The 237,037-nt window shown below is 35.5% G+C and overlaps 10 protein-coding genes and 1 long non-coding RNA gene across 15 annotated transcripts; 4 read left to right on the top strand and 7 right to left on the bottom strand.

The window, feature by feature from the left end:
* The first annotated feature begins 3,954 nt into the window (after nucleotides 1–3,954).
* Nucleotides 3,955–5,735, top strand: LOC128198970 (uncharacterized). The gene is made up of 2 exons (XR_008251670.1): nucleotides 3,955–4,525; nucleotides 5,317–5,735. It is a non-coding gene; the product is annotated as an uncharacterized LOC128198970 (long non-coding RNA).
* A 9,303-nt stretch (nucleotides 5,736–15,038) lies between these two features.
* Nucleotides 15,039–23,948, top strand: LOC112054083 (protein elav-like). Its single transcript, XM_052887024.1, has one exon. It carries the CDS (start codon nucleotides 15,206–15,208, stop codon nucleotides 16,265–16,267), a length of 1,062 nt encoding a protein of 353 aa, XP_052742984.1. The 5' UTR covers nucleotides 15,039–15,205; the 3' UTR covers nucleotides 16,268–23,948.
* A 9,240-nt stretch (nucleotides 23,949–33,188) lies between these two features.
* On the bottom strand, nucleotides 33,189–41,077 carry LOC112054080 (RE1-silencing transcription factor A). The gene is made up of 7 exons (XM_024093737.2): nucleotides 40,391–41,077; nucleotides 39,790–39,910; nucleotides 38,994–39,140; nucleotides 38,014–38,138; nucleotides 36,149–36,276; nucleotides 34,058–34,145; nucleotides 33,189–33,333 (listed from the first exon to the last, which is right to left on the bottom strand). Exons 1-7 carry the CDS (start codon nucleotides 40,986–40,988, stop codon nucleotides 33,281–33,283), a joined length of 1,260 nt encoding a protein of 419 aa, XP_023949505.2. The 5' UTR covers nucleotides 40,989–41,077; the 3' UTR covers nucleotides 33,189–33,280.
* A 1,779-nt stretch (nucleotides 41,078–42,856) lies between these two features.
* LOC112054078 (endoplasmic reticulum metallopeptidase 1) lies at nucleotides 42,857–67,331 on the top strand. Of its 2 annotated transcripts, none has more exons than XM_052889499.1 (19): nucleotides 42,857–43,078; nucleotides 44,004–44,075; nucleotides 44,913–45,029; nucleotides 46,027–46,207; nucleotides 46,782–46,943; nucleotides 48,969–49,096; nucleotides 49,889–49,987; nucleotides 51,029–51,173; nucleotides 52,201–52,352; nucleotides 53,412–53,556; nucleotides 55,254–55,374; nucleotides 56,528–56,630; nucleotides 58,024–58,216; nucleotides 59,197–59,378; nucleotides 59,925–60,062; nucleotides 61,058–61,326; nucleotides 63,596–63,708; nucleotides 64,861–65,042; nucleotides 65,652–67,331. In XM_052889499.1, the coding sequence occupies exons 1-19, from the start codon at nucleotides 43,070–43,072 to the stop codon at nucleotides 65,817–65,819; spliced, it is 2,679 nt and encodes an 892-aa protein (XP_052745459.1). In that variant the 5' UTR covers nucleotides 42,857–43,069; the 3' UTR covers nucleotides 65,820–67,331. The 2 variants fall into 2 exon arrangements, with proteins under 2 accessions (XP_052745459.1, XP_052745452.1); XM_052889492.1 differs by having other exon boundaries at nucleotides 42,858–43,078; nucleotides 61,058–61,341.
* A 253-nt stretch (nucleotides 67,332–67,584) lies between these two features.
* On the bottom strand, nucleotides 67,585–94,115 carry LOC112054077 (RNA-binding protein 33). Of its 4 annotated transcripts, XM_024093732.2 has the most exons (19): nucleotides 93,979–94,115; nucleotides 93,568–93,778; nucleotides 91,489–91,641; nucleotides 90,695–90,752; nucleotides 90,271–90,354; nucleotides 89,483–89,592; nucleotides 88,213–89,236; nucleotides 87,574–87,645; nucleotides 85,234–85,339; nucleotides 84,340–84,480; nucleotides 83,496–83,562; nucleotides 82,805–82,923; nucleotides 82,229–82,434; nucleotides 81,544–81,730; nucleotides 80,562–80,686; nucleotides 79,441–79,523; nucleotides 77,580–77,657; nucleotides 76,116–76,454; nucleotides 67,585–71,180 (listed from the first exon to the last, which is right to left on the bottom strand). In XM_024093732.2, exons 1-19 carry the CDS (start codon nucleotides 93,987–93,989, stop codon nucleotides 71,049–71,051), a joined length of 3,306 nt encoding a protein of 1,101 aa, XP_023949500.2. In that variant the 5' UTR covers nucleotides 93,990–94,115; the 3' UTR covers nucleotides 67,585–71,048. The 4 variants fall into 4 exon arrangements, with proteins under 4 accessions (XP_023949500.2, XP_023949502.2, XP_023949501.2 ...); XM_024093734.2 differs by lacking the exon at nucleotides 77,580–77,657; XM_024093733.2 differs by lacking the exon at nucleotides 87,574–87,645.
* Nucleotides 94,116–96,774: 2,659 nt separating this feature from the next.
* On the top strand, nucleotides 96,775–109,062 carry LOC112054087 (endoplasmic reticulum metallopeptidase 1). The gene is made up of 18 exons (XM_052885246.1): nucleotides 96,775–96,819; nucleotides 97,780–97,896; nucleotides 98,373–98,553; nucleotides 98,645–98,806; nucleotides 98,885–99,012; nucleotides 99,236–99,334; nucleotides 99,580–99,724; nucleotides 100,069–100,220; nucleotides 100,554–100,698; nucleotides 101,353–101,470; nucleotides 102,045–102,147; nucleotides 102,619–102,811; nucleotides 103,562–103,743; nucleotides 104,835–104,972; nucleotides 105,083–105,414; nucleotides 106,031–106,143; nucleotides 106,839–107,020; nucleotides 108,327–109,062. The coding sequence occupies exons 1-18, from the start codon at nucleotides 96,775–96,777 to the stop codon at nucleotides 108,492–108,494; spliced, it is 2,703 nt and encodes a 900-aa protein (XP_052741206.1). The 3' UTR covers nucleotides 108,495–109,062.
* Nucleotides 109,063–110,808: 1,746 nt separating this feature from the next.
* LOC112054082 (endoplasmic reticulum metallopeptidase 1-like) lies at nucleotides 110,809–121,820 on the bottom strand. Its single transcript, XM_052885240.1, has 16 exons — nucleotides 121,743–121,820; nucleotides 121,126–121,306; nucleotides 120,614–120,763; nucleotides 120,310–120,437; nucleotides 119,585–119,729; nucleotides 118,732–118,883; nucleotides 117,989–118,145; nucleotides 117,238–117,358; nucleotides 116,349–116,451; nucleotides 115,727–115,919; nucleotides 114,981–115,162; nucleotides 114,461–114,598; nucleotides 113,554–113,810; nucleotides 112,722–112,834; nucleotides 111,992–112,173; nucleotides 110,809–110,976 (listed from the first exon to the last, which is right to left on the bottom strand). The coding sequence occupies exons 1-16, from the start codon at nucleotides 121,818–121,820 to the stop codon at nucleotides 110,809–110,811; spliced, it is 2,448 nt and encodes an 815-aa protein (XP_052741200.1).
* Nucleotides 121,821–125,364: 3,544 nt separating this feature from the next.
* Nucleotides 125,365–134,874, bottom strand: LOC112057202 (uncharacterized). The gene is made up of 6 exons (XM_052887085.1): nucleotides 134,699–134,874; nucleotides 133,456–133,593; nucleotides 132,018–132,274; nucleotides 131,244–131,356; nucleotides 130,145–130,326; nucleotides 125,365–127,557 (listed from the first exon to the last, which is right to left on the bottom strand). The coding sequence occupies exons 1-6, from the start codon at nucleotides 134,843–134,845 to the stop codon at nucleotides 127,390–127,392; spliced, it is 1,005 nt and encodes a 334-aa protein (XP_052743045.1). The 5' UTR covers nucleotides 134,846–134,874; the 3' UTR covers nucleotides 125,365–127,389.
* A 1,445-nt stretch (nucleotides 134,875–136,319) lies between these two features.
* On the bottom strand, nucleotides 136,320–145,736 carry LOC112054081 (endoplasmic reticulum metallopeptidase 1-like). Its single transcript, XM_052885235.1, has 10 exons — nucleotides 145,695–145,736; nucleotides 143,807–143,923; nucleotides 143,477–143,657; nucleotides 142,663–142,818; nucleotides 142,370–142,497; nucleotides 140,843–140,987; nucleotides 139,830–139,981; nucleotides 138,456–138,612; nucleotides 137,529–137,649; nucleotides 136,320–136,536 (listed from the first exon to the last, which is right to left on the bottom strand). Exons 1-10 carry the CDS (start codon nucleotides 145,734–145,736, stop codon nucleotides 136,320–136,322), a joined length of 1,416 nt encoding a protein of 471 aa, XP_052741195.1.
* A 6,014-nt stretch (nucleotides 145,737–151,750) lies between these two features.
* On the bottom strand, nucleotides 151,751–162,733 carry LOC112054085 (endoplasmic reticulum metallopeptidase 1-like). Its single transcript, XM_024093742.2, has 18 exons — nucleotides 162,603–162,733; nucleotides 161,792–161,908; nucleotides 161,532–161,712; nucleotides 161,116–161,277; nucleotides 160,723–160,850; nucleotides 160,157–160,255; nucleotides 159,840–159,984; nucleotides 159,273–159,424; nucleotides 158,338–158,482; nucleotides 157,657–157,777; nucleotides 156,857–156,959; nucleotides 155,996–156,188; nucleotides 155,197–155,378; nucleotides 154,745–154,879; nucleotides 153,723–154,009; nucleotides 153,332–153,444; nucleotides 152,760–152,941; nucleotides 151,751–152,353 (listed from the first exon to the last, which is right to left on the bottom strand). Exons 1-18 carry the CDS (start codon nucleotides 162,681–162,683, stop codon nucleotides 152,186–152,188), a joined length of 2,694 nt encoding a protein of 897 aa, XP_023949510.2. The 5' UTR covers nucleotides 162,684–162,733; the 3' UTR covers nucleotides 151,751–152,185.
* Nucleotides 162,734–169,879: 7,146 nt separating this feature from the next.
* LOC112048867 (insulin gene enhancer protein ISL-1) lies at nucleotides 169,880–234,669 on the bottom strand. The gene is made up of 9 exons (XM_052887705.1): nucleotides 234,196–234,669; nucleotides 193,570–193,759; nucleotides 185,634–185,764; nucleotides 185,418–185,485; nucleotides 184,970–185,075; nucleotides 177,808–177,925; nucleotides 176,567–176,729; nucleotides 174,796–174,996; nucleotides 169,880–173,656 (listed from the first exon to the last, which is right to left on the bottom strand). The coding sequence occupies exons 1-9, from the start codon at nucleotides 234,296–234,298 to the stop codon at nucleotides 173,546–173,548; spliced, it is 1,191 nt and encodes a 396-aa protein (XP_052743665.1). The 5' UTR covers nucleotides 234,299–234,669; the 3' UTR covers nucleotides 169,880–173,545.
* Nucleotides 234,670–237,037: the final 2,368 nt, after the last annotated feature.

Raw genomic sequence — 237,037 nt, 5'->3', positions numbered from 1 at the left:
CATCAATGGTTCAAAGTCAAAAGTCAAAATCAAAATTAATTTTTATTCATCAATTATGCTTAGTGTACAAGCAATTTCAAAACGTCCCATTTTATTTTTATCTTTCCTAACAAAAAAAGAATTTTCAAAATTGGTTAATAAATGACGAAGTTATGAGGTAACAACCATTAAAAAAAACATACGCGTCGAATTGAAAACCTTTTTTTTGAAGTCGGTTAAAAATGATAAATCCCTTAACTAATATAGGTTCGAGATGAGTCGTCAATGCATATACGCGCCTATGATGTGCACACACTGCATGCCACTCACCCGTAATAGGACTGTATTTAGAACAAGTCCTACAATGTGTTGCCCAGCATCCTGACTCACAACAGGGTGCTCGGGAGTATTTCCCACAACTCTAGGGTTATGTTAATTAATTATTTTATTATATTATTTATTACCAAATTAATTAAAAATGTCTAAGGAACACACGTTCTAAATCAGAGTTTCTCATACTTTCGGCTCCACGAACCCCTGTTAAAATTTCCAAGTGACAGAGTACCCCTTACTAACTAATGACCCCCCCCCCACAAGAAAATAAAATTTGACTGTTGAAAAAACAAGGTTTTTATTTGAATAAAATGTAACACATAAAGTACTTACCAAAAAGAAATGTCTTTGTAATATTAATGTGATGGGTTGTGCTTGTTTCTTGTCGCAAATGGATTCAATGTTAGGGGTAATTTTGGACAATTTTAACCTTAATTCTGACTCGGTATCAGTTATCAGGTCACCATTACGTAAATCTTGTCGCGAACCCCCTGCCGTCTAATGGCGAACTCTGTTCCCTGTTCTAAATGAATATTTTCGGATTAAAAAATATTTCTTTTGTAAACAGATCTGAATTAGAATTGTGTGTCCCTTATATCGCATCCTTATATTATGACCTAGCCAAACTTATACATTGATAAATATCATGAAGTAGCTTACTAGTGAAGCGCGGAGTACCAGTTGCAATATCTCGTCATTATCAACAGTCTTACTTACCACTACAATTACGTATTTTAAAATGCAAAGATAGATTAAGGCGTGTGTTACTCGGAATTATTCGAATTACTTTGTATGAAACCATAAAAAGTTTTTTTTTTAGTTATGCAGTTCAGCTCATAGAAGTGGACTTGTCAACCTTGAAGTTATGGGAAATACTCCCGAGCACTCTGTATAGTTTAAACCTCAACTGCCTGTAATTTCATAGTACTTCTAATTGTAAGAACGAACTGCTTATAGAAGTATGTACTTAATACTACTAAATCCCATTTCCGTTAAAATATGAAGAATTTTGTAAAAGAATTTTCAAAATCGGTTTAGTAGATCCAGAGATTTCTCCCTAAAATACAACAAACTTTACCTCTTTTAAATATAAATATAGATTTTACCGTGAAATAAAAGATTTTTATATCTTTTATTTCACGGTAAAATAATATTATTTTATCAAAGTTTTATGTTCCACCTGTTTGTACAATTGCTAAAATAATCGCAATCCACAAATCCTAGAGCACTTACATTCGGCCTACAAACTGCGAGCGCCCCGGTCGTTGACCTCGGCGAGGGGGTGGGAAACACCCTGATTGTGTTTGTGTATGTTTCCATATTCACATAACGATATCCTGTTCTATAGCTTCCGCATATTACTTAATAATAATTATAATCTATACTAATATTATAAAGCTGAAGAGTTTGTTTGTTTGGTTGAACGTGCTAATCTCAGGAACTACTGATATGTTTAGAAAAATTCTTTCATTATTAGATTGCCCTTTTATCGAGGAAGGATATAGGCTATATTTTATCTCCGTTTTCCTACGGGAACGGGAACCACGCGAGTGAAACCGCGCGGCGTTTACTAGTGTACTAATAAAATTAATTCCCGCTCTTTCTTTGCAAGTCCTCTCGTCAGGGTTTCCCTGGTAGAGATTGCTTATATTAATAAGGCCGCCTTAACATGGTAAGTTTAAATTATTAATTTTTAATGTTTTTATTTATTATGGATTTTTTGTAAGCAATAAGGTATTACTTCTTCTTCTTAAATAAATATAATTAACCTTCCGAAGTAAACTAAGCATGATTTAAATAAAATACTTCACTTTTTTTAGTTAAGGGATATAAATAACGTGGTTGACGTATTGGATATTTTTTTATTCAATGACAATATATTTTTTACTGCGATCTTAATTATTTTACTCTAAGTGAATAGTCACTTGGATCATGGATTTTTCCGGGATAAAAAGTAACCTATGTTCTGCTTGAAGGTCCTATTTATCTTCATACCAAATTTCATCGAAATCGGTTTAGTAGTCAGCCGAGAAAAGTTAACAGACAGACAGATTTAGATACTTTAGTCTAAGATGGGACACGCTTGCTTAGAAGGTGCCTATTCACTCTTGTTTTGAAGATTTTTAGTCTAGGATGGTAGCAGATTAGATTTGTACATAAATAGGTAAATGTTTACTCTACGTACCCCTAGAAGTTTCTACGCATCATCAGTCTAGAATTATGAATTGCTTGGCAATTCGACATTTCACAAACTTTATTAGCCGATAGACATCCACTGCTGGACATAGGCCTCTTGCATGGACCTCCAAGCACAACGATCTCGAACCGCCAGCATCCAGCGGCTCCCAGCAATCCGCTTGATATCCTCAGTTCACTTAGTGGGGGGTCGGCCAACACTGCGCTTTCCGTTACAGGGTCGCCATTCCAGCACCTTAGGACCCCAACGTCCGTCAGCGCTTCGAACTATGTGGCCTGTCCATTGCCACTTCAGCTTCGCGACTCGCTGAGCTTTGTCAGTGACTTTGATTCATCTGCGGATCTCCTCATTCCTAATTCGATCACGCAGAGAAACTCCAAGCATAGCTCGCTCCATCGTCCGCTGAGTGACTATGATTTTGAACCTTCTAATAAAGCCCATAGTCAGCGACCAAGTCGTAAATAGTCAGACTTGGTCGCAGACTATTTTACAAAGTATAAAATAAAATATTCTGAAGTGTGTAAATTCTATAGATACCTATATGGTTTATTAATCAATGGAAACGTGCTTACGCCGGTGGCTGAAAAAGCCACTGGCTACCCTAATAAACACATTTACAACCGAAATTGAACCTTGTTATCGTGTAACAAAATCCCATTTCAGCTCACTATAAAGAAAAGCTGCCATTAAATAAAATATTCACTAGTGACTATCGAAATTCAACATTACTGTTTAAACATAAGGTTTATTTTAGATTGCATTCAATCTTTTACACTTCAGTTTTGGAAATATAAGCCAAAAGTGATTTGAAATAAGAGTTAAATTTGTTTAGTCAACAACTTTACTAACAAAGTTGTAATAGATAGGGACCCCGGTACCAAATGGAAAGAAAATGTTACAATTCATTCTACTACCACGTTTATAGTAAAAAGACTTATAAAAGATTAATTTTAGATTTAATTTGTTTTTGATCGTATCATGTAACGATCATGATGAATCATCAGATCCTGATCTGATGACCATAGCACTACCTAGATGTAGGTACCTACACAAGTACTTAATTAACGCATATATACTCTTAATTATAAAAAAAATGTTTTTTTTAATCGGTCAATGAGTACTTCCTTTTTGAAGTCGCATAATAAAAGCACTTAATTTACACTATGAAAAGTCTTTGAAATCTTTATGGTCTAAGATCGGGCCTGTATACAGTTTTCTGTATTCTAAGGATCCGGCATTAGAAATAATATCCATTTTATACTATGAACTTTATGAAATGCAACTTAGTACAGTTAAATTAAGCATAAAATTAGCTTTCATTTGACATATTCGTCGACTAAATAACAGATAACATTATTTAACTGTTTATATCTGGCAACCCCACAGTTGCAGTGTGAAAGCAGGCAACCCTTATTTTTTCAATTCTTTGGGTATATATTCTATTATCTAGTGTATGGCTTTTTTTAATAAACCTGTGAAAGAAGGAGATCAAATAAATTAAAATACAGTAGAACCCGTTTAATACGATTTCGTAGGGACCGAACTAAAAACACGTCTTACGGTGGAATTCATAGTCGTAGTAGGGGGCCCCTAAGGGGATTATTCAGCCGCTATGTGTCGAATTCAACCCCTACGCGTTTCATAGACAAAAGAAACCCCTCATTTGACAGGAGCTGGCGGCTGACTGCTGAATTACCGATATTTGTCAGCCAAACCATCCCCTGGCATTTTTTTTTGTTGTTATTCGTGATTTATTTATTAGAAAGTGGACGTTCGGATCGTTATAAGTGAAGTTATAAACAGCGAGTTTTATCAGTGCCCAAGATATATATTCGCAATTGCGTAAACCCAGTATAATACTATGGCGATATGGAATGTACGAAAGATTCTCATATTAGGCATAATATGCCTCTGTTTGATGAAGAATGAACACAGAAGACCAAGAGAAGAATACCAATACCGCTAGTATTATACATTCTAGCAGCACTTCGATTCTATGAAACGGGATGTTATCAGGTACGTACCTTTGTTCATTATCAATAATTTTTTGTTCATGAAGACGCCGCGCGGTTTCACCCTGTGTGGTTCCCATTTCCGTAAGAATATGGGGATAAAATATAGCCTATAGAGCTCGGGAATAGTGTAGCTTCCCAACAGTAAAAGAATTTATTAAATTGGTTCAGTAGTTCCATAGCCTATTCAAAACATACAAACAAACAAACAAACAAATTTTGTTTCTATTATTAGTAAAGATAAATTAGGAGTAGATATAAAACCAATTAGCCCAGTGGGTATGACCCCTGCCTTTGATTATGATGGTGTAGGTTCCCAACAGTGATAGAATCTTTCAAATCAGTTCAGTAGTTACAGATCCTATTCAAAACAAACAAACAAATTTTTCCTGTTTATAATATTAGTAGGAGTAGGTCAAAATCCATATAGCCCAGTAGATATGACCTCTGCTTTCTATTCGGAGGGTGTAGGTTCAAATGCTGTCTGAAACATGCACCTCCAAATCATTTCAGTTATGTGCATTTTATGAATTTAAATGTATATTACATGTCTCATACGGTGAAGGAAAAACATTGTCTCTACATGTGTGAAGTCTGCCAATTCACATTGGGCCAGCGTGGTGGACCTTATCCCTCTCATTCTGAGAGGAGACTCATAACATACTAATGATGAAGAATTTAATTAGTTTGTTTGTTTGTAATCTAACCTATATAAATGTTAGGTATACCTATCTAGTTTTGATTTAGGAAATATATAACCTACATAAATGTAACTAACATAATGTTTATTTTCAGACTGTATGTGCAGTCCATCAAGCATTCTATGAAATAACAGAAATGCCAAAAGTCAAGCTGTATTGATGTCACGCATAGGTATACATATAAACAACCCCGGAGGACCCTATACACAGATTTAAAGAAACCGGCTATCATGGCAGGGAATAGCAGTGATGAGCTCTGAGAATACTGTTTTACCAAGAATACTGAGAATACTTTGGTCCTTGAAAATCTGAGTTTTCAGATCACAGTAATTGGAAGACCCTCATACCTTGAAAAGTCAGCAGCATTTAATATCGAAGTAGTAGGAGTGAGTGCAGTGTATTGTAAGGTGGTCACTCACTCTGAAGTCCATAACAATAGAAAATATATACAAATCTTAATTGAATGAAATTTATTGATTCACATCTTTAATAAAGATAATTATTAAATGTTTACTTCTGCATTTTTCATTTAAGTCTGGCCCTATAAAAATATACAATAATAACTATAAGTTATATGTAAATTATGTATTTATTGTTTTTATTAATTAAACTTTGTATCAAAAGGATATAGGTTTGATTTTAGAATTGCAATAAGTACTGTGTGGTTCATTATTATCAGCCCATTACCGGGCCAAGCCTACCTCCTAAATATATAATATTATGTGATCTAAAGCTTTGTGAAATGCAATTTTACCACTATTCCTAAGGATAAGTTACACTTATATTTATTTACTGCACTTACTATAAATTGTAAGAAAATACAGCATAATAGTACCTACTTGTAATTATTTCAGGTAATTATAGGTGGTTTTGAGTAAAATAAACAAATTTCCTCTTACAATAATTTTTTTATTTCAAGTAGGATTCCACATTACAAAAGTATGAAATATCAAACTACTTATACAGTAAATAGTATGCTTGGGATTTCTCTGCGTGATCGTATCACAAATGAGGAGATCCGCAGACAAACCAAAGTCACTGACATAGGTAGCACAGCGAGGCAGGCCACATAGTTCGAAGAGACGATGAAATCGCAGTTTGGTCGAACCCCCACTAGGTGGACCGAGGGCATCAAGCGGGATGCAGGGAGCCGCTGGACGCAGGCGGCTCGAGACCGTTGTGTTGGAAAGTCCATGCAAGACGGCTATGTCCAGCAGTGGACGTCCATCGGCTGATAATTTTGTATATGATCATGTTCGTCCACATAACTTCAATATTTTTCTAACAACTCCTTCTTGTGAGAAAGAAACTTTTTGATAAAATTGATCTATTGTACACTTGAACGAATTAAATTTTACTACGATAAATAAAAACAAAAAGTAAATGAAAATATTAGAAACTCAATTATTTTGTAAAATGTCAAAGAATTAACAAAATACGTCTCTCTGTGGTTGTGTCACAGAATTTTCAAAGATCTAATGTAAAATCATAGACAACATTTGCTTGAAACTCCAGTCACCTAGGGGCTCTCCAGTACTTTGTTTATGAAATGCAATGAAGGATGATTCAATAGTCAGCCCCTGGGTGAATACTGAATATTGGTTTGTGGGGGATTGTTCACTTCACGACTATGAATTCCAGGGTTAGACGCAAAAGCGTATTATACGTTGCCTGATGACAGAAGGGCTGGCTCATTTTTTGCGCAAAGGATAAGCCTGGCTGTCCAGCGTGGAAATGCAGCCAGTATTCTTGCCACCATTCCTCGTGGGCATGATTTGTATAGTTATTAGGATAAGTTAGCTTAAGTTCCTTATTGTATTCTTTCTCAATAAAAAAGAAATAATAAATAAATAACAGATGAGGGTATATATTTCTTATGCCAGATCTCGTACTAATCATCATCATCATTATCAGCCGATGGACGTCCACTGTTTGACATAGCCCTCTTGCATGGAGCGTGTTAATTAATACTCATACTCAACTCGTATTAATAGGTTCACTCAAGTAGGTTGTAATTACATTTATCACTACTACTCCACTATTGATTGATCATAAAGATTTATGTAATAACAATTTGTTTATAAGTATAAAAATAATTTAACCAACAAAACGTATCACGCACCGAACCAAAATTCGATAACTCTTGAACAATTGCCAACTGGAAGCATAAAGTGTAACTAGGATGCCAAAGTTATTGTCGTTTGAAAAAATATACTTTTTAAAATTAAATTTCTATTTTTCGTGTATTGTGTAGTAAAATAACGAATGTAAAATAATCATAAATACTTCAGGAATCGAAGTTATTGTTAATAAGTTGCGCAGTTATTGCTTAACTTTTCCCGAAATTCAGTATCAGTTTCAAACACTTACCCCTTTTTTCAAGATTTAATTATAAATATATATATAGTTTCAGATTTTTTCATTTACGTGTGGTTGATTTGTGGTATACATATAATGAAGAATGATATAAATTGTCAAATTTCATCATTCTGGGTTAACGGAAAGCTCTATGAGTTTTGCTTAGATTAATAGTTTTGATTCCCTTAAGAGTGTCGAAAGATGCATTTTTTGCTGAATAAATTCTTTTTTTACTTAAACTTAGAAGTTTTTTTTTTGTGAACTTCATGGTAGGTACTGTAGACCTGAGTATACGGTTTCAATTTTAACTTGATATGATACCTCCACTCATTCTCAAAATAGAGGGTCTTGGCAGACAGGCAGACAACAAAGTGATCTTACAAGGGTTCCGTTATTTCCTTTTGTGGTATACAGAACCCTAAAAAGCATGTGCTTGACTACAATCATACATGAAAGCAATGTTGAATACGTTGAGTCTTTAGGCCGTATTTACCAAAAAAAAATTGCCATTGCCATTCAATGAAAAAAGTTTATCAGAGCTTAAAATAATTAGAAATCATAATATCCTGAATTGACCAGAGCTGGGAATCGAACTCACGTCACTACCAATTGCGCCAGAGAGGTCTTCAAATGTCTATTTGTGCCCTAAAAGTGTTCAAATTATAGGTGGCAGGAAACACAAACGTCGAAAGGGTGCTTCACACCTTCACACCTTAGCTTTTCTAATTAAAAACGTTGACGCGGAACGTTTCGGTGCAATCCCCTGAATGTCAACCACATAGGATGTGAAAGCCACCCTTCATAGTGTCTTGCTGTTCTATCGTAAAAAAATGAATGAGGTGATTTTAATGGGGTCTCCACTGTTGAGTAGCTTGGAGTCTAAAGTAAACTTAAAACGGTGATATTAATAAGGCACTCACGCCACATCAGCTGGCAATTGTAAGCTACAATTTTATCATAGTACTAGTCTGCGCCCCGCGGTTTTACCCGCGTATTTCCTGTTACTGTAAGAATACGGGGATAAAATATAGCTTAAGACACTCACAAATAACGTGGCATTCTAGTGGTAAAAGAATTTTCAAAATCGGTTCAGTAGATCCAGAGATTATCCCTACAATATCACTTTACATCTTCATAATCAATGATAATTTTATACTATAGATCGGTTACGTCCCTACAAAATCATCGCAAAAAGTGAACCGAATATTAGACAACAATACTGAGCACATATGTACAATTTTTGTCTTTAATTCCATTATATATTTATGTATCTTTTTAACGCCTCAATTTTTATGCGCTAGTAACACATCTAACAGTATTTAATATCATAGTTCATAATATTAATTATAGATGACTAACTAAGTAGGTTATACACCTATATTAGAACAAACTAAAAGTACAATTCACCGTGTCGAGCGTAGCTCGTTTTGTGCGCGTTTATTTTTGAAAATGGCTCGCCTTTGTGGAGCAACGCGAGCGTGCAGTTGTGGCAGAGAGGTGAATTACCATTTAAATTGTTTCAGACTACAGAACAGGGCTGCCTACATGGAAAACTGAGGGAAAGCGAATAACATTTTTCTATACAGAAAATCATCATCATCAGCAGCCGATGGACATAGGCCTCTTGCATAGACTTCCAAAACGGTCTCGAGCCGCGAGCATCCAACTGCTCCCTGCAATCCGCTTAATGTCCTCGGTCCACCTAGTGGGGGTTGACCAACACTGCACTTTTCCGTGCGGGGTCGGCATTCCAGCACCTTGGGACCCCAACGTCCATCGGCTTTTCGAACTATGTGTCCTGCCCATTGCCACTGCAGTTTATCTTTAGTTTTAGTGGTATATATATACCCCTATATCAGTGACTTTTGTTCTTCTGCGGATCTCCTCACTTCTGATTCTATCACGCAGAGAAACCCCAGCTGTTTTTTTTTCAAGATTGAGATGAACATACCATTCTTTTTTTTATTATTTACAAGTTAGCCCCTGACTACAATCTCACCAGTGATGATGCAATCTAAGATGGAAGCGGGCTAACTTGTTAGGAGGAGGATGAAAATCCACACTCCTTTCGGCTACGCGGCATCGGACGCTAAATCGCTTGGCGGTACGTCTTTGCCGGTAGGGTAGTAACTAGCACAGCCGAAGCTGTGACCAGCCAAATTCCACCATGGATTCTCAATGAAGTAGGGATAAAAACTCCGACCAATATTGAAGAGAGCTTTCTAATACTATTCGATTAGTATTACCCCCTACAACACCACAAACTGTACCTCTTTAATAGTATTGGTATAGATACACTTACCATCTGCTTATCAGTAATAATTATTTCTGGAAAAAAAATTATCTTAAGCAGCAACCCTACAAAGAGGCAGGTAAATCCCACCAAGCAATCTAACTTGCAAAACGGTTCCAACACATGTACTATAGCGGTGTTAGATACATTATACCTTTCGGTACGAGTAGGTATGTGGATAGGTTTGTTGTGGACGGAGGCGTCGACAAATCTGGAAGTAGAGTACAAAATTCTTTACAGAAAAAAATTGTAGACTAGCGGACGCCCGCGACTTCGTCCATGTGAAACTCGATGTAAACTTTCAACTGCCCCTACCCTGCCCCTACCCTACCCTACCCCTACTCTACACCTACCCTATCCCCACCCGATATTATTCATAAAAAGTTGAGAACTTTTCTGACATAAAAACTTTTTGGTAAGATACAAAAAAGGACCGTTCGTTTTTAGACGAATGATACCTAAATGTTTTATATTACATTACGGCATATGTGCATTATACATTACAATACAGCGCATGTGCGTAATGCGATACATTACGATACATAAATTGGTGAAATAAGAGATACTTTACGAGCAAATGTGTTATAATGATATTTGTAATTGTGTTTCGCCCATAAATCTTACGATCTTACAAATCGATATTTTGACTGCCGCTTTAGTCCTTGAAATCGCTATAGCTCCGAAAGTAATAATCACAGATACCCTGTTACTTCTACAAAATTGCTCTAAACTCTTAATTTATATGCGGTCTACAATTTAAAAAACTGTCATCATCCATATTGTTGCAAGGAATTGTCCTGATGAACTTTGTATCTACCACCTGAAATTGCTGTAGGAAAATTCGAAAGCCAGTATACCGAAGTTAACTGTTAATGCAACAAAAAAATACACAACAGCTGAAGCAGTGTATTTTTTTATTGGATTAACAGTTAACTATTGATGTTGATATTGATGCATTGGTCCAATTTTGAAGAATGTGCGTAGGATGTGTTTTTGATTATGAAAATACTAGCTGACGCCGCGTGGTTCCCGTTCCCGTAAGAAATACGGGGTTAAAATATAGCCTTCCTCTATGAATGGGCTATCTAACACTGAAAGAATTTTTCAAATTAGACCAGTAGTTCCTGAGATTAGCGCGTTCAATCAAACTAACAAACAAACAAATTCTTCAGCTTTATAATATTAGTATAGAAGTATAGATATGTAGCTATGTACTAATACGTGCCAAGCTGAAAATCTTCTTCATTCCTTCATTTGAAAATCGGCTGAATATACTGCCCTAGACAACAAACGCGCCACTAGCCCGTCCGTTCACCGTTTAAAGGCTTTATGCATAATATTTTTGGCAGCTAGCTATCATGGTTGTAGATAATACTAAGTTAGCCTTCTTGGCGGGCTGCCAAGTTTTAAATTTAAGCTGTGATCTCACTTTAAATTTCAACAAAATATCGCTTCAATTCTGAAATTAACACACAAAAAATGTGATTTTATTGTGGCGGTATTGGAGATAGTTTTACGTGTATTAAGATTGATCCACCCTACCGACAAAGACGTACTGCCAAGCGATTTAGCGTTCCGGTACGACTTCGTGTAGAAACCGAAAGGGGTGTGGATTTTCATCCTCCTCCTAACAAGTTAGGCCGCTATCATCTTAGATTGCATCATCACTTACCATCAGGTCTGGCTGGTGGGAGGCTTTCGGCCGTGGCTAGTTAACACCCTACCGACAAAGACGTACGTATCAATGACGTGCCACGGTTTAATAATCCAGCTGGCCTATTCACTATTTTGGTCTTTATGATATGTTGATACATATTAAAATAAACATCAAATCAATTGACATGACACGTACCTGCTGTGTAATATCCAGCAAAAAGCACCGGATGACATGTTTACATAGAATCTCAATTTCGTATATGTCAATTATCATTGACGGCCTCCGCGGCGCAGTGGTATGCGCGGTGAATTTACAAGACGGAGGTCCTGGGTTCGATCCCCGGCTGGGCAGATTGAGATTTTCTTAATTTGTCCAGGTCTGGCTGGTGGGAGGCTTCGGCCGTGGCTAGTTACCACCCTACCGGCAAAGACGTACCGCCAAGCGATTTAGCGTTCCGGTACGATGCCGTGTAGAAACCGAAAGGGGTGTGGATTTTCATCCTCCTCCTAACAAGTTAGTCCGCTTCCACCTTAGACTGCATCATCACTTACCATCAGGTGAGATTGTAGTCAAGGGCTAACTTGTAAGTAATGAAAAAAAAAATGAAATTATCATAGTCAAAGATCTTCAAAATAAGCCTGTTGGTACAATTATTATGATTAATTGTACAAAGGCACCATTAAAACGAATTTTTTTTAATTTATTTTTTTGCTTAATATTCATTTTGTAATTTAAGATTTATTGTAGTAATTATTATTCCTGATTGCTCGAGAAACGAATTGGGAAACTGTAATGTTTCTCTGGGCACTTGTCATGTATATAAATAAATAATAAATAAATAAATAAATCAATGATGTGGCACGGATTAATAATCCAGCTGCTGGCCTATTCACTATTTTGGTCTTTATTATCAACATATTAAAATAAACATCGGATCAATTGACGAAAAATCCTACCTACTGTGTAATTAATATCCAGCAGTAAGTAGACATTTTTACATAGAATCTCAATTTCGTATTACGGTATTACGACAATATTGTAGTATATATAATAGTGAATTAGCCTGCAGGTGTAATAATATTATGATTAATTGTACAAAGGAACCATAAAAACTGTTTCCACCAAGAAGAGAATCTACAGCGGCGCAAAAGCTGTGGGGCGCACGATACTCATTGATCGATACGATTGGCACAGCGTAGGCGGAGTGTCTTGCGAGATAAAAAGGATGACAGAATGAATTCAGTACAGTGGCGTTCACAAGGTTCTTAACTAGGATAGAACACTTTTTGAACAAAATGGAAAGCCGGAGGCTTCGGCCGTGGCTAGTTATAAGCCTACCGGCTAAGACGTACCGCCAAGCGAATTAGCTTTCCGGTACGATGCCGTGTAGAAACCGAAAGGGGTGTGGATTTTCATCCTGCGCCTAACAAGTTAGCCCGCTCCCATCACTTACCATCAGGTGATTGTTTAATCAATTCAATATTGTACAATATTGTTTGTTTGTTTGTTTGTTTGTTTGTTTGTTTGTTTGTTTGTTTGTTTGTTTGTTTGTTTGTTTGTTTGTTTGTTTGTTTGTTTGTTTGTTTGTTTGAACGTGCTAATCTCAGGAACTACTGGTCCGATTTGAAAAATTCTTTTAGTGTTAGATAGCCCATTTATCGAGGAAGGCTATAGGCTATATATTACCCCCGTATTCTTACGGGAACGGGAACCACGCGAGTGAAACCGCGCGGCGTCAGCTAGTTTAATAATATTATGACTCTTAGCTGTACACGGAAGACTATTTATTCGTACTGTGTTAGACTTTCTACTGCCAAGTATCCAATCTCTTTGTTTCCGTTTGAAAGAATCACAAACAGTCTCAGATCTAATGTTTTAGACCCGGGACATCAAAAATTCATAACACAGCTTATTAATTTGAAAAAAAAAACACTACACCGTTTTTTTTTTCGAACATTATCATGTACTTACCTTATAAACATTAACCTCCTGCCTACCAGAGATATGTTTTGTCTATTATGTTCTTTTGTTATTACGTACTATGATTTGTACAGATGTAGGTAGGAGGAGAGATTTACTTCGTCTGATTCGTTGCAGAATTACACAGTTTGTTACTCTTTCCCGACGTGACTACAGAACCGAATTAGCTGAATTTTTAAATTGAGATAGATTATAGTCTGGATTAACACAGGCTTTTTACCCCGGAAAAATACACAAATTAAAAAACATTTCATAGTTTTATTTTAACGGCCGGATTGTCAAAACACATGTTTTTGTGGCAAATTAAACAGTTTATCTTTTTTTACGTTAACTGGAAGATTAACTTTTTCAGAACTTCAACGGACTGTAGACTTGATACCGTTTTAATATCAACACGATACATACACGCGTTCCTGAAATAAAGGCAGACAGACAGGCGACAAAGTGATCTTATAACACTTTTAGGATTCCGTGCCTCAATGAGAAAGTACGGATCCCTAAAAATATCGCGAAGCTCTTCTTATGCTTTGGCGTACGATTAAATAGCCTGCTATTCATACAGTCCTAGTAGTTGTATACTATTAGTATCATCTGCTCATAGTTCTATAAAAAATATGTAGAAAAATAAATAAATTATCTTTGCAATTATCATTTAAAACACTGCATGAAACAAACAACAAATAAGATTTGGGTAAATTGGAACTTTTACGTTTTAAATTGTAATTCAAATCTTTTAAGCGCGTTTGCATTCAGCCTTTTGACCTTTTGCTAAAAGCGGTCCAATTTTACTTTTTAAGTACTACTTACTTACCTACTAACCTTTAAAGCGTTTATTTTAACAGTAAGGTAAAGTACGAACACAAACACTAGTACGTTTAGTGAGAAAGCCTTTTTCAGTTTACAGAAAAAAACATTAACTACGTCTTTATTTTGAATTTTTGTTTTTTTAAGAACTACTCGTACCTATCTATTGTTTAAGATTTGCCTTATCTTACACCAAGAAAAGAATTTTCGCCAATTTTAGTATAGGTAAGAGTAGGTAATAGGTATCTATTGTATTTAGGATGGTCGACGGACAAAGAGATTCGTAGGGCGTGACTGATAAGCGTGATTGATTACCAACCTCTATAGATACATAGATACAATAACGTCAAATAACAGCTAATAATGTTTAAGAATTTATAGTTTTTATACTTAAGTAAATATTAACTAGTATTAATTTAAATACTGATAATATTTGCTACATAGTCGTAGCCACCTTCGTGATACGTATATACTACAGTCCCTACACTCCAAGTCGCTCCAGAAATCTTTGGGGTCACATTTTATTACTGAAATATCAAGGAGCGAGCTTTTTAGGTCGCTCTAGGGACGTGTTAAGGCGGTTAATTCCTTTGCGCTACCTACATTTAAGGTCCAATTTTGCGTGAGGACGCCGAGAGGTACCCAGTTTCGAGCTCGTTCCCGGGACAGGGATCGATGCCTTGTATCTGGTTTTTTCGGACACTATACCAACCGGGAGGGGTGAACGAACGGGGTTATGTAAGGAAGGATCGATACAGCGGAACATGCGCGCACCCTCCGAGCAACCCTCGCATAATCGCTCGCGCGGGCCGCCGTTACGGACGTGCCGTGTTTTATTTTTACCGCGTTTTGTTTCCCTTTCGTTCGTTTCCGTTTATGATTTAAGCCACCATGTCGAAGGGCGACGGTGAACAACAGAACGGCTCCGGCGAGGAGTCCAAGACCAACCTCATCATCAACTATCTGCCGCAGAGCATGACCCAGGAGGAGATCCGGAGCCTCTTCTCGAGCATCGGCGAAGTGGAGTCCTGCAAGTTGATACGGAACAAAGGAGCGGCCTTCCCGGACGCGCTCAACCATGCGCTGCACGGCGGCGGCCAGAGCCTGGGCTACGCCTTCGTCAACTACCACCGCGCCGAGGACGCGGAGAAGGCCATCTCCACGCTCAACGGGTTGCGGCTGCAGAACAAGACGATCAAGGTATCCTTCGCCCGCCCCAGCAGCGAGGCCATCAAAGGCGCCAACCTGTACGTGTCCGGCCTGCCCAAGACGATGACTCAGACTGAACTAGAGAGATTGTTCAGTCCCTACGGCCGCATCATCACTTCGCGCATTCTCTGCGAAAATTCTGGCGGACGACCGTTCACCGGCGGAGAACAAGGCCTGTCTAAGGGGGTCGGTTTCATCCGCTTCGACCAACGAGTGGAGGCGGAGCGCGCCATACAAGAGTTGAACGGGACAGTGCCAAAGGGAGCGACGGAGCCCATCACAGTGAAATTCGCCAACAACCCGAGCAACAATGGAAAGGCGTTGGCCCCGCTCGCAGCTTATCTGCCGGCCGCCCTGCGCTTTCCGGCGCCTTTGGGAAGATTCAGTTCAGGCAAGTCCCTCCTAGCTATAAACAAAGGCCTCCAGCGCTACAGCCCGCTGGCCGGCGAGCTGCTGGGCGGCGTGCTGCCCGGCGCCGTGGGCTCGGAGTGGTGCATCTTCGTGTACAACCTGGCGCCGGAGACGGAGGAGAACGTGCTGTGGCAGCTGTTCGGCCCGTTCGGCGCCGTGCAGAGCGTGAAGGTGATCCGCGACCTGCAGACCAACAAGTGCAAAGGCTACGGGTTCATCACCATGACCAACTACGACGAGGCGGTGGTCGCCATCCAGTCCCTCAACGGCTACACGCTCGGGAACAGAGTGCTGCAGGTCAGTTTCAAGACAAACAAGATCAAGACGATCTAAATCGTCCCGGACTCGGCCTAGCTGGACGCTAGGACGGCACAGCAGGCACGCACCCATACATACACGTTAATACGGCGGAGGACACCACCGGCCCGCCCCCATGGATCCGACCGGACTGCGTCTTCCCGACACGTCTTTGTACATTCATTGTATATTTAATCGATTTGCTCTTTGTACCTCTTTGTTCGGCGCTCGCCATTTTCTCGCAATTGGGTTAAGTGTTACGGAAATCAAAATGGCGGCCCGTTCCGCGCGCATGTCCGGGTGAAATGGCGACCGCCGACCGGGAGACCGAGCGCGCAATAATATTTTAAGACGAAGAAGCATCTAATGCTGTAATCGATGACAACCATACATATTAAATAGTCAATAACATTGTGACGATCGACTTCGCTTATGAAAGGTTGTGGTTATCGAGAAATAGTTTTCGATTATTAATAAAATAATTAGCAATAATAGCCTAATGCTATTGTCTCATAGGCAATCATATCTTAATGAAGGCCGGCGCGGCTCAAGTCGATAACGTTTGCCAAATAGTATATATGTCGCGGTCTCAGTCGCTCACAGTATGATACCTAGATAATAGAAGACCGGCCAAAGCCTCCGCCGCGAGGCTCGATCCATCTAAAATAGAGTTATTGTTAAAGATTGGAAAATATATATTATCTATACTCATATTTTAATCATATATTAATCTAATTAAGAATGAAAACTAATCAAAAACTGTGATAGGTTTTGATAAAATTTTAAAAAATAAATCTTGAAAAATCTCGGGATGCGAACTGATTCGGCGTAGAGGGTGGCGTACGATGAGCCGTTGTTTGAATATTACTAATACTATCTCTGGAAAGAAAATGTTCATATTACGGACTTTTATTAAAAGGCGTAATACGTCGTAATGGAATTGCGAGGCCGCGTACGCCACCGAGGGCGTAGGTAGGTTAGTTTTTGAGAAACATTTTGAGGTGACTAGAAATCAGATTACGCTTAGGGCGGAGTCGCGAGGCACGCGCAATCAAAGGAAGATGGGAAAATCGATTCAGCTGTGCTGGGTCGAGGATGGGGGGGGGGGCGCCCGCGCGCGCCGCCCGCGCCAGAGCGAGACGGAAGACGGCTCGAGCCACACGGGTGAAAAGGATGGTCCGTTCGCGGAACAATGGTGCATACTAGTCTAACGATATCGTTTCGTAAATAAATCGATGTCTAAACATATTATGATCGGTACCTGCTATATTAATAATGTATGGATGCGACCCTGCGTCTATTCGAAGTAGGCTTTAATTGTCTTAGTTTAAATGAAAATTTGTAAATAGAAAAAAAAAGTTGTTTAAAAATATATAACATAGAGCTCTCGCGTCAGATACGCCACCAAACAGTAATAACTTCAACCCGAAAAAACATCGAACTTGAATAGATATATTATCGTGCCGTCCTAACGACCCTACGATTTTTGTAAAAAAATATATACTTAATAATATATGTAAAAACAGTTTTGTAACATTTCAGATATTAATAAATAGGTACGCATTACTTACCAAAGATGGAGATTTAAATTTACAAGTATTTATATATTTATTATAAATGTAAAACGTGCAATAACTGATAGCCAGTAATTTAATAAAAATATATTAAACAAATGACTCGAAGAGGCGTTGGTAGACATAATGTCACGTGGGTTACTACGTGGCAGCCGTTTGTTTACTATTTATTGTAAACTTCGTTTAACCGAGCAAGCCACGATTTCGATTACTTTACCTAATTACCAAAAAATATTTTTAAAAAATCGCTTTATTTGATACAGCTTCAGGTATGCTTAACATTCCATTTTAGTCATAATATGTTTTATTAATTATATTATTAGGTGTACTGTATTAATTTAGATAAATTGTGAGTTACCTTCTCGAAACCGTACGTCATTCGGTCTTTAAAAATGCAACTATTGAATTGTCATTTAAAAGGCGTTTTAAAACAGAATGACGTGTGGGATCACTAAGTAAATGTTTGATTTATTTATTATTATGATATGGTACGTACTCGTATGTATGTACGTACGAACGGTTGAAAAACTGTATGAGTGGTCGGAGTGTGATGCACAAGTTTTGCAAACTAATTTATAATATTCTATTGTAGTCGTCTCTTAGGTTTAAAATATAGTTGTTGTGTTTTGTGTTGTTTCGACTCAGCGTCTATACTAGTCATATGTTCCGTATAAACGGAAATTAATTGATATTTAAAAACTGAGTCGAATTAATGTTGAAGAATAATAAAATATAATGATAATTTTCGACAATCTTTGTTCTTAGATTTACTCATTCATTTAGTGTATGTGCAATTAATTGTATTTTATGTCTATATTTATAGTAGGTGTGCATTTAACTTATTTAATATAATTTATATTATTAAAATTCTTGAGATAAAGGAAGGTGACCCAAATTGATTTATTTATTAGGGAAAATATATCGGGCGATTAATCGACGTTAAAAACTTAAGTATATAAAAGTAAATTAATTTCAAAAACTATTCGTGGGTACGTTTCTTTATAAAAGATTTTAAGTTACATTTCATTTCGATTTCTTTAGTGTTATTTTCGCATTTTTGTGCAAAAAGTGTACATTTGAATCGAAACAATAACACCAAAGTATTGTAATGAACTCAACGACTTGTTAGATAATAAATAATGTAAATGTGAAAACGCAAGATATTTTGGAGTGAAATGTATGGATTTTGGTAGATGATGAAATAGTCACTTAGTGCTAATATTAGTAGAATGTCTTGTGTTGCCCTCTTTTTCGGACATAATTATTAAAATATATTAATGATAAATTAATAATAGTGCTCAATAGCGTAGAGGGCGTGAGCCTGTTTCTAGATTAAAGAAAAAAAAACTGGAAAAGCAATAATAAAATAATTGTGAATTTTAAACCATCGTGGACAGGTAGGTATGCTACAATATAATTAACTTAATATTTTTATATGTACTTTAAATATACTGTAATTCATATCTTCATAGATGTAATCGGGCGACTACAAAACGTTCTACTAATAGTTGTGATTGCGGCGTTCATGACTATCGACTACTTATATCGAAATATTGACGTAATTTTAGAAAAAATAAAAAGGCTGTTCAAAAGCAATAAAAACACTTTTTGGAACTTTAAAAGGTTCTATAATTTTTTCAGAAAAGTACGTTCTGAAATCGGTAGTCATTAATGCTTATGAATCGCAGCGTACTTGTCTACAAAACTATTCGCATAGTATTGTAGATATCGAAATAAGTAAGAACCCCGACAAGTGACAAGGGATAAGCAGACCTATTATCAATAGCATAAATGCTACTTTTTGAATGGTGTTTTGATGCATTTTTTAAGAAATGAAAAAAAAAAATAATATTAAAATAAACGTAATTATTGGCAATTCAGAAACAATACTCTAATACGCATAGGCTAATTGACATTGAGGCTGTGAAATTAGCAAAATAAAAATAAAATACACGTGACGAATGATCTTAATTAATAAAGTATGGTAATAAGTGGAATCACAGAATGGCGGAGTATTTTTGTAATATCCAGTAGAAATGCAATGTGAGAGTTTGGCTTGTACTACGCCTTTCATTGACTTCGATAGATCTCGCCTGTCAAGACACAGGGCCCGCTCCAGGAGCGTGCACCTTTGACATTGGTTTACACTCAGATGACATTTCTACTTTCGTTCTGTGGGAGGAATCATGCAATCACGCGTACAAACACAAGGTTAATGGCCCATATTTAATAAGTAAATCAATTGACTAATCCGATGATATTGCGTGAACCGTTGACTGTCCAAATAAAATAGTAATGGGAAAAAATAGCATTTTCTATGCAGTAAGCTTAATCATGGTGTATAGGTGATAAGGAATGGCTTTAGTCTCGGGCATAGGCACAAAATACTAAAAACAATGGCCGAGTCCTACGCTATTCCAATAGTTAAGACACAAATTGAAGAAATGAAATCTTCCATAGGAAATAATACGTAAGTTAAATGTCCGCGGTTGAAAATATTTCAGTTGTCAGTTGTGTATCGATACTTAATGCGCCAACTCTAGTCAAATGCTCAATATTTAAAAATGCATTTAGTGTTGCGACGCAACTGCGCGGTCGATAGGTTGAAATATTTTACGTCGCGCACAATTCGAGACATCGACTAAATGTGTTACTATTACTTCATAAATCAAAATGCTAGTCAAATTATTGCATTGCACAACACCTACTCTTTTACGTTGGGATGGCTATATTATTGTAAAACTATTAAAACTATTTAATATGTTTGCTCATCAGGTACTTCCTCGTCTTTTGGATCTGTTTCTCTAGTAGTTAGCTTAGCGTACGCCTCTTGATAGTTTTATATAGTATAGCCGATTCCACGTCAGTTTTACCTCCCTATCTCATATTCATTACCATTGTGAGAGCATACGACAGTGTTACAAAACCGAGCCAATTGCTATCACTAAAAATATAAATAGATTCTATAAAACAGTTCTATATACTATAAGATTTTCACCCTCTATTCAAATTACATAGTATTTTTTAAAATTCTAATCAAGTTGTCGTTGCCGTATGTAATCGCGCAATCATTATAGACAGTGAAAAGAAAAAAACCAGAGCGGAAAGGATTAAAATTGTACTGTTGGTGAATAAATTATATTGGACGTAATTTTCAATTTTAGCTTTCGGCTGAACAATATATTGCAATAAATATGTAAATAAACAGGCAACGGAGCAGCTTCGGGTAAATTACCGAATAGTTTCGAATTTAAAAGAATATTAATAAAAAGTAATATCATGTAATATCAATTTCACTGTCTATTTATTAGGTTATTTTCGGTGTTGATTCCTCTTTACTGCATAACGGTTCGTTCCCATTACGTAAGTTCATAACTATTGAACAACGAAACTACCGCACCCTAAATAGCCGCATGAATTATAACGTTATTGCCATCTACGTAAACATAATACTAAATCTATTTTCGTAATATTATTTAGGCCTAAATAATTATAGGCTTGAACCACAAAACAATCACCATTTGTCCTGCGTGTGTGACATTAAGGCTAAGGTTACATCTGGACAAAAAATCGCGGCGTAAAACCGCTACATTGAAATCTTAATAAATTAGGTAATTACTTGACTACCCAGATTTCTCCTTAGTCTAAGCATGCAACACTGATGCGTTTGCCATTTGTACAACTGAAACGGCAAAAACCTAAGTGTCTGTTACCGGCGACCCAATTTTACAGAGATTTTATTGTCAGTTGGGTTTCTGGTGACACGAATGTAATCATTCAGGTACAGGTGCGACGATTTATGAGCGCTTGTTATAGGAGTTAGACGGGATATGCGCGAAAGTAAGTTTGTATACAAAATTACTTACTGCGTATATTCTTCCTTTTGCGAGAGCTTATAAGCTGTCGCGCTACATGTAGGTACCTTACTCGACATAGAACGTTGCGTTTCTCCGCCAATGTCACAACTAAGGACAATCATACGTTATATTACTTGTATGAGATAATACGGGGTGGGAACAAACTTGTAGTGTAATGCAGAGTAGCATGTGATACCTTACATTATTGTAGTTCATTCATACTCCCATAAATGGCCAGAAGGTTACAAAATGGTGTTGAAAACCCCAACTTCCAATTTGTATAAGGCTAGCGAGTAATTAGACAAATGCAAAGTAAGATAAAATTAAGAATCTCAAAGTATTGTGTAAGTATTTTACCAAACTTCAAAATAAGTACTAAAAGCAATCATATTTATAAAAGGGAAAGAAATATCTGTCAGCTGATTTCCTGTTACCGCTGACTACACTTTGATACAAAGACGTATTTTATAAAACGTGCGTAAATTATTAAAAAAATAAAATAAAGATCTTCCGGTATATAAAATCGACGACGTTTAATTTCGTCTATGGTTAATTAAATATTAAGATGTAGGTGTCTGTGTTGAACGTACTAACAGATTTAGTTGATATTGTACGCAAGAGTGATCCGTACCGGCAATTCTAGTTCATAAAATAAATGCAATTGTATCCGTAATTGTTCGTGCGGATTAGTCTTGCGCTTTATACCTAAGAGTTAGGTATTTCTATATTCTTATTGTGTCTGTTTAAACGATTACCTCTACTTGATTATAGCTTTTGTGAAGACGTTTGATTTGCACAAGATACCGTAGTGAGAATAAGATCGAGGCTAAACCTGACTTTCGTAGCGGCTTGTAGAGCTCGTGTATCCTACGCCTAAGGTCTGATCGTACACTTACGTACATCTATCACCACAATTAGATAACCCGATTTATAATAAATATTTATGATAAACAGAGTAAAACGCTGCATAAAGATTTGTAATTTTTATTGCCGACTTGAAATAGTATTGGAAAAGCCTGTCAAGTTTCATGGGTTCTGCTTCTAATAGTAACGTGACAGTATCTACTGTACATAAATACTTCAGAACATAACTAAAAATTAAATTAAATAAAATAACATTCCAACCAGGGGTTAAGGTGACTGTTCTATGACGTCGGTAATAAAAACGCTATGCTTTCGCAACGTATATAAAATATAAATTATGGAGGTGTATTAGTAGATCAATTATGATATCCTAAAACAAAAAATACTCCTAATGCAAAGCTTTAAACAACATTGTTACCATGATACGCTACTATGCTCGTCCGTCTAACAAATTGTTATAGTAATTTGTGTAGTAGCGTAGACTTTGTGATAGTTTATTAGATCACTGTTAGTCAAGGCAAAGGGTACACGGTTGAGAAAAAGCCGCTATTACTACAGAAAGTTCTGATGCTATGCGATAAGCAAAGCAATTTAAGTATCTTAACGAGTTGTCACTTTACACAATAAAAAATATTAATTCTTTTCCTACAATCGAGTTATAACTCTATGTTCGTAATTACAACGTATTATAAATTAGGAACGTATTTTTGGCTAGATATGCGGGTAGTGCGGCACCAGAGTACAAAACTGTAATTTTGTGCGTGTATAAAATATATTTTTTAAGTTTATAGTAAATATGATAATTATTGTGATCAACTCGTTATGAAACTTGGATTTTCCAAAGTAACTCAGTTTTAGTGTCGTCTTACAGACTTTATATATGACCTTATTATGTTTCCTAAAATAGAGTGCGCTATACCAAATGAATGTGGTAGAAGATTATAATTATATAGCGCTATTTTATTTTTGTGAGACCCACTAAGTAAATATATAAGGTCCATTAGACTAAATGTTGTTCCCTATATTTTTAAGCCTGTGGTTTTCCAAATTCGCACTTGGCCCTACCGGCTGATAATTAAATTGAAAATGCGTTTTGGAAAATCGCAACACACCGTTCTTTCTTTAAAGTTCGGTATAGACATTTTTGAAAATACTCATTCCTAAAAATAAGGCATTATTAACCAAATATTTACATCTGTAGTGGTTACTTGGCTGTTTTAAGTAATTTATTCATTAATTAATATTTTCACGTAATTTATGTGTCTATAATTATTAATTTATTGGAATTAATTATAATTGAATAAAAAAAATAATGAAAAAATTGTCACATTCTCTTCACTTTATACAATAGTTTTTACAATATGATATTTAATATCCTCAATGGTTGTAACTATACATTTCTTGTTCTAAATATATAAAAAACCCGAGTTGCATTCATTTTATTTTATGCCTTTTCTGCAACTTTATTTTTTTAACTCAGGAATTAATGTTCTAAATAATTGGAACAGGTTGGATCAAAACCAAAATACCTACATATACCTATTTAAATGCTTCGTTGCATTGCGAAAGTTAATACGAATATAAATTACTGTCACATACGCCAATCAACATTGATTGATTGCCAAAAATCGTAGATACTTACGTACCTACTAGCAGCGAAGATTCTGTACATACCCAATTCCTAGTGGCTTACCGTGTGCTGCTGTGATTTTGGATAATTCAAGAAGATCTATTAAGGTAAAGTTTAATTCGTACGTGAGTTAAAATATCAAATACACGATTTCTATATTTGTTATTCTGTCTCTAAATTTACGGAACTAAATAATAATTAAACTTATCTTAAAACACGTTCAAACTAAAAACAACACGATCGGGATATCTATTACAAAATCTCAGACTTCGCTACTGGTACCTACTACCCACTACAAGAACAGACAACACTAAAAGTTAACGCTTTACCTTCCTAAATCTGTGATCCACTATAATATACTACCTAATTTATTAATTTTATTAGAACTAACTGACTATGCCTGCGATTTTTTCCGAGTAAGTATGTAAAATTAATATTAATTAATATTTAATACCAATATTATCATGATGGGGGGAGGCACATACCCTGCACTAGTAAGCGCAGTGTTGGTCGACCCCCCACCAGGTGGACTGACGACATCAAGCGAGTCGCAGGGATTCGCTGGGTGGCATTCTCAGTATCGTGATGTTTGGGAGTCCCTACAAAAAGGCATATGTCCTGCAGTGGACGTCCATCGGCTGGCATGATGATTATGATGACCAATATTATCAGTCATATGAATTATCAGGCTAATTAAAACGGCCTACGACAGGGCGCAGTGCAGACCTCATCCCTTATGAGAGAATGTTACTACAAAGCTGGTCGCCAGCCGAGGGTATCGCTTCAGATGTAATTGATGAATAGGATCTACGGCCTCATTTCATTCAAAGAAGTCACCGAACAATTTTATATTTCCGTTCGTTTCGTTCCGGTACGATGTCGTGCAGAAACCGAAAGAGGTGTGGATTTCCATCCTACTCAGCAACAAGTTAGCACGCTTCCATCTTAGATTGCATCACCACTTACCATCATGTGAGAGTCAAGGGATATCTTGTAAAGAAAAAACTACCTATTCCTAGATTCTTAATGAATATACTTTTTGGCAACAGAAAATTCAAAAAATATTTTAAGTCGGGATTAGTTGACAATCACTATTCAAACATCATATTTGTCTGTTTCTAGTGACTAATGACTCAGCCTCTGATTTCTGTAAAGTTACATCGCTATTAGTAACATTTTAATTTTGGCATCCTATACACATAAGAGCAAATTCTAATGAGACTTGGTATTTTCGAAAAGTTCGTCGACGTGTGTCGTTATAGTGGAATCGCACCCCAGGTTTTTCAAATACGTCGCAAATAATTGGAAACAACAATTGAAATAATTAAAAAAGTAAAGTAGGTACATATTCAATTAAGTATGTTACAAATAAAATAATAATTTATTACCACAAATTGAAAATCATTATACCTATAGTAGGTAGATACAATAGATTTAATTAGTAAGTACATCACGAAACAAAAATATACAATGCAATTTCCTAATTTGCTACTAACTAGGTAACAATAGCTATTGAAAGATCTCCTCTGCGGCGTAGATCTTTTACGAAATATCACCAACAGACGTTCACAGCTTGCTGATTTCAAAATTGGACATACGGAAATCTAATAAAAGTGAGCTTTCGCTTCGGATATGTACAAAGTCAAAACATCCCTATGGACTAATAAAAAATATATGAAAATCACCCCAAATAAGACACCCTCGGCAAGTGACGAGACAAAATACGACCCTTTCCACCCCTCACTCATCCGTTATTGACGTATTTATGCGTATCGCAAAAATATAATAATACTGAGCTTAGGGTTGCCACCGTCTCTATTTTCCTTTGTATTTAAAATATAGTTTGACTTTTTTGTGCACTGCATAATATTTTGACAAAGATTTTAAGTTTGGCTATAGTAAGTACAAATAAGTCTACATTCATTATAAGCTTATTGATTACTGAGATTTGATCCGTGTAAATAACGCATTTTAATTTTTTACTTGTGCTTTATTATCTTTCTAATACCTACTATTTCTTAAGTAGGTATAACCAAAACGATAAAAATAACAGTGACACTGAAAGTTAAAGTTTTAGCATGCGTCACCACCAGTGAAAAACAAACAGTCTCATTTCATAACAGTGGTTTTTTTGTTAAATGAGATCTAATCTAATGGCAAGAATAACTAATGAACTGAGAACGGTCAAAGATGAACGCGTTTGCTTAAAAAAATGCCTCTGCGTTTGTAGATATCCAAGTTGTACCTACTCGTATGAGTCAGGAGAAATTAGACCTCAAAAGTACGTTTTCTGGCTCGAATTTTATGAAAAAAGATGTCGACGAGTCTTGAGGACATACAAGGTAACAAGAGTAAACACGAGATGCAATACTGGTTATTAAAATTCCCCAAAGGCAGTGTTTTATTATGTGCTAGCAGACTCTCCGCGGTTTCTCCCGCGTAGTTCCCGTTACTGTGGGAATAACGGGATGTACTCTAGCCTATTACACTGACAAATAACGTGGCCTTCTATTGATAAAAGAATTTTGAAAATCGGTTCAATAGTTACATATATCACAATACTACATTACAACAAACTCTACCCCTTTAGTATATTAGTAAAAGACATGGGGCCCAAATTCGTTTATTTCATGTAGGCTTAGTTTAAAAGAACTTTTGAAAAGTCAAATTTGACTCTATACCACTGGATCAAAAGCCAGGTTCGTGATTTGATACAATACTCGTATGTACAAAGCGGAACCAAAACGTACATTAGCAAACCATAGTAGTGTTATTATTATACCTACTTACATACAAACTGAAGGGATAATACTTTTGCGTTGATAAGATATTGATGTACCGTACCCTGCATAAAGTATTATTAAACCAATATGTATCAAGCAGTTTTATCATTACTTTAGGAGAGACAACCCTAACATCGCAGCACAAATGTATGAGGTCTTTGTTGGGGACCTATTGTTATGGATCGACTTTGGTTTTGATGTCTAGTAGGTGTTAAATCTGTTAATATACCTACTATTCAGTGTACTTTTGTACACACAACTAAATCTCACATCACTAATATTATAAATGTGATTGATTTTATGTGTGTATGCTTGTTACATTGATAATTTAGTGATAGATGTACCTATGTACCCTATTATTAAGCCGTTTTGACATTGTTTTAGGAGAGACAACCCTAACATAGCAGCACAAATGTATTAGGTCTTTGTTGGGGACCTATTGTTATGGATTGACTTTGGTTTGTGATGTCTAGTCGGTGTTAAATCTGTTAGTATACCTACTATTCAGTGTACTTTTGTACACACAACTAAATCTCATCACTAATGTTATAATTGGGATCGATTTTATGTGTGTATGCTTGTTACTCTTTCATTCCGGAAGTACTGAACCGATTTGGCTCTAATTTGGAGAGATGAAAGAATATGATTTTTAACTCTAAAAAATCAAAAATTTATTTCACGCAAACAGAGACGCGGGCTTCTACTAGTTTTCAATATCTGAGCTAGACGATAATACGAGGGTAAGTTATCGCTATTAATAATTTGTGAATAGGTAACAGCATCTTTACAAGAATATTCCCCTTTTTTATGGTAAATAGGCTTGGGCTTCTCTACAGTCATGTCTAATGTAAAGACACGTTATGGTCTGAGTTGGGGATCGCTTATTTATATTACCTACTATACTAGAGGACGCCCGCGACTTCATCCGCGTAAAACCTTGCATAAGAACTAGCATCGCACCCAAATTCGAAAAAAACGAACTTAAATTAGGTATACTAAACTAGAAGTGATAGACCAGTGAATATGTCCTCTGTCTCCGATTCCGGAGGGTGTGGGTTCAAATCCAGTCCGGGGCATGCACCTCCAACTTTTCAGTTGTGTGCATTTTAAGAAATTAAATATCACGTGTCTCAAACGGTGAAGGAAAACATCGTGAAGAAAGACCTGCATACGAGAGAATTATCTTAATTCTCTGCGTGTGTGAAGTCTGCCAATCGGCATTGGGCCAGCGTGGTGGACTATTGTCCTAACCCCTCTCATTCTGATAGGAGACTCGAGCTCAGCAGTTAGAATCGAATATGGGTTGATAATGATGAACCTAGAAGTTGTTAAATGTTTGTTTTACAAAATTCATCTACACAAAAAAAGTATTTTTACGGAGCTACTTAACCAACGAACAAGATTACGACTACGACGGCGTTAACCATTGTTAAACCGGTTATTAAACCAGAACACCATAACTTTCAGATCAAAGCTATTAAGGTAGGCTAGGGTAGGGTAGGCTACTTCTGAATATAGGCTTCCTGTCTCGAGCAGCTCGCATCCAGCGGCTCCCTGCAACTACTTTGTCGGCCCACCTAGTGAAAAATCTACGAACATTGCTGTCTAGTGCAAGGTAAGCCATTCTAGAACCTTTCGCCATAGTAAGATAATGATAAAGCTATTTTTATGGGTTTCCCATAAACATTCATTCTGTAGCGTAATATAATTTGACTTTATCTAAAGTTAGGTCAACACTGACCTTTTTCTAGGTAAACGTAAGATATACTTACGACTAGTTATAGTCAAGTACCTAGTTACTTTATTTTAGTAAGTAGGTAGGTATTTAGGGCAACTAAAATTAAGTACCTAGAGTATTAGTGCCTACTTACTTAGTTTCTGTATGTGTATAGTAGGTATAATAATCCGTATGTATAGAACACTTTTATATTGTTCCATTATAACTGTCTCCCGCCAACATACGTTTATTATTAGCTTCTAATATTACACTCGCGCACCCCAAGATTTCACCCCAAAAAAAGATATTAATCGAAAATCTCCCTCGTCAGGTCAATGACCTTGGAGGCAATGACCTCCAGTAATAAGATATAGAAATAAAAGCTGAATATTTTCTGTTTTGTCTATTGTCAACCTTATCTATATATTTAATTAGGTAAATACCTACTTCGGTATTTGCCTACAGGTATAGGTAAGTGCCTACTTAAGTAAGTACCTACTTAGGTAAATATCTACTTAGATAATTGCCTAATTAGGTAAGTACCTACTTAGGTAAGTGCCTACCTAAGTGCCTACTTAGGTAAGTGCCTACGTAGGTAAGTACCTACTTAGGTAAGCGCCTACGTAGGTGAGTGCCTACTGAAATGAGTGTTTAATTAGGTGAGTACGTACTTAGGTAAATGCCTACATAGGTGAGTAGCTACTTAGGTAAGTTCCTACTTAGGCAAGTACCTACTTAAGCGAGTGTCTAATTAAGTGAGAGCCTACTTAGATGAGTGTCTAATTATGCGAGTGCCTACGGAAATTAGTGCTTAATTAGGTGAGTACGTACTTAGGCAGGTGCCTACTTAGGTAAATGCCTACATAGGTGAGTAGCTACTTAGGTAAGTTCCTACTTAGGCAAGTACCTACTTATGCGAGTGTCTAATTAAGTGAGTGCCTACTTAGATGAGTGTCTGATTAGGCGAGTGACTACTTAGGCGAGTACCTACTTAGGCGAGTGCGTACTTAGGCGAGTGCGTACTTAGGCGGGTGCCTACTTAGGTAAATGCCTACATAGGTGAGTAGCTACTTAGGTAAGTTCCTACTTAGGCAAGTACCTACTTATGCGAGTGTCTAATTAAGTGAGTGCCTACTTAGATGAGTGTCTGATTAGGCGAGTGACTACTTAGGCGAGTACCTACTTAGGCGAGTGCGTACTTAGGCGAGTGCGTACTTAGGCGGGTGCCTACTTAGGTGAGCACCTACTTGGACAAGTACCTGCTTAGGTATGTACCTACTTGTTAAGGTGTCCACTGAGGTTAAAAGAGGGCAAAAATTGCTGTTTTAGGGTTACTGTAAAGAAATGCAGGTTTAGAGCAGTGTTCTAAACTTATTTGTAGCATAAACCACAGGGTGTTAATTTGGAACTTAGACACGCCACACAGTTACGACGAAGGCTGGCGTGCCTAGGTGATAGTGCTCGACTCTATCACAATCAGCTTGTAAGAACCCTGGACCCCATGATCAATCACTGATTAATAGTCTATAGTTTGGCAAATTTGTTCATGACACTCCAATGGTATGCGGGCGACGGGGGAAAAGACTGCGTGTGAGGTGCATCAGTCGTGGGTTATTCATTCATCGCTACACGCCCCCTGACCCGCGCAGACCATCGGGAGTGTTACGAACGAAATTGCCAAGCTAAACTTATCCAATGATAACTATATTAATCATAATTAGAATCATTATTTAGTTTAGGGAACCTATATAACCCTCCCGACTAAACACAACATTATAGGTATGCAACTGACATGTCCCTACTTTGACCATAGCTAGGTACATACTCACATGTTTTGCATACATGCGATATCATAATGAAGTTGCAACCCCATGTAATTTCCGTAATTAAACGCTACCCCTATTTGCGATTGTTAATTGAATACGTTACTATAGCAACCCTTGGTTAGGGTCAGTATCTATGTAGGCAGCTTTCGTTTTCGAAATCTAAACTAATAATATAAAGAGGTAAGATTTGATTTTGTGTTTGTTTATTACGAATAAGCTCCGAAACTACTGGACCGATGTTAATAATTCTTTCACCAATGGAAAACAACATTGGAATTTGAACGCTACATTATATGTGAGTAACATGAGCTATACAGGGTGCTATTTCTCATAACTTCAAGGTGTTGACGAGTCCACTTATAAGAGCCGAACTGCATTACTACCTAATATTTTTTTACTAAAAAATACAAACTTTCATGTTTTCAAATAAAGTAATTCAAGTAATTCAAATTTCCTTGCATTTAAAAACTTTTAAATCATAATTATAAGGATGCGTATAAGGGACACATTTTAAGATCTATTTACAAAAGAAATATTATTTACTCCGAAAATATTAATTTCAGAACACCTGTTTTTTGAACATTTTTAACTAATTTTCGGTAAAGAATATAACCCCAGAGTTTTGGAAAATACTCCCTAGCACCCTGTATATTGTTCCCTAATTCCACGGGAATGGGAACTACGCTACGCGGTTGAAACAGTGGGGTGTCTTCTCCTACCTAATATTATTTATAGTTCTACTTTCGGAAGATAGTTCGGCTTATGAAATGGAAGTAAAATTATACATACAAATCTTGGTATATAAAGACCGAAGCATCAGCGATAAGAAAACATTTATTAAGTTACTAGCGGACGCCCGCGACTTCGTCCACGTGAAACCCTACTTTTACCCCTACCTCTACCCTGAACCCCTACCCCTACTCTACACCTACTCTTTCCTATTATAAGCTTAAAAAATTGAGCTTATTGAAATTGATTGAATACTATAACCTGCCCAGGAGTATGAAGAATAATTGTAAGAACTTTCGTTAAAATCCGTCGAGTAGGTTTTGTTTCTATAACGAACATACCACGCGGCGAAAGCTTAAAAAATTAACATCTCCCGTTCTCCCAACATTTCCCTTCACTGCTCTGCTCCTATTGATCGTAGCGTTATGAAAAGTATACTATAACCTGCCCAGGAGTATGAAGAATAATTGTACCAAGTTTCGTTAAAATCCGTCGAGTAGCTTTTGTTTCCATAAAGAACATACAGACAGACAGACAAAAATTTTACTGATTGCATTTATGGCATCAGTATCGACCACTAATCACCCCCTGATAGTTATTTTGGAAATATATTTCATGTACAGAATTGAACTCTCTACAGATTTATTATAAGTATAGATTATTATCCTCCTGTGAGTAGTTGTTAAACAACGGTTTTTAGGGTTCCGAAGGAAGTACAAAATACTGAACCCTTATAGTAAACCTGTGTAAATATTTTTTTCTAACTCTCCGGAATAGAACATTTTTCCTATGACACAGGTAAGTATCCCAACTGTGCTTTGTGTGTGTAAATTATGGAAATCTACACAATGAGATCCTGACTACAGGATCTCTTTTAATATTTGCAGGATCACAAAAGGTGAGAAGAAAAACGACTATTTTGAATTTTTGCAGCGGAGTGTCCGTTATAATTTAATTCTTTTCTTTTTAAATACAAAATTGTCATAGACAAGGTAGATAAAATGACGTTATATAATAATAATACAGATGACATATCTGTTATAAGTTAAAGTCCACGGTAGCAGAGGGTAGGGTTCGACCGCACTATCAACAATGCCATTCTTTGGCGTTAACATAATTCCCCCCTCTGAAACGCAAAGCGTTTAAGACACTGAAGGGAACAAGGGGCAAATGCGGGTTAGAGCTCGTCGTACTACTCCACGGGCGGTGCGGATGTCTGCAACACGAGTGATCCCGTCTGGCCCCGGGTGCAGGGCGGTGACTCGGCCTAGACGCCAGTTTAGGGGCGCGACGTTGTCTTCTTGAAGCAAGACGAGATCACCTTCACTTAGCTTATCGTGGCTAGTACGCCACTTCGTGCGTTGTTGCAGCTCGCTTATATACTCCTTCTGCCAGCGACTCCAAAATTGCTGTCGCACCTTCTCCAGCCTCTTGTAACGATCGAGACTGCTGGAGCTCAGGTCTGCGATGGGCGGTGACGGAAGCGCAGTCAGAGGCCGACCGATTAGAAAGTGCCCTGGAGAAAGAGGGAGAAAGTCGTTAGGAGAGGAAGACAAGGGATACAGGGGGCGACTATTCAGTATAGCCTCAAAAAAGCCAAAAGCTTCAGTACAGCCAAAAAAAAATATTTGCTCTTACATTCGATTCGGAGAGCGTAGGTTCGGATACGGTCCGGGGCATGCACTTCCAACTTTTCAGTTATGTGCATTTTAAGAAACTAAATATCACGTGTTTCAAACCGAGAAAGAAAAACATCGTGAGGAAACCTGCATACCTGAGAATTTCCTAATTCTCTACGTGTGTGAAGTCTGCCAATCCGCATTGGGCCAGCGCGGTGGTCTGTTAGTTTAAACCCTCTCATACTGAGAGGAGACTCGTCCTCAACAGTGAGCCGAATATGGGTTGTCAAATGGGATCAGTTATTATTGTCAATAATAATTTTATTTGATTTTTCATGAGGCAGACAAATTAAATAAATTTAATTTTATAAATCTTTATTCTGTATTATTCGTAATTACGAACAAGTATCTATAAATCTATAATAATGTGTATTGGCTTACGATTACGAATTAAGATGGCGTGACAGTTTGATTGCACACTTCACATTTAAATGTTTCTTTACCTGGAAATAATATAAAACATTTATTTTTAATTAAATTAATAAAGAAGCTCACACACAGTCAATACTATTGACAATATATAGCTGAAGGTTGCTCATAAAGAAATATTGTCAGCCCAACATATTGTCAATAATATTGACGTTATTATTGACTTCAGCTGGCCTTTTGACTATTTTGGTCTTTTAACAACCTATTGAAGTGGACAACAAAGTGTCTAAATCTACATACTATATGATATCCACCGTAAGCACGGGATGACATTTGTAATTTTCATCATAATATGTGGATGCCACTTTGTCAATTGATTTGTTTTTATTTTGATGGGTTGATAATAATAATGACCAAAATAGGAAATAAGTCAGCTGTATGGTCAATCAATATGAATATTGAGCAATTATATTGTACGGTGTACAGGATGCCTTAGATTGGGAATCTATATATATAAAACTCAAAGGCGACTGACTGACATAGTGATCTATCTACATTCTACGCGCAGCCCAAACCACTGGACGATCGGGCTGAAATTTGGCATGCAGGTAGATGTTATGACGTAGGCATCCGGGAAGAAAGGATTTTGATCAATTCCTCCCCCAAGGGAATAAAATAGGGGATGAAAGTTTGTAAGAAATTTTGTCAGTTTTCAGCTGAAATTTGGAACGAAGTCGTGGGCGTCTGCTAGTAAAATATAAGAACAAAAAGGTTAAGGTCTTAGTTAAAATATCTTACCTTTATGATTTTTAACATGCAATCGCAATGCCTTAATGCTGTGAAACTTTTCGTGGCAAATCCTGCATCTGTAATGATACTCAACCACCTAAAAAGAATAGAAACTTTCATTGATTCATTCATTTACTTTTTTTAGAAGAGACGAATATCTTAGCACTCCATGGATTCACCGTGGGGCTCCATAGTGGGGCCTATGGCGACTATAGCTTGGCAACTTCGTTCGTAACACTCCTAATGTTGCGGCGTGTAGCGATGAATGAAAAACCCACGCTTACCCCGCACGCACGATTTCACACCCGCGCAGTCTTTCCACCAGTCGCCCGCATATCATGGAAGTGTTATCAACGAAGTAAGACCATATAGTATGCGACCAAAGACGTATCACGTGATGAGAAATAGACAAAATATTGACCAAGAAACGTGATAGCCCAGTGGATATCACCTCTGCCATCAATTCGGAGGGCGTAGGTTCAAATCCGGTCAGGAGCTTGCACCTCCAACTTTTCAGTGATATCCATTTTAAAATCACAAATAATCCGTTCCTCAAACGTTGAAGGAAAAACATTGTGATATTTAATTTCTGAATTTGCAAATGGAGTTGTATGGTGGGTATAAACTCCAAATCCTCTCTCTTATGGAAGAAAGTGTAGCCCTGTAGTGAAATAGGCCTAGAGAGATAGTTTAGGCCTCCCATCTGTACTAATATTATAAAGTTGAAGAGAAGAAGAAGAAGAAGAAGAAAAATACTTTATTGTACATTAAAAACAAAAATAAACAATAACTTATAATAACACTTAGAAACTAATGTACAAATGGCGGTCTTATCGCTAAAGAGCGATCTCTTCCAGACAACCACTGTGGAAGAGAAAAAAAAAACGTAAGCACCGATTCGGGTATACGCACACAAAAATAAGAAAAGTTAAGTAATTTAAATACATAAATATTAAGCAATAATACATAATAATAATACATAGACTATACTTAACTACATCATACATATATACAAAGAAATACATATATACATACATACATACATACATACACACATACATACATACATGAAAACCTGCAAAACATAAAAACAAGACGGCATCTAAGGGAAGACAAAAGAAAAATAATTAAACAAAATAATTCAAAAATAATAATAAATAAAAAATAAAACATACACATACAAGCGTAATTTGGATTAATGAGTTAAATTAAAAGATCAGGGAGGAAAAAAGTGCATGTTTACCAGCCGTTTGAAAGAGGTTAGAGATTGGGCACGCCGAGTGTCTAAGGGCAATGAATTCCAGAGCCGAGCAGCTTTAACAGAAAAAGATTTAGAATAGAAGGAAGTATTATGGGAAGGAATTTTTAAGATTAGGTTGTCTTCGGAGCGAAGGGAGCGACAGTGAGTATCACTTAGAAAGCTAAAACGCTCTTTTAAATAAATCGGAGTCGTAGGATTAAACAGGACATTATACAAAAAAGACAGAATGTGAGTATTCCTGCGAAGGCGGATCGAGGGCCACTTGAGTTTTTCGCGAAATTCGGAAACATGGTCATATTTGCGAAGTCCAAATATGAATCTTATACTAACATTCTGAATGCGCTCAAGTTTATCCAGTAATTCTTCACTCAAATTTAGATAACAAGTGTCCGCGTAATCGAGAATTGGTAACAGGAGAGATTGTGCAAGCGCAATTTTAGTAGATAAAGGAAGGAAGTTTCGTAACCTACGAAGTGACCCCACGGACGCAAACACCTTCCCACTTACTCTGCTTACCTGAGGGGCCCAAGTGAAATACTTGTCAAAAGTAACTCCAAGATTTTTAACCGTGTCACTAAATGGCACACGCGTTCCATCAAAGATTACATAAGGAATATTATCCCAGTCAATACGTGCAACCAAACTGTGACTGCCTATAATAATAACTTGGGTTATTATTATAGGAGCTAATCTCAGGAACTACTGGTCCGATTTGAAAAATTCTTTCAGTGTAGAGATAGCCCATTTATCGAGGAAGGCTATAGGCTATATAATATCCCCGTATTCCTACGGGAACCGCGCGGCGTCAGCTAGTATGATATAAAACAGGTGATACTTACAGAGGCCAAACACATCGCTATTTCCTTCTTGTAAGCTCGAACGACAGACGGTGGATGACTCTTTACATGGGCCAGCATATTGTACATAGAGATGCAGGGACGATTGCAGATCACGCACAGGACCTTTTCTATACCACAGAGAAAATTATACAACAAGAAAAAAAAAAGTAAATTATGAGATTTTTTTTGAATTGAGAAAGAATACATTAAGGAACTTAAGCTAACTTATCTACAAATCATGCCCACGTGGAATGGTGGCAAGAATACTGGCTGCAATTTGGCAAAAAAAAAAAATATGAATTAACGTTTGTGTAAACAATTGGTTTAATGGTTTTTAAAACTCGAATGCATTCTATAAAATGAGGTTAATTATCAAAGTGTCTACCTCTACTACTATCTATTCTCCTGAAAATAGGTCCCAATAAAACTTCAATAAAAACATCAGTAAATCAATGTCAGTAATACAGACTTTCTTGATGAGTACTGTTTACCAACAAACAAATTAGAAATGAAGGTAGAAAACCCATGTCATTACATAACTTATTTACTTTAAATCATGTATGGTTTGTTTATAAAATGTTATATAAAATATATTAACCATAGGTTTTAAGCTTATTAATCTTTATTTTCATTAATGTATAGAAACGTTAATTATAATTATTATTAGGTGTGATTGGACTAGTGATTTATACCCTCATTTTAAATTTGTTTGTTGGTAAACAGTACTCATCAAGAAAGGCTGTAGTATAGTTCCGTAAATAACGCGACGTCGTGTGAAGCGGTCATTTACGCTGTGACGGTAACGCGACATCGCGTGGTAGTGTTGTCCGAGATATAGAGCATCGTCCATTTACGTAATCCCAAGATTTTGGCTTGGCAATGAACGTGTTTAACAAAATTCTAGTGTGTATATGTGTGTGAATTTGAAGTTTGACAATAACACTACAACAGTAAAAACAGATATTTTATAGAGCTTGAAATGGAAAATATTTTTATTTTTGTTCAGTTACATCCATCAGTGATCAGTTGCTGGACTATAAACTGATCTTTTGATAAAAGAGGATGTTTTTAAGTTGAAGGTCTTTTCGTTTTATGGTCTTACATTGGTTATTACTATCCACTACACTTTCACTTTTATTGCTATAGGATGAATATAGAGTGGTATTAGCGATTACATCTATCAACAACAATAACAACAACAACAATCACAACAACCACAACAACAACAACACCAACTGATAATGACTATAGATAGTTGTTAATATTCTTCTTGTGTCTCCAAGATATGTTACTGACGCATCCTAGAGGCTTAAGTAGTTGTTTTTGGTTCATGGTAAAGGTAGCATTCCGATCTCGGCGACCGCGACCGGGTCGCACGACCCACTGCTTAGTATGAATTTATATGGAGCACAAAACAAAAGTTGTCGCGCGACGCGGTTCGGGCTTTATTTAGTGCTCCGTATAAATTTAAACTAAGAAGTGGGTTGCGCGGTCGCAGGTCGCGGTCGCCAAGGAGTTTTTTTTTTTTTATATTCTTTACAAGGTAGCCCTTGACTACAATCACACCTGATGGTAAGTAATGATGCAGTCTAAGATGGAAGCGGGATAACTTGTTAGGAGGAGCAAGAAAATCCTTTCGGTTTCTACACGACATCGTACCGGTACGCTAAATTGCTTGGCGGTACGTCTTTGTCGGTAGGGTGGTAACTAGCCAAGGCCGAAGCCTCCCACCAGCCAGTCCTGGACCAATTAAGAAAACCTCAATCGGCCCAGCCGGGGATCGAACCCAGGACGTCCGGGCCGTCAAAAGGAGTCTACCTTTAAAAGTGAGATTTTGAGAAGTGAAGCAAAAATGTTAGGCTTACTATTGTTTGTGATTTTGTGTGCCCTCCACGATGTCTGAAAGCACGGTGCGCAAAGCTTACAGCTTGCTACTTCTTTTAGATGCTTCCTGCCTGGATCATCTTCAGGATCCACCTGCCCCTCATCACTGAAACATTTATTGTGAATTGGATCATCATTATCAGCATTAATTGTCTAGTTGACACTTTTTTTAAAATGGTCTCAAATTGTTCATTATCTCTCTATCTGTACTAGATTGAAAAAAATTATCACATTTTTTTAGTGTATATATAAAAAATTTCAATTTTAATTTTTTAATATTTTTTTGACAATACAAGTTGATATGCTGTCGGCCATGATGGTCTATATTTTATTGTTTCGAGACAACACTTAAACCTTAACCAAAGGGTTTAGTGTAGTGTCCTTGGTTAATTAAAATGGAATCCTAGCCCTTAAACTAGGTAAGCCTGTATCTTAAGACCCAGTGACTTCCCTTAAGTACATGTTCTTTATAAACAACTAACGGACCCGGTCAAGCTCCGCTTTGACTCATTCCTATCTTATTCTACTCCCGATTTACACCTACCCGATGGCCGAGAGTGAACCTTGAGTGGAGTCACGCACTTGTGAACGATGTGTGTAGGAGTAAGGGCGCCGTTGACAGATATCTAATACTCCCCTTTTCCAATCAAGTCACTCCCCGCCTACCCCAAGTAACCCATAAAGAACTACACAACAAGAAATATGGATAGCTCGAACGCCACGAGCATACTGAAGCAGACCAGAAGACGAGCCTTATATCGCTAGTCGTTCCCGCCAACTGATCGCTACCCCTCTCTAAATCCCTACTCTTTACGAAATAAGTCGCGCCCAATAGCGTCGGCACGAGCCAATACCAGATCGTGCGACGTCATATCCATCCCAGACTACTATTTCCAACATTATAGTAATAGCTAATTAGTTATAGTAGTAAGTACAAGAAAAATAATCAAAAAGCACTTACTCTTTGTTTTCAAACATTTTATAGACCAATGACAAGGATTCTTTAGGTTTGTAAACAACAAGTGACTCCTCATCCTTGTGTATCTCTTTCGATATGATCACCTCTTCTTTTGTATAGATCGCTTTTTGCTTCCTTAGCCCGGTTGACCTGTAATTTAATATTCACTATTATAATGAATAACATTATCACTCTACTTGCATGGCTCATTATAGGGCCAGGCCTCTCTCCTTACAAGAAAGAGAATATGGAGCTAAAACTCATCATGCTGCTTTAATGAGGGTTGGCGTAAGATGATAATGGCTCTATAAATATATCACTGTACCGGTAACAGGAACCACGCGGGTGAAACTGTCTCTATATAATCAATGTTTCATAGTTGTAACCATATTTGGGGGTTAAAAAACTCAGTAAAAATACCTTTTTGTGTAGTTGAATGGTGTAAAAAACAACTTCTTGTTTAGCATAAGATATATACCTAATCTAAGCTTGTTTTCCTTGAAAAATTACAGAAAATTATGTTTCTGAATTTCAGTATGATAATGTCCTTATGTAATTAATCTGAGATCATACATAGTGCTACTCTTTTGACTGACTCCTTAAGGGAATACTTAATTACTGGGAGAGCAAAATATTTGGCTACAGTTTGTTTCATGTAGGATGGTGAGGGTGATAGTTTGTTTTAATCTTGAAAGTTTGCCACCATTCACGATAATAGTATGGTTGATATACAGGCAACTGTCACCGTACCCATGCTATCTGAAAAACACTTTAAAGAATAATTTGTTCTGGAACATACTTGACATTGAGTAGCTTTTTCTCTCTATATTTAGGGAGGACAGATTGTATATCTGCTGTCCTTTTTTCACCATCTTTATTTTCAACTAGTAGTTTGTAGGATATTGTTGTTTCAACTTTGCCTGAAATAAAAATAATCAAAATAATAAGAATATTCAAATGAAATACAAAAATTAACAATTAAAATAAATGAGCATGGCCTTCAATGGAAGGTCAGCTACACATGCCATGAAGTACCCACAAGCAATTTGCTTAAAGCAGCAGCTGATTGCACAATAGTAATGAATTTAAAAAAAAAAAAACTGCCTGAAAAACATTGAGTAAAACAAATAGACATAATTAAATGAACTGAATACCACGAGGACGAAGTCGTGGGCGTCCGCTAGTATAATTATATAGCCTCAATTGCTGAACGGTAAGAACAGTCGGACTCATCACTGAGGGGTGGTGGTTCGATCCCCACCCTGTTGCTCAATTGTCGTACCCACTCCTAATACAGTCTTTCCCAACTAGTTGGAGGGGAATGGGAATATTGGTCATATTTCAAAGATAAGACAAATATTCTTTTATAAAAAAAAAAGATATATGGAAAATTTACCCACCAGAGATCCTGTTATGTATGTTTTTAAGCACAGTAATCCTTTTTGAAGCAACCGTCGGTTTTTTATTTACCCTTAAGAGTGTGTCATGATTTTTAAAATGATCCAAACACAAATTATTCCAATTTTTAAGTTTTTTTTGTTCAGAGTAATCTTTATTTACTGACCGAACTGGCAAACATAAGGGATCATTGTAATCTGGTACTCTCAATTGGAGCTTCCTGCGTACTTCTAAATCCATTTTGTGGCAGAAGCGATCCTTCTTAATTTCAGATTTGGGAATGAATTCTGTCACTTTCAAACGCAGTTCATTCTGAGGCACGAAAGATCTACGTTTTCGGGACTTTAGTGTGATTTCTTCGGTCGGGTCGTAATCGGGATCGTCGTCCTTTGCTGTCGGTTGTTTTCTTTTCCTCCTTAGCCTCTCCTGTGTCTCGTCAACGCTCTCAACCAGAAGGTTATTTTCCACCTGTATACCGGCGACTGGCTCAGTTACCCATAACTGGGCTTTCTTGTCAACATTTAGCACGCACTGTTGTACAATATCTGCATCTTCGTCCAAGAACTCGATATCACCTTCAAACTCTTCTGGATTAGACATAGTTTTGATTAAAACCTTTTGTTGATATCCCGATCGCTGTTGATAAATCAAAAATGATAAAAAGGAAAACGAGAAACGTATAATAATTTTAGTCTGTGACAAGTGACATCCACAAACGTCAAACCAAACCACAGTAGCTCAATTGCGAAATTGCCGATTTCAATTCGATATTTTTAACCGACTTCCAAAAAAGGAGGAGGTTCTACGTTCGGCTGTATGTATGTTTTTTTTTATGTATGTCCAGCGATAATTCCGTCATTTATGGACCGATTTTGAAAATTCTTTTTTCGTGTTGTAGGGTTTGATTCCAGGGTGGTCCCATTTTTTTCATGTCAGGATCTGATGATGGCATCCTGGAGAAATCGAGGGAAACTTTCAAAGATCGTAGAGATAAATAGTGCGTTTGTTAGTGTTTCCATAAGGTATTGTAAACCACTACAATTTTATGAAGGTCTGGAGTTGGTCTGATGATGGAGCCGAAACACAGACGATGGAACTCGTTAACAATTTACAGCAGTTACCTTTTATTTTATTTTTTTAAAAAAAGAATATTTGCCATATATTTTTTTTATATGACCAATATTCCCTCCAACTAGTCACGAAAGACTGTATTAGAATTGGGTACGACAATAGTTCAACGGGGCGGGGATCGAACCACCAACCCTCGGTGATGAGTCCGACCGCTCTTACCGTTGAGCTATTGAGGCTTTGTTGGGCGTTGTTTGGGCTTGATTAATTTGTATTGATGAGAACTTTCCACCTAGACGGGTTGTGAGTGTATTAAGGGTCTGATGATGGACACGAACGACAGTTAAGGGAACTCCTGGACGGTTCACAGTAGCTGCCTTGTGTTTGGACTTTATTAATTTTATATTGGTGACTTGGTGAGAACTTTCCATTCATAAGGATTGTGACTACATAGGAGGTCTCATTATGAAGACGGAGGACAGAGACGACTTCTCATTAGTTATGATACCTTTCACGTTTTTCTGGATATTCATATTACGTGTGGATAAAGGGGGAGTGAAATTTTGTGTATGAGTTATGGTAGTATTTTAAAATTGACTTAGGTACTTATCATAAGAAAATAACGTGTTAGCTAATTAATTTTTGTTCACACTCAATAGGTATGTTAACACTAAAAATGAAAAAATAAAAATTTGAATAAAAATAATTCAACCGACTTCTAATTCAAAAATTAACACAAACTAAAAAGCAAGAAATAACTTCTTACCTATGTCCTAACTTCTGATCACTTTGAAGGCGGTGCCAAGCCAGTGATGTTTTAATTCAAGACGTTTAAATTACAAAATTTCTGTGGCTCTTTCAGAAACGTCTTTAATTAAAACATGACCCTGGATTGGCACCGCCTACAAACTGATCATTTGCTCGCCCGTTATAGGCAATTTTGTACTTCTGCCTTACCTACTGACGAACTAATGGTTAGAATTGACAAATTCTTTTTGTGTTGAAAAGCCCGTCTAACGAGGAAGGTTATAAGCTACATAACATCACGCTACGACCAATAGGAGCTAAGCACCGATGAAAAATGTGGCCAAAACGGGGAAAATAATGTTCAGTCGTCGGCTAGTCTTCCTAATAAACAAATGCGAAAGGTCATTCTCACGAAATCTCGAAATCCGCTTGACGTACAAGGATGAAATTCGGCAGGGAGGTAGTCTATAGTTAGTAGGTATCTGCTAATAATGGACTTTCGATAGGGCCGGATTAAAGAGGTCTAGAGGCTCTCACAGTACCTACTCTATGCCGCAGACCATAATGATTATTCATTTGACGTTTGACGTTTGCGGTGATTATCCTTCCCGCAAACGGTTGACACCTCCTGAGTAAATATGTTCCTTGGTTGACACTGACAGGACAAGTCACATTTTCCATTTTCATCAATCATCATATCATTCGCGATTTCGCGTAAATCAAGTAAATAGAGTTTTTATTTTTAATTTATTCAAACAAATATACTTGTTATGTATGCGTTGAAACTTTAAAATTAAATTGATGGTTGATAGTTCATTCTTATGTGACTTTTTAAATTTTAAAACGCTTATTCTTCGGTTTGAAGAATGTCAACAGTAAGTTATTTACATAAATAAATAAGTATCATCGATATTAAATAACTAAGTTCTTGTTGATATGAAGCTAAATTAATTGCTTTATTTGACCACCTAACACTAAATATTAACTTAAATGAAATTCTTTACAAACGATTAAGTTAAGACTATTTTCCACAGAAGAAATAATATTAATAGTCACTCAACAATTAAATAAGGGTGATTATGTACAGTTGAATCTCGTTAATTTAATTTGAACATCTCTATAATTTAAAGTTAATACAAATTTCTTAGAACATTTCTGTATAATTCAAACTGAACCAATACATTTTTAATTTCTATGCACTTGGTTATTTGAATGAAATAATCGCAATATTATAAAACAATATTTCAATTTTTCAATATTATTTAATAAAAACAATATTTCAATATTATTTAATATTTAATTCGAATTCATCGGCAAACACTGCAATTCAGAGAGAAAGATTGAGAACTTGCAGAGACATGTACCTAGGTCCATTTTGAGCTAAGTTTAAACTTGTATTGACTTACACGAGCCTTTGTTTTTGTAATATTTGACACACACTGCCCCACAAATTGGTTTAACTGCAGAATATTTTAAGAGCCTTGAATTTAGAATTGACGAGAGTCAACTGTACGTAGTATATGAAAAGGGGTTCTAAAATTTTTGTGATTTTTTTTTCTTTTCTTGATATGTGCGATCAGTCGTTAGACTATAAGCAAGTGAGTTCTGTGACTTAAGGACCGTTTCTGACAGGAGAGCCAGAGCTCTGCCATCAACTACAAAATTTTTGTGATAAAGGACAATTTTGATACAGACAAACATGCATGCCCTACAAATGTTTTTGAAACCCTTTATTTCGTAATTGGTTTCTTGGTAGTTTGTATTAAGTGTGCTCTTAATTTGTCTTATTAACAATTACAGAGTAACAAACAAGCACTTGGAGGGCTTCCATTATTTGGGATTAACGACCATGAAGAAAAAACATCACATTGGGTTATATTTTTATAATAATATTTTCTTTATGTAGATATGTTACAGCTATCTGGTTGAATTTGCCAGCTTGTAGAATGCCTAGTCTGTACATTAAATGCCAGCATTCAATTAAACTGCTAAAATAAAACAAGCCTAAATACTCATAGCAATGTTTAACCAGATAGCTGGATGACACTAGTCATTTAGTTTTTTTTTAGTTGAATTAATACATTTTTGATGTTATCATGAGTCTCATGATAATTATTAAAATGCTTTTTGCACACATATAATAATTATATGTGTACACACAGATTAAATAATTAAAAAACAAACACATTCTCAGTACAACACGAAGCTTCACATTAGTAATTTTCAATATCTGCTTGTAAAGGCTCATTCTGGAGCATTATTTATTCTGTGTGTGTACATAAGTCAAACTTATGAATGAGATTTAATCTCATTCATAAATTTTACTTCTCTCATCAATTCCTTCATCTCTCGTCTCGTCGCATCAATTGTTTTTCATTTAACAGTAGTTTAATAGCCTCAACAGCTCAGTGGTAAAGGGGCCCGACTCATCACCAAGAGGTGGTGGTTCACTGCTTGCCCGCTGGACTATTGTCATATATATGCACTACTAACAAAATGTTTTCTGACTAATTGGAAGGGAACTGGTATATTGGTCATATTAAAAAAAAATTAGTATTATATTTTTTATAGTAACTAAAAACTGCTTTTATTTAAAGTCATTTGTTACATTAACAATCCTATAATTTTAAAAAAAATAATATAAATGGCAAATGAAACTTTGAAGTGCGCTGAAATTATTTATAATTTAACTTTGAAATTGATTTTCAGATATCCAGTAAATATTTAGTGATTCTGTTCAGCTTTTTCCTTCTACTGGCATTTATAACTACAGTTATTGAAAATGATTTGCCTAGCCCTATTAAAGAGCGACATATTTCCAGAAGTGTAAGTATTATTAATTATTTATTTGGTAAACATCTTCTACATAATATTTATGTAAAAGCATAAGGTCACTCATCACAAAATCTGCCCCTTGACATGGAAAATTAAAAAAAAATAGTTTCGAAATCAATGTAGGTAAATATAGATTATCCAAGCGCACAGCAGTGCACAAGCCAAGATCCAGCAACAGGCCTGCATGTACTACTTACGCGTGGTGACTGGTGATGAAGTTAGTTGATTTATAAGTTTACATTTAGATTTAGTAGCAAAAAAATGGCGGTTAAGCACGGCTTGTAACTAAATATAAGTCTTTAAAAACGTTAGAGGATGGCGGTTCTGAAGCTTAATATGGCGTAGACAGAGTACTTATGGGCGGACCCATCAATAAGTCGATCGGCGAGGAAAGAATCCTTTAGATATCTGTGATCGTGCACAAAATCTCGTTGGCCAGGGCCTCAGAACCTTAGTCGTTAATTGAGAGTTCAGAAGTAAATATGGAGTGTAGACCTGCAATTCTGCTTCCAAAATGAGTTAGTAATAGGTACTATACAGATTTTTTTTTTAAAATTAGAAAATAAAATTATTAACCAAAGTTCTCCGCTGCGTCTCTTTTATATATCTTATTTATAAAGCATAGCATACTATACTGAGCCGTGATAGCCCAGTGAATATAACCTCTGCCTCCGATTACGGAGGATTACGGTCCGGCACATGCACCTCCAACTATTCAGTTGTGTGCATTTTAAGAAATTAAATATCACGTGTCTCAATCGGTGAAGGAAAACATTGTGAGGAAACCTGCACACCAGAGAATTATAAAGGATGGGTATGAAGTCGCGCGCGCGATGCCTCGCGCGGATACATCCTGGCCCGCGCGGACCATCGGAAGTGTTACGAACGAATTTGAAAAGCTAATAGTTATACTCATTCTGTCTTCGCCGATTACCGATACCGATTTTTTCGCGAATTTATTATCTTTTTAACTCTTTTTTTTTTTTAGGATGCAAACACCTTCAGCGAGGAGTCCGCAAAAAAATATTTGGATAAAATACTTGGAGACCAACCAAGAGTATCTGGCACTAAGTATCACTTTATTAAGACTCGTGATCTCAAAGAGTTATTAGACAATATAGCCAGGTTTTCGAATTTGCCTGTCCATACAGATTGGCAGTATGTTGATGGTGAGTTATATTTAAAAACAAATCCCTGCACAATATGTTCGGGGAAGTTTTATTTGACTTATTACGTAAGATAACATACAATAAAAGTGTGCGAATAAAAGGGCCGGGGGCGTGTAGCGATGAATGAAAAATCTTCACTTCCCCGCACGCACGATTTCACACCCGCGCAGTCTTTCCCCTCGTCGCCCGCATATCATGGGAGTATCATCAGCGAACTTGCCAGACTAATTTCGGAGATAGAGGGACATATTTGCGCCGTTGTCGTGGCTCGCTCAAAAACGCACCATACTAAGTACTGCTTTGGTGTGATGTCACGCCTACGAAAAATCGTTAACTTGTATGGGGTTATGTTTATACTTCACATAATGAAAAATGTCACATCGAATGTAAGGAAGGAAGGAATGCATGGTGCTGGTGACAGTTGCCTTATGACGTTCATAATACGAACTATTATCGTGAATCGCGGCAAATTTTCAAGAATGAAACGAACTGTCACCCGCACCATGATACAGCACACGAACTGTAAAGCTATAAGATTTTTTATTTCATACGATTTGTAACTTTTACTTTCCAGGAAGCTATTGGTTGGCCTTCAATCCAGCCTACGTCAACATATACCAAAATCTATCAAACATAGTTGCGGTGTTGGAAGGAGACAGTGGATTCAATCCCGACGGCACTACTGGGACGTCTATACTTGTCAATTGTCATTATGACTCTGTTCCTTTTGCTATAGGTAAGACTTCCCAATAGCTTATAATGCCACAAACTTTTCTGACCCGGTGGCCAAAACTGGAACTAACCTCGCAGTTTAAGATTTCCCAATTGTTTCTAGTGACACAAACTTTTCTGACCCGGTGGCCAAAAGTGGAACTAACGTCGTAGTTTAAGATTTTCCAATTGCTTACAGTGCCACAAACTTTTCTGAGCCGGTGGCCAAAACTGGAACTAACGTCGCAGTTAAGATTTCCCAATTGCTTAAAATTCCACAAACTTTTCTGACCCGGTGGCCAAAACTGGAACTAACGCCGTGGGTTAAGACTTCCCAATCGCTTATAGTGTCACAAACTTCTGACCCGGTGGCCAAAAGTGGAACTAACGTCGTAGTTTAATATTTCCTAATTGCTTTTAGTGCCGCAAATTTTTCTGACCCGGTGGCCAAAACTGGAACTAGCGTCGCGGTTTAAGACTCCCCAATTGGCAATTGCTTATCTATACTTATAATAAATCTGTAGAGAGGTCAATTCTGTACATGAAATATATTTCCAAAATAACTATCAGGGGGTGATTAGTGATCGATACTGATGCCAAAAATGCAATCAGTAAAATTTTTGTCTGTCTGTCTGTCTGTCTGTCTGTCTGTCTGTCTGTCTGTCTGTCTGTCTGTCTGTCTGTCTGTCTGTCTGTCTGTCTGTCTGTCTGTCTGTCTGTCTGTCTGTCTGTCTGTCTGTCTGTCTGTCTGTCTGTCTGTCTGTCTGTCTGTCTGTCTGTCTGTCTGTCTGTATGTTCTTTATAGAAACAAAAACTACTGGACGGATTTAAACGAAACTTGGTACAATTATTCAACATACTCCTGGGCAGGTTATAGTATACTTTTCATTACGCTACGATCAATAGGAGCAGAGCAGTGAAGAGAAATGTTGAGAAAACGGGAGAAGTTACTCAATTTTTTAAGCTTTCGTCGCGTGTACAGCCTTAATGGTTAAAGCTACATAGAAATCATGTATGACGGAAATATTCTCCTTAAAACTATCTATAAAAACACAACAGCATATATATGTCTATCTTTTATGGTTGACTCACAATAACACGTGTAACTCCCGATAGCTTAGCAGTTCGGAGCTTTCTAATTATATTTGTCTACTCTTATGTTTATAACACTCATCATACTAATTCATGCTTTAAGGATTATTTTTGTGTAACGGTTGCCGCGCTCAACGCGACTCGCGGTGGGAGGAATAAATAAAGAAGTGCAGCCTTAATGAGTAGGGTAGGGGTATGGTAGGGTAGGGGTAGGGTAGTGGTAGGGTAGTGGTAGGGTAGTGGTAGGGTAGAGGTAGGTTAGGATAGGGTAGGATAGGGGTTCCTAGGGGGGGGGGATAGGTAGTTGAAAGTCTACAACGACTTTCACGCGGACGAAGTCGCGGGCGTCCGCTAGTAATAAATAATCGCCTATATGTTGCTATATAACCTATCTACCAGTGAAAGTTCCATTTAAATCAGCCGTTTCAGAGATTAGCCCTAACAAACAGACAGAATAATTATATAACATTATAAATACTATAAAACATTATAAACGCCAAAGTTTGTATGGATGTTTGGATGTATGTTTGGATGTTTGTTACTCTATAACTCCGCTACTATTGAAGCGATTTGGCTGAAATTTGGAATGGAAATAGATTTTACTCTGGATTTACACTTTTTATCCCGAAAACCCCATGGTTTCCCGAGATTTGCGAAAACTGATGATTTTGATGATATGAATGTTTGTTACTATTTCACGCCTCAACTACTGAACCGAATTAGCTGAAATTTGGTATTAAGATATATTATAGCCTGGATTAACACATAGACTACTTTTTATCCCGGAAAATCAATGGTTCCCGAGGGATTTGTGAAAAACTAAATTCCACTCGGACGAAGTCCGCTAGTCTGTGAATAACTATAGGCACTTGAGAAAACAGTTATTTTAAAATTACAGACAGACACTTGATTTTATTTATTTTAAAAAAGTTATTAAAAGAAATTCCTGTTTTTGTAGGCGCTTCAGACAATGGCGTGTTTTGTGCTGTAATGGCGGAGACACTGTCCAAGTTGTCTCGGAGAAAGACAAAGTTGAAACACAACATTATATTCCTCTTTAATGGTGCAGAAGAAAACGCTTTGATGGTAAGACAATATTTTAAAGTCTTACATATCGGTTTCCTAGATATTAAAACTCGAGGGTTTTTTTTTGTTTTGTATAAGCAAGCGCTTAGCTGCAATCACACCTGATGATAAGCGATGATGCAGCCTATGGTGGAACGCGCTTGCCTAGAAGATGCCTATTCACTCTTGACTTGAAGATACCCATATTGTAGGTGGTGGGGAAAACTGTAGCTGGGGGTGTAGTTTATAACCAGAGTGCCCAGTGGGTGTTTTCATACTGTGAAGGTTAAGGATTTCTTATAAAACTTTATTTAAAAATCGTGTATTTTTTTAGTTGGTTCTACTGTTCTGACTGCCTCTTAGTGGAAGTTTTCAATGTTCCCATATTGTAGCTATCGCATAACCGTAAACGCGTTTACGGTCAATATAATCTTTAAGAAATTAAGACATTTTTAGCATTGTGTTTCGTTGTTAGCAACCATAGCCATGTTCGGCTCACTGCTGAACTCGAGTCTCCTCTCAAAACGAAAGTGGTTAGGCCAATAGTTCACCACGCTGGTCCAATTGGCAGACTTCACACACGCAGAGAATTAAGAAAATTCTCTGGTATGCAGGTTTCCTCACGATGTTTTCCTTCACCGTTTGAGACACGTGATATTTGATTTCTTAAAATGCACACAACTGAAAAGTTGGAGGCATATGCCTTGGGCCGGATTCGATCCCACACCCTCCGGAATCGGAGGGAGAGGTCATATCTACTGGTCTATCACGGCATTGTATTTATCTGCACTCAAAATGATTTTTTTTTCTCAGGCAAGTCATGGATTCCTCAGTCATCCGTGGTCTAAAAATATCATTAGTGTTGTAAATCTCGATGCTGCTGGGATGAACTGGAAGCCGAATGTCTTTCAGGTAAACTTCAACTTCTATGAAGTCCTAGACTGCCTGCGGTTATATCCCTTTAATTTCCGTTCACGTAGGAATGCGAGAATAACCCTTTTTTTAACCCTTGACGCAAAAAGAAGTATGTTGTAAGTTTGAAGTATCTGGCTGTCTGTCAGTAGCGCCATAGCGCCCGAACGATGAAGCGATTTCAATTTAGTTTTTTTTTTGTAATAAAGGTGACTTATACGAGAGTGTTTTAAGATATGTTTGATGAAAATCGGTTGAGCAGTTTAAAAGTTGTGGGGGGTGAAAGTGGGGAACAATAACTGAATGTCTGCAAATATATTGATTGATGACTTGATTGTAAAAGAGTGTAATTATTTTTTATTTATTTCATGACCTTCGGGGTTTTTTTCAAAATTCTAGGTTTCCATTGATGATAGAATTTTTTTTCGGGTCAGTAGTTTGTTAGTGTAGATTAAACGAACTATTCATATAACTTTATATACTTTCAAACATTACTTAAATTTTTTGTACCTTTAAAACCTATGTATGCCTCAGCTTTGTCGACATAGAACATACGCAGGTATTTTAGGGTGTGTTCCTTACATACCCTGCATATAAGGGTGTATGTAGTTAGTTGTAGGTACCTCTTTCAAAATAAAGAAAGCTCAATGTTTTTTTATAGTCCGACTCAGGTCTCGAACCCACTTCGGAGGCTTCGGCCGTGGCTAGTTACTACCCTACCGGCAAAGACGTACCGCCAAGCAATTTAGCGTTCCGGTACCATGTCGTGTAGATACCGAAAGAGCCGTATTTTTTACAAGTTAGTCCGCTTCCATCTTAGATTGCATCATCACTTATCATCAGGTGAGATTGTAGTCAAGGACTAACTTGTATAGAATAAAAAAAATCCTCATATTCGAAATGAAAGTAGAGTGTTTAATACGGGTAAAAGAATCAATTCCTACGCAGACTGTAGTCGTCCTCGCTACGCTCGGGCGTCAAAATACCTCGGGAATTGATTCTTTCCACCCTCGGTTAACAATCTACTATTCCTTCCTGCAGGTAACAGATCCGCGCTTACTACATATATACAAAAAGACTAGTTCGCGTCCGACGGCGCAAGGTGTGGGCGAGGTGCTCTTCAATACGGGGATCATACCGTCCGATACTGACTTCCGGATATGGAGGGACTTTGGGAATATCACAGGTCATTATCATACCGAGATTTATCTATATTATATTACTAGCTGAAGTGGCAATGGACAGGCAGTTCGAAGAGCCGATAGGCGTTCGAGTCCCAAGGTGCTGGAATGGCGACCCCGCACCGGAAAGCGCAGTGTTGGTCGACCCCCCACTAGGTGGAACGAAGACATAAAGCAGGTTGCAGGGAGCCGCTGGATGCTGGCGGCTCGAGATTGTTTTGTTTGGAAGTCTATGCAAGAGGTCTAGGTCATCAGTGGACGTCTATCGGCTGATAATTATGATGATGATGATTACTAGCGGACGCCCGCGTCTTCGTTCGCCCTTATAGGTACCCCTTTAATCCAGCTCTTACTATCACTGTAAAAATGGAGTAACTTCTCCCGTTTTCCCAACATTTCCCTTCACTGCTCTGCTTCTATTGATCGTAGCGTAATGAAAAGTATACTATACCCTGCCTAGGAGTATAAAGAATAATTGTACTAAGTTTCGTTAAAATCCGTCGAGTAGTTTTTGTTTCTATAACGAACATACATACAGACAGACAGACAGACAAAAATTTTACTAATTGCATTTTTTGCATCAGTATCGATCACTAATCACCTCCTGATAGTTATTTTGGAAATATATTTCATGTGCAGAATCGACCTTTTTACAGATTTATAAGTATGTATAGATAAAAGACTCGCCAATACACGTTGGAATAACGCAGTAGGTCTAAACCCTACTCTAAACCCTGTCATATATGTAGGGAGGATTTTCATGCGGTTTTCACCAATTAAAATGATTTATGAGTTAGGTTTTTGTATTTAATTTGTCAAGATTTTAAGTAATCAAACAATTGAAATTCGATGATTATTGTTGGAAACGTCCGAAAAAGTCAAGCCAACTAACCTAGGTATTAGGCCAGGATAAGAAATACAACAAAAACATGCAATCCTATTATAAAAAGTTCCTCATAGCATCTATCCATCAATACTTGAATATCATTCAGTCCATAGAAGATGGTATAAAGTGCTTAAAATTGTTTCTAGGTATTGACATAGCGTTCGTGAAATGGGGCTGTGTGTACCACACACGGAATGACAGGCCAGAGCTCATACATGACGGGGTCATACAGAACGCTGGAGATATGCTCCTCAACCTCGTCAGGGAAGCAGCTGATAGCAGCGATTTGACTCTCAAGGTAACTACAGATAACCCGTTTAATACGATTTCGCAGGGACCGAACTAAAAACGCGTCTTAGACGGGAAAAAGTATTATACGGGATATTATAAAAGCTAGTGTATTTAGTGTTAAGACTACCTAATTACTTAAAGTAATCACTTATTCTGGGATTTTGATGCATTAGCAATAACGAAATTTTCAATTGATTTTTACTTTTGCAGTGCGTCTTTAAAATGTTCAGTTTAGAATCGCATTATGTCAAGGGTCGTTTGTTATCAGGGTCTTTCAGTTCTTTAAGATACCATGTATTAGTCTTGTCCTGCAACCTTGTTTAAGGACCTTTATGATGTCCTGATCTATCTGCTGTAATTTATTTGTCGCATTTGGAATTAGACGCGTGTGATATGTTAGCGTATTAAACGGGACGACGAATCGTATTAAGCGTTAGGAAATGTATGAAAACATGTCTCAAGTTGTAGGGACTGGCGTAAAATGACGTATTATGCGAGAAATCATTTTAAGCGTGATCGTCTTAAGCAGGTTCTACTGTATATAGATGGATGTATGTTACTCTTTCGCGCAAAATCTACCGAATGGATTTAGCTTTTTAGAATGGAGAAAGGTTATTATATCCTAGACATGGGCTACTTTTTATCCTGGAGTCATTTAGAAGGAGAGACCACTGTAGATTGTTTTAAATATATAAATTATTTTTCTAAAAGCCTTCGGTTATGCGCCTTACCTCTTTATTTCTACGTTAGTAGTACTCTGAAAGAGCACTGTTTTTTTATTATTGTGTGGGCTCCTTATCGGGAGCCCAGCGGTTCTCACCATTCTTCTATGTTTGCGTACACACTTGTGCATTAAGCAGGATATCTCCTGCGTAGATATCTTAAGATGAAATTAGGTGCCGTAGCCAAAATTCGGTCGAAAAGACATTATAGTTACTATTACTTGGCTTTTCTCAAACTAGGGGCGTTTAGAACCCTTCGTAGCTTAAATTTTTAATTTGCGACTTTGATAAATATGATATGTTTGAAATCTTTTAACTTTTTGACAGAGAATTTTTTGTTTCAGGAGCCACATTCGACAGCAGTGTATTTCGACTATTTGGGGCTATTCCTACTGACGTATACGAAGAGTGTTGCTTTGCAGGTGGATGTGATAGTTGGCTTACTGGGTTTAATGAGTGTGGGCTATTACTTGTGGCTTTTTGGATTTAGTGAGTTGATACTTTATGTGTAGAATAGTTATAGTAAAAGTTTTGGTGCGATTGTTTATAAAGTAAGGTTTTGTTTTGAATTGCATTATTTAAAATTTCGCATTTTTGGCTTGCAAACTTGGGTTAGTTATAGATGATTGTGTTGATTATAGATATATAGATAATTTAAGATTTGTTTATGTTGGCTACTCAAAGTATTCATGACATGGCTAAAGGCAATTTACGGTGGTTGCAAAATTGCTGGGGTTGCGAGGGTCATTGTCGTCGATTAAAATTTTTCATCGTTTTGTGACTGTCGTGTTCACCATTCACATTGGCCTGGCAATCTGTTATCATAGCAAGAAAATCGTGAAAATATTGTACCTATATCCTTATTTTTGGGGCTTGTATATTAGAACTATTATCGTACCCACTCCTAACATAGCCTAACCTAATTGGAGGGGAACGAGATTATTGGTCGTATTTAATTTAAATTTAATAAAAATATTAAAAACATACCTTAAAAGATATAGGACGGTGCGACTAACTGTCGTCCATGCCTTATTTTTTACTGTAACGATAGATTGTCGTGACAATGAGAACAGCTAGCACGACAGTCACTATAAAAAAATATCACGATCGAGATAGCAAATCGTCAATCGCTATTGCAACTATCTCATGATAACGATAATAATATTCTCTCATTATGGTGGGAACAACTACGACAATCATCCAGCGATAAATTAATCATCAGGACATCCTGGAAACGTGACCTTAGTGGCGCCGCATACGGGCTTAGAATATGTGTGGGTCGTCTCCTCTCGTTATCGGGTGGGCTTGTCCGGCCACGTCGCAGGGGAAAGGAGAATGCCCATCTCCGGCTCAGGCTTTCCACCCAGCAGTTTACTTATATCCAAAAAAATCTTGATAATTTTACTTTATTATTGAAATCATTACTTTATCAAAAAAAGTTTGCGACATTTTCAATTCATCTTTAATTTGTCCACAACGGGGAAAAGCCAAGATCGTTGGCCATGCAGCCTGAGTTTTACGATATTTTTTGAAGATTTATTGAAGATTGCTTTATTTGGTTTGTTTCCGTGTTTGTAATGCTTATTGGAAAAAGAAATGTTACTTCGATGCTTTGGTACATCGGCGAACATTTTGCCCTAGAAGAGTGATAAAAAATGTAGGTATTTTTTATTCAAGAAACATAGATTTATTAAGCGAATTAATTATCCAGATCCTTATTTATACGGCACATTATCATCTCCATATACTTTTATACGAGAGTATACCTGGGTTCCGTGGGCTGACGTTGTATGGGCCGGTGGACATTCCCCTTTCTCCCCCGGTCTTGTTCTACCAGCCCCTTTGGGGTTATTGCCTTGCGGCCTATGGGTTGTCTGGGATTTGTTAATCCAGACACCCCACGTGGATTATGATTATCGGGGCGGTATCGGTTTCGGTGAGAAGTCTAAATCGGTAGTGTGCCCCGCGCGGACTGTGATATCGTTGACGTGAGCCACATCGCAACCACAAACACCGCCACCTGAAGCTACAAGCGGCGTTTTGTGGCGTGTGGCGGCCCCCGTCTATGGCGAGTCCGTATAAAGTTTATAAAAACTACAGCAAAGAAGTCGGTGGCGGCGTTTTGTGACTATAGCGTGGTTTCTGTGAGCGGGGAAACTTAGGGGAATCTATAAAAATGCTTGCAGGGCGCTCGTCGTGTCATGAGTTATTGTGGGCAGCTGCAGGTCGCGTGTTGTGCGCGGTGGCCGGTCTATTGTCTGTGGCGGCTTTCACTCTCTTTATGATTGTCGCTACCACGCAATTGAGGTTAGTCTTCATCTTCATCACAGCCCTCAGACCAATTATTGTATAGAACCTGCCTCGCTAGACGTTACTTTTCTGTCAAAGTATATGATCAACGATCTAATGCGATTATAAAGATTGTCTCTATAGTATCGATCTTAAATAGTTGTAATCGTGTTTGTCGGTTAAAGAGCTCCGTAATTTTTTTTTTTGTGTAATTGAATTGTGTTAAAAACGGTCAAAAACTTCTATTTTAGTAGAAGATATATACCAAATCTAAGCTCGTTTTCTTCAGAAAATGACAGACAATTTTGTTCGTGACTATGAGTACGATACAGGTCCTTCTATAATTGGTCTGAGTCACAGCCTCAATAGCTCAACGGTAAGAGCGGTCGGACTCATCACCGCGGGGTGGTGGTTCGATCCCCGCCCCGTTGGTCTATTGTTGTACACACTCATAACACAGTCTTCCCCGACTAATTGGAGGGGAATGGGAATATTGGTCATATTAGAAAAAAAGATATGGCAAATATTCTTTTTTTTTTTTAAAAAAATAGGCTTAGTTCATCATCATCATCAACTATTTAAAACATTTTCAATGTCCCATCATCATCATTATAACAGCCGATGGACGTCCACTGCTGGACATATGCTTCATGCATGGACTTCCAAACAAAACTGTATCAAACTGCCAGCATATAGCGGCTCCCAGCAACTTGCTTGATTCAGGGGTCATCATTCCAACACCTTCGGACCCCAATCAATGGCCCACAGCATGAAAATGGCCCAGGTTAAATGGTTATTAAGCAAATGTGGGTAGTCTTTCATCACCATAATAATCAACATTAACTTTTTTTAAACATCCCACAGCAGGGCAAAAGGCCTGTTAGAAGACAGAGATTTCGAACTTAGACCCCAATACCACATAAAAGTGTGATATCATCTGACTTGAGCTGTAAATCACCCCCCTCCCCCAATACGTATAAAAATAAAAAAAAAACTTATAAAAATAAACTAAATAATAAAAAAAAACAATCATAAATACTGATACTCGTATACATACTATTGTGAAGTTTTCGTTGGTTGGCATTATCGCTTGTATTCGTCTGCAATTATAGCATTATTAAATTTTCACAACTTTCGCAAAGTAACGCCTGCTTGTATTCAATAATTACAGATACTTATCGGTAGAATGGATTGTGGTGCCTTTTTATTGGGTGCCATATTTGATCGCGTCACTGGCTACATCACACGCATTCGACGTTTGGAGGAGTAAAAAGGTATTTTTTTTAAATAACTTACAATTATTTTTTAAAATAAAATCGTTTATGTTGTATTTTAAGTATTGTGATGATCCTATCCTACTAATATTATAAACGCGAAAGTTTGTATGGATGTTTGTTACTCTTTAACGCCGCAACTACTAAACCGATTTTGCTGAAATTTGAAATGGAAATAGATTTTACTCTGGATAAACACATAGGCTACTTTTCATCCCGGAAAAAACAAAGGTTCCCAAGGGATTCGTGAAAAACTCCACTAGTAAATAAATAAATTAGCGAAGTCAAGACTGCCGCGGTAAAGCTATTGCATAACATTTTTTATCTACATGAGCATTTATAGTTATTTATTTATTTATTTCGTTATCAACCCATATTCGGCTCACTGCTGAGCTCGAGTCTCCTCTGAGAGGGGTTAGACCAATAGTCCACCACGCTGGCCCAATATTGGCAGACTTCACACACGCAGAGAATTAAGAAAACTCTCTGGTATGCAGGTTTCCTCACGATGTTTTCCTTCACCATTTGAGACACGAGATATCTAATTTCTCATTTTATTTATGCAGTATTTTTTTATTCTTCAGAAAAAAATAAAAGTATAAAATAAATAAAAAATGTCTTTACGTTGAGCTGGAATCGAACTCTGGTTTAATAAGTTTTGTCCCTTAGTTTCACCACTTGTCCAGTTGAGTCGATATGATAACGTCGAAATGTGTTAACTTGATGTACGGCATGGGTGTTAGGTTTATTTTCGTTACGGAATTTCTTGATTCGGTCGGCTTTGAGCCCGCGATAAAAGTTACACAATAACTTAAAAACAATCTCGGATTGAATGATGGTGATGAATTTAGTCTAAAGTGAATGACCTTAAAGGAATAAATAGGTGTTTGAAAATACAAGATATTTTAAAATAATCGATTTTAGAATGTTTGTTATAATCGTAACTCCTTTAATTGTACTTTTTTTATAATAACACTAATAGATAATATACATTATTTTTGGCTGGTGGGAAGCTTCGGCCATGGCTAGTTACCAAAGATGTGCCTAGCGATTTAGTGTTCCGGTACGATGTGTAGAAACCAAAAGGAGTGTGGATTTCATCGTACTCCTAACAAGTTAGCCCGCTTTCGTCTTAGATTGCATCATTATTTACCATCAGGTGAGAATGTAGTCAAAGACTAACTTGTAAAGAATAAAAAAAAGGTAGGCGTTTGAAAATACAGGATGTCTTAAAATAACCGATTTTTGAAAGTAAGTTACAATCGTAACTCTTTGAATTGTACTTTGTATTTTTTTATAATAACACTAATAGATAATATACATTGGATACATTATGTGGGATTTAGGTTGAAGACGAAGGAAACTTCACGGTGTTTAAAAAACCCTTTTTCAGACAACCATCAGTCGGTCTATTCGCGCAGTGCAAGCTATGTCCGCCACTCGACTGCTGATGTCGTCAGCGCTGCTAATTCTCTGCTGTGTGCCGAGTTTGACCAACGTGCGGTACATAGTGGCGGCGCCTCTGCTAGTGATGTCTGCCGCTAGTGTTGTCACCATGAGTGCTGTGCGTTATGGAAGGTTGAAAGGTTAGTTCCAATATGGCAGCGCGAATAACAGTTAAGATTAAAAAAAAAATTGCGCTTGGAGGCCAATGGATCAGCTTCCACTTTCACACAAAAAGTAAAACTATAAGAAATTGTAATGTTATCATCAATTGTAAATTATAATACTGTATGATTTTTTAAAAAGAACAACTGTTGAGTTTCTTGCCGGTTTCTTCTCGGCAGAACCTGCCTTCCGAACCGAAATTTACAAATAGTCAACTGACGTGTCAAAAGTGCTTGTAAACTGAGCCTACTTGAAATAAATGATTTTTTATTTTTAGCACGTAAATAAAATCTACAAAATCACCAATTTTCAAAACTCACAGGATACTTTATAGGTAAAATTACCAAATGGCTAGACTACGTGTATATTATTATTAGTGTGAAAGTAGTCTTAAAGGGAGTTTGAAAAAAGGTGTTTGTTCTTAAAGTTCCCGAGGGAGGAAGCAAATGAAACACACGTCAACCTAGAACTCATCATTGCTTTCCATTAGACATTGTCTACAAGATTTCATCCTCATCATCATTAACAACCGGCTCACTGTTAAGCTCGAGTCTCCTCTCAGAATGACAGGGGTTAGGTCTTAGTCCACCACGCTGGCCCAATGCGGATTGGCAGACTTCACACACGCAGAGAATTAAGTAAATTCTCAGATGTTTCTAATCTATACTAATATTATAAAGTTGAAATATTTGTTTGGCGTACCAGTATAAAAAAAATGTTTAAAGACAAATACGCTAAATATAATAAAATTAAGTTTTACTATCAACTTACAACATTATATTATAATTTATATGATATGTCGGAGAAGCAGGTTGACACCAGAAGCGAAGTGAAAGACACGATTGTTAAACCACAACGCGTTATGAGCTATTTTTCCGCTCACTGAGCGTTTTCGATCTTTGCGCGTAACATAATAAACAATGCAAGTTAAATAAAAACAACTGTAAATTCATTTCAGCGTTGCAACACCTCATACTTGAGGTTCTGTTGAACGCCCCGGCCACAATGTTCGCGTTTTCGCTGGCCTCGCGGTTCGACTCGCTGCTCATACCGATCATGGGTCGCTCTGCCGCCAACTACCCGGATGCGATCATCGCAGGCATCAATGCACTCCTCGCTGTCCATGCTGCCTGTTCTGTGGTGAGTTCTCTTCTATTTACTTACTTCTTTTGGTCTAAAATTCGGCAATATAGCTTGGCAAAATCATTCGTAAGACTTCCGATGGTCCGCAGGGCCGGGAGGGGAGTAGTGATGCCCGCACTTTATACCCGCGCAGTCCTTCCCTCTGCCCCGAGCGCACGACTTCATACCCGTGCAGACCTTCCCCTCCCGTTGTCCCCATATCATAGGAGTGTCATCAACAAACTTGCCAATGATAGAAATATATACCCATATATTGTTTTTTTTTTGTTATGGTTACAATTTTAATTTAGACTTTTTTTATATATTAACTTATAATTCGTTGTTTCAAAGTTTACACAGATCTTGTTTATACTAATATTATAAAGAGGTAAAGTTTGTAAGTTTATAACATTATTTAAATGGGGTACTCTTCGGAACTACTAATCCGATTTCAAAGTGAAAAGTTGGAGATGCCCCTGATCGGATTCAAAGACAGGGGTCATATTCATTGGGCTATCTCATCTCTTATTAATATTAATACATTTATGTTTTTGTATTTTCCAGTCAGGTATCGATCTTCTGTTCTCTCGCAGGCGACTGTGGACTGTATTGGGTGGATTTGCAGTATTGTCTTTCGTTATAATGCTCATACCAATTAGTCCATACCGCGACGAAAGTACTACTCAGAGGCATTACTGGTTTGTAAGTATCCTAGATAATAGTGACTTTTTATCGAATATTTTTTGGAACGCCATCTATTAGATATTTGAAGTACTACTGAACTCGAGTCTCCTCTCAGAATGAGAGGGATTAGGCTAATAGTCCACCACGCTGGCCCAATGCGGATTGGCAGACTTCACACACGCAGAGAATTAAGAAAATTCTCTGTTATGCAGGTTTCCTCACGATGTTTTCCTTCACCGATAGAGACACGTGATATTTAATTTCTTAAAATGCACACAACTGAAACGTTGGAGGTGCATGCCCCGGACCGGATTCGAACCCACAGCATCCGGAACCGGAGGCAGAGGTCATATCCACTGGGTTATCACGGCTCTCGAAGTACTTGTACTACTTGTTTTTGTTATGTTGACACGCTATAGATGACGTTAGTCTTCTATACTAATATTTTATAGAAGGAAAGTTTGTGGTATTGTAGGGATATCTCTGGATTTACTGAACCGATTTTGAAAATTCTTTTAACTAGACTAGAAGGCTACGTTATTTGTGAGTATCATAGACTATTTTTACCCGTAGTAGGTATCACGCAGGCTAGTCTTTAATAGTTCAATGAATCTTTCTTTACCCTCTATGATGCATAGTGCATTAGCTGTGAGCCGTGTATTCATAAAAAATTCGAGCCGATACAAAAATACTGCCTAACCAAAAAATAAAGCTTGTTACCAAAATTACTTTTAATTTTATCAGATAAAAGAAATAGCTTTTTATATCGATTCAAAATCTACTGGATAAACACGATGAGCGAATTTTCAAGACATTCAGATAAATATAAATCCGTGGCTCTCTACAACTGGCGTGTTTTTAAAAAATATAATCTAATACACTTTTAACCAATGGTTATAGACGGAAATTGCTAAAAGCAATATTCTAACCTTTGCACGTTCATGTTTTATATTACTTCTTTTTTGTTATTTTTTTTATAATAAATTAAACTAAATAAGAAATCATACTTTCAGCACACACAAATAACGTCGTACGACAGGAATTTCAAACCACTAGACACCGTTTCTGGTGTTATGATAACAAAACTCGACGTTTACAACGTGCAAGCGGCTTTAGCAGCTATCCGAGACAGTGATCTTTACGTCAAAGACAATGAGGCAAACAAAGACAATGAGGGGAGCATAGACAATACAAAGTTACGCATCAAAGAGAGTGACTTGAGTATAATAAATAAACAGTGTGACAAAGAACTCTACTGCGATATGCCGATGTTCAGACCGCGGTTCGAGAAAAATATGTAAATATTAACTAACATACTAATAAATTCGTTACGCTCAAAGATCGAAAACGCTCAGTGAGCGGATAACTCACAACGCGTGTGTCACAGTAAAACATCCACATGGTGAATTTAATTGCCACAACGCGTATTGCGCGTTTTCATTAGAGCCATAACACGAATTTCGGCAATGGGAAGTTTTTCTGTGACCACAACGCGTTGTGAACCATTTTCCACTCACTGAGCGTTTTCGATCTTTGAGCGTAACATATATACTAATATTATAAAGATGTTTAAGAGGTTGTAAGTAATATCACCAGTGGATATGACCTCTGCCTCCGATTCCGGAGGGTGTGGGTTCGAATCCGGCCCGGGACATGCACCTCCAACTTTTCAGTTGTGTGCATTTTAAGAAATTAAATATCACGTGTCTTAATCGGTGAAGGAAAACATCGTGAGGAAACCTGCATACCAGAGAATTATCTTAATTCACTGCGTGTGTGAAGTCTGCCAATCCGCATTGGGCCAGCGTGGTGGACTATTGGCCTAACCCCTCTCATTCTGAGAGGAGACTCGAGCTCAGCAGTGAGCCGAATATGGGTTGATGACGAAGTAATATCTGGATCTACAGAACCGATTTTGAAAATTATTTTATCGATAGAGAGCCACATTATTTGTGAGTCTCACAGGCTATCTATCCCCGTATTCCCACAGTAACCGGAATTATGCAGGTAAAACTGCGGGGCGTCTGCTAGTGAAAAAACAAATCATTCTATCTACTCAATCATAAATTCAATAATTAATTGAAAAAAATATAACGTACCTACTCTAATGTACTGACAAAAGTAAAGGTGATAATATATATAACAGGGATGGCCAACAGGTCGATCGCGATCGACCGGTCGATCGCGACTGTTAGTCCAGTAGATCGTTGCAAGGCAAAAAATATAAATACGTAGACCAGACTGCACAACGTAATCACCAACTCCTTCACGCATTATCTCGTACATTTTTTATAAAAATTATAATATATGATAGTTGACATAGAGAAAAAAAAATTTCAACAATTTGTAAATATCAAGGTTCATTTATGAAAAAACGTCTACCTACCTACAACTTCATTTTTGAGAAGTAAACGACAGAAATTAGGGCAGTGGTAGCAGTCTTCAAAATTCGCTTTAGCGATTTGAGAAGTTGGTTCAATTCATCGGTTTAATGATTCCATTGATCAAAGTTATATCTATGAATTGGCTACAAAAGACGCAATAAGTACTCACATTATGTAATTGGTAGATCGTACAGGGTTTCAATAGTAAACAGGAGATCTTGGGTCTAATCAAGTTGGCCACCCCTGATATATAATATCTACTCAATATATATAAAACTTCAATAATAAAAATTATAACATGATATTGATTCACGGTCATATTGTAATTCAATTGCTTTTCAATTAAAACAAATAAATTATAGTACAGCTTGCCTAATAACAAGAACTGATTTATTTAATAACATTATTTACTTATTTTTGGTTTATACTTTGACTTAACGATTTATAAGAACTTACGGTGATAAAAAAGCTCATCAATCCACATTGGAGCAGCTTTGTGGGCCTAAACTCCATATCCCATTTTCTAAGCAGGCGCTAAATAATCTACTATACGGATTTTCATAGGATTTCAAGAATAGATAAAGTGATTCATTTGGACGATTTAGGGAGAGACAAATATTATGATAATATTATTAGTATTATGTTTTGTTTAAATTGGTTGAAACATATAACGATAATTGTTGGAAGTGTCGAAAAAAATCAAACCGCCTGGGAGCTTTCATCGAAAACCTAATCTGCAAAATTTCTTCGAGATATATTAAAAGCATGCATAGGGTTTTTTCTCTTTTATATATCTTGAAAAAATCCGCGACGATATTAGAATATATCTATCTATATTTTATATATATAAATTAACTTTTACGAACGAAGTGGTTACGAACAATGAAAATTTACATCGATTTTCTCGTAGACGAAGTCGCAGGCGTCCGCTAGTATATTATAATAAGATTGTATTTTTCTAAACTGATATTATAAAGAGGAAATATTTGATTGTTTGCATTAAAAAGGCTCTGAAAATACTGAAGGAATTTGAAAAATTCTTTCACTGTTGGGAAGTTACACTATCCACGAGTTTCAGGCTATATTTTATCCCCGTATTCATACGGGAACAGGAACCACGCGGGTGATACCGCACGACGTCTACTATATTTGGATTGTATTTTTTAGGAATAACAGCCTTTTTGTAAAGATGTCACCGCCGGCGCCGTTCAAACATTCGCTGCAGGTAGTCAACCGCTCGTGTGTCGAGAATATCTGCTCTCTTAACTTCGTTATGCATGGTGAGGATTTTGGCTTAAAGATTTTCTATTTAAGGAAGACGGTCTGGCTTTGAATGTAGTAGTAAGGACTAAAGTTCGGCCGCTCGGAGATTGCGTTTCTGACACCTGTCAATGTCAATGTAAATGAGAGAGATAATGGCGTAATCAATGTGATATTTTACACGGCCTCCGTGGCGCAGTGGTATGCGCGGTGGATTTACACAACGGAGGTCCTGGGTTCGATCCCCGGCTGGGCAGATTGAGATTTTCTTAATTTGTCTAGGTCTGGCTGGTGGGAGGCTTCGGCCGTGGCTAGTTACAACTTTACCGACAAAGACGTACCGCCAAGCGGTAGAAACCGAAAGGAGTGTGGATTTTCATCCTCCTCCTAACAAGTTAGCCCGCTTCCATCTTAGACTGCATCATCACTTACCATCAGGTGATATTGTTAGTCAAGGGCTAACTTGTAAAGAATATAATGAAAAAAAAAATTATTAACCTTAATAATGACATTAAAAATTGAATAAGTATGCCTACTTACAATAAACGTACTAATTTTGGGCTAAAATTATTAACAAATTAAATAATAATAATTGGTAGCTCTATAAACACTAAATGTGGTGTTGCTGGCGAGTTCATAAGTTATTTTTTTATTAATTTCTACCTACTCTTTTATGTCGCACTACCTATAACAGAGGATGTGCGCATATTTAAACGCATGCAATTGTTTAAGAGTGTGTAATATGTAACTTGGTGGTTACAAATGGTTGGGTCTCAGATTCTGGAAAAGTTAGGAGCCTGATATTTGGGTAAATGATATTTCAAAGTGTTAGCTTCGTTATGACTATACAAGACACACGATTTGTAAAACTTTTCTCGATAGTTTATTTTTTTGAAAAATACATATTTTGCTCACATTTTGCTTTCAATCTCAGGAAAAGCAAACTTATTTTCTTAAATTTTTGTTTTGTATAAAAAATTAGGTATATATCTTGAACATGGCCATTTTGTTTTTCGTTATGTTGTTTAATTTACTTATTTAGGTAGGTTTAGAATTAGGTAAAAATGGTTTTGGCGCTCACGTCATAAAATTTGCGTCGCGCGTCAATCGCTCCGTGCTCTTCACTCACGTGAAAGTCATAATTCGGCGTCTCGTTTGCGCCTTTTTTTCAGGCCCCGCCCACAATTCCATAACAATATGGCCGCGAGAGGACGTCAATCTCATGAACTGGTCGTTTGATTCCCCTGTAAAAGAAACCATGACGATGCAAGATCGACCCGTGTACACTTTGATACACTCCACTGCGACCTACACAGAGTTCTTCGAGCCTTTGGAGTTCACTTTGAATTTAACCGTAAGTTAATCGTAGATACAATTTAAAAATTGTCATCATCCCTATTAGGTATGATAGTTTATAAATATAGTCTATAATAAATTAAGAGTCTATATTAAGATATCTGCGATCATTACTTTTGGAGCTATGGGGATTTAAAGGGTCAGATTTGCGGCGCTGCAACGGATCCCTGAAAAACGCCTCACAAAAGGGTACGAATTAATGACGTCGTAGATACATAATGATAGATTTGTATGGGCGTTCAAACAAAATTATTAATATCTTTGTTATTTGTGCGTTTATGTTTATAGTTCATTTAATAAAAAATGTCACATTTAATGTAAGGAAGCTAAAACTGTATGAATTTTTATCTAATTACGATAAAAGATTTTTAATAATTTTTTAAATTTTATAATCTTATTTATTTTGCAAATATCTAGACAATCTTTGCTTTTTATGTATAAATATTTAACAGTGCCAAGAAGTTGTGATTGGCACTCATTGAGTGGGGACGGTTTTTTGTTCGCTGATTGTGCACTTTTTAATAGGAATATCAATGACCGTAAAATTAAAAAACCGTTTATACCACCGATATGTGGACGCTTACCATAAAAGCATGTTTGGTTTCAGGTGCCAACACAACTGCAGTCCACTGTACTTCTAGACGTTTCCCATCACGCACACAAAATCTACAATCCGGACGACTTCACGGACGAGTACAGACAGCTATTGGACGTAATGCCGGAATATTTCAATATCGCCACTTTCTTAACTTTCAGAAGCAATTACCTATTTTAGTATTTTTAAAGATGGTTCATTTCAGAGCACTTGACCTAACATGCATCTCGTGAAGAGAAATAGACAAATGTCAACCAATAGCCGCGCAACCGGAAATTTTGCTATCCAGTGATATTAAATACTGTTAGATGTGTTACTAGCGCATGAAAAATGAGGCGCTTAAGGAGGAGGAGGAAAATTTATACACAACTCGATGTTAGTTGTGGTCAACAACAAACGTTATTTAAACAAATAATACCTAAATCGTCTATAATGAAGAGTTGTGTGTTCAGGAAGCGTAAAAACTATATATACATAAATATATAATGAAATTAAAGACAAAATTGTACAGTTTTGTATTATATTCGGATCACTTTTTGGGGTGATTTTGTAGGGACGTGACCGATCTATAATATAAAATTATCATATTTTAATTATCATTATTGTTGCTATCTCTTTCGTCCCCACTTATTAAGTTGGGACAAAAGACATGTGACTGAGACTACTCCGCCCCCATTGGTTGACATTTTGCCTATTTCTCGAAATCGTAGATTCTATTGATCAAGAATAGTTTAATATACTGTGTTATCTTGTTTAAGTTACAATTTTTCGACAATATTTTTGATAGTTTTTTTTCTTTTTAATTATTTGGGTTCTTTTTAATTATAGCTTGCTTTTTGAATATCACTCATATTGATTTATATTTAAGTATGTGAAATTATATAATTATTTATTGAAATTATTACTCTCGTTTCTACTATAAAGGCTGTGAGTATAGGGTAACGGACAATAGGTCCTTTGTGGTTTTAGTCTGATAAAAAGTTATTTGAACAAAAAATATGTGGGAAAATTATAGAACTTCGAATTAGAGTGAATTTAGTCTTAGGTATTTATTACCGAATTTTAATATAATGATCCTCATAAAAAGTCCAAGTTTATATGGATGGTTATTTTTACACGCTTTATATTAACTTGTAACTATGTAGGAAAGACAATTCTTGGAATCTTAATTTGACCTACATCCCGGTCTTCGTGTAGGATGAAATTTTGCACACGCTCTGAGTTCTGATGATACATGACTAGCTGAGAAACGTCATTACATATCTAATATGGCGGCCTCCCCAAGATGGCCGACTGGCTGTTTGAAATCCATCCCCATGGTATAGATTTCAAATGAAAGGGTTTGATGTCAGGAATACGATACAAATAGTCATGTGATTTAAATCCAATATTTGTCGTTTTTATTGCGTGCTAACAGCGTGTTTTTTAGTTTTTTAAACTATTTAAAATTTCTGTATGTAACTTATTATCTGTAACCTTTTTTGCAAAATTAAAAAAATCATGTATTCAATAATTTAATATCCATATTTTACATTGATAGGTATTGCTTCTGACAAAAGAACTTGAGGGTTATATTTTAATTTAAAATATTTCGAATATTTTTGTAGTTTATAGTTTCCTAGTTGGCATTTCAGTGGTTAGGTTTAAGGAAAAATGGAAAGGATATTTGTGAAATAAAACTATTAAATTGTTTTTGATGTTTTATTTAATAAATAAAAATCAGTCTTTAAACGTTTTGTGTTTAGAATATCATATTGCATATAATATTATAAACATAGATTTTGATAAACCTCTCACATAATCCTATGATCTATGTGTACACATTTAACAGTATTAAAAAAATGATTGCGACTCGATAAATTTCATTTAACATACTCAATGAAATTTATCGATTACAATCGAGAATATTCGATGAAAAAGTCTTAGATATAAAATAAAAGACACATTTGTAATTTTCACATATCACTATTTTATTTGACATCAAACATCCTAAGGGGTCACGGTTCAAAAATAAGCGGATAAAACTTGCGTTACCTGCTACATTTTTTAATAGTAAGGGTTCATTTACGCGAGCGGCAACTCTACCGACGACCGCAGTCGGCGAAGTCTCGGCGGCAGCTAACGACAGTCGAAAGCGGTCGCCGACTGCAGTTGACTGTCGTTGGCTGCCGCCGAGAGTCGCTGACTGCAGTCATCGGTAGCAGCTGCCACTCGTGTAAATGAACACCAAACGGTAAATGCTTAATTATTAACTATACAATACTAAAGCCGGGATTTTTATTAGGTACAGTAAATTGCCGTTATGTGGGTGGACTTTTGAGCATCTAGTCTTTAATTTAATGCATGTTGTTTTGATCAACAGCTACATATACAGCTAGTATTTTACTCAAGTCTTTATTGTAATACCTAATTAGATTTAATAGAATAGAAAAGTTGAAGCAGGTATATGTTAGCTATAACGTACGTATTTTACACCGTATTACCGAAATGCTTGTTTTTAGTTTCGACGAAAACAGTCTGTTCAAATCTCTATAATTATATATCTATATTTAAGGCTGTAACTTTGAAAGGGACTTCTGTGAAATTTATCTCTATTGAAATACGATTTCGAGTTTTTTACTTAGATTTCTTATTAAGATTAAGAGACATTTTTACGAAATGTCTGTCAAATGTCAATTCACTGCATCTAATAAATAAGCTCTACTGTAAAATATCAAGATTATATGAGGGACGCTCTAATTAATAAAACGACCCCATAATCTTCAAAAGGACTTCTTATTTGGAAAAATATTTTTTTTTAGTTATTGCGATTTATTGCCATTAAGTCAAGTCTAAGCTAACAGCTAAAGATTATACAAGATATTAGTATGGACTTCAGACGGGAATAACAGTAATGAACAAACAAAATAGGAAACATATTCAACACGCCACGCGATGGCAAGTGACATACCTACTCACTAAAAACGCGACACGACAGCGTGTTTGTGTTTTTAAATTTAATAGTAAAACTTCTTTACGTACATTTAACTTGGGGAATAAGCTGGTTAATGCGTTACGAAAAGTGTAATCGAAATGATATCGTTGAGTTTTAAAAGCGCCATCTATAGTAACACTGCTAAAATACGACAACACAACGCCGAATACGTTCATTTTTGTAACGGCATAATTGTGAACTAACAAATAGGAGCTTGTGAAGTTAAGTCCGACAAGAGATGGCGCTGCTAATCGCTACTAGTATTAAGTTTCTCTTTCATGTATTGTTTTATTCTTGAATTCTTGAAAGAAGTTTTACTTCAGACGTTTTGTCTAAAACACACTCACTTTTTAAATCAATATCCGTAAGTCTGATGCAAACAAATGTGAATAATAAACAACAATAAAATCATTCTAATTCTAAACGAACATTTTTATAGTACAGGAGTGGCTACATTTTTTTGTGCCATATTTAATCTTGACATTGTAAAAAACATCTTAATATAGATTTTAGGTACAATGGCTATTTAAAAAAGATACGTTCATTTTAGTTTGAACAATGACCGTTAGTATTGAATCTTATACGCCTCTAAGATATTGTTTATAGTATAGAAGTAAAACACAATTATTTATAGGATAACACAAACTTTCTATCAATAAACCTTTAAACATAAACAAGCATACTTGACTTACATTTTAGTTAATGAAAAATCATATCAGAGCACAAAAATATAAACTTATTTTAGTAGTAGCAAACCGACGCTATTTAATCTATTGACAAATTCGACAGCAGTTTATTTACTCAAAACATCTTCACGCCTAGTTTTGTTACATAATTGATATGTGACCAGGAATTAAATTGTGGAACTGATTCAGATATAATAAAGTAAATTAAAAAAAAAATCTGGAATTTGTTTTTTGTTGAAAATTCTACATATATTGTAGTAATTTTAACTACTTATACTGCAATAACTTGTAATCTTTGAAAAGGCATTGTTTACAATTATGATACAAAACAGTGAACTCTGTAAACACATAATCAAGGTAATTTATACATATGTGGTGTTTTTTTTTAATATTAGCGTACATTACCCAAATATTTATATAATTTATGTAAACACGTAAAATAATTAGCTTTATGCTAAATGAATTTTCAGTAAATACCACACTATAAAATGTAAATACAGCGCAGATTAATAAGCAATGCTTTTATCGAACAAAATAAATCTTGTAATTCATTATCAAGTCTACAACAAATTCTATATATATTAGTATATTACATGTAATCAAATCCAATTTTGATTATTAAAGTACAGTGTAAACTCCATGTTATGTCGTTCGATTAAACGAAAAACTCGCTAAAGTGTCGACATCCCATGGCTTTGATTGGTATAGCTTGCTTTTCATACAATGATACAATATATATAACGTTACACCCACTCTCTATAACGACAATGAAGTAATAAAAAGTACCTTTAAAATTGCCAAAATAAGTGGAAACGGCGCAGCTGTCTATGTTCTTTTATCGCTCTTTTATCCTAATAAACTCTACTGTTGGCATCGTGCAAAAAACTTTTCAAAGAAATTCGTTCTTTTGTTTACAAATTGAGATTGCAAGTGTACACTGTTGTTGACCTTGACTAATACGTGGAAGTCATGGTCTTAATACGTTGTTATATTCTTAGTTGTTTACAAACTTTCAATAAACATGGCTATTAAAAGAAAATCACCGTGTATTCACGAAAAAGTTTTAATCATATATTTTTCTTCTTTCCATAAGACGACAACTCTCTATAACGCCAAAAATTTACAGTCTCTTTAGTGTCGTTATATAGAGTTTACACTGTATATCTCAATAAGTCCTACCTGTAATGTGTAAATTACGGAGAAGAATTTTTATCAGACATAATGAAACACATCAATGTACATAAAAAACTGATTTCCCTCAGTGCTCGACATGTTATAAACAATTTTTCATACAGATACTGTACTGCAACTTCAAAAACAAGTAGTGTTTTGACAATTATAGACAATGTAAAAAATAACTTACTTGCTTAGACAAAGCAAATAAAATAACACACTTTAATTATGTGACATAAAAATAATATTAATTTTCCATTTCCATAAAGAAACACATAGTCAAAGTTTCATAATTTCATAGCTAGTAATGGTAAATTTGCTTGCAAACGACATTCAAATAGATTGCTGAAAGCATTTTTAACGGTTAACTAGTAATCTAAATACTTAACTTACTACAAAACTATCATTTGCATTGGCTGAGAGACAAAGTAAAGGATAAAAAAAAGATTTTAACATTGCTCGCAGATCGAAGAAAGTATTATTAATACAAATGCTATAACTTTGAGTGCATTACAGTAATAACTAATATCTAAAACATTTTTACTATTATATAAGTAATATTTTAAAAGTATTGTCTTATTTTAAGGTAACAGTGAGACGACTGGCGGCAACCATCTTGTTGTTGAATTTCTTCTTGAAATTCTCCGCCGCTATCGTAGTCTTGAACGTTATTTTAGCGCTGCGTTCCTCCTTATCCAAACTTAAATTCTGGAACATCAATCCCTTGTTTTCATGTGACTAGCTCTTACACTATATTCGATATAATGCTTATGATAAAATGATACTACGCACATGTAGATAACAAAATACACAAAAAAATAACGTGTAATATTCATCTTATAAATAAAAAAATACTTCTAAACTATAGCTTGGCAAATGCATTCGTAACACTCCAGATGGTCCGCGGGGGCCGGGTTGCGGGTAGCGATGACAGATAAAAGTCGATCGCTACACATAACTTTTTACGTTACGAATAAGTCTTCAGATATATCTGAACATCGTATATAACATCTCATATTCTCGTATAGTAAATATCATATGATTTAAAAAATTGGCAGAATAAATAGTCAACAAATGACTATTTATTCTGCCAATTTTTTAGAAGTTGTAGTTGTAGAAAAGGACACAAATAAACAAAAATAATAAAACAATCCTATTAAATATTAAATAAAAAATCAGTTTTTATTAAAAATTTTTGTACCTAAGTTATTTGGTTGTATTGACAACATAGCCGGTCGTCGGACTCATTTTCAAATATGAATATCATGTGTGTTTATTCTGACCGCCGCAGGTCATTAAATATGTGTAGTCGTCGACAGTGACTGCCCACGACTGATGCACCTGACTTATGGCCCCCGCGATTTCACACCCGCGCAATCATACGTCCCCCCGTTGCCCGCATACCATGGGACTGTCACCAACGAATTTGCCAAGCTATAGTAAATTGTTCCAGTACAAAACTTGTAGTTACATATAAATATAGTAGATGGAATCTAGTATATTAAATTATACACATACAGTTGAAAGCAGATTTTTTCTGCAGCCTATTAAAAATCATCATAATTTCTTATATTATTTACAAATTTCTTCTAAAAAATATAATTTAAAACGACGAATTTTAAGCGACATTTCGAGATTTCAATTTAATTTTTGAAACAGAATAAACATGAATATTCAAAAAATATGGTATTTGCGATATCTGACGACTAAAGATAGGCGTCCACATATTCACATCGGTAGTATCGGGCGCATGCGATGCGTCCGACACTTACGAAGCGGATATGTGGACGCCTACCATAATAGCGCATATAGTATTATATCCTAGCTAAGTGTACAAAGCATATATTGTTAGAACATGGATATTAAGTTTTGTAAAGTATTTTTGAAAGACCGCAAGTAAATAATGAAAAACATAACTAAAATGGTAAGTATCATAAATCAAGATAAATACTTATTTCAAATAATTAGGGTTCTATTGAACATTTCCCCTTCCTAATATTTCAATAATTATTTACAAGGTTAAATCCTATATTTTAATTATAAAGAATCTATTATTTTTTTAAAGAATCTCCTTAAAGATTGTTTAAATTTTATACCACCTGACATGATATCTATTTAAGCTTCCACGTATTTGTCATTTATGGCTAATTTTACAGTAGTATTTACCCACCATTTTAGTTAAATTATTTCGTATGTATAGTAGCAGATCAGAATCATTTTATGCTGCTTTCATTACTATTTATTCAGCTGTTCATTACTATTTTATCATGATCATTTTACACTAAGGTAAGATTATATAAAATTAGATCGTTGTCGGAGTGTAAATGGATATTGACCTGTACTATATGCATAATTAATAACTTAATAGCAATCAACTAAGTTCTTGCCATATGAGGTTGAGTAGGGTATAATATTTGTATTTAACATTATTTTTAACTTTAAATGGAAACTCAATATACAGGGTGCTCGGGAGTATTTCCCAAGGTTATATTCTTTGAGGAAAAAATATTAACAATATCAAGGAACGTGTGTTCTAAAATGAATATTTTCGGAGTAAAAAATATTTATTTTGTAAATAGATATTAAATTGTGATCTTATATTATGACCCAGCCAAACTTATTCATTGATAAATATCATGAAGTAGCTTTCTAGTGAAGTGCGGACTGTCAGTTGCAATATCTCGTTGACATCAACAGTCCTATCACTTCGATTACGTATTTTAAAATGCAAGGATATTTATAAGCGTGTGTTACATGGATAGTCGGAATTATTTGAATTACTCTGCATGAAAACATAAAAAGTTTTTTTCTAGTTTAAAAAATAATTATACAGTTCGGCTCCTGTAAGTGGACACCTTGAAGTTATGGGAAATACTCCACAACATCCTGTATATATTGGAAAAAAATCCTACTGATGTAGAAGGGATATTAAACTTTTTGTAATCTAAAACTATATTTAACTTTTATTTAATGTGAGAATATGATTACGATTTACTACAACCAATCATCATGAAATTTTGCATTAACACATTTCATAAAAAAAAAAATATATTCTTTAATTATAAAATAATAATTGTCTGTCTTGTCTTATAATGATTTTTGTAGGTATATATTTTTAAAACAAATGTTATATATACCCACTTCAACAATCGTTCACTACGCTTTGCCTACAGGGAACGCTATAAATCTCCATGTTCTGAATAATTTCAAAACAATATTTTCAAAACTACTCCTTCAGCAAGTTTACATAATATATTTGATGCGCTATGCACACATAGGGTGGGTTCCTTTGTCATGTAGATTAAAACAACTCATCAATGCAACCATAACGATAATATTATATAAGAAATTAACTTGTATTTAGTGGTTCAATTGGTATTTTATAACACATTTCCTCGTAAAGTATCGTTTATTTCACCAATTTCAATATCGTAATGTATCTAATTACGCACATGTGCCGTAATGTATCATCCGTCTAAAAACAAACGGTACTTTTTTTATCTTGGCAAAGAGTTTTTATGCCAGAAAAGTCCTCAACATTTTATGAATAAAATTAACTTAGTGAGTTAGATAATAAAAAAACATTTAGTTTTAATAATTCTAACAATAAATGTCAACCATTTATCTGTATCAGAAACACAAAAATATTAATTTACTATAGTAGTAAGACATAAATCTGTCATCAAGGCTATGGTTGTATGACTCCGGAACCCATAATGCAAGTATATACTATCGGACATAGTTCTTACGTCTAGTACTTACTCTAATAGTGTACAATATAATAAATATAATGCATAATATATATCACAGTTTATATCACAAGATAAATATATCACAGACTAATAGAATGAGATGCTTCAAATGTTCTGTATATAATTATTACTTTGATTGTAATTATAATCATTTAAATTATTTTTGTTTTCAACATTTATGACATGAAAATTAAACACAAAAATCTCTTTTAAATACTCGTATGTAAGATTATTCAAGTGTTTATATTGACAAAGTCAAAATTCATTTATTTAAATTAGGCTTAGTTTACAAGCACTTAATAATGGTAATAGTTAAAGTCAAAATCAGAAGTCAATAAAATATATACATTACACAATACATGCATTTTCTTATATTGTATCCATTTTTAATTAATAATAAAATATTGAAAATTAAATATAGGTATCACCTATTAGTAGGCACTCTTTTATTTGGTGTTGTTAAAACTAAAGAACCTCCATTAATAATGAATACACACACATTAATAATGAGCACAGGTCTGAAACATTTCGTGGCAGTTTTAAATATCTTGCCATGAAATGTTAGAACAACATTCGCCAAAAATATATATCGATTGTATGTGTTAGATTTCAAAAAACAGTGTGGCAATACCATAATTAATTAATAAAGAATAATTTTCTGACTATCTTTCTTATTCAACTTGCTTTTTCTTTCTTCAAGATTACACTTCTTAACTATTTTATTAGTGATATAATGATTACTGTCCTTCACTCTTAAGGGTCTGACAGAATATCAGCGTTGTGGGTACTGATGTACTCACAATAATATAGGCTGGGTCCATTTTATTGGCACAACACATTTACTAGTATTGTCAATAATTACTTTTAAGATTTAAATGTTGACAAATAAATTATTTCTATCTATCTTATAAATTTCTAAGTATTTCTGAGTGCAATTGTTGAATATACTCCTGTATACTCAAACACTTCGTGTATATATAAAAAATCAATGCCATTTTTCGTTGTAATTTTATAACTCAAGAACGGGCTCACCTATCCAAACCAAATGTTTAGGCTTTGTTCGGACTATTTAGTAGATGGTTTATGTGAAGTTTGCACAAAATAAGTTGAGCGGTTTTTCATTTATGACATTTTTTGTAACAAATGAACTCAGGGGTAGGGTAGGTAAAGGGTGGGGGTAGTGTAGGGTAGGGATAGGGAAAAAGTGGACATAAGTCTAAGCGAAGATTGATCGGGTATATCGAAAACGGGACAGACGATTTAGATACTAAACGAGTTGGTCCGAAATTGTATGGAGCCCAGGATCAGTCATTGTACCCTGGCAGAAATAAGCGAAAATATTTTTTTTAACTATTTTTGATTATACAAATCTACGAATTTACTTTAATTCTTTCGAAATATATTTATATTTATATTTTATTCATTCTCACCCAAGAAATGCAACACTAATATGGGTAATAATGGCGGATTGATGACGTTTTCAATGGAGTAGTCGACTTGACGTTTGCTGTCAATTGTTATGTCATAGTTGCTCTAAGGGCGCCATCTTGATATATCTCAAAACTTGGGTTTTAATTTTATTTATTTCTTTTTATTTAGTTGAATTTATTCACTTATTTAGATCTTAATAAAATCCTTGTATTTTTTAAATTTTAATGATACGGGGTACAAGAGTGGACTTGAAATGGACTATCTCCTTTGTAATAGTATTTTGTTTTTAAAGTTTAAGTATTGTATATGGGTGTAATTTCATACAAAAAAAGTTACACACGTAAAAAATTACCTTTTTTTAAATGTATCTTTGAGGGACTGGATCGCCGATATATTTGTAAAAAAAAACACAAAACATTTAAAGCATCTCCAAAATAACTTAAATCTAATATACAGTTACCTGGACATCGTTTCCCGCCAACGTGTTTAATCTGGTGTCTGTCATTCCATGGGGCAAGTTTGTAACTATGGCCATATTTCCATAGTCCTCCAGTAATTTGTCCTCATCTATATCCGACCCGCTCTCGTACTCTATGCTCGGTTCGTTTTTCACGACAATCCGGGTCTTATCGGACCCGATGGCGGTGCGAACCGCGCGGCTGAATATACCCGGATGGGGTTGTGTTGGGTCATTTTTGTCTATGCGCGAGAACACTGACTTCTCCTTTGTTTGTATTTTCCGTTGCAGTATAACGCGACGGTTCGGGAATTTAGGTACGTCGTCATCTTTTTCCGGCTTCTGGAGAATAAGGAAGAAAATAATATGTTATTTTTTTTCATTTCATACTATAGAAAATAGTAGTCTGAGACGGATATGACGTCGTTCGATTGTTTCCGTAAAGAGTGGGGAGTTAGAGAGGGGTAGCGATCGGTTGGCGGGAACGACTTGCGATATAACGCGCTCGTTGTACGGTCGGCTTCAGTATGTAATTATTTATGTGTTACTTCGGATAGGCAGGGAGAGTGACTTGAGTAGTACAATAGTCGCATCTCTCCCACTGTGTAGTCATACACCGTACCTATCCACTCTATCGTCATACCCCGCATCTCTCTTCCCTGTGTCGTCCATTCATCATTCCATTGTTATCATACCTGGCACCTGCTCTTGGTCATCAAACCCCGCAGGGGAGAGATCCCCTGTGTAGTCATACCTGCATCTCACTACTCTTTATATTCATACCCCCCAACTATCTCCCCCTAGTCGCCCTACCCTGCACGCCTGCACCGTTAGGCAGTCTGTTATGCGGTTAGCCTATAGTATGGATTGTTAGTAAGCACATTATACTTATACAAATGAAAAAATACATGCAATACATCTACAACATAAAAATTAATCGCTAAATGTGTCGCAAAGCACAAATCTCGAAAATGGCTGAACCGAATTCGCTAATGCGTTTTTTAGAATACTGCTTGAATTACGAGGATGGTTCTTACGGAGTTTTTGTTTTTTTAATGTAGGGTTCGGGTAGTGTAGGGTAGGGGTAGGGTAGGAATAAGGTATGGTAGGGATAGGGATAGTGAAGAAGTGAATATAAGTCAAAGCGAAGCTTGACCGGGTCCGCTAGTCATGTAATTAATTTATGTTTTAATAAATAATTAAATAAGTAAATCACAGCCTATCGTCGTCATCAACCCATATTCGGCTCACTGCTGAGCTCGAGTCTCCTCTCAGAATGAGAGGGGTTAGGCCAATAGTCCACCACGCTGGCCCAATCCCAGCCTATATACAGACCAAAAGGCAAATCTTTGAACATAATATAATTTATATATCAGCAAATAAATTACAACAATTATTCACATATATTAATTATACAATAGATTATTTTTTTAAACTTGTGGCAAATGAAAAAGCTTACTAGCTTACCTCTTTGTTATCGAATATAATTTGTTGTCGCGATTTGACTGTATTAATTGTTTTTGTGACTTCGACTTTTGGTTTCACCTAAAAATGATGATAATAATGTTAATAAGCATTTAGCTTTTAACTCATAAGTTTAGAATGAACTTTAAGGGCCGGCTCACATCTGGCTAGACGCAGGACTTTTTGTTTAATCTGTCCACTTTGATTTTTATTTTTAAAAGAAGAGTAATTATTATTATTGCACTGAAAGCTTTTAAAAATGAAAAAAAAAATATTATAATACTTTAGTGATTTAGTTAATATCTAATGAAAATCATATCTTAAATTCTCATTTACAGCAGCATTATAAGGCTGATTAAAATAAAAAATTTGAAAATAGGTGATGTATCTTTCACTAGCGGTTGAGAAATTAATTATGGGACATCCTGTATAATACGCGAGTGCAACTGAGGGAATTGTTATGAGCGACGGTCTTTTCTTGACGGCCTGTGTGGCGCAGTGGTATGCGCGGTGGATTTACATGACGGCTGGGTTCGATCTCCGGCTTGTCCGATTGAGGTTTTCTTAATTTGTCCCGATCTGGCTGGTGGGAGGCTTTGGCCGTGGCTAGTTACCACCCAACCGACACAGACGTATCGCCAAGCGTTCCGGTACGATGTCGTGTAGAAACCGAAAGGGGTGTGCATTTTCATCCTCCTCCTAAGAATTTAGCCCGATTTCATCTTAGATTGCATCACCACTTACCACCAGGTGAGACTGTAGTCAAGGGCTAACTTGTAAACAATAAAAAAGAAAGCCAGATATGAACCGGCCTAAAGACCTATTGGACAATAGTGCTAATAGTGAGGCAAAATTTGATCAATAAGATTTAGTAATCATGTATAATTTGGGCTTATGTTTTTTTTTTATAAATGAAAATAGTTAATTAGGCCATTGGTTTAAAGCAAAATCTAATATAAATAAATTAAATTTTACTATAATCGGGATATTCTTTACTAATTTCAAACTCAAGAAATCCCTGTTTCTATTCATAACCATGCAAAGCAGAGTCCACAAAATTAATGATTTATTTTAATGACCGTTCAGGCTAATTTGAATTAGTTGTTACATTAAAGTGAACAAAAGTGCTATTATAGCTTGGCAAAGTCGTTCGTAACACTCCGCTCCGCACTCCGGATGTTCCGCGCGGGCCGGGAGGGGGTTAATATGTCCCGCACGCACGACTTCATACCCGCGCAGTCCTTTCCCCCCGTCGCCCGCATATCATAGGAGTGTCATCAACGAACTTGCCAAGCTATAAGTACGAGATCCGGCATAAGAAATATATACCCTCATCTGTTATTTCATTAGGATAAGAAATAAATGATAGAAAATATTCATATTGACACATTGCACATAGGTTGCCTAGTTAAATTACGGCCAAACAGTAATAAATGATTTTTTTTATTTAATCTCCTTCCCTCATTTATTAATTTAAAAAAAACTTACACTAGTTAACAGAATATACCCAAAACAATGGAAAAAGAAAGTTGCCTGCTTTCAAACTGCAACTGTGGGGTTGCCAGATAAAAACAGTTAAGTAATGTTATTTACATACCCTCACAACTTATTTAGTCGTTTAATATGTCGACTGAAAGCTTATTTTATGCTTAATTTAACTGTATTAGGTTGCTTTTGATCTAGTTCATGGTTTCGTAGATTTTGTATGAAAAATGTGTTTGGCCGCAATTTAACTAGGCAACCTATTTGCAATGTGTCGCAGTGAACATTATCTATCATTTATTTTATATCACTTATATAGATAACAGATGAGAATATATATTTCTAATGCCGGATCTTAGACTAATGAATAATTGACACTTGCCCTCTCTAACTTTGGCTCGACTTTTGGAGTGTTCATACTTTTATTAGGTAAGCTCGGTGCAGTGCGGCTCACTGGAGATTTTTCTATAAACAAATATAATCGAGTTTTATTAAAAATATAGCTTATTTTTAAGTAACCAAGGAAACCTGTGCTTTTTTCTGTTATCAAGCGTCATTCCTGTATTTCAGCATGAAGAAGATACTCGTAAGAAAGGAGTTTTTGTTGAAGGAGAAAGCAAAATAATGTTCATTATTATTTACTTTAAGCGTAAGTAAGGTTGGCAAGTTGACCAAAAAAATTATTCTATTCTAAGTTGAACGTCATATTGTTTTTATATATTTATCTTTTGTTTGTTAAGAATAGCCTCCGAAACTACTAAACAGATTAAAACTCTTTAACATTAAATTTTATTTTATTTTAACTAATAATTATCACCATTATCTTATTATGACGTTTCAAAAGTGCTTGTAAACTAAGCCTAATTGAAATTAATGAACATTGACTATATTAGCGTTTTTTAATTAAAAATACATGGTTTACAAGAAAAGGTAAATTACACAGACAACCACAAAAATCGAACGAAGATTTGACATTGGTGTCCATCTGCAACTAAACCTACTAATATTATAAACGCGAAAGTTTGGATGTATGTTTGGATGTTTGGATGTATGTTACTCTATAACGCCGCTATTACTGAAGCGATTTAACTGAAATTTGGAATGGAAATAGATTTTACTCTGTATTAACACTTAGGCTACTTTTTATCCCGAAAAAAACTATGGTTTCCCGAGATTTGCGTAAACTGAACTGTTTGTTACTCTTTCACGGCTCAACTACTGAACCGAATTAGCTGAAATTTGGTATTATGATATATTATAGCCTGGATTAACACATAGCCTAAAGCGGAAAAAACCATGGTTCCCGAGGAATTTGTGAAAAACTAAATTCCACGCGAGCGTCCGCTAGTCTAGGTATGATACTTACATACAAGACCATTAATTCCCAAATTCCTAAAAAAGATTAATATAGGCTATATTTTATCACCTTGGGTTTTCACAAGAAAATTCATACTCAAAATCAACACTCACTTCACTCATCCACAATTAAAAAAAAAATATTACCTTTCTTTTTCTTTTCCTCTATAGTTTCATTGAAGACAATCTTCTGTCTCGGCCTCTTAGTTTCAGCGTGTTTTGGCGGTAGTTTTGAACGCAAGTCCACTTGGACTTTGGGAGCAGGTTCTACCCTGATAACAATAAATAATCTGGTGAGTAAATATGTGAACACAAAGCAATAGAAAACATTTAAATTAGCCTTAATGTCTGTTCTTAATAATACTGTTCTTCTATGAGACTACCCAAGTGACTAATTATAAGTATTTAATACACGATAGCGCTAATGATGTTAACCTTTTTTTAATAAAAAAAATTGTAGGGCATATTCTTTTAAATTTTTTGACTATTATTTTTTTATAACTTATATTATATTCTTTTATATAAAAAAGACTTTAAAGGTTATAATAATTCCTATAGAGCTAAAAATTGGTATGAATGTTCAGAATACTATTATAAGTGAATTGTGAAAAGTCCCTATCAGTCCCCCTTGCGCAAAAAATTTCATTGATGGTGAAAGTTTGCAAAAATAGGTTTTCGCGTTTTTTCAGCAAAACGGTGAGTTTTACAGCAAAAATAATTCAGACAAGAATAGTATAAAATAAATTAAAATTTAATATACTGTGTAATTCTTAGTTTAAATTTATATATTGTATTCGTCATTCTATTGTATTGAGTGTTAATGTATATAAAATAATGCTGTATATATAAAATATCTCCACACTTTTTTTATTAGTATTGATAGTGATTGAAAGAATTAAAAAGATTTTTTTTTTAAATTTTAAGGATTCATTTGACTCGACTAATTCTCAACACGACATTTTATGCGATTTCAGAAAACTTTTAGAAAACTAAAATCAAGTTATTACCTCTGATTCTGAGGTTGAGGTATTTTACTTATTTTGTCGAAATATATTGGGTGTGTGTGTGTGGTTAAGGTCTTTGTTGCCTACTGCTTACCTAACTCGCAAATGCAATCTAATTCACTTACTTTTTAGGTTTTTCCTTGAACCTCCCACTGTCATCCTCATCAGACAGTATATCATCGATGTCGTCCAGTATCAGATCCAGTTCATCATCACTGATAGTGTTCTTGGTTTCTCGTTTGGGTAATGGTGGTGTGAGGGCCCGCTCTGGTGACTTTTGAGGGACACTTTCATGTGGTGGGGTTAGATTTTCTGAAATTATATATTTCAACACTTTTTTTTATTCTTTTACAAGTTAGCCCTTGACCACAATCTCGACTGATGGTAAGTGATGATGCAATCTAAGATGGAAGCGGGCTAACTTGTTAGGAGTAGGATGAAAATCCACACCCCTTTCGCCCCCTTTCTACACGCCATCGTGCCAGAACGCTAAATCGCTTGGCGGCACGACTTAAAATTTGATAAGTAAGATTAAAACAATAAGATAAAAAATAAATAAATTAGGTACCATATACATATTTAATGCGTTTTCTACTTTCAATTTTAATTTGGTTGTTCATAAACATTTCACATGGAGTTTGGCTTTAGTATAGGCAGATACTACAGAGAAGATCTAGCAAGAGTTTCAGCAGTGGCTATTTTCAAATAAAAAATACTCAACAGCTGATAACGATAATTTCTAAATCATCACAAGGTCTTCAAAAAATATACTTTCTTGATGAAAAAAATAGTACAGAAGGTAAATCTTACCACCACAAGTAGAATTAGCTTCAGCACTCTCAACCTTGATTGGTGAACGATCTCTTTTTGGCTCTAATTTCTCTCTCTCTGGCGTTTTTCTAGTTGTGTCTGGTTTCTCTTGCTGCATCTCATTTGTTACTGTGACTGTAGGTCTATTTTCTTTAACTATCGGTTGGAACTCCTCTGGTTTAGGTAGGCCTTCCTTGTCCTTTTCTCTGTAAACCGAAAAAAGTTATTTAAAGCTTTTGGCTAGATAATAGCAAATTTTCAGTTTAACGCCTTGCGAAACTCCTCTTTTATTAAACTTGAATAGGAGTTTTATTAGATTTATTCCAGAGCATATCTTTCTCATTACGATCCTGTTTCGTCAATCAACTAAATTTTTTCCTAAAATACAAGTATGACAATGTATAGTGAACCTCATCGAATGCTTTGGTTAAAGTTACAACTCTAATTAATCTAGGCCATAACATTTTATTTACCTAGATTATTATTAGCAAACCACTTCGCCCGATAGATACTATCCCTAGGTTGTTAAAATATTTATTTAACTATTCATCATAGTAAAAATAATTGCTAAATTACCTCTCTTGCAAGTGTTTCTGAAGAGCGACTGCGTTCTTTCTTCTGCGCACTTCTTTAGCGCGTAACACGTGTTCGCGTAGAGCCTCTTGTTCACGCAGTTTGCGTCTGTATTCACTGTCCTATAACAATAGACAATCATGAAACTATTGAGTAATTGGAGACAAGGTAGTCTCCTAAACCTAAACTATATCATCGCACAAATTTCGTAAAAATGTACGAGTGTGTTTTAGACCACATTTGCAATTTTTTTTCTAGTCAATATTGTTTTAAAACACCATATGTTAAATATCGTAAGTATAGTTTACTCATATCAAATTTAATTTTAACAATATTAATTTCGTATAGTACATGGATTAAAGTTTTTTCAGATAGCATGGGTACGGTGACAGTTGCCTGTATGACGTTTATAATATGTCCTATTAACATGAATTGGCGCAAACTTTCAAGAGTTTATCGAATTGTTACCGTACCCATGCTATCTGAAAAACACTTTAAGGGTCCGCAATATATCAATATCAATTGATATAAATTGAGGATTTGTTATAAAACTTAATTTAAAAATTGTGTTTTTAAATTTTTCCAAACGTCAAAAACGACAATTTAGTAATTATAAAAATATTTAAAAATTAAAATCTCAAAAATATATATTTTTTTCAATCAAAAAATGACAACTAGCCTATTATAATCTTACCTCGTCACTGGGAGGGCGTGGGCGTCGTTCAGGGCTGCGACGCGGTGGTGGTGAAGGAGATCGCATCCTGCAATATTATTACATTATATTTATGAACTCATTATATTATTTTTTTATCTAATGGGATTACTCCAATCTACTGTTTTTAAAACAGTAGAGGTTTTCAATTGTACTCTTTTAACTTGGATCTAGTATTTTAGTAGAAAGTTTTTTTTCTTTACAAGTTAGCCCTTTACTACGATCTCACCTGATGATAATAATGTTGCAATCTAAGATAGAAGCGGGGTAACTTGTTAGGAGGATGTGTCTAACTTTTAGGTTAGTCTATTTGGCTTTGAATCATGAGATCATAATTTCGAATCAGGGTTGAGCTATGAAGTGACCGATAACTTCATACTGGTTGCAGAGAACCTGGATGTTGATGGCCTAGGACTTTAGTATTTAAAAGTTATAGGTGGTATTAACAATCATTATTTACATTATGATGTAGGGGAGGTATTTGTACGAAGTTGTGGCAACAGTGATGGTATAAATAAGAGTTGTTTGTTAGGCAGCGTGAACACCGTCACGCTGCCTATCGCGTCAGTGATTTTGTGCTAAAGTGTTTTGTGTTGTAATTATTTATAATGTTTTCTGTTATAACTATTGGTCATGAATTGTTTAGTGTGGGCATGGAAACCATGTCGGGCAGAGAAGGTGAGTATTTATGCATTCTAAAGGGATCCCTCAATCCTACACCCAAGATCACAAGTCCTGGGACCTGCTCAAGGTGTTTCCTCTGCCACAAAATAATGTTACAATCACTGTCGCTGCTACCCGTCACGCCATAGATGGTAAAACATACCGTCTCCTCAGACCAGCTCTATTGGCGCTGATGAACTCCTCCTGTCTTCGGAGCAAGTCTTCGTCTTCACTGCGACGGCGGGGCGGCGGGGGGCCGCGTGCGAGATCGTTTTCAATTTCAATTGTTGTGTTTTCTATGTACCTGAAGAATATTATAACTATTAATATTTACTGATCATTTAACATCTAATGCCACGTTGGTTCAGTAGAAATAGAAGCACGAGTGGATAAGCGAATATGAATGTATTATAAGGATATATATTATGGCCGACGATATATCGTAACGTCTTTTGCTAACGCATACTGGCATGCAAATAAAGTGTTTTAAAGATTTTATATTCTTGTTTTTAGTGTGTCCTAGCACAGTGACCGTAAACGCCGCAGTATGGGAAATCTCGTTAAAAAAAAGATATACGCGTCGAATTGAGCGTCAATAGCTCAACGGTTCGATTCCCGCCCGTTGGTCTATTGTCGTACCCACTCCTAATACAGTCTTTCCCGACTAGTTGGAGGGGAATGGGACTATTGGCCATATTGAAAAGATATGGCAATGATTCTTTAAAAAAAAAAAAATTGATAACCTCCTCCTTTTTATTGAAGTCGGTTAACAATATGAACTAAGAGTTGGGAACTTGGTGGGGTAACACACCACGACTAGAAGAGAGTTAAAAACATTATGATGATGAAGTCAAGCATTGCAAGGCCAGGTTTCCCTAGAAGAGATACTGACCTATAAGAGGTGGGATATGGAGCTTAACCCACCATGCCACTCCAATGCAGGTTTAGTTTTAAGGTGATAATGTCTGACTGTCACTGAATATCTATAATTCTATATTAATGATAATGACAATGATATTATAAAAGTAATTTCATAGTAATAAATAAATCTAGATACCTCTGTGGTGATCGCCTCGCAAATTTCCTTACTGCAGCTCTAGCTAAGGCGTTTCTTTGCTCTGCTATAAATCTCTCGGCGGCGTCATCTATGTCTTTTATAGGACCTGTTACAATACAGTTACATGGTCATTTGTGGCCAATAATCCATAAACAAATAGTAGTAAACAAGTAGTTGGTTAGTAGTAGTAGTTCCTCTACAACAACTAAAAATGTATATAGACGACACAAAAGAGTAGAAAATAAATTGTCGTTCATATAACCCTGTGTTCTGTCACTTGGGACTGCAACTAACTTGATACTTGATAATATTTACTCCTTTAGCTAGGTAATATTATGTTCTTATTTTAATTTTGATGGTCTGATGAAAATAGTATTACTATTTAATATAAATAAATTAATAAAATATATTTGGAAAATACTTAAATCATTATATAGCCCCGAAGTAACTTACTAAGGGTACTGAGATAGCTGCTTTCATGATAAACATTTAGTAAATTAAAAACAAAGAGTAAATCTAAATATATGATATTTATTGTAATTTGTCTGGTAACTCCAGCTCTATAATGACAGTCAATGTGGTGTTGCCACTCAGCAAGTTTATTAGATCAATTTTTTTTTAACTTCTACTCTTTTATGTCACATTCACTCATAATGAGATATTTTAAACAAATTGTATAAACACACACTAAAGCTAGCACAAAATTAAAAAAAATGCCTTTATAAAAGATGCTAAGTGCAAATCACACTCGAAACTAATGAAGTTTTTGTATATTGTGTGAAGTGTATTTCATCATATTTCGAGATTTTTAATTTTTATTAACCAATGTGAACCAAAACAAAAATCATATGAAGAAACATTGCTGTTATAATAAATCAAAGAAAATCATACAACTCGTGATCTTGTGATCAAAAAAACGCATTGCAGAAAATAATCACAAAGCTACTATGTACATAAAAGATAAAGAATTGCTGCTAAACGCCTAGATTTAGGGAAAAGCGTGCATAAATATTTAATGTTCTTATGTCACCAACAATGTGTATAAATTATAAATTTTATGGACAATGTAGTTGTCGAATGAATTTTTAAACAATCTGGTTTTGAGCATACTTATTAATGGCATATTATGTATAGTACTAATTACATAAAGACTGTCATAAGGAGGTCGCCAAAATCACAAAAAAAAAAATTATGAAGGAAAACAATAGGGATGATGACAGTTTTTTAAATTGTATATAAATTAAAAGTATGCTAAGAGTAAAGCAATTTTGTCAAAGTAACAGGGTATCTGCGATCATTACTTTCGGAGCTACAGGGAGTTAAAGGGTCAGATTTGCGGCGCTGCCGCGGATCCCTGAAAAACGCTCCATACAAAATGGCACGAGTTAGTGACGTCGTTGACTCGCTGATCGTAAGATTTGTATGGGCGTTCAAACAAAATTACTAATATCTTTGTTATTTGTGCGTTTATGTTAATAGTTCATTTATTGAAAAATGTCACATTTAATGTAAGGAAGCTAAAACTGTATGAATTTTTATCTAATTACGATAAAAGATTTTTATTAGATTTTGAAATTTTATAATCTTATTTATTTTGCAAATATCCAGTCAATCTTTGATTTTTATGTATAAATTAGTTAACATTGACCTTATTTATCCGAATTTATTATAAAAATCAATATATTCCAACCTAGTCATCATCCCCATTGTACAAGTTTAGGTGTATATTATATACTAAATTAGAAGTTGTTGACAGATTTTGCACCATTCAACTACACAAAAAGGTATTTTTACAGAGCTCTTTAACCAATGAACACAATTACGACTATGAAACATCGGTTCTATAGAGACAGTTTTTATAATTGCATTAGATCGTTGATCATATACTTTGACAGAAAAGTAATGTCTAGGTCCTTATGTATTATTAGTCTAAGTATAGTATATACAATATACTCGTACATGAAAGATTGACTAAAATAATAATAGGTAATCACTGTTGTTATTATGATGTTAAGTATGGGCGTAGTGATATTTCCATTTTTATTTTTTTTATCTCCTTTAATCAATTCAAAATTAAACAATAATTAGATTAGTAATCATGCTCTACAGTACTGCATATCTTACAGCCAGTTTCTTCATGAAAAGCTAAAGTAACAGTAAAAGTAGTAAGTAGTAAAGAAGACTTTATTTTTCCGTGATTAAGACCGTCATTTTTGCTTTATGACGTTACTTTGACTGTTACTTACGATGAAGAAACTGGCCGTTACAGAACATTTTGTAAACATAAAATGTAAATTTTTACACATTGGCGGAAACATAATAATCTATAACTTAAATTACCGAATTTGCTCTCCAGCGTAGGACTGAGAGGCGGAGACTTTTGTATTCTTGTCGGAATGTACGCAGGAAGTCCTACAACGTTAAACAACTATGTAGGTATCTCGTTGGTTACAACTTTTTTTTATTCTCTACAAGTTAGCCCTTCACTATAATCTCACCTGATGGTAAGTGATGATGATTTAAGATGGAAACGGGCTAATTTGTTAGGAGAAGGATACAAATCCATTACGCTAAATCGCTTGGCGGTAGAACTTTTGCCGGTAGGGTGGTAACTAGCCACAGCCGAAGCCTCCCACGAGCCAGACCTGAACCAATTAAGAATACCTCAATCGACCCAGCCGGGGATCATATCGAGGACCTCCATCTTGTAAATCCACCACTGCGCCACAAAGGCCGTCAAAAACACTTCAACTTGTTTAACACAAAGTTAATTCGCTTTATAAGAAAAACTATAAATTTTCTAAAAACTTCATCAAGATATAATATGCTTTCAGAATAAGTTTCACTATTTGATTTAGTTTGAAAAAGTACAATCAAATAATTTAACTGGATAATCTAGTTAATATCTGTTGCCAAAATTAAAATTGCATAAATAACAATAAAAATTAATTAATCTGTGATTTGTATCATAACACTTACCATCAACAGGAGGTTGAAAGTTCCCTTTGAAATGTGGATTGATCAAAACCTTTTTCCCGGCAAGTCCACCAGGTGGGAGATTTGGTAGATTTGGAGGCATCACTGGCAACATTCGCACTTCTGGTTCCCTTTCCCTACCCTTCATTGGGGGTAACATCGGCAATGGCTGTCGGATCGTCACTTGGGGAATGTTATTATTAGGATTTATCTCTCTGATTGGAGGTCCAAATGGTCTCGGATTATATGGACGATAGTACATAGGCCTTTCGAAATGTGGACGAACATTTTGACCAAAGTTAGGGCGAACATTAGGCCCAAATCTCTCTTCATTCCGGAATGGGAATCTTGGAAAATTTTGATTCTCCATTGGCATTTCATGTTGTAACATTGGCCTATCTGGATGTAAAACTGGTCTATCTGGGTGTGAAATCGGCCTATCTGGATGTACAATAGGTCTGTCCAAATGTATGTCAGGTCTATCTGGATGTAAAACAGGTCTCTCCAGATTTAAATCAGGCCTATCTGGATGTCTTTCTGGATGCATATTTGGTCTTTCTGAGTGTGAAACTGGTTGATCCATGTAAAAAGGTAGTCTCTCTGGATTTAAAACTGGTCTCTCAGGAGAAATACCAGGAATACCAGGTCTGTCAGGTGACATCATTCTTCTATCAGGAGATCGATTTGGAGGTAAAATTTGCCTTTCCGGTGGCATCATATGCCTTTCTGGTGGCATAATTTGCCTGTCTGGTGGCATCATTTGCCTTTCAGATGGCATCATTTGCCTTTCCGGCGGTATCATTTGCCGGTCAGGCTGTAACATTCGCTCTGGTTGTAAGGGTTGCTCAATGTGTATTACTGGACGTTCTGGGGGTAAAATTGGAGGTCTTTCAGGGGATAATTCTCGGGGGATTTGTGGGGTTATTTCAGGTCGGATTTCTGGGGGTGCCTCTAGTATTTGTGGTGGATTTGGGATTTGTGGTCGTATTTGCGGCGGCGGAAACGACGGGCGTTGAGTAAAGTTTGCCTGAAATATTAATTTTATTTTAAAACAATATTAACCACTGATTATTGTTACTTTATTATCAATGACGATTTTTTTTTATTGGAGTTTAAAACTGGTGCTGAGTTTTGAGCTTTTAGGCTCTTTACAGTAGAATCTGCATTCTAAACAGGTATAGTTACAAGAAACGTACATATTTGATTTATATGACATACTTACTTAAATGAATTTGAATATTGTACAAAAAAGAATGAGTGCTAAAAAACTCACCCTAAAAACATTGTTCCGTCGATAGGGATGGTTCTGTCTATATTGTGGGTTCCTCCACGAGTTGCGTCCTCGACCGCCGCCATAAGCGTTCCGTGGAACAAACACTTTATCTGCGAATACAATATTTACTTTGTGTATAAAATAATGATTTTTAATTAAAAACTAAAAGACGAAAACTGGTAAACAAAACTTGCTTTACGTAATGGCACGTATAACCTATACATCATCATGGCGGTCAGCGTTTTCGCCTGATCAAAAACATTATTTTAAATTATTAGGTTTCAAGTCATAAATAATACAATGTAATAGAACGTTAGTGAACAATTTATAAGATCTTTATAAACAAAAGTGTCAAGTAGCCTATTACAAAGTTATTAAGACAATATATTATGACTTTTTTGTACTATTTTATAAGTTTAAAATAGCTCCATATAAACTTCAACTGTGCTAAACTTCATACTCCTTTATGTTAACAAGTAAAATGGAGTGCAAAGTTTTTGCTTTACTTTTATTTTTACCTGAGGGATAAACTAGATGAAGGAAAACCTTTTTCTTATATTATGCACTAGCCGACAGCCCGCGGTTTCACCCGCGTAGTTCGTGTTCTCGTGAGAATACGAGGATTAAATGAATATAGCCTATGGCCTCTCTCTCAAACTCTCACAAATGTGGCTAAAATTTAGTATCTAGTCAAAATCGGTTTAGTACCTCAAACTTGACCTCTTTATAATAAGTATACATTTCCCAATTTTATTTTTTTACGAACTTAAATAAAAAAATTGCGTTACCTAGTGAGTCGGGTATGTTGCGTGGTAACGGTGCGCGGTGCGTGTAGACGCGTTGTGGTAACCTCTCACGCATTAGCTTCGGATCTATAATCATACAACAAATATAGGTTACGTCCAACAAGGTTACAAGTCACAACAACAAATCGGTTACAAGTCCAACACCATAAGCAGAGAGATATCTTAGACTTAATTTGCTTGTTGCTAAACAGTGCACATTGAGTATGACTTATGCATAGTTTTTTTTATTGTATTAGTAATAGTTTTTAGGATTTTTTTCTATAGAGTAGAAAAAGGGTTCTATTTAGGACTCTTTTACTGTTATTTTATCACTTCTCTTATTTTAGGTAAATATTCTACAATTAACTAAATTAGATGAATACAAAATTTTAGGTAAAATACTATTTAATCTAGACACATTACTTACTGCCTCCAACAGAAAGCTCCGATGGTACAATTTGTGGTGACTCCACTGGAGCTGCTGGCTGCAACAATTATTTACAATTAAAATATTATAAAGAGCTTTAAAGATTCTTGTACTACTGGTCTTTACTATATATTACCCCCATTTCCGTAGGAATACGGGGATAATATATAGCCTATAGCCTTCCTCAATAAATGGGCTATCTAACACTGAAAGAATTTTTCAAACTGGACCTGGACTGTTCCTGACATTAGTGCATACAACCAAACAAACTCTACAGCTTTATATACAAGTAGGTATAGATATTCAATCATTCAACAGTATTTAAATTGTTATCAGAAATATCTTTGTTATCCAGGTATCACTTACAAAATATACCTACATCTTTGTCCCTAGGACTTATAATATGACAAATAGAAATCCCACTAAAAACATTTTCATGTAAAGTAAAGCCACTGTGAATGCATGAACTGTACAAACATCTGAAGAAAAGTAAATTTTTTACACTATCTCTAACTTCATATACAAATCCTACATTTCTCCCCCAATGTGTGGCTAAAATGCCCCCACATACATTCTAGATTTTTTTTTAATTTTTTACAGGTTAGCCCACGACTACAACCTGATAGTCACCTGATAGTAAGTGATGATGCAATCATAGATGGAAGGGGGCTAACTTGCTAGGACGAGGATGAAAATCCACTGTGCCATGGAGGTTGTCAAATGTTTATAATTTATAATTTTTGATCATCAAAAAAATACAAGCATATTTGCTGTTATTAATTTCTTAAACTTACTATAGGTGGTGGTACGACGGCATGATCTTGTTCATATACATGCTCATTGTATGGTGCATACGTAGATCGCTCTGGATGTTGTGGTATGATGGGAACTTCCACTGTGATGTTCGGAACCACACATTCTGCTTCTGGCGGCATGTAATTCACTGGCTGTAACACCAATAGCAGTTAAAGCAAAGCATTCAATTCATACAAACAAATATACTTTCATCCCTAGATTTAGTTTTATATTCTTTTTTTTAGTCTTTCCAAGTTAGTCCTTGACTACAATCTCAACTGCAGGCTAGAGGTTTATATCTACAGACATTTAGCATGTCAGACACGTGCCGTGGCAGACACAATAATATTCTTCTATACAGAGTTTATTTACAATTTATATCTATTGTAACGCGGCCACACAGAGGTTGACAGAGACGTTCCACGCCCAGCCAGTATTCACAGAAAGAATATTTTGTCTGTGCGGTTCATGTCTATAGAGTCCTTTTCATGAAACCTGAACTAAAATTGACAGCGCCTGCCATAAGACTGCCATTACCAAATGACAATGAGCGCCATTAAGACATTAATGCTGCATCTGGGGGGCTCATTCATGAAAAGAACTTTAAGTGTCTGTCTGTAGCTACCTGCTGGGCAGTGTGAATAGTTGGTGTCTGTGGGTGTCTGCCACCCTACTTGTCTGTGACACACTGTGTCTGTAGATATAAACAGACCTTAATTCACTATCTTTGACATTTGCTAGTTGACATAATTATACAAATTTGAGTAACAAATGTCATCCGGTGCCTGCTGGTAGATATCTTATAGTAGGTAAATCACATTTTGTAAATTAATTTGATGTTTATTTTAAGAGATTCATACTAAAGACCAAAATAGTAAACAACCCAGCTGATGGTATAGGATGATGCAATCTAAAATGCATCTTTTTTTCTACTTTAATAAAAATAATATACAAATACAGTATTGTGGCTGTCTGTACTAATATACTTTTTTATACATAGTAACAGTTGACGGAGCAACGAGCATCTTTATAACTAGCTGACACCACACAGTTTCATTCTCATAGTTCCCGTTTGCAAAGGTATATGAGGATAAAATATAGCCCATAGCATGCGGTGATATTGTATCTTCCCAACAGTGAAAGAATTTTTCAAATCGGCCCAGAAGTTTCAGGGCCTATTCATTGCAAACAAACAATCAAATCTTTATAACATTAGTAAAGCTGAGCAAATGTTAAGTGGAAACCCTTCCTCTGTAATGCCATACACACACGTTTAGACATACATAATCAAGCACATACATAATCAAGTTTATTGCCCAATTAGCACTATACACATATATATAGATTATAGGAGTTTTGAGATATGGTTATGGTTTGGATATATTTTCCACTCTCCAAACCCATAAACACGCTATAAACTAGATAATTAACTTGATTGTGTGTGGCTGGTGTTAAGGAGCATACATTGTACTATGTGATGCTTTGTCTTTCTTAAGGCAAAGGCATTCCATTCTATCTTAGCAATAATGATGTTGTTAGAGAGTGTTTCACTAAACCGTACTACTACTGAGCTATAGCATGGTGCATGGGACAGTTCATTTCACTCTTGAAAGTTGCAGTGATTTGCGATAATAGTATGTATAATGTCATACATACTGTCACCCACACTATGCTACAGCTCTCGAACAGAAAATCAGTTCAGTTCAGTAAATCAATGACCATATAAATAAAACACATTCACAGGATCCTATCACATATAAAAAAGTCAATAAATATTCAATATAGTCATAAATATAATGTAGAATAATGAGACTTGACCTGACATATTCCCACTTCTTTAAGTAAAGGCCTAGCCCTGTGTGAGCAGTTAAACAATAGTTAAGTAGATTCCTCATATATCTATCTATAAAACTAATGAATGATGAAAATCACTAATTAGTTGTGCAGATTAGCATAAACACAAATATTTTAAAATGACTTTTTTCCTGTGTCTTATCTCTCTCTGTTTTTGTTTTTATTCTTTCAATGTATACTCAGCTTGTACTCTTTGTTTTGTTACTATTAAAAATATACAGTACCTGTCCGTAATCCAAGTTCTGTCGACCGTATTCATTAGGGACAATGTCCCCTGGTTCACTGTACCCCCCGGGACCGCGTCCAAGTGAGGACGGCACATTGTGAGATGGGCCGCAATCGTAGTCATCAGCCAACAGCTGATCCTCTTCCTCATTACCAAGATTGTAGTCCGCTAGACTGTGATCACCTAAATCTTCGCCGAGTAAATCCTCGCTACGAAATAAAACACACATTTTAACTTCTGTCATGCGTACACTTTCTCGATGATGCAAAATTGTGGTATTTAACTTATGAAGCCAATGAAAAATGTATTTTAACTATTACTTTTCATACAATATTTATATTTATAACATTTTTAACGATAAATTAATTGAGATTAAGCAATATTATGAAAATAATACATTAACACTAACTTGTCCGACATGTTGACATTAAAATTATTAAATGTGAATAGTGATGTGCAAAGATCAAAGAATATACTCCAAGTGATGTTCTGCTCGCTTTACATGGTGTAGTAAAAATCGTAAAAATCGATTATACGGTTAACAAGAAATATTTCGTCTGAGGTATGAATAGCAAGAGTATATTTAAGTAAAACTTGTTCTTATAATATACTCGTGTCGATATATGTTATAAAATTATTGTTTTGTATTTGTAATTTGTAATGTTTATAGTAATGTTCAAAGAATATATTACTCCTAGTGATGTTCAATACCCGCTAGTTGCGTGCGTTGCCTACGCTGAAAAAATCGTAATAATCAATTATACGGTTATTATGAAATATTTCGTCTGAGGTATAACCCGCGGCACGTAACTTTAGCGCTGAGCGAAACACGGTGGGGATAGCTGCGCATCGGTACTGTCGCGCACACAATACAATTATTACGTTTATTAATTAATAAGTAAATAATTTTAATGACATTATTTTAATGTTTATGTTAAATAGTAAGTCTAGCTATAAATGAAATGTGGGGTATAGCTGTGCATAGGTACTGTCACGCACGCATAATTATATTATACTTATTAAATAAAATATTGTGGTTATTACTTCTATATTACAAAGTTCACAGTGTAGGTGTTATACGAGTAGTTTATAGTTCAAATTTCCAAATATTTTCAAAGACATCGTTTTTTTAACAAGTATATAGAATGTAAAAAATAAAAACATTATTGCAATTATAATTTTTTAATTCAGATAAATGTAAGTCTAGATATGTAAGTTCTAAATACTCGTAGCTTCGCCAATCTCACTTTTGAGCTGTTTTAAAAAATATATTAATTCAGAAGATTCTCTTTTTAAAAAACAATGCACGTCATGCACCATTTTCCGTGCCTGTCTTCTCAAAACAGTATTTATTCTAGACATATTCACTGTAAAGTCTCAAACAAACTAAAATATATATATTTAACAAATAAACTTAACGAAAACCAACAATAAAAATTAATAGCAATAACAAAACAATTCAGAACGCGACTGTACACTGGGAGTTCGCGGAGCGTCGTATCAGTGCCGGGGACCGAATACGACTAGAGAGCCAATCACCGCTACGGACGCTACGCACGCCCGCCCTTCATACCTGCAGCCCCCCTCCGATACCGTATTTTAGACTTCTGCGCATAAACGGTCAGCGCTAAAGTTACGTGCCGCGGGTTGTATGAATAGCAAGAATTTAATTAAGTTATTTTATTAAATTTGTGACGATAGATGTTGTAAAATTCTTTTGTATTTGTAATTTGTGTTTTTTGAAAATACATTTAAAAATTGCAATTCGGACCAAAATTATAACGTTCGCTACTTAATGTCTCTGGTGCATTTAAAATTAAAACTTTTAATGATACCAAAACCAGCCTTGTATTAAACATTCTATAGAACAACAATGAATCTTTAATATTACTTAACTAACTATGCCTTTTTTTGGGAGGCCCCGTATCATTAAAATGGCTGATACGGCGGTAGCTACGCCCCTGTTCCTTCTCTTTTGTCCCAGCCCAACGCAATGAAAGAGATAGCGGTATTTCCGGTATAATATGAAAACTCTCGAAAACTTATTTTCAGGGCGCCGCCACCCACCCCAACCAACTAGTGGTTGAAGCTTGCAACTATACCCCTGATTGCAATGCCGATTGTATATGTAGACGCTCCAAAACGCCTGGTCCCCGGCGAAGACCAGGTCCCCGATATCTAACGTCACCCGGTTCCCGGACGTGGGTTTTATAGTCCACGATCTTGGGGGGGCGCCCGGACTGATACACTCAGACCAAAACACCCTTCCATCTGAGTCTCAGAGGAGACGCCCTTAGAGAGTCGTTCCGCCCACATCTTCTGCTTCTGTCGTCAGGCCCCATCAGGCGATACTTCTGCATTCGCCCAAATTCTCCATGATGCCGCTGAGGCCGCATTGAGGAGCTTACGGCACCTACACAATCAGAAATAAAGAAAAAAAAAATGGCTTGGCTGTAGCTGTATCGATAATGTAAAAAAAACATAATACGATGTACGATGCTACGATGAAAGCGAATCTCAAACTCAATTAGAATTTAGGTCAACCCAACCATTACCTATGGTTATTTTTATTCTTTATCACACAACGTTATCAACTGTGAACCAAAATTTTTCGATAACGAAAATATTTAAGTGAGAATGAACGGCGAACTATAACAGAGTTCCGTAATATTAACAAGTGTTAAGGATTAAAAAAATCATGTATTTAGGAATTTTGTACATTATATTTATACCTTGTCATACTTTGCGGGTTTTGCTTGCCAAGCCGCATTTGAGCAGCATGGTTATAAGGGAAGCCATGGCTAAGTCGTCAACCCTACAAACAGTCTAATAATTATGATTTCGCGACATGATGTTTGCCTAATAAGAAACTCTTGCTTCCATTTAACAAATTATTCTTTTATTTTTCAATTTATTTAGATAGATTCAAAACAAATGAACTGATAAAAAATCCAAATATACCTAGTAGACTTAAATTTCCATTTTATCCTTACTGAAGGAACTAAGTTTTCAAAAATCATTAATCCTGGTTCAACAGAAAGAAAAAAATATTACGGAACCTTAAAAAAGGGCGTAACACTAGCGATCGATATTGATAATATTTTATATAACTTGTAATAGAATCACAGCAGAACATGAATCAGATTTTATCATTTCATAAATCACAAGACTTAAGAGTGTAGCCCGCGATCTTTTTCTGCAGATAATGCATTTAGTAAATACTGAAGATGCCCCATTTAAGGATCGGAAAGTGCGTAAATATAACATTATAGTGATTGTATTAATGTTTTTAGTGTTAGTGGTGTAACGAGAAAGAAATAAAGAAAGACAGAAAAATGCATTTATTTCAAAATTATGCTACATATCACAATATCTCCAGTACATCAGGTCATGAATACCATGCAATGTGTTGCATAAACCCAGAAAACAGAAAATATTTGTTAAATATAAATAACTACTTACTTGCTAGCTATATACTTTTAACATCCGATTCGAAAATAGAGATGATAAATGAAAACCACTTTATATGTCTGTGAATGTGTGTCTGCTTGTGGAATCGTAGCTCATAAACAGATGAAGCGATTGTGATTTTTTTTTATTTTTAAGGTGTTATTAGTTGTTATTTAAAAATATCTAGTTTATGCTGGTGACCACCCAAATCGGTTCTATTTGTGTATCCTGTTATTTCCGTGCCACAAATATGGCACATTTTATTTGATGGTGCAAAATAATATGGAATCAGCAGAAGTCCTGACTCCACACCAACTTACACATACACATTGGCATGGTTAAAATTAGATGTTTTTGTAGGGATTTTCAAATTTGAGATCTTTGATAATTGTGTTAACGCTTTGTGCTGAATTACTGTTAACTTTGCTCCACCACGCTGCTCCAATGCGGATTGGAACGTTACTACATGAAATATATAAATTGGGTCCCATTTGACAACCTTGGTGAAGTCCTTAGTGTTATAATTTAAACTTCAACCCCCATATTTATAAACATGGACAAGGATTTAAAACCCAATTTTCTTAAAAATAAAGTGTAATCACTACTGTTTAAAGTTCACCTTATATTGAAGAAAGAGGTTTAATCCATGTTTATAAATAAGGCCGCAACAGTATCCTAAGTATTTAATTATGAACAGGTCTTAAATTAATTATTTTATTTCCTTTAAGTCTAGTAATGACCTTCTGCTCTAAATTTTCAGGTGCCGAGTCCATTCTTACTAATACTCTTAGGATTCTTTATGCTTATTGCCTTTTTCACTACACTTATTGAACATGAACTACCTTGGGCTATTGGAGACCAGGACATATCAACAAATGTAAGTGTTTTAAGTAAAGTAGGTAATCAATCTACTTTCACATTAAACACAATCGATTCCCGCTGTCTTCTAAAACTTTAAGATGCTATCTCGTAAAAGTAAGATAAGGTAAGTAAATGAATGTTAGTGATACCTCAACTACCCTGGGATGGAGTTACAATTATTTTTTATGAAATATATATGACTTCGTCCGCGTGAAACTTAGATCGGAAACCATGAATTTTTCCGGGATGAAACGAAAAGATGAGTAAAATCTATATTCATTCCAAATTTCAGCCAAATCGTTTGAGTAGTTGTGGCGTTAAAGAGTAACAAACATCCAAAAAAATATCCATACAAACATCCATAGAAACTTTCGCGTTTATAATATTTGTAGGATTTTACGAAACACTAATAAAGCTCAAACGCCTATACTAAAGCCAAACTCGATGTGGAATGTATAGATTTGTATCTTAGAGACATGACGTTTATTACAGGACTCTACCTCATTTAGTGAGGAATCTGCGAGAAGATACTTAACGGAAATACTTGGAGATCAGCCAAGGGTAGCCGGCACGGAATACCACCTCAACAAGACATTAGATCTGAAAGAGATATTCGATGGTATTGCAAGAAATGCAACCTTACCTGTACACACAGATTTGCAACTAGTTAATGGTAAGACAATCTTAGAGTAAGATTGATATAATCTTACAGAACAGGGTCCTAAATATTTTTTCAATTAAATTCCAGTTGATATTCTTTTTAGGTGCGTTTTGGATTGAATTTGGCTCACCCATGGTGAATGTTTATCATAATTTATCTAATGTTATCGCATTATTGGAAGGAGAGAGCGGTTTCAACAACGATGGGACAACTGGTTCTTCAATACTAGTCAATTGTCATCACGATTCTGTGCCTTTTTCTATAGGTAAGAATGTTTGTTTTTGATTGTTATAAAATATTTAAGTAATAATGTATTATGTACCATATTCCTTTTTCTTTTCAGGAGCATCAGATGACGGTCTGTTTTGTGCAGTGATGGCTGAAACTTTGGCAAAATTGTCACGTAGAAGTACTAAATTGAAGCACAATGTTATATTCCTTTCAAATGGCGCGGAAGAAAACGCTTTACAGGTGATTATTATTTTATAAATATCTTCTATAGGTATTTACTGTTTACTGACCACTTGAAGAAGAAGTAGAAATATAACTGATTATAATTATATCAGTTAAACTTCTTCTTCTTCAATTAATTCGATATTTTTACAATTTTTCTTCAATATATATTTTCGGATTTTGTGAAACTGAAGTTTTCCTGGTTATGTTAATAATATTATAAAATATTGTAATTTTTCAGGGTAGCCATGGTTTTCTCAAACATCCATGGGCAAAAGGAGTAGTTGCTGTTGTAAACTTAGAAGCGGCTGGGATGAATGGAAGGCCTAGCGTTTTTCAGGTAGGATTGGTGAATACTACCAGCACCTAACCTTGTTGTACTAACAATATCGTCACACTATAGTTTGCTAGTTTATACATATATTTCAGCCATAACTAAATAGATAGCTTGCCAGTTGCCAGCTTTAGAATATTGATTTCTTTTTTATAAAATAAGGGTAGTAAAAGACTTTTCTATAATTTTAGAGTACTTATAAGTAAAAAAAGTATGTATTCATTAAATAAAACTCATCTCCTCCTTCCTAGGTAACAAATACAAGAGTGTTAGAAGGATATAGAAGAACGCATACACGACCTATTGGACAAGGACTAGGGGAGTTCTTATTCTCTAGCGGCATTATACCTTCTGATACAGATTTTCGAATATGGAGAGATTTTGGTCACATTTATGGTATGTTCGGTTTAATATTTCATTTGTTTTAATTCTTGTGATCCTACTATAATATTATATTCTAGAAAATTTTGTGGTTTTCAAAAGTGATTCTTACGAATTTTGTACCTACTATTATAGAGGTAAAGTGTGGGGGAATCTCTGGATCTACCAAACCCCAATTTTCAAAAAAATAAATTTTTTTACCAATAGCAAGCCAACGTTTTTTGCGAGTGTCATAGGCTATTTTATCCCCTTAGGCTTTAGGCTTATATTCTCACGGGAACAAAAGGAAGCCTCGGCTAGTATAATATTTGTTATATTTTAGACTAAGAGAGCTGTTCTAATATTCTATATTATTTTAGGAATCGATATAGCGTTTATAAAGCAGGGCAACGTGTACCATACGAGGAACGACAGACCGGAACTAATACAATACGGAGTCATACAAAACGCTGGGAATATGCTGCTTAACTTTGTCAGATATATTGCTGACGACAGAAGGTTGGATAAACCAGTACGTTTTTAAAATAATAGTTTGGTTTTAACAATAAAATTATAGCTGTAGGAATTTAATAATATACGAGTAAATCTATACTAATATTAAAGCTGAAGAGTTTGTTTGTTTGATTGATTGAACGCGCTAATCTCAGGAATTATTGGTCCGATTTGAAAAATTCTTTCAGTGTTAGATAGCCCATTTATCGAGGAAGGCTATAAGATATATATTATCCCCGTTTTTTAACGCTAGGTGATAATGTAATATATTTCGCATTCATTTTAAATTATAAAGTTTTCTTTTTTGTTGAGATGAAAATATAAAATTCATATATTTTTGTTTTGTTTTTAGCAACCGGAGTCATCAGCCGTTTACTTCGATTACCTTGGGCTTTTTCTGGTGACATACGACAATGTTGCAGCCCTGTTAGTCGATATAATAGTGAGCTTACTGGGCTTCGCGACCGTTGTATACTTTATGTGGCTCATTGGCTTCAGTGAGTAGAAATGCAACTTATTATTCTTTTATTTCTTAGTTTTCCATATCAAATTTGAGGAATTTTATTTAAATAGAAATTCTATGCAAATCAAGGTACTGGCGACCCCGTACCTACTACAAAACGCAGTGTTGGTCGACCCCCTATCAGGTGGACTGATCGTGATGTTCAGAAATTCCTACAAAAGGTCAATATCATGCAGTGGACGTCGTGATATGATGATGATGATGTAAAATAAAATTCAGAAATCAAATCATGCGCGTTAATGTAGTTTTTTTATAATTATTTATTTTTCTCTTAAAGTACAACTAAAACAACGAACAGTACAGTACCTATAATAAAATATAAAGGCAACCTTATGCAAGATAATTTTAGTTACCTACCTAAATAGCAGATGCCGGTAACTTCAGTTTTCCGCAGAACCGTTGATGTTTCCGATATAAAAAGGATCTTGCTCAAGAACCTCCTCTAGTGAATGTCCCAAAATCGACCCAGCCGTTCCGGATATAAACTCGGACAAACAGACAGACAGACAACAGAAAGATTTGTTTGTGTTTTAGTATCGTGTAAATAAACTTTAGAAAACTAGTTATCTTGCAATCACAGGCAGACACTTCAATTATTTTTAATATTTATTGATAATTATTTTTACAGGGTGGGCAACTGTTTTTGAGTTACTATGGTCAGTGCTGGGTCGTCTAGCGAGTATGGCTGGTGGGGTGGCCGTTGCCGCCATGTTCATGGGTCTTATGCTGCTTTTCCGACAAATGAGGTTAGTTTTTGTTATTTTTCATAGAATATAACATAAAATTCTTCATAGAGATTTGATGTCACAAAGTTAGCTAGTTTGTATATTCATCATCAGTATATAAGGCCAACCAAATACCTACAGGGCCTTTCTTCCTCTTAAAAGAGGGAATTTGGATGGCCTAACCACGCTACCCCAGTGCGGGTATATACCTACATGTTAATAATGTTAGAATCTGTAACAAACACTATCAGAGGTTAATCATAATATATGGGACCGATCGATTGACGCCTTTACCTACTAAAAATTTAGTATAATTCGACCAAATTTCCAACTCCAGGCTGAGAGTTCACTAAGAATTTCTTGGACGAAAGAAAAGCACAATATTACATAGCCTGATTCAGGACAGCCAGAATCTCTAGATCCGAAGACTTGTTAAACACTGGACCAACGAAGCCAACTCCAGTCAAAACAAATTCACCTAAGTTCCCAAAAAGCTAAAATTATTAGGGATACTGAAAGTCCCCATGGAAAAACTACATAAATATTGGTAGGTAGTATTAGATTTTTTTTACATTTCCTTTGTTTACCATTTCAGATATTTATCATTACATTGGCTCGTAGTACCATTTTATTGGATCCCATATCTGGTGGTTTCGGTGGCGATATCACATTATTTTGATTTCTGGCGAAGTAAGACGGTAAGTCCGTAAAATTAGCGGTATGGATTCATGCAGTGCCTGATACCTCTACATATGGTAAATCATGTCTACAATTTGAGAGAGAGTAAAGAGCGAGACTCATCACGAATCCTCTCGCTCTTAGGTGTGATGACTTTCAGCATGCCGAACAAGGTGGTTTCGAAAAGGCACGCAGCGGCATATTATCCAGAAGACCGTAGAGTATATCAGCGACTTTGCTTAGCGTTTGTGGACTATGGGAAAACCTTCGATTCGATGGGAATCTGGGCTGTAGTTCTTGGTCCTTGCGGATATGCTGAATCGACCACAAGTATATCCTATATATATATATATATATATATATATATATATATATATATAGTATAGTATATCAAGCGTTAAATTGTCAGTTGGTATACAGGAACAGACTACGTCAAAAAAGTCCGATATCTAAGGTTTTGGAAATATATATAAATTAAAATTTGCTTTCAGCAAGGCCTAAACTCCTCAATCCGCACATCACAAGCTATGACCGCGACCCGACTGCTCATGTCGCTAACGTTGCTAATATTATGTTGTATCCCGTCTATGTGCAACGTGCGGTACATACTTAGTACGCCTCTTCTCTGGATGTCTGCAGCGAGTGTGGTAACCATGTCTATTATACGGCAGTGGGGCTTAAAAGGTTAGTCTAAATTAAAACTGAGAGCCTTCGATAGTAGTTTCTTATTGCCATGAAGCTAAGTGACTGGAAGGATACCTCATGATATCCTGGTGAAAATATAAAAAAATACGTTTCATACTTGGAAATTGAGGATCCTTTAAACCTACCTTCAAAAGCTATTGGTTGGGTTACCAATTAACCTAAACAATAGGATTGGACCGTAATGTCCATTATTGCCTATCGTTCTTACTTATGGTAGGAACATAGGCTAACAAACTTTCAGCCTTCCTAAAATGATATCTGCTCCTGTAGTCGAAAACTAGAAAAATGTATGGAAATGACAGATGTTGATCATATGACCTGTCGATAGCAAATGTCATTCCCATGCATTTTTCTAGTTTTTGAAACGTTTGCGATCGTAGAAACAGAATCGACGTGCCACTTGGCTACAGGTGCTGGTCAACGCAGGGCGAAATATTATTTTCACTTAAGTTAGATTTGATTTTTTGTTTGCTTGTTACGAGTCAAAACTACTCGACCGATTTTATAAATTTTTTTTTTCACCTTTCACCACTATAAAGCTACTGCTGTACCGAGTACCACAGGCTTTAATTTATTCCCATAATTCTTTATGTATATGATACTGTTAAATTAAAAAAAAAATGTTGTAAAAATGTACCTATTAGGAAACATAGTCGTTTCAAGGAACCGTCTAATTATTTTCATTATCTTTATTACTGCGTGTCATTGATAAAATGTTTCGGCTTTCAGCATGGGAACATCTACTTATAGAGAGTTTTATAAACTTACCTTCAGTGATGTTCGCCTTCTCCATAGCAGTGAGGCTGAACTGTTTCCTCATCCCCATAACAGGGCGGTCGGGCCTCGACTACCCGGACCTACCCGTCGCAGGAATTAATATCGCACTTGCAGTTTACTTCGCTTCTACAGTTGTGAGTAATAAAAAGTATGCATTATACCTGTTGGTAATGGCACACCGTTATGCCAGTCACACACGGTCAAGTTTACCGTCAAATCTGCAACGTGCTTAGACATGTTGCATGACATTGTCCTGCAAGTTTTCTTACAATATGTACTTCTTCTTCTGTTAGTGCCATCTTCTGTTGGAGGTTAGCAATCATTAAGGCAAATTTTACTTTATTCAATGCTACCAGGAACAGTGATCTAGTACTCATATTGAACCATCGGTGTAAATTCTTGAACCAAGATACATCTTGGTTATTAGTATATAAGGTGTTGGTACTTTTTTTCCCTTAAACGTCGTTTGGACAGCCTTATGGACTACGTTTATGCTAATATTCATTCGTTAAGGTGTATACCTAGTATATCGTGTAAGACAATGCCGTAGTAATCTAACCTAACAATATTTCGATATATTTTTCACTACCCACATCGCTAAGCGCGCTGCAGACTTGACGGTTGACCTACTTTATAATGTGTCGCTGTCGTTACAACAATTCCTTGAAGGTAAGTGTTTACTACACGTAGTGAGCATTTTGTGACGTCATTCTAGCAGAACTCTGCAAATATCACGTGTCAGCCACTGACGATCAAGTAATCTCACATGCCTGCAGCGCTAACGGTTTCACAGCCGATAATACTGAACAGGACATGCGAATTCAACTTTTCAGTTGTGTGCATTTAAGAAATTAAATATCACGTGTCTCAAACAATAAAGGAAAACATTGTGAGGAAACCTGCATACCAGAGAATTTTCTTAATTCTCTGCATGTGTGTGGTCTGCCAATCCGCATTGGGGCAGCGTGGTGGACTATTGGCCTAACCTCTCTCATTCCCAGAGGAGACTTGAGCTCAGTAGTGAGCCGAATATGGGTTGATAACGAACGAACGAACGAAGACTGATCGTGTGATGGTCGAGATGTGCATGACACCATGCTTATTACGACCAACACACGATCAGTTTTATCGGATGTCAATATGTTGGCGCTGCAGGCATTTGACATTACTTGATCGTCAGTGGCTGGCATTGATGAACTTTGTAACAATTCAAAATATTTTTCAGTCCGGCATCGAACTTCTGTTTTCACGCAAATGGCTGTGGATAGTTTTGAGTGGAGTGATGGTGGTTTGCGTTATTCTAATGTTCATTCCCTTCAGTCCGTACAGCGATGAGAATGTTACTCAGAGACATTACTGGTTTGTGAGTATAACTTGATATACATATTAATAATGATATATAAAACATGGCTAAAATTCAGGTTATTGTCGGAGTAAACCGAATAGTTTCAAATCCATTTATATTAATTTCAGCACACACAAATAACATCGTACAATTCAAACGGTGCGCCAACGGAATTCAGATCAGGAGTACAAATAGTTAAAGTGGATGCTAACAACGTACAGACAGCTTTGTCAGCGATCAGAAATAGTCCGCTATATTTACAGGACAACCAACTTAACGAAACAGCCCGCCAACTTAGCGAAACTGACAGCCAACTTAGCGAAACAGTTGAACTTAGCGAAACAGCGAACCAACCCAACTTAACGTTAAAAGAGAGCGACTTATTTATTATAAACGATGACTGTGAAAACTTGCTCCATTGCAACATGCCGTCGTATAGACCGGGATTTGATAGATTTATGTAAGTATATAAATTGAAAGAGTTGAAAAAATTTACGGACTACTTACAACCGTTTTCAATAACCTATCTTTTCAATAAGAAAATCTATCTTTCTGTTCTTAACTGCTGTCAATAACCTACTGACAGATTGTTTAACTATGTAAAGATAGTTTGATCGTTACTGATAATCTATCCGTAATCTTGGGTAGGTTATAGAAAACGGCCGTTAGTTACCTACTTACGGTAGTTTATGGATACGTAAAAAAATTCACGAGAGTAGGATATATATAATGAAATTACAAGGAAAACTATAACTGCTGAGTAGCAGTTGCTATCTAAAGAATAATAGTCGACCAAATTAAAAATCGAAAAATTAACTAATTCCGTTGTTACTTAAAAAGATAAAGTTGTCAGTAAGATAACTCAGAGTCTGTTAAATCTAGAAAGCTGAAATTTGGTGAAAATAAAGTGGTAAACAGAAAATTTGAAAAAAAAAGTTGGGTTTCTTTTCGACAATCCTACGGTGTAAGATATCGTTATTGGTATTTTTGTGTATTTAATCTACGGAACCCTACACTGCGCGTGGCCCGACACGCACTTGGGCGGGTTCTTTTAGATTTTTGTTCATAATTTTCAGAAGGGGTAGTCTGTTCGTACAGATGTCACCACCAACACAATTCAATCACTCACTGGAGCTAACTAATCGCGTCTGTGCTTTTGACTCGTGCACTCTCAGTTTTGAAATGAATGGTAAGACATTGGACTTTTATTATGTCAATGCATATAATTAAATTGAATTTGAGTGCCTGTCTGATGTGATCCAAAAACTGCGTTTTCCTAAATGAATAAAGTTTTTTACTCGATACTTAAAACAAACTTTTTTTTTAGTTTATATCTGGCCGTTTTTCCGGGCTAATCTCTGTAACCGCTGGTATAACTTTCATTGAAAGACAGAGGAGGATATTGGGCAATAAATAGGATATTAATTGATTATGAAACACGGCTAAAACTGATGAAAACTGTCATGAGCTGGTTCTTGCAATGCGGCATGATCCAAACTGCGAAGCGAAGCGAAGAAGATGAGCCTAATGAAGATGACATTAATGAACCGTCGGAGAGTGTAACGAAACCTTCTCTCCCTACCACTCAGCCCCTCTCCCAGCGCGCGATGCGAGCAGCTGCGCATCGCGCAGCCGCTTCGCAGTTTGAATCGTGCCGCGTTGCAAGAACCAGCTCATGACTAAGGGCCCCGTATGGGTTCGAAACTAGTCAGGCATACTAAGACCTAGTATCACGTGAGTTTTAGCCGTGTTTTATAATCAATTAATATGAATAACACTCACGATGGTTTAAATTCTAAAATATAAAGGATACTTTATAATAAAATAGAAATCTTCTTTTTCAATATTTATGGTAAACTTTTAAAAGAAAATGTCAACTTCCAGGCCCCGCGCACAACACTATAACGATTTGGCTACGCCCGAACATCACTCTCATGAGCTGGTCAGTTCGCGCTGCCATCAGGCAACCCTCAATAGTCCAAGAGAGACAACTCTTCACTATCATTCAGTCTACAGCTACGTACAGCGAGACTTTCCAACCAATGGTGTTCAGCATAAGCCTGAATGTGAGTATAAATTTGTGTGTCGTACATATCTGGGAGCACGGCAGTGCAAGTCGAGCAAAAAAAAAAAAGGGGCACAGCCGTACTATTTCTCTCAAGCAAGCGCTCTAAGCAATGTTATTAAATATAATATGTATTAATTGTAACATACGAGTATATGCGATGGTCAAGTCAATCTATTTATTTAAAATTTAAAAGATTTTTAAAATTGATATGGTTACTTTAAGATGTTGTTGGGTTAGCTAATTATGATAATAGCTGGAAAGATCCCTTAATTACGGACAGAATAAAGTAATCGACTTGGTATTACATGGATCTCACAACTTTTTGCGGTAAAATAACTGATTGCGAGAATTGCTGCTACATTTTAGAAGTGTTTTTTATGGCATATTAAGGTTTCACCGCACGGATAGACGTGTCGCTTGCATCTGTGACATTGTGGCATTACCAAAGTAGCATTGTATATCTAGGCAAATTCGTTGGTAACACTCTCAATTAGTCCGCGGGGTCGGGAGTCTCTGTCCCGCGCGCAGTCTTTCCCCTCCCGTCGTCCGCATATCATTTGGGGTTAAAATAAACATAATTATAATCATCACAATAAATCGTCATTTACGGCTTTAAGCCAGGCGAAAGTTATTTTCATCACCATCAATATAATTTATTAGCCAATTATCTGTAAAAATAAAACCTGGTATTCCCATTCCCCTCCAACTGGTTGTAAAGACAGTTGTAGGCCTACTTTAACAATAATCCAACTGGAGGAAATCGCATCACATTACCGGTTTTGAGTCCAGACCATTAACTGTTGAGCTATTAGCTCTTTTATTATATATTAAAGTGTGTATCTGTGGCAGATTTTAAACAGATAACTGCTATGTTTTATCTAAATCTGTTCTGTGTATGATCTACCTTCTTTATTCTAGTTGTAGAAGTATTTGGAACCTCGAACTCTACTAAAATTTTAATCTCCTCGAGTCTCCTCTCAGAATGAGAGGGGTTAGGCCAATAGTCTACCACGCTGGCCCAATGCGGATTAGCAGACTTCACACACGCAGAGAATTAAGAAAATTCTCAGATATGCAGGATGTTTCCTCACGATGTTTTCCTTCACCGTTTAAGACACGTGATTTAAAATTTCTTTAAATGCACAGAACTGAAAAGTTGATGGTGCATACCCTGGACCGAATTCAAACCTTCGCTCTCCGAATCGAACGCAGAGGTCATATCCATCACGGTTTACAGCATTTTAATTAAAGGTACTTACTACTTGCCTAATAGGTACATATTGAAAAAATTTATTTCTCCTCAGGTACCGGAATCACTGCAGTCAGGCGACCTGGTAGACATTTCCCACCATGCTCACAAAATACACCACCCTGAGGAGTTCACTGACCAATACAGACAGCTGCTGCAGGTTATGCCGGAGTACGCAAACATTGCAACATTCTTAACATACAGAAGCAATTATATATTCTAAGGAAAAACCTTAAATGGCTCAATGTTAACGAACCCTGCCCCTGTAGCCAAGTGGTATGTCGATTCTCATTCTACGATCGCAAACGCTTCGAAAACTAGAAAAATGTATGGGAATGACATTTGCTATCGACAGGACACCAGGCCTAGTGGCAGTTTGATACTGTTACTATCGCGTTAACGTAAACGCGAATTTCTAAGGAATTGAAACAGCGCCATCTAGTGGCACTACTGCACAGCTATTTCAATTCCATATAAATTCGCGTTTACGTTAACGCGATAGTAACAGTATGAAAATATTAAAAGCTCCCACTAGGCACACTGATCAAGATCTGTCATTCTAGTTTACATTTTTCTAGTTTTCGAAGCGTTTGTGATCGTAGAAAATGAATCGACGTGCCACTTGGCTATAGGGGCTGACTCGTGCCGAGAGGTCATGGGTTCGAACCCCGCGTCACCTGAACTATTGTCGTACCCACTCTTATCACATTTTGATGGGACGGCGATATTAGTAATATTGAAAATTCATGGCAAGTATTTTTATAAAATAAAAATAAATAGTTTTTCACATTTATACTGTTTTACTTTTCCAATTTTACCAGTATATTTTAGAATAGTCGACACCTGCGACTTCGTTCACGTAAATTGTGTTTTTAATTCTTTACAAATCTCACGGGAACCGTGGTCTTTGCCGGGATAAAAAGTTGTTCTGCTCCAAGGTCCAATTTGTTTCTATATTATGTTGGCTGGTCTATGTTTTGGTAAAAGACATATATTTATTATAGTTTGCATTAAAATGTTACGAAACCATTTAATTAAATACAAGAAAAATCATATTATTATTCATAAAACATTTATTATTTAATAACGTAGGTACACAATAGCTTATAAATAGTAATTTACACAATAGCTTAGTAATAACAATAATTTTCCTATTTACTACTATAATCTGAGTTATACCTATCAATAATATTGTAAATCTATACTTATAATAAATCTGTTGAGAGGTCAATTCTGTACATGAAATATATTTCCAAAATAACTATCAGGGGGTGATTAGTGATCGATACTGATGCCAAAAATGCAATCAATAAAATTTTTGTCTGTCTGTCTGTCTGTCTGTCTGTCTGTCTGTCTGTCTGTCTGTCTGTATGTTCTTTATAGAAACAAAAACTACTCGACGGATTTTAACGAAACTTGGTACAATTATTCTACATACTCCTGGGCAGGTTATAGTATACTTTTCATCACGCTACAATCAATAGAAGCAGAGCAGTGAAGAGAAATGTTGATAAAACGGGAGAAATTACTCCATTTTTTAAGCTTCCGTCGCGTGTACATCCTTAATGGTTAAAGCTACATAGAAATCATGTATGACGGAAATGTTCTCCTTAAAATTATATAAAAAAACACAACAGCATATATATGTCTATCTTTTATGGTTGACTCACAATAACACGTGTAACTCCCGATAGCTTAGCAGTTCGAAGCTTTTTAATTATATTTGTCTACTCTTATATTTATAGGGGGTTTCTAGGGTAGGGGTAGGGTAGCGGTAGGGTAGGGATAGGGTAGGGTAGGGGTAGGGTAGAGGTAGGATAGAGGTAGTTGAAAGTTTACATCGACTTTCACGCGGACGAAGTCGCGGGCGTCCGCTAGTCTAAAAATATTATTGATAGGTAGGTACATAATATCATTATCGATTCTACAACAGGTTTTTAGATTACTTTTATTGACTGAGTGATTGTTAAAATTATATTATTTAACTTCCGAGAATCCATACAGACACCTGACTGCTATTTTAATAACAAATCTCAAAATTTTCAGTTTCTCATTTGTTTTTTGCTACTTAATTGCACTAACATTGCTAATACAACCAGTAGATTAACCCACATATTACTGAACCGAGTCGACACTCAATATAAAAATTTCCTTAACAATATTCGTGGACGCAGAACTCTGATATGACTCGACTTATTTTATTATTTTTTTTTTGTATCTTTGTATCTATCCGAAAATGTCTTCATATATTTTTCAAAATCTTTATTATAGGGTTTTCTTTATTATAAGTTGTAATGGTTATTAGGAACTTTTATTATCACTATTATCTAACAACATTACCTGACGTTTTGAAAGTGCTTGTAAACTAAGCCTAATCGAAATAAATTAATTTTGACTTTGACTTTAATGAAATCTAGCGGGTTGCGGAGAGCTGCTGGATACTGGCGTACCGTAATTTTTGAAAGTCCTTACAGGCGGTCTATGTCTTGCAGTGGACGTCCATAGATTCTGATAATGATGATGATGATGAAACTCTTTTAGAACACATAATTACTCCGGATACTCAAGAAAGTGGCTACGTTCATGTATTCAGGCATGACTTCGAGCAATTGCTTGTAATGGTCCGTGAAATCTTCCGGATGGTTGATTTTGTGAGAGTTGAGAATTATATCCAAAATAATATCAGATTGTAAGGACTCAGGTACCTGCAAAGAGAAAACTAAGTTATTCATAATGCTTCTAAGGATTTAATGAAATTTAAACGCGTTGCATTCTTTAATTTTCATAGTATAGTCTCCATCGTACCATCTGATTTATCATTTTGCGGGCTATATTTTAAAATACAGATATAAATAATATCATGTCTGTCTGTATAAATAACTGTGTTTTTGCAAATACTTATTTGCACGATACTGAAACATAACCATACAACTTTAAAAGTTGCTTCTGTCTGTCTTTCTGTTTGTCCGGTCTAATCTTTAGGACGGCTAAACGAATTTGAATGGAAATTCACTGGAAAATAGAGAAGGTTATGGAGCAACATATATGCTACTTTTTATCGTTGACTAAAACAAAAAACCTATAACAATACGTACAATGTTACGTTTCTCTGTAATAAGTAGAAAATATTATTAATAAGCATAAGTTCATTTTGAATAGTAAATAAATTATTTTTACACTATTTTAAAGTAATGGTGTTAAGAAATGTCGTAAAATCGTTATGAGGTTTAACACTAAGCATGCGTCTGTTCTAAAAAAAGCTCACAAAAGACAGAAGGTCAGAGGAGATGCCCTTAGAGAGTTGTTCCGCCCATCTACTCTGCTTCTGCCTTAGGTCCCAGGCGATGCTTCTGCGCTCGCCCAAACCCCCCCGGTGACGCCGCTGAGGTCCCATTAAGGAGCCTACGGCACTTACACAATCAGAAAAAAATCAGTTGTCTGTAAAGTCGGTTTACTGACGACAGATGACGGTGACAACGTCATAAGAACATACTGATGAAATGGTTGCATTTTTCAAAAGAAAATGTTCGTTTTTTAAAATACTGTTTAATAATCTTCATAGACCAGAATATACTTTATTTCTTGTAAAAAAAGTTGGCAACCCTAGAGCGAGGGAACGACGCATGACGCCATCTTTTTTCGAGCGTGCAGCCGGCTCCATCAACCGGCTACAAGACGTTGCCACGTCAAAAATCACATAATTCCAACCAATATACTCACCCTGAAGTCTAAAGTCAGCAGGTACGGAGCCAGGACTTCACTGTAAGTGTTTGTATTTTGTCTTATATTGAACACAGGTCTCCCCTGCACTCTGAGTGTGGAGAACATCGGGGCTCTGAAGGGCCAGGCGATTAGAGTAACGTTTTCTCGCGGCCAAATCGTTATCATGTTGTGTGCGGTACCTGATAATAATTTTTTTTTAAATAAAAAAAATAAATTATTAATTAAACTGCCTCGTTGGTCCAGTGGTATGCGGTACGAGTTCAGTACGGTTCGAGTCCTGGGTCGGGCTATGTAACAAAGAGCTTTTCTTTTATCTATACTAATATTAGTTTGTAGTATAATCTCTGATGAATCTACTGAACCGATTTTGAGAACTCTTTTACCATTCGAAAGCCACATTATTTGTGAGAGTGTAAAACACCTATTTCTGGTAACAAATATAAATTTTGACAACAGTTTACTAACGTAAACTTACTGGCAGTGAGTGCACAAAGGTCTAGTTGATGGTTTTTAACTTAAGGGATGTACATCACAAGGTGCAACCTCCTTGTTGGTAGTTTTACAACTCTCAATCGCAGGGAGTGGGCAGAATTATGGTAAAACTAAGAAAACGGAAACATTGAGTACCTGTCACGTCCATACTTGAAGGTTAAGAATAGCATGAATATTTAATGATGAACCATACAGGTTAAATATAAAAATAATATGTACTACGTTTATAACTTACCAGATATTTCAAAAGTAAGTTTGCAAATATTTCCAGTGCAGTTACGATCCAGTAATGATAATTTGGGTTCGAAATCATCCGGCGGAGTCATGGACACGAATAGATTGTTTGTGCTGAAAAATATTAGACATTAAAGCTAAGACGCAGTAGCAATAAAGTATAAAAGTACGCGTGAAATACAGATTCCGAGTATCAGGATATATCAGTAGAATATTACTGAAAATTTGAAAAAATACTCCATCCCCCACCAACGAAATTGCAGCGGACCATTTTTAGACTGTATTAAAAAGCGGACTTTACAAGTCTTGGGGCTGAAATGGAATGACTGACGAATTTTATCCTGTATCGGAGACCTAGATTTATAATCGAACATCATCATATCAGCCAATGGATGCCCACTGCAGCACATGGGCCTTTTGTAGGCTTTAAACACCACAATCCTGAGCTGCTTGCTGCTGTGCCTTCCAAACACTACATTTCTGAACTGGCTTCATCTAACTGCTCCCTGCGACTCGCTTGATGTCGTCAACGCCAACGCTGATTGTATTAGATCTAGACGCCCAAAAAATAATCTAATGAACGACATCGCTTCCCAGGCAACAAAAACACAAGCTACACAGCGTATTTGCGAAGATGTGGTCGCGATGTCTGACGTCAGCCGGACGTGGATTTTTTATTCACGATCTCGGGGGCGCCCGGACTGATGGCTAAAACACCCTTCTAGAACTGCCCGAGGTCTGAATCTCAGACGAGACTCCAACTCCTAGATTTATGTTAACGGTAAAGGCAAATGGTATAAATAGTCGTAATTATAGATAAATTATATATTTACTATGATCGCGGTGAAAATACGGGCAAGTCGCAGTAAAGCGTGCCTTGACACTCCTCCCTCAGTATCCGTAAGTCACTTTCTCTGATTTGTAATCTCGGGTTGGTTTCGCTAGTTGGACCATCTCCTACATACAGCTCGCTGTTGCGGATCGCTGACAACGCGTCTTGTATATTGTTGGCGTCTGTCTTAGCTATTATGAGGCCTGAGGTGCTGCTGATTTCATTGAAATTCGCATCGTAGGTTACCACTCGAGAGTGCTGTAACAAAGAAATCAATACACATACACAAAAATTGCTGTGATAGCCCAGTGGATATGACCTCTGCCTCCGATTCCAGAGGGTGTGGGTTCGAATCCGGCCCGGGGCATGCACCTCCAACTTTTCAGTTGTGTGCATTTTAAGAAATTAAATATCACGTGTCTCAAACGGTGAAGGAAAACGTGAGGTAACCTGCATACCAGAGAATTTTTCTTAAGTATCTGTGTGTGAAGTCCACCAATCCGCATTGGGCCAGCGTGGTGGACTAAGGCCTAACCCCTCTTATTCTGAGAGGAGACTCGAGCTCAGCAGTGAGCCGAATATGGGTTGATAATGAAACAAAAATAAAGTGTCTATCTGTGATTATAAAATAACTGTGATTTTTCTAGTGCTTATAGTTACTTACACAATACCAAAAACAAACAAACTTTTTAAAATTCTGTCTTTTTGTACGGTCAAATTTTTGGATTCATCTCATTGGAAGATACAGGAGGTTATAGAGCAATATTGAGGGGTATTTTGTATCTCAACAAAAATTCATAGTCCCCGTGGGATTAAAAAAAATCACGTGTACGAAGTAGCGTCCGCTAGTAATATAAATAAAATAGATAAAATTCAAGGTGCATATTTGGGTAGACGCAGATACTTACGAACCAACTGTGCCTCTGAGTGGTGTTCTCGTCTCGGTACGGGTTCATGGGGATGAACATCACTATGATGCACACTGCACCTATGCCGCACAACACTATCCACAGCCATTTGCGGGAGAACAGCAATTCAATTCCTGACTGAAAACAGTGAAACGCTTGAACTTAGGTACCTTACTGTTACCTACTTACCATCATCATCAACATATCAGCCGATGGACGTCCATTGAAGGACATAGGCTTTTTGTAGAGACTTCCAAACATCACAAGCCTGAGCCGCCTGCATCCAGCGAATCCCTGCGACTCACTTGATGTCGTCAGTCCACTTGGTGAGAGATCGACCAACACTGCGCTATCTAGTGTGGAGCCGCCATTCCATCACTTTGGGGCCTTATCGGCTCTTAGAACTATGTGTCCCGCTCTGTTGCAACTTCAGTTTCGCGATTCGTTGAGCTCAGTCGATGACTAGTTGACTACCTTATATGTATGTTGAAGTCTTTTGTTGGTGAATAGTTCAACCTACCACAGTAAAAACAGCGTAAACCGTGACAGCAGCCGCCGCAATAGTGACAAGAACATCCGGGGAGTCGGAGGCGGAGCGACCAGTTATTGGTATCATCAGCGCCAGGAGCCGTGTCCCGAGCGACAACGTGAACAGAGTCGCGGGCATGTGCACTATCACTTCCAATACAAGGTGTTGCCATGCTGAAAAATTATATTTAAATAATGAGATATTTTTTTTAATACAGACGTGATAGCCCAGTGGATATGACTTCAGTCTTCGATTGGGAAGCACCTCTAACTTTTCAGTTATGTGCCTTTTAAATAATTAAATATCACGTGTCTCAAACGGCGAAGGAAAAACATTGTGAGAAAACCTGGCTATCTGAGAATTTTCTTAATTCTCTACGTGGGTGAAGTCTGCCAATTTTCATTTGACCAATGACCTTCAAGTACCTTTATCATAACTCATAAATTGTGTAGTAACCTCAACTAAGTAAATGTTTTTATTACATTGCATAAACTTGTACATTGGTAGGTCAATAATTGTCTTAGGGATCTCGTTATTGAAGAGTACACCCAACCCTACAAAAGAATATTTTACTCTTCGGAGACGAAGAGTACAAAAATCTATCAGAAATTTAAAAAATAATATGTAGTATCATGCTTAATTTCGGTGTACCTATGGATGATCTGGCTGCGATAACCAAATAAATTTCAAAAATTAATTAGGATTCACTGTCTATTAATCCTCATTTTATAACTCACCACTAACTTTAGAGTATCGAACCACCGTCATAGAGATCATACTGCCGACACACATCAAGAACAGAGGAGTTCCTATCAGATATCTGACGTTGAAGAACATTGGTAAGCAACATAGAGCCAGCAAAAGCACGGTTATTATGAAACGCGTGGCGGTCATCGCTTGAATAGTCCGTATTGAAGAGTCAAGTTTTGTCTAAAAATAAGAAATTAGTTTTAATAGGACACCTAGAAAAAGGGTACCTATCCTACTAATATTATAAACGCAAAAGTTTGTACAATTTGTCTGAAATTTGCAATGGAAATAGATTTTACTCTGTATTAAAACATAGATTACTTTTAATGCTACCCGGAAAAATCCATGGTGCCCGGGGATTTGTGAAAAACAAATTTTACGCAGACGAAGTCGCGGGCGTCCTCTAGTGCAACTATGAATGTCAAAATTTTAATTACGTTTTACCGCACTAACCGCTGAAAAAATTTTGGTGAATTAAGCCATAGAGATAGATCGAGATAAACTTAATATAGCAACGGACATACTATGTGCATATAAGGCAATATGCCTTAAATAAATTTCATGGCAATTCTTTGAAAAAATCAAAAAGTATACACTGGAATTTGCTACCTTTTTGCTTCGCCAGAAGTCAAATATATGAGCGGCTGCAACGGAAGCAACCACGTAAGGCAACCAATACAACGGTGCTATAAGCCAATATCCCGACAAATATCTAAAAATAAAAAAAAATAATAAATCATCATGTGAAAAATAGAATAACAAAAGAGCAAAGAAGATGATAATATTAAAATTTAAAAATAAGATATTCCTAAATTGTAGGAGTAGAAGTGCTTCTAATTCTCACTTGCTTGGAATTGTTACTTTTGCTCGGCCATATAGGCTTTAGAGTCTGGCTAATGAAAGTAGAGACTAAAAAAATTGGAGTAAATTCCGAAAATTATAGTGCAAATATTGGAATAACTGAGTTTAATACTTATTTATAGGTAGTAATGTACCTATTCACAAACAAAAAATAATTTAATCACTTAAACAAAATAGAGAAACGTATGTTTTTTTTTAATTTGGCGGGTGATTTCAGTGTCTGTTTTCATAATTCTAAAGCCGTTTTCAACGCTAAGGCGTTAAATGTAACCATTTATATTTGCAATATGGAAGTTTAGAAAGGAGAGTGGTCCCTAATGTAGGTATTTATTTATTTTTTCACCAAATCGTGTCTTTGAAGATTTTTCTATTGACCCCTTTTTGTTCAATCTTAGTTCAATCTTTTGTTCATTCAACACTCGCCTTAAAAATTATTTTTGCTATGCCTAGCATAACAAATACTTAGATCTAGTCGCTTCAGTATCATAACTTGATGATTAAAATTTTTTAAGCAAATCTTTTTCTATCGGCTCGATTTTTGTGAGCCTCAAGCTCGGCATAGCACACAAGGCTAGTAGTCCATAGTTTCACTTGCATCGTGGTTTTATAAAACAGTATTTTTGTTACTGTAACTTACCTCATTTGTACAGTCGTAGCGATCATAATGAAAGCAAATACAGCTATAACGGCTGCTCCACTCGCTATGCTTAGTAAACGACCCACCAGAGACCATAACAACTCACGAATGAACGACAAAGCTGGAAAAAAGAAAATCTTTTAACTAATACAATTATTTTACAACATCAATTTAATAATACATACACACAAAAACAATCGATACATTACATTTTAATTTAATAACGATAATATGCTTTTTCTTCTGATTCTGCGTTGAGCTAAGAGTTTTCAGTAAAAAATCTTAGTCCGAAGTGGGGACAAATATTATTACTCTTATAACCATTGGAGCAGCATGGTGGGTCTAAGCTATAAATCTCCTCTCCTGTATGGTAGGAAAGCCGTGATAGCCCAATGGATATGACCTCTGCCTCCGATTCCGGAGGGTGTAAGTTCGAAACCGGTCCAGGTCATGCACCTCCAACTTTTCAGTTGTGTGGATTTAAAAAATAAAATTAAATATCACGTGTCACAAACGGTGAAGGAAAAACATCGTGAGGAAACCTGCATGCCAGAGAATTTTCTTAATTCTCTGCGTATGTGAAGTCTGCCAATCCGCATTGGGCCAGCGTGGTGGATTATTGGCCTAACCCCTCATTCTCAGAGGAGACTCGAGCTCAGCAGCCGAATGTGGGTTGATAGTGATGATAAGGTAGGGAGGTCAGGTTCTGTAGAGGAACGATAAATTAGGCCAATAATGATGAATGTCTTACTTGTCCGTGTACTAATTCCGAATATGAATATTGGATAGGCGACACTCGTAAATCCCAACAGCACAACGAGTATGTCAACCGCCAGGGCCGCAGATCGTGTAAATGTTATGAGAAACCAGCCCATGTAGTCAAAATATACGGCTGTTGAACGTGGAACCTAAAATAAAGAATTCAAGTGATAGTCATAGCATAAATAATAACAATTTATACCCATCGTAAAATATCTGGATTGACCTTCTTCTTCTTGAAATGACCTTCACCCATCTGTATTGTATGGTATGATGAAAAGTGTTTTATATCAAGGAAGATCGACCATATTTGGTCCAGCACGTTACAGACAAAAATTTAATGACGTAAAATCCTTTACTTGAAAAAATCAAAATCATTCATCATATTTGGGGCCCAAAAATGTATGAAACATGATTGGTCTTCAATTCCAACATATTAAATATTTTAAAAAATATGTTACGTGTAAGTTGCTTTTACAACAGCTCATCTCCAAACCATTAATAAGAAAATAGTTAATAATGTTTAATCATAGATTAGTTACGAATTTTTAGGCAACCTACTAATACTCGTGATATATTTTTATACGTATATGTCCATAGAACACATGGGTGAAGGTTGTTTCTAATTCGGATCTTAGATACACATCAATAAAGAACATATGGGTGAAAGTTGTTTTTAATTCGGATCTTAGATACACATCAATAAACTGTCAGTTTCATCCTAAACTTACGTACCCTGTTTACTAAGCCTTCGTAGTCTGCTAAGGTCCTCACTAGTGGCAGAAGCATGTTTCCAGCATTTTGTATGACACCGTCTCTAATTAATTCAATCCTGTCGTTTCGTGTATGATATATGTGACCCCATTGAACGAACGCAATATCTACACCTACGAGTACAAATCATTACAGTAAAAATCATTGATAATACAAAAACTTGGAAAGTATGTCTAAATCATTGAGTTACTACGTACTAGAGATGCTGTTCGAAACGAAAATAACGTTTCAATATAAAAACAGGACTGGCTGATTGTAGTACTTTCTGCAGCACTAGACACTAGTTAAGTCTATCCAATAATTAAAATATTTCAAGCAGCGCCTAATACTTATGTAAAAGCCAAATTCGATGTGGAATGTTTATCAACAAACAAATTAGAAATTAGAGGAGGGAATTTTGCACCTAATAATAATTTTAACTAACTTTTTACCTAATATTTGAATGACAATAAATTTGATAAATTAGCTTAGAATAATTAACATATTTTGAATATCATTTTAAAATAAAGAAATGAATAAAATCCCGTTATAAAGTTTATTTTGTTGATAAACATTCCTTAACGAATTTGTCTTCTATGTATAGAATATTGTTTTCTTGCTACCAAAACATCGTAAGCGTCATGAATACTTGTGATGTGGTGATTATGCGTTTTTCTCAACATGCTAGCAAGAAAGTATAAAATACAGCGATATGGCAGCAGTTGAATGCAACGCAGAAATGATAAGTAGTGTCTTCTCTAGTACGTTGTACACAGTAACTCTAAGACCAAAACAATCATAGTACAAAGATTTTTTTTAATAATAGTAATCTTACCCATGATATCACCGAATTCTCTCCAAATTAGAAAGTCGGTGCCGGATGGTATAATTCCGTTAGAAAACAAAAATTCTCCTAAGCTTTGAGCCATGGGCCTTGAGGTTGATCTTCTAAATGCTTCTAGAACTCTGGGATCTGTTACCTATGATATTAAGATGTTTATGTAAGCAGTAAATGAAAATTCATGATACCTACTGCCTTAGCAAACAGTTAAATTGTCATATTGTTTCATCTTACTTGCTCGTAAAAGTTTATTTTGCTAAGACAAATCAAAAAGCAAAAGTCGAATTTGCTACCTAGGCAGTAACATGCATTCAGATTTAGATGATAGTAATAAATATAAGAAAGTCCCATTTTAGTAGACATAAAAAAAATTTGAAATGCGATTGGTCTTTAAAATTGATATTTTTACCGCTGACTTAGATTATCTATTGTTATTTATAATTTCATTTATGTCCATTTTATAAATTTTATTCCTTTAAACACTATACAAGAACTATTATCTTACATCGAACTAGCTTTAACAGCAAACAAAATATTCAGCATATACCTGAAATAAATTGGGCCGCCCATTCATTCCAGCTGCATCCAAGTTTACAACAGAAATACAGTTTTTTGACCAAGGATGGCTTAAAAATCCATGGCTTCCCTTTAAAAAAGAAATATATTACTATAATGTAGATTGAGATAGATTTCAGACTTTCTTTTATCTGCCTTCATACCTGTAACCCCATTTCCTCAGCTCCATTACTGAGAAAAATTACATTGTGCTTCAGTTTAGTTGTCCGTCGTGATAACTTTTCTAATGTTTCGACCATGGCAGCACAAAATAGCCCATCGTCTGAAGCACCTGATTTATAAAAAGTTAAAATAAAGTAATTTTTTAATACAAATGCTCCTTAAATATACAACGAAATATTAAATTGACCTTTTGATAAGGATTGTTTTTTACGATAACTTCACCCATATCATCCTAACTATTAACTCTATAAATAAATTGTATAATACATAGAAACAAGAACTTACCAATTGCAAATGGAACAGAGTCATGGTGACAGTTAACAAGAATCGACGTTCCAATGGTGCCATTGGGGTAAAACCCACTTTCGCCTTCCAAGACTGCTACTACATTTGACAGGTTTCTGTAAACACTGGGTGAGCCTAACCAAAAATAACCTGGAATAGACACAAATATTTCTATTAATGGGTATATTACTAGATACATTTCATTCAACTGGCCAAAGAAACAAAGGTCAGGGGCGCCCGAACTGATACAATGAGGCCAAAACATCCACCCGAACGGCCCTCTAAGCCGAGGTCCGAGACGTCAGAGGAGACGCCCTTAGAGAGTCGTTCCGCCCATCTACTCTTCTTCTGCCTTCGGGCCCTGTCAGGCGATGCTTCTGCGCTCGTCAAAACCCCCTGGTGACACCTTTGAGGTACCTAAGGAGCCTACGGTACTTACACAATCAGAAAAAAAGGAACAAAGGAAGGAAGGAAGGAAAGGATATTATACCTATCTTCGTTTCTCAACGTACCATCTACAAGTTGCCAATCTGTGTGAATCGGTATGTTTGATTTCGCAGCAATACTGTCAACGAGGTTCTTTAAGTCCCTCGTTTTGATATAGTGGTATTCCAGACCGAATACTCTTGGCTTGTCTCCAAGTATTATCTGCAGATATTTTTTTGCAGACTCCTCGCTGAACGTGTTTGAATCCTAAAATAATACAAAGGACTTTAATCTACTTCTTGAATGAATCTTTACTAATATTATAAAGAGGAACGATTTGTACTTTTGTATGTAACGACTAAACTATACCGATATATACTTTCATTAATAGAAAGCTAAATTATCAGAGTCATATAGGCTATGAAATATGAAGCCACAATAAAAACATCAAAAATAAAATAGAGTGAAACATCAATGAAAAGTGTAACTAAATAATCAGTTACTTTAGAGTTACGGAAAAAAACATTAATAAAGGACGGAAGTGTTAATCTACAAAGTTCCAGCTGTAGGAATTGACCCCACGGCCTTGATGCTTAATGCAGAAGGCAAAGTCGGCCGCCAAATTAATCTAATTTATATTTTTGTTATTGCTAAACCATGCATATTTTAATTTATTTGAAAGTGACAAAATGAAGAAACTTACGCTGACTCCAATTTCCTCCTCTTTAATAGGCCTCGGCAGCTCATCTTCAATAGCTGTCGTAACAAACGCTACTACCATGAAAAATCCCAGCAACAACACAAAGAATGGACTTGGTATCTAAAAAATTATTAGTAATATATATATTATTTTTGTGTGAAAACGAAAATAACGATATTGTCCGCACTGTGGCGTTTTCGTTCACTATGCTAGAACACACTAAAAACAGAAAAATAAAATATTTTAAACAAAAAAAGTCACAAAGTAAACTAAAAAGCGAAAAATAACATCGTATGTTCTGATCACTTTGAAGGCGGCACCAACACAGTGACGCATTAAGTCAAGCCGTTACAATCATAAATTTTTAGGATTTTCAGACGGTTCATCCCCATGGTTCTTTCAGAAACGGCTTTGATAATTACGCCACTGGTTTGGCTTACAAAGTGATCAGAAGGTAGCACATACGATGTTATTTTTCGCTTTTTAGTTTATTTCAGTAATTTTGAAGTCGGTTGAATTTTTTTGTTTAAAATATTTTTTGCTGATATATTTATTATTATATTACTATTAGTTACACTTAAACAGATAAGCTTCAATCTATTCAAAGCCGGTAGGTTTATAATCTGCTATATTTATGAATATTATCTATAGATGATAGTCATCGATCGCCAAATAAATGATTCTTCATTTACTAATCCCACGCTCGAAGATAATGTTATTTTTTTATGAATTTTTTATTATACCTGTGTAAGATACACTTATCTGAAAATGTTTAACTAGATCAACACCCTCATAAAAATAAATAAGTGGTCGTGTATTAAAATTAATAAAGTTATTTTCCATCAAAAAATTATATTGTTTCAAATTAAAAATTTAAGTATACATAGTACAAAAAACGAATTGATAGGTTTATTTTAGAACTCAAACTGAAAAAATATAAAATGTCTTTACCAAAAATCAATTACAAACTTGTAACAGTGTAACTATAGCAGGGGTGGCCAACTTAATTAGACCCAAGATCTCCTTTTTACTATTGAAACCCTGTACGATCTACCAATTACATACTTATTGAAATCTTAAATGAAACAGGATAGCTCAGTACACAATCAAGTAGTATTTTTTTATTTTATTAAAAGTGAAAACATAAATGTCAGAGTTATTCACTAGGTATGTACTTATTTACCTACTCGTATATAATAATGTTGAACATTGGGTCTTTTGTAGCCAATTCATAGATATCACTATGAATTGGCAAATGGAATCATTAGACCAATGAATTAAACCAACTTCTCAAATTTCTGAAATCGCTAAAGCTAATTTCGAAGTCTGCTACTACTGCCGTAATTTCTGTCGTTTACTTCTCAGAAATTAAGTTGTAAGTGATAAATATGATCTTTGATATTTGCAAATTGTTCAAATTTTTTCTTCTCTATGTCAACTATCATATATTATAATTTTTATAAAAATTATACAAGATGATGCGTGAAGGAGTTGGTGATTACGTTGTGCAGTCTGGTATTTATATTTTTGCCTTGCCACGATCTACTTGACTAATAGTCAAGTAGATCGACCTGTTGGACATTCTTGAACTATAGTATGTAATGCATTATTTTTGTTCTGCATTATTTTTACAAAAATTATAACAAGTAAATTATGTTTTAACTTTCTCATAGGTTCTTTCTTGTTAGGCGCACGCATTCAGATGTGACATGACGCTTACGACTGTAAGTACTGTATCAGCGTTAATTGTAAAATTGTAAAATATTAATTATTTAGTAAAATTGGGCAAGATATTATAAATTTACGCAAATTTTTAAAGTGCGTCGTTGTTGATTTTCACATAAAGTTGTGTGTTAGATGGATAGTCAAAATAGTTTAAGTTATTTTGTATGAAAACACGGTTTTTTTTAGTTAACACAAGGTTATAAAGGTAATATATGCGATAATTTTACGTGAGTGGAACCACGACAGACAGCTAGTAAAGTAATTAAACATAAAAATGGAACCGACTTCAAAGACGTATTTTAGTTCTTTTGATTTTAACACTAAATTACTAAACCAATTTTCATGAAAATGAAATGGAACTAATCTGGAAATATTTTCTTTCAAATATATAAATTGGTCAATTAATGACGAAGTTATAAGGTAGCAAACATTTAAAAAGATGAAAATACATACGCGTCGACGTTAGAACCTTCTCCTTTTTTGAAGTCGGTTAAAAATGTTATTTAATTATGCACCTTTAAGTTGTAGGATAGGAAATGTCAGAAACACCCTGTATATAGATACAACACATAACTATTATAATCTATATTTAAACACAAATAATGAACGTACGTTTCGTCTTGGTGCCAGATCATCTTCAGTTTTGTGTTTCATCACAAATGTAAGGATGTGTGCTTTCTGAGGACTGTATGATGTAGAGTGATAACAACTGTCATATATTTTATATTTATGTTAATATCTATCGTATATTTCTTATCGCTTGTTTATCACAATCTTACGCTCACTATTAGATTTCCGCCATTGTGTCAATGTGAAAGCATGCTCAATAGAAGAGCTCTGAGGGCCTAGTGGTAGTTTGATACTGTGACGATCACGTTGACGTAAACGCGAATTTCTAAGGAATTGAAACAGCGCCATCTAGTGGCACTACTGCACAACTGTTTCAATTCCATATAAATTCTCGTTTACGTTAACGCGATAGTAACAGTATAAAAACATTGAAAACTCCCACTAAGCACACTGAATGGAACTCTTCTAAAATAAACACGCGCGGACGGGCATCACAAGTGAAATAACAAAGAACGAGTAACAACACAGCGACAAAGTCATATATCTAAGAACATAGCGACACGAACCATTTAGTATACTTAATAACTTTTGTATACTTAATAACTCAAAAATTTCTTTTATTATAACATATATATAGTAGACGCCGCGCGTTTTCACCAGCGTGGTTCTCGTTCCCGTAGGAATAAAGGGATAAAATATAGCCTTCCTCGATAAATGGGCTATAACTCTGAAAGAATTTTTCGAATCAGACTAGTAGTTCCTGAGATTAGCCCGTTCAAACAAACAAACTATTCAGCTTTATATATTAGTATAGATAAACGTATGAACTCTGGTTGATATATTAAATCCCGTTTGCTTCACTAGAATTCCAAATTTCAGAACTATCGTACAAATATAGAAATTATACAAATATATTATTAACATCTAAAAATCATGTACAGGATGCTCGGGAGAATTTCCCTTAACTACAAGGTTTTAGTCAATCAATCTCTTCGTCTGCGGCGCTTTTTTTGAAGCATTTGTGAATCATAAAGTTGCTTAAAAAGTAAAGTTTGACAAGAAAATTTTTCTATCTTGTACCTATAGCGCTGGCGCTCGCCCAGTGATGGGCTGTGGGTATCGTGGGTTGACGAACACATGTTTATTATATGTTTGCATTAAATTGTGTCCAAGGAATAAAAATGATACGACAAAACATATTATAATATTTTATAAAATATTTAATTTACAGTATTTATGTACAGCTTAAAAATAATTTTCTGATTTACACGTAAATAATTATTCATAGGATTGTCATGAATATCATAATAGCAAATATTATAACTACGCATACATACCATTATTTAATAGTACCTACTTTCAACATCAGGTTCCATAGAATATTTTTATTGAATGATTGATTGTTACTTTTTGCAAGAAAATTGTTTAAATAAATTAACTTAAATTGCAACTATGAGGGAACTAATGTTAAAATTATATCATTGAACTTCAGAGAAACATACGTGTACATAGATTTACAACCTTTTCATTGATTTCGCTACATAATTGCACTAACATAATAATAGCTAATACAACCAGCTGGTACCTACTACAAACGTTTTTCTTAAACAATTTTTATAAAAAATAATTGATGTTGCTCAAACATTTTGTAATATATAGCTGTTACATTTTTATGTGGAATCGTCCATGTGGAATGTTGAGTCAATTATTGTTCCGATGGTTGTTTCAGTCAATGGTCTTATGGCGAAAAGCTTCGACCAACATCTTAAGAAGCTTTCACTTAACTGTTGGATCAACAGTTAATTTTTAGTTCAGTTAAGTTGGGAGGGTTAATTTTTTTTTATAAATTTTTAATAGTGTTTTGTTTATTTTATGTAAAACATTGTTAAAAATTAAAAAAAGGAGAAATAAATAAATGAGTGTCAAAATATGCTATAATATAACAATGACAGAGATGGCAAGAGACCGTTAAAAAACTGCGAACTTGAATTTATCTATGCTATCAAAATTTTTTTGAGCTTCAATCTATAAATATGACTGCTAAGTAGGACAGTACCAACAACTATAATAATTAATATCTTAATACTAAATACTACTCATAGAAGACACCATTTCCAAAATCAATTCACTAACTACTACTAACTAGGAAATTCTGTAAATAAATAAATAAACTACTTTAGTATTTTTTTATAGAATATCGAAATGTAAACAGAAACATTATATTTAGTGACTTGTACTATTTTCAGCTAAATTCGTCTATCTAGCTGCTAATCATGGCTATTTTCATAAAACGCTTTAAATGATTCTCGACTCCTTGACTGCGGACTAGATAACTTAGAGGTATTAATTATTAGAACTTTATTAGAGTAGAAGAATATTTTGTTAAGACTATATCTACTTGTTATAAGTATATGATAACTATTATAATATAGCAGAATATTCTTCTAATCACTTCCTATTATGTTAGTAAATATATTTCCCTATAACATTTCCCAGTAGCGGAACTCTAAATTACCGGGAGAGGTCACCATTGTGAAAAAATAACACGGAAAAATTTTGCTATGACTCTTAGCCATTCACACGAGTTTTTTTAAAGGACGTTAAAAAAGCGTTCAAATACAACAGATGCAACGATCTCGTGTAGAAACCGAAAGGAGTGTGGATTTCATCCTACTCTTAACAAGTTAGCCCGCTTCTATCTTAGATTGCATCATCACTTACCATCAGGTGGGATTGTAGTCAATTGTAGAGAATAAAAAAAAAGAAAATGCATTCCCAAGTATATGTTCACACAACAACATAAACGTTTTTAAAACACAACCCTTTTACGAGCAGTGTTGCAGTTTCAATTTTGGGTGTTGGAAATAGATTTTCATTTAACTTCATACTATATTTGAATGCTTTTTTAACGTCCGTTAAAAAAACTCTTGTGCGAACGAGGGCTTGCTTACTTACTTAAAAATAAATCTTCATTTACGAAACTTAAGTAACCTATATAAATCAGTTGCATTTAGTCACTATGAAACTCCTTTCATAGTTCGAAGAGCCGATGGAATGGCGACCGCGCATTGGAAAACGCAGTTTTGGTCGGCACCCCACTACAGTCCGTTTCATATAGGATGGTGCGGGTGACAGTTCGTTTCCCTCTTGAAAGTTTGTTGGGATTCACTTATTAGTAACGTCATACAGGCGAATGTCACCGTACCCATGCTATCTGAAAAACACTTTAGGTTGACTGCCGCTGGATCCAGTATCCAACGGCTTGAGACCGTGGTGTTTTGAAGTCTTTACAGGGAGGCCTATGTCCAGCAGTGGACGTCCACCGTCTGGTAATGATGATGATAATGATGGTTCCTTAAAATACATAATTACTCCGGATACTCAAGAAAGTGGCTACATTCATGTATTCAGGCATGACTTCAAGCAATTGCTTGTAATGATCCGTGAAGTCTTCCGGATGGTTAATTTTGTGCGAGTTGAGAACGAAATCCAAAATAATATCCGATTGTGAAGACTCTGGTACCTGCAAAAAAGAAAACTAAGTTATATATCTATATCTTATCTTTTGACGGCCTCCGTGGCGCAGTGGTATGCGCGGTGGATTTACAAAACGGAGGTCCTGGGTTCGATTTACAGCTGGGCAGATTAAGATTTTCTTAATTGGTCCAGGTCTGGCTGGTGGGAGGCTTCGGCCGTGGCTAGTTATAACCCTATCGGCAAAGATGTACCGCCAAGCGATTTAGCGTTCCGATACGGTACGGTCTTGTAGAATCCGAAAGGAGTGTGGATTTTCATCCTCCTCCTAACAAGTTAGCCCGCTTCTATCATAGGCTGCATCATCACTTACCATCAGGTGAGATTGTAGTCAAGGGCTAACTTGTCAAGATTTAAAAAAAAAAATCTTCATACTATTAAAATGCTTTCAAGTTAATAATGCAGTCACACGTTGCATTTTACTTTCATGTTGTATTATAGGACTCAAAGTGACTACAAATATAAGGAAACTAATATCGGACATAGGTTATGATTCACAACACTTGTCAGGACAACTTAATTAACAAATCAAACTGTAACCAAAATAAGACCCTAGAATGGCAGAGAAAGACCTTGAGTGGAGTCACGTACTTGTGAACGATGTGTGTAGGGTTAAAGGATCCTTTGACAGTCGACTAACACTCCCCTTTTCCACTCAAGTCACTCTCTCCGCCTATCCTAAGTAACCCATAAAGAATTACACAACAAGAGATGTGGACGGCTCGAACGCCACGAGCACACTGAAGCCAACACGAGATCGAGCGACGTCATATCCGTCACAAACTACTATTTCCAACACTAAACGGCGATAACATTCGGCCATCCTGGTGGCGCATCCGTCCCTGGATCGCGTCCGTGTCTGGTGCAGTTGCGTTTACACTGACAACTTGAGCGCGTACAAACCACTATTGAAGGTCGTGTATGACTCATTTTTAATCGAATGAGTGTGTATGGGCCTTGTGTATCTAGGGTTATATATAGTTCAAGTCACCATTGTATGTAAGGTCGTGTATGACTCATTTTTATCGAAAAATTACAGTAGGGTTACTTAATCCGGTAACCAAAATTCACAAATTTCAAACAGTTATAAGTTGCAATTATTAATACAAAATCTATACGGCATAATTTCACGTCTTGTCATAATATTAAAACGCAAAATTTCATCCAGAACACCGTGAAACACAATTTCTAAACAATTTCTGTCTATACCGTCAATACTTAATTTATACCGTCAATACATAAAACTTGAAATCACGATTAACACACTATTTACATTTGAATTTAACAATACCGTAATGTAAAACTCATCGATGATACACTCAATTAATTTGTTACCCTCTTTTATGAAAAATGTTCTCTCATACTAGATTTAACAAAGAAATGAAAAACGATTGGCCTGATTTAGGGTAGTTTTAAATTACGTCGTTTTGTTTATTATGTGGGCACAAGTTCTTTATCCCACTTCTGATATTATAGGACTCAAAGTGACTACAAATATAAGGAAACTAATATCGGACATAGGTTATGATTCACAACACTTGTCAGGACAACTTAATTAACAAATCAAACTGTAACCAAAATAAGACCCTAGAATGGCAGAGAAAGACCTTGAGTGGAGTCACGTACTTGTGAACGATGTGTGTAGGGTTAAAGGATCCTTTGACAGTCGACTAACACTCCCCTTTTCCACTCAAGTCACTCTCTCCGCCTATCCTAAGTAACCCATAAAGAATTACACAACAAGAGATGTGGACGGCTCGAACGCCACGAGCACACTGAAGCCAACACGAGATCGAGCGACGTCATATCCGTCACAAACTACTATTTCCAACACTAAACGGCGATAACATTTGTGTGATTTCAATCTGATTTGTTTTTATAGGGTCATGAAAAATATTTTCAGAGAATCTCTTCAAAGATTTTTCAAAAAATATATCGTTGAATATAATAGGAAACCTCTAATTTAATTAAATTAGTTGGAACTTGATACTCGTATTTTAATAAAATGTTATTTTTCTGTGTAAAATCATTTAAAACACATTTGTTTATAAAGTATCTCTTATTTCACCAATTTCAATATCGTAATGTAATATAAATCCTTTATCATCCGTCTAAAAACGAACGGTACTTTTTTAAAACTTAGCAAAGAGTTTTTATATCAGAAAAGTGCTTAACATGTTATGAATAACATTAACTTTGTGTGATAAAATATAATAAATAAATATTTAATTTCTTCATTTTAATATTTTAACAATTAATGACAACCATTTATAATTAACAGAAACACAAAAATATTAGTTTATTTTATAAGTAATACTGGCTGTTTTTGGTGCATTTGCCTAAAAAAAGCTGGTGTGCGCACTTCGCTATCTGTGCAAAAATGATGATGATGAATGAAAGATGCAAATTCATTTTCAGAAAGTGTGTTTCCTCGCAAATGTGTTATAAAACGTTGTATGACATACGTGCACTTTGATAATTACAGCCTCTGCTTCCTTACTTACTTGCATTCATTTCATTCAATCAAAAAGGCTAATCTGGAAAAAGCCCATAACAAATTTAACCCATATACTCACCCTAAAGTCCAAGGTCAGCAGGTACGGGGCCAGGACTTCACTGTAAGTGTTTGTATTCTGTCTAATATTGTACACAGGTCTCCCCTGCACCGTGAGTGTGGAAACCATCGGCGTCTCGTAGGGCCACGCAACTAGAGAGACGTTTGGTCGCGGCCAAATCGTTATCATGTTATGTGCGGTACCTGATAATAATTCAAATAAATCAATCAATGAAAACGTCTATTTGTCTAGTGGCTAGCCTAAGCAGCTTCAGATCACAAGGTTCGAGTCCTGGGTCGGGCTATGCTACATTGAGTTTTTCTTTTATCTAAGAAAATTTTAATAAAATTCTCAGCGTACCCCCGTGCTTCGGCGAGCACGTTCATCTGTCGGTCCAGGTCATTAACATTAACATCTTATAGAGGTTCTGCACCCTGCATTTGAGCAGCTTTTTCTCTGATTGCCGTGCCGTAGGCTTCTTAATAGGACGGCGTCACATAGGGGCTTGGGCAACGCAGAAGCATCGCCTGATGGGGTTCGAAGGCAGAAGCATGATAAATGAGCGGAACGACTCTCTAAAGCCTCAATAGCTCAACAGTAAGAGCGGTTGGACTCATCACCGAGGGGTGGTGATTCAATCCTCACCCCGTTGGTCTATTGTCGTACCCACTCCTAGCACAGTCTTTCCCGACCAGTTGGAGGGGAAAGGGAATATTGGTCATAATAAAAAAATATGGCAAATATTCTTATTAAAAAAAAAGAGCGTCTCTTCTGAGACTCGTGGTAAGCCTCAGCTCCACATAACCTCCATAAAATAATTTGTTGAGTTAATGGGTCACACAATGATTTTCTCGTAAAAATAGCATAAACATTTGAAGTTAAACTATACAGCCCCTGTAGCCAAGTGGCTAGTCGATTCTCTTTCTACGATCGCAAACGCTTCGAAAACTAGAAAAATTCATGGGAATGACAGATATTGATCACGTGATAGCAAATGTTATTCCTATACTATTTTTCTAGTTTTCGAAGCGTTTGCGATCGTAGAAAGTGAATCGACCTGTCACTTGGCTGCAGTGGCAGATACTTTATAGAAGTAATATCTACTACATTTATAACTTACCAGATACTTCAAAAGTAAGCTTGCAAATATCTCCAGCGCAGTTACGATCCAGTAATGATAATTTGGGTTCGAAATCATCCGGCGGAGTCATGGACACGAACAGACTGTTCGTGCTGAAAAAAACAATATATTATTGTATGATATTTTTGTTCGTAATTTTATTTTCACCGACAAACAACAACAACGCCCGCGTAAAATACAGATTTTTGTAAATCCTAAAATTATATTATATTATATAAATTTTCCTGGATAAAAAGTAGCCTATAATATATTGCTTAGTAACCTCTTAAACTGATTGACGAGAAGAAAACACTGAAAGCTTTTTACATCTTTATGACTGACATTCCATCGCTCTACCAATAGTAAGGGTTCCGTAGAACAAGTTTTACAACTGATTACTATCAACTTTATTTTTCGTGAGTAGCTTCATCTCGATGAGACGATCAACTTTTTTTATTTACGAAAATTCAGAGTTACCAGGAAATAAAAATTTCTGAGCGTCGGAACGAGTTAATGTACCACGCAACTTGTAGCACACATTATGGCTGTTAATTAAATATTGTATACGTATAACTATTAATGCTGCTTAATTAATTTATTTTAATTTTACAACTTAACAGCCACAATGTCGGACAGAGATTTTCACATAACACCGGATTACATCGGCATTATGTGAAAATCTATGTCCGGTGTCCGGTTTCAGGCAAATTTGCCGGTAGGGCGTAATGGAAACCCGGCCTAAAGTTAATAAATATAGATAAATTTTATATTTACTATGATCGCGGTGAAAATATGGGCAAGTCGCAGTACAGCGTGCCTTGACACTCCTCCTGAATTATTCGCAAATCGGATTCCCTGATTTGTAATTTGGGATTGGTGTCGTTAGTTGCATCATCTCCTACATACAGCTCGCTGTTGCGGATCGCTGACAGTGCATCGCGTATGTTGTTAGCGTCTGTCTTAGCTATTATGAGGCCTGAGGTGCTGCTGACTACAGCGAAATTCGCATCGTAGCTTATCACCCGAGAGTGCTGTAACAAAGAAATGTTTAAATAGTATGCATCGATCGTAGATCGTATCGGGCTTCAAAGCGTCGCGGAATAGGGATGATGACAGTTTTTTAAATTGTATATAAATTAAGAGTATACTAGCAAAGCAATTTTGTAAAAGTAACGGGGTATCTGCGATCATCACTTTCGGAGCTACAGGGATTTATCCGCCGCGGATCCCTGAAAAACGCTCCATACAAAATGGCACGATTTAGTGACGTCGTTGGCTCGCTGATCGTTAGGTTTGCATGGGCGTTAAAACAAAATTACTAATATCTTTGTTATTTGTGCGTTTATGTTTATAGTTCATTAATTGAAAAAAGTCACGTTTAATGTAAGGAAGCTAAAACTGTATGAATTTTCATCTAATTACGAAAAAAAAATTCAATAGATTTTGAAATTTTATAATCTTATTTATTTTGCAAATATCAAGACAATCTTTGCTTTTTATGTATAAATTAGTTACCATTGACTTTATTTACCCGAATGTATCATAAAAATCAATATATTCAAACCTAGTCATCATCCCCATTGTCATTGGTTTCGCACATTGAGTACGTCATCACTCGTAACACGTTTCTCTTTATTCATGTTGTGGCTTGTGTTTTTACACTTTCAAAATAAACACGAAGGCATAATTAAGGGATTAAAATAAAAAAAATAGTATTTTTTTAAGTCCACTTCCACTCACAGCATGCGCTTGTTACGTATAAGATGTGCGTGCACGTCTTTGGGTAATGACATAAAGTTGTGCGTTCTTTAGTATGGAGGGGCCCATCTAACGATTTATAACGATGATAGTATGCTTATAATGAGCTAATATACTTTCTAACTAATTTGTTATGACAATTGTCCACCTTATCCATGCCATCGCGGATTTGTTGTCAAGATCAAAGATTTCTTTTCTGACTTCTTTTTACACTTCCAATAATTAACGATTACGATTTAAACCTAAAACCTTGACAAATTATGTAAGTACTTCTATCAAAATTTTTCTTACTAATAACTGTAGGTATTAAAAACGTTTACCAATCCGTTCAGGGTTTTATTAATATAATGAGAATAAACAGACAGATCGACAGGCAGATGCAGTGATAGACTTTGTTTTGTAAAATGAATAGATAAGATTCAAGGTACATATTTGAGTAGATGGAGATACTTACGAACCAACTGTGCCTCTGAGTGATGTTCTCGTCTCGGTACGGGTTCATGGGGATGAACATCACTATGATGCACACTGCACCTATGCCGCACAACACTATCCACAGCCATTTGCGCGAGAACAGCAATTCAATTCCTGACTGAAAACAGTGAAAGGTTTATGCAATGTAGTAACTGTCTATCATGTCAGACGCGGATTGCGAAGTGTGGAAATCTATATTACGATATCACCAGTGAATGTCTGGTAGACGTTACCGTATGGGTAGTGACCACTGCTGCAAGTTCAATAATTAGTGGACGTTCATCGGCTGATGATGATGGTGATGGACATAGTGGTGGTGGTGATGGTGGTGGTGGTGGTGGTGGTGGTAGTGGCGGTGATGGTGATGGTGACGGTGATGGAGATGGTGGTAGTGGTGGTGGTGGTGGTGGTGGTGTTGGTGGTGGTGATGGTGATGGTGATAGTAATGGTAATAATGGTGACTACAATTATAAATTTAAGGTTAATTAAGATGGATGGAGACTAACATGAGCAGAGAAAGTGAGTGTATTGTCCTACAGATGCTCCTTAAACCTACACGCGGGACATAAGTGCCAGGATCTGATCTAAGTTTTTGAGTTTCTGACACCATCACACTAATATTATAAAGGCGAAAATTTGTGTTTAAGTGTGTAAGTGTGAAAGTGCGTAAGTATGTAAGTATGTTTGTTCCTCTTTTACGCTGCGGCTACTGAAATTTAAAATGGAAATAGATTTTACTCTGGATTAACCCGTAGGCTACTTTTTATCCCGGAAAATCCATGGTTCCTGCGGGATTTGTGAAAAACTGAATTTCACGCGGACGAAGTCGCGGGCGTCCGCTAGTATTAGATATTTTTGTTAATATTTTTTTTTAATTTAAATCTTTATTTTTCCAAGAAAATAACATGTTATATTATACAACATATTTTTTCTTAATATCTTCATTATCGTCCCATTTTACCACCAGGACTCTTCTTCTTCTTGTAGCAGGGATATACACCTTAAACCCACCACACTGCTTCAATGCGCGTTGGATGGATGGAATGCTATGAATATATTCAAAATTAAGGATAATTTTTAGTAGGGTCAGTTAGTGATCGTTAAAAACATAACTTGTATCTAAGTGTGAAACAATGTAGAGTTCATAGATAATTTAGAAAGATAGAGATTGTCAATTTTGTAAACTAAAGGGAAACCTTTAGTTGGTGAATAGTTAAACCTACCACAGTAAAAACAGCGTAAACCGTGACAGCAGCCGCCGCAATAGTGACAAGAACATCCGGGGAGTCGGAGGCGGAGCGACCAGTTATTGGTATCATCAGCGCCAGGAGCCGTGTCCCGAGCGACAACGTGAACAGAGTCGCGGGCATGTGCACTAGCACTTCCAAAACAAGGTGTTGCCATGCTGAAAATAAATAAAATTAAACTTATAAAAAACAAATTTATTAATCCTCTAGAAGCAGCATAAGACATTTTTTCGAATCCTTGTATTTTTTTAAATTTCAATGATACGGGGTACAAGAGTGGACTTGAAATGGATCATCTCCTTTAACTTGATTATTTTATCGCGCCTAGTTGCCTCGACTCGTTAGAAAAGGGCTGGCTCATTTTTTGCACATAGGATCAACCTGGCTTGACAACGCGGAAATGTAGCCAATATCCTAGCCACCATTTCACGTGAGCATGATTTCTATAGTTCTTAGGATAAGATAGTAAAAGCATAAGTTCCCTATTGTATTCTCTCACAATAAAAATAACCTAATTTATACAACATTGAAGATGAACAACATACTCGGAAGCAGATATAGGAAATAAATCTACCATTGGAAACAAATCTATCCATGATAGTGAAATAAACTGATATGCAAAATCTCGTTATCAGTTACGCAAACATTATCATGACATCAAGAGAACACCTACTTCAACTATTATCCAGTAGCCAAAAAAACATGACGTTTTTCATGTTTTATCTGTTATCATTTTGTACTTGTAGCTTTTTGATCAATCTTTGATGAATTGATTGATTGATGTACAAAAATTACATAATGTGTCTAAAATTGCAGAAATGGCGGGAATTGAACCCGAATGTCACATTGCAATATCAATCATTATTTTGATACCCCTCAGTCAGAAATAAGGAGATCCGCAGAAGAACCAAAGTCACTGACATAGCTCAGCGAGTCGCGAAGCTGCAGTGGCAATAGGCAGGCCACATAATTCGAAGAGCCGATGGACGTTGAGGTCCCAAGGTGCTGGAATGGCGACCCCGCACCGGAAAGCGCAGTGTTGGTCGACCCCCTCACTAGGTGGACCGAGGACAGGGAACTGCTGTATGCTGGCGGCTCCAGACCGTTGTGTCTAAAAGTCCATGCCAGAGGTCTATGTTTGTGCGGTGATGATGATAATGATGATGATGATGATGAAGATGACGATGAAGATGATGATGATGATGATGATGATGATGATGATGATCATCATGATGATGATGTGGATGAAGATGAAGATGATGATGATGATGATGATGATGATGATGATGATGATGATGATGATGATGATGATGATGATGATGATGATGATGATGATGATGATGAAAGTCAGTGGAACAAGGTTGGCAGAGTCTGCTATTAGCCGCGAGATTACAGCTCAAACAGCAACTCAGTTTTCTGAGCCATTATTATTAAAAAAAATACAAAAATATTTATCACTAGAAAGCCACGTTATTTATGATATTAATATGTATATTTTATCTCCGTATTCTCATGGGAACGAGAACTACGCAGGTGTAATCGGGGGGCGTCAGCTAGTATTGTAATAAATATTAGTTTCCTTAACTTACCATTAACTTTAGAGTATCGAACCACCGTCATAGAGATCATACTGCCGACACACATCAAGAACAGAGGAGTTCCTATCAGATATCTGACGTTGAAGAACATTGGTATGCAGCATAGAGCCAGCATAAACACCGTTATGATGAAACGTGTGGCCGCCATTGCTTGAATAGTCCGCATTGATGAGTCCAGTTTTGTCTATAAATAAGAAATTACTTATAGTAGGATATCTAAAAATGTTCAAGTACATACGTACACTCGTAATACTGAGACTATAAATGTCAAACTTAGTGAAAATACAGAATTATATTAAATGCAGTTTCTTTGATGTGTTACTCATTACACCCATCAATGTTCAGCCTACGTGGACCTATATTCTAATTCAATAAAAAAACAGTCATACTACAAACCATATGACTAAAATGTTGCAGAAAACTCAAGACTTCAAGAAGAACACTATACGCTATGATAGAGTTAGAGAGTATTGTTTATGGGCTGGCTTTTCATGAATTTGATAACTTTTTATATTATTAGGTAGTGCAAGCAATAAACATTTGCTTTGCTTAACATATAAATATAAACTGACAATTATCACAATTTCTCTACCTTTTTGCTTCGCCAGAAGTCAAACACATGAGCACCAGCCACTGATGCAAGCACATATGGCAACCAATACAACGGGGCTATAAGCCAATAGGCTGATAAATATCTAAAAAAATATATTAATCATTAAAATTTCACCTAAATAATAAAAGGAGCAAAGAAAACGATATTAATATTTAATAATAGATTATTCATTTAAATGGTTTTTTTCAGCCATCATCAAAATCGGTTTGTAGCATCCTAATGCCCATGGTCATTTTCCAAGATCGTAAACGCTATCGAAAACTAAGAAATGTATGGGACTATAGTTCGAAACCGATATGTTGTCATCAAACGAATAGATATGTCGTACCCACCATATGTATTCGTTCAACAAAATTCCTAGAAGAAAATATAGCGTTTCTAAATAAAGATCGCCTTTATAAATAATAATGATTCTAATTATAGAAGGGATAGCTAAATTACAATTTTGATAAGTGATTACGATTCGAAGTCGAAGTATTTGAACGATTTATATCGTTTATTTATAGCGATTACTAAAACTCAGATGTTTCTAAATGAAATCACCTACCAAATTATTTAGTCACGTTAGTATACATAGTATTTTATTGTAACTCACCTCATTTGTATGGTCGTAGCGATCATAATAGAAGCAAACACGGTGATAACGACTGCTCCACTCACTATGCTTAGAAAACGACCCACGAGAGACCATAACAACTCACGAATGAACGACAAAGCTGAAAAAAAAAGAAAAACGATCATAGAAAAACATTCATTTTACAAACTCCTCTCAAACCTCACTTCCCTAAAATGGGGGGTGGAATTTTCTATGGAGCAATTGCAGGTAGGAGATGAGGCGCACATAAGTCAAAGCGAAGCTTAACCGGGTCCGCTAGTAATTTATTATACTGCGTTTCATAAATTCTCAAATTGTATGAGTAATCATAAATGCAAATATTTTTGCCGACGATAAAAACAGTATTTTCCGTTATCTTCATATTCAAATTCACGTTTACATAATATTAACTAAGTATTAACGATACTTATAATATTATGAAATTCTAATTAGACGTATGATTTTTATCATTTTAGGTATTTCTATTTATCACTCGCCTAATACTTTAATGGATAATTAAGTATATGTCTAAAAAAAAGCTATCCATCATCTGAACGTTGTAAATCAATTAATATTAAATATTTAATAATGTCTTACTAAACTGGCTTGTTGATCTAGTGGTTGGAATATTTGGCTTCAGATTGAGGTCCTGGGTTCGAATCTGGGGTCATAAAATACCTAATGAGCTTTTTTTATTGTAAGATATTTTCAGTCCAGAGTTGGGAAATTGGTGGTGTACAATACCGTTGGTCCTGGACACTATCATTAACATCTGATAGTGGCCGTTAATGTACCATTATCACCCTAAGCCCACCAACCCACATTGAAGCAGCGTGGTGGGTCTAAGCTGCATGTCCCCTTGTGGGAAGGTGCCTTGGTCCATCGTACTGGGTCATCAAAATAGGTTGTTAATGATAAATATCTTACTTGTCTGTGTACTAATTCCAAATATGAATATTGGATAGGCGACACTCGTAAATCCCAACAGCACAACGAGTATGTCAACCGCCAGGGCCGCAGATCGTGTAAATGTTATGAGAAACCAGCCCATGTAGTCAAAATATACGGCTGTTGAACGTGGAACCTAAAACAAAGTATACAAGCTACAATAAAGTAAATATATGACCTCAGTCTCCGATTCCGGAGGGTGTGGGTTCGAATCCGGTCCGGGCATGCACCTCCAACTTTTCAGTTGTGTGCATTTTAAGAAATTGAATATGAAGGAAAACATCGTGAGGAAACCTGCATACCAAATAATTTTCTTAATTCTCTGCGTGTGTGAAGTCTGCCAATCCACATTGGGCCAGCGTGGTTGACTAAGCCTAACCCATCTTATTCTGAGAGGAGGCTCAAGCTCAGCCGTGAGCCGAATATGGGTTGATAACGACGAAACCGAGATCGTGTGATGACCAGACATACCCACCTCATTTTATTAATTCTGAAAGGTTGACAACTCAGGCTTGTACGAGAAAGTATGGAGTTTGGATCGTGATAGCTTTGGAAGTAAGCGTTCAATTTGACGGCCTCCGTGGCGCAGTGGTATGCGCGGTAGATTTACAAGATGGAGGTTCTGGGTTCGATCCCCGGCTGGGCCGATTGAGATTTTCTTAATTGGTCCAGGTCTGGCTGGTGGGAGGCTTCAGCCGTGGCTAGTTACCACCCTACCGGCAAAGACGAACCGCCAAACGATTTAGCGTTCCGGTACGATATCGTGTAGTGACCAAAAAGGACCAAAAAGGGTGTGGATTTTCATCCTACTCCTTACAAGTTAGCCCGATTCCATCTTGCATCATCACTTACCATCAAGTGAAATTGTAGTTGGCTTACTTGTACAGAATAAAAAAAAAGTTATGCCAATATAAACAGCAATTGTTTGATATTTTGTATGGGATATCAAGTCTTCACTTCACAGACCCTTAGCTTCATGGCAACCATTCGCTAGAGACCCTTTAAAGATCTTTAACGGTGTTTTCAAACTGTTTTCGCAAAGTAATTGTTGATTAGGGACATGATTTCTCATATTATGTTGATAATAGGCTATTTGACAAATGGTCTTCTTCATTATCGTTCTACTAGATTAAAAAAATTATCATATTTTTAATGTGGATTTTCATCCAACTCCTAACAAGTTAGCCCGCATCATCACTTACTGTTGGTAAGTGATGGTGGGATTGTAATTAAGGTGTAAGTAACTTGTAAACAATAAAAAAAGCTTCCTAAAATGAGGTAAGTCTGGCTTCCGCAGAAGTCCAATATCATTACTTAAATAAATAAATTGAAAGTTTCATCAAACTTACGTACTCTGTTAACTAAGCCTTCGTAGTCTGCCAAGGTCTGTACGAGGGGAAGAAGCATGTTTCCAGCATTTTGCATGACGCCGTCTCTAATTAACTCAATCCTGTCGTTTCGTGTGTGGTATATGTGACCCCATTGAACGAACGCTAAATCGATACCTACGAGTACAAACAGAAATAAATATATTTGGACAAAACACACATGGCGGCTATCTAGCTTTAAAGTAAACACAGTCTGTATTATGGGGATTAACATAGCTGATTTAATCATATACATTTATATACTAGGTATACGTAAATTGCTTAGGTGTTATCAACAACATCATCATCATATCAATCGATGGAAGTCCACTGCAGGACAGGGACTTCCATCTTTTTTTTGTAGGGACTTCCAAATCACTATCTTGAGCAGCCAAATCCAAATCCAGCGAATCCCAGCGAATCGCTTGGTGTCGTCAGTGTCTTTTCTAACTTTGTTATGGACCGTACAAACTTAGGTATATAATGTAGGTACAAACACACATACACTGTGTTACTTAATTAGTTTTACTTAATCGATGGGGGGCTTTTAATTGTTTATTATTAATCCCTCCCCAACACACTGGAAAAAACAAAATAACAAATATTTTCCAGTAATAGCAATCAAATCTACTGGATGCTTTCTGCATCAAGGTCACTACCAATACAAACTGCGCCACGTAGCCGTCGAATAATAATCCTGTAGCCTTGTACTATTATGTGTTAAGTGGTTACAGTCAAAAAACGATTAATATAGTTAAAATAAAAATTTAATCATAATCTATACTAATATTATAAAGCTGAAGAGTTTGTTTGTTTGCTTGAACGCGCTAATCTCAGGAGCTACTGGTCCGATTTGAAAAATTCTTTCAATGTTAGATAGCCAATTTATCGAGGAAGCTTAAACGTTATATATTATCCACGTATTCCTACGTGAACGAGAACCACGCGGGTGAAACCGCGCGGCGTCAGCTAGTTATGAATATTTTTAGCGAATCTTACCCATGATATCACCGAAGTCTCTCCATATCCGGAAGTCGGTATCAGATGGTATAATTCTGTTAGTAAAGAGGAATTCTCCTAAACTTTGAGCCATCGGTCTTGAGGTTGATCTTCTAAATGCTTCTAGTACTCTAGCGTCTGTTACCTACGACAAGTTAAATGTTTCGTACATGTTTATGTAAGTACAGTAAGCAAAATGTAAAATTATTTATTGTTTACATCTCAATTGCTCGGAAAATTTTCTTTTGGCTCGATTTTGCTGCCTAGGCAAAAAAATAAATTCAAATTTAGAACATAATTTTTTTTTTATAAAAAAAAATAAAAAGAAATGCGGAGTTAGTTAACCGCTAATTTAGTTTACCTGTTGATAATTTCATTTATTTCCATTTAGGTAACTAATTAAACATTAATTGAGTAGTAATATTTTTACGTTAAATTGTAAAACCAAACAAGAATAAATTTTGAGTTGGCAAGAAAATATTTTCTAATTTAAAATCTTTCACTTGCTCAATATTAAACACTGGTCACACATTGCACTTGCGGCAGACGAAATTTTCGCTACGTTTCATAACAAATACTTGCAATTTAGTAGGAGTATTTACCTGAAATAGATTGGGCCGCCCATTCATTCCAGCTGCGTCCAAGTTTACAACAGCAATACAGTTTTTTGACCAGGGATGACTTAAAAATCCATGGCTTCCCTTTAAAAATGTAATTTTATTATTTGTAATTTAAATAGAGATAGTAGTCTATCTCTATCTAAATTACAAAGCCCTCTTTCACACGAGAGTAAGAAGTGATGCGTTAAAATCCAGCGTTGGTGGATCTAGCGTACTTATGTTATGAAGTTGAATGAAGGTCTATTTCCAACGCCCAAAATTGAAAATTCATTTATTTCAAGTAGGCTCAGTTTACAAGCACTTTTGATACGTCAGTTGACTAGTCAATTTCTATATGAGCACCCCACTGAAGTTTAGAATCCAAGGTCACTCCCAGGAAAACTGTGGAATTCTCCATTTCCATTGTTTCACCATCGATCATTATAGACTTATCTAATTTTATAACATTTGGTAATGAAAACTCAACACATTTAGTTTTCTTTGCATTTAAAAGTAATTTGTTAACAGTGAACCAATGTGACACATGCGATAGGGCACGGTTTACATCGTCGAAATTATCTTTACTTCTGTCACTCTTAAAAATTAAGGATGTGCAGCAAACAGTACTATCGTACTATAGATGCCAATGACATGGTGTGGTAAATCGTTTATGTATACTAGGAATAGAAAAGGACCCAGAATTGAACCCGGTGGAACGCCCATTGTGTTAGAAAAACCGCGCGACTTTCAATCATTTATGCAAACTTTTTGTGTTATATCACTAAAAAAATGCACGTGTCGTGTTTTAAAAACGCTCTCGTGTGAATATATACTCGGGACTGCATTTGTTGTATTTGAACGCCTTTTTAACGTTCGTTAAAAACTCTCGTGCGATTGAGGCCTAACTTTAATTTTTCTGTCTTCATACCTGTAACCCCATTTCCTCAGCTCCATTGCTGATAAATATAATATTGTGTTTCAGTTTAGTTGTACGTCGTGATAACTTTTCTAATGTTTCGACCATGGCGGCACAAAACAACCCATCATCTGATGCACCTGATATAAAAAAGTTAAAATTAAGCATATTTCGTTATTTTTTTTGATTAAACGAAATAAAATTGTACTTTTTGATAAGGACTTTTACTATTTTTACTATTTGTTACTACATGTATTTTCCTATTACCTCTTTCGATAAAATAATAGATAGAAAGAAGAACTTACCAATTGCAAATGGGACAGAGTCGTGGTGACAGTTAACAAGGATCGATGTTCCAATGGTACCATTGGGGTAAAACCCACTTTCACCTTCCAAGACTGCTATTACATTTGACAGGTTTCTGTAAACACTGGGTGAACCTATTGATAACCAAAAATAACCTGGAACAGATAAAATACTTTTTATAAACTACTCAATTAATTTGATTCAGAAAATGATATTTACCTGGAATGTTTTCCAGGAGTTTTAAAAAGGGTAAACTTATGGATTTTGAGATGTTCCTTTCGAATTTTCATTTTGCCGCTCGCGGCGCTGCTTTGGTAAATAGCGCCTAGAATATTTTTTTGACGATATCTCTTTTCCAAGTTATTTCATTATAAATATAGGTATGTACAAAATTAACTAGAGATTTTTTTTACAAGTGGTGGTAGAGTCTTTTACAAATAGTCAAACTTGACGTTTCAAAAGTGCTTGTAAACTAAACTTTTGAATTTTTGAATTTTGAACAATATACGTGCTTATATTTGTTTCCGTAAAGTGAATAGTTTCAGCACACGAAAATATCAAATTGTTATATAATAAGCGTTTCGCTGAAAAACTCAAAACCACAGAACCTCTAATCTAACAATATACCCATTTTCAAAACTCCCTGAGAAATTTCCAGGGTAAAATACCGGCTGGTTGGACTAAATGGGTTACTTAGATTATTACTAGATACTTTTGAGTTAGTTTACTTCCAAAATTTTCAAATACATATTTAATTGATCAAATAAAGAACACATCAATTACGCTCTGAAATATCCTCATTTTTCAGCTTACCATCAACAAGTTGCCAATCTGTGTGAATCGGTATGTTTGATTTTGCAGCAATACTATCAAAAAGGTTCTTCAAGTCCCTCGTTTTGATATAGTGGTATTCCAGACCAAATACTCTTGGCTTGTCTCCAAGTATTATCTGTAGATATTTTTTTGCAGACTCCTCGCTGAACGTGTTTGAATCCTTTAAAAATGCATTCATCAATGAAATTATCATTATCAAGGTCACTATCCACCAAGCCATGTAGCCATCCCAATTACATCTCAAAAACAAATTTCCTTGTACAATAATGTTTTAATAGCGCCAAAACTAATTAAAATCGAGAAACTTACATTGACTCCAATTTCTTGCTCTCCAATTGGCCTCGGCAGCTCATCTTCAATAGCTGTCGTCACAAACGCTACCAACATGAAAAATCCCAGCAATAACACAAAGAATGGACTAGGTACCTGAAAATTCATTTAACTTTAAGAGCATTCTTACTTGTCGGCTGTTGGACCCGGATTTGTATTCATTCAGGGAATCGGGCATTTCAGTTACATAACTTTTTAAATGAAGCTATTCTTCCGATTTTGTGTCAAACAGTGTAAATTGCTCCATATAAAATGTTCTGCCACTGGAACGTCAAAATCGTATCTCACGGACTAGAGCTAAACATACCTCATCATCGTTTTAATCATCATCATGTTGCTTGTTATAGATTGCTCATAGCAATAAGGCAGCCTTTGTATGCTAATTTTTAGTTTTATGTGCATGTGTGGATTTTGTAGGCTGTTTTTCTTTAATCGATTTTGTGGGCTATTTCTAGTCTCAAAATTGTAACTTTTAAGACAAAAAGTGAATTATATAGCATAACATTTCTTACGCGCATTTACTTTGAGCCTAGAAATTGTGTATCATATAATATTATTATTTATTGTCCTCCATTTTTCTATGAACCAAGTTTATTTAACGCGTCCTTGGTTTGGACGTCTTATCACGCATTAAATTTGTAATGAGTTGGGTTTTTGTTATTAATTAGTATTAATTTTACTTTGAAAGATAAGTTTCAATCTATTCAAAGGCGGTAGGTAATAATCTGCTATATTTGTGGTTATTATCGATGATATTCATCGATCGCCAAATTAGATGACACTTCATTTACTAATCCCACGTTATATGATAATGTTATTTTTTAATGATTCTTTATTATTATCACCAATGTAAGATGAAATGAACTTTGTGATTTCTATGAAATTTCTTAGAAAAACATTACTTTACTGAAATACTTTTTTTAATATCAGTGTGCCGGTTTCAGTGATTAGCAGGAACAAACAAATTAGACAATTAAAAAAAAGAAAATAGGTTCTTGCCGTAAGTACCTATAATAATAAAAAAAGTAATATAGTATTAAAAAGGAATGCTTCTATTACGTAAACCTTCATTCATTCATTCATAATTGAATAGTAAAAAAATGTTAATCTATAATATAAAAATTAATCGCAAAATGAGTTGGTAAGCGCATAACTCAACAACGCCTGGACCAATTTGGCCAATTCTTTTTTTTAAATATTCGATGAAGTTTTAGGATGGTTCTTACGGCGAGAAAAATTCGAATATTTTCAGGAAAAACCATAAAAATAGTCCTTTTCTTTTTCCCATACAAATGTTTTTCTGGCTAAAACGTTGTCAATTTGACCTTTATTGTTATTGTATAAAGTTCATATTAATAAAAATTAGAAAACGGAGTAAGGGTGGGGTAGGGTAGGGTAGGAGTAGGGTATGGTAGGGTAGGGGTAAGGTAGGGTAGGGGTAGGGCAGGGTAGGGGTGAAAGTTTACATCGAGTTTCACGCAGACGAAGTCGCGGGCGTCCGCTAGTTTTAAATAAGAAACTACACAAATATATGAAATTTAAGTGTCTTCAATTTTATTTATTTATGTAGTATTTGTATTCACATAATTCCGCATCAATTAAAAAAATCAGTGCAATTCATATATCCGCTACCTTGTCTATCCACCTACCTATTTGTCTATCTAAAGTACTTTTACTTTACAAATTATTCACTTAGGGGTACGAAATATCCGATCCAATTTTCAGATTTACTCCGATAGGCTCACAAAGTTTCATAAAAATAGGTCCAGCCGTTTCGGAGTTCAGTAACAAACTATATTAGAGAAAATATACTATAAGACTATATACATAACTATCACTAAACTATAAATACAAATAGTGAACGTACGTTTCTCCTTGGTGTAGGATCATCTTCAGTTTTTGGTTTCATCACAAATGAAAGGATGTGTACTTTCTTACGGCTGTGTATTGTGAAGTGATAACAACTGAACTATCATATACTTTATATTTATGTTAATATCTATCGTGTGTTTCTTATCGGATGTTTATCACAATATTACGTTCACTGTCAGATTTCCGCCATTGCATCACCGTGAAAGCGTGTTAATATAAATAAGTAATTATAATTAAACTGAATCGAACTTCTATAATTAACTATTAGTTTTTATCAGACACACGTATGATAACTTTTGGGTGTCATTATTCTGTTATCATACAATGGTAACGGTAAGTAGAGTGCAATATTAAATAATATTTAATTAGTCTATTATATATACTAGACATATTATATTCCGGGGCATGAACCTCCAACTTTTCAGTTGTGTGCATTATAAGAAATTAAATATCACGTGTCTCAAACGGTGAAGGAAAACATCGTGAGTAAACCTGCATACCAGAGAATTATCTTAATTCTCTGCGTGTGTGAAGTCTGCCAATCCGCATTGGGCCAGCGTGGTGGACTATTGGCCTTACCCCTCTCTTTCTGAGAGGAGACTCAAGCTCAGCAGTGAGCCGAATATGGGTTGATGACGACGACGACGACGATATATTATAGATAGATAGATATATTCTTTATTGCACATAAAAAAAATTATAAAACAATATTCATCTAGTAACAAAATAAGTAGGTTGAAATATGCACAAAGGCGTTCTTATCGCTATATTATGTTAGTAGGTATAAGTATTTCATACCAACTTTCAATTCAATACAATTTCTTTATTTGCAGATTGTAAGAATACACAGTTATCCTATCCTACTAATATTAAAATATTAAAAGTGTTTGTTTGGATGGTTACTCTTTAACGCCGCTGCTACTGAAGCGATTTGGCTGAAATGGAATGAAAATTGATTTTTCTCTGGATTAACACATTTACTACTACTTTTATCCCGAAAAAATCTAATCGGATTCCCGAGATTCACGAAAACATGGTGATTTTGATGGTATGAATGTTTGTTACTCTTTTACGAATTTGAAGTAAAGATAGATTATAGTCTGGTTTAACATAGTGGAAAAATCCATGGCTCAAGCGAGATTTGTGAAAAACTGAAATCCACGATGACGAGTACCATAATATTGAAGTGTATAATTATACAATTTTCCATAAAACAGCATGCAGTACAACACTATTAATCACAACTTTTTATGGATAAAACAAAAAATTTTAATTATTATTCTCACTATTATTTACATTTGTTCAATTATTCACAAACGAATTCGTTCATCACATTGCTACCTGTAAATGTGCTTACATTACATCATGTTATAAGTGTCACGTTAAATCCCACGCCAGTAGTTTTCTGTGTGGTATGAGAGTCCATGGTGATAAATGAGGATTTACTAGAGCGCCATGAATACTTATTGGCTAATAGGATAATATGAAGAATTAATCTGTAAACCTATAGTTAATGTTTCCGCTTTCAGTGGTTGGGAAAGCGTTTACAGATTTTCAAGGCTATTTTCATTACTTCGTCTAACGGAAATTGGCAAATTACATGGATATATATTTTTTCGTTACTTATTATGTATAATTTTTGTTATTTTGGTATTATTTCTATCGAAATAGAGGCAACTATTTTTACGTACTTTCTTCTTCTATTAAGGGCTCGTACTTGGTAGTATTATCAACATGTAAAATACCTCTGCCGCGCTCGAGTAAGTTCTGAATCTTATATTGGACTCCTTTACTAGGTAAACAATAAACATCCTATACCTATTATGCAGTACGTTTGTGTCATATAATAATTGTGTGCTATTATATAAACATGTATTTCCGTAATTATAGACTTTTTTAACCGACTTCAAAAAAAGGAGGAGGTTTCTCAATTCGACCGTATATATTTTTACCTATCTAATTACCTACCTAAAGTACCTAATTAAATACCTACATCAAGTAGGTATTTAATTAGGTATATTATAGTTATATTGAATAATAAAATAAATAACTGTTAACTGTATACCTAGTAATAGTTTTCATTCTATAATTCAGGATGTCAAACGTTATGGTGTCTACTTTGCGCGGACTTACTACTTAGAAGTTCGAATGTCTTTTGCGATTTTGCGATACCCATTTCTGTGAATGTATCTAATCTATTAGGTGTACAAACGTAGACCTAAAAATTGGATATCACGTGTCTCAATCGGTGAAGGAAAACATCGTGAGGAAACCTGCATACCAGAGAATTATCTTAATTCTCTGCGTGTGTGAAGTCTGCAATCCGCATTGGGCCAGCGTGGTGGACTATTGGCTTATCCCTCTCATTCTGAGAGGAGACTCGAGCCGAATATGGGTACCTAACTGAAACAAAAATAATTTAGAGATTATCACCTTGTCGTTGGATAACACCTTGGTGTTTACCACATTGGTATTAAAATATTCGATAACACATTTATAGATATTAATTCTAAAATAATCCACACTTAATAGAGGGGATTATAGATAGTTAAATTAACCTTTGTGACTAAATTATCAATATTGAGTAATACGTGTGTACATTCTTTATATTCAAATTCTTTTGATTTATATAGGTTTTTATTCAAGCAATTTTGAAAACTCAAGTCCAGTCAGGCTTGAACGGTAGTAGACTCACAAATAGTAACTTTGTCACGAGTTCTGTGGCCGGTAACAAATCGCCAGCCGCTGTTGTTTCTAGTTAAAAAATTCAGGTTTAACAATTTATTTTATTAGTATAGTTTTATTTTCTCTCATATCTTTATTTGTTTTTTTAATAATATTAATATAAAAACTATTAAAAATTTATGAAAAAAAACCCTCCAGCTGCGGGACATTTGAGAGTCCAAGCAACTGGCAGTCAGGGCTCCAGAGTGAGGAACCTCCTCACAATACGCGCTGTCTGAAGAATCACTGCCTTCTGTATGGGACACTTGATCCAGCAGTTAAGTGAAAGCTCCTTAAGATGTTGGTCGAAGCTTTTCGCTATAAGACCATTGACTGAAACAACAACGGAACAATTATAGTTGTTGTGTTGTGCCGGTAATCTAGTGAGCAAGGTCCAAGTATTTTAATACTTTTTCCTTTTCGACTTTAACCAGATTGTCGTCATGTGGAACAGTAATATCAACAATTGTTGTACGATGCACTGATCGATCGACTAGCACTATATCATCTATTGGCAACAATATACCTGTCAGTGATAATCGTTCGGTCCCAGTAGAGCAATGCATTGCTATGCGAGTATGTTATCCTGTTTTGTGTTGCGTGCAGAATAAAGTCACTAGATTCTGTGGATCATTGTTATTAATTACTACCACCAAACTAATAATAATAGTATTTATTGTATTCGTGAATTCAAAAGAGAATTTTGTATGGTTGTTACCTAAAGGCTTAGGCTGCTTGTCCACCAGAGCGGAGCGAGGGCGCGTAGCGGAGAAACGGACTAATGGGGAGCGGAGTTGCAGACTATGTTAAATAAATAAATGTTAAATTTAATTTATTTAACCCCATTCCGCTTACTGGTTTTATATTATTTTTTAAACTAGCTCGCAAATCCCTTGCCACTTAAGAGGAGTGGAAATTTTGTGCAATCCTATTGGTTAATATTTCTTCGTTTCTCAGCTCCGCTTCCTCGCTCCGCTTCGGTGTACTGGTAGCCTTAGCCGTAGGTAGCCGCAAGTCAACAAAGTCAAAGGCGGCTTAGGACCGTGGTGTTTTGAAGTCCCTTAAAAAACCTTTTGCCTGACATTGGATATTCATCTGCTGGTGTCTTCTGCTGGTGTCTCCCTTAAAACCCATAACAGATGTCAGTTTACTATATCAGTTTTCAGGTGCAGGAGCAGTGAACGGTTTGTGTCATGCTTGTAAACTAATCAATCAATCACTCAATCAATCAATCAATCAATTTATTTCTTTGCAGATATATGCATTATTTATACAGGTGGTAAGTAACTAAAGGAATAAAGGAAGACAGGTGAAACGTTGGGAGGATGATTTTAAAAAGGTCGCCGGTCCTGAATGGATGAGAATGGCGAAGGACAGAGAAAAGTGGAGATCGTTAGGGGAGGCCTATGTCGAAGGACAAGCTGCTAATTAATAAGAATTATGTATATACTTTAAAATGTAAATCTTAAATACCAGCAGTAATAAAGGCTTATTTTATTTATTTTTTTTATAAGTAACTAAGCTTAAGCACAGTAAATATCTTTACTTTGGCTTAAGCGAGAGTGGGTATCGCAAGTACGAACGAAGCTCAAACAAATTTTGTTTAAAACATAATAATCAAAGTGTGAGAGTCTACCTGTATATTAAATTTATATATTATATTTTTTTATAAAAACAAACACCATAGGTATAATTAGATATTTGGGTGGATTTCTAGTCATAGGCACAGTAGAGTGTCATAGGTATATATCTAATGACAGCTGTAATTTAATCGTATTTTATGATTAGATAGAAATGTATACCTCCATGATAGAAATCATTGATACTTAATAGTCCGATTGATACATTCCAAACCATGTTAATTACTGATAACAAAAATACGTGTAATATCTCATTCAACTAGTTTTGACGTTTAAAAAACTGTGCAAATATTTCATACCCGCACATGAACAATTGTAAAAGAAATAATTAATTAAAAAATCATAAGAATGGCGATCTACATTAATGGAAATAACTACTTTTTAATATTAATTAAAAAATTGTCATTTTTAAAATCCAATATTAAATATTGTATAATCTTGACACTTAAAATTGGTACCACGGGAAAGTACTTTCTTTAAATCCTAAAACTGGATGATTACGTCGTCGTCGTTATCAACCCATATTCGGCTCACTGCTGAGCTCGAGTCTCCTCTCAGAATGAATGAAGATTTTATTTTTCTGTTTTTAGTGAGCCCTAGCATAGTGAACGAAAGCGCACAGTACGGGCAATTTCGTTATTTTCATTTAAACACAAAATTACTGAACCGGCTGAAACTTGAAAATCATGAAAATTAAATGGGACCAGTCTGGATGAAAATTTTCAAAATTAGTAAAGAAATGACGTAGTTAAGAGGTAACAAACATTAAAAAAACATACGCTTTGAATTGAAAATCTCCTCCTTTTTTTTAAGTCGGTTAAAAAGCAAAGATTGTCTGAATGTTTGCAAAAAACATAACATTATAAAATTTTCTAAATCTATTAAAAATCTTTTAACGTAGGTAATTAGATGAAAATTTATACAATTTTTGCTTCCTTACATTAAACGTGATATTTCTAATAAATGAACCATAAACATAAACACACAAATAACAAAGATATTTGTAATATTGTTTGACCGCCCATACAAATCTAACGATCATTATGATCTACGAGGTCACTAATTCGTGCCATTTTGTATGGAGCGTTTTTCAGGGATCCGTGGCAGTGGCGCAAATATGATCCTTTAAATCTATATAGCTCCGAAAGTTACGATCGCAGATATCCTGGTACTTTTACAAAAGAAACAGGATATAAAATAGAAACATTTTTGGGGTTCCTTCCCTACATGTAAAGTGAGGATGATTTTTTTCTCATCTATCTCATAGCGTCCATCTCATATAAAGTGCTCATTTAATCTACGGAATCCTAGACTGCGCATGTCAGGACACGCACTTGACCGGATTTTTTCATCTAACTACGTTAAAAGATTTTTTGATTGATTTGGGTACTTTATAAACTCATTTATTTTGGAAATATCCCAACAATCTTTGTTTTTATGTATTAATTATTACTTATTAGTAACCTTATTATTCCGAATGTCTCCTATAAATCAATATATTCAAATCTAGTCTTAATGCCAATTAGCCCAATTATTTCACCTTACGAAAATAAGGAAGTCTCTATACAACAGCTAGCCTTCGGTAGTCGAAGAGGCATTCAAATAAGAAGAAACTGTACTATTAACACAATCTACTAATTAAAAGGAAGGGGAAATAAAACACATACTTATAAAAAAATAAGATGAACTAAACACGCAATATGTGTATTTTTACTTAATTAAGTGGGTAAGTAAGTACTATGTAAAATAAACACAAATCACAAACTTCATAGTTAACAAATTATGAACATAAATAGATGTTATAACAAATGCTAATTAGTTGTGTTTATGAAGCTTCGTACGTATTATGTGTGAATAAACAAGTCTTGCATTTTCCTGATTTTAGCTATACCTACTCATACTTCATTAATATTAAGTAGGAGGTAACAGTAGAATCTGAATTGCAAAGCAATGATAATGAAACAATTAAAAAAACAAAAACGTAAGATCTACTACAAATCACTGTTAAATAATGGTTAAATATCAATATTAAATGCTACAAAGTATTACAGAGAAGAATTTGTATCAGTTTTGAAATGTTACATTAAAAAATCGTGATAAAAGTAATAATTGAAGACAGTTATTAAAACACGTAGTTATCTCTGAAACTGAGGAAGGTGGCTACGTTCATATAGTCGGGCATGATGGCGAGGAGTTGCCGGTACTCTTCGGTGAAGTCTTCAGGATGGAAAGCTTTGTGCGCGTGGTGAGAGACTTCCACAATAACACCAGACTGGAGCGATGGTGGTGCCTGAAGAACAACGGATTCTTTTAACACCAATTATACTAAGCCATTCTATATCATTTCAGATCACACTAGCTACTAGCCCTTTGATGAATCTGTCAATTTGAGATGTAGGGAATTAATGGTTAATTGTCCAGAATTTCACCTTTTTAACGGAAATACGGCCATTTTGCTTTGTTGTTTCAATGACTATCATTTACAGGGCTTCAGAGAGATCCTACAGGATTCAAGTCCCGGTCATTAATAAAATCATTAACATCCTATTTATAGAGATCGTCATTAACATTATCATCGCCCACCAACCAACATTGGAACAGCATGGTAGCTACAAATATACTCTCCTATTTGGAATGAGGCTTGCCTTTGTTAGTGAGCTATTTAAATAAGCTGATGTTATATCCTTCATACTTACTTCTAAGGTCACCCAGAATTCAAAAGGCGCAAAGTTCTCAGAATATGTGGCGGTGGAATGTACAACCGTGTATACGGCTCTGCCTTGCACCACTCCCGAATCTTTGACAGGACCATTAAAGGACCACTCAGTTAGCTGGACACCTCTTACTGGCCATATTGAAATTAGGTTGTGTGCGTTACCTGCAAATATTTCAAATAAACTTTGTAACCCGGTCTTTCCCAGTTGGAAAATATTAAAATTCGAGACCCGGGAAAAATGTCTCATTAGTCAGGTGTTAGGTTGTGTCTAACTACAATTCTGAAAGACGCAAGAAATCCGTTTCTTCAAGATGCGTTCGAACATCTAATGGTATATCTACTCTTGCCAAGTTTTCCTGGGGTTGCATCCACGGCGATCAGATGGAATGTGGTTAAGGCTTTTTCGTTCATATCAGCATTATTAATTTATTAATTCAGCTCTTTAAGTTGTCGTAAGACCGTTTTACTTAGAATTAAATGTAAGTACGGCTACTGAGACTTATATTTACAGACGAGGGATAATTTTATGTTTTTACCAAACAAATAACTTACCACGCATTGTGAAGTGCAATCTGCATTGATTACCATTGCATAAGCGCCTGTTCAGAACCAACGAGTGCGGGAAAAATGCCGGAGGACTCATTTTAATAAAAACACTGCCTCTCCTAAAATATACAGAAAATTAAAATCAATAATTTTGAAAATTCCCCATTTTTACTTAGAATGATCAATCGTATACCTATACTGTGTCCGGAATTATAAATTAATCTAATTTGTCGTATTTTTTAAAGCATTTACATTTTCAATTTAAGTCTGCCAATCCGCATTGGGCCAGCGTGGTGGACTATTTCCCTAACCGCTCTCACTCTGAGAGGAGACTCGAGTTCTGCAGTGAGCCGAAAATGGATTGATACCGATAATAATAATAAGTATTTGTACTTACTTTAATCTGCTAAAACCGGGCCTGAACAAGGGTAAGTTGCAATAAAGGTAGTCATCACACTCTTGATCTATTATTTTTAAATCACTTGCTCTGATATTTAATCCTTTATTGATGTGTCTATCCATGCCATCCCATGATACATGGTGTCTATCGTTTATGAAGAGGGGACTGGTTTGGATTGCTGTCAAAGCTGATTGTATGTTGTTGGCGTCCATTTTAACTATGGCGGTTCCTGCAAATCGTTCTACAGGCGCACGATTTCGGTTATAGGTTGTTACTTGGGAATGCTGAAACAAAAATACATATATTGGATAGAAGCAGGCGTTACTTTGCAGAAGTTCATCATGATTATATAATGATTTATTTATTTTGCTATCATCCGCGAAAATTCGGCGAACCCATGCGACAACGTCACCCAGGTCCGAGAGTATTTTGTCGGACCTGGGTGACGTTGTCGCATGGGTTCGCCGAATTTTCGCGGATGATAGCAAAATAAATAAATCATTATATAAAAATACATATAGTAAATACAAGTATGTACATAACGTAAGTTTTCATATTACTGCTTTTAGTATTTATAAATCAATAGAGTAGGTACCTGGTATGTATAGCGTAGCAATACTAAGGAAAGATATTTTTGTATGCTAAATACTCAAGAATCTTATCTTCTTAATCTTAGTAGTCGCAGACACGGAGCACAACTTGCTAAAGTTATCGATCGATTGTGTGGATCATGAAAGTTTGGCCAGGGAACTACTACTATTTACACGATACTAAAACATAATCAAGCTTTTTTTAATTTTTGTCTGTCTTTCTGTCTTTTTTGTTTGTCCAGGCTCATCTCTAGAACGGCTAAATGGTTTTAGTGGAACTATCACTGGAAGTTAGAGGAGGTTATGGAGCAAAATATAGGCTACTTTTGTCCTCAAAAAATACATGATTCACTCGTGAATTTTACTCGTTAAGTACGTATGAAATTTTGCGGGCGTCCTCTAGTATGTAAATAAAATGAGTTAACTTACAACAAAGTAGTGCCTCTGCGTGACGTCACCGTGGTAAGGCGCGAAGGGGTAGAATATGATACCGACAGACACGACGAACACGACGCCCAACACCGTCGTCAGTCCTTTGCGTGAGAATAGTAGTTCAATTCCAGACTGAAAAAAAAAATAAAAAGTTTATGTATTGCGCCGTTCCACCAAATTCTATACAAATTGTACTAGACAATCTCCAGAGATGATACAAGTCAAGAGTATCCTGTCTTAGTATTGACAATAGAAAACGCCTCCTTGGCGCGATGATATATCATGTCGTCTATAGGTGTTAAGACTGGAGTGTGTCTCAAATCTTGAAGGACTTTCCCTCATAAAAAGGCTACATCAATCATCAAACGTATCGCTAAGTGGTACCTAGGTATTTACCTATATCGTTTCACCATTTTTGGGTTAAAGTAGTTCTAATCAATAACACTTACGACAGTAGATGCAACGTAAATAACCAGAACGGCGTTAAAACCAGCGATGATGAGATCTGGAGTATCGGATGCTGAGCGGCCCATTATAGGTATGGCGAGGCAGTTGAGGCGAGTGGCCAGGGAGAAGGCGAACATGGTGGCTGGCAGGTGCAGGACTACTTCTAGTATAAGGACTTGCCATGCTGAAAAGTTAACAATCGGATTTCTTAAATAATTCTGCTCATGCTAATAACTCAGGTCATTGCTGTCTAACTTACAAGTAAGCCCTCTTAGATATACAGTTTAACAGTGGAATTCAAAGACGTTGTGGGGGTGCCCCCAGGGGATCGTTCACCCGCTGATTGTCAAATTTAAACTCTATACGTTTGAGATTTGAACACTCAGCGGGTGATTGGTCCATTGAGAGTGCCTCTGCAACGCCTATGAATTCCATTGTAAGATGGAAGCGGGTTTACTTGGAAGATGTACAAGTTTATTCAACCCGTACCTCTGATAGATCCTACGCAGCAACGTACCGGAACGCTAAATTCCTTGCTTCGCTAATTTTTACCACTTAAGTTGCCACCGCCACCCTCAAAGACGAAACGTCGGTGGCGGTATCCAAGCCATTTAGCGTTCCAGTAGGATGCCTGTCGCGTAGAAAAGAGAAGAGGGTAGGATGCCGCGTCAGAGGTATGAGTAGAATAAACTTGTACCTCTTCCAAGTTAGCCCACTACACAATCTTATACTGCATCATCGCTCAACATCAGGTGTGATCGTACTCAAGGTCTAACTTGTCTCTGAAAAATAATCACTCACCACTTAGACACCTGCATCTGGCTACAGAAGTGGTTATGACTCCTCCGATGGACATCGCAAACAGAGGAATAGCTAACAAATATCTGATGTTGGCCGTCTCCTCGGCGCAACATGTCAACAAAAGCACCAACGCCATTATAAGGCGGTTTGTGGCCATAGCTTGCGCTGTTCTGATTGGACGGTCATAGTCTGTCTGAAATTAAGAATATTTTATTGTTGGGGCAGGTTATACAAAAGACAAAGAATATAACCAGCCACTTCGCTTAGCGATTGTGGACTATGAGGAAGCCTTTGATTCGGTGGATACCTGGGTTGCATTAGGGTCTTTACAGAGATGCAGAATTGAATATACAAATACACCACTATGTCAGTCCGTATACAAGATCAGACTACGAGGCCAATCCAACTGCAGCGAGGTGTGCTACAAGGTGATTTGATCTCCCCGAAGCTATTTATGTATGTGCAATTTCGTTCACGTATTTCAGTAATTATGATTTTTATCACAAAACTACTGAAGCGATTTTAGTGAAATTTCACGGGACTAATCTAAAAATATACTCTTTTAAAAAAAAAATTAAATTGGTTAATAAATGACAAAGTTATGAGGTAAAAATATAAAAACAAAATGCGCGTCGAATTCATAACCACCTTTTTTGAAGTCGGTTAACAAGTGGGCCTAAAAATGTACATAAGATCGTGTTTAATGTTCATGTACCGATTCACCCAGTTATTGTCGAGGCAAAATACGTAAAAAATTTTCAAAATGAAAGGTTGAAGATTTTTCAAAATCTTCGCGTTGATCGTATTGCTGGTAAAAATTGTATAAAAACACCCCATTTAGTATAGTTTATAATATTTTACCTTCGATGTTCTCCAACTGTCAATCGCATGGGACACCCCGACCGATATCACGAGGTACGGCAACCAGTAGAACGGCACTACCAGCCAGTGCGCTGACATATATCTGTAAGAGTTAACAATAGGTTATATTAATTACTTGGGTAAGTAAGCAGTAAGCATAGTAACTAAGATTTAGTATTCCAAAGAAAAACAAACTGCCACCGAAATACATACTAAAATCGAGCCTGAAAAAAAATTTGATAGGTATCTGAATAACGAAAATACCATCGATGGAATCTGATTTGACTGAAGAAGAGAATTAATTACGTACATGATGGTAAAAATAGGAGAAAAGGCAATTAATACTATCTATATTTTTTAAAATCGGTTTAAATAGTTCAGTACAAGACCTCTAAAATAATGAGTTTATATCAATTGTGTTTTTATTTATTATGAAACTAGTGGACGCCCGCGACTACGTCCGTATGGAAATCAGTTTTTCACAAATCCGTAATGAAAAGTAGCCTAAGTGTTAATCCAGAGTAAAATCTATTTCCATTCCAAATTTCAGCCAAATCGCTTCAGTAGCCGCAGCGTAAAAGAGGAACAAACATACTTACACACTTACACACTTGCACACAAACTCTCGCCTTTATAATATTAGTGTGATAAAATTACATCTTTAATAAAAACACCCTTTAATAGTCTTTTCCCTAACGGGTGGTATTCGAACGTTTTTGTGGTCTAGACCTTAACGGCGGAGTATGGAGGCTAAGCAGTTCTTATGGTTTCCAGAGACATGAAGAGCAAGGCACACTCACCTCATTTGTTGTGTTGTGTTGAGCATTAGAAGTGTCAAAGCAACCACTACTGCGAGTCCTGACACCAAGCAGATCACATGACTGACTGTCGACCAAATCAACTCTATGAACGTTTCCCGCTCTGTGGACAAATAATTTTAATTAAGTAAAATTTCCGCATGTTTTGAGAAATATAGTTCAGCCGTGATAGTACAGTGGATACGACCTCTGCCTCCGATTCCGGAGGGTGTGGGTTCGAATCCGGATCGGGGCACGCACCTCCAACTTTTCAGTTGTGTGCGTTTTAAGAAATTAAATATCACATATCTCTAACGGTGAAGGAAAAACATCGTGAGGAAACCTGCATAACCCCTTTCATTCTGAGAGGAGACTCGAGCTCAGCAGTGAGCCGATTATGGGTTGATCAAATCAAAAACGTATAGTTCCTATCAAAGAGGTAGATATTTATGAATATCATGCCATCGCTACATTATAACTTCAATAATTTGAACATTTTAATGACAGTCTTTGACACTCGCTGGGACAGTTAGTATTGAAGCAACGTGGTAGTACATTTTTCCTCATTACGTTGATTTTGAAATCGTCGACATACTTTTGCTAAATGCTTGGCAAAGCTCTTTGCACACTTGTTTCTCACAATCGAAATCAAAACAAAGGAAACTGACTGAAACTTTGACTTACTGAAACCGAAGAGCGCCAGGAAGTAAACTACACTCAAAACTCCCATCACTCCCACCACCATGTCCACAGTAGCCGCGAATTCTCTGGTGTATGAGACGAGGAAAAAGCCCAGAACGTCAAAGTATACCACAGTCGATGCTGGTTGCTGGAAAAATTTCAATGGAAATACTCCATTAGATATTACAATATTGTCTCTACTTTCATGTTATGTTCTTTAGAATTTTTTTATTTATATTAAAACAAACAAGTCTGTCAAACAAGCTACTTGAAAATAATATTAATATTTTTTTTAAGTAGCTTGATTAAATTTTATTTAATGAAGACCACATGATGGCCAGAACTTTGCGATATAAAAATACTGAAATTTTGTCAGCCAGATAGGCAATTTTATTAGGGCCATTTTTTTTTTTTTAACTGTTAAGTGCTTCTTCAAGGTTTTCTTGCAGTGGCGTAGCTAGGCAAGAGCGAAATGGGCCTTAGCGCAAGGGTCCGCACTGAAAAGGGCGGTTTTGACATAGTTACTTTCCTAGACTGCTACCGTCCAATAAATATGCAGAATGATGATAATAATAAGATCACTATAACACAATATAGGTAAAAAAGGTATATTAGATACCTTTTTATTTGGTAACTGTGATGTATTATTTTGTACATTTAGAGATATGACTAAAGAAAGCATACTAATCGGCATATGCTTACGGCCAATCATGGTAGAAAGTCTACTTAGATTTATTAGGTAAAACAAATACTTATTTAAAAGGGGCTTGTATGTCTCTTTTATATAAGTATTTGTTCTACCGTATTTCCCTCTTCGAAATTAGTCTGCACTACTCCACTACTTCCTATGAAATCTAAGATAAAAAAAATTGCTCCATTCTCATGCAAATTCATAATAACAAATACTGATGATCAAGTAGTAATAGTTTTTCAAATACCTGTTTCACTATATCCTCCTCTTCAGCCAACTGCGAGACAAGGCTTATGAGTAAGTCTACTGAATTCTGTATAACACCTTCTTTTATTAAATCTGGTCTATCGTTTCGGGTGTGGTAAGTGTTACCCCACTTCACGAAGGCTATGTCCAGGCCTAAAAAATATTTGAGGAAAAATTCATATTAAAAACTGTTTAAAAAGCAATCCATTGGTATATTTTGACGGCCTTCGTGGCGCAGTGGTAAGCGCGGTGGATTTAATGACGGAGGTCCTGGGTTCGATCCCCGGCTGGGCCGATTGAAGTTTTCTTAATTGGTCCAGGTCTAGCTGGTGGGAGGCCGTGGCTAGTTACCACCCTACCGACAAAAACGTACCGCCAAGCGATTTAGCGTTCCCGTACGATGTCGTGTAGAAACCGAAAGGAGTGTGGATTTTCATCCTCCTCCTAATAAGTTAGCACGCTTCCATCTTAGATTACACCACCACTTACCATCAGGTGAGATTGTAGTCAAGGGCTAACTTGTAATGAATAAAAAAAAAAAAATTTGAGAATTTGAGAATAGTCTTACCATTGATTTTTCCATAATCTCTCCATATCCGGAAGTCAGTATCAGATGGAATAATGCCGTAGGTGAACAAAAACTCTCCTAAACCTTGTGCTATGGGTCTTCCAATTGTTTTCTTGTACACATCTAGTAATCTGGGGTCTGTTACCTATAAAAGTTTTGTTGTTAAATTACGCTTTTGCCACGATTTTTTTATCATATAAAAAAGTTCCATCCATGGATATAGGTATATATAGGTTTAGCGACAAGAGTCGTATCTTATATCAAAGGCATTTCAAAATGAAAGTATGAATTCATATTGCAGAATGATTTCATTTTACCTGGAAAACACTGGGCCTCCCGTTCTTGCCTGCGGAGTCCAAGTTGACTACACCAATAATATTTTTCGCCCACGGATGGCTCAAAAACCCGTGACTTGCCTAAAAATTCATAGTAATTATAATTTATTAAGAATTACTTAGCACTGTCTAGATTATGGTCATAGTAAAACGAGTGCCTTAAGACTGCCTGTCCACCAAAGCAGAGCGAGGGAGCATAGCGGAGAAACGGAGTAACGCGGAGCGGAGTTGCGTACTGTGTCTGTCCAAAGTCCTGCGGAGCGAGGCTGCGGAGCGATGTGAGATAGTAATGCGAAGCGGAATGCTGACTATCTTTAACTCTTCCCCGCACGTGATTCTTCCCCGCTTCGCTTACCCGTTTTATAAGAATTTTTAAAACTAGCTCGCAAGTCCCTGTCTACTTAAGAGAAGGAGCGGAGATTTTGTGCAATCCTATTGGTTAATATTTCTCCGTTTCTCGGCTCGTCTGCCTCGCTCCGCTTCGGTGGACTGGCAGCTTATGGTTACGGTACTAAGTAATAGTGTTTATATTTGATGTCGAAAGTCACCTGTAAAGCATTTTCTTCGGCGCCGTTAATAAGGAATATTATATTGTGTCTAAACTTCCTTCTCCTACGGGACAGCTTTTCCAATGTTTCGACCATAGCACCACAAAACAGACCATCATCAGAGGCACCTGAAAACATAATGTTTTCTATTAATAAATGATATAATGTAAATATACTTCTACGAGTATGTAACATTTTATCCGATATAACTCCCATAGCAATAAAGCTAAAGGCGTTAATTCGATATTGGCAAAACTGTAAGCCTGCTAATATACTATTAAGTTAGTTACATCAAGAAATGCGGTTTTTCTTCCTTGTCTTTTACCCTATCTCAACTATTTTCCGTTTTAGTAAACAAATAGGAAATTTGATAATTAATAGAATTTATCATACCCGTAGAAAAAGGTACAGAATCATAATGGGCGTTAACAAGAATTGAAGTTCCAGTAGTCCCGTCAGGGTTAAATCCACTTTCACCTTCCAATACTGCGATTATATTGGACAAGTTTTGGTAAGCTTGCACGATGGGAGTACCGAAAGCAATCCAAAAGTTTCCTGCAAAAAAATAATTATATTACAATAATCAAATGTTAAATTATAATTGAATGCTAGATTTAGTTAATTTCTTGAATGCTTAATTTAGTACTCATAAGTGCACCATTCAGGTAAAATTCTAGATGAGCCCGGACAAACAGCCAAAATAATTAAAAGGTATTCTTATTATCTTAGTATCGATTAAGTAATAAAATGTATTGATGTCAAACTTTTATTCTATTGAATGATTATTTACACTTAGTTTTGATTCTCACCATCGACAAGTTGCCAATCTGTGTGAATACGCTGATGAGATTTGCTCGCTATGTCATCTACCAACTGTTTAAGATCTTTAGTTTTAGTGTAATGGTATTTTGCGCCGGCTACCCTCGGTCCATCTCCGAGAATTTCGTACAAATATTTTTTTGCAGATTCCTCGCTGCCAGTTCTTGAATCCTGAAATACATGAAAGTAAGTAATAAAAGTAAGTTACAGTAATTTTGCCAATCCCATAATTTTAGAGAATAATACTTACGTCGCTTGCAATATCCCTTTCTTTGATAGGCTTTGGTAACTCATCTTCAATTCTTATAGTCACATACGCAAAAAATAAGAAGAAAACCAATAAAGGTATTAAGAAAATACTGGGAACCTGAAAGTAAAGTATTATTATTTATTAAATAGGCAACGTTTAATTTTTCACTACCACTATGATTTGTAGTGTTTACAATTATTTGTTTGAACTTGCTAGAACCAGAAGCACAATTTGATAAAATCGTGAAAAATTACTGGCATAAAATGATATGTATTATCCAGATGCCGGTACTACATATAGCTTAAAACATTTTAATACTTATATGAAGTTATCTCTGGCACAGGGCTTATTCATTTATTTAACAAAAATTGATTTTTTGCATTGAATTAGATCTTTGTAGTAAAACATTTAAATTTTTGAATTTTTGAAGCTATTTTTAACATCGGTGAGAGACAGTTCACATTTATATTTTTTAATGTTGTGATTTAAATCAAACAAATAAAAATATCCACATACATTTTATGAAGAAAATGTAATATAAAATGTGATTCACTTGATGAAAAGCTAATTAAAATTAATATATGTTTATAGGTAAATTAACAACTGTTAGTAATTGAACAACACAATATAGGTAAATTGTGCTTAAAGAAACTGATATTGCAAAATAATTGAAGAACAATAAAAAACAAAACATAGAATTAATAAACAGACTGCAATAGCGAACTAAAAGTTGATTGAACATGATATGAAGTACTTTACAACAATGTTTTTGGTACAACTTTGATAACACAGAATATAAGAAACAACGCACTCTGGTCCTAGTTGCCGAATTTGACTCTTTTCCAATAACATCTTCTTTAATAACTTTTTTAATAGCATCTTCTTCTGTCATTTTTAATTTAAAAAAAAACCTGTGGACAGCCTCGGACTACTGCACTCGGGATGGTTTCCAAGGGTAGTGAGGCAGTGGCCTTACGCACCTCTAATTAAAAACTAAAATGCACTAAAACACCTACGTCACAAAGCTCGAGATACAAAGTTATCAGCTGATACAGGTATTAATTATAATTACCCTCATAACTAACTTTATAACAAAATTGTGGTTGTCTGTTTTGTTTTATCTACAGTTAAAATTAGAAAGTAATACATTTTTTAGTAATTCCTCAATGCCTGAAGACAAAAGTCTTCGAACAGTGCGTGTTGCCAGTGATCTATGGTTCCGAGACTTGGTCGCTAACTATGGGCCTCATAAGAAGGCTCAGAGTCACAGCGTGGGCGATGGAACGAGCTTTGTTAGGAGTATCTCTGCGTGATCGAATCAGAAATGAGGAGATCCGCAGAAGAACCAAAGCGACTAGAATGGTGACCCCGCACCGGAAAGCGCAGTGTTGGTCGACCCCCCACTAGGTGGACCGAAGACATCAAGCGGATTGCAGGGAGCCGCTGGATGCTGGCGGCTCGAGACCGTTTTGTTTGGAAGTCCATGCAAGAGACCTATGTCCAGCAGTGTACGTCCATCAGCTGATAATGATGATGTTGAAGTTCTGAGCTCACAGTATCCAGGTTGGGGGCCCGTTTGAGACGTGGGCCCGTGGCATTTTGTCAGCCATGACACTTTAGTTTCGGCACTGGATGAGTGTAAGATAAATGTGTATCTCTTTTTTTGGAGAAGCCTGTTGCACTCATTTCACATGACATGACATGAAAGTATGATCACGATGAGGATGTTCAACATTTAAACGAAATTTTTGCGACATTCGTCATAAGGTTATCAAAATGTGTATCGATTTACATTTTAATTTTAAGTGCTGGTTGCCAACAGTTCATCATCATTAAACAGATTTTTCTAGATAATGTTATTCTACAAATAAGCATCACTTTCTAGTTTTATTTTCCCTTCGGCGTCTTCAACTACTCGTATATGAATCCTTATGAAATCGATATTTTACAGAATGGAATTTTATCAAATCAATCTACTATTGTATGGAACTGTATCAAATTAATCTTTCAGTGTATAAAACTTTATCAAAATCTATTCTTTTTTCCTTATGATCCACATTGTATTAATGTAATATTGCTAAGTTATTTTACATTTCTTTCCTAGTTAAAGAAATTTTTCAAATTTCATTCATTATATTTTTCATTATTTTTATAGAAATTAAGTTAAAAAATTAAATGTGTGCAGCAACAATATGTAACTAGTATAAACAAATCTATAATTTATGATGGGATAGTGAGATATTAAAAAAAAATATATGAAATATTATTACAGAATTATAACAATCCACATCAGTTATCTATTAATTCTTTTATTGTTAGTATTAACGTGTTATCGACAACGAACCCAAAGACTGAATGATTTATGAAAGTCAAATAACTAATAAGTATTAATTGTTGTGGGTTTATCCATGTTAGTCAGGTACGTTTACCTACCTACCCAGGATGACATTACGTTATTTTCTATTAAGAATTACTAAATAGATATTGGTTTCTACTAGTAGGTAGGTATAAGACATTTTAAATTTGGTTTCTTATACATATTAGTAATTAAACTTGTTTTATCAGAAACAACTGTTTATAGTCGTCTTTGGTGTATCGTTATCTAGCCTAGCCCTAATGGCTGTATATACTGGCGTATCTCAGGGATCTGTTATACTACAATTTTATACTCTGCATCAACGAATCCCACTATTTCTGGCCAAGCAAATGACAACACAGTAACGGACAGATACACGTCCAGTATTAAAGCTAGCGGTGCTAAGATAGAGCGCAGAGACCAGAGAAGCCAATTGCTTACTATAAGACAAAGCACATTGACTTGTACCTGAAGATGGCATTCGTATCTTTTTAACCTCCTCTAACTTTGGCTTATCCGTACTAATTTCCCATTTGTCAAACTGTTTTCCACATTTCAGTCTGTATGTAATTCATGACCACATTTGGCACTTGTGTGCACATTTCAAGGTTCTTAACATGAATGCAGTCAAAAAATACAGCTGATAATCCACCATTATTGCATGGTCGAATACGGAAGGCAGTCATTCAGTCTGTGTGTATTGTCAGGAGGTTCCTCACTTTTAAGGCCTGAACAATGGCTGTTAGGGCACACAAATGCCCTGCAAAGGAAATTGATGCAAATGTTTGTCTACGGATACAACAATATTGCTACAGCAAAGGCTAACTATGTATTTTCTAATGTGTACGTCACCTAGGTACGCGACACTGGCTTAGTCTTTTTTTAAATATTTACAGATTTTCTCCTTAGATCATTCGTTAATTTTACAAGATTTTTATTTTCATGTTGTTTAATGATGTTGTCGCCACCCACTCGTACGATACGTTTGGCGTTGACTTTTCTAACTAGAAATAGAACGTCTTTTCTGCCTACGTGATTCCCAACACGTATGATTGGTACTACTTCAATACAAAAGCCATATTCTAGGCAAGTGAAGGTACTCAAAATCCATGGACGCATTTAATTTGTTTAATTAAATTTCTGCTCTTTAGCGTTAGTATTTGTAAAAATATCATTATTATTGAAACGTGTTTATAAATGTTTACAGTTACAGCTCGTCGTGATAGTGGTTATGAAACAGTTATTAAACTTCGAGGGCATAGTCCCGTAGTTGATGGGTAAAACGCAAACGGTGTAGATAAACCACCTAATTATCTATCTAATTTGACTAGTTTTGAAAAAATCGTCATTGTGATCAAGTTATATTTTATTTTTAGATTTGTAATATTTTTTCATCTTGAATCAGTTTTTTCAATGCTGTAAATAGGATTTTAAAAATCTGTTCTTTGGTAAACATTCTGAATTGAATTACCAATGTATTATGATACTATTTTTATAAATAATGGTTTATTTGTTTTGTAGATGAAGCTTTGAGTGTAATAATTATTTTTTTTGTATAAAAGATACACAAGTGCACCATTTCATACTCTGTTATAGAATAATAAACTTAGTATAGAAACTTATTCTATAACATACTCTACTTCATCTAACCTCATGCAAGCTCCTTCCGAAGTATTAATTAAATCTTGATTTTTCGATAAGTTGCATGATGTAAACCAGGACCATTGGATATTTTACTTTAAAGTAACAAATAAAATAGGTGCTGGCAAATTTCCAGTCATATTGAAAAGAACGAACAGAACGTCTGTAGCGCGACTCATATTGTCATATTGAAAACTCAATATTTTCATACTGTTACTATCGCGTTGACGTAAACGCGAATTTATATGGAATTGAAACAGTTGTGCAGTAGTGCCACTATATGGCGCTGTTTCAATTCCTTAGAAATTCGCGTTTACGTTAACGCGATTGTAACAGTATCAAACTGTCACTAGGCCCTCAGTTTTAAATGCGCTGTTTTGCGGTTTTATCTAAGCAAAATTGTAAAAAAATACTGTACAGTTCAAACTGACAGATACTACACACGTACGAGTTAAAACTGAACGTATGTAGTGCGGTAAGCTCATTCATATTTCATAAAAAAGTTTTCCAACATGTGTAATGGACTTATCGTGAAATTTTATCATTAACGTTTTTTTAATATGAGGAATAAAAGCTAATTAAAGAGTATTATAAGTATAATCTCGAAAGATAGGCACTAAGAACAAAACGTGACTAGATACGAGAAATACTAATTTTACCAATAATTTCTAAAACGTGACAATGTAATTTTTAGATAAGTATCGTTGTTTTCCTCTATATAAAATACTAGTATACACTCCGCGGTTCATTCGCGTAGTTCCCGTTCCCATGGGAATGCGAGGATAAAATATAGCCTATGACACTCACAAATAACGTGACTCTCTAATGGTAAAAGAATTTTCAAAATCGGTTCATTAGATCCAGAGTTTACCCCTACAACCTCGCAAACCTCCTCTTAATACTATTAGAAGTTATAGATTGAATCAGAAAACAGAATTTATTTGGGATAAGTTTATATAAAATTAAATTATTCGTTTTGACGCAGCAGGTGCTGAAAGCGCTTGCCTAAAAGGTGTTTATTTAAACACTTTATTATAATCACACTAATATTACAGAAGTGTGTAAGTATGGTTGTTCCTCTTTTACGCTGCGGCTACTGAAATTTGGAATAAAAAAAAATATTCTGGATTAACACATATACATACTTTTCATCCAGGAAAAGTCCATGGATAATGTCGTGGGCGTCCGCTAGTTGTAGATATAGGGATATCTAAGGATTTTTTTCCTAAATATGATTAAACTTAACAGAGCCTACAGTTGTCCAAGTAATGAAGTAGCTGTAGAACATTAGATATTCACGTCTATTAGAGGTGTTACATATAGGTAAACGGGTTTGTGAGAGCCGTGAAAGCCCAGATATGACCTCTGCCTCCGATTCCGGAGGACATAGATTCGAACTCGGTCCGGTCCTAAGAACTTAAATATCACGTGTCACAAACGGTGAGGAAGATCATTGTGAGGAAACCTACATACCTGAGAATTTTCTTAATTCTCCAAGTGCCAATTAGGCCAGCGTGGCGGCCTAACCCCTCCCATTCTGATAGAAGACTCGTGCTCATAAGTGGGCTAAATATGGGTTGACAACTACTACTAAACAGGTTTGTATATAACTAAAATTTAATAAATCCGCTGGTTTCGCGAAATCACGCTAAAATTATGCATATAATTAGTAGATGTCTAATACAATGAATTTGTCATTTTCTTCAATCGTATTAAATATGAAAATTTATGTAAGTGTTCAAAATATCTGATATCTTAAGTATATCTTATCAACACTGATTGTAATCTGATTCTGATTTGACGAATCTGTACAATACTTATCATTCTAAGTAAGTAATACGTTTATTACATATAAGTATGTAAGTTTAGTTCATAATATAAACTCTAATTTATACATTTGTAGTCAAGGTATAAATAAACCTGCATTTGTGAGGCACATTCACTCTTACTAACTTACAATATACAGGTGTCCCGTAATTAATGGATACAATAAAGATCTGATCTTTAAACTCTTAATTACAACAGCTACAGCATTGAAAAAACTGATTCAAGAAAAAAAAATAGAAAATCAGAAAAAAAAATGTAACTTGGTCACCCTAGGGATTTTTGGAAAACTATTCAAATTAGATATAGATAATGATATCGTGTATCTACCATTAATTACGGGACACCCTGTATAAAATGTAGATGGCCATGGCTATGCCTATGTGGATGCCTATGTAGCGGCCCATTCGATTGTTGCAAGTATTTTCTTAATTAATAAAAAAACAATAAAAATAAATATGTCCATGAAATTTATAAGCGTTGAAATTAGATAAGTAGGTACATTCTTGTACATTACAAACAAAAGTCAATTAATTTATTTACTGGATTTAACGGTTTATCTCTCAGATTAAAACAGAATACCTAAGCACAGCAAAGATAACGCGCCTGAAATAAAATAATAGCAGATACCATGATAACAAATTATGCTACAATTTATCTTTGAGGATCGTATATAAGATGACTAAATTTACGAGGGATAGCTTACCGAGATATTAAAGCTTTTCAATTTAAGACCACTGACTGATTCAGAATAACAGAGGTTTATTCAACAATGTACCAGTCCCTGTAGCCAAGTGGAATGTTGATTCTCTTTCTATGATGGCTAACGCTTCGAAAACTAGAAAAATGTATGGGAATGACATTTGCTATCGACAGGTCACGTGATCAAGATCTGTCATTCCCATAAGTATTGTACAGATTCGTCAAATCAGAATCAGATTACAATCAGTGTTGATAAGATATACTTAAGATATCAGATATTTTGAACACTTACATAAATTTTCATATTTAATACGATTGAAGAAAATGACAAATTCATTGTATTAGACATCTACTAATTATATGCATAATTTTAGCGTGATTTCGCGAAACCAGCGGATTTATTAAATTTTAGTTATATACAAACCTGTTTAGTAGTAGTTGTCAACCCATATTTAGCCCACTTATGAGCACGAGTCTTCTATCAGAATGGGAGGGGTTAGGCCGCCACGCTGGCCTAATTGGCACTTGGAGAATTAAGAAAATTCTCAGGTATGTAGGTTTCCTCACAATGATCTTCCTCACCGTTTGTGACACGTGATATTTAAGTTCTTAGGACCGGACCGAGTTCGAATCTATGTCCTCCGGAATCGGAGGCAGAGGTCATATCTGGGCTTTCACGGCTCTCACAAACCCGTTTACCTATATGTAACACCTCTAATAGACGTGAATATCTAATGTTCTACAGCTACTTCATTACTTGGACAACTGTAGGCTCTGTTAAGTTTAATCATATTTAGGAAAAAAATCCTTAGATATCCCTATATCTACAACTAGCGGACGCCCACGACATTATCCATGGACTTTTCCTGGATGAAAAGTATGTATATGTGTTAATCCAGAATATTTTTTTTTATTCCAAATTTCAGTAGCCGCAGCGTAAAAGAGGAACAACCATACTTACACACTTCTGTAATATTAGTGTGATTATAATAAAGTGTTTAAATAAACACCTTTTAGGCAAGCGCTTTCAGCACCTGCTGCGTCAAAACGAATAATTTAATTTTATATAAACTTATCCCAAATAAATTCTATATAAGATGACTAAATTTACGAGGGATAGCTTACCGAGATATTAAAGCTTTTCAATTTAAGACCACTGACTGATTCAGAATAACAGAGGTTTATTCAACAATGTACCAGTCCCTGTAGCCAAGTGGAATGTTGATTCTCTTTCTATGATGGCTAACGCTTCGAAAACTAGAAAAATGTATGGGAATGACATTTGCTATCGACAGGTCACGTGATCAAGATCTGTCATTCCCATACATTTTACTAGTTTTCGAAGCGTTGGCGATCTTAGAAAGAGATTCGACGTGCCACTTGGTTACATGGGGCTGTAGTAATCTAATGAGCTACTGTTCCCATGTACCTACTTATGATGATGTTTTTTTTTATTTTAGCTTCCATCAGATCGCCACGTAGAATAGCACTATCCACAATTATTTCAGTCTTCAAACAATTTCTGCTGTGAGTTAATAAGGAAGTGAATTGTAGTGAAACCACAATTAGGTACTCAATGTTTTATTAATAATATTATTATTATTCTCACAATCTAAGTAGTGTATAGTTTTAGCTACAGAATAAATTAAAATCTGGTAATCTCTATCGAAATGATTAGTTTAATACCCTTAATACTTGTATAACAAAAAAATCACCTTAATAAAGTTTCCACAGATATTTTGATTATTTTATTAATGGATGTTGTATAGCAACGGAATAATTAAATGAAAATGCATAATTATAGAACAAAGAAAAACAAAGGATAAATTATAAACTTCATACTTCATAGATATTAATGTAACAAGAATCTCGCAGAACTGTTACATAATGAAATTTAAAATTTTTAATATAAGTTACGCCCTGTAAGCGATAAAAAATGTGTTCCATTAATACCAAAGTTTTTAGAAAGTTATCAGGTACTCTTCAGATTAATCCATTTGTTTTATTTTGTGTGAAACCGTACATAATAAATTATCAAAAATTTAATGAGAATTGTTTTGTCATCTTTATCATCATCGAGATGATTTTGTTCACTTATATAATAAAATACTCTTATACACTCTGACCATTTTATTTGGTCTTTCTTCTCTCTATTGTCCCTCGATTTGAATAATTAACATTTTTCTATTAATGACTTTCATGCCTGTAACTGTAACTCATATTAATGTTTTTATCACTTGTTAAAACTGGTGAAAAGCAGTAGGTAGGTACCTACCTATTGCTTTTGGTTTCTGATGCAGTTTCATACGTGCCTCTAATTTCATTACATAATATCCTTTATTTATCCTGTCTTTCACAAAATAACATTCGGCAACGGTGGTTGGTATATCTGTAATACAATCTAGAATTCAATCTAGAATCCAATCTAGAATTTCTTCGCGAATATTTTCTTCATCTACCGTTCGTGTTAGTTCCATTCTAATCAATTTTGTTTTATTCGTTATCAATTCTGCGTTTTACTGTTGATATGTGCCAAGGAAAACATTTGATGTTAAATAACAATGCAGTCTACTATAACTTACTATTCAGACTTTGACAATCTATACTTGTTACTGTTTCACAACTTACGAATTTTATTTCAAAGAGAGGTTGGGTATGGAGAAAGACGTTTTAGTTTGATTTCCAAAAATGAATATTATTATTATTGATTTTTAAAAACGATATTAATGTACCTGAAGTAAATGTTTTCTTTATTGTTTGCTGTGAAATGTAACATTTTTTGTCGCTTACATAAGACTTAACATTTCCTACTTAAATTGAAATATTTTCACAAGAGTTTTGGTTTATATGCATTAGCATAAAGGCTTACACTATCTAAAATATGCTTAATGATTAATTTGCAGGTAAATGATTTATTTTATTTAAGTTTATACAAATTATTTACATAAAAACTATATACAACACGACGGCTAAGAACACCATTTTAAATAAAGGATATACAGACATTAAATAAAATACCTACACGGTAAAAATGTTAAAGTATACAACTAATGGTAAACATCACATACAAATTGTAAATACACTTTACATAAGGTATTGTTGGTACGTCTGTGTACCTAAATCATAAATAAACGCATTTTTTTTAAAGTAAACAATAAATTTTGAAAGATAGGTATAATCATTCCTTCGGGAATAAGGTCAATATTGAAACATACACCCTCAGATATTGGCTTATTAATATATTTACAGAACAAAATTTAAAACATGGCAAGTCCATTATTCGTTAAATACTAAAATTTTTTGCACTGACCCATGATGATATTTTTACGATGTAACTTAGTAGATACAGTAAAAAACAATCGTGTAACATGAGACAACAAAACAAAACAATGTTTTATTAGCGTTGGTTAAACTGAAGAAAATTCAGGCCTCATTCGCACGAGAGTTTTTTTAACGGACGTTAAAAAAGCGTTCAATACAATAAATGCATTCCCAAGTATATGTTCACACGACATCGTTTTTGAACACGACGTTTTCTTATTCTTCAGTGTTGTATTTTCAATTTTAGGCGTTGGAAATAACACTTTATTTAACTTCATACTATATTTGAACGCTTTATTAACGTGCGAATGAGGGCTAAAGCTTAATCGTGTAACGTGGATGACGTGATGAACAATGTTTATGGAGCGTTGGTTAGACTGAAGGAATTTTAGCCCTCATTCGCACGAGAGCTTTTTTAACGGACGTTATAAAAGCGTTCAAATACAACAAATGCATTCCTAAGTATATGTTCACATGACAGCGTTTTTAAAACACGACGCTTTTTTATCGAACAGTGTTGCATTTTGAATTTTAGGCGTTGGAAATAGACCATGAATTAAATTAAGAACGTTATAAAAGCGCCAACGCTGGGTTTTAACGTATCGCTTTTATAACTCACGTGCGAATGAGGCTTTACCCGCTGTACAGACCTGCAGTTTTATTTATTTATTAATTTAGACAAGCCAACGACATTTAAGCACACAAATTAATTAACATAATATGATATAAGATAGATATACTAAAAATACAGATTTAAAACTTAAATATCAATAACAAATCTGTACAATAGACACAGAAATGGCTTTATAAAATTTTAACTTCACAGTCCAACAGTTCAGATTCTCCGTGTGTAGTGTCCGTCAGTTTTAACTGCATAACTTTTGTAATGTAATTAGATAAAACTGCACAGTTAAAACTGTACAGTTAACACTGTACAGTTAAAACGGCACAGTTAAAACTGAAGGTCTGTAGCCCCTCCTAAATGCAAATGTGTGCTTTTTTGCTGGTGACCAGTTTATACACACACAAACACGCTTGTCATCTTACTCTGTCACTAAAGCCAAATGGACTTCATGGAATAAATTGACTTACTTATACACGATTCGGTTGGCTTTTACCACTCAATAAATTAAATACACTGGTATGATACATGTATCATTGAAAAAGTTAACAACTTTTATATTTTTTTAATAATACTTGAAACCTTACACTTTAGAGATACTAATTACACATAAATTATTTATTATAAGTAAGGCGATATCGAAGGTGCTTTATGCAATCGAGAATCACTATCACTTTGTTTAACTAAGAGACGTTCACTACGTTTGATGACTTCAACAGTGATACAGTGGTAAAACAGTGCAATAATTATTGCACAATTATTAATGTACAACAATTAAAAGCAACGTTGTACAGTAGGTTTACTTTTACTAAAGGAAGAGCCTGTGTTGGCTAAAAATTCGTCAATAAAAAAGCCTATGGCAACTATAAGTTTGGACTATGGTGACTTTAGGAAGCACGTGACAACGGTTCAGATCAATCACCCGATTTCGATCGACCGATCACATTGTTTCAGTCGTCCGACAAATAGCTTCAAGTCATATAAGTCCATTATACATATTTTGAGGGTAGTATAAGTATAAATAGTATTAGGAACACCTTTGTGCATTTTAATTGCCAGTTATACTGTGTATGTACTAGAATAGGGTTAAAATAAATTATATAGTAACTATTTCCCTATATGTAGTTGCTGCCTTACAACTATATCACTGTGAAAGGTCGTCGCACGACACATCCCTTACATTATAAAGAATTGCTAGTTAGGATAACCTTGATATTAATAACTGTGACTGTCAGAAGAAGAGTCTATAAGCATCCCTCTCTGTTGGAGGGTGTTAAGAGAGACGGCACTAGGGCGACGGCGGCAGGCTGTCATCGCTCTCGAGGTAGGTGACGTAGTTATCCTCGCCGCCGTGAGCGGGCCGGGGAGGCGGGAGGGAGGGGATGTCGTAGCCGTGCATCTGAAAAATAACATAAAGGTCATATAGTTATGCTGGTTTCCTCAAGATGTGTTATTTTTAACGTCTGAGGCATGTGACATTTAATTTCTAAACAGCACATACCTAACTAAAAACGTGCATGGCACGGACCGGATTCAAACCATAGCCCTCAAAATCAAAAGCACTTTTTTTTTATTCTTTACAAGTTAGCCCTTGACTACAATCTCACCTGATGGTAAGTGATGATGTAGTCTAAGATGGAAGCGGGCTAACTTGTTAGGAGGAGGATGAAAATCCACACACCTTTCGGTTTCTACGCAGCATCGTACCGGAACGCTAAATCGCTTGGCGGTACGTCTTTGCCGGTAGGGTGATAACTAGCCACGGCCGAAGCCTCCCACCAGCCAAATATCCATACCTTGTCATATCCACTGGGCTATCACGGTCATGTTGTATACAATCCATATGTAACATGGCGTTGTTTCTAATGTAATGTAATCTAATGTAATGTACCATACATTAATCTGCACTATGACTGCATATAGCATCTATTTTACTTATGCTGCATCTGTTGTATAGACGCTAGTAACCACATTGGGTTGTGATGTTAGCGATGAAGGCAGAGCTTTTAAAATAATTTATTTCGAGCAATATTCTATTAGTAGCGTTATATGTAGGTACTATAAAATTTTCAGGCACGGCGAGGGTGTTGCTGTTTGTTGTGTTTTTAGTATAATGTTTTGCGAAATAACGACCACCGATACGTCAGTTTCAGTTTTGGCCACTAGGTCAGAAAAGTTATCTTACTGTAATGTATGGTTGCCTGTGTAACCGTTAACATCAAAGGTAATAATGACAACAACATTGACAACAATGACATCAAAGTCAACACTATATTTTTTAGTTCTGAGGGAGAAGGCAAAGTGTTGGCACTACCTTTTTTTTTAACGTGGGGAAATCCTCATGGATACCTTCTCGCCACGGGGAGGCAATAAGGTTATGTCAGACTTTAACCGACTAAAACCCCACGGTGTTCCGACTCGCCGCCTGATGACTGAGCCACGGGAACATTTCATAGACTACCGCAACCCAGCCAGCAAAGTGTTGGCACTACCTGACTTATCTTGGTGTATAAATTAATAAAAACAATGCCCCGCTACCTGGTTGACGAGCTGCTGGAACGCGGCGCTGTGATGCGGCGCGCGGTCCAGGTCAGCGTGCAGCGCGAAGTCGCTCAGCGCCTTCCACGGCGGCTGGTACGCCGTCACCTCCAGCGCCAGGGAGCCGCCCGCCTCGTGCCGCACCGGCGACCCCGCTACTAGCGGCACGCCCATGGACATATACCCCAGTCGCCGACCTTCCTGTACCATACCCACACGTTACTAATATAATCTACTAGCGGACCCGCTCAAGCTTCGCTTTGACTTATTCATTTATTTATTTGCACTTTTTCTTTATCCCTACCACTACCCTACCCTACCCCTATCCTACCACTACCCTACCGCTACTCTACCCCTACCCTATCAATATACCATAAACCTACCCTACCACTACCCTACTAGGATTTAGGGGTTTGAAAAATAGATGTTGGCCGATTCTCAGACCTACTGAATGTTAATTGTGACTGTCAAAGCGATAGGTCTCATGAACCATGTTTCACTCATCATGAAATATGGGATACCACTTGATGACTTGACGTACAAATATGAAATTTGGCAGGGCAGTAGTTTATAGTTTCGATAAGAACGGATTTCGCAACAGTGCCGGATTAAGGAGGTAGAAAGGCTCTTGCAAATTTAAGGAAAAAAATTAGCAAAACTTTTGCTTACATGCGGCGAGCGTCGGCTAGTTATAGACGAAATATAACTAAAACCTTATTATATATACACTAAAGAGGCTGGGACTCATCACCGAAAGGTCGTGGTTCTATCCCCGCTCACTAGAATATTGTTGTACCCATCTCAACCACAATCTTTTCCGACTTTGAAAAAAGAATATGCTATTTTTTTATAACGCAAGCAGATGAGCCTACCTGGGGCGCTAACATGCGTCCAAAGAGATAATCTCGTGAAGAATACTAGACAACTTTCAACCAATGACGGCAATGGAAATACTGCTATATCTTTCATTGCGTTGGGATGAAAGAGATGGGACTGGGACTCCGCCGTCATTGGACGATATTTTGTCTATTTCTTGGTCGTATGTTAGCACCACTGGTGGTGGAAAATCATCGCCTACAAAAATACTCGTAGCAATACTTCGTAGAGCATGTGAGGAACCCGCGCTACAAAGTCCATCAACATTACTTAATAAAGTTTTCAAGACTTTTCGTGAAAATGGAAATTGCATACGGCTACGATTGATGAAAATGACATAACGAGTAGGTAATTTATAGTCAAGTGCCGTGGGTTAAGTACATTGTAAATTCATTTATAATTTATCTTTACTTTTGAAGTAAGAGTGATTATTTTTCGAGGACCTTGTCGTCCAGGAGAATTGAGTTTTCTTTTACTAAATAATAAAATCAATACCCCATCGAGTTCTGCTATTAAATCTACAAAACTAATCGACTACTATCGAGCTATTGTAAACAAATACAACGTTGTAAATTGTATAAATATCGATTAAGAACTGCTTAAGTCTAGCGACTAGAACTAGACTCATTCAATTCGGTCCTAGCCCTCATTCGCACGAGAGCTTTTTTAACGGACGTTAAAAAGAATTCAAATACAACAAATGCATTGCCAAGTAGGTATTCACACGACAGCGTTTTTAAAACTCGACGCTTTTATTCGAGCAGTGTTGCATTTTCAATTTTGAGCGTTAGAAATATGCGTTATAAAAACTCTCGTGCGTATGAGGGCTTAATTTACATATTGTATTTTTTCCTCAATTATAATATTTAGATACTTAATATATTTAAATAATCACCTTTTCCTGTTGCATTTGCATTTTCAGTTGTATAGTTTTCTTCTTGTCTTTGCACCTTTTGTTCTGAAACCACACCCTGATCACTCTCGGGCTGAGGCCGGTCATTTCTACTAACTGCTCCTTCATCAGCGCGTCGGGTCGAGGGTTCGCTGCGTAACAGGTTCTGAAATATTCATAAATGCATATCTAAACTAACAATATAAAATTGAATATTTGAAAAACCCCCGAAGGTCATGAAAATATTAAGTCATCAATATTCTCTTTCAATGCGCTTTAATTTGAGACCCCACTCGAGTATATTTGCAGACATTCGGTTATTCTTCCCCACTTTCAACCCCTAGAACTTTTGAACGGCTCAACCGATTTTCATCAAAAATATCTAAGAACACTCGCCCATAAGTCACCTTTCATACAAAAAAAAAAAAAAACTAAATTGAAATCGCTTCATCCGTTCGGGAGCTATGGTGTCACAGACAGACAGACACGTCAAACTTATAACACCCCTCTTTTTGCGTCGGGGGTTAAAAATAAAGTCTTCTGTCGCTTCTATCCGTTTGTTAGCGTAAAACTCGAAAAGTACTGAACGTGTTTTCAAGTGGTTTTCAGTTTCAGTATTATGTAGATAGAGTCATGGGTAAGGTTCAGGTACACAATTTGTAAAAGTTTTTTTGTGAATTGTTTAAAATATTGTTAAATTTGTTATGAAAATATCAAGCCACCTGTGAGTTTTCTATTCAGTAATTGCTATATTATCTAACATGATATGCATTAAAGGATGTAATTTCGTTTTTAAGGGTTCCACACGAGCGAGATTTGGCTGATTGTTGAGCTTTTCGTGGTTTTAATAAATTCTCAGTGTAAAAATCACTGCCCGGAGTTGGGAAGTTGGTACCTAGTGCACACACACACACCTCCGTGCCACTAGGAGCATGTTAAGCCGTCGGTCTTGACCATTATTATGAAAACTGAGCTCCATATTCCCTTTCCTTAATTATTTTAGGAAATTCGATAAGAGAGTCCTGGGCCTGTAGCTATGCGGCACGTCGATTTTCAAATGCAAACGCTTCGAATTCGAATTAAAAGTTGTATAGGAATGAAATTTACTATCGGCAGGTCACGTGATCAAGTTATCGCTCGGATAGCGTTTATAGAAAGAGAATCTCGAGAGATGTTGCACGTCAACATGGCTACAGGCTCAGTTCATATAGTGAGCCGTTATACAATGATATAATTTCTATTACCTCAAGGTGTGTAGCTGTTTCTCGTTGAGCACTGTGCGCACCCTCGTCGGCTTGCCGTCGGCCGCCGCACTGCCTCGCGCCCGCCCGCTCTTGTGAGACCCGGACTCGCTACCGGAATCTAAAACAAAAGAGATCCAAATATATAGGTATGTATTCTCAAAATACAGAAATGGTCTCATAATAATTAAATAAACAAGACGAGATTATAATAATTATCAAAATCAAGACAAAGACCATAATTTTAACACGACAAACCAAAAATAATGTCTTTTTCAATCCTCATCTATGGATTAACTTTGGATGGTTTTGGATTCTTGCAGTACAAATATCTAATAGTTTTATATTTAAATTTAATACACGTTGATCACCTATGCAGACTAAAACGCAGTTAACTAACGCTTTAACGATCCGTGATGTAGAATGATCCAAGGTGAAGCGGGAAGCGATAAGAAAATTGTAGAATCAATATTGAAGAGAAAAGAAAGCAAGGTGAGAAAGATGCTAGAGTTTGTAAGAGTTCGGTAATCAATATCAATACGGATGTCATACCTATTTCGTATAAAATACATTACAACACCTCTACTCAACACCTATACTCAAGTGGATACGACCTCTGCCTCCGATTCCGGAGGGTGTAGGTTCGAGGAAACCTGCATACCAGAGAATTATCTTAATTCTCTGCGTGTGTGAAGACTGCCAATCCGCATTGGGCCAGCGTGGTGGACTATTGGCCTAACCCCTCTCATTCTGAGAGGAGACTCGAGCTCAGCAGTGAGCCGAATATGGGTTGATGACGACATTACAACAATGAATATAATGTATGTATGGATTTTTAAAAGGTAGCGTAGTTCCCGTTCCTGTGAGAACACGGGGATAAAATACAGCCTATGACAAATAACAAGGCTTTATAGTGCAAAATTTTGTTATAATAATAAAGAGGACATAATTATAACTCCCAAGCAAAGAAATGGGAGTCTTAAGCCTTCACATTGAACTTTTCGATGAAAAATGATTATCAACTAATCCAATTTCCCACGCAAAAGTGAATATAAACATTGTTCACCATCAGCCCTATCCAAAAATCCATCGGCCGATAAAACTCTGTAGTCTGATCTGTAGTCTCTAATGGATACATTATGCTTTCATACACTACGATTACAATCTACACATTGTGTCGATAAAATACGAGCGAATCAGGATGTCGTGTAAGAAGCTGATTAATCTTAAATTACATTACTTACTAATTAACTTTCTGATGCTAATCTCGCGACGATAACTATTTCGATAAATCCAACGAATATAACATGAATTTTATTTCAAAAAAGCATTCCGATTGTCAGCGCCGGCCCGAAGTAAATTTTAGAATGGAGCGAGATCCAATTATGGCGCCTCTCCTAACATTATACTAGGGACATTTGAAAAGTTCGTAGCCTAACTCTATTTTTCTCTACCATTTTGGCGCCCTCTAGGATTTGGCGCCTGGAGCAACCGCTCCGTTCGCCGTATGGACGGGCCGGCCCTGCCGATTGTTTATCGTTAGGGAATGTCAAAAAATTACGGAAAGGAAGTAGCAGTTCACAGAATTCAAGGGTTGGACTTGGCCGCGAATAGATATCGGTAGATAGCTTTGATTACATAAAACATTTGATATCATATTTAGTAGATAAAAATTTATTATTATTTGATCATAAGTGGGGTGTGATTTATCATTGCTAAAGTAACGTAATACTTTCTTTATTAAAGAGTAGGTAAACAATTTCATGTAACTACAGAACGTAAGATTTCTTAATATGATTATGTTGTATCCTTGTATTTTACTTTTATAAATACATTAGAATTATTAATGTATGTAGATTATTGTGTAATTGTTTGTTTGATTTTTATTAATATATATACTCAGAGGCACAATTATTCACCTACTTTAATAACTTTATTTTGTAATTAACTCAAGGATCGCAAAGAACAATATTGTAATATTGTTCTTCGCGATTTGATAATATACGATGGATTCTGTAATTATGAACTTAATCATTTAAAAAAACAATTTTTTTATCGTTAAGGAATGCCCATATATTTGGTGGTACTTTTAATATAATATCAGTCATATTTATTTAGTTCCCATAAAACGCAATCGTACGTATTATATTTGTGAGTCACATAAATTACCTAAGACGAATTCTCGGAAAACTGCGAGTCCTAAATAATAAAAAGACACTGAGTTTAGAAATAAAAACTAACAAAAATTGAAGAGGTAGATACCTAACTTAGACACAAAATTAAATATTCCAAGTTATAAATATCCTAAGCTGTTTTATTCTAATTAATTCAAAATCTCTTTGAACGTTTCCGACATCACGCCACACTTTTTGTTTCCTTATTAGTGTGTATAATTACAGTTGTTAATTATCCCGATGCTTAATTCTTAAAGATGATAACAATCTGCCTCATTGATTCAGTGGTTAGCTTATCTGGCATTGGATCACGATCCTGACTTTGAGTCCTGGGTCAGGCTATGAAATACTGAGATTTTCTTTATTCCTTGAAAATTTCAGTGGAAATTCTCAGCGCGGTGTTGTGAGGTCGGTCATCGGTGGTCGGTTTGTTGTCGCCGCGTTGCAACGACTTGCGGTACGGACGGCTTCAGTGTGCTCGTGGCGTTAGAGCCGTCCACATCTTTTGTTGTGTAATTCTTTATTCTTTTTTTAGAGTGACTTGAGTGGAAAAGGGGAATGTTTGTTAACAGTCAAAGGTACCTTTAACCGTACACACAACGTTCACAAGTGCGTGACTTCACTCAAGGTCATTCTCTGCCATTCTAGGGTCGTATTTTGGTTACAGTTTGATTTGTTAATAAAGTTGTCCTGACAAATGTTGTGAATCATAACCTTTGTTCGACATTAGTTTTCTTATTTTTGTAATCATTTTTGAGTCTGCTAAAAGGTTACACTCTCATATTCATCATTATATAATTTTTTATCATTTTTCATTTGAACATTAATCCATTAGTCGTTAGGACTGTATCACGAGGGGGTACCTACGAATATAAACCAACGGACGTCGGTGTTGAACCCGGCTCTTTAACAGTGGAGTTCGCTCTTCAATGCCTAATCATTGTCAGCCTATTTCAGCGGGCTATAACTAGTCCAGGCCAGGGAATATGGAGCTTAGACTCACCACGCTGCTCCGATGCGGGATGACGGACTTAAGGTTATAATGTTATAAATTCCTTAACGACGAATATCAGATGTTTATGATAATGACCAAGAACGAAGTCGGAACAAACGAAGTTTAGGCACCCTAGACATGGGGATGTAACACTATACAATATTGATGCTTAAACACAGAAAACATACTTCAATAAGAAGACTAGTGCAGCATTTAGTGAAAAGCTGATAGTTTAAAATTACAAATAGATGCCAACTTTCGCCAACCTTCTATTACAAATAGAAGGTTGGCGAAAGTGGGAGTCACACTCTGAAGTGTCGTACACTCATATATTTGTATTGATTAAAACTATTGTTTTGTAAGAAGCTTGTAAAAAAAATATCGAGATTTTACAGAACGGGAATCAAAAGAAAAAAAAGTGCATTTTATTAACAATAAAAGTGTTTTGCAAAAACGCCTTGTCGATTTATGTCTAAGTAGGGTACCAACTAATTTAAGGTATATCTTTTTTCCGTGCTTTTTAAGACTGTTTATTATTTACTTATTTCTTAATATAATCAAGCACGCTACTTCTATCAGCTAGTCCCAAAATACATGCAGTCTCGCCATTCTCCTTTAGTTTATTTGTATAGATATTGGTGGTTCCTGTTTTACTATTAATACCTGCTTCTACAATTATGTCGACCCCTTTTGTTCTCGATAAGTTATGCAAGGGGTTGATAATCACGTGTCCTTATAATCCCCATTTCACACCCGAACTAATCCGCGCCGGACATTGGGGATCTGCTTTAGCATTCTGTGTGTTTAGATATTCATAAAGGCATGGCTGGTCATTTTGACTTCATGTACATTTTGTGTAATAGATTCAATTACTGTTGACGATGAAACTACCTGCACATTATTAACTAGTCAAGCAGGGTTACCTATTGTTTGATTTGATATCCTTTTTTAGGTGTATTTTCATTTTTACCAATAGGTACTAAGGTTGGTATTATATAATACATAGGTAGGTATAGGTTAAGGTAACACTAATCTAATATATAAAATTCTCGTGTCACAGTTTTCGTTGCCATACTTCTCCGAAACGGCTTGACCGATTTTGAGGAAATTTTTTTGTGCATATTCAGTTGATCTGAGAATCGGCCAACATCTATTTTTCAAACCCCTAAATCCTAAGGTACGGTAGTGGTAGGGTAGGGGTATGGTATAGGGATAAGGTAGGAGTAGGGTAGCGGTAGGGTAGGGGTAATTTTCAGTTTTCCAAGTAGGTATATTAAATTAATAATGGTTCACAAATTTCCCATCAGTTTTAGGTCGCCACATGATTACTAGATAAAAACGGCACTCGAATTTTACGCGGCGAATTAAAGGCGGCGGTCACTTTGTCGGCGATTTACAAACAGAGATACGGTACAGTGAGCAACGTAAGTAGGTATCATTTACGTCATATATCGAAAGTGGTCCGTCTGAAATCGTATTATTTTATTACCTTTCTAAGTAGGATTTAAAGTTTTGATACTGGGAACTAAAATAGAAAAAAAATATGTTTAATAAAAAAAAAAATTACGTGCACCATTGTACACTTTGGTGCACGAATGGCATTATAACGAGGAGGTTCTAGGTTTGTGCCCCTTTTTAGAAACTAGCGGATTTTTTTACGTGAAATTTTGTTAATTACAATACCCGCGGAACCATGGACTTTCTCATAAAAAGTAGCCTATATCCTGTTTCAAGATCCAATTTATCTCTATAACAAATACGTTCAATGGTTGAGCCGTGAAAAGGTAACAGACAAACTTACTTTCGGATTTATAATATTAGCTGTAGTAGTATGGGTGTTTAATAATAATAATTAATAACAAATAATTTATAGTGTCCAGTACGAGTAAGTATATATACAGTATATCTACACACAGTATAAAAACATTACGGTATTGAAAATATCATCGTTGTAGTAGTGGACGCCTCAAACTTCATTTGAGTGGATTCGATTAAAAAAATTGAAAATCGCATGATTTGATTGTCAAAAATACAAAATACACTATTATTTATTACTATTAATATTTGAAAGCAAGATAAAAGTAGGTGCAAACAGTTGTGTGCGAATTGTCAAAGGTTCAAACTTATCTACTAATTTGCAGTTTATTCATTGTAAATTAGGATCTATTTATTACTCTGTAGTAATATAATATAGAGGTAACGTTTGTGGAATTTAGAGGTATTTGGACCTACTAAATTTATTTTGAAAATTCTTTTATCACTAGGTAGCGTTATTACTTTACTAATACGTTATTTGTGAGTTTCATAGCCTATATTTTATCTATGGAAACGAAAATTACGCGAGTGAAACCGCGGAGCCACGGTTAGTACTTTATATTACAAAAATAAATTATAATAAAGGTAATTCATAAATTATGAAACAAACTAAGAAATTAATTATATTGACTTTTTCCATTAAAAAAATTTATTGAAACAATAATGTTGCCCACTGTACCCGAAATCAGTGTTTAATCACTGCTCCATTATCGTAGTATTCGATATGATATAGTTCATTACGCATGTTACAGATAAAAACTACAATCGAGTGTTTCCGATATTAATATTATCTAGATAATCTAGATATCCTTTGAAAGAGGGGGTTATTTTTACGTATCATCCGATGCGAGTGAAATACTCATGAAGAGCAGTTTGCGAATTGCTTTGGAGCGAAATAAAGTAAAGTCAATGACTTGTTTATATGAATCATGCTCAATTTTCTCCTAATCTAAAGCATAAATAAAGCTATGTAGGTCTTAAGCCTCATTTGCATATAATTTCGTATGCAACCTTAACAGTAACCGGTAGTACATACCCAGATGAGCTGACAGCTATACGTCTTGATGCTACTAAGCAAGTTACAGAAAACGCAATGGTCTAATATCTAAAAGTGTGTGAAAATTAAAACTAAAAACTTGTTAGTTCATTCATTAGGCTACCATTACGCAGTTCTGGCTATTACAGTCATGTTCTCAATCTATATTTAATTTATGATAGTTATTATGAAAATATCGTGTCAGCAATTTTAAATATTGATCCTAGTAAGTCATGATACGTCAGAACATTGACGTATCGTGACAGGAAACAGACTTTAACAATTGTTAATAATAATTTGAGACATTATCATGATACAAGGTTTAAGGCTCTCGGTTCCTCATTTTCAAGTTAGTCGTTCCTTTGCTATCGCAAAGGCAATCAGTGCCAAGTGATTGCAGCGAAGTGTAATACATCTCTGTTGTATTAATGTATAATACAAAGTGATTGCAGTGAAGTGTATTATATCTTTGTCGTATTGATAAATAATACATAGCATTGAAGATCGACAGTAAATATTATTTCGAAAATCCCTTTGAACTTAACAATCGTGTAGAAACCAAATGTGGAGGTGTGGATTTTTATCGTCCTCCTAACAAGTTAGCCCGCTTTCATCTTAGATTGCATCATCACTTACCATCAAGTGAGATTGTACTTAATCAAGGGCTAACTTGTAAAGAAAATAAATAAGTTAGCTTAAGTTGTAATCATTTTAATTTAAAAAAAATTCGTCATCGTCGTTATCGACCCATATTCGGCTCATTGCTGAGCTCGAGTCTCCTCTCAGAATGAGAGGGGTTAGGCCAATAGTCCATCAAGCTGGCCCAATGTGGATTGGCAGACTTCACATACGCAGAGAATGAAGAAAATTCTCTGGTATGCAGGTTCCCTCACGATGTTTTCCTTCACCGTTTGAGACACGTGATATTTAATTTTTTTTAAATGCACACAACTGAAAAGTTGGAGGTGCATGCCCCGGACCGGATTCGAACCCACACCCTTCAGAATCGGAGGCAGAGGTCTAATATACTATCTATCTCTATTATATTATTATATATTATATATTATATAATATATATTATATTTATATAGCTCTTAAAAAATATGATATAGTTACTAGTAGTTGCTAATATATCATATCACTTACCTGACATAGAGCCCAACTCGGGCGGATGGTGTGAGTTGTTATTGCTAAGTGTTGTGTTGTTGTTGCTTTCCGCATTGCCACTACTGCTGCCACTCGTGTTTGCACTCTGCAAGAAATAGACAAAGTAAAATATTTTGATTTCCTCTCAACTCCACAGTTAACTATCGTGCTTAGTATGATAAGTGAATGGCCTGACAAACTTTTGGCTTTATTAAATGAAAATTGGCTTCCATAAACTGAACTGGGTCTTAGAACATTATAAACCCTAACTATTGTCTTTCGCTGAAAGACAATATTTAAGTTAGTTTTCGCTATTCACCTCAAATTTATTTTTATTGTAAATCCTACCCATTACAAATATTTTGTCAAAGTCAAAATTTTGACTTGAACACCACAAAATTTGCTTAGAAATTAATATTTCTTATCATTTATAACTTTAGAAACTTACTTTTTCTAAAACATCATGATCTTCCCTACAATATAAAGCACCGCCTTCTCTTAACGCAAATTCGTCACCTAGAACAAACATTTTAATATTAGTTCAAAAGCTACATATAAGTTAATTTGAATTACATACTTAAACGTGATTAATTTTTACTTGAATTTTTTCAAACACTTTCAAAGTAGAAGTTAGTTGAAGTTAGTCCGTATAGGCAATATTTACCAGGTATTAGTTGTCTAGCGCAGGCACAACACCTAAAACAGTCGATGTGGTAGATTTTCGTCTTCGCTCGCATTACGAAGTCATTTTTGCTAAAGGACGATCCACACTTGTCGCATTTTGTACCGAATAACCTGTTGACAAGAGAAATATTATAAGCAACGCAAATATTTATAAGTAATTAATAATTTTTAAATTAATTAATTAATATTTATAATATTGTCCTGTCCAGAACGTGGTGGATAGGTAGGTATGCAATAAAAATTCTCGAGATATCAAAAAAAAGTATATCAACACAATTATGGTATAAAAAAAATTAAAAACATTTTCTCAATTTTTTTCTTCTGACAAATAAACCTTTACCTATACTTACCTACCTAATAAGTCTCTTTCCAACATATTAAATATTTTTAAATACTCAAAAATCGACAGATTACTATTTTAGGCAAACGAAAAAGATCCAAAACCTTTTCGAAACATGACTTTTTTATTGTAAAGTTTTATTAATTCTGTAAGCAACGAAAGTGTATCTTTACAATAAGAATTTTAATTGCAATTACTGTAAAAACTCAAAATCATGTATAGTAAATATATTATGCAGCTATACAGTATACAATATATCCGACAAAGTTTCCATCAACCCTTTCAGTAGCTACCCACAACAAACGATAGTCAACTTTATACCTTACCTATAAAACGTCTCTAAACATACCCCCATACCTACCCGATGCTAAAAAGGTATATCCTCACACCCCTACCTACAGGCAATGCTTTTAGCGAGATTGCCGGGGGGTTCATTCACTAAGTGCCGGTCAATAACCCCACCATTCTCCCTCCCTTTGAAAATACGTTTAGGGTTTTCGAAGTTTCCGCTTTTCACGTTTCGCCCCCGTGAATTTATTTTGGGTATTTTTTGTGTTTATTGGATGATTGGGGATCGAGTTTTAAGTGTAGAGATGATTTATTGAGTTTGTATATTTCTTTTTTAATTTATGTAACTAGAAGAAAAAAATGTATTCTGTAGGTACACAGTTTTGACTAACGATTAAGTTTTATATTGTAAAATTATGTACTCTATTTCTTTTTTGATTGTATCTAGTTTCTTTATAGTAATTCAGATGGCCCACTGAAAACTGCATACTTCGCAGGTCACACAACAACCACGTCCTACATAGCACCACCTTGCGTCCGCCAACATGAAGAGTAGGTTTTAAGCCTCTTCATCATCAATTCCACACATATTCAACTCACCGTTGAGCACGAGTCTCCTCTCAGAATGAGAGGGGTTAGGCTAGTATTCCACCACGCTGGTCCAACGCGAATTGGCAGACTTCACACACGGTTTAAGAAAATTCTCAGATATGCAAGTTTCCTCACGATGTTTTTCCTTCATATTAAATAGGTATCACATCTCTCAAACGATAAAGGAAAAACATCGTGAGGAGGTTTCATGAGATATTAAAAAACTTTGCACAAAACGTAAATAATTAAGTAAAGTATAGATAAAGAAGTTAATTAGATATTTATAGTGATGTATATATATATATATATGTATATATATATATATCTAAATATATATATATATATATATATATATATATATTTAGATAAATTTATTAAAAAAAAAAGTTAATTTGTTATTTTTCATTTGAATTTTTTCATGTGTGTTGACACAAATCACTGCATTTCCATCATAATATTAACAACGATAATATTTCAATGGTACAAAAATAAAAGCATTGCAAATTCCTGTATTTAGTTTACTGGCGATTTGTGTGGTCGTGTTGATGCAGCTGGTGTTGGTTGGGTGTTGGCTGGGTGTCGGGCTGTCAATCATTGTCAGCAGATGGCTAGTAATTAGATATATTAGGTTCCGCTAGAAACGTTTATATTTAGATTGACTGGATGAGTTGAGATGAATTTACAGTTAAATTCAGGATTTTTTATTGACTCAGCTCATATTTTACGAATACTCTACTCTACCTACATTTCTTTTTCTAAATCGATTTGGAACTTTGCCACCGCAGCAAATGGAAAGAGCCTGTGGTAGCTAGACTTACCTCATTTTATGAAGGCTGAAAGTTTTTTTTATTTTTTTTTATTCTCTACATGTTAACCTTTGACTACTCTCTACTTTAATCTCACCTGATGGTAAGTAATGATGCAATCAAAGATGGAAGCAAGCTTACTTGTAGGATAAATAAAATACACACTCCTTTCGGTTTCCACACAACATCGTACCGGTTTTTACACGAGATCGTACCGGAGCGCTAAATATTTGCCGGTATAGGCTGGCAACTAGCCACGGCCGAAGCTTCCCATCAGGCAGACCTGGACCAATTAAAGATACCTTAATACAACCACTGCGCAACGGAGGTCGTCAGATGTCATATGATCGATCCAACTTGTTGGACTATCCAACTTGTAGGGCAAGGCAAGAAATACAAAAACGTGGAGATAGAGAAAATACTTATTGTCCCTATCCCAATCCACGTTTTTGTATCGACGAGAACACTTTCGTGTCAACAAATTGTCGTGGATTTTATTTTTGCGTATTATGTGATAATAGGAGGTAATATCGTCGTCATCAACTCATATTCGGCTCACTGCTGAGCTTGAGTCTCCTCTCAGAATGAGAGGGGTTAGGCCAATAGTCCACCACGCTAGCCCAATGCGGATTGGCAGACTTCACACACGCAGATAATTAAGATAATTCTCTGGTATGCAGATTTCCTCACGATGTTTTCCTTCACCGATTGAGACACGTGATATTTAATTTCTTAAAATGCACACAACTGAAAAGTTGGAGGTGCATCCTCCGGACCGAATTCGAACCCACACCCTCCGGATTCGGAGGCAGAGGTCATATCCACTGGGCTATCACGGCTCCTCCGGAGGTAATATAACTAGATACATACTTGCACTATCAATTTTCTTAATTCTCTGCGTGTGTGAAGTCTGCCTATCCGCATTGGCCCAGCGTGGTGGACTAGCCTAACCCCACTTATTCTGAGAGAAGACTAGAGCTCAGCAGTGAACCGAATATGGGTTGATAATGATGATGATGACTATCAGGTTTATTATTTTGTATCGACGAGAACACTTTCAACAACTTTCAGAGATCCAGGGTAGAAACATCAAATCAAATCAAATCAAAAATCATTTATTTCAAGTAGGCTCAGTTTACAAGCACTTTTGACACGTCAGTTGACTGTTTGTAAAGATTCTACCACCGGTTCGGAAGGCAGATTCTGCTAAGAAGATACCGGGAAAGAAACTCAACAGTTGCTCTTTTGATAAAGTCATACAGTATTATAATTTACAGTTGATAACAATTACAATTTCTTATAGTTTTATTTCCTGTATGAAGGTGGAAGCTGATCCAATGGCCTCCAAGCGCTTTTATCTTTAAGGAACTCATCAATGTTGTAGTAACCTCTATCGGAGTGAAATGCTCAATGTGTACGACAGGTTCATTGATCCTCTCATTCTCTCTCTACCCGTTATTTATATATCAAAGCCTCTATGTTTAGACAGTGTTGTTAGACGCGCGGATGGTTTCAAATTTCGCTAATTGTAGGGGAGGGTCGGTGAGTCTGCGTTAAACACACGTATATGTCTATTGTCTATTGTTTTACATTTGAGCTATAGCTTGGCAAATTCGTTCGTAACACTGCCGATGTTGCGCGCTGGCCGTGGGGCGTGTAGTGATGAATGAAAACTCGACTGATGCACGCCACTTCCCAAACTTGCCAGACTATAGATGGCACTGTTACGTTTAAAAATGTATTTATTTGTTACAAAATGACACACACATAAATGATTTTTAGTGCCTCGATAGCTCAACGGTACAAGCGGTCGGACTCATCACGACCGGTGGTTCGATGCCCGCCCCGTTGGTCTGTTGTCGTACCCACTCCTAATACAGTCTTTCCCGACAAGTTTGAGGGGAATGGGAATATTGATCATTTTTAAAAGATATGGCAAATATTATTTAAAAAAAAAGATATGTCATTAAAAATTTAGTAAATTAATGTTGAATTTCGTCTGCCAGGCGATCAATAAAATTTAATATTATAAGGTAAAGTTTGAATTTATGTTCATTTGTTTGTTACGTGCCTATAGGCTCCGAAAATACTGGACCGATTTTATAAATCCTTTCACCAAAGGAAAGTAACATTATCAGCAAGTAATATAGGCAGTATTCTATCCTCCACCGGAGTGTGAACTATGCGAGCAAAATCGCGGGCTCTGTTAGTAGTATTACATAACTGTGACAAAATGCCAGCTTTGAAGCATTAAAGTCCTTAAAGTATTGAAATAAAATAAAATGTCTGTGACACTCGGATAAACTAAAAATAACTACCCACATTTTTAGAACAGATTAACCCTTCGCATACGGATGCAATGTTTATATATCAGATTGCTAACCGAATAAACATCCTACTGTTTTAATTGTTTTAATTTCTATATAATTCATTTATCGACTCTTCCGTCCGGAAGCTCTTTGGGAAGGACGTATCAATTAGTGAGATGTGTCTTTGTTTTATTATACTTATTTCAATCTACATTAATTATCTACAAGTGTTGGTACAAATAACTCAGTAGAAACAAATAATACATACTATAACTACATAATATAACTACAACCGTTTTGGGAAGATTTTTAGAGATCTGTACCTCAAAAAAACGGAACCCTTAAGTATAGGAATACTCTTGTCTGTCTGTATTTGTGTCTTGGTCGGTCCATCAAGAATATTTTTATAAAAAAGCATGATATATAGGATATTCTTAATCAGATGTCTATCAAAACCCAAGACCCCACAAGACTATTTTGATATATTTGTGAATTTTTTTTTGTTACATTTGTACCTACAATTTATTTAATTTCTCTTGAGTTTGTGTCTTGGTTATTTGTATGTTATATACGAATTATTGTGGATTTTAGTTTTGCGTATTAGGTATGTGATAATAGGAGGTAATAACTTGTAAGTACTACATATCAGGTATTGAGAATTTTCTTAATTCTCTGTTTGTGAAGTCTGCCAATCCGCATTGGGCCAGCGTTGTGGACTAGCCTAACCCCTCTTATTCTGAGAGAAGACTCAGAATAAGAGGTAACCCATATTCGACTCACAGCTTAGCAGTGAGTCGAATATGGGTTGATAATGATGATGATGACTATCAGGTATAATATGTCCCTATTTTGTGATAACAGGTATTACCGACATTTATACGTCGGTAAAACCATTACATGCAAAGATAAAGTGTACATGGGACATAGATACACGGATGTTCAAATAACAAGAATTTAAACAATATTATCAAGTTTTTTTTATCAAAGACAAGATTAATATTAATTACCTATTATATTTTATACTTTACAGAGAGAATCTACCTACCTAATTACCTACTGAAGCTGCATTTTCATAGTGGTATTTAAAAAAAATCATAATTTCAAACGTATGAATTTAGTGAGACAATTTTATTAATCAAACTAATTAATTACGAATTATTACAGTGCCGTTAGCCCGGTTCTAGGACGCTTATATATTTATTAAGAAAACACGTCTTAATCCGATTCGTGAGAAGACAAACACAAATTAAACCAATAAGAAAACAAATAGTGCATTAGCCTGAAAAAAGTAACCCAATCGCTTTTCCGGTGGTACCGAAACAAACATACCATAGACATATCGAGTTCCCGCCGCCCGCCGCGATGTCAAACTGACGTTTGTTTTGGCGCCAAAATACATAACACCGCGTTTGTTTTTCTCGGCGCATCACCGTTCAAAGCGGCAAAGACAATTCGTCTTTCTGCCAACTTAAATTTTCAAACTGCCAAACAACTATGTTCTCTATGACGGTAGGAGAGAGATAACGCCGTTCGTACACACACAATTTTGTTTGCCGATGTGTAATTCTATATTTTAGCTGCAAGATAGAAGGGTGAAAAGGTAAACATCTAAGTTATTTTAGTGAATTCAAAGATGATTTTGTCTGTGTTTGAAAAAGTGGCGCCGATATGATTGACGTTCAGTTATGAATATTCTCTTTATTTTTTTTTGAAGTGGTAAACCATAGACTAGATATGGTCGGGATGTCTATAATTGGAATGATAATGTAAACTGTGAACGTTCGTCTTTCGTTTTGATCGTTTGTTTATTATTAGCATTTACTAGGCTATGGGTGCTATTTTGCTCGATAATGTACACAATCAAAGTCTACAAGACTAGTAGACAGTATGTCTGTATCTATACATTTTACTATTTACTTACGTACCGTTGGTTACTTGATAGAACTTTATAAGAATAGGTTTATAGGTCTACCTGTGTTTCACTTGCAGACTAGCATTAGAATCTGTATGCAGGTATGTTAAGTAGATATTTATCTTTGATTTTTGTAGCAACGTCGTTTGGTAGCAAATTTATTTCCAGAGTATGAGTGAGTTATTTATGAGTTTTATAATAATTTACCCACAGATTATAAAAATATCCAAAATGGGTGTTTACAAGCAGCGTGGTAAAGCCGGTGAAACCCATAAAAACCAAACGCCTCCTTGACAAACTTCCGCTTAAACAAACTTTTTTTATAATTCGTATTTCAAAACTTAACACTAACAACGATTACGTAAATTAATATAATAACCAATAAAAAATACTCAAAATACTTTTGTGAACAGTTTTTAAAATATTTAAAAATATAAGATGCCATTATTCTTATTGAAAATTACCTAGTGATACAAAGCTTCGTGTCGTACTGACTCAAGACTGTATTCGTTTTTGAATTTTGTATTTGGAATAGCTACGACATCATTGTATTCCGTGCGCTCTGTTTGCTTATTATTCTTTAATCTGTTAATTTACCTATAAAAGTTCTGCACGAGTTAACTGTGGAGGGTTAAGTTATAAATAAAACTGGACGTTAGACTTTTCGATTATTTTTAATTCTATTTCTTAGTAGCTGATCTGATGGGGAAAAAAATGCGAATTGTAGACATACTCGTGAAGATGCAAATGTGATAATTATAAGAATAAATCATTACAGTCATGTAATAACATCTTTGTTTATACCATCATGCCCGTTTGTTCGCCATGATGTTAAAACAAATAGTCATGTGTTTACTTGTTTCACACCATTTAGGTACCTAGTGATAAATATACATTTCAGAAGAATTTTAGTAGGTAGGTATTACAAAATCCTTTGCCAATTCACACGTACCTATTTTAATCGATGATAAAAATGATCCTGATATTTCTGGTCCTTTTTAAAATAGATAATACCTACTATTCTATCATGACGCTAATAAAACGTAAGTAAATATAACAATTAACGAAACACATTTCAAGTGAAATATGTTTAGGAATATAATATTGGACTAATGCTTTTTGTCAATTACCTATTTATAATTTTATGATGCGATTTTCAATATCTGTTTCTGTAAAAACCCGTATACTATACCTTCAGGTAAATATTAGGTTTTACTAATAAATCCGACATGAGGTGGTAAATGTGTTTTTTTTTTTTGTGATCTTGATTTAGAGTTTAGATAAATGTGATTTTTGAATTCGAATTTAGCACATGATAGGTGTTACATCTGACGACTAGTGAATGTTGAAAAGATACTTTTAACTGACTTCAAAAACAGTAGGAGGTTATCAATTCGTCGGAATCTTATTTTAAGTATGTTCACCGATTACTCGAAGACGCTTGAACCGATTTGAAGAATTCTTTTTTCGATTGTTTTTTGTCATTAATAAAATCATCAATAAATTTTATAATATTTTAGCTACCAAAATATTTTTGAAATGAGTGTATGAATGAAAAAATAATTGTAAGCAAACGTTCGAACAGGGCTCTGTTGGCTTTGCCAGTAAAAACGTTCAAACAGAAAAACGTCTGTCGGGTTTGCCATTAAAAAAAATAAATGCAGACTTGCCTAGTATAATCTCGTTTACAATACGTCTTGCCGTCCCGCACGAAGCAGGTGCACGACTCGTCCAGGAACTGCCTGCACTCCTGGCACTTGAGGCAGGCCGCGTGCCACTCCAGGTCCGGCGCCACCCGCAGGATGTACTGGTCGTGGATCTGGCCCCCGCAGCCCACGCAGAGCGAGAGCCGCAGCTTCTCTGTCAACAAACAGTTACTTTTTAAATCTGATAAGGGATAATTTTAGATTAGAGATTCCGGAGAGTATGGGTTTGAATTAGGTCCAGGGTACGCACCTCCAACTTTTCAGTTGTGTGCATTTTAAGAAATTAAATATCACGTGTCTCAAACTGTGAAGGAAAACATCGTGAGACCTGCATACCAGAGAATTTTCTTAATTCTCCTCGTGTGTGAAGTCTACCAATTCGCATTGAGCCAGCGTGGTGGACTATTGGCCTAAACTCTCTAATTTTGAGGGGAGACACGAGTTCAATAGTGACTCGAATATGGGTTGATAACGACTAACGAAAGTTTGTGAGGGAGGGCTATAGGGTGTAATCTCTGGATCTACTAAACCGATTTTGAAAAATGTATACATAGGATTATACCAACACATCAATATTTCCTTTATAGAGAAATAGGTACGCTTTTTAACAAAATCACACAGCGTATAAAGTAGGTAATTTTGTCAGCGGGAATTTCGCCATTTACACTTTACGCTAAAACTGAGCGCACGTACCTACCTACCTACTAAATAATTTTATAGGTAGGTACAACGGGTTACCCGCAATCTTCACAGAACACATATAAAGCGCTAAAGCTGGTAGCACTTACCTATACAATTCGATCATCATCATATTTACACAGGTAGTTTGTTTTTAAACAAAATTATTACAGAATAATAAGCAAACGTTGTCAAAAAGAAAGTTAAATAAGTAATTACAGCTCCCAAACTTCAGAGAGCACGTTAAGCCGTCTTACCATTACCAATTACTAGCCTATCTTTAATAGTTAAGCCTTACCATTAGGGTAAGTCCAGGATAGATGCCCCACTTTTCGAAAATGCTAAATAACTCCGAATTTTATAATCTTAGAGCATTGCGTTCTTTGGGAGATATTAAATATATTTTTTAATGTTCTATATTATCTGAATCGTTTTGATATAGACTGTGTAGATTTTGTGTAAATTGTAATTTTTCGGACCTCTAAAAAATGGGATAGACGCCTACTGTGGCGGATAGAAGACTTATCATCAAAAAACGTCTGAGGATAGGTGCCCTTAGTGGGGATTGGCGACTTAGTTTGAACATTGTAATTGGTTCGTTCTGAAATCAAACAACTATATTATTATAATCAGTCTTTATGGTGTTTTATATAACTTTCATTTTCATTTCTTGGCCATCTTCGTCAAAGTTATGCTTTAGCTATAGCTTTTTAACAAACTTATGCTAACTGACGTATTGCTGTTCGGTCCAGCGGAAATCCAGCTTCTCCTAATTTGAATTTAAGAGCAATGAGTCGTTTTTTGTTAGGTATTACAGGATGTTTTCATAAAACAAATAAAAATAAATGCTGGATATATATAATTTTTTTCAGTAATAATTATGCCAGACAGTTACTTCAATGATATGATGCAATACAATACAAAGTAAAAGTAATTCAAATTTAAAACAACAGAAAATAAGAATTGCTGTTAATGGCAAATCTTCGTCTTAATATTTTAGATGGTATTCCTTATATTCTAGAAATCTGATTTACGCTTTTCTCTCCCTTTTTCATCTCTTCAAACGCTGCTAGCATACTGTCTTCGGTCTAGGTTACAGTACGAGGGACAACACCCTTTTTCCTTTTATATTTACTAGGCATTTTGCTTTTCTGCAACAACACAACACTTATAATAAACAGTTGGGGATAGTTGCCTTTAGGGGCATCTATCTATACTTTTTGTAGGGGATAGATGCCCTTATCAATAAAAACAAAAGTTGAGTTTCAATGACTATAAAATCTATCAGTTTACATAGGCTAATCTTCAATGCAAGCAGACAAATAGAAAAAAAATTGTCATTATAAGCGAGAGAAAAAATACACTGTTGAAAGTACTTACGAATCTTATTTTGGCGCCTTTTGTCGTCTCACCGCGGAACATTTTTACTCACACAGACGAAGTGCATGCACTCCGGTCGAAATTCCTCCCGACACTATTTTTGCAGGGGGAAGACACGCTACTTACAGTAAAATTTAACTCCTACAGTGCTCCTAACATAGTGAAATAAAAATCAAGTCATCTATCCCACTGGGGCATCTATCCTGGACTTACCCTACCAGCCTATCTTTAATAGCCTACTACAGGGTCAGATTTCTCACTTGTAAGGGATGGTATTTGGTGCTTACAACCATCAAGCTTCTACAATGTGGTTTGGCGGGTTTAGGGGTCATATTTATAACGATCACTATCAGATGTTAATGATAATGACCGGGATCGACACTAACTCACAGACGCAGGGGGTTTAACATCACCAATTCTGATGCTCTAGACTATTGGGAATTCCTAGGAATCATTAATAAAAGTGCGAGGTAGACTCGAGCACGAAGTGTTCAGTAGGTAGGTACCTACTACCTATTACCAGCAGTAACTTAAAAAACCAAAGTAAAAATCACGTTTGTTTTATTAGAGTCTCTTCTCTCTGTTTCTTAGTTTATGTTGTTATAGAAGCAACAGATATACATCATCTGTGATTTTTTTTAAAAGAATATTTGTCATATCTTTTTTTTTAAATATGACCAATATTTTCATACCCCTCCAACTAAGTAGTCGGGAAAGACTGTACATATTAGGAGTGGGTACGACAATAGACCAACGGGGCGGGGATCGAACCACCACCTCTTACCGTCGAGCTATTGAGGCTCTACCTAAATATAATATGCCTGATTGATTTATACCTACTACTTATGTACCTAGTGATATTTATGATCAAGATTCATGTTATAGGTAGGTACAGTCTGGTGACAGATGGACGGAAGGACCAACGGATAGCGGAATATTAGTAATAGGGTCCCGTTTTAAACTTTAATTACAGAACCCTAAAAAGAAAAACTCAACAAATCATCCGTTTGGATCACTAATCAAAATACAAGTCATTGACAGTAGTATGCGATATAAACATACGTAAAATAAAGGCATGATTATTCATAAAAATGCAAATATGATCAAAGATGTCCTCCGACGATATAAACTGCGGGTAAGAGAGGATTATGAATAAATTATCTTCCGCCGAATCGATACCCAATAGGCGTGGCCTGCGCGGGACGCACCCATCGCCGCGTCTCTCCTCTCTCCACGCTACTGTCTGATATTTTTAACTTCGAAATTGTTGAGTTTTTAACGTGGTTTGCAATTTAAACATGGACCCCAGAGTTTTGAGGAATTTAAAATTTCGTTTTCGGCTTTCCTAAATTGAAATATGAGCAAACCTACACTTAAAACTTGAAAGTTTCAAAAATGTTACTACTCCATAGAAAAGTACTTTGCTGATACTTCAAAATAATAGTTGTAATTATATTTCTTTTAAACTTAATGTCATTTAATTTTAACAAATATAATTTTAATTTTATTAATTGAACATATTCTGTATACCTGGTGTATACAGAATATGTTCAATTATGTGTCCAAAATATTAATGGTGAAACATTGTTACCTAATACATAAGAACATCTTTGTATAACTAAATTTAATGTTTCTTGCAAATAAACGATTCTGATTCTGAGTTGGTTGAATCGTTTATTATTAAGTTTTTAGTTTTAGATATTTTCTCTTTGACGTGACACCGTCTTATAATTCGATGGAGCCGACTGCACACTCGAAAAAGTTGACGCCATGCGTCGTTCTTTCGCTCTAGGGTTGCCAACTTTTTTTACAAGAAATAAACTATATGAAGATTATTAAACAGTATTTTAGAAAAACGAACATTTTCTTTTGAAAAATGCAACCATTCCATCAATATTTTCTTATGACGTTGTCACGTTCAACTATCGTCAGTAAACCGACTTTATAGACAACCGTTTTTTTTAGAGAAATTGAAATACATAGTATTTAGAGGTAATCAGCCTAATGGTTTCGAACATTCATCTTTGTTGACAGATATCTACAACAGTATTACCTATAGGTATCTTGCATTAAGTAGGTACCTATCTATTGATTTGAAAACGCATTGAAGCAGCTTTAGATTTAGAGTAAGAGCATATGATGGCTAGACATACCGCATTTTTTTTAAGTAAGTAGGTACGGTAGTCATCATCATATAGGAAAGTATGGTAGTCAATTATGAAGTTTGATCCGTGGTTGTTTTGAATGGTACAGCTACACACTGTGACGGCTTTAGATTCAAGGATCCAGATCCTCTATTATCAACCACATAACCTACTCTCAACCTTCCAAGTGTATTTTTTAAAATTTTCCATACGTCATAATATGAGAAGTCATGTCTTTTAGCTTTGCGTGAAACCTTCCGTTAAATATCAAAGTTTAAGGGTCTATATCGAAGAATTACTATAAGGTTGTTAGAGACATTATTGCTCATAATATTGTACAGAAAATATCAATAAATTTAAGTTTTTCACTTAGACAATTGACACTGGACCCTTGAATCTTGCTAATAAAGCCACCACAGTATAACCTTCCATAATAACCACAGCCAAAACTACATAATTGGCTACCGTAGTTTTCTATGGTATCATCATCATCATCAGCCATCATGCATCCACTGCTGGACACAGGCCTCTTTTAAGCAACGTCAGCCCACTTTATCATACCTTCCGTAGGCCTTCGCTCCACCTAGTGAGGGGGGGGGGGAGGTCTGTTCACAAAATGAGGTGTGTCTCTCTATCGCTATTATAAATATAATAGTTATATGTCCTGCAAGCTGAAACTTAGTGCTGTATGCTCCAGCATTTGCTTGGATCATGCAGCAAAATGCTGAGCTGGTACCTTTTCAAGGTTGTGCCAAACATGACAGTGTGGTGTTGGATGCTTCTGCTACACAATTAGTGCTAAGGCTTTGTAGTGTGTGGCACAATTTTAGAATAAACGTTTTCCTTCTCTTCTTTCTTTCTATTTTTTATTAATATCGCAGTCTCTCTTCTTCTTTTAGTGCCGCTCCGCTATTTATATAACTCTCAACTTTTTGACCTGTTACGGCGATTTCAATATTATTTTTTTAATATACCTACCTACTTAACCAACAACCATGAACTTCAGCTGTTAATTAAGTCTAGCTTTTTGTGTAACTTGTCTTTAAATATCGTCTAGAGATAAGGAAATAAGGAATTTTAGATATATAAGACTTTGAAAGTAACTTGAACTTGTTCAGAATTCAATAGGTAGTTACATAAATCCAACGTCTTCACTGAAAAACAAAAGGCAATGCCGTTATGTTTAAATCAGTTCGCCTAATTACAATTTCAAATGTTTGGCGGCTTTCAAAAATTACTGCTATAAAAACTGTATATTGTTTGCTTTCGCATAGCACCGTCCGTTAGGCTCCATACAGATGGTGCGACTCGTTAATTGTAGAAGTGTGAATTAAAACTTTACTGCGTTTCTTTAATACCTAATTTTCTTACAGGTCATTACTATAGGTACTTTTTGACAAAATTCTGATAAGAGATTGGGTGTTTACCTGAGTTTTAGTAGTAATTTATCTAATCATTTACAAATTAATAATAGTAGTACCTTTTTATTTTTTTACTTGTTAAGGTATTTCCAGTTGTTAATGATTTTCTGTACTGTAAATTAGATAGTAGGCAGTTAGTACACCTATTCTAGAGAAAGAGTGTGTGTTGAAAACTATAAAAACAAGGAGCTTTAGCTTTAATTATTTTTAGTACCTAACCTAATAGTAAGTAATATTTGAGGTAGGCTACTTACCTAATATTTTTTAACAAATCCACAGCTTATCAGAACCAAAAATACATTATAGATTAGACTTTAAACCGCTTTCGAGGCTTCATGTAACCACCTAAATAAATTTATATATTAACTAGCTGACGCCGCACGGATTCCCGTTCCATAGGAATACGAGGATAATATCTAGCCTATACCTAGCCTTCCTCGATAAATGGGCTATCTAACACTGAAAGAATTTTTAAAATGAGACCAGTAGTTCCTGAGATTAGCGCGTTCAAGCAAACAAAGCTCTTCAGCTTTATAATAATCACTCGTAGTATAAATTTGCCAAAACAATAAATAATTTAACTAATTAACCAATTAAAACCACGACCACGGAAGCGCTTTTCTGTCGTAAAAATGTTAAAAGCAACGCCAATCCATCAGAATGCATCATAAACTGTAAATAATAATTATAAAAAAAATAATGAAAACCGCATCCTGCGGCTATAAAACATAAAAAGGCATATTTCGCGGAAGCACTTTTGCACGTACCTATTAAATTAATTAAAAACTAATAAAAAATAATTAAGTTTATTAACCAGCGAATTCTAAGAAACCATACTATTTAATAAACGAGATCGGTTCTTTGTGAGCGAGAATCTGGTGAGAATCTACAACCATGTTCATATTTTGAGCTGAGTAGGTATATGAACAAGATTGTATTTTAGTTATATTTTGTACAAATTACAATGCAGTTGAATTTTATATTTATCTCCAACTGATTGAACTGTATTTTTACCAACACATTTTATTTGGTAATGCATGATTAGTGACGTCATTCTAAATACACTGGGTTGTGCTCCCAATACATGAACCCGTTATGTTTATAATACTTTATTTTCATATAATTTTATGAAATGTTTGCTGAGGAAAATACAAAAAACGTCTTTTACATTAACTAATTATATATTTTACTAGCGGACTCCCGTGACTTCGTCCGCGTGAAATTCAGTTTTTCACAAATCCCTCGGAAACCATAGATTTTTCCGGGATTAGAAGTATGGGGATTTCCATTCAAAATTTCAACCAAACCGGTTCAGTAGTTGCTGCGTTAAAGAGTAACAAACATACACATTTACACACACACACTTTCTTACACAAATAAACTTTCACCTTTATAATATTTATATTTATAATATGTATTTACAACTACAATCTATCGGAGCTATGATGACCAGACCTTCATCAATAAAAGGCTGTAAGTTTGTCAGTCCCATGCTCACACCATAGGTACTAGTAAATACGGTAGGCAACTATGGAGTTTGTAAAAAATTAAAAATCCTCGCTTTTCTTTGAATACCTCAGACGTGTGGAGACTGAATGCTCAATATAATAGATATGCTCAATGAATCGTACCTAAATTTAGTCTGATTTAGAAGCTATAAAAAATATTGAAAATTTTGAATTTTCATTTTAAAATTGTGCCAAATACCTACCTATCCTAATGTAAATCATTTCTATACACATCTTGAGCAGAGTAAAGAGTTTTAAAGACGTGTCTTAGGTACCTAACTATTTATAGGTAACAAGTATTTAAATTTTAAGTTCATTCATTTCATTCAATTCATTTTTTTTTATTCTTTACAAGTTCGCCCTTGACTACAATCTCACCTGATGGTAAGTGATGATGTAGTCTAAGATGGAAGAGGGCTAACTTGGAAAATCCACACCCCTTTTGGTTTCTACACGGCATCGTACCTACCGGAGCACTAAATTGCTTGGAGGTACGTTTTTGCCGGTAGGGTGGTAAATAACCACGGCCGAAGCCTCCCACCAGCCAAATATCGTATCGCCTTCTTTTTTGTCATTGTATACCTACCCTATACATATATAATCAAACTCACTTACTCCTTCAATTACATCTTGGGAATTAGAAGGATTAGATTAAGAAGGTATAATATTTGCAAATGGATCCAGTGTTTCTCAGATAATACGCCGATATAGACATAATAAATAAAGTCCTTGTACCAACTCTACATACAACAATGTATTTTAATGACTCTCGCGACAATTCCAAGTAGCGTCTACTATTTTATGAAACACTAAAATAATGTGATTATTAAACCTAAAGCCTATAAAATAATAAAACTGAGTCGTTAAAAACCCCATTAAAATTGTAATTAACGTCATTAAATTCATTATCTCATTAACAATGTCGCGAGCGGTGCGCTCAAAGACATTACGAAGTTAACGATTTTGTTAATTAATTATAAATGTTGACCTAGGATACCTTAGGAAAATTTAGATGTATCTACCTCTGAAATAAACAAGAATTGATTCATTTGGCAGATCATTTTTGCATGTATGAATTATTGATGTAGTAGGTTGGCATTAGCCATGCTGATGTCTTAAATCGTACACCATATTATATGTCGATTCTCTATCTACGATCGCAAACGCTTCCAAAACTAAAAAAAATGTATAGGAATGACATTTGCTATCGACAGGTCACGTGATCAAGATCTGTCGTTCCCAAACATTTTTCTAGTTTTCGAAGCGTTTGCGATCGTAGAAAGAGAATCGACGTGCCACTTGGCTAAAGGCCCAGACGTTATAACAAAAAAACTGACACCGACGGCGATGGTTTAACACAGGGTTTCTCAAACTTTCGGCTCCACGAACCCCTGTTAAAATTTCCAAGTGACAGCGAACCTTTACTGCCCCCCCAAGAAAAAACTCTTGAATAATATAAGTTTTAATTTGAATAAAAGGTAACTCTTGAAGTACCGAAATAAATGTTTTTTGTTATATTATTGTGATGGGTGTGCTTGTTTCTTGTCACAAATGGGTACAATGTTAGGAGTAATTTTGGACAATTTTAACCTTAATTCTGACTCGGTATCAGTTATCAAGCCACCATTACATAAATCCCATACGAACCCCCCTACGAACCATGGTTTCTCAAAGTGGGGTTCGCGTACCCCACTTTGAGAAACCTTGGTTTAACGTGATCTCTGACGCACGGTATCAATCACCAACCCATACCTTTGAAAACTATTTACCTAAATCCTTATTTCTGAACCTTATTTCTTTAACTTACCTTATTTTAGTAGTCTGCAGGCTTCATATACGAAATTGAGATTGTATGTAACAAAATATGTCATCCGGTGCTTACTGGTGGATATCACACAGTAGGTAAATGATATCTTGTCGACTGATTCGATGTTTATTTTAATATGTTAATAATAAAGACCGAAATAGTGAATAGGCCAGTCTTGGATGAGATAAACTTATTTATAAACACCAAGACGAAGTTTATTAAATCAATCACTAAACAATCGACATTATATTTTCAATTTGAAATAGCTACTTATTTTAGCATCGTTAATACTGCCGCATGCCGGATTCAGCTGGACATGTGACATAACATGATAAATAGGTGTTAATGAAACATTTATCTTTTGCAGCGGAAAAGTTTTAAAAACACCGATTAACTATAAAATCAGTCATCACACTAATATTATGAAGGTTGTGTGTAAGTGTGTTTGTTTGTTCCTCCTTTACGCTGCGGTTACTTTGAAAGGGGGATGCCTCAGACCAATTATTGTATAGGACCTGCCTCGCTAGATGTTAATTTTCTGTCAAAGTATATGATCAACGATCTAATGCGATTATAAAAACTGTCGCTATAGTATCGATGTTTTAGTTGTAATCGTGTTGGTCGGTTAAAGAGCTCCGTAAAAATACCTTCCTGTTTAATTGAATGGTGTAAAAAATGGGCAAAATCTTCTAAGTTAGTTTAAGATACATACCAAATCTAAGCTCATTTTCCTCAGAAAATGACAGACAATTTTGTTCGTGACTATGAGTGCGATACAGGTCCTTCTATAATTGGTCTGAGCGTGACTATGAGTGCGATACAGGTCCTTCTATAATTGGTCTGAGGGGAATGCCTATCCCCGCCTATCAGGCCTACCCTTACCGCCCGGCAACTTATTAGATCTAAAAAAATCTTGATAATTCTGGTTTAATAATGAAATCATTCATCATCATCATTATCAACCCATATTCGGCTCACTGCTGAGCTCGAGTCTCCTCTCAGAATGAGAGGGGTTAGGCCAATACCACCACGCTGGTCCAATGCGGATTGGCAGACTTCACACACGCAGAGAATTAAGAACATTCTCTGGTGTGCAGTTTTCCTCACGATGTTTTCCTTCACCGTTTGAGACACGTGATATTTAATTTCTTATAATGCACACAACTGAAAAGTTGAAGGTGCATGCCCCGAACCGGATTCGAACCTACGCCCTCTAGAATCGGAGGCAGAGGTCATATCCACTGGGCTATCACGGCTCTTGAAATCATTACTTCAACAAAAAAAGTTTGTTACAACATTTTACGACATTTTCAATTCATCTTTAATTTGTCCACAACGGGGACAAGCTGAGATCTTGACTATACAGCTTTTTTTTTTTTTTTTATTGAGAAAGAATACAATAAGGAACTTAAGCTAACTTATCCTAATAACTATACAAATCATGCCCACGTGGAATGGTGGCAAGAACACTGGCTGCATTTCCGCGCTGCACAGCCAGGCTGATCCTTTGCGCAAAAAATGAGCCAGCCCTTCTGTCACCAGTCGAGGCAACTAGCCGCGGTGAAATGGTACGGATACAGCTTGAGTATTACGATATTTAATGCAGACTTATGATTGATTTGTTTGTTCGCTTTCTTACTTGTTGGTAATAGAAAAAAATAATACAAAATAATAATAAAGCTTCAAGTACTTCTTTGCTTTGGTACGCCGGCGATAATTTGGCCCTAGAAGAGTGATAAAAAAAATATAATTTTCTTCAAGAAACACACTTTTATTAAGCCACTTATATAAACAGATCCTTATTTATACCTCATATTATCATCTCCATACTTCACTGGATACTTTTCATCCCGGAAAAGGCCATAGTTCCCGCGGGATTTGTAAAAAAATGAATTCCACGCGGACGAAGTCGCGGGTTTCACCAATTAAGAAAACCTTAATCGACCCAGACGGGTGTGATGCGGTATCATCAGGTAGAACTACTCGTATTTAATAATACTTTTATGTCTGAGCATGTTTTCTTATAGGAGTATAGACACTTAGGAAAGTAAAGACAAAGGTTGACAGTTACGTGTGGTACACCATTAATTGTATACATATGTGTGAGTGTCACTAATTCATCGGCATTAGTACTGTGACACACACACGCGGACACAGGTAGATGTCCGTGTGTAATGTATACGCGAAGGTTTCTTTGTGTGTGAATCTGGTTTTAAAAACGCGTGCGTTAGAATTTATTGTGTCAATAATGAGCCGACCGACGCCGTAAATAGGGTTGTTAGTACGAAGTTATGCTAAATTGTATTAATAAATAAATATTTATATTCTAATCTAGTTTTATTCTTTATGTAGGCCTTCGAAAATGAATTATTTACTTACTTGTAAGTAGGTAATATTTATCAAATAGTGGGTCATGTAAACTTAACTCAGTTGGGTGAACTGAATAAATCCCAATACATTTTTTTTGTCTCCTTTCTTTTTGTGTAAAAAACCAAAATAAGTTATTGGTTTAAAAAGTAAAAACATGCAAATTTTGTTATTACCTACAACATACACATACACAACAAATATTTTTAACCGACTTCCAAAAAGGAGGAGGTTCTACGTTCGGCTGGCTGTTTGTTTTAATTAAAGCTGTTTCTGAAAGAAGCACATAAATTGTGTAGTTTAAACGGGTTTAATTAAAACATCACTGGCTTGGCACCGCCTTCAAACTGATCAGAAGGTAGCACATAGGCAAGATGTTATTTTTTGCTTTTTAGTTTAAGTTAATTTTTGAGTTGGAAGTCGGTTGAATTTTTTTGTTAAAATTTTTTTAAATTTTTAATTGTCTCAGGAACAGTTTATAATAGGCTGTGGCCGGTCCACTGCTAAAGGTTCACTGTACTAACCACCTGCGTAGACAGAAAACATTTAGGCGCCCGAGTTCTGCGTTCCAGATTCTCTGTTGTCATTTCATAGCGCCACACAGAGAGCTCAAAGTGCGTTCTAACACCTGCTATTTGCGTGGTATAAATTTACAAAGAATGCAGAACTAAGAACGCCTGAAGCTTCTATATTTCTATCCGCGTGGACCGTTAGCGTCTCATTACGATGCTAGACACCCACCAGAGGTGTGAGTTAAATTTATACATATTTATTATTTAACCCGATGACCATGCAGTCGAGTTACATTTGTCACTGGACTGCATCGTCACTTAACATCAGTCGATATTGCAAAAAATATCTATACTAATATATAAAGCTGAAGAGTTTGTTTGTTTCTTTGATTGAATGCGCTAATCTCAGGAACTACTGGTCCGATTTGAAAAATTTTTTCAGTGTTAGATAACCCATTTATCGAGGAAGTCTATAGATTATTGATTATCCCCGTATTCCTACGAAAACGAGAACCACGAGGGTGAAACCGCGCGGCGCCTTCTAGTTGTTTATTAAAAATATAAAGAACTAGGTAGTTTCAATATAGTGTAGATTAGCATCAACACAGTTTAATTCAACATAACACTGTATTAAAGTACAGAAACACGATGTTTGAAAACACCTGTATGGACATGCAAAGTGATTAATAATAATGAATTATTTATCTACATTAAATAATATACTTTTTACAAAAAATACCGAATAAGCCTGTAAAATACCTGTATATCTGTAATATTTAGCTAGATTATGGTACATGAGATATTTTTAATATTAGTGATTAGACGAACTCTCTTTGTTTCTAATCATATGTTTATATTTAGTCAACACCAGCTAAGATATTGATTGCGCAATGATCTTGGTTTGGTTTGGTTTAGACAGGGATTATGCTCAGACTAAACACCCAATGTAGGTAACACAACTTTCCTATGAAACAAGGCCCAAGACTCATAAGAACCGCGCTATAAGAGACATTTCACCCTATACATTCTACTAATCTTCTGCGGTTGGTGGTCTTCTGCGTTCATCCTCCTCATTAACACTGCTGCGGTCTCATTAAGGATTTTACTTACAGCAAATATACAATAACGATAATATATATCATTGTAATATACATATGTTTATTATATGTATGTATGTATCTATGTATGTATGTAGGTTTATGTTATATATATGTCATGTTTGCTGTATTTATCTTAATTGTCTTTGTATATATCTTAATTGTGTACAATTGCACTACGTATGTATTTTTATATACAAAATTATAAAATTGATGTGTTCTTTTGTTATTTTCTTTTTTGTGCAATAAAGTTATTGTAAATAAAAATAAATAAATTTATATAACGAAAAAAAAAGTACTGCCCTGTTACATTTTAAAATAAAATATATTAAGTAAACAGTGGCAACCCTACAATCAATAATCAAAGTCGGAGGCGGCGTAGTACAAAGACGCCGCCGCGTGTACCGCGTTATCTCGACGATTACCATCGGGGGTAGCCGTGATATAGGATAGGATGGATACCATTCGATGTGTCTGTGCTTGTGCCATGCTGGGCCAGTGGTTCGCTTGTTCTGATCATGAAGTCCGGGATACGATCCCGGGATGATCGGGAGCATACTAGGTCTCCGTTTTATTGATGTGTAGAAAAATATCAAATTTCTCTGACAAGAAAATAATTCACAGATAACTCTTAAGATTTCCTAAATTACAAGCTATTAGTTTTTGATTTCAAAAGAGAACTTTATGTATATTACTAATACTGGCTTATAAATATATAGGTATATATGCCTACTGGTTTAATTTGAATAGAACTAACCGCAATAAATCTGCAAGACAAGACAATAATGTAAAAATTGAAGTAATAAAGGAATTTATATGTTTATGAAACTATTTATAATATTTGGATGTGTGTGTGGTCTTTTCTGAAACATGGGAAACTGATGCCATGTTTGTTTTTAATTCAGAAGACAGAAAATATCTTAATAAATACAGACCAATTTCAGTATTTCCAACACAATTGAAAAAAAACATTTGATATCAAAAATAATTTTAAAGGTATTTTAATTGTACAAAATTTAAACAAATTATTTCCAAACAAAAAGTTTGCAATACAATAGATACAGGTGCTACAATCTACAGTGGTTAGGAAAATTCTAAGAACGGTATTGGTGTAGTTTGTCCAAATCATTGAATAATGCTGACCATAAAACTATCTCTAATAAATATGGAACGCTATGGAATCAAATGTTGCACTTAATCTCATTACCTTTTATCTCAGTAACGAAACTAAAACATTAACAGAATTGTTGTTGAATTAAAAATTTCAAGTTTACCTAGATTTTTTTTCCCAAGTGCATTCCTTTATTCACATTAGAACATCAGTGTATTGGGTTTACACTTCGTTATGAGAGAGGGCATCTCTTATTTTTCACTAATTAATCTGTGAAAATAGTCAATTAATTAAAGATTAAAGAGTTAATTACACACTTGTTTAATAACCGGTAGCCAGTAGTTAAAGTAATAATCGATTAGTTCAACTCTTTTTGAAAATTAACGTCTCAATACTCAAAATGGAGGAATAAAACAGTGGACCTTGACTCTAATAACTTAACAAACAGTTTAAAACAACTTTACATTTCCCTTAAAGGTCATAATTGTGTACAAAATATCATAAAGCCGGTGAAATTTGTATTGGTGTTGGTGTTATATTTGAAGGAATTTTAACCCGTATGCATCGTCTTGTTGGTTTTAAACTGTTTAAAAAGGACGCAGGGTTAAATTAGCGAGTACTACCGCGGCGCGGCTAAAAGGACCACTGGAGTAGGTTACATATCCGGTCGGAAAGTTAAGGATAAACTTAAATCATTTCAGCTCTACTTATTTTTCTACCTATCTATAAAACTAAAATTAAGGGTTTGTGATTGGCAGTATGTATGTATTTAATCAACGATTTTTTATTTAGGATACGAATAGTTACCTAGACTCTATTGTAATCGAAAACGGCATCAAATTCACACAATTCGAAATAGCAAAACGAAAAAGATATAGCTTAACCCTTTGAAATAGATATCTTCCATTATCTCTAAGGTTAAGGTACCGGACTCGATTCTGCGAGGTCATAGGTTCAATCCGCATTCTTTGGACTACATTCTCCTACATACTGCTAATATAGTCTGTACGGCTAATTGGGGGAAGGGAGTATTAGTTATAAAAATACTCCAAAACATAGATGAAATAAACAATTCAATACCTTGAAGACTGAGATCATGGAGAACTAAATCGAGCCATACGCTTCCAGAGACAATTGAGTATTGTATAATACCTAAGGTAACCTTAGGAGCTTTATAATTCGGCGCTACCTAACGTAACTTTATAAGTTTATTTACTCAACAGTTACTGAACTTTATTAGGTACGTTCAATATAAGATTTTACATTAGAAATTAGAAATATTTGTCCGGGTAAATACAAAGCTATGGGGTCTGTAACCAGGGGTATAATAGTTAAAGTAAATATGAAAAGATAGGATTTGGTCGAAAAATACCGCATTGTTGGGCGTTGGGGCCAAGTCTGTTTGTCGGGCATTAACACGTTAGAAATTAAGTAGTTATGTTTGATCTTAGGCAGTAGCGTGCACTTCCTAGATGCACAAATGCGCTGCCTACTCTGAAGACACATTACTAGTGTATTGCAGTATTAATTTTCCCTTTTGTGCAATTTGTAAGTATAGTGCTTACCGTAGCTTTAAACCAAGTGCAAGCCGCTGATCTACTTGTTTTGATGCACTATAGGTATATTTAGATGCATTCAATTTGACGACGACAAATAAAGTAGGCAATTTTCAAATATTTGAAATACTTTACAATTATTTAATGTTTATTGCGATTATTGAACTTGTTAACAAATATTCTAAATTTAAAGTTATATACGTTGTCTAAGAAAACAATGTTCAGTTTTAGCTACTATTTAAAGAGTTAACAGTTTTGTAAAAAATTAAAAAGTACAGTATTTCATTTGATTTTACGGATCTCCAAAACATCTCAGTGACTTATATCCAAAAGCCTTTAGTTTGTTCGGTACTTGAAGTAAAGGCTCCTTTTTCAAACCGCCAAAGGGCACCGGCTGCGTGTTTACGTATCTTTGTAGTATAAAAAACCTCACTTTTTTACTTTTTTTTTTCGTTTTTAATGGCAAAGGTACAAGGGCAAGAGGCTGACGGAAGAGTGGACTGAACTTTTTAATTGCTAAACCGCAAGATTTGTCATGTTCATGAATGAAATATTCAGACGGCCTCCGTGGCGCAGTGGTATGCGCGGTGGATTTACAAGACGGAGGTCCTGGGTTCGGTCCCCGGCTGGGCAGATTGAGATTTTCTTAATTGTCCTGGTCTGGCTGGTGGGAGGCTTCAGCCGTGGCTAGTTACCACCCTACGGCAAAGACGTACCGCCAAGCGATTTAGCGTTCCGGTACGATGCCGTGTAGAAACCGAAATGGGTGTGGATTTTCATCCTCCTCCTAACAAGTTAGCCGGCTTCCATCTTAGACTGCATCATCACTTATCATCAGGTGAGATTGTAGTCAAGGGCTAACTTATAAAGAATAAAAAAAAGCCTATAAATTATACCTAGATATTTGCAACCTTATTTTGGCTGGACATTTAGGTATTTCATACGGAATTAACTGCTAGCTTGCCACTCACCATCCGATAAGCCCACATGCCAGCAGTGCTAACGGCTTGACATCCGATAAAAATGATCGTGTATTGGTCGCGATCGGCATGATGTCATGCGCATCAACACACGATCAGTTTTATAGCATGTCGCGTGAGGCATGAGAGTTTATTGGATGTTGAGTGGCTAGCATATAAGAATCGAAATTAAAGATATATACATGAATGTGAGATAATGAATATTTATTTTTCTACTTTACTAGTGTTTTTTATTGTAAAAATTACGTCTGGCTTTTTTTCTATTATGACTTAAAACAATTAAAAACTACAGTCGCAATTTAAGTTCTATTACTTCTATATAAATATAAATATTTTTTATTTACGTGTTTTATCAACAGGAGGTAGCATACAATTCTGCAAATATTTGTTTTAATTTGAACATTTTTTTCTGACCATTTAAATTCCAAAGTAAGAATGTGTGATGATTAAAAAATTCTAAAGCCCAAATTATCGAGAATGTTGTTGCATTTTAATAACAATACAATAAAATGAAATCTTTATGTTGATAATGTTCACGTTGCTTGTAAAATTCAGAGTTCTGTAGGCAAATGTAATATAAAACTTACAAGTATTGTGTATTTAATAAAAAAAGATACATGACCTGATGAACTACTTTTAGTGTAGTAGGATAGAAATACAAGAACATAAGTCCATTTTTTAATTTTTTTAATCATTTTAAAAATATTTAATTTTTAGTTTAACTACTAATATTTTTCTCCATTGAGCAAAAGTTTTGTGTAGTCCATACGTAAAGCCATATGTATTTATATCTCGACAGTGTGAATTTCGAATTCTCGCTCTCTCAGTCTACAGTATTATGTTAGAAAGAGAGATGTAGAGACGATTTTGAAACTTACCTACATTGTCGAATTGTAAAAATATCGTTACCCAAAAGTGACACTGAAAGTTCTCTAATTTTAAACAACCAAGAACCTAGAGATGCTTTAGAAGCTAGCTTTTCAAAACTGAATAACCCGAGTATTTCTAATAAACATTCCATAAAATAAAAATGAGAAGCGAGGCTCACATTATCTCCTTGTTAGACCATGCATGTCTCTTAAAGTGACATCTAAAGCAATAGTTTGATTATCAGCTAATCCCGATTACATGTGGGCACTGCATTGATCTTTTTATATTAACTTACAATATTCATTTCTTAATGCCCCTCCGGGCGTAATACTGGTAACACATCGATGGTTCATCGATTACCTTTCCCATACCCTAATCTCCGATCATTTGACACTCAAAGACGCCATATTTCTTCCTTTTTTATTATTCAAGATGGCGCCCGATATGTGAATTTAGACGTCAAATTGAGGCAAAGGAGATTTTATCTTGATCTAGCGACCTTGGAGGTGAGCCACTAAACATAACTTTTTAACTCCACATAAATATGAAAGTTTTGATAAATGTTTGTCAATCTAATACGTCTGAAACGAAGAACATATTTGGATGAACCTTAGCACAGATATAGAAATAGACACATGAGCTTATTTTCATCCTGATTTTTACAGTAGGTAATGTGATTTTCCTGGGTAGTATTGCGTGATCGAAGTTTCCTCTAATAAACTTTAGAGACATATAGTTTAGTAACAGGATAGTTTTGTTTTAAGTTGGTAGATAATTTAATATTGGAGGGAGGATATTGAACGAAACCAAGCGACGTCGAAGACAAATGATTGGGTGATGTAAGAGAGTGGACTTGACTACTCGTAGCTGAAGGAAGTGGCTAAAGACATGAGAGGTTTCTGCGTGTTGACCGACAAACTTCGCTTTGAAAATGGCACACGATTATATTGAAAATTGATGAGATACTTAATTTCATTATTTTTTTACTTAATTTCATTATTTTTAAAAGCCGTGATAGCCCAATGGATATGACCTCTGCCTCCGATTCCGGAGGGTGTGGGTTCGAATCCGGTCCGGGGCATGCACCTCCAACTTTTCAGTTGTGTGCATTTTAAGAAATAAAATATCACGTGTTTCAAACGGTGAAGGAAAACATCGTGAGGAAACTTGCATACCAGAGAATTTCCTTAATTCTCTGCGTGTGTGAAGTCTGCCAATCCGCATTGGGCCAGCGTGGTGGACTATTGGCCTAACCCCTTTCATTCTGAGAGGAGACTCGAGCTCAGCAGTGAGCCGAATATGGGTTGATAACGTATTATTTTTAGAGCTCCGTAAAATTTACTAAAAATGTTACTTAATTATAGCCAATTCATAAATATAATATCTAATTATTTGTGTTTTATAGATATAATTAAACTAATAAGATTTCTTAAGGCTCCATGTAAATTCGTACCTTTAAATAACACAATCTTTACTAATTAAAGGGGGTGGTATGGGGTGGGAGGTGGAATATTGATCTAATTTAAAAATATTACCTAAATTATTTTATTTTATATTTGTTGAACTGTTTTATTTCAAATAAAAAATACAACGTCATCAACTGACGTGTGAAAAATTCAATAAGTTAAAACTAAGTTAGTTCTCTATAACTTCAAACTTTTCATTACCCGAATAACTTCAAACTTTTCATTACCCGCTTCCGCTCACCCGCCCGCTGATTCCCTGGCCCTCACCGAGTCCAGTAGCGATGCATAATGTAGATATTATTGATATGAACACTAATGACTTGTAGCTTTTTCTTCTCACGAGATGAGTCAGGGCTTAAAGATAGCTTCGCGCTTGTCCAACTGCTCACCAGCGCTCGCTTTATCAGATTTATTGAATGCATGTTTGATATTCTGTGACTCAGTCAACGAAGACCATAAATATAAAATACGAATTTACTTGTAAAGTTACAGTGAAATTAGTTATAATAAAGTTTTAAGCTGACGAGATCAAGCAAGTCGCAGGGATTCGCTGGATGCAGGCGGCTCAGTATCGTGATGTTTGGAAGTCCCTACAAAAGACCTATGTCCTGTAGTGGACGTCCATTGGCTGATATGATAATGTTAAGGTACCTACTACTCGACAACAACTTTGATTCACAGACAAAATGCAAGACTTCTCAATGTTATAGCAGCATAGGTATTATGGTGATATCCCAGTGGCCTAGTAGATATAGTGGTGACTCCGGTTCGAATCCGGTCCGGGGCATGCACCTCTAACTTTTCAGTTATGTACATTTTAAGAAATTAAATATCACGTGTCTCAAACGGTGAAGAAAGAACATCATGAGGAAAACTGAGAATTTTCTTAATTCTCTACGTGTGTAGAGTCTGCCAATCCGCATTGGGTCAGCGTGGTGGACACTATTGGCCTAACCCGTCTCATTCTGAGAGGAGACTCGTGCTCAGTAGTGAGCCGAATAAGGGTCGATGATGATGATATGGAACTATCTACTCGGTACAGATCAAGAGTTCTAGGTTCGAGTCCTGAGTCTAGTCATAAAATGAGTTTTCTGTCTACCTAAAAAAATTATAGAAGAGGCTCCGAATTGGTAAAGGTTTGGTATTGCACTCCCGTGCCTCAGAAAGCCCGAAAAACCGTTGTACCCGATTATTACCATTAGGTATCATCTGATAGTGATCTTTACAGAGCCAAATACTATGTGGAGGTCAACACTCCATATAGTTTTGGATCCTAGGACTTAGACCCGCCAAACCTCAATGGCCTTGATGCCTCAATAGCTCAACGGTAAGAGCGGTCGGACTCATCACCGAGGGGTGGTGGTTCGATCCCAGCCCTGTTGGTCTATTGTCGTACCTACTCCTAGCACAGTCTTTCCTGACTAGTTGGAGGGGAATGGGAAAATTGGTCATATTTAAAAAAAAAGATATGGCAAATATTCTTAAAAAAAAAACCGCATTGGAATAGTCAGTCTTCCTGTTAGCTCAATATCTCGTCCTACATCTAAAAAAATTTAACCTGGCATTCAAAAATTGACAACTAAAGAACAACAACAAATAATAAAAGTTAGGGTTGTACTATTTTATTTATCGGCAAAGACTTACCGTTAAGCGATTTAGCGTTCCGGTACGATGCCGTGTAGAAACCAAAAGGGGTGTGGATTTTCATCCTCCTCCTAACAAGTTAGCCCGCTTCCATCTTAGACTGCATCATCACTTACCATAAGGTGAGACTGTAGTCAAGGGCTAACTTGTAAATAATGAAAAAAAATATATATTATTGTAAATTTTCAAAAATAAATTCCTTGGACATCTGTAATTGGTATGATATAATATGTATTGGGAACAAATCACAAAATGGTAAACGATGTCTGTTTGTCCTTCACCATTCGAAACTATACTCGTTATGCAAATGAAATGTCTACGGCGGCATCTCATAGATATCTATACACAAGATATTTTAAAAGATCAATATGTCCGTGCATTGATTTAAATTACTATCAATATAAATTCAGACTATGTTCCAATTATATTTTTAATTGACTCTAATAAATCTAAATAAATCCTTGTTTTTGTCATACAGTAGAATAGCCGGTGGTATTTTAATGAGACATAAACATATTATAAAAATAATAGATTGAACATGATCAATCTAAATTAAAATAATTACGTTATTTATTTATACATTTGACAATTATTATGTTTATTTGATATATTTATTGATTGCGTGTGATTTGTTATTTAATGAGGAATTTGACCTAACAATGACTAAAATGTTTTTTATTATTTTATTAAAATATCACATTATATAACAAAATAAAACAATATTTTTACAGGCAAAAGGCGACGTCTCTTATAAGGTCTAAACGTAAATGATCTAAACATCCTGTGAGAGGGGAAATTGAAAAGAATAGAATAGAATATTCGGCTCACTGCTGAGCTCGAGTCTCCTCTCAGAATGAGACGGGTTAGGTCAATAGTCCACCACGCTGGCCCAATACGGATTGGCAGACTTTACAATTAAGAAAATTTTCTGGTATGCAGGTTTCGTCACGATGATTTCCTTCACCGTTTGAGACACGTGATATTTAATTTCTTAAAATGCACACAATTGAAAAGTTGGAGGTGTATGCCCCATAAATATATACGAGACACCATAAATAATAAATATTAATATGTGCATTCAGTTGTTTAAAAATTACATGGATGGCATCCTTAATTAAAATATGCTTCAAATAAAAAAACCTCTATGTAAGTCAGTTAAAAACTCCAACTTGAAAAAATCTTTGTTCTAGGTAGTATCACTATTACAAATATATTTGCAACCACAAGCATTTCATTGTAGACAAAGTCGCTGGCTAAAACATACATTGTAACGAATAAATAAATACGCTAATTTAACCTGACCTACTTTGAATATAAAGGTTATGTTGGCGTGAATATTACATGTCTTTGTGGTATTTTTGATTTTAATAGCTTCAGACGTCAGATTATAGGAGCTTAATAGGGCTTAACGTAAGGTTTGAGGCGCACACAACAGTGGCAGATTACTATTTATAATTAATTACAAAATATCCTTCAATAAAACAAAATATCATATAGGTACCTTGAATTTTTATACGTTATTTTAAGAGTTTTTAAGTCAATCTTTTTCTATAGCGAAGGCTCATAGCTTACCATGATAGACGTGCATGCTATGAACCGCCTACTAAAATAAGATAACTGTTAAAATGTATTTATTCATAATATTTAAAATTAATCTTATGGTTCTTTACAATTATTACTTAAGATTTTTATTATAAACTAAGTAAAGTTTATAATAAAAATCTTTACTTACTACAAAACTAAGCGTATGAACTATAAAAAAAGGTTCCTATAAGACCTGTCAAGTCAGTATGTATACAATCTTAAATTATATTCTTTATTCTTTACAACAATTTCACGCGATGGTAAGTGATGATGGAAGCGGCTAACTTGTTAAGAGTAGGATGAAAATCCTCTTCTACCGGAATTCTAAATCACTTGGAGGTACGTCTTTGCCGGTATTTATAATTTAACAATAATATAACTTACGTCATGACTTATTTAGCAACATTTTACCTTTTTGACACATTTAGGTAAGTAACTATCTATTTTTTTTCTGGCAATTGGCTAAAAATTTATTCATGTTTTTTATTAAAGTAATTGAACATTTATTATTTTATCATAATTATTTTCAATTATAAAAAGTCAATCATATTAGTTATATCATTTCTGACCGAGTCCATAATACTAAAGAAAGACTTCAACGACATCAAAGCCTACAATGAAAGAAAGAAAGAAAGAAAAAACATTTATTTAAAAAATTGTGCCATACACCACAATGCCTAACTAAGCACTATTGTTGTGTCTGATGCCTCAACCACCTGATCAATTGAAAATCAAAACTAAAGTAGTTGAAGCATCAAAAACCACTTCGTTATGTTTGGCACAACCTTGAAAAAAAGGTAACAGCTCAGCATTGTGCCGCATAAACCAAGCAAAGTACTTGAAGTAGACCCGATCCGAAGAACCGAAACTACAGGACCGATTTTGAAAATTCCTTCACCAAAGGAAAGCTACATTATCATCGAGTTAAACAGGCTATATTTTATCCCCGTATTCCTACGGGAATGGGAACTATGTGGGTGTAACCTTAGGTCTGCCAGCTGTGAGGCCAATACAGCATATCAATTATAAAAATATTTTTTTTTATTTTTATCTGTCCGTCTGTCCGTATTTAATGTTGACCGGGCATTTAACAATATAGGTACAATATTGTTGGTATAACGTAATACAAAATATGCACTCAGTGTGTCACCATCATAAACCAAAATTTATAAAAAAGGCTAAAAAACACTGACAGATCCGAGCTACTGTAGGATTTATGACAATGTGAAGGATGGCTCAGAGATATTGAAAAAAAAACGAAAAAATGTAGCACGAACTCATAGGCTGTAAAATTATAACCTTTTTTTTTGGTCGGAATAAAGCAGTAGTGATAACTGAGCCGAATGCTTTAGAAGACGGGTTTTATGATAATATCGTATTAGGATCTTTAGTTAGACAGGAGCGGAAGCCGAATACCGGTTGAGAGGAAGAAATTGTTATGGATCAGAGACTAGCTAATAGAACACACAGGTTGCGAGGAGAAAATGACCAGGGGCGTGCACAAGATATTTAACAAGGGTAATCTCCGATACAGTTTTGTAAGGGTAGGCATCGCATGTTTGCATGTATGAAGTGCACGCCACTGAAAATGACGTAGATACTCCATAGTCGTAGGTACTGGTACTTACTAATCATTTATATAAATAACGGTTTACATACATACATAATTGAAGTGAAGTTATGAGTATACTTTAATTTGTTTACACAATATTAATTAAGTAGGTAAGTTTTAACAGATATATTTGTAATATATTTGTCATTTACTTTGCTACAGGTATAAACCTATTTGCGCACGGAGAAGTATTTTCTTATTCATTATTCCTTAAAAGTTAACTCTTGACTACAATCTTACCTGATGATGCAATCTAAGACGGAAGCAGGCTAACTTGTTAGGACGAGAATGAAAATCCACACCCCTTTCGGTTTCTACACGACATTGTACCGAAACACTAAAATGCTTGGCGGTACGTCTAAATTCTAATTAGTTTTTACTTTTTAATCATTGCCAACTAGAGTGTATTAGTAAAAAAAGAAAAAAATACTCAGACATAGGTCTATTATATTTCCTGTCTCCTTCAACCTAAATTAGTTCAAGCCATGAGTCAATAGAAAATTCAGTTTCTAGACAAGCGCGCAGAACTTGCCAATGCTTTCCATTAGGCATGAACTAAGCAATCATTTGAATTTTGATTAACCAAAAAAAAATATTGACAAAACTACGGACGAAGAACCAACCAACTGCTATACTAGACGAATGCGATCGAAGCTGCGAGAACAAACCTAGTAATTTAATAAATTAATGACCTGCCGATCGTGAGAAAGCCGTCAGATCACGTCCTAGGCCGTGTGAGAGAATTTGTACAAAACAAACACACAATATTTGTCGATTAATGGTTCTGTTTGTGGAATAACGCCGCGTCTGTTTACTAGTTAAGCTTTCTCGGTAAAATTGTTCTGACACCGATTCGTAATTGGTTTCGTTAGCAACTGGGATTGTTCGCTTTAATTAACTTTGATGAATCTCAATGCCTTTGATTACTTCATACTTGGACACACCTTACTAGAGACTTGGTTTGGAATGTCTCAGGTTTGATACTAGGCTCATAAGGCAACGATGGTTTGAGAGTTCCTGCTATGTATTATAGTAAATAGGCAGGTGACTAAGGCATTTGGATCAACTTGGTTTTGTATGTTAGCAATAGTAACTAAAGATGTTTAACATTAACCTTGCGAGTACGTTGTAGTCGTTCGTCGTCATCAACGCATATTCGGCTCACTGCTGAGCTCAAGTCTCCTCTCATAATGAGACTCACGGCTCTGTGACCTTGTAGTAGTGAAAGTAAAAGGCATCAATTTTCTTATATTTTCTGTAGCTTACTTTTTACTAGATCAGCTCAGCAGCCACTTCTTCGTGAAAACGTTTTGCCAGGCACTCTTAAAGTTAGGGAACTGACTATCTTCGTCATAAAGTGGCTACTAAAATCACGATCATCTAAATAAACTCCATAGTTATCTACCGTATTCTACTGATAGTGCTCCTACCATAGGTGAATATGAACAACGACTTGACAAACTTTCGACTTGTAGAAAATGTCTAAGGTCTAGCTATCAAGGCCTGGTTAATTCACAAATCGTCTATTTTTATGATATGTAACTGAACATATCGTATCGTATGATGATTACTTCTGTACCAGTTAGTAGCTAATATATATCTGAACTACTAGCAAAATGTACACAATAATTAATATAAACAGTTTGTAGCATAGAGCTGAGGATGCGCCCCATTCAGCTGAAGCCTAGACTAGACTCATTATTATATTATTAAGTCTCATGTTTTCTTTTGTTGGTTTTATGTATTTTACTGAATAAAAATAACTAATCTCAGTTATTTATTGCTATTTAGATAAAAAAAATTATTAACTCGTAGGAAAAAATGTCAGAAGAAGAGGTCGAAACCGCAATATTTTTTTAAATATACTTGAAATATCAACAGCTACTTATAAGAAGTGCAGCATCTGTTACAGTCAGACTTCCGAATGAAAAGAAATAGAACTAAAAATGTCAAGCACCTATAAATCATTGTGCCAAGTACGGACAATATTTTAACGCCATGGCCGCTGACCTACGGAGGCCGAAGAAAAAAAAAAACAAAAAGTACAAAAGTCCCTTTCACACACCGGATATCGGGCGACAAAATTGTGGCGCCTCTAATTTTTTTGTTACCCTTAACTCGAAAGTTAACTCTATTAATAAACAGTAGAGCTTATTTTCAAATGACGTTGATTGTAATCCATAAACAAATAGTCTACAATTGTCACTAGGCTTTTGTTTTTACGAATTGAACGCTCAAATTTCAAGACAGCCACACAAAAAATACCTGCGACTTAAATATTCAAATAGCGATAAAGTTGTCTGAGTTACGTCCACAGTTGTACAGGTTTTTAGAGTTCCGTAGGCTTTAGGTGTACACTAATTCGTCATTGTCAGCCTATTTTAACGGCCCAGCCTCTCTCCGTGTAAGATATAGAGCTTAGACCCACCACGCTGCTACAATGCGTGTTGACGGGCTTTTGGTGGTAATGTTTCCTTAACGACCACTATCAGTTGTTATTGATGTTCTTTGAATGCTTACTAAAAAACTTAGAAGAAAAAAAAGCTTATAGATCCTCTGACTGGCATCTTTATCTATTCGATACACAGCTGCAGTGAACCGGTAGGTACATATGCTAAATCACATTAGCATATTTAAATACCTAGTAACTACTGAAGTACCAAACTATTTGCAATACAAGTAAATAGCAGTTTAAAAAAGTCAAAGTTATGCTAAACAAAATCTGTATTAGCTGTAAGTATAATTTATGTGACGTAATGAATAGCATAAGAGGTACGTTCCGGTGCGTCTTAGAAGATCCCATAGGCCCCCATATGTACCTATATGCTAAGGGTGGCTGCCAAAGCAATTTAGTAAAAGCATGAGTTCAACATAACTCTACAAAACCTGTGTCTATCTCGAATTTCGATTCTAAAAAAAGACTTTACACTCGAAAAATGTTTGGTAAATGAACCCTTCATTTTTTTGGCTTAGCATTCTAGCTCTGACGATATCTGTTATATGACGTAAGGGTGCAACAGCCTCCAAACTAGTCCGCTACAATGCCATACATTTTTATAAAATTCATTTTGACATCTTATTAAGTAAGTGCTCGTAGAGAGTAGATGAAAAAAAAACTCCCTAAACGATTACCTACTGATAAAAATGTGTCCTTAACATCCCTTAAATAAAATTAATGTTTGACTTCTTTTTTTGCCTAATAATCGTAAGTAGGTTAGGTATGTCTGAGGCTACATATTTATATGGCCCACTGCAGAGCAAGCCGCCCTCCTTATAGAAGTGAGGAATAGAGCTTCGACTCACCACGCTGCTCCAAATCTGGACTTTGGACTTTAGACGCACCACACTTCTCCAATGCGTTAGTTATTAGTTAGATGTGATGTTTCGTAAGTAACGTTCACTTTTCACTACCACTGTACCAACGAAATAATGAAAGGGATAAAAAATAAGTATTGCCATAAAAAGCAGGTAAGTAGGTACTTAAATGTTTGTCAACAAATCCAAAATAGTCGACATCCAGGCGCCGCTGTATATCAGTTTGTAAGATAATAGCAAATATTTTGTAGATTCGTCACTCACCGTCGCAAAAAAAAATGCAAAAAATATCGCACGCTTGTCCGCATTCCCAAATCTATTGTCGATGGACAAAATAGATGTCAGAGGCGGGCATAGAGATGTCAGTTTATTTGACAGCTGCCAAGATGGGCGTCATTTGTGGCAAATTAGGATTAACTTCATCATTTGGTGTGTAATTTTTGAAAACCCGTATTTTGCCGGTGTCGTGATCGCGCCTAATTGTAAGTCATAAAGGTTAGGTTTACGGTTCTTCTTTATCTCATAGCATCCATACTAAATGCAAAATTAAAGACAATTGTGATTTTTTGAATTTGCTTATTTATGGGGTGGAAATCTGTTCTGTTTTATAAAAAGGAATTGTAGGTGTTTTTTTATAACGATGGAAATAAAACAAAAATAAAAAATACCTTAAACCCAATATTTTCTTATATATCTAAAAACATTTATAAAAAGTTTGCAAAATGTTCTATTTTAAACGAACGAAATTTTATAATGTTGCCGAATTCAGAAATAGATTAATAATTCCGAACCCCGGATTTACTGAACGGGTTAAAAAATAATCTCGAACGTTATCGAGTGTCCCCCATAAAAGACCTATAACGTCTCCAGTTGAAAAAAAAAACAAAAGAAATGCTCGAAAAAATCCGTCCTTATCTCCGGCCGGCGCCAGTGGCAGCGAGGCGGGATCTTTTTTTTTAATTTTATTTTTTCTGAAGCGAAAATCCCGACCCGTAATTGACAGAATTTACGCAGCCGATAAAGGAGGTTTTATATTATTACGGTGGGCGTCTCGTTACTGTACGATTTGTAATACGATTTATAGAATCGTATCTTAATTAGAATTATCGGAATTCTATGTCTATGCGGCTACTTTTATAACTTTGTTTTAGGGTTTTGTTAGTTATTATACTTGTAATTGTCACCACTTGTCATAATTGGTTTTTCTGTTCGTAAACTTAAATATACACAATGGCAATAATATAGTCTAAGTGACTACCTCATTTTATGAAGGCTGAAAGTTGTTTAGTCCATGCTCCTACCATAGGGAAGTAGGGAGTTTCTGTGGTAGTTTTGGAAGGTAGGAGTTTTCAAGGCTCCAGGGTTATTGCAGACCCTAAACTGTCCAAGAATGATATTTATATTTTCTTCGTCAATTATGAGAAATCAGATCTCCAGTCACCCTTCAGTCAGTTATATATCCAGTTGATCAATAAAAATATGATTTACACTTGGACAATTAAGAATCTGGACTCTTGAAACCTACTTCCTTCCAAAGCTACCATGGTCCAAGGTCATAAAAATTGGCTAACGTACTTGTTGACTGTATAATAGGTACATAGGCTGACAAATTTTCAGCCTATGCACTTTTATTCTTATATATACGTAAAAACTATATTTCACACCAACTGAAAATTCAAAAATAATAATTAAAACTAAAAATTGGCATGCAAAGGCGGCCTTATTGCTATAAGCTATCTCTAACAGGAAACCCCTGATGTCAGGACTTACGGAGGCTTTAGGTATGTCAGGTTTTCGCAAGCTTTCATTCTAGTAGGTTTCGGCTGATGGGAGGCTTCGGCCGTGGCTTGTTACCACCCTACCGGCAAAGACGTACCGCCAAGCGATTTACTCGTAGCGTTCCGGTACGATGCCGTGTAGAAACCGAAATGAGTAGCGGAATTTCATACTCCTAACAAGTTAGTCCACTTCCATCTTAGATTGCATCATCACTTACCATCAGGTAAGATTGTAGTCAAGGACTAACTTGTAAAGAATAAAAAAAAGGTAGGTACGTTGTTTTGTTGCGCTTACGCATTTTAATCGACATTCGTCCTGCATTTTTTCTTTATTTGCTTTTCGTTAATCTCCTTTTCAGTGATCGTATCGGAGGTTTATCGTATAATATAAAGATTAGCGCTTTCGTTTTCAAATGTTTTCGACTCGGAGTCCGGTACATTGGCTTGCATGTCGACATCAAGGAGAGCCGCTACGTGTACCTGCATCTATTAGTATCTAAATTTATTTTAGTTTAAAATCCAGTTTATTTCCAAAGCAAAGTTAAAATATATACAAATATACATATTTATATATTTTAGTTTTTTTTAGTAACGTTTCAGTTGTCCTTGTAGACGTAAAAGAAATATTTTTCAGTTTCATTGAGTGTATCAAATAATTCTAATTTGTACTAAATGTAATAAAATAAAACTACCAAAGTGCTCGTATAATAAATTATTAGCACTAGTGCATGCCCGTAACTTTGTCCGTATTTGTTTTTTATTACCTCTGATTTAATAAAACAAAACTTGAAGCAATGTCTTAGTCAAACGAAAACTACTATTGGTCAAAAAAAATATGTACGGTCAAATTGAGAAATCACTTCCTTTTTTTGAAATAGGTTAAAATTTGAAGTTAGCTTATAAATGTACAAATGATTAAAACATGTTTATTTTTAAAACTTTTACGCTCTTTTATATCTTGTATAAAGAATGCAAAATACGTCCATATAAAAAAAATATATGGTGAAAATTTTTTTACATGACTAATATTTCCGTTTCCCTCCAATTAGTCAGTAAAACTGTGTTAACGCTTATACATTATACTTATAAAAGAAGTTTAAAACATACAATACATAGTAAGGTATTATTTTTTATTCAAGCCTTCTTAGTTTTTGGCGAAAAGTTACATAAATTAAAAGTTTTCGTAAGTAATATATCCAAAAACAAAAAAGTGGTTACCAATTAATTTACAGCTTGACTTTAACAGCATAAATTTATTTTTTAATATTTTATTTTTATTTAAATAATATATTTTGCATAAACTTGACGTGCACACGGATATTCATATAAAAGACTTCAACGCGTTCAAATAATATTTTGTTTTTTCTGAAGTAATATTCGTTATGTTTAATTTCATTTTATTTTTTTATGTTTATAAATACCAACTAGCTATTATGGGTTATAATATTATTAAATACCTTTAACTATCCAATTAACACAAAAAATGTGGAAAACCATTGCCTATATCGATCGCTTCTCTGTAATATAGTACTCGTATAGGTGTTAGGCATCATGTATACATATACATTATACATATATCAAGCCACTAAATCTGTATTACTATAATGCAGCTGCTAGGTAGCAATAATCATGGTGATAGTAGCACCCCGCTCCCCAACCTCTCCGGACTAACTCTGTCACAACTATTACTATACTCATACTACGTATGAGTAGACAATGGCCAGGAAATTTAAAGCTTTTTTGGCTCTTCAAATGAACTTTCATTAAAGTAACTACCAACAATGTCCCCAGGTAACGAGTAGCCGAATTAATTTACAGCAAACATACGAGAAAACTCCAATAATTTCTCACTTAATTAGGTCAGAACCTTCGGCGCCTCATGTCCACGGCAATTTTTAAAGGGACAGATAAAATCTAACCAGTTCCGGTTGTAGCATCTTTTGTGGAATGCCATTTTGGACCTTATGTTATATATGATAAGGTTTAAAATACAAGTATCTGTCTGTAACGCGTAGGCGTACACCGAAAGAAACAGGCATTTTAAATCCAATGAAGTTTTATTGGTAACTCTAGCTTTTGTATGTGCGGTTTTTACTCTAGTGTAAATATCGCATTAAAGCGCAATTGAAAAATGCATCGATAATAAGGCATAAACAAGTGAAAATTATGTACTGAGGGTACATAATTTTCAGTATAGCGTATAGCGTAATAGCGTTAGTACGTGAAATTTTACATCCGAATCCCATCATTTAGTTATTGTTTTACTGCATATGGCTCATGTCTTCTACAAAAGTCGTGGCGATTGATTCAGCGAGTTCAAAACGCTTGTGCTCGTTTTTGTTTCACCGTCCCGCCCAGATCACACATCACCCCATTTTTAATTAATAATAAAATATTAAATATGAAACATAGGTATCAGCTATTAGTAGGCACTCTTTTATTTGGTGTTGTCAAAACTAAAGAACCTCCATATTTATACAGTAAGCTAGCCTGGCGGGAACCTAGCTATGGTAAGAGGTCTAAAGTACCACCTTTAATAATGCCACAGCACAGGTCTGCAGCATTTCGTGGCAGTTTTAAATATCTTGCCACAAAATGTTGGAACAACATTCCCCCACCTATTCGGGAGGTAAAATCTAAATTTACTTTTAAGAAAATTTTTCGATTGTATTTGTTAGATTGCCAAAAAGCAGACTGTGGCAATTATTAATTATTAATTAATAATAAACAAATAATTCTATATATTTTTTTCCTTTTTTTTTAATTTTTCTTTTTTTTTTGTGTTTGCTAACATATTTTCTATATATATATGTATTAGTTTTAAGTTATTATTACGATGTAAATGTATTAGATTTAAGTTATTATGTAGTTATGTGTTGTGTTAACAAATAAATGATTTCTATTCTATTCTATTCTATCATCCTACAGGCACAGGTTCGACCAGACATGATAAATCTGTGAATACTTCGAGACTGAACTGAGTCTAATACTTAATTAATCGTCACGCTAGGTGGTTTAGGTGATAAATCTTTGATTGTTATTGTTGTTTGTATAATTTATTCAGTCTAACTTGCTCGGAGTAGTGTGGTGGCTCTAAGCTGCATATTCCCTCTTAGACTACAAGCCCTTGAACAAAAATGACCTGTGAAATGAACTAACATGAATAACGCTTAGAAGGCTGTTACTATTTCAGAAAATAACTCTGAACACTATGCCGTCATTTCTGAGCGGTACAGTGGTACCATTCCCCCTCAAGAAAGAATAGTAGTAATATTGGCTATGGATTATGACCCAACGACTTAGTTTATAACGCGTTTACTATACTTAGTGTCACTATCTTCAAGTTTGAAAAACATGCATACCTACTATGCCACGTTCTAGATGTAGGTAGGTGATACGAATTGTAGGTACTTCTTCCAAGTTACAAGATCGCATTTCAAGACCTAACTTGTATCTTAATATCAAAAGACACTCAACCCATTTAAATTTGACAAAAAGGTATACCGTATAGGTATATAAAAGTTTTAACTAGTTATCAAGCAATGTTTAAAAGAAAGTTTACATTTATATGTAAATATAAAAGGTGTCCACCTTTTTTAACACGGACTTGTAAGTTAGAGTTTAAGTAGCATTAAATATTTATGAATTTAGTTGTTGAAAAAACTATATTTTTAATGCTTGGCTACAATAATGCTTACATGATATACATTTAGTTCAAAGTTTTTTTTTGTTTAACCCTGTAAGTATTCAAATTATTATAGATGGCAGGAATCACTAACAGAGCATTCCGTATTATATTTGTATAAATAAGACGAACAGAAACTATATTTTAAATATAAGATCGTTGTCCTAAATCAGGGCCTTGACTGTAGGTACGTCGAAAAAAAATAACCACCATTTTCCAAAATTACCAAGGCATTAAAATAATATTCACCTCTTTAGTAGGTCCAATACTACTGCCAATCCATATCCTATAATATTTTAAATTATTGTATTTTTTTCTAGAGTGGTGACGTCACAACATAATCTCATGTCTCAGAGAGGATGAAAAGCCGTCGGTCCTGCGCCTGATCCTCATTCGTCTATATCGGAAGCAAAGTATAAAATAACCAAGTAATAATCAAAATAAATCTTATTGTTCTAAAACCCAAGCGGGATATTTTTTTATCCGAAAAAGAAAACAAAATGTGTAGTAGGTATTCGGCTTCTTATTTGAAGAACTTACAAAGAATTTTTTACATGTAAGTTTAGATATAATAGAATAGAATATATTTTTATTTGTCCACACACAAGTAATAAAATAAAATAAACAAACAGAATATACAAAAATCTGGTCGTGGACAAAAACGGTATCCTCAGCACGGTGCTACAGTGAGCTGTGGATCAGGTCATTATCAACCCCTATTCGGCTCACTGCTGATCTCAAGTCTCCTCTCAGAATGAGAGGGGTTAGGCCAATAGTCCACCACGCTGACTTAATGCGGATTAGTAAACTTTACACACACAGAAAGTTGAGAAAATTCTCTGGTATGCAGGTTTCTTTACGATGTTTTTCCTTGACCGTTTGAGACACGTGATAGTTAATTTCTTAAAATGCACAAAACTGAAAAGTCAACAATGCATGGGCTACCATGGCCCTCTAAGGGTAAGGTGCTCTTAGATCAGGCAAAAAGTACAATTTCAAACTAATCGCGTTGTGAGGTGTGCAATAGCTTATCAAGCGGATTACATTGGTGAAAAATCGACATATGGGCATGTTAGTAGGTAGATATTAAGTGAGTATGAGGGCTTTTAACAGCGTACAGATAAAATGATTTGCGTTTACTTAGCGTTTTACTACCGAAGTGTGTTGAAACGTTTATACTCGATAACGTATCTCCTAAACATATGTTCGCATTAGGTCCCCCCTAGTGATGAAATTTCCACCAGCATTATTTAACGTGCCGGTTATGGTTTCCACTTAATTAGATAGACAAGAAAGCGAATTTGTGATATGTGAGTTACATTTTTATTAAACTTTTTATAGCCAAATCTACTTTTAACCTTTAGTGTTTAGGGTTCCGTAGTCGACAATCCATATAGTGTTTTCTCTAAATACTTTCAATTTAATTTTTGTTAAAATGAAAAACTCGGAAAATATAAATTTAATTAATTAATAACTTTATTAAGTAATTTTTAATTATGGAGTTAAAATTTTTATATTCAATTTATGATAAAAAAAAGAAGTCTTAACCTAATTTGAGACAATCCTAGTTTGGTTGAACATTAATAAAATCGTAAAAAAGCTAAATCTGTAAAAAAGTAATTTTATTGGAAAAGTATAGGTAAATGAATCGATAACTGTTTATATAGATTCAAAACAACGATATTTTATACTAAAGATAGAGCAGTAGCGCATCAAAAATGAGGCGGACAAATGTGCATAATTGTTTTAATTTCATTTAGTCGCTCGCTTATTAAACAACGAAAGTTATTTAAACAAATAATACCTAAATATTGTCTACAATGTTAAGTTGCGTGTTTAGGAAGTGTAAAAACTATATTTGTACTTAAATATATAAACGCAAAATTGTGCATGTCTGCACTCAGTAAAATAGCTAAATTCGGATCACTTTTTGCGTGATTTTGTAGGTACGTAACATATCTATAATATAAAATATCGTTTGTTCAAAAACGTAAAAAATATCGCTTTGAAAACCGGAACTTCGTCGTAGAGAAAACATTCACCAGTTTTTTTACAACATTTTTATATTTTATGTCGGCAAGTATGGTAAATAAATAGTCTGCTAAGGCTGTGTCGGCGGCACACACGCACGAGTTTAGTTTAGGAGGTAGGTGCGAACGCTACCGAGTTCACACCCTAATAAAACGCGCTCTGGTGGTCCACACCGAGTTTAAGATGGATGACCGATGGTTTTTTTCAGTATAGTTCTTAAATATATTATTTATAGGTAAGTACTTTTTGTATAGGTAATCAGATTGACTGTGCAATTTAAAAACCTACAAAGCGACATTTTTTGAATTTTCATTTTTGCTGAATAGGGTAGTGGACTTTAATATAAATGATATTGATTTCGTGTAGTACATGGTGGGTATATCAATATCAATTAATAAAAGTTAAGGATTTCATAATATATTTTATCAGTTTTTGTAAATGAGAAAAACGCTGTCGTCCATTTTGTCACGTCACGATGTAACTTGATGTCACTAAAGGAATTAAAGTCAAACTAATTTATTAACTTTGTCAAACACTGCGTTTAGTTAAGGTTTAGTGTTAACGTGACGTCATAAGCCAGTTAAAATATTGACCATATTGTCAAAAATAAAAAATACTTAAAAATTTAACTTTTTATGTATAGGTACATGTGTTGAAAATATATAACAATTTTTTTCAATCTAGTACAACGCTAATAATCAATTTAAGACCCTTAAAAAAGGTATCAAACAGCCTATTGTAACATTAACATTTAAAGTTAGTAAATTGCACAGCACATCGGCTGGATGGTCTTAAAATCTTTACTATAACGGAAATATGTAGAAACAATGTTTATGTTTTGAGTATTAGATAGGTATAGTATATTTACTGACTGACAAATAGTGAGAAAATCTGATTACCTAATATATTTGAGGACATATTAGGTAATCAGATTTTCTGGGGCACTGGTATTCCGTATTCAAACCTTAAAGAGTTTGTGTACCTGGCCAATCAATAACCCTAACCCCTACCCTATCAATAAACTATGTAATAATTTTAAAATCCCAATAGCTCTACAGTTCAAAAACCGTACTAAAATCCGAGAGGTTTGATTACCACCAAGTATTCAGTTCCTAGCACTTTTATCATTATTTACACTTATCGTTTACTTGGAGGATAGGTATTGGCTAGGTAAATAGCTAATTTAAAAAACATCATAGACGAAAGCTTATTCAACCTTTTGTAAAGATACAATTATAGGTATTTATGTATTCCCACATAAAACTATAGGTATAACAAATTATATCTACTACAAAAAAGGTAACTAGATTTTCCAAACGGAACTACGGCAAAGGTGTAATGTCATTTTTGCACTTTCTGAGACATTCCTCTCAAAAACTTTTTGTTAGTTGCTATGTTTTGAATTTGCACAGTCAAATTAATTTTATACCTCGGGCTACATACGAACTTGTTTTAAAAATAAAACGAGTCGGCGATGTTTTGCAATGAAATAAAAATTATTATTTAGCATAGCTTTAAAATCGTAAAACAAAATACATAAAATCAAAAATTTCCGTTCAATTAATTTGATATCCGTCTACATCGTCTCAAATTAGTGCAAAACCTCTAATAACCTCACTCAACTGTAAATTCTTTTTTTGAGTAACGTTCTTTGTGTCAGAGATTAACTGAGGAAGTAGAACCACCAACCTAGTTTAATTTTGTAGCATTTTTGTTGTGATTTAATGGTTTTTGGTAAACTTTTTGACGGCCGCCGTGGCGCAGCCCTTGACTACAATCTCACCTGATGGTAAGTGATGATGCAATGATGGAAGCGGGTTAACTTGTTAGGAGGAGGATGAAAATCCACACCCCATTCGGTTTCTACACGACATCGTGCCGGAACGCTTAATAACTTGGCGGTACGTTTTTGTCAGACTAGCCACGGCCCAAGCCTCCCACCAGCTAGACCTGGACCAATTAAGAAAACCTCAATCAGCCCAGCCCGGGATCTAATCCAGGACCTCAGTCTCATAAATCCACCGCGCATACCACTGCGCCACGGAGTCCGTCAAAAGGCTTCCGTTTATTACCTACGGTATGGTATTTGAGGTACAGAACCCTATAACATACTTATGGTATTGTAGCAATAACAGACAATACTACGGTGTCCAAGTATTTTTCCTCTCATAACTCAGTGGGCCACCTAAGCGCGTATGGAGGTACGTGTAACGTCTCAACAACTCAAGATAGCTATTTTAAGCACGCTATTTGCCTCGCTACTTAGTGTCAGCAATAAAACGTTGCACGCTAAAAGGCAAACACTGCTGTCTTGCTGCATTTTTGTTGTAACTTCGCCTCACAGTTTGTTTTGAAAGTTGATATTTTTGCAGTCATATTTCAAGGTACAGGTAGGTAGGTACCTAAGTAACTTTATTTACCTGCCAATACATTATTCTGATGTAATAGGGATGATGACAGTTTTTTTAAATTGTATATAAATTAAGAGTATGCTAATAGTAAAGCAATTTTGTAAAAGTAACAGGGTATCTGCGATCATTACTTTCGGAGCTACAGGGATTTAAAGAGTCAGATTTGCGGCGCTGCCGCGGATCCCTGAAAAACGCCCCATACAAAATGGTACGAACTAATGACGTCGTAGGCAATTAATGATCTTTAGATTTGTATGGGCGTTTAAACAAAATTACTAATATCTTTGTTATTTCTGTGTTTATGTTTATAGCTCACATATTAAAAAATGTCACATTTAATGTAAGGAAGCTAAAACTGTATGAATTTTCATCTAATTACGATAAAAGATTTTTAATAGATTTTGAAATTATATAATCTTATTTATTTTGCAAATATCCAGTCAATCTTTGCTTTTTATGTATAAATTAGTTAACATTTACCTTATTTACCCGAATTTACTATAAATACATTTCAGGTAAATTATTATATGAAATTTATTTTAGACCCTGACCCATGTTGTCAGTGCAACAGTAAAGTTTACTGGACGAAGGACAAAAAGTATTTTTGGCGATTTGGTAATCACTTTATAGGCAAAAGTTTGTGTGTGTGTAAGTGTGTATGTTTGTTCTCCTATTGCTCTGCGACTACTGACGCAATTTGGTTGTAATTTGGAATGGAAATGGACTTTACTTAGGATTAACACATAGGTTATTTTCATCCCGGAAAAATCTAAGGTACCTGTGGGATTTGTGACAAACTAAAATTGCAGTCGAAGTCGTGGGCGTCCACTAGTGATAGATTGTAATAGTGTTACTCACTCTAACTTACTGACAGATTATAGTTAGATATTATTGTATTGAAAATGGATGTAGGTACTTTAATAGGCCCTTACCAGTGGCACATACAAGGCTTCTAATAGATTAAGCACTATACATGAAAATCACAAAATGGAAAAACCCTTCTTAATACAGATTTATACCGAGTCCTGCGGCTAGGCAGTGTAGTTTTGCATCTATGAGATGCATGCCACTGATAGTAGGTACAACAATAATGCTAGCCACTGACAATCAAGTAATCTCACATGTCTGCAGCGCGACGACTTGACAACCGATGAAACTGATCGTGTGTTGGTCGTGATGCGCATGGCATCATGCCGATCGCGACAACACACACAATTAGCGCTGCAGGCATTTGAGCTTACTTGATCGTCAGTGGCTGACAGTAGGTGGAAGAGACTGGGTTAAGATTACGAGCGAATACGGTAATAGTCCAATGGTACAACAATATTTCCGTTTGACTACCGACCTATCTATAAAACTGCTTTCGACTCAAAATTAGAATATTTTGAACCAAATACGGCTTCATTGGCCAACCAAGTTTCGAAAATCAAATCAGACGGAGTAGTCCGTCAAAAACAAGATTTGTTAAAAAAGTCCCTGGGATTTAGAAGTTGGTGCTAATAGGTACATCTTCCATTACAGGTTATGTAAAGCCGATGAGCCTTGCGCCTATTCCTCATTAAGCGTTTCGATCGTTCCGTCGGACTATGAGAGTGCACTTGTGTTTGCCAAAACACTTGGCCACTACAATATGACTTCAGTAGCACATATCTTTATGATATTAGATGCCATGGTTGAAATAACAGGAGACTTCGTTAAAAACGACAACAGAACTAAGTAGGTCTCCATAAAGTAGGTAATCCAGACCCACAATTCTGTGTGGTCCTACTTAAATATATTTTGCCTATACTTGTAGCATACAATTATTTAAAAAATCTACACCTTCAAACCTTACAACGATCTTATATATGTAAGGAGTAGAAAAGTACACTATTAACCTTATAAAGTCTTTTATTTAATTTTTTTTTTTACCTTTCAACAGTGCTTATAAAATACAAAATGATATTAAAAATTAATTAAAAACATCCACCCACACAGTTGCAGGGCTTTCGAGTACCTAGTTTCCAAGCAACCGGCGGTCAGAGCTCCAGAATGAGGAGTTTTTAATGTCGTTATGGTTTCAAATGTTGAAGGTAGGTAAAGATGGGACATTCATATTTTATAATGCCACCAAACCATTAGAGGAGTTAAGTTGTAAACGCGATACAGATCAAGATCCCTATCGATACGGATGGACCAAAATATCCAATTTATTTATTATTAAAGGGCTATTTAAGAAGTTACGAATAGGTTTCTTAAATCATAATTTATTTTAGGTGTTATTTTGCGGAAGTTCATTATAAATAGTGACTAATTTACATTTTTTTTTATCCGCCAAAAATTTACAACGTCACCTAGATCCGATAGATAATATAGGTACCTACATAGGAAACTTCATTTCACCTTTTAATAATAAAGCCATTTATTAACCCTTATTTCTTAGCGTTACAGTAAGTAAATGTTGACGTACATATCGCTATCGTAGTGCATCGCTAGTCGCAGATTAAAAAAAAATAAAAAAATAAAGTCACAATTCCTTTTTGCGAGCTTTATTTAATGAACTGGGTAAACATTCGACTAAATCATAATATAATGCAGTATTTGCAAGTATTATTTTTTTTTTTGAGATATCCAGGAGAGTATCATGTCTATGGCTGTCCGTGTATACACTTGTGTAGATACCTACTACGTACCTATGTTATGGTTTATTATTTTATTTTAATGGAAATTTATCAGCTACAAAACAACTGTTCTTTAATTGTTCGTAAAACTGGAAAATAAAAAAAACACCAACCATTTCGATTAAACTTAAAATAACTAGTATGCCAAACAACAATTGCACACGTAGATTAGGAGTGGAAATAGTTTATTTAAGAAAGAAATCAAACATAAATCTTCTAACCCTCTAATGGTCGGTCTCGCTTGCATTAGCAAAAATAAAGCGCGGGTGCAATCCACCCCGTGGATTATAAATCAATCAGGGGCACCCCTTGTTACTACATCACATTTATTGGTTAAACTTTGGGCGGATTTATCAAATTATTAGGTTTTGAAATGCTTCAATAAAAAAGAAGTAAGTACCTATCTGCCTATATTGTAAAATAACTTAGGCCTACTCTGGGTATACTCTATAATAATATGTATTATTATGCACTTTTTCATCCTTTGCCCTAAATTCTAATTGGAGTAACTGCTTGTTTAACTTAAATACAGTGCACTATTTTAGACAAAGAGTTTATTTAAAAAGTAGGGGTCACCTATTTTTAATATCCTCAAATATATAAAACATAATATTACACTCATTTTGTATATTTGAAGTTTAAAAGAGGCATAAATAAAAATAATACCACTAAAAAGTTAAAAAGGATAGAAACATCTAAATTCATACACCTATGCTTATGACATGTCAACTTTTCATTAGACAGTGCTTATAAGTACTTTTTCCAGTGTCCTCTAGGAATACACTACTTTTTTTTTAAAGATTGTAAGAATAGACGTAGGTATCTATGCTTTTGTCATGTCAACTTTTCAATGTCAATTTTGGACAATGTTTATAACCACATTCGTTTTCCTCCAGGAGCATACGATACGTTTTTTTTCAAGATTGTAAGAATAAACATACATACATAGATTACAAACTTTTGAGAAACTTACTGGGCATCATTTCGACATGAGAAGATGTGTCCATGATGTTGTGGTGGTGCAACATGTCGGGCGGGGATTGCACCAGCCCGCCACCACCGCTGGCCATCACCATCACTGATGATAATCACACCCGCGCCCCGTGAAAGTCACAGCCCCGTGATAAATCACGCGTTATATCAGCCGTGCGCAGTGAACGGGTTAACGTTAAAAGTATTTTATATCTTTGTACGTATTATGTCTTTAGTATAAAGAAATAATCATGAGTTATTATTTTAATTAGCAAACAGTAATGGATTTTTTATTTGACTAACTAATCATTTATCTATTCAGTTCAAACAAAACACAACTACAATAGTTCTATCACAAAATACACTAAAATTGGTTACTTATCACTATTCGGTTAATAGGCACTTCGACATTTTCTTTTTTCTCTAAAAAATTGTGGTGCAACACACATCCTCTCACGGCAGAGGCCAAGCCCACACTGCCGTATTATATCTATAATTCTATGGATCGACGCCAAAGCGCATGATCAGACCAGCCTTCTGTCCTATTGGTAGAATTTTAGAACGCCTTTTTGAATGGGGGTCTGTGATTCGTTGACAGCTTCACATTTTCCCGCCCTAATCGACGGTGTCCTCACAAAATGGCGCCCCCCTTATAACCTTTTGATGCTTTTTTGAACATTTTCTTCAGTAAAAAATAATCCTGTTCGAATATAATGAGCATGATTTATGATTTTGATCCGCGGTCTCTTTTTTCTGGTTAATCTAGTCATGTTAATCTTGGTTTTTTTGTATGAGACTCGTTTCTGTACAGTGGTTTTATAATTTACATTTGTTTATTTATCTAAAACATGTATTTAGCTGCTCGTATTTATAACTATCGTTTTTATTTATGGAATTTATGGTAGATCATAAAAATGTCATAAAAATTAAATCACATGCGGCGACCAACATCTATCGTAGGTACAAAGCAGGGCTAACAACAATTAGGTATGAAGCACCTGTTCTCACCAGGGCCTGTAGCCATGTGGTACGTCGATTCTCTTTCTACGATCGCAAACGCTTCGAAAATTAAATAATGAATGAGAATGACATTCGGTAACAACCGGTCATGTGATCAAGTTATCCATCGTATCTGTCATTCCCATTATGTCATACATTTTTTAGCGTTTGTAGCGAAGCGAAGTGTTAGCGTTTGTAGAAATAGAATCGACGTGTCGAATTAGCCTGTACCAGCAAACTAATTCAATAACTTGACGTACCTATGTTAGACATAAACCTATACGAAACTGAGATTCTATTTAACAAATATACTAATTCTGTGCCTACTGACAACCCTTCGTGGATATCTTACAGTAAGTAGATGACATTTTTCAGGTGATATAATATTTATTTTAATAGGTTGTTAATAAAGACCAAATTAATGATTAGGTCAGCTTGAGCTACCAAAAAAGTATAATTAACGAAATCTATATAACTATTAAATAAACTAAATTATTAAATATGTGCTCACACTACAGACTTTGCTTTACCTAGGTGTCAAGGTAGGTAAAGCAATTGGATCGGTTTATCTTCGCCTATATTTACGTAAGAAATAGAATTAATATTTCATCAATGTAATGAAAATTAATATTTTAAAGAATTCATCATCATCATCATCATTATCAACCCATATTCGGCTCACTGCTGAGCTTGAGTCTCCTCTCAGAATGAGAGGGGTTAGGCCAAATAGTCCACCACGCTGGCCAAATGCGGATTGGCAGACTTCTCACACGCAGAGATTTAAGAAAATTCTGGTATGCAGGTTTCCTCGCGATGTTTTTCCTTCACCGTTAGAGACACGTGATATTTAATTTCTTAAAATGCACACAACTGAAAAGTTGGAGGTGCATGCCCCTGATCGGATTCGAACCCATACTCTCCGGAATCAGAGACAGAGGTCATATCCACTGGGCTATCACGGCTCTTTATAAAGAATTAGTTATTATTATTAAATGACCAATTATTATAGTTGAGTTTCTTGTCGGCTCAAGTGTCAGCAGAACCTGCCATCCGAACTGGGCGTAGAATCTTTACAAATAGTCAAAGTTGACGTTTTCAAAGACTTTTTACAAACACCGAGTTTCTCTTGAAAGTACGTTTTAGCTAAGCCTGATTTCAAATCTTTAAAATAAACGAATTTGAATTTTACAAGTCTCTTGTAAAGATTACCTATCATAGTTAACGATCAGGTTAAATCATTAATTTTACTCTAATTACGTTTGTCAACGTGTGAGGTTCGCGAAATAATGACAAAAAATAGGCGCCAAATGCCAACGTCGTTAGAGCGCCACAGATAAAGTAACGTCGCATAGATAATAAACTTATCTTAGCAGATGTTTTGCACAGATAACACGAAATCCCAAAATGGTTCGTATAGAAAAGTATTTAAAGTTAGAATTTGCTTAAAATTTTGTTTAAATAAAAGTGTTTTAAGGAAGGAAGTGAAAAGAGCTCTTAAAAAGATCGCAGATGTGCAAGACTGTTGCGATAGGGGATTTTGCGTTAAAGTACCTCCTTAACTTTGGGGTGATGATAAAAAGTAAGTTGACGAATTCATCACGTTTTAATAGGTTGCTTTTTTGTAGTTTTGCGGCAACTAAACAATTTTTTTGATTATAGTTAGGTCTATGAGTATTTTATTAAGTACCTATTTGAAATTACATTCAAATTGCTTATGCAAAACCTATATTAGATACGTAGGTAGGTAAGTAAGTAGTAGAAAAAAATATACCTAGGTGTTCAATTAAAAAAAAAAGTCCTGGTACTATCCAATTCAAACGTTATTTCTAAGTAGCAAAAATAAG

Source organism: Bicyclus anynana, chromosome 2 (assembly GCF_947172395.1).
Source record: "Bicyclus anynana chromosome 2, ilBicAnyn1.1, whole genome shotgun sequence".
In the NCBI taxonomy this organism is placed as follows: domain Eukaryota; kingdom Metazoa; phylum Arthropoda; class Insecta; order Lepidoptera; family Nymphalidae; genus Bicyclus; species Bicyclus anynana.
Note: the sequence above shows the minus strand (reverse complement) of the source record. Positions and strands in the feature narration are given on the sequence as shown.

What these genes read in the sequence shown, in the direction of transcription:
- LOC112054078 (XM_052889492.1), top strand. An exon ending in GTCGCTACCACGCAATTGAG is followed by an intron (nt 55,375 to 56,527) that starts GTTAGTCTTCAT and finishes CAATAATTACAG; the next exon opens with ATACTTATCGGTAGAATGGA. An exon ending in TCCATGCTGCCTGTTCTGTG is followed by an intron (nt 59,379 to 59,924) that starts GTGAGTTCTCTT and finishes TGTATTTTCCAG; the next exon opens with TCAGGTATCGATCTTCTGTT.
- LOC112054080 (XM_024093737.2), bottom strand. Translation starts at nt 40,988, where the DNA reads ATGTCTAATCCAGAAGAGTTTGAAGGTGATATCGAGTTCTTGGACGAA. An exon ending in AAAAAGCTACTCAATGTCAA is followed by an intron (nt 39,141 to 39,789) that starts GTATGTTCCAGA and finishes ATTAAATTACAG; the next exon opens with GTCAACCGGGCTAAGGAAGC. An exon ending in ACACAAAATCACAAACAATA is followed by an intron (nt 36,277 to 38,013) that starts GTAAGCCTAACA and finishes TCTGTGGTATAG; the next exon opens with AAAAGGTCCTGTGCGTGATC.
- LOC112054081 (XM_052885235.1), bottom strand. Translation starts at nt 145,736, where the DNA reads ATGAAACCAAAAACTGAAGATGATCCTACACCAAGGAGAAAC. An exon ending in ATCCTACACCAAGGAGAAAC is followed by an intron (nt 143,924 to 145,694) that starts GTACGTTCACTA and finishes ATGAATTTTCAG; the next exon opens with GTACCTAGTCCATTCTTTGT. An exon ending in CTGAGGAAATGGGGTTACAG is followed by an intron (nt 140,988 to 142,369) that starts GTATGAAGACAG and finishes AACTTGTCGTAG; the next exon opens with GTAACAGACGCTAGAGTACT.
- LOC112054087 (XM_052885246.1), top strand. Translation starts at nt 96,775, where the DNA reads ATGCATTTAGTAAATACTGAAGATGCCCCATTTAAGGATCGGAAA. An exon ending in ATTTCTGGCGAAGTAAGACG is followed by an intron (nt 102,148 to 102,618) that starts GTAAGTCCGTAA and finishes ATTTGCTTTCAG; the next exon opens with CAAGGCCTAAACTCCTCAAT. An exon ending in TCTCAGTTTTGAAATGAATG is followed by an intron (nt 106,144 to 106,838) that starts GTAAGACATTGG and finishes GTCAACTTCCAG; the next exon opens with GCCCCGCGCACAACACTATA.
- LOC112054077 (XM_024093732.2), bottom strand. An exon ending in GGAGCTTTCTGTTGGAGGCA is followed by an intron (nt 90,355 to 90,694) that starts GTAAGTAATGTG and finishes GTATGATTATAG; the next exon opens with ATCCGAAGCTAATGCGTGAG. An exon ending in GCGAGGCGATCACCACAGAG is followed by an intron (nt 84,481 to 85,233) that starts GTATCTAGATTT and finishes AATATTCTTCAG; the next exon opens with GTACATAGAAAACACAACAA.
- LOC112054085 (XM_024093742.2), bottom strand. Translation starts at nt 162,683, where the DNA reads ATGACAGAAGAAGATGCTATTAAAAAAGTTATTAAAGAAGATGTTATT. An exon ending in TTCTGTACCTTTTTCTACGG is followed by an intron (nt 160,851 to 161,115) that starts GTATGATAAATT and finishes TTATGTTTTCAG; the next exon opens with GTGCCTCTGATGATGGTCTG. An exon ending in CCGAAGAAAATGCTTTACAG is followed by an intron (nt 160,256 to 160,722) that starts GTGACTTTCGAC and finishes ATGAATTTTTAG; the next exon opens with GCAAGTCACGGGTTTTTGAG.
- LOC112057202 (XM_052887085.1), bottom strand. Translation starts at nt 134,845, where the DNA reads ATGCCCGCGACTCTGTTCACGTTGTCGCTCGGGACACGGCTCCTGGCG. An exon ending in ATATTTTCACCGCGATCATA is followed by an intron (nt 131,357 to 132,017) that starts GTAAATATAAAA and finishes TGTTTTTTTCAG; the next exon opens with CACGAACAGTCTGTTCGTGT. An exon ending in GCTTACTTTTGAAGTATCTG is followed by an intron (nt 130,327 to 131,243) that starts GTAAGTTATAAA and finishes AATTATTATCAG; the next exon opens with GTACCGCACATAACATGATA.
- LOC112054083 (XM_052887024.1), top strand. Translation starts at nt 15,206, where the DNA reads ATGTCGAAGGGCGACGGTGAACAACAGAACGGCTCCGGCGAGGAGTCC.
- LOC112054082 (XM_052885240.1), bottom strand. Translation starts at nt 121,820, where the DNA reads ATGGTAGTAGCGTTTGTTACGACAGCTATTGAAGATGAGCTGCCGAGG. An exon ending in AGGAGGAAATTGGAGTCAGC is followed by an intron (nt 121,307 to 121,742) that starts GTAAGTTTCTTC and finishes GTATTATTTTAG; the next exon opens with GATTCAAACACGTTCAGCGA. An exon ending in GTATTTTCACCGCGATCATA is followed by an intron (nt 112,835 to 113,553) that starts GTAAATATATAA and finishes AATATTTTTCAG; the next exon opens with CACAAACAATCTATTCGTGT.
- LOC112048867 (XM_052887705.1), bottom strand. Translation starts at nt 234,298, where the DNA reads ATGGTGATGGCCAGCGGTGGTGGCGGGCTGGTGCAATCCCCGCCCGAC. An exon ending in ATCATGATGTTTTAGAAAAA is followed by an intron (nt 185,076 to 185,417) that starts GTAAGTTTCTAA and finishes TATTTCTTGCAG; the next exon opens with AGTGCAAACACGAGTGGCAG. An exon ending in AAACAGCTACACACCTTGAG is followed by an intron (nt 176,730 to 177,807) that starts GTAATAGAAATT and finishes TGAATATTTCAG; the next exon opens with AACCTGTTACGCAGCGAACC.